The following is a 272225-nucleotide window of genomic DNA, read 5'->3' as shown; positions in this document are numbered from 1 at the left end:
CCTCCTCCAGCTCCTCTGGGGGGAGCCCAAGGCGTCCCCTGGGCCTCTTCCCGGTGGGACGTGCCTGGAACACCTTCCGAGGAAGGCGTCCAGCAGGCATCCAGTATAGATGCCTGAGCCACCTCAACTGGCTCCTCTCGATGTGGAGGAGCAGCGGCTCTACTCCGAGCTCCTCACCCTATCTCTAAGGGAGTGCCTGGCCACCCTACGGAGGAAGCTCATTTCAGCCGCTTGTATCCGGGATCTCGTTCTTTCGGTCATGACCCAAAGTTCATGGCCATAGGTGAGGGTAGGAACGTAGACTGACAGGTAAATCGAGAGCTTCGCTTTTCGGCTCAGCTCTCTCTTCACCACAACAGACCGGCACAGTGCCCCCATTACTGCGGCAGCCGCACCGATCCATCTGGCTCCATTCTTCCCTCACTCGTGAACAAGACCCCGAGATACTTGAACTCCTCCACTTGAGCCAGGAACTCCCCTCCAACCTGAACAGGACAAGCCACCCTTTTCCAGCCGAGAACCATGGCCTCGGACTTGGAGGAACTGATCTTCATCCCAGCCGCTTCACACTCGGCTGCGAACCGCCCCAGCGCATGCTGTAGGTCTTGGCTAGAGGGGACCAGCAGGACCACGTCATCTGCAAAAAGAAGAGACGAAATCCACTGGTCCCCAAACCAGACCCCCTCCGGCCCTTGGCTGTGCCTAGAAATCACCACTCAGATTCAGATCGGGGAGCCCATTCCTCCTGATCACGCCTCTCCAGGTGTCACTGTCGTTTCCCACATGGGCGTTTAGGTCCCCCAGCAGAATAATGGAGTCCCTGGGAGGGACACTGTCCAGCAGTCCCGACAGGGACACCAAGAATGTTGGTTACTCCGCACTACCGCCCAGACCGTAGGCCGAAACGATAGTCAGAGACCTGTCCCCAACCCAAAGGCGCAGGGACTCTCTCATCCACTGGGGTAAACCCCAACACGAGATGGCTGAGCTGGGGGAAAACAAGCAAACCCACCCCAGCCCTCCGCTTCCACCCGTGGGCCAGTAGAAGAGAGTCCAGCCCCTCTGGAGGAGATGGGTTCAAGAGCCCACCTTCGTCTGCCGCCCAATCCTTTTTGCACCAGTCCCTCACAGTTCCCCCTGCAGGTGGTGGGCCCACTGGGAGATGGCCCCGCGTCTCTCCTTTGGGCTTGGCCCGGCCGGGTCCTGTGAGGAGCAACCCAGCCACCAGGCGCTCTCAGACGAGTCCCGACCCCAGGTTTGGCTCCAGGGTGGAACCCCGGCTCTGCCGTACCGAGTGACGTCACGTGCCCCGGTTATGTGGTCCTCATGCGGGTGTCTGGAAACTCATGCTTTGTGAAGAAAGAAAAAACAAACAATTATTTAAAATACTGCTTTGGAAACCATCTCTGCTCTTTTTCTCCCACAACTCTATAAGAACTAATCGAGGGCTGCATGAACATAAAGATGTTCTTGCAGCCCTGGCAGAGACATTTTTCTGTTCTTGTGGAATGTAAATAGGTCTTACACCATATATATATATATATATATAGTGTAATATTTTATGCAGACTTTATTGCCTGTCCTGTTGTCTAGAATTTATATCCATTTTTAATTTCTCTCATGCATCTATCTTTTCAACTCTGCCAAGATCTATCCATCCATACCTTCTGGTTTTTGTAGGTTCCATATTCAAAGCCTGATCATTGCATGACTTCTGCCATAAAGTCAAGTGAACTTCTATATTTCTACTGTAAAACTGATGGAGAATTCCAGAGATATAAGTCTGAAAAGCATGGAATCGTTATATGAAAAATGTGCATCATATTATGTGTTTTTTCTCCGGTGCTTATTTTTTTTAATCTAATTCTGTAAAATAAAAAAGAAAGGGAGGTTCTGTGCTTATTTTACTACCTGTTCTGAAATGATCATTCTTTATCCATAAAAACTCAAATTGTATTTAATACCATGGATGAATTAGAGTTCATAAAAAAAGTATAATAGGTCTAGATTGTTGGTGTAATCCTTCTATAATTTTATCTTGCTTCTAAAACATTTAAATACATATAAAGCCTAAACTGTTAAATGCTTTAGGCTAAGCTCATGCCAATTTTAATTAATATTTTTTTACATACACTCAGTAGTGTAAGGCTGTGACTAATTGCTTAGTACCAGTTCATTTCCGTTAATTTGTATAGACCCAGTTCAATTTACAGGACAAATCAGGTTCAGCTTAAATCCAATCACCGACAATGAATTTCTTCCAAAGCATTCAGGATCAGTGGGTCATACAATGTCAGTTAGTAAAACATCGTCCTGGGAACCAGCAGACTGAATCCACATCTGAATGCTGTCCATAATCCTGAGCAAACACAAGGCCATAGTGGAGAAGAGCGACTCCTCTGAACAGAAACAAACCTTCAGCAGAACCAGAGCACGCCTGCTGCAGCCATGTTGGGGGTGAGAAGACAGAAATGAGACACAGAAAAGCTGGACCAGGTATACTTTCTATGGAAGAAAACAGATCAAATTTAAAGTTGATTTCAGCATTAATTAAATGTTCAAGTGTTTTTGGAAGTTAGCATTTAAAAAAGTATCATTGTCTACAGGCCTACCTTCATGACGTCCTTCCTCCATCTGCAGCACACTTACAGCCATCAAAATGCGAAATGTACACAAACATCCCACTGCAGCTCTGTTTCAGAGCCCGTCTTGATCTGACAGGCGTAAATAGAGCCTTAAGTGTGTGCCAGTTGCTCTGTCACTGCTTCACCCTGATGGGTTTGGTGGTTGTGTCAGCGTGACAGCAGTCAGCACTACTCCTCCTCTGAGTCCAAACCTGTCAGCATCACTGATCTTCAGCCCGTCACTTCAGTCAAAGCTCTGTGAGAAACAACAGGACATTTTTAATGAAGCACAGATAATGATAAAAGTCTCTTAGGTTGCTGGAGACTTTTTGGTTTCAAATTAAGGTTTTATAAGAGCTGCAGCAAAATGTTGCTATAAGGTCTAATTTATTGTTCTCATTAAAAGCTAAATTTACTTTAATTACATTTTAGTTTGCTTCTCTTATTTCCTAGAGCATGTCATATAAGATTTTAGTGCCTTATAATTTTAGCAAATATCAACTACTTTGAAAGATAGTGTTCAAAACTCAGTCCATTTATCTGCTAAATGAGTTATCAAAATCAAATCATTATCAAAACATGTCAATAAAAATCTATTTATCTGAAGCATGAATTTGACCTTTTAGGGAGTCAAGATTTCAAGTATTTTGTAGGACTAATATTCATCAAAGTGTAAGGATTATGATTATTGATTAATTAATATTCATCAAGAATTATAATTTAAAATCATAATTTGAATTTTTTTTATTTCTTAACCAAAAATCATTACTTACAAATAGAAATCATAGATGTCCTCTGGTGTTGTGATTATGGGCTCAAAGCTCTTTAATAATTACAAATTATTAACCAAAACCACCAACTGCCACTGAAGGTGGGGGAACTTCAACTTTGTTTTGACAGATAAATCACTCTTGCACCAAATAAACACAAACGCTTCTCTTAATTATATACAGGTCCTGCTCAAAATATTAGCATATTGTGATAAAGTTCATTATTTTCCATAATGTCATGATGAAAATTTAACATTCATATATTTTAGATTCATTGCACACTAACTGAAATATTTCAGGTCCTTTATTGTCTTAATACAGATGATTGTGGCATACAGCTCATGAAAACCCAAAATTCCTATCTCACAAAATTAGCATATTTCATCCAACCAATAAAAGAAAAGTGTTTTTAATACAAAAAACGTCAACCTTCAAATAATCATGTACAGTTATGCACTCAATACTTGGTCGGGAAACCAGATATTTGTACATCTAGGAAACACGTGTTATTAAGGAAGGGTTGATGAAAGAACAAGTGCTCTTTTCAACAACAGTCAAAGCTGACTGAAGATCTAAAAGTTATCTAGAATCCAAATGACTCTCAGATGTCAAGAAAAGGTTTGATTAGTTCAAAGTTTTCTAACATATTTTCATTCAAGATGGAAGCTTAAAATCTGTCTGTTTAAAAGAGGAAGAAAAAACAAGGCAAACCCAAAGTTTCTGAGCCACCAGAATAATCCATCAGTAATCGGTAGTAAAAGACGCCTTACTTCTGGTCTGAGTTGGGCTGTTGTTCATTTCTCTCTTCTAAACTGATTCCACAACTACCATTTGCAGTTGAGTCAAGCAACAACATGGCTGGTTGCCTTCAGGATGGACCATCACTACAGGCCTCTCTTCAGCACTGGGTTTTAGAATATCCTGGAGATTCCCCAGTTTGGATTCAGAACACGGGAAGGTGGTTGGAAAACATTTCCAAAGGTTTAAACACGTTCGAAACAAGAAAAGCAAAGTTGGAGACTTACTGAGCTTCACTCAAAAACTAATCATCATATATATTTATATAATAACAGCAAGAAGTTGACAAGGGAGGAAATATTGCATTATCAAAGCATTTGATTGACAAAACATTTACCTTATTAATGGAGGTTTATATGTAGGCAAACAGTGACAGTTTGGAAGGTCAGAAAAACTGAAATTATTGTGAGAGATCAGATTAATAATAATTAACTGATGATTATTGTCTCCACCGAGAGAAATTTGTCTTAACCATTCGGAGACCTTGGCACCTCAGTCATATACTTCAACACTTGATATCAACTAATACAAAGAAGAAGACAAAAATACAGCATTATTCATTCATCTTCTATACTACTTTTTCCTTAGTGGGTCATGGGGGAGATGGTGCCTATCTCCAGCAGTCTACAGGCGAGACATAAGGTACACCCTGGACCGGTTGCCAGTCCATCGCAGGGCAACACAGAGACATACAGGACAAACAATCATGCAAACAGCCATCCACACCTAAGGGCAATTTAGAGAGAGAATATACCTAACAGTCATGTTTTTGGACTGTGGGAGGAAGCCGAAGTACCCGGAGAGAACCCACGCATGCACGGGAAGAACATGCAAACTCCATGCAGAAAGGCCCCCGGTCGGGAGATGAACCCAGGGTGCAAGGCAAGGGTGCTACCAACTGTGCCACTGTGCCGCCCAAGCATTATCCGAGTTCTTGCAATATATCCATTCTTTAAATACTGAGAGTTGCTCCAATGGCTAGACTAAGTGTTTATTTGGTCAACATCATCAAATCCAGCTGGTCAACTGAAGTGGGAAGAAGAACAATGTGTCAGAAAACAATCAAAATTCTAAGGTTCATGCTACATATTTTTATATTTCTTCATCCTTGATTATTTATTAACCTATTGAACACATTATTTGCCTGATTTATGTCAATGGCAGAATTTTGTTCTGATGTTGACTGCATTGTTTAGATTATGAATATGAATAAAAATATCCTTCCCTATCGAGCATGTCTTTTTAAAAGTTTTAAACAGTTCATTATAGCTGTGAACATTTATTAAGCGAGCTCATGTAAAAGCACAAATGCAAATGTATTAGTCTTCAGCATATTTTTTAAAGTTTTTCCAAGTTCTGACATTATTTAGCAAACCGTCCTTGAAAAAAAACTCATACTAAAGAATATAAAAATGTGCAGCTCACACAGTACTGATATACTTTTAGTTGTAGTAGAGTAGAGTATCTTAGGGTGTTAAGAAATTGTAAGGAACTGCAAAAATCTATCTCAATACGATAATGGGATTTTGGAAACAGGAACAACAAACCAAGCCGTCTTTGGAGCTTTATAGCCCAGTCTTATTTATTATAGAAACACCATTCAAGTTTAAACGGGTTACAGAAACGTTTCCTGACTAAATTGGAATACATTGGTTTTTGCAAACTGTAATTGCAGTTTCAATTTTAGATATTATTTTTACAAAATTTTCAACTTAGAAAAATTATGTCACACACACTCAGAATTGACAATGTGAAATGTTCAGAAACGTTTGCATTTACATTGTTTTTATGCACTCGTTTTATTTCCCTATGTACATGAATTTTCGTCAGTACCATAGAGTGAGGATTGCCTGCAGCCAAACTCTTATTTACTTTTATTACACAACACATCTGAATTTTTTTCCTTCAAAACTTAAATTAAAGGTCGTTTCAGCCTATCCATAAAACTGTACACATTTGTCCACCAGGAGGTTTTACCACTGTCTGAATGCAGGGTCAGGGTCCAAATAAATTTTGAATGTCACACAGGAACTTAGGTTAATGTTGAAATCACACCTTCTTCCAAAAACAGCAGCAAATCACCATAGCACCAGTGACTCAGTATTTTTTAGTTGTCATGATAATTGACATGTTATTCTTTTTATACCATGGCTCCTATCCAACTCTTGATAATTTAAGCAACTGAGTAATTTCTGATTTTTTATATTAAATTAAGATGCTCTGCAGAGTTCCATATTTTCAGACCTAAAATCCTCAAGTCTACCTTCTAACCTTTTTTCATTAACTATAATTATTACCAGTTCATTTTTTCTTTGTTTCTATCTGCCCCCCCCTAAACAAAAATGTTTTTCTATTTAACTTTAGGGGTTTTGACTTAGTATTCTTTTAATGATGTTAATACTGAGGTCAAATCTCAGGTTAATTAAATGCTTACAGCATTTGCTTTTTTGATTCTTCAATTTGCCACATTTTCCATTGCCAGTAAATCTAATGTTGCCACAAAATTTGATCATGTTTGTAAATGTAATGCAGTGTCTTTCAGGATTTCATTTGCGTATTAAAAAGCATTACCTTGAATTTGTCTGCTTTACTTTGATCTTTACTAGATTTTATGCTGCTGATAAATTGAATTGAAAGGGAAAAAACGGCCTTCCGAGAATAAACTCAGGACCTGAAAATGTGCTTTCTTTGGATATGCGTATTTTCTTAAAGGTTAGGTTGTCTCATTGTTTTCTAGGCCCAGAGCTTCACTCTCCACTGATCCTAATTGGCCTTTAGTTTCCTGCTCCTGATGTGACCGATCCAGTTTGTGTGTCTGCCCATCCCCACGTCCCTCTATAGCTCTTGTCAGCTCTGAGCAGCTTTGAGTGCATTTTCAAATGAAATGCCATCTGCTGGCCCCAATTTCAGCAGACAAGTGCCCCCAATCTCAGGTTGGAGGCCGTCTTGGTCCCTCCGCACAAAACACCGCACACTTCTGAAAAGAGCACACAGCTTCATCTTCTTCCTCTCATCCTTTTCCTCCTCCTCTTTTTTTTTATCAACACAACTTTTTCTACCCAGCAGTTTTATCTACATTTCTCTGAATATACAAACAGGTATGACAATCAACTAATATATTCTTTATGTATGGTATCTATTTACTCTCATTTAGAAATGACAGAAGAAAGCTTAATGTCTTACTAGTATATTGTTTTAATTATTAGGATGTGAAAATATGTTCTACTATGTTTATATTTCTAAGCAGCTCACTGATGTTTGATACAGTAATAATTTAGAAAGAATGATAACAATAAACTTTATTTTGTCCAGATAAATTATTTATTGTAATTATTATTGTTATTTATTAATATTTAAAGTATTTATTTTTAGCAGATGGGCTTACAAGCCCATCTGCTAAAAATAAAACCAAAAATACAATAGTTAAAGAATATAATGGAATAATCCTTTGATAACAGGAAGAATGAAGCAGACAGATACACACATTAAAAGAACAACAATGATGATAATATAATACAAAAAAATCTATATCAAAATACATAAGCAAAAACTGTAAAAACTGTACGGTGAGGAATAAAAAGCTCATTTAAAGCAGAACACGCACATACATATTGGAATAAGAAATATCTGTACTTTTAAAGAGATTTATCAGATAGTTTCACTGCAACAGCAACATGAACTGAGTTTAAACTTTCAGAGAACTATAAAGGTGGAAATCTCTTGAAGAGGAACGTACCATTAAATCACTCTAAAAAAGTGCGGAGTTTGCACATTTGATGTGCACGTGTTGGTAGAGTCTCTGCTTGGCCCACCTTCATTATTAAAAAAAAAGTAAGATTATTGGTTCGCTGGTTCAATATGTCTAAATTATGAGAGAAAGTGTGCCTACCAAAAGCATTAGGTGGAGATTTGTCCCAAACAAAAGATGTCTGTATCAGTTTTTACCATCCGTTTGTGCCTGGATAAAAACTTGCATCAAATTCTACCTTTTGCCGGAGTTTATTCTTTCTTTTAATTTAATTTTTTTCTGCTTTGAGTTTTTTTTATTACAAATATTTTTAGATTTTTATCAAGCTGAAGATAATCTAGCCCTCCTAAATACTTATTATTTTGTACATATCAAATCCTGTAAACCAGTTTTTCATGTTTTCTAAATTGATCTTGATCAACATTCATCTAGTTTTTCTTTCTGAGAAATCTTCTGTGTATAACTCCAATCAGTCAGATATAAAAAGGCTCCTCAGTTCAAGAGATCAGCCTGTGTTCAGTCAATGCAACATAATTTTACAAAGAACCAAATTTTTACCACATTCCTCCAGCTGATTCAAAGTAGGATCATCTCTCTATTAGTACCCCTGAATGAACTTTCCACCATGACCGTTGTCTAATTTTCTACATACCAGACATCAGTCTGAAATGTCCCAGTTTCTCCACTGTAGAGACCACTTGCACTGTTATGGTTTTGGACCTTTTTTGACATAAATTAAAAAACTTAATAGCCACTTATTACCAGTGGCAGCTTTTAATAAGAACCATATGGGCAGTTGCCCAGGGTTGCATTACAAAGGTGTGGTGCACACATTTCAGATTAAAAAATAATATAACTTGCCAGTCAATGGAAAGTTGGTACCCATGTGTTGAGCTCCCCTGCTTGCTGCTGAGAGTAGAGAGACTAGGTTATATGTTGTGTGCTGTATGCTGTTTGTACAATTTCATTTAAATGTGTTCTGCCGTGGTTAAGTGCTCTCCAGCCCTCAAGTATCTGTAAGATTATCAAAAGCTCCTACCTGTAGATGTCCAGTGTTTTTTTCTTGCCTTCCTTTGATCTCCTCATTACGACCACATTTCTGTGCCCTGGATTATCCTGCTTTGCCTTTCCCTCATTTAACTTCTTCGAAGTTTCTGATATCTGAACATTGACCTTGTTTCTGTGCCCTAACCTTCAGGTTTTGCCAAGCCCTTGAATAAGTAATTTGATCTCTGCCTCTTTGTATAGGAGGCTTGCCTGTCCCCTGATTTACCCTCTGGTTTTATTTCTGACAGATTCCTTGACTACTGTGTAGAGAATTAAGCCTGCCCAAGACTCTATTTCCACGTTAGCTCTTGTGATGTCATCACTCACGCCTGCCATTCCCTGGTGTCTTTCTGGAGAAGCAAGAGTAACTCTACAGCAAGCAGGCTGAAGACAAACCTTCTGGAGACGTTTACATCCTTTTGGATACCAAGAACAGAGAAATTAATGAAGGAGCATTCCATCTGGATCGAACCACTCATGCAGATCCTGAAAAGGTTAATGCTCTTCGTTTTGAGTCCTTTCAGATTCACTGACTCTTTAATAGCCATTCACCTGTCCTCCCCTTTGAAAATGTTTTCATTGTGCTCCAGGAGATGTTTCCCGACTCCCACCAGTTTTAAATTTATTTTGGGTCCTTTTTCTGGTTCATTACACAGAGTCCATATTCCACATCAGTCATAGTTGGGTTTCAGTCATGTTCATTGTCTGAACTTTCAATTTCAGAAGCTAAAGGTTTTTCTGGTATCCTTCACCCTGTCAAACAAGTAGGCAAGCAGACACATTTGAGCATTTGTGGAGGGAATTTTCTATAATGTGTCTATGAAGGTTCATTTAGAAATACAGGTATTTGTGAACATCTTGAGGAGGTCCAGTCAGTAAAACCCTGGATATAAAAACAATTTCAGAAAGTGTACAAACTGTTTCAGTGTTCATCCAACTCTATCTGGCATTTAACACACAAAGAAGACCTGAAATGAATTCTGGGAGTTGTAGTTTTTGCTGGGTTGTTTTACCAGAGAAATGTGTTCCAGCTGTCATGATTTGGACCTGCAGAGACCACTAAAGGGGCAGGTGCTCAAGCCCCATCCGCCCCCCAACAACTGCTCTGGAATCAGGACCAAAAGAGACATAGTCCGGGCTCCACTGACTGCTCTCACTGTGCGAGGGGCAGCTATTGCATACGTTACAGGAGCAGAAGCTCAAAGGTAATGAGGTGACTGGGGTGGCGTTGTCATGTCATTTTTCTTAGGAAATAACATAATAAATAACATTATAAATACATGTTTTTATTAGGCCTTAGAATTAGGGTTAAAAAGAAAAAGTCAAAATTAAGAAAAACATATAATTTGACCACCTCCACCCCCCTGCCTGCTCTTGTTAGCAGATATCCAGCGTTCTTTCCATGTTCCTGCCTGATCTCCATGTTTTCACCTCGCTTTTGTGTCCCTGGATCTTCCTCTCTTGCTTTGCCTCTGCTGGACTTTTGCTGAATTTCTGATTTATGGACAACAACCCTGCTTCTGTGCCACAACCTACAAGTTTTGCCTAATGTCTGGATTTGTAAGCCTGCCTTTGCCTTCTCGTGTATGACCCCTGTTGTCTATCAGATTTTGGGTTGTGCTCTGACAAGCTGCACGCACCACCATAGAGATTAAAGTCAGCAGATTTCCCATCCACTTAGTCACCTGCAGTGACATCATCACCTTAACGGGCTTCGTCCCAAGACCCCTCTGAAAAGGAAAGGAGCATAGTAACAGGATTGAGCTCCCCATCCTGATCCTGAAAAGGTTAGTGGCTTTTCACTTTAACAGCCACTGACCTGTGCTCTCCCAATACAAAAGTTCCTGTCATTCCAGTAGAGGTCTCCTGATTCCCACCAATCTTTCTGTTAAATCTTTTAAAACAGTGGCTGTAATTTTGGGTCCACAGTCTGGTGTATTACATGCTTAAGGTGGTACTCCCTCCTCTCTCTGTGAGACACAGTGTGGTGATTTATCTCTACAGCAATGAGGAGTTATCTTCAGAACAATGTTGCGAGTTGAAGACAAGTGACGTCTCAGGCCTCCTGCTCTTTTTGGCCAGGGTTGTTCTACCATTGCATAGATGCCCTTGCTTTTGAACCACCTTTCCTCTATGTCTAAAATACACAGAAGACATCTTGATCTGTGTTTACTACGCAGCTCATTTTTCTTCGTGCTTCTATCCGCCGTAAGCATGCTGCTAGCACTCACACACATCAATATTTGAATTAATGGTACTTAAAGGCAGCTACATGTGGGACTTAGAGGGGTTGTTAAACAGTGCAGCAGCAGCTATTTTCTGAGCCGCTAATTCTGGGTGTGATATTACCATGTTATCTGTCAATTCCTTTGGCATCTTATGAGTCCATATCCATTTTTTGCCTACATCTCGGTAGTCCATCAGTCCATTCAATCCATCACCGTGATGACTAGTTAACATAATGTCAAGTTAAACCAACAAATCTGACACTTTTGAATGTTTTACTATCTCCACACGACTGGAGTGCACTCTACAAAGAATCAAGTGCACCCATCCCTTTTCATCGCTCTATCTCAGCAGGCAAATCTACAAGGTAATCCTGTTCACCTGTGCTCACAGATTGAATTCTAGTCAGAGAAAGAAGCTTCTCCAAAGACACCACTGGTAGGAACTGGACAAAATTATTCAAAGTACATTATTCATATTTAATTCAAAGAAACTAAACCTTTACTGAAATTTGCTGATTGTTTGCAACATAGTTTACCTATTTCATTCACTGTTAAGTTAAAAGTAAAAAATTAAAAGCATTAAGAAACTAGCTAAATATTAAAAGTCAAAGTGAATACATTGTTGGTTCTGATATTTAATGTTTATCTCATCTGTTTGTAGGTTATCAACCAACTTATGTCCTACGAATGTTTATTGCTGTTGAGATCCATCTAAAAAGAAAGGATGAATATATAAATGTGACTGAATTAAGTTGTTCCTGCGTCTCTTTGGAGGAAGCAAGCCTTCTCAAATTTGAGCAAATGTTTAAGTGACTTTAGATGGGGGGAAAAAACACTTGACACATAACATTAAGAATAAATTGACCAAAATCTCATTTTATCCCATTTTGTTAATAAATTCTTGTAATCTTGGAGTTGCTTTTTCTGTATGTGTGCAGTGCTTGTTGTTTGAGAATGCCAGTGTCTGAATTCACTCTTTCATCTGTTGTTCTATAATACCACACCTCACCAGGCTGGTATTCATAAAGCAATAACTGTCAGAGGCTGAAATATGTTTGGCTATTATTTCCTGATAATCAGGTGCTGCTCTGACTTGGCAATTTTGATTGAATTCCTAATTTTGTTAATAATTACCTTTGGCACTTATTAATAATTATTGACAGCCAAACCAAACCTTTTGTTGCACAGCACAACCATTTCCATGGCCCCAACATCCCTTCACAGGGAGGCCATGGTGGAGTTCAGTGGTTATATGAAGTAAATTATGTATCATCTCTTTCCAAGCATGAACTCATCCAACAATAAGACAAGAAAATCTGCTGCCAGCATTGGGAATTAGCTGGAAGAACAAGTCAAATAGTCTTTAGGATTCTATTATTCATGACGAGTGAAATTGTGCATTGCAAATACTCTGTTTTCAACTCCAGGTCAGCACAGACACAAATACACACCTTGATAAAAACTCCGGATGTTTCCTTTCATTCGTCATTAATGTAGGTTGTTGGTCAATGTACCAGTTGGCCCAAAGGATGCTCGGATTGAGAAACAAATAGAAATCAGATGCCAGTTGTGCCGGCAGCGCCTCAGGGTTATTCATTTCCTTTTTACTTTTCCAGTTCATGTTTTTTCCCCCCTTCTCTTTCTCTCTCTCTCTGTCTCTGTGTTGGTGATGGTGTCCAAAGAACCACAACAGCAGAAGAAGTGTTTTAACTCCCAAATGCAATCTTTGGCACAAACACCACAGAGCTGGCTGCCCGATGGCCAACGGTTGAAGCTTTGCCCTTGAGAAACAAGTCCAGACACGCTATACTTTGTTTGAATAAAAATCAAAGTATAATCTGTTTTAAAATGATGTATAAACACTATAAATATAAAATATTATTTTTGTTTATAATTTCAATTTTGTAGAGATTCCATAAGAACTCATTCTGCAACTGGTAGTCTGAGCCAGAGACAGAAACTGTTTATATTTTAGCATTTCTCCATCCTGACTACAGGGAAGAATGTAGTCCATTTCACATAATGTTATTTTTACCTCTGATTTAATTTAATTTAATTGATTTATTCATGTGTTTCCTATAAATGAAATCAGTTTGAAGACAGTACAGGGAAAAATATTTGTCCCCTTCCAAATTTCTCCTGCCAGGAAAAATCATTTTCCTGCTGCACCATCACAAACATAAACGTGGAATCTGTTAAACTCTACTAGAACTTTAACTGGAACCATGTTGTTTAGTCAACCCAGACTGAGATTGAACTTTTCAAAAACAAATACTCCAAATGGCAAAACATAAAATGAATATGCGGAGAAGCACCTTATGTTCACTGCAAGTACAGTAGAGGATCTGTGATGCTGTGGGCCTGTCTCTCTTCCAAAGACACTAGGAACCCTGTTAGAGTGCATGGCTTCACAAACTATTCTGAAATACTAAAAACTGAAAATGTGTTGTCATCAGCAGGATAATGATCCAAAGCATATAGCTAGACCCACACAGCAGTGGTTCATCTGAGACAAAATAAATCTTCCTTCATGGCCATTTCAGTCACCAGATTGAAAAGAGGAATAAGAGGACCCCAAACTTTGGATAATCTAGAGAGATTGTGCAAAGAAAAACGATTAAAGTTTCCTCTCTCTCTCTGAATGCTGCAACCTTGTGAAATCCTGTATGAGAAGAATATGCTGTCCTATTGACCAAAGGTAATTGTACAAAATACATACAGCAGGCATGCCAATAAGTATTGTAATGGTAATTATGTACTTACCAGTTATTTCTTAAGGTGATTATTTTACTCCATTCAATAAATATGCTCAAATTAAAGGTTTTTCTTTTTATTATGTGAGAACATGGTACTTTAAAAAAACAAAATATTACTGCTTATGCCACAGTCTTAAAAATTTGTCAATGTTTTTTGTGTTTAGCATTTTCCTGCATAAAAATAATTATGTAAGAGTAAGTGGAAAAACAATATTTGAAAGCAGAAGAGTTTAAATGATGGATCATCATTGATTGACTATGGGGAAATTTAGTTGTTGCTCCAGCAAACACAGCTGAAATAAAAGCATTTAGGTGCTGGAGCCAGATGGTAGGAGCCAATGTGGGGAAAAAATTGTGGGAGATTCATTCTATTAAACTCTTTTCTCCCCATCCAACCTTTAAGTTCTTATTGACTGATGATGTTCATTAAAAAGGTGAAGTGTAAACTGGAAAAGATTCAAATTTCATTTCCACGATGAAGTAAATATCTTTCTTTCCTCTGGATGTCAGTGTTACATCACTCCTGAATCCTGCAAGAAGTCAGCAGGAGCAATTCTCAGAGGAAGGCAGAAAACAGCTTCCCTTCACTTTCCTGCAGAGTTTTCTGAAGGATCACATCCTACATGAAACCAGAGACAGATCTAACACAATCCTGCTGGGTCTGAGCGCAGTGTGGCTTTGAATTCCTCAAGATGATTTCAATTTGTAATGCACGCCACTGCTCTCTCAACACGCTGCAGCATACTTCGGGGTGGTGACAAGCAACGACCAGTCGTCAAAGACTGTATCAGTAAAATTAACTTTCAGTAATTTTTATACTGCAGGTTGAATTTCATTACAGGTTTACAATAGATAAACAAATGAGCAGACGCTTAGCTCTGAATGACAAGCACGGCTGCATCTGCACTGATGCTTGAACCCCACATGGTTTCCTTTCAACACAAATCCACCTTAAGCTGAATCAGAGTAAAGGGCATTGTGCTGAGACAAAAAAGTGCTTTACAAAGCAAAGAGTTTTCCATCTCTTGTTCCACTTCACGTCTGCTCTCGCCCAGGAATCCTTCTCTAAGGAAGAAATGACTTTGAAACTCCTTTTCCCATCAGCTACCTGTGACTGTACGCAGACATGTTCAGAAGCTAACAGCAACTGATGAACATGTCTAAATGAACCCGAGTAGTTCTGGTCTGTTTTGTGAATCTGGAGAAAGCTTAAGACTCTGTTTTCTTGAGTTGTTTTCTTTAGTGAATCGCTGTGGAAAAATATGGTGCTTGCAGAATTTCCAGGCTCTGCATCACCAGTGCAAAAGATGTGTCCACATTCATTTGAGTTAAACTCCCCTAAGACCCCCCTCTTGATGCTGATCCTGTTTGTGGTGTTTACTCATGGAGATCAGGGTGTCTGGTTTTGGACCCTCTGGGTCTCCATGTTAATTTTTTGCAGAGGATATGATTCTATTATTATCTGTTTGTGTATTTTGTGTGTTTATATGTTTTTCGAGCCACAGTACTGTGGTCTCGGGCCACAATTCTGTGGTCTCATTCAGTAGAGAGGAACTTCTCAACATCAGAGAGTCCTCTCTTGGGATTTTTCTCACCATCTTTCATCGATCCGAGGTTCACTGAGCTCCTGGCAAGCGGGATACTGCACCGAAAGCGCCAGAGGGGGAAACCTGTGCTGGCAAAACTCTGCAAAAGAGGACTTCGCACACCACTGCCTTCAATCCATCTGGCAAATGTTCGCTCTCTAAGCAACAAGATGGACGAGCTGCTTCTCCTCACCGGTAAAAACACGGACCTCCGCGGATCAGCAGTTCTCTGCTTCACCGAGACATGGCTGAGCAAAAACATCCCGGACTGCGCACTGCTGTTGCCAGACTTCCAGCTGCTCAAAGCAGATGGCAGCGCGGAGCTATCGGGGAAGAAGCGAGGAGACGGAATCTGCTTTTATATTAATGAAGGTTGGTGCAGAGATGTAAAAGTGCTGGGAAAATATGTAGTCCTGATCTGGGGTCATTTTCCATAATCTGTAAACCGTTTTATTAACCGAGAGTTTTCCTTGTTTACAATAATGGGCTCATTTTTTACACCTCATGGCTGCACTTCTGCCGCGGAAAAACATCTTGCTGAGCTGATTACAGACGTGGAGAAAAAACACACGGACTCTTTCATCATAATACTGGGAGATTTTAACAGGACAAACCTCTCCCATGAACTCCCCAAATACAGGCAGCATATTAAGTGTCCCACCAGAGACAAAAACACACTGGACCATTGTTACACAGCTTTAAAGGACTCATATCATGCTGTTACCAGGGATGCTCTGGGTTTTTTTGGATCATTCTCTTATCCACCTCATCCCAACCTACAGACAGAGACTAAGAGCTTCCAAACCCACAGTTCACACTGTTAAGAAGTGGACTGAGGAATCAAAGCAGACGCTACAGGCCTGCTTTGAATGCACAAACTGGACTGTTTTTGAAACCTCAGCCACTGACTTAAACCAACTAACTGATGTGGTGACATCATACATCAGTTTCTGTGAGGACATGTGTGTGCAGACCAAGACCTTCTGCACCTTTGGGAACAACAAACCATGGTTTACTCCACATCTCAGGAATCTGCGCAGGGACAAGGAAGAAGCTCACAGCAGTGGAGATTGGGCGCGGTACAAGCAGGCCAGGAACAGACTAACAAAGGAGATCAAAGCAGCTAAGAGAAGCTATAGTGAGAAGCTGAAAAACAACCTTTCTACTGGTGACACTTCAGCTGTATGGACCAGTCTGAGAAACCTGACTGCCTATAGGAGCCCCCCCACCCTTCCTGAATAGAACCCTCGCCTGGCAACCGTCTGAATGGCTTCTATTGCAGACATGACAAGAAGCCATTCACACCCCAAACTAACTCCTCCACATCCCATTCAGTAACAAATTCGACCCAAAAAACAACCAACCCCCCACCTTCAGATCCTCCGCCTGCACTAAAGATCTCAGAGGAAGATGTAAACAGGCTCTTTCAGCGCATGAAAACAAAGAAAGCTGGAGGACCTGATAACGTCTCCCCATCATGCCTGAAACCCTGTGCAAATCAACTCGCTCCGATCTTCACAAGGATCTTCAACAAGTCACTGGAGACGTGTGAGGTCCCCTCCTGCCTCAAACAATCCACCATTATCCCAGTTCCCAAGAAACCCACCATCGTAGGATTAAATGACTACAGGCCTGTAGCCCTGACATCTGTGGTCATGAAATTCTTTGAGCGGCTGGTGTTGAAGCATCTGAAAGACATCACAGGCCCCCTGCTGGACACCCTGCAATTTGCTCACCGAGCAAACAGGTCGGCAGATGATGCTGTTAACTTAGGTCTACACTTCATCCTGCAACACCTCGACCATCCAGGGACGTACGCCAGGATCCTGTTTGTAGACTTCAGCTCGGCCTTCAACACCATCATACCAGACATCCTCCACCAGAAGCTCACACAGCTCAACGTCCCAGCCTCCACCTGTCAGTGGATCAACAGCTTCCTGATGGACCGACAGCAGCAGGTGAGACTGGGGAGCATCTTCTCCCGATCCAGATCAATAAGTACTGGTGCCCCCCAGGGGTGTGTTCTATCCTCACTCCTCTTCTCTCTGTACACAAATGACTGCACCTCATCGGACTCGTCCGTGAAACTCCTGAAGTTTGCAGATGACACCACTGTCATTGGACTGATCCAGGATGGTGATGAGTCTGCATACAGACAGCAGGTGGATCGGCTGGTACACTGGTGCGGTCAGAACTACCTTGAACTCAACCCACTCAAGTCTGTGGAAATGGTGGTGGACATTTGGAGAACACCACCTCCATACACCCCCCTCACCATCCTCAACAACACTGTATCGCTGTGGACCACTTCAGGTTCTTAGGAACCACCATCTCTGAGGACCTGAGATGGTCTTCACACATAGACACTGTTCAAAAGAAGGCCCAGCAGAGACTGTACTTCCTGAGGCAACTCAAGAAGTTCAACCTTCCACAGGAGCTGCTGGTGATCTTCTACACTGTGATCATCATTCAGTCTGTCCTGTCTTCATCCATCTCAGTGTGGTTTGGCTCATCCATAAAACAGGACAGGTCCAGACTGCAACGAATAATCAGGACTGCAGAGAGAATAATCAGGATTGACCTTCCCTCCATCCAGGACTTATACAGGTCTAGGGTCAAGAAAAGAGCTGCTAAAATATTTGCAGACCCCACACACCCTGCACATAAACTGTTTAGAGTTTTACCTTCAGGCCGCCGCTACAGAGCACTGTTCACTAAAACAAGCCGCCACAGAGACAGTTTTTTCACACAGGCTTTTTCCTCTGTTGAACATTCAAAAGAGTACAAAACAACAGCATACAGATGTTGCAAATGCACCTTTTATTTATTTAACCAGAGAGCAAAGTGCACCGGAGTCAAATTCCTTGTTTGTAATGTACGAACTTGGCAATAAAGCTGATTCTGATTCTGAGGAGTTGTCCAGGCGACAACGAAGTTTGAAGAAAGCTCTGTGAACAAAGGGTTAGCTTCCAGCTAACCTCCGGAGCAGTGATTGGGCGGCCCGTTCTGTCCGCTGACCACACTGCACTTTACCACAGGATGAGGCTCCTGTTGTCCTCCTTTCAGACTGGGAAACTGCTCCACTCTGCTTTGTAGAGACAGCGTCTCTGCAGAGTGTTCTCTGGAACACTGTTTGCTTCTGTAGGCCTCAGAGAGAAAGTAAAGCCAGGCTTGTACCTTAATTCCCGTTCATGAATCAATCTACCGGATACACAGACAATGATTCATTTGTACTTATCTTAGTGCATATGATCGATGATCGTATGACACTCTCGGATCCAGTTGAAGAGTTATGTCTGTTTGCCAGCAAAGAGACATTAGCGCGTTTGCCTCCCCTATCCCGATGATCACTGGTGTGGAAGAGACAGGATGTAGCAAGAGCAGTGCTTTTATTTGGACAGCGACGTCACAGGAAGTCCGCAGTTACCCCAATTCCTGGCTGTGCTGGAAGTACAGGGGTTGGACAATGAAACTGAAACACCTGGTTTTAGACCACAATAATTTATTAGTATGGTGTAGGGCCTCCTTTTGCGGCCAATACAGCGTCAATTCGTCTTGGGAATGACATATACAAGTCCTGCACAGTGGCCAGAGGGATTTTAAGCCATTCTTCTTGCAGGATAGTGGCCAGGTCACTACGTGATACTGGTGGAGGAAAACGTTTCCTGACTCGCTCCTCCAAAACACCCCAAAGTGGCTCAATAATATTTAGATCTGGTGACTGTGCAGGCCATGGGAGATGTTCAACTTCACTTTCATGTTCATCAAACCAATCTTTCACCAGTCTTGCTGTGTGTATTGGTGCATTGTCATCCTGATACACGGCACCGCCTTCAGGATACAATGTTTGAACCATTGGTTGCACATGGTCCTTAAGAATGGTTCGGTAGTCCTTGGCAGTGACGCGCCCATCCAGCACAAGTATTGGGCCAAGGGAATGCCATGATATGGCAGCCCAAACCATCACTGATCCACCCCCATGCTTCACTCTGGGCATGCAACAGTCTGGGTGGTACGCTTCTTTGGTGCTTCTCCACATCGTAACTCTCCCAGATGTGGGGAAAACAGTAAAGGTGGACTCATCAGAGAACAATACATGTTTCACATTGTCCACAGCCCAAGATTTGCGCTCCTTGCACCATTGAAACCGACGTTTGGCATTGGCATGAGTGACCAAAGGTTTGGCTGTAGCAGCCCGGCCGTGTAGATTGACCCTGTGGAGCTCCCGACAGACAGTTCTGGTGGAAACAGGAGAGTTGAGGTGCACATTTAATTCTGCTGTGATTTGGGCAGCCGTGGTTTTATGTTTTTTGGATACAATCCTGGTTAGCACCCGAACATCCCTTTCAGACAGCTTCCTCTTGCGTTCACAGTTAATCCTGTTGGATGTGGTTCGTCCTTCTTGGTGGTATGCTGACATTACCCTGGATACCGTGGCTCTTGATACATCACAAAGACTTGCTGTCTTGGTCACAGATGCGCCAGCAAGACGTGCACCAATAATTTGTCTTCTTTTGAACTCTGGTATGTCACCCATAATGTTGTGTGCATTTCAATATTTTGAGCAAAACTGTGCTCTTACCCTGCTAATTGAACCTTCACACTCTGCTCTTACTGGTGCAATGTGCAATCAATGAAGACTGGCTACCAGGCTGGTCCAATTTAGCCATGAAACCTCCCACACTAAAATGACTGGTGTTTCAGTTTCATTGTCCAACCCCTGTAGATGAGTCATTAGATCAGTACCCTGAGCTGAACAGAACTTCTCTCTCATACTGGACAACCTGGACATAAATAAGATCTGCCAGGAGTTTGTTGGAAACAGCGACACTCGAAAAAGTACATTTGGATTTTTTGTTTAGAGAAGTGGAGCTTATTTTTTGTTAGTTGGAAATGTTTTCTTGTGATTGACAGACACTGTAATTTAGTTTTTTCACAGACAGAGTACATATAGCAGATACACTGATAAATGGTTAAAACATTTTATTTTGGGGTGGCATGGTGGCACTGTTGCCTTGCAGCAAGAAGGTCCTGGGTTCGATTCCCAACCGGGGGTCTTTCTTCATGGAGTTTGCATGTTCTCCCCGTGCATGCGTGGGTTCTCACCGGGTACTCCGGCTTCCTCCCACAGTCCAAAGACATGCCTGTTAGGTTAATTGGTCACTCTAAATTGCCCTTAGGTGTATGAATGAGTGCGTGCATGGTTGTTTGTGTGTTGCCCTGCGATGGATTGGCGACCTGTCCAGGGTGTACCCTGCCTCTCGCCCATAGACTGCTGGAGATAGGCACCAGCTCCCCCGTGACCCACTATGGAATAAGCGGTAGAAAATGACTGACAGACATTTTATTTATAGGCAAACTGTTACAATGTACAACTTCAGTTGCTATATTTTGTGGCATAGTTGTAATATGTTGTTGAATTTTTGTTTGACACTAAAGTAAATATATAATTGTGAGGAGGAGTTTGGTTTTGTTTGATTATTTCTTTAAGGTATTCCGTTTAAAGTTTTGAACCGTGAGCTTCAATTTCTTCTAAAACTACTTTGATGGACTAAAGTGTAAATTACAGCAGGACGCAAAAAATTCTGTTAGATGTAATCATAAAGATGGACCATTGCTATCTTCCCCCTAATACCATTGTTGACATTGCTGGTTGAACATAGAAAAACCTGTATAGGGGTTAAATATGGACTAATAAAGAGCAATGCTATAACTACAAATATTACTTTCAATAACATAATTTTAACATGCTGAAAAATTGCCAAGGAGCAGGAAAGATAGAGGCAGAGAGCTTTTTTCCATGTCCCTCCCAAGAATTACTCTCTGAAATGTATCTGTTTAGTGTCCCCCCCCAAAAATAAAATGGGATTTTCCCCCCTGGCCATCTTGGAGCAGGAAACAGGTATGATGAGGAAGTACTGGGCAGGTTTGGTATCCAAAACAGGAATGCAGAAGGACAAATGGTAGACTTTGCAAAGAGGATGGAAATGGCTGTAGTGAATACTTTCTACCAGAAGAGGCAGGAACACAGGGTGACTAACAAGAGCAGAGGTAGAAGCACACAGGTGAATGAGAGTGGTGCCAGACAGCACAGGATTCTGACGTGTAAAATGATTTTGATGGTGAGAAAGATGAATCAGGTCGGAGCCCCTTCTTGTTTGCTGTGAGGATGGACAAGATGAGGTTAGTCAAGAATCTCCATGGACCATGATGTTTGCAGATGACATTGTGATCTGATGTAAGAGCAAGAAACAGGTGGAAGAAAATCTAGAGACATGGAGGTTTGCCCTGGAAAGAAGGGGAAGGAAGGTTAGCCCTAGCAAGACAGACGTGTGTGAATAACAGGAACCCAAGTGGAGCCATGAGGCTACAGGGAACAAAGACAAAGAATTGAAGGATTTAAAGTACCTAGAGTCAACAGTTCAAAGCAACGGTGGGTGTGAAAAAGAGTTGAAGAAACGCGTCCAAGCAGGTTGGAACTGGTGGAGAAAATTGTCAGGTGTGTTGTGTAATAAAGAGTTTGAAAGGAAAGGTGTACAAGACGGTGGTGGGACCAGCGATGTTGTATGGTTTAGAGACAGTGGCACTGAGGAAGAGACAGGAGGGAGAGCTGGAGGTAGCAGAGAGGAAGATGCTGAGGTTATCTTTGGGAGTCATGAGGATGGATAGGATTAGGAATGAATATATCAGAGGGACAGTTGATGTTAGATCTGTTGGAGATAAAGCCAGAGAGCTAGACTGAAATGGTTTGGACATGTAAAGAGGAGGGATAGTGAGTGTATCGGTGGTGAGGCTGGAGCTGCCAGGCAGGAGGCCTAGAGGAAGTCCAAAGAGGAGATTTATGGATGGAGTGCAAAAGGACATGAAGGAAGTGAGTGTGGGAGATGCCTAAGATAGGGATAGACGACTCGCTGTGTCGACCCCTGAAAAGGAAAAGCCAAAAAAGAAAAAGAGGAAGAAATGTTTGTGTCAGATTTCAAACTGAACATAATATCCCACGTTCAGACCTAAAATTCTCTGGATCCAAATATTAACTCCGTGCTGAGCCAAATCCTCCTTATTAACAGGGAACATTGTACCTCTCTCCAGTTAATAAAATATTGACTTAGAAATTGTATTGTAAGATGACAGAAAGCTTTTAAAGCTCGTATTACCCTTGCCCAGATCTAACTTGATTAATTATTATTTTTAATGGTATTATCTGAAAATTCTCCAGAAGCAGAGAGATGTTTTCCCCTAGGATCCTGCAATTAACTTAATATTTCAACGCTGAGGGGTCTTGGGCCCGTGAGTGGCTGCATGTGTTTTCTTTTAAAGAATGATGTTGACATCAGACACAGCTTCATTATAATGGTAACTGTGGGGCAATGCTGATTTAATGATGTGTTTGTTCCCATGCCCAGCTGTCGAAAATGAGGTAAAAAAACGGAAAAAAATGGAAAGGAATTAGTCCTATTCGACATTATGCCTGTCAGCGTATTGGGATTGTGTATGTCTCTTGTGTGCATGCTGCACCTAACTTCTCCAAAATAAATGGTGTCTGAATGGTAGAATACATGTGTGTGGTCCAGATGACAAAGTGTGGCTTGGTATTTGTGTTGAGCAGCAGACTTTGGTGAAAATCCAGACTCAAACTGGGAGATAAAGCTCACTGTTCTGTAGTAAAAACCCCCAAGATATTCTCCTCACACGAACCAGAAGATGGCCAAACCTTGCAGGATAAAAACAGATACAATGCTGAAAAGAAATTACATTTTATTTTTTTCAATTTATGTTTATTTTGATAAATTCCAATTGTCCTGGTTCTGGTTTTAGTTTTTCCTTCCCATTTGTGTTTCACACCTGTGCTAATTGTCCCCACCCATCAGATGTATTTTAGTCCCTGCTATATATTTTGTCAATTTTTCTGTCTTTGTCAGAATGTTTTGATTATTTCTTATCCAATTTTGTGGTGCATTTGCCCTTTTCTTCATCGAAACATTACATTATTTCAGTAATTGTATTTTAAAAATATAAATAATTTAGATTTATTACACACAAAGTAATAATTTGATGATTATGGTTTACAACTAACACAGTCCCAACACTCAAATTAAAGCATTACATCAGACCAATAAAGTATTTTTAAGCCAAGTTTATTGCTAAAGAACCGGGTTGTTCACAAAGTGCTTTATGCAAGCATATTAATGGAAGATTGAATGGAAGAGAAAAGTATCCATAAGCAACAGGGATAAGTGCAGCCTTAAGAGGATGGCTAAGCAAAGCCCAATCAAGTCCTCATTGCAGTTGGTGTCAGAGCTTCAAGTCTCTCCTGAACAAGAGACATTGTCAGAAGCGTCCTACTTGGGCTTAAGAGAAAATGGACTGAACTGCTGCTTAGTGGTCCAAAGTCCTATTATCATATAAAAGTAAATGTTGCATTTTAATTGGAAACCAAGATCACAGAGTCTGGAGGAAGAGTGGAGAGGCACAGATCCAAGTTGCTTAAGGTCCAACAGACCTGAATCAAAAGACAGAACCACCTCCATAGCAGGTCTTCATAATGATGGCCATTAATTTCCAATTTTACCATTTTCACATCAATTACATTTTTTAATTAGTCAATATTGATTTATTTTCTTGCTCTCAGTACTGATCCCTGCTTCTGCTTGTCTGTATTCTTCTCAGAGCCTCACTTTGCATATCCTCCAAACTTGTAAATTATGGATTTGGTCAGCTGGTCAACGTAATTAATAAAAAACTTTCGACGGGAAGAAAGGGTAAAGGAGAACCCTCTTGTCCAGACAGGACATTCTTCTCTGGAAACACAATGGATTATTGGCAGCACTGGAAGATTGTGTGCCTGACTACGATGTCGGTCGAGGACGTAGAAAATGTGTACATATTTGGACTTTTGATAACAGGATTTCTGCTTTTTGGAGTTGGTGGTTACCTGGCTTATTGAGTGATTCGCAAAATGTGGGTGGCTGTTCAAAGCATTCCAAAGCTGCCTGCGATGTTAGATGGAGTCTGTAGAACGATCAACACTCACACTGAAATGTTAAGAGAGCAGATTCGCAAGCTGGACACGATTCTTGAACAGAATTGCAACTTGGCAGCGGTTGGACTCAGAGGTTAAAGGATAAAATCTTGGAGAAGATGTACGCTCGAGATTTGCGAAAAGTACCAGAAATTGGGCTATTTGGATTTGCGATTGAGACATACCAGTAAAACTCTTAAGTTGGAAATTCACAACTGCCTGAACCACAACATTTATTGTTTTTCTAAATCTGGCGCCCCGATGTGGCCTTGGCAACTTCTGCTAACTGGCTATCAACAAAATATCTCCTGGATGTTATATAAACACGACGATTTCCCCAGAACTCCCCTACCAGCTGTGTGCTGATAGGACTATGCGGCCGATTGATAAAACTTCCACCTCTCTTCTCAAGGACAATAGCGCTTTTATCAGTGTTGACAGTCTAATTCTTGCAAACACATTCACACTTACATTCATACCCTCAAGATTCCACCGTACCCTTGCTGAATCTTTACTTATGTGTGTGTTGCTTACCCTTCTGAGGTTTTTTTTGTACTACTTCAGACTCTATTCTGCTCAGAATAGAGTCTGACATGTGATTTTCTTCCCCTCCTATCTTACTTTACCTTAATGTGATTTCATTACTTTTCATAGATTTTCAGATTTCTCAGAAGGATTACCACCAAAAGCCAAATATTATTAGTATTTGAAAATTTGACTACAGCTGTTTTTACACCAATGACTAGAGATTTTTAGATTTCTTAGAAGGATTGTATTACAACAATTTCCGTGAAAGCCAAACATTATTAGTATTTAGAAAGTTTGGACCTACCAGTGACCCAGCTTCTCTACTTAGACTTCAGTGAGTGCCCATGACTGTTATTATTTGAATGATGGGACCACAGCTGCCTCATACCGGCAACCTCAAGGCTTAATATTATCATTTATCTTCTAGCACAGAATGAATTCCTTACCACAGAGGAATTAATGAGCTAATTACCTCTATTAGAAAGATTGGATTAGAACCAGCGCTTACTAGTAAACTCCCAAGGATTATTAATGTCATTTGATTTGTTTGTCTGTGTTTGATTTTCTGTATCATTGCAATGTTTTTCCTAATGTGCAGCTCCTTGATTGCCTTGTTGCTGAAAAGCGCTATATAAATAAACTTGATTTGACTTGCCTATTGGCATGTTCTAAGTTGACAGAAAGTCTTAAAGCACTTTTACACCATTACCCAAAAGATTCTTCAAATCTGATTATTTTAAAGGCATTTGAAGGGTATCCCAACTAAAGAACATTTTTCTTTAGTCTTGCATGCACTAAAACCATGATTAGTGTAAGATTTTAATGCCAATGGAACATTAAAAAAAATATATGGTACCAATTCAGTGACAGGATATTGCTGACTTAATAATTGTTAAGGTTTGTTTCCACAACAGCAGACTGTAAAATTAGTAAAACACTAAATAATTTACTGAGAACTTAGCACTGTGTCCAAATATAGTTCACACACTGTAAGTCAACATAATAGATTTTTGGGTCTCCTATGTATGAGCTGGGTCAAAGAGTTGAATACAAAGATGGTAATAAAATTTGAATTTGACTGCATGGAAGAACACATGTGTGTATAGTACAGATAACAGAATAATCCAGATCAAATGGAGTACACATGGTGCCTGAATTTTCTGTGTTGTATCTGTGTTGAGCAGCAGACTGGTGAAAATCCAACCCAGACTGAGAAATAAAAAAAACCTTTGTGGCATAGAATAAAAAGCTGAAAATGTTCACTGTGCCAATTGTATTATTTTCACATATGAATAAGAAACTAACCATAAAATACACATTCAAACAAACAGAAACAAAGAACAATTCTAGATCTACAAAGCTGACTTTTAGACAGCATGTAATGTAAGCTACCAAATACTGTATACAAATACTATTATTCTGATAACACAAAAACAAGGAAAGCTTCAGTTTAACTAAAATTACAATAAAAGAGACCCAAAGTCCCAAACGATTGACATACTGTCATGAAAAAAATGTTCAGTAGAAAAGAAAACATGTGGACCTGTGAAGATCTGGAGTTACAAGTCTGTGTTTTTACAAAGTCAAGATGGAAATAAAACAGCAATAACCTTAGGGTAGCAATTGTTGCTGTAGATTAATTTAGGAGGGATTGTAAAGCCATTTATAATGGCTTTACAACCCAAGTCCAAGTTCTAAATAATTATTCCCACAGGAAGCCATATTATACCTTCCTTCTTCCTTTTTATACCCATAAACAAACCCTTTTATACCTATGTACCTAAGCATTTTCATGTTATTTTATGTATTTAGATTTCTAGTTTTTATTAATAATAATAATAATAATATTTAATGTTATCTTTATTAAAATATTTTACTTCATTTTTGTTTTTAGAGCTGCATGGTGGTGTTGCTGTTTGCTCTGGAGCCTTGCAACAAGAAGGTCCTGGAGTCTTTCTGCATGGAGTTTGCATGTTCTCCCTGTGCATGCATGCGTTCTCTCCAGGTACTTTGGCTTCCTACCACAGCCCAAAGGTGTTTGACCTTTATGTCTCTGTACTCCAAGGGGTACCCCACCTCTCACTTAATGATTGTTGAAGATGAGCACCCCCTCAACCCCCACCCCTGCACTTCATAGGTAGGTATACACAATAATGGATGGATGATAATAACACATTTATTGTCTTTGTAATTAAGGATTTTCAGACATTACAAAGATAAACAGCCAGAAAACTGCTAATATATAATTCACTCCATTGCAAATTATTTTGTGAAGAATATATTTCTATTTATTTTGGTTGTGATTCTCATTATCTTTTATGGTTTTGGACAGGTTATGACCCCTGACCAAACTAATAATGGTGACCTCCAGCTGCAAGATACTATTTGTAAGGTTTGTGTTGCCACATTTCTTTACGGTAGACTGAGTAGGTCAAAGAAAATTACTTGTAATCCTCCATTGTCAGTGTTGGTATAAAAGACCTTGTGGGTATTGACGCACGTTCATTAGGAAATGTCCAGTGGCGGCTGCTCCATGTCCTGTACAAAACAAATCTGATGTGAAATGACCAAAATTACAAAGCTACAGGTCCTTCTCAAAATATTAGCATATTGTGATAAAGTTCATTATTTTCCATAATGCCATGATGAAAATTTAACATTCATATATTTTAGATTCATTGCACACTAACTGAAATATTTCAGGTCTTTTATTGTCTTAATACGGATGATTGTGGCATACAGCTCATGAAAACCCAAAATTCCTATCTCACAAAATTAGCATATTTCATCCGACCAAAAAAAGAAAAGTGTTTTTAATTCAAAAAACGTCAACCTTCAAATAATTATGTAGTTATGCACTCAATACTTGGTCAGGAATCCTTTGGCAGAAATGACTGCTTCAATGCGGCGTGGCATGGAGGCAATCAGCCTGTGGCACTGTTGAGGTCTTATGGAGGCCCAGGATGCTTCGATAGCGGCCTTTAGCTCATCCAGAGTGTTGGGTCTTGAGTCTCTCAACGTTCTCTTCACAATATCCCACAGATTCTCTATGGGGTTCAGGTCAGGAGAGTTGGCAGGCCAATTGAGCACAGTGATACCATGGTCAGTAAACCATTTACCAGTGGTTTTGGCACTGTGAGCAGATGCCAGGTTGTGCTGAAAAATGAAATCTTCATCTCCATAAAGCTTTTCAGCAGATGGAAGCATGAAGTGCTCCAAAATCTCCTGATAGCTAGCTGCATTGACCCTGCCCTTGATAAAACACAGTGGACCAACACCAGCAGCTGACACGGCATCCCAGACCATCACTGACTGTGGGTACTTGACACTGGACTTCTGGCATTTTGGCATTTCCTTCTCCCCAGTCTTCCTCCAGACTCTGGCACCTTGATTTCCGAATGACATGCAGAATTTGCTTTCATCCGAAAAAGTACTTTGGACCACTGAGCAACAGTCCAGTGCTGCTTCTCTGTAGCCCAGGTCAGGCGCTTCTGCCGCTGTTTCTGGTTCAAAAGTGGCTTGACCTGGGGAATGCGGCACCTGTAGCCCATTTCCTGCACACGCCTGTGCACGGTGGCTCTGGATGTTTCTACTCCAGACTCAGTCCACTGCTTCCGCAGGTCCCCCAAGGTCTGGAATCGGCCCTTCTCCACAATCTTCCTCAGGGTCCGGTCATCTCTTCTCGTGCAGCGTTTTCTGCCACACCTTTTCCTTCCCACAGACTTCCCACTGAGGTGCCTTGATACAGCACTCTGGGAACAGCCTATTCATTCAGAAATGTCTTTCTGTGTCTTACCCTCTTGCTTGAGGGTGTCAATAGTGGCCTTCTGGACAGCAGTCAGGTCGGCAGTCTTACCCATGATTGGGGTTTTGAGTGATGAACCAGGCTGGGAGTTTTAAAGGCCTCAGGAATCTTTTGCAGGTGTTTAGAGTTAACTCGTTGATTCAGATGATTAGGTTCATAGCTCGTTTAGAGACCCTTTTAATGATATGCTAATTTTGTGAGATAAGAATTTTGGGTTTTCATGAGCTGTATGCCAAAATCATCCGTATTAAGCTGTGGAATTATAGGGTGTGCTTAGTTTTTCACTCAGTGTTTCACTTTTGGCTTTGTTTTTCTTTGCTTTTCCCTTTTTTATTTTTCTCCATCTTTTTTTGATAAATACGGAGCCTGCGAGGGGAAATGGGGGAATTTTTTTTCTTTTGCGTCCCCACGCAATACTTTTGCGTTCGCTCGCAATACTTTTGCTTTCGCTCGCAAAAGTTGTTAATCACCTTGAGAAAGCTGTGCATTTTGGAACAGCATCACATTTGACAAACTGCTCACAAATTAATTGGAGGTCAGCTGTCGGTTAACTGTAACTGTAGAGGGTCCAAAATCTAATCTAACTCAGTACAGCAAAGAAATTGTTTGTATACAAAACTGAGCCACAAAGTGAAGAACAGTTAAATTAGAGCAAAATTATCTTATTTAGTATAATTATAAGCGAGGCCTTTTGTTATTGTTTCACCTGAAGGAAAAAAAATCATGCACTTTTCAGGTTGAAAGCAGGTAGAGTAGTAGAGAGCAGGTTGATGGTTTTATCCCTGAGTTGAGCTCTGGTAACTCAGAAGAGCTGCAGAGTGTCAATTAGCAGGAGGACGTCACGATTTATTACTTGCAGTCCATCAGAGCCGCTTTCCTTCAGTCGACCTGCAACTTGAATTAGGACCTATGTTTGCCAGAGACAGTGGGTCTCTCATCCTCTTGCATGATTGAAATGCACGACAGCGTTGCCACTCCCATGATCTCAGTCCAGCCCTTTGTTTTCACTCGGCGCTCCAGCAGCACTTTGCCATTTGTTAAATATTGCTACAAAGGCTGTAATCAAATCCATTGCACAGAATTCCTCTTTTTAAAATGGCATGCAAAATCTCAATGTAAGCAGTTATTTATTTATTTATACTTACGTGTCATTAGGCAGCTTAGGCAAACAGAAGGGGTGTGCCTGGCTGCCTTGCAGTGTCAGAGGCAAATTTTATCTGCAGCCACGGGAAAATGACATTCTTCTTGTTACACAGCTGACTCTATTAAATGAAAGGCATGATGGACCACATCTTGTTCAGGCAGCAGACTGCTCAGGCCTTGACAATTATAGAGAGATGGACAAGAAACAAGAGGGGATGAAAATCCTTTCACTTCACAATTATGCAGCACATTGAATTGGTCACATAAAAATCCAATGAAAAAAAATAAAACATTGAACATATGGTTGTATGTGACAAAATGTGATAAGCTACAATGGGTATAAACAATTTTGCATGGCACTTGATTTAACTCCATCCACAAAACAATCTCTATTACTAGAAATATAAAATGATTTTCTATGTAAGAAAGAAATCTGAATTGTCAAAACTCAGAATCAGAAGCTATAAATAAATTTAGAAATTAGAATCTGATTCCCTGGAAAATGTCTGATATGTCTATGTATTTCCATCACTATTTCCATTTAAATTATGAAAACTAATACATTTGCATCTGTGTTAACACGTAAGCACAATGTTAGTAGACCTCCAGAAGAACAAGACTCCTATAGGCAAAAAGTAATTGTATTTAGCTGGAAAATTAAACTAAAGTTGCAAACCTGAACATTAAAAGAATGTAAGAAAGGCTGGTCAGTTATATCCACTTTACATGCAGAGAAGATTTTCATAAAAATGTTGCAATCAAGAGAAAGTTTTGGGCTAAACCTCCACATTCAGTAAAGGTGAAACTTTTCTGCTGACAAAATTAACATACTTCTTCTCCAACTATCGAAGTTTGCTTCTTGTTTGTTTAATCCATTGCATTTTCAATCAGCACAGACGAAACTTTTCTCACTAATAGATAGCATCATAGGTAGAGAATCTGATTAGTGTCTCTGTTACTTCACCACCTTAATCAGCGCTAAAGGAATCAGTGAAACAGGCGCTAATTTTTCCTCGAAATGCCAACAACTTTCCCAAACTTTCTTGGATTGTGTGTAAGCTAATCTGAAGGACCTTTACCAAACTACTGTACCTATACAAGGATGAGCCACAGGACCAAATGTTTGCAAACTCACTTACGTTTTCATTAGTCATAATTTCAATACCTCTTGTCTGAAAATGTGCAGCATACAGTCTGCCTTGTCCCCCACCCTGAGTGCGCCATCATCCCAAATAATAAAACAGCCTCTAATTTTATGATAACTATCACCTGTCCTTCTCACTCGAGACCACACTCTAGATGGTTTGTGAGTAATTGGTCTGTGCCTTTTGCTTGATTAATTTGATTGCCATATTTTTCACCGTCCCCTCTCTGGCGATTGCTGTGGCGCTGCCGGTGCTGGGTTTCATTAATTATATTCCTAATTGGGTTGGAAATGTTTTCATGCAAGTTTTTTTTGTTTTTTTTGTTTTATGAGTTAATTTTTTTTTTGGGGTTAGTGAATCCACGCTAAACAATTAATGTGTTTCACCTGCTTGAAAGAGATAAAACGATCCTCATCTCTTTAACAGTTTAACAATGACTGTAAGAGGCAATAAATATCAAGGACAACAAGCTAAGGGAGTGTTAGAGGAATGTAACGCATCCTTAGCTCCTCTTAAAGGTGTTTGATGGACCATATAAAGACTGGAATGTGATTAGGGTGATGTAAAATTTAAAAAAAAAGGGCACTGTTGGGGAACTTCAGCAAAGAGTCTCCATAACAACCTTTAGATGCTATCTACAGGTGGCTCTTTGGGAGGCATGGCAGGAAAAGAACCTTTCTGTTTTAGCATCACAAACATAAACGAGTTAAACAGCGCTATGTCATGTCTCCTGTTAAGCATGGTAGATGACCTGCAATGTTGTGGGCCTGTTCGAAAGGCCCTGGGAACCTTGTTACAATAAACAGCTTCATGAACTGTTCAGTCCTCAACATATCCCGTCGTGGGTTTGACTCCCGGCTCAGGTGGCCTTTCCTGCATGTCTTACGCGTCTCTCCACTCCTTTTCTCTGACAGCTTGCTGTCATATGCAAAAAATAAAAGGCCATTAGTGCCATAAAATACGTAAAAAGAAAAAGAAAATGATCCTAAAAGTTGACCCTCTTCCGTTATCATCACAGACCTTAGTCCTATTGAAAACCTGTGAGAGATGAAGGGAGGAAAACACATACATTTACTTTAATAAAAAAAGGGAAGGGGCAGAAAATATAAAGGAAATTGTAGGGTTGTAGCTGTTAGTTGAGAAATGTCGAGAAAACTGATAATTTCTTATAAAACATTAGATCCACTGAAAGCTATTTTGATCAAGGGATCGTATTTGGTAATCAACAATTAGTTGCTAACTGTCTATCCATAAGTTTGTGAAATAGAATATGATACTTCTGGGTAACAACTAAAGACTTAATGTCACAGATGTTCAGACTGTGGCTTCTGACCAATCAGCAATGGGTCAAAATATTTTCACAAATGGCACGTTGGCACCCCTACTAGCTTCAACAATCAGGATCAGGACATTGATGAAATGTGAAACTATACTGAAACCGGATCACTTTGAAATTCATGGAGAGGATCTGAAGGTAACATAGTTATGGAGAACCTATTGATATTTGGTTTGGGAAGCTGGCGGCCTCATCTTTGGTTTTGTACATTGCTAGCTTCTGTTTGCATCTTCAAGCCTTGACCTTCAGCAGGCCTCAGTAATGAGATCCCAGATACAAGCAGTTAAAATGAATGTGCTGGCTGGACTCTACCTTAGGGATGGGGTAAGAAGGTCTATCATCAGAGAGAAGCTTGGATCAGATCAGCTACTCAAAAAAGCTGAGATGGTTCGGGAATCTTAATCAGCATACGACCTGGATCCTGCGCATAACCTGATACCATTGGTTGTTGCCACCTTGCCACAGGTAATATACTCTTAAACATGACACAGAATAGGATGATGCACCCTGTGTGGGGTGATATCTGTAGACCTTACATACCAGGCATGGTGTAACACAACCACCCAGCCTCCTACCAACCCAATATGAAACTTTTATCAAAGTCCTTTAATGCTGTGTCACCCCCTGTCTGGTGACCTTTATTCACTGTCTTGAATAAATGTAAATCCTTTTGTTTTTTAACAGTACATTGGATCCATGATGGTGGTGGGCATGTTTTGGAAATGAAAGTGTACACCTGGAATTACCACAGAATTAATCAGAGCAGCAATTTGATGTTGATTACTTTCTCAAGAAAAGAGATGAATATCAGGGCTTTGTATTATTTGGCCCTGGGTCTGAGATACTGTGAAGCTATTGCTTTTGTCATGTTATTTTGCCTCAGAGACTGCAGTTTGATGGCATTAAGAACTCTGTGTCCAAAGTATAATTATTTTCACACACATTAGGTGCCATATTAGCCTTAAAGCAGTGACACAACGGCTCCTGAGAGCAAACATTTTACTGTCATTGTAAATTATCTCAAGCAGGGCCCTCGTTAGGTGGAAGGTGGTGTTTTCATTATTTAATGAACCAAAAAATGTTGCAACCAAAGGAAATGTCCATGGGTAGATAGGGTGATAGATGAGCTGAAGCAGAAATGTGTTGAAAAGGTAAGGGTCAGGTAATTTATTCAGAAGAAGGAGCAGTGTCCTTCATGGCCGAGCGGGAAGCAGACTGAACGAACTCCTGAGGCAAACAGGAAGAAGAAAGCTAACAAAGAGTAAGAACAAGAGAGGTGCTGTTCTGACAAGAGTAGATGCATTGACAGGGATGTCATACTGCCAAATCAAATAAAGATCCTAAAAATGATATACACGGCAAACCCTGGGCCCAGGTGAAACCTCTATTTCAATCTGAAACGTTTTCGAAAGTGAACTTAAATCTGGTAGCATTCATGAAAAAAGCTGTAGGATTATTCATTTTGTTGTTTCAGACATTATTCCACAAACAGTTATTGTTGATTGCATCTTTAATACAAAAATTTATGTTAAAATAGATAAGGGAAAAAACCCTAAAATAACATAGATCACATGTAGTAACAAGACAACATAAGTCTCTCAAAAAAGATTTGTTGGGTTTATGATTATTGATTGATTAATCTTGATCAATAATTATAATTACAGATCATAACCTGACAAAATCAACTTCCTAAACAAAATCCTCATTTATGGATCGAGACCAGAGATGTTTCTGGTGTTGTAATTGTGGCTCAACGCCTCTGACAATTACAACCGTTAAATACTCCGTAATAATTAATAACTATTGCCAGAGATGTCACTGTTTAATCGACCGTGTCTGCCGAAACGTGTGGAACGTTAACCTTATTTTGACTGACGAATCACTTTCGCACACAATGAACACAAAACGCTGTCTCTTTATCTATGTGAATATTTATTAATTTTCACCTACTCAACATGCAAAATTCTACAAACACAGGGGTCTAACTAAGCAAAAATCAACAAACGGTAGTGGGTATGTATTGAATCAACCAGCAGTTTATGGCACAACAGACGAAGGAAATGAGAATATGAGTGGTGGTGTGGTGGCGAGTGGTGGGGGGTTGGAGCGCAGCTCCGACTGTCCTCAATGATCTTCTGATCATAAAACTTCCCCCAACTCCTGAGCACAAAGGATTCTAACTTTTGGCGGCAATCTAGCACAGTGAGATTGAAGACAAAAGGGAAATGGAGAATTTTACCATGAGGTCGTTTTAACAGTCCAGTCTTACAACGCACCCGCGTTGACTCTCAGATAGTAAAAACACAAGCAGCTCGAGGACCGCGGCGGATCCCGATATCAACATAACACATCAAAGTTTCAATAAGCAAGGTTACATGCACATATTATTCAGAACACATGAGATCCTAACCAGCGATTCTGATCGCTTCTACAACCTCTGACCCTGCCCAGGCCTTCTAATAAAGAAATAAAAGATTAAATAAAAGATGGGTTTTACTTGTTGAAGCCTCCTTCGGGGCAGCGAGTGGGAGAAAAAAGGGGGGTTTGAGTGTCACTGCGCGTCCGCAGTTACACTCCAAGAGAGCGGTCAGTCCTGTCCTTCGTTGCTTTTTGACGAAGAGGAAAAATAGGATCTGACCATCAGCAGTCGACTAGGGATGAAACACGATGGCGGTTCGTTTCCTCGAACTCTGTGTTTTAGTTAGTTGTTTCACGTCTTCGATCGGCAAAGTGAAATCTCTGGCCTTCTTAGTCCAAAAACCTCAGTTATGAATTGTTCGTTGGCCAACGAGAGAGAGAAATAACTGGAAACTCCACGTGGGAATTTTGTTACTTCCAAGGACGCTCCAGTTGCGTGGCGACCCCGTCAAGATTGCCAGCTGGAAAGCAAGTTTTAAAATGCCCGCCTTCCTATATAGCGTCTTGTGACGTCAGACTTGAGACGCCCCGTCATAACAGTCGCGATGCCCGATGGGACATGGAGGCGCGCACCGCACCGTCCAGGATACAAAATGGCCTGGTGTCTGTGCAAGTAGTCCAATATTCAGCAACAAGTGGTCCAACAGAGTAGTAGCACAACAAATACATTTTATATATTACTAATTATGTTGATGTGTGGTGCTCAGATGCAGGATCTGTTTCTAATGTAAAAAACTTGCGTGCATTAGACATTTGCGTTAATGCTTCTTCATAGTGAGATGTTTGCATACATTTTAATAGTATTTGGTAGAATTGCCTTTTAGAATAATTTTTTGCTCTGTTCCTCCTGACAGAATTGGTTTAACTGAGGTCAGTAAGCTGCTCTGCTCATCCACACCTTTTCAGCTCCCACCTCATATTTTCTTTGTAATGGCCTGTCCAAAACATTCACTTTAATGTCTTTAAGCCACTTTGCAACTAACTTGGTGGAATTCTTAAGGTCATTGTCCATTTGAAAGACCCAAGCTTCCTGGATGATGTCTTGAGATGTTCCTTCCATATTTCCCTATAATGTTCTTGCTGCCACCCCCATAGTTCAACATTTGGATGGTCTTCTGTCTCCTTACAAATGTAACAATGATTATTATGGCCAAACACTTTTATTTTAGATTTAGCAGACTACAAACAAGTTTTCAAAAATCTGGGTCTTTTTTATGTGGCTTTTGCAGTAATGGCTTCTTCCTCTCTGAGTGGCCTTTCAGATCATGCATGTACAGAACTAATTTCACCTGGAATAATGAAACTTTCTTACCAGTTTCAGTCAGCATCTTCACAAGGTTTTTTGCTGGATGGAAACTTCTGTTTCTGATTTTTGTATCTGCAAATAATTTTGTTAATCCTATCTGACCTAAAATGGGAAATGTTTAGGATGTCAGAGAGTGGGGAATAATAGCAATTGTTTTATTCAATGTATGTACAGTAAATATTAAAAGTATATCCCTCTGTGTTTGTGACATCATTCCTTTCTGCTGCTGTAGTAATGAAGCAAAAATCATCAGACTAGTAATAATCACTCAGACATGCAGTGCAGTTAGATAAACAAAGATAACCAGAAAAAAAATTCCATGTTTCTGAGCTTTGTTGTCGCCTTTAAAACACACGGACAACCACGGAGTTGGGGTGACTTCAGGACACTCAGATTGATTTTCCTGATACACTCTGGATGTAAGATATTCAGCCGTTACAGGCCCATAAACACAGAGCCTCACCAATATTGGTTATATGGCACAGTGTTTATTCTCAGGTGTTTTTAAATGTCAAATCTTGAGAGTGATAAAAGTTTATAAGAGATTATATAGCCACAAAGTGTTTTGCTCTGTCATTACTTGGCTCTGTACTCTGCAGCATTCCAACTAGGGAGTTCAGGTCATCCTCCTCCTCTCCTCCTCTCCTCCTCTCCTCCCTCTCTCCTTTCTCTCCTTTAAGCTCCTCTTAAACCCCCTCAGTCTTATTCTCCACATTTCCATCAAGCAAGATCTTTGATTTGGAGATGAGCAACAGACAAAGATTTTTAGCAGCAATCTGCATCTGAACAGCTGGAGAAAGATCAGGAATAAATCTATTAGGTACTTCATTAGGCAGCAGAAAACTGTACATTTTCATTTCTTTGATACATGTTAAGGCCTTTAGTTTTAAAACATGTTCACATGTTCATCACTTTGTGATGTACATAATTTTTTTCCATGAGTTTATTTAACCTTAACCACAGCAAATATTTAAAGAAAAAATATTATTTACTACTTATAAATGGGGCTGCACGGTGGCGCAGTTGGTAGCACTGTTGCCTTGCAGCAAGAAGGTCCTGGGTTCAATTCCCGGCTGGGGGTCTTTCTGCATGGAGTTTGCATGTTCTCCCTGTGGGTTCTCACCGGGTACTCCGGCTTCCTCCCACAGTCCAAAGACATGCCAGTTAGGTTAATTGGTCACTCTAAATTGCCCTTAGGTGTATTAATGAGTTTGTGTATGGTTGTATGTGTGTTGCCCTGCGATGGACTGGCGACCTGTCCAGGGTGTACCCCGCCTCTTGCCCATAGACTGCTGGAGATAGGCACCAGCTTCCCCGCGACCCACTATGGAATAAGCGGTAGAAAATGACTGACTTATAAATGAAAAAAAAAATTAATACAGAAAACTTGAATGAGAACAGGACATGAAGCATGGCAAAGTAATGGGAAGAACAAGTTAAGGACAATGAAAACCAGGGAACTTATATACTGAGGGAAGAGTGGAGAATGACAGTGGATCCATGTGAATTAATTAGGGGAATGTGGAACAGCTAAGGCAGAGAGAAAACAGGGATGGTGAGGGAAGGAGACTAATTAATACAGAGCAAGCTAAACTAGAAACAAAAAAGGAACTAAAAACAAGGAAGAAAGGCCTAACATAAACAATAAGAGAACAAACCAAAATGCACAGAGGTAAGAAGACAAAAAATAAGTGACTTTAAGAAAATTAATGGTGCCGCAATAACTGACACCCCAAAAAAGTCATACAAAATAAATGTAAGTGAAACATCTTATGATTGAACCTTTTTTTAGGTTGATCAGCATGACTAGAAACTTTAAAGGACAATCTGCAACTTCTTGTTTCCCTGATGTATAAATATATCATCAAAACTCTACAAAACAGAAAGGACAAGATAGTATTTTATGAAAAGTAAGGCAGACGTCTGTTGATCCACATAAATCAGAAAATTACCAGAAGAGAACAGCTCCTCATCTAAACTTGCCCACTTTTACAACCAGAGCAATGATTAAAACCTTTAAAACAACAAAAACTGTGACCATCAAGAGTGGACGAGAACCCTTGTTATCTCACCACTAGGACCAGTAAGAACAGCAAGGGAGGTAAAAAAAAATGTGAGAACTGAAGCAAAGATTGGCATTTTGTGGTCGGCAGGTGTCCACAACAATCATCTGTTTCAAAGCTACTGGTGTTTCCGTGTTTAAATCTGGTGACACATTTTCTACTTATTTTATCTGAGGGCCAGCAGTTGCAACAACAGTTTTATGTAGTTTTCCATTTGCACTTGTCAAGTGTTAAAAATCAAGACAGATATGGGAGATTACAAGTTTGTGTTAGTAGATGTGAAAAAAGTTGCAGTAATTGTTACTTTTCTTTGCCGCCCTCCAAGCTTTTTTTGAAACTGTCATCGTCTGTTGAAACCTGGAGCTTGGATCGATGTGCCCTTTCCCAGCAGTCTAAATTGGATGGCCTGGGATTGATTCATCTGATAGCTCAAATAGAGCTCCGTGCAGCTCCAGAAGCCTTTACACCTCATCTGCACCACACACACACACACACACACACACACACTTAGTCAGCACACCACCTTAATCATGTAATGCGTTTTGTGTCCAGACACCTGGATTTCTACTGGCATGATCTTGATAATGGATCTGTTGCACTCCAACAGTTGACCTTGGGACTCTGTCTTTCTGTACAGGTCCTTCTCAAAATATTAGCTTATTATGATAAAGTTAATTATTTCCCATAATTTAATGATGAAAATTTAACATTCATATATTTTAGATTCATTGCACACTAACTGAAATATTTCAGGTCTTTTATTGTCTTAATACGGATGATTTTGGCATACAGCTCATGAAAACCCAAAATTCCTATCTCACAAAATTAGCATATTTCATCCGACCAAAAAAAGAAAAGTGTTTTTAATACAAAAAATGTCAACCTTCAAATAATCATGTACAGTTATGCACTCAATACTTGGTCGGGAATCCTTTGGCAGAAATGACTGCTTCAATGCGGCGTGGCATGGAGGCAATCAGCCCGTGGCACTGCTGAGGTCTTATGGAGGCCCAGGATGCTTCGATAGCAGCCTTTAGCTCATCCAGAGTGTTGGGTCTTGAGTCTCTCAACGTTCTCTTCACAATATCCCACAGATTCTCTATGGGGTTCAGGTCAGGAGAGTTGGCAGGCCAATTGAGCACAGTGATACCATGGTCAGTAAACCATTTACCAGTGGTTTTGGCACTGTGAGCAGGTGCCAGGTCGTGCTGAAAAATGAAATCTTCATCTCTATAAAGCTTTTCAGAAGATGAAAGCATGAAGTGCTCCAAAATCTCCTGATAGCTAGCTGCATTGACCCTGACCTTGATAAAACACAGTGGACCAACACCAGCAGCTGACACGGCACCCCAGACCATCACTGATGGTACTTGACACTGGACTTCTGGCATTTTGGCATTTCCTTCTCCCCAATCTTCCTCCAGACTCTGGCACCTTGATTTCCGAATGACATGCAGAATTTGCTTTCATCCGAAAAAAGTACTTTGGACCACTGAGCAACAGTCCAGTGCTTCTTCTCCTTAGCCCAGGTCAGACACTTCTGCCGCTGTTTCTGGTTCAAAAGTGGCTTGACCTGGGGAATGCGGCACCTGTAGCCCATTTCCTGCACACGCCTGTGCACGGTGGCTCTGGATGTTTCTACTCCAGACTCAGTCCACTGCTTCTGCAGGTCCCCCAAGGTCTGGAATCGGCCCTTCTCCACAATCTTCCTCAGGGTCCGGTCACCTCTTCTCGTTGTGCAGCGTTTTCTGCCACACTTTTTCCTTCCCACAGACTTCCCACTGAGGTGCCTTGATACAGCACTCTGGGAACAGCCTATTCGTTCAGAAATGTCTTTCTGTGTCTTACCCTCTTGCTTGAGGGTGTCAATAGTGGCCTTCTGGACAGCAGTCAGGTCGGCAGTCTTACCCATGATTGGGGTTTTGAGTGATGAACCAGGCTGGGAGTTTTAAAGGCCTCAGGAATCTTTTGCAGGTGTTTAGAGTTAACTCGTCGATTCAGATGATTAGGTTCATAGCTCGTTTAGAGACCCTTTTAATGATATGCTAATTTTGTGAGATAGGAATTTTGGGTTTTCATGAGCTGTATGCCAAAATCATCCGAATTAAGACAATAAAAGACCTGAAATATTTCAGTTAGTGTGCAATGAATCTAAAATATATGAATGTTAAATTTTCATCATGACATTATGGAAAATAATGAACTTTATCACAATATGCTAATATTTTGAGAAGGACCTGTATGTGTGTGCAAATGGTCATTTGTCTCGGGACTGAACTGCACTACCAACTCACCCAATTCTCAGGTGGACCAAATGCAGGCAATTTGCTCTCATGAACCCAGTCGATGTGCAGGTGCAGTCACTGACATGCATCATATAGGAAATATGAATGTCAAACAAAGATTGCTGAAATAGATTTTCTTAAATATACACATTGTATTCAGTAGTTTCTGCTTTTGACCAGAGGACCACTAAGAGCACAGGAAGCTCTTAGAACAGGACTGAGGTAAGATCTGTGTTGCCGAAGCGTCTCAGGAAGTAGCTCAAATCAACCAGCGAGGATCTGATGCAAATCTCGGTTTCAGAATTATCGATTTTAGACACAAAAAACATGGGATATGACATTTCAATCTCTATGGATTATCCGGGTCTGGAACACCTCAGAAATGCTCACTGCAGAGTTTTGAGAATTTATCCTGCTAGAAAAGATCTCTCCCAACAGGGAAATGTAGTCACCATTAAATACAACAAGGTTAGCACTGTGGCTAAGATCTTGGGAGACTTAACTCTGTACTGGCCAACAAACTACTGAAGTCATGATGGATGTAATGTTTCCAAGTGATAATAAGATCAACAAAGAAGAACATGAAAAATCCTTGAGAAAAACGAAAAGCAGGAAGCGGAAATGGAGAAGTCATGGGAAATTAAGGGTTTGGGATTATTGACCAGAGGACAACAATCCAGAGAAGATATAAGGTATTGGAGAGAGCTCTTAATGTCCCAGGTCTGTGGAGAAACGTTTTTGTTTTTGAGCCACACAATAATGTCAGAGACTTGTAACTACAACTATAGCTAGAAAAAAAAAAAACTTTGGTAATAAGCCACTTAAACGTGGATATTATGACACTATAATCAGACACAACAATCAGTAACAATCTGAAACAGGTATGTTAAAAGAGAAAGAGTGCCCATGATGACCCCTACTGGGTGTTTCAGGACCCACATTGAGGTCCTAACCCTAACCCCACTGGTTGATGGGTGACTAGCACGTTCTATCCAGTGTGGTAATTTTCAATATGACTACAGAAGTCTAAATGCTGTGTGCTTTTCCCTAAAACTTAGAAACATAATAAGGTTGAGTAAAGTAAAGGCTTGTTAATGTGTGATATCTTCAGCTTAACTTACAGTTTTGCCTCTCTGTATGTGCAACTCTTATTATCTTGTATTCTTCAGAGAGGGACTTTGTGTTGCAGAAAGCAAAGTCATTACATGCTCTCTTGGCTTTGTGCTTACTGCTGCATGGAGCCATTCGAAGTGACTGTTTGTGTCTCTCCCATTCAAAGACACTTACAGTCCTCAATGGTTGAAAAGGGGCGTTCTGGGGAGCTGTTTTTTTATGTCTGATTCTCTTGATTCAAGCCACCAGCAATCAAAGCAGCTGTCAGACACCAACAAACAAGCACCCATTGATATCTAGGGGGTTTTGCCCATCCTTCTGTGAAACTGCTTCTGTCACGCACAGCCTACGTAGCAATGGCACCTCCAGTCTCTGCCTTGTTGCTGCAGGAGCCTCGGTGGCACCTGCCGGCCTGTTGCCTGTCAGAAGCAGTTGAAGACGAGGCGGATGGCACCGTCTTTGATTAGCTTCAGGGTCTCCATTTCGTTGTTCTCAGGCACTGACATGCTTATACAGACAATCCAATCATTCAAAATGCCCATCAACAGGCGAAGTGCTGGTGCCAGTGCTGAACTGTTGCGTGTTGTCTCCCACACATGGTTCTGGGATTAAAGCCACTAAAACAACAGCAGAATGAATAACAATCATCAGTAAAAACGTGATCTGTCAGTTATTATATATTGTCTTTGGTTAAGATGGATTTTTTTCCTTATTGAAACCACTGTGATTTCTCTGTTCTATGTAAAGCCTCAGTTAAGACATGCCAGTAAGGGGTAAAGCCATTAAATGCATTTGTGGTATAAAAATGACAAAGCAAAGCAGAAAGAAAAAGCATTATTTCCAGAGATCCAGTGTAAAGAATGATGACCCCCAGGACACAAAGTTATTTAAAATGAACTAATCATAGACTAAACTTCAAATCATTAAAATCTATAATCTTAATACTCCTGCTCTTCAAGTTTGTTCTGCATTTCATCAAATTTCATTCAGTTTTATATAAAACCAATTCAAAATAACAGTCTACATGAGATACTAACAACTTCACCTACTGGTATAATATAAAGATCTGAGTGAATATGTGAAACAAACTGATTAAAACAACGATGAAAGTTTTTCAACAGGTGATGCTCATCCAGAAGGAAGACAGTGGGATTTCAGTGTTCCTTGGAAATGCAGCTCATTTATTATATAGGTGGAAGACATAACATCACACTGTGTGGAAGTTTTGCTGCCTTATCATGGGCTGGATCTATGAAACATTATGTGCGCAGACCAAAGGACTGAGGTTCTGACTGACGTATAAACCTCACTGATGTAAAAATGATAACATAACACCCAACAGACAACGCCTTTAAGGTGGACCCCACTAAGACCACCTTATTGATTCTTGGTGAACAAAAAAGAATTGAAGCGTTCAAAACAGACCTTGTGGAAACAAAAAGGGATATGAGGAGACAATGTGCATTTTAAGAATAATAGAAGTAAAATTATGTTCAAATCTTTGCAAATGAAATTGCTCTGACAGAGAAGTAAGTAAGTAGTGCGTGAATGGGAATGACTGATTTTATTGTAATGCATCTTTGAGGGACCTTAAAAGCGCTAATAAAGGTCTGATGTTCTGATGATCATTGCCAAACTTCTATCTCAATAAGGTTTCCAAAATTTTTTCCAAAATCATATAAAGATAGCAAAGGTTCTACCTGTATTGAAAATACTGATAAACAAAAGAAAGCTCATAGACCTGTCTTCAATTTTTCACAATTATTTTACAAACAGGGTTATCAAACTTTTATGTGGCCAAATGTCTGTCCATTTTGTCTGTCCGTTTTTTGTGAAATGAATGTCTGTTTCATGTTATGTACAAATTAGGGTATATGTGCATGATAATTAAAGACTACAAGGGCATGTCTGATCCTCAACAGTACCATAATAATATTAGGTCAATTCTTTATGGTAAAACAAAAGGATTTTAACAGACGTTTGGACTTTTTCCAGTCAGGTTCAGAATGATCAAATCAGAGTCAAATTTAACACAAGATAAAATGTACCTTAACAGAATTACTGGACTGGACTGAAATGGGGAAAACTTGAGTCAATTGAAACAAAATGTAGTTTCTTGAAATAAATACAAAGTGTAATTAAAAGGGAAGAACTATAGCTGACTGAAACTGAATGGTGTGTTTATAAAACTGGGTAAGACAAACTAAGATTATAAGATATAATATGCCCTTCATTTTTCTGTTCATCAAAGAGGAGTGGGTTTTTTCGTTAGACTTAATGAAACCTAAATTAAACCAAGCATTATTAAAATAACAGCAACTAACAAAAATAGTGACCTCATTCTTAAATATAATAAGGACTTACTATATATATATAAAAAAAAAAAAAATAATAATAATAATATATATGTATATATATATATATATATATATATATATATATAATATATATATATATATATAATAAAGAAGAATAATAGTAATAATAGATACATCTAAACAAAGCTAGATTAGAATAGAACATTCAGAGCTGTTATAATCTTACTGATGAAAACCACAAAAATTGTTATGGAACCAGAAGAGTAAAAGAGAGCAGCTTTATCATGGCAAAAAAGAAACGTTTGTAGGAAAGATCAAATTTCATTTTATTTAACACTATCTATCATGACACCATACAGGTCTTATTAACATCCGGGACTCCCGTATTATGTATAGAAAGAAATGAAAGGTATAATTGGCAGCATAATGGAAAAATGCTGAAATTTCAGCTAAATATTACTGAAATATTTAGCTGTACTGTTACCAGCTAAATTAGCTGAGTGTAAATGTGAAGGGATTACAAATGTAAGTCATGGGCAAAGCTATGTCTCAACAGGAGGGAGTATAAATATTAATATTGCTTAGTGGTAATAGATGCATTTTCAAAATGAGCAGAAATCTTTCCCTGCAAATCACCTGACGCCATAACAGTAGAAAAGCTTTGTGCAAAAATATAATACCAACTTTTGGAATTTATAGTGATAATGGAACGCATTTTCCAAATAAAATAAAACAAAAATCAGGAAAATGTTTTAGGATTGCAGTTATCATCCTCAGAGTGCAGGACTTGTAGAAAGGACTAATGGCACAATTAAAAATAAATTAAGAAAAACAATGGAAGAAACAAAAAGAAACTGGGTTGAATGCTTGGATATGGTAAAACTTAGTATGAGCTCAATTAGCTTTAATATCTTTTGAAATAAAAGGTGTTAAACCCTATTACAGACCCTATTACATTCCGGAATAACCGTTTAGAGGTGCTTCGTCTCTACGTCAGTGAAGAAACCAACAGTCCCTCCTAGCACTTAGGGGAGGTAAGTGATTGACTGATAACACCTGATTAAAAAAAAAAAAAGGTTTGAAAAATGTTATTAAAGCAATTAATCATAGCTGGTTTTTGTACCTTAGCATTATTAATTTTATTTGATGGACAAAGCCCCATCAAAAAGGTTAAAAGGTGGATCAATGAAGGATTCCATGACCTTTTTTATCAAGATATAGCACATTTATATGAAACAAATATATGGTATCAATATGTGAAAGTCATTGCTAAAAACAGAAAAAAGAAATGTTATGTGTGCTCCTGGCTTCCTATTTCTTCCAGCCAGACCAGTGCCAACACCAGAGGATGTGCGTTTTATAAGGCAGAGCCTTGAAGGAATTTTCATTTGATAGTGAGAGTAAACTTTACTAAATTTCACACTTTTAATTTTGCAATTTTTACATTTAAGTTAAATGTCACTGCTCCTGTCTCTAACTATGACGAAATTATTAGCATGTTGTCGGTCCCCTCCTTTTGTGTAGCAGGAAGGGGTTCTGTCCCAGTAGGTGCCCTCCCGAGCCGTCTGTGTATGTAACTGACCATACTTTTATTTTCAGCTGAGAATTTTTCACTCTAAATAGAATTAAGAGAGAACTCCTTCAAGTCAAACCACATGATAGTATATGGGGAATGGATGTCCCTGACGAGTTTAAACAGATCAACAGGAAACCGTAGATTATATGTCTGGGTTATTTGTTAAAGCCTCTGATAAAGCTTTTACAGGAATGTCCAAGGAAATAACAGCACTCCACACAGTGGTACTGCAAAACAGGATGTTGTTGGATGTGGTAACGGCCCCGTCTGGGGGAGTTTGCGCTCTTCTGAATGAGACCTGTTGCACCTACATCCCTGATGAAACCGGAGATGGTCACACTGTGAGTGAAGTGCTAGCTCAACTCAAAGAGATAAGGAAAGGTATGCAGCAGGTTGCACACCCAGGACAGGGAGGCCTGTTTTCATGGCTTACCTCTGGACAGTGGTGGTAACTGCTATTGAAAATCATGACTACTTTTCTCATAATATTAGTGCTATTTGCCTTTTCACCATGTGTATCATTCCTTGCATCAGAGTAATCATTTCCAAGATGGTTGCAGGTATAGTTGGAATACCAGGATCACCAGCTGTTGGAAAGAGATGATCCAGATCCTGATGACGAAACAGAAATAGTTTAGTACTAAATGAAGCATGTGCATAAAGCCGAAAGGAAGTATAGACATGGATTACTTGTTTTAAACTAATCAATAATAAACAGGAGGGAATTGTTGGAAGATTTGTACATGAATTATCATTGCTTAGTTTAAAAAGATTCTTTATATTTATGATTTACCATTAAAATACATTTTCATGTATTTAGTTTGGTGAACTTTGATAGAAGTGGTTTGAATACTTTTTACATTTATCTTTGAAGTACTTTTATGAACTATTAACAGAATTGTCATCTTAACTTAGAGTTTCATCTGGGCGGTTGCTATGCAAAGTGAGCAGGAACTTGTGTGTGTGCGGAGGAGTTTGGGAAGCAGTCTGTTCACACCCCGGCCAATCCACGTGTCCTTGAATGCCAGATGTGGACGTGTGTGCTGTAACAGCATCTGGCCAGAACCAGTTTTAATCAGTATGACTTGTATTTGTGAAACTGTGTGTAGCCACACCCACAATGCTGTAACATGAGTGTTTCTTTTCTTCCTTTATCGAATAAAAGGCTGTGACACAGGGCAGCACCTCTGAGAGAACGGACCGTCTCTCCCTGGCCAGCCAAAGATAACTTTGACTCGCTTGTGTCTTCATTGCATACCTTCTCTGAGTTTATTAGTGTGTCTAACTCTGGCACAAACGTACAGGGGTTGGACACTGAAACTGTGTCCAACCCCTCAGTAGAAGTAATATTAACATTACAGACATTTGTCTGGTGTAATGCCAATTTATGTTTTTTTAATTGATTATTGACAAAGGTAATAACGAAAAGAATATATTTTTTTAAAGTTGATACTCCCCTTTTTACATTGGTGAAATAAATATTCATTTACAACTGAATCTACCAGACATATGAATAATTTTGGTTTTAAATGAACATTGTGGTGACAAGTGTTCCCCAGGTAAGTGATGCACAAGCACTCCCCATCCACATGATTCATCGAACCAGGCCACCTTCTTTCACTGCTCAGTGGCAGAATGTTTACTTGCATCCTGACATATCCCATCAAGTAACAGACTATGATGAAGAGATAATCAGTGCTCTCCACTTTACCTCTCAGTGGTCATATTGTTATGCCTGACCAGTGTACAAAAGCACACAGCAGATTCCACACTATCATTATTGATTAAACAAAAACAAAGCTATAATGTTGAAACCATACCTTAAAGAAAACAAGTAAACTTAATCAGCTTCCATCATATTAACTTGGGAAAGTATCATATTTCAATGCTTTATTGATCATTAACAGGAGTATGCAGATGTGTTAACAAAATGCTAAGGAGAAAAGGGGTGAAGGGAAAAGCATATATCCAGAAATAATATGGAAGCACTACCTATATTTACAAAGCTGTTTCTGAATAAACCAGAAGACTTGTTGAACAGAATCAATTGCACACATCAAAGTAGATGTTTGGTGATAATGCAAACAAACACCACACTGTCAAGCATGGTGGAGGAGGGGTGATGATTTGGGCTGGCTTCAGCAGTATATCAAAGTTTACTGTAGTCAAATGCGAGGTCATCTGTGTAACAGCTGAAGCTTGGTCCACACTGGGTCATCAACAGGGCATTATTTTTAAACACAGCAGCGAATCTACAACAGAATGGTAAAAAAGAAAAGAATGGTTGTAATACCCATTTAAAATCAACACCCTAACCTGACTGATTAAAATGCTGGAGTGGGATCTGCAAAGAGCTGTGCAGAAACAAATGTCTGCAATACTTGATTAACTGAGGTAAGGTTGGAACGACAAGTGGCCCAACATTTCTGGTAAATCCAGACCAAAATAACTAAGAATAACTTGTAATAATTTAGCTAAATTTTAACTTTGATTCCATAGAAATCTGCTCTACATAACTTTTGTAAGTTATAAGAAAAGCCTAGAAAAGGCCTTTTGTAAGAAAGCAAGGGCATTCAGAACGACATCATATGCACTTTTAATATATCAGCATCCAAAACAAATTTCCCCTGTTTGCTGTCAACAGATAAACTGTGCAGGCATTTGTCTTCATGTTTATACTCCAGCTGTTGTGACAAGCCTTGCATGTAATTTCCGCCTCACTATGCTCCTGCATTTTGTCGTCAAACGCAATTAGCTGTGACCTACTTTACGAGAGGGAAAAATACTGTTCTTTAATTGCCTCATCCTGGTGAGTTACTAGGGAATGTTTCATAAAATACTGCAGGAAAATAACAGGAAAAATGATAATGACGTTCAGCAAAACTTATCAGGAGGGTAATGAATAGTTACCAGAAGAGATCATTTTTTAGTAACATTATGCTTAATCACTGAAAGATTTATATAAGAGGCAATAAATTTCAAAGGCAAATAGAACTTAAACCTGTTGTAATATTAGAAATTTATGACTTAACTCAATTCAGCTTCCAGTTTCTATAAGTGATAATTTACACTATCTTCTATTTAAATTTTAATCATAAAACACAGGCTTGTTGTAAATGTGCCTCAAATTCTGAAATTTCTTCTGTCTAGCAAAGATTTTTTAAATCATATTTTCAGGTGAAGAATTAAGTTCACAAAGTTTTGGAAAAGCTTTTTGACAGCTTTCTCTTTCTGTTTTGTCATGATCCGAATATAAAAACACTGCAGATTAAATGGGCTCCGTCCGGTGGGTGGGCAGATAAGGTGAGGACCTTTTGAAGGACCTCCATGCCAGGTCCAGATGTGGAAAAACCCTTTCTAGCCTGGGGAAGCTTCAAGATTCCCTTTAATAAGCTAGAGAGTATCACTAAGAAGAGGAAAATGTCATGATTTGAGAGTGTTTCAGTTTTGGTTTTGGGTTTTTCTCCGATCATGATTATGTTCCCCAGGCTTTGTTTTAGCAGTTCTTTCCTTAGGTTTAGTTTCTTAATTATTCTTGAGTTCTGTTCTTGATGCTTTCTAGTTTATGTTTTGTAAGAGTTTCACTGGCTTTTTTTCTTGCATCTCTGTTCATGTTGTCACCACTCCCTTGCTATGCACTGCATACACTCTCGAGTTCTGTTTGTTTCTTGGTGGTTAATACTGTTTCATTGCCAAGTCTGCCCATGCCTGTTTGCCACTCCACGCCACGCCTGTCCGAGACTGCTATGTTCATGCAAAATCTTTCATGTCCATGCCTGCACCTGCCATCTCATGCCTGCCTGTAAGTTAAATCTTCTCCACTCACCATCTTGGGCTGCTATCTGCTTGTCTGCAGTTGGGTCCTACTCCAACGGCGATCACCCTGACAGAAAATCTGAATTTTCTGACCCATCTTGAGTCTGACCAATTAGAATAAGCAGGGGTTTAACTTCCTGAAACAAAAACAAGGCTGGCAAGATTATTCCATCCTGTAAGGAGTAAAAATGTCTTGACTGATATTAAAAATTACCAAAAGCTTGCAAGGATCTTTCAGTTTAAATGTAATAAATGAGCCCGCTTAGATTGTAAGTCCTGGGACTGTCTTGTCCTTAAAAGAGTCTCCAATCCAATGCAGAGCCTGCTCAACATTGGCAGCAGATAAATATGCAAAGGGGAGCAGGCAACACACTTTTGTAGTAGAAAAACATTAGGGACAGAAGGATTATGGACTGAAATTCAACAGAAGAAAAAAAACCATACAGTAATCAACGCAATGCATCATAAAACCTTCACATGCAGAAAACTGCTGGTAAGAATATAAGTAAACTTCTTCAAGAAGTGAAGAAGGATAAATTATCCAAGAGTCTCCAGCAAGCTCCTGCATGGTCTAATGCCATACAATATTCAAATCTGTAGTTGATTGTTTACAGACATTTATACACAGAAAAAGGCAGAATCAAAAGTGCCCATTGTAAGATGAGCAGATGATTCCATCCAGGTTTTTCTCTTTTCTTTTTCAATTAACTTTAATAATTTGTGGAACCCTTTGTTTTTTGTTTGTTCATTGTTCCCCCTGATTGCTTGGTCTCACTGTTCATTGGTTTACACTCCACTCCCCTCTGTATTTAAGCTCTTTAGTTGTCATTGTTCACAGCTGGCTCCTAACGTTTTGTCTGGTCTGGTTACTCTGTGTCCTGGTCTGGCTCTGGTTCCATATACTCCTGGTTTCCTGTGAGCCATTTACCTTAATTATTAAACTCAATTTACCTTCATTTACCTTGTTCCTGGAAGCCTTCTTTGCACGTTGGTCCTACCACAACATTCCATTATGACAGCAAGACAGAGCCCATTGTCACAAGGTTAAACTCATAACAAATTAACTCAAAGAGTAGAACATTACAATTTTGAGCCTGTGGTGAGAAGACTCCAACATTTTTAAATCTCGCTGAGAATAGGTGCTCGATTTTACTAAAAGCAGAAGCCAACAAACTGCGATTAAGACTAAGCATCAATACATGAATAGGTCCCCATCAGTCACAATTTGGTCCAGAAGAATTACAGAAGGACCAGGATAGGAAATGACTGTTTTCATAAATTTTATGAATTTACAAAATACTTCTTTCCTATCAACACCTGTTTTACAACACACTTGAAAATAAACTACAAGCTTTATGCAAAATTGTACAAAGTGAATTCATAAATACATTTTAATTGAAGCTGTTTTTTTTATTTGCTTCTTCTGCTCACTAATTGCTCTCAGCATGAGCAAGAGAAGATGAGGAAAGTGCAATCTGCATTTTAGGCTTCATTAGTTTACTGTAACTGACTCCGCAGTAGGCAGCAAGTTTAATCTCTGAAGTTCTTTAACATAAAATACTAGTTGTTCTTAAGGTTTATGCTTAAATTCTTCAGTACAAATGAGAGACTACATCGACAAAAAAGTATAAAACTACAGAGGAACTTGTAAAAGTCCATTTGTGCAGGTAAAAAATGCAGAAAAGACAGAGAGAGGCAATACTGGACTGTTTATGCTGCAGGGTGAATTAAATCCAAATGAATCAATCAGGAGTAAATACCTTCCTGGTTGGTCTTAACCCCACCTCTTTAACGCACACTCACACACAGATTAATGCCCACAGGTATGCCAGATAACCCTGCAGTTCAGATTGATTCATGAAACGAGTGTCAAGTTCAAACTGAGGACAAGGCTTGCAGCTGGAACAGCTAAATGAATCTCCAACAAGGTTAAAACAATGTTTCAACTGCAACTCTTCTGTAAATTCTAGCTGCAGCTTTGTGCATCTGTCTATTTGAATTCCAACTAATTTAACATTTTTTAGAAATATGTGCAGAGCTACGTTTTCATCACACCTGCTGCTTTGTGTGTCTTAATCTTAATTTTTGCTTCCATGTTAATTATCCCTATTGTTCAACATTTCATCTTTTAAACATGCATTGTGTTACATCTCAGTGTCTTATTCTCAAATCAAACAGCACCAATGGAGAGACAGAGCAAACACATCCATAAAGTTCAGCAATTTCAAACGATTTGCACTTCACGTGCTTCTGCTCGCTGGTGCTGTGTCCTTTATGGGAGCTTAGAGTAGAGCTCCTGCTGCTCTACATCAAAGTGAGCCAGTTGAAATGGCCACTCTTATGGTGGGCCAACTCTACGATGTTGGGCCGCGAGTCCGGCCACCCTGTACCTGTGCTTTCAATCTCATCCCACTCTTGTCATGGTCCAACTCTGGGATCTTTCTCCTGGAGACAGGCACAACAGAGCAACAACATTTTAAGATGATAGAAAGGTAACATTAGCTCAATCAACCACTGGTTATCAGCAAGGTAAGTTAAATACATTCCCTGAACATGTTGAACCTCTAAGCAGATGGGCTACAGCAGCAGGAGACCACACCAGGTGCCCTTCCTGCCAGCTAAGAACATGAAACTGAGGCCATGGTTCACACAGGCTTGCCAAAACTGGACAGAATGGAAAAAAACATTGCCTAGTCACATGAATCCCAATTTTATTTGCAACATTCAGGTGGTAGGAGCAAAATTTAATGAAAACAACATCAATATGTGGATCTATCCTGCTTTGTGTCAACCATTCAGGCAGGTGCAGGTGGTATAATAGCGTGGAGGATATTTTCTTGTCCCACTTTGGGGATCCTTAGTACCAAATGAGCATCATTTAAATGTCTCAGCCTCTCTGAGCATATTTGCTAACCATGTTGATCCCTTTATGACCACAGCATACCCCTGTTCTCATGGTTCCTTCCAAAAGGATAATGCACAAAGCTCAGATCATCTCAAACTGGTTTCTTGAACATAACAGTAAGTTCACTGTACTACAGATATCAATCCAGTAGGGCTTCTTTGGGATGTGATGAAACAGGATATTTGCATCATGGATGTGCAGACGATGAATCTGCTGCAAACGCATGATGCCATCATGTCAATCTGGACAAAAATATCTGAGGAATGTTCCCTTTGTTAAATATATGCCAAGAAGAAGTAGGACAGTTTTGAAGGCTAAAGGGGAACAACTTGGTACTAGCAAGGCGAGTGTGGATGGATAGATTGGATTCATATCCTTATTAATGATTAGATTAGATAAAATGAGATGAGATGAAGCATCTTGCACTTGTTGCTACCTTCACTCTTAAACAGCAAGATAATTAAACTCCTCCACTTGAAGCATGGACTCACTACCAACCCAGAGGGAGCAGTCCACCTTCTTCTGATTTAAAACCATTAACTCACACTTTAGGTCCACAAAACAGATGTGAACTGCCAAGTCACTCCTCTGTAACTCTGTTAGGGCGTAGATCTGGTTCAATGTTCCATGACCTGGAAAAAAGCTGTGTAACTATTTGAAAAATCCCCAGCAGTAGTGTATGCTGGTGATTTTGTAGTCTCCTGAATTGTTTTTCATTTTTAATATATATTGACGTGTCCTCTACCCTTTTTCTAATGTTTCTCTATCACCAGAATCACCATCATAGAAATGATTCAAGTCCCACGCCTGTTGTGAAGTTACCTGAAATTAAGGTGGATCTCGCCGCAACAAAAGGCACTAAACTGGTGTTAAATTAAATCTCTCTTCCCACTGACATTCTGTCTTATAATAAAGTTAATTAAGTGTGAAAGTTGGTAACTGGAAGCAAAATGGGAGCAAATGTCTCTCAGATAATACGATATCCTGCAGGGGAACGCCGGCCTTTTCTGATGGATCATTGTCAGTTTTATTACGGTCTGCCATGGCTAAATTAGGAGATAGCATTCCCTGCCAGAAAAGAGGAAGTAATGAGCATGAAAGCTGGATTTGGAAAACTGCACCTGACTCCTGCCATTTTGAGTAAAAGGAAGGAAATGTGTTAGGGACTGTAAATTAATTAAAACGGTTACTCAAAGTGATATAAGAGCCCTTGACAGTGTGTAATTGCAATCAGTTAAATTGTGTAATTCAAGCAGAGAGCCATGGGGAGCTGCAATTTATAAAGAGGCGTGGGGTTGAAAGGGGCGGGGGATTTATTTATTTTATCCTAAACACCTCTAACTGTGTTTACATCAGCCTGGGCAATTAATTATACCTGCATATAATGCTTTCTATGTTATTTTAAGGTGATAAATCTGTGAAAAAAACAAGTGAAATGAAATAATTCTGTGATCACTACTGTGAGTTTGTTAAACTTTACAACAAAAACAGCATTTTCTGGCATGGATGGATGGATGGATGGAAGCCCACTATTTACTAGTTGCAAATTCATTAGTCAATGACAAAGCACATGTAATATTTGTTTTTAGCTCAGTTGTAGTAAACAATCTACAAAGAGAATATGTCTGTTATCTATAATATTAAAAGGTGGAGGGTATTTATAAAACCACTCTGGGAGAAAGAAGAGAACTGAAGAAATGAATTAGAGGGAGCATGTAACATGAAATAAAACAGGTAAAAAACAGTGATGTACTATTGTCAAAGCATTGAAAACAAAAGAACAAAAAGAGCTGAAAAACAGGAAGAGGAGTAGGGTGGTGGAGAGAGTATTATTTCACCTGCCTTTCAATGAGGAAAGAGAGGTCTCTGATTGAAATAATACATTTGGAGTGTTAGTAATGCCACCTTAAGTGCTGCTGGAGGAGTTGAGTGAATTAATCGCCTCCCTGACTCGATCTCAGCCAATTACATTATTCCCTGATTTATGAAACAACAGGCCTAGACTACTATAACCTTGAGTCCAGGAGGTGTTAAGTAAATCTGGCTTTGTGTAAAAATCCAGACAAAGACTAAGAATAATTGGTAAATCTCACTTTTTAATTAAATCTTGTCCTTATAATGCATCATATTCTGAAAAATATAATACCAGATGAGCTTTTATTACCTCAATATTTTGCACACTGTCAAACAGTTAACAGCACCATGTTATGTTCCCTGATTTGAACTTTTGTAAGCATGCCGATCAGTGATGGAGCCTCGCAGACGGATCAGGCAACGCTGATGCTCTCATTGAACGTATTCCTGTCACAGTGTTTCTGTGTTATCTCTGTCCCTTTTCCTAGAAGAGACCATTAACAAAACTACTACCATTTTTTCTTTCCTATAAAAAGTACTCCTGACCCTTTGCTTCTGGGTTTGTGGCTGTGTCTCATTCCTGCATTGAGACATTCAAGGAGCTAACATTGGCAAACAATTTGTGTGATTTCTTATGTTTATTATTTTTTATTTTTTAACTTTTTCTACCCTGGTTGACTCTATAGTATGACCAGTTTTACTGTACTTTATACTGCAGGAATGTGGAGTTTTGAGGATGCTTCCAGTAACAATACTGTCCTTTAAAGCGGTACAGTATGAGGTTTTTTCTTGGGGTGCACAAGTCTGCTACTAAGTGAGCAGTAGAGGTAGATATGAGTTTGCAGCCTAGTCTGGTTAAACAAAGATGTGAAATGTAAGGTCATGGATTCACTGACTAGGAGGATTTTTAATTGGGATCGAGCTCACAGTTACCCCTGCTCTAAAGAGGTCCCTTTGTAATTTAAATATTATTTATAGGAATAATTTATTCAGTGATTTGAATATAGTTAAACTAAAGGTGCTTAATCTAGGAAACCCAAACTTAGACCCTATATTGAAATTAAGGATGTGTTTTAAACCAAGTTATTTGTAAGTATGATGAAAAGATAATGGATACTGGTACTGGTACTCTGGCTCTGGCTGTTGAAGTGCAGGTTCAAACGGGTTTGTGAAGACTAACGCCTTTGCGTTATGTGAACTTAATGTGGTTGTGGATCAATTTCATTTTATATCTTACAGTGTTATGATCTGAGAAACAATTTAAGAAGATGCAACAGAAAAATAATGAAGAGACTTTTGTTTTAGCAAATGAATTGAAAATGCTTGACAGCGAAGGCAGAGAGTTTTGTATGCTCTATAATATACAGGGGTTGGACAATGAAACTGAAACACCTGTCATTTTAGTGTGGGAGGTTTCATGGCTAAACTGGACCAGCCAGGTAGCCAGTCTTCATTGATTGCACATTGCACCAGTAAGAACAGAGTATGAAGGTTCAATTAGCAGGGTAAGAGCACAGTTTTGCTCAAAATATTGAAATGCACACAACATTATGGGTGACATACCAGAGTTCAAAAGAGGACAAATTGTTGGTGCACGTCTTGCTGGCGCATCTGTGACCAAGACAGCAAGTCTTTGTGATGTATCAAGAGCCACGGTATCCAGGGTAATGTCAGCATACCACCAAGAAGGACAAACCACATCCAACAGGATTAACTGTGGACGCAAGAGGAAGCTGTCTGAAAGGGATGTTCGGGTGCTAACCCGGATTGTAACCAAAAAACATAAAACCACGGCTGCCCAAATCACGGCAGAATTAAATGTGCACCTCAACTCTCCTGTTTCCACCAGAACTGTCCATCGGGAGCTCCACAGGGTCAATATACACAGCCGGGCTGCTATAGCCAAACCTTTGGTCACTCATGCCAATGCCAAACGTCGGTTTCAATGGTGCAAGGAGCGCAAATCTTGGGCTGTGGACAATGTGAAACATGTATTGTTCTCTGATGAGTCCACCTTTACTGTTTTCCCCACATCTGGGAGAGTTACGGTGTGGTGAAGCCCCAAAGAAGCGTACCACCCAGACTGTTGCATGCCCAGAGTGAAACATGGGGATGGATCAGTGATGGTTTGGGCTGCCATATCATGACATTTCCTTGGCCCAATACTTGTGCTAGATGGGCACGTATCTGCCAAGGACTACTGAACCATTCTTGAGGACCATGTGCATCCAATGGTTCAAACATTGTATCCTGAAGGCGGTGCCGTGTATCAGGACGACAATGCACCAATACACACAGCAAGACTGGTGAAAGAATGGTTTGATGAACATGAAAGTGAAGTTGAACATCTCCCATGGCCTGCACAGTCACCAGATCTAAATATTATTGAGCCACTTTGGGGTGTTTTGGAGGAGCGAGTCAGGAAACGTTTTCCTCCACCAGTATGACGTAGTGACCTGGCCACTATCCTGCAAGAAGAATGGCTTAAAATCCCTCTGACCACAGTGCAGGACTTGTACATGTCATTCCCAAGACAAATTGACGCTGTATTGGCCGCAAAAGGAGGCCCTACACCATACTAATAAATTATTGTGGTCTAAAACCAGGTGTTTCAGTTTAATTGTCCAACCCCTGTATTTGTTCAGTTTATATTGGTGTTATATTCGCTTTTACATAAATCTCCTGTGCCACGCTGTCATCTGTCCTCTGACTGTCCTTCTGTTACTGCTCAACATGATGAAGGAAGAGCGATGACGAGCAGCAGGTGGCTTCATGGCTTCATCATTGCATCTCTGACCCGGAAAATAACATTAGGGCAGAAAAAAAACGACAGTTGGTTCCAAGGCAGCAGTTTTACAACTCTCAGATTTCCTAAAGAGGCAAACACTGAAAAACAGCAAGGACAGTCTTATAAAGAGAGGTACTATCAAGGTCTAATTTGAGTCACTTGCTCAGTTTAAAAGAGTTTTTGTCTGTTGGCTGGAAAAATACACCAAAATCTGTGACTGAGTAATCAAAGTCCATGCAAATGTTTTCCTCAAGCTGCATTCTGTCATGGTCAGGCTTAAGGGTCGTTCTTTCACTGCATCAGGAGCTATTTTTTTGATACATTCTTTTTAATTTGATGTGAAAGTATCATGGAGAAAATTAGAGAAATCTTCCAGTGAATTTTGCATTTGTTGTCCGAGTGGGACCTGACTGAAAAACACTGAAAAGGAGATCACTGAACCGGATTCATTTTAAAATGAAGAAGCAGCAGCTCCACTCCAAGTTCTCCATGGATGATGTAGATTTTTAAGTGGTAGACTCTGGTCTAACTTACAGAGAAAGCTTATTTCCCCAGAAGCCAAGCCTTGATCAATTGGTAGGTGCCGCCTGCAAGTCTAGGCTCTAGGTATTTTCGTTGTCTGATGAGCTAACCCCTCCCTCCTACTTCCCTATGTCTAAAGGGATTGCTCAAACCAGCTCTCCATCCAACGGGTCCAGACTTCCCCAAACCTAGAAGGTCTTACTAAGCAGGTTTAATGAAAATTCTGTTTAAGCTGGTGTCAAGAAATGACTCGCCTAGCCTCTGACAGCCTTCATACAACAGTCTCGCCCTTCTTCAACTGGTGGTCTGAACGACTGAGTAGCCTATCGCAGTCATCCACACTTTCAACAGTCACTTTTGTTCACGGCTGCTCATTCTCTAATTTTACAACTGGCTCTTGGTATATGGGCTAGGTTGATTTTAGTGGCTCGGGAAGCTGAAACTAGTGAGTTTGGAGAGGCTTTGAAGACGGAGTCTCATCTATGCACCTGATGGAGAAGATTCTTCTGGTAACGAGTGGTTTCTTGAAGGGAATACGACTTAATCTTCAGTTTTCTTCCTTTAGGTGGCAGGCACTGATGCTCCAGGCTTTGATGGTTAAACAGGATCTTTGTGGTTATATGTCTCCAAAGACAGTAGTTTCCAGAGGCTGAAGAGTTGAAGGAAACCCGGAGACATAAAAGAGGTTGATTCAGGAGTTCCAGAAGCCTGAAACTTGGAGCAATCAGCTGTTCACCGATCAAGTTCACTTCTGTTGTCTGGGTAAAAAGGTTTTAGATGAAATCAGATTCTTAATCTTGAGGCACAGTCCTTTCTGGGCCCACGGATTGATCTTCTTTTTTAATGCAGTCGATCAGTGGGGCTGTGTCTCTGTTCCTTTTCCATCTAAGCTTCTTTTCTCCATCCGATCTTGTTCGCTGGTCTTCTGCAAGGAAACAACCCTGTTCCATCCTTCAGCATTGCTTTTATGGTGCTTGATGCTTTCACCAGTCAGCCCCTTATTAGGCTTCTCAGTTATTGCGCAACCTATTCAGCTCAGCTTCTTGATTATTGCTCAATACTTTAGTCATGGTCATCGTGACCTACTGATTCTGTTTCTCGGCCTTGGAGATGCCGATAATATCCACGCAGCTGGTCTGTAGTCGCATCCTCCCTTCCTCCCGTTTGCCTTGAAAAGGTTCGCTGTCAGCATGCAGCTGGTTCTCGTCACTCCTAGTCATCCTACCGTTCTTTCCTTAATCTGCTCAGTTTTAAACTTTACACAGTATTACACATTTCATTCTTCAGCTTTCAGCATTTACTTTAAAACACAGTTGCAAAACCATCACTTCATTCTTTTTATTCATGCTTCACAAATGATTAACGTTATATCTCTTTCATGTATAGCTGATTGAGAATGTCAAACCTTAATGTTTTTTACTCTAATTCTCAGTTCTTACCCTCACTTCAATCATACATCTTTTAACTTGTTAATCAAAGGTTACTAATTTCATTTAATACATGTGAAAGAATGTAAAATCATGAAACATAATTGGATACTTGTTTATACTTCTGCAAAAGATAAGACAGATAATATGTGGCTCCACACAGGCCTCTCCAGTCTCTCAGCTCCAGAATATGAGAACATGCTTGTTTCACTCCTCACTGCTTCTACTGTGTGTTTTAATAATTATTGCATGGATTACACATAAGGATATTTATTGTAACTTTTATGGAGTTAACTGTGAGCAGTTACTAAATGTTGCATGGATTACATGGAAAGATCTCACCTTATTTTGACAGTATGCGCCCTGGTTTTTTTCACTTCTTGGTTGACAACCTGTTTCATGTGGCCCCTAATGTTATTTTGGGGGTATGCCCACCCTCTCTAGGACAGTAACATTTTTCTCATATTTGATGTAGTTGAATCATACTGGCATTCAATCCTTCTTTTTTGTTGAGGTTTAAAGTTTGTAGCTTTGTCCATCATTTACCCTAAAGAGCTTTTCAGAACGTTTAAACAGCACATAAGAGGATGCGCTTTTTCAAAATGAAGCAATGAGATACCATCCAGATGTTAAATGCCTTATCTTCATTACATACACTAATATCAAAACTCTTAACACGTTTTATCATGCATAGGCTGCTTTCCAATCCAAAGTGAGGCAAGCTGTAATAAAATGTCCTTATAAGATTCAACAGCTTAGCTGCCCTTTGAGTATAACAGATAACAGAAAATGACACAGAAACAGTGTTAAATGTGCTCATAAATCTAAAGCCTTTTGTCAGCTGCTCTATTATCACTACCTGAAGCTACCTGAAGCTACTCTGAACATCTATCACCATTCAAATGATCTTCACATTAACTTTCATACATATACATTAATCTTAGTGAACTTTTAAGACTAATAGGAATAGTACAACACCACAAAATTCTTTCAATGCTTTACAAATTTAAGTACAATACATAACCAAGGTTGCCAACTATGCTAAATAATAGACTGTGCTACATGCTAGCTGCTACACACAAACTGTGTAATATTTTAGATGCTAAACACTGTGCTACATGGTAGATCACCATGCTAAATGCAACATGTATCGCATTGCTTTAAGTTCTAGAAAAAAACGAAACTACAAACACAAACTTCTACTGTACATGACATTGCTCCGGTCTTGTTTCAGGCACAGTTGAAGATCACTCAATTCTGGTGGAGATTCTGTCAGAGAAGGTGGCTTTTGGAATAGGACCCAAGTATAGACAGGCAGGAGCTGATGGTGTGGTGAGTCAAGAAAGATTTAATACAATAAAATCAAAAAGGAAAACTTACAGACAGGCAGATGGTAGCAGATGCAGAAACAAACATGGTCAGGCTTGGCATGAACAGAAGTAAAAACCAGCAAGGAACAAACAGAACTGAAGAGTATATATAGACCATCGCGAAGGTGAAAGCAGTGAGACTGATTAAAAGTAGCAGGTGGACTGAATGAAGCAGATTGCAAGCTGTGGCTAGAGTGAAAACAAAAAGCTGAAACTAAACAGGAATACAAGGACATATTCAAATCTAAGGAACATCTTACAGATATAACGGAACAAAACCAAAAATGCACTATGAACAAAATACAAGGATCATAAGAAACTAAACCTAAGGAAAGAAATAAAGCACCACCTGGAAAACAATGAACAGAAGCAAGATCCAAAACACAACCTGTAGAACATAATCAGAAGCAGAGAAAAAATTCTAAATAAAAACTCCAAACACTCTCAAATCATGACAGATTCTCCAAATATTCTACTGCAACATTCTCTTCAACAAACAAAGTAAATGCAAGATGCTTACTGTTCTTTATGTTAGATGCTAAAAGCTAACTGTGCTAAATTATGCAGGCTTCACAGGCCTAGATGCTAAATGTTAACTGATTAATGCTAGATGTTAAACAGGCACTGTACTCGGACATTCTAAAAATGTTCTACAACTAGATGCCACTGACTAACTTTGGTAATTGCAAGATGCAAAATGTTAACAGTGCTAAAACCTAGGTGCGACACTCTAACAATGCTGAGTGTTAGATGTGACTGATTAATGCTAGTTGCTAAACAAACCCTGTTAAATGTTAGATTGTCTACAACTAGACTTGTTTGACAAACTCTGGGAAATACTAGAAGCTAAATTCTTCCTGTGTTTACAGCGAGAATCTAACTTTGCTAAATACTATTCACTAAACATTAACTGTGCTAAATATTAAATGCAAAACTATACTTGTGCTAGATGTTAAGCACTGACTTTGTTAAACGCTAGATAGCTATCCAGAAGGAAAATTGTTAGTTTTTTTATTGCATTAAATTATAATTATGAGAATCAGCACACAAAAACAATACAAAACAAATCCTTTCTTTTAACTTGGTAATAACTTGCTAAAAATACTAGCTCAAATTGGTGAGTTGGACAATTTATAAAAAAAAAAATGTTTCATAGTTTTTCAATCAAATCCAAAATACATGCAGTTTTGTTAGATAAAAACACAACCACAGTTAAGTGAGATGAGGCATGTTTTCCAGTTGTCAAAATAAACTTTGTTGAAATATTTTAATTTGCAAATACTTAGCCATCATGTGAAGTGAATCAAAATCCAACAAATGGTGAATGAAATAAACACTACAAAACACAGACAAAACAGGCTTATTTTATATTCTAAGTAACTTTGATTCATAAAGCTGACAAAGATGCATTTCACAATGAAAGTTCAGATCCTAGACTGTATCAAATGTAAATGATTTACATGTCCTAGTATTTATTTTGTTGCTACAAGCTTAACATACTGTAGTTACAGAGTTTCTATTGATTTCATAAAAAATGTAATTTATGTTCTTTTAGAAAAGCCGCTGGACATTGTATTGTAGAAAAATCATTTGAGGTCATCTCACATTAAGCCTAGAAACACAGGGATCAATGCAACACAGTTTTATTTTGCAGTTTTAATGTACATGATGTTTCTATTACAACACCAATCTCAGTATGAAATCTCCATTAGAAAAGTATATTGTCTCTTTAATTCCACCCAGTGAGGATCTACTCATCCAGTGAGAACCATTTTATTTTCAGCAATTCCTCCTCTGACAATTACACAGGACAAGCTGGACAGTTTTGCTTGCTCAAAGTTTGTGCCCAGATATAAACACAATGAAAGCTGTCAATCTTTTGTTTGTACATGTGTGAGGACATTCATCATAGTTTCTCTCACCTTCTCCTTTTAAAGTCAACTCCTCTCGCACGCTGCCTATGTGGGACTCACAGCTTCTCACGTTGCTGCTCTGATGATGCCGTGCAGCATCACAGTTTTCTCTGTTGACCTTAAACACTGAGAGCTCTAACAACACTGGCAGGTCTGAGAAACGGCACGTATATGTCAACCATTTTAGTGGGAAGAGGCCTTGGAGGAAGAGCTAAAAAGTGATACAAAAGAAAAGGTTAACAATGTGAAATTACTATGTTGTCAAAAGAAGGCTCTCAAACTACTGCTTTCCAAGCACTTTGTCACATTTTAAAGAAGCCCAGTATAGGTTATTTGTAGATTTTAAAGCTAGCAAGAACACTTGCTGCATGGCTGTCAAAAGATGTGACAGGTGAAGTTCCCCTCACAGGTGTTGTTTGATCTTCTCACATCCAAAGGAATATATTGCCTTATAGAAATACCTGGAGACACACAGTTTTCTTTATTTATTTTGAATGTGTGTTAAAAGCAGATCACTGTATTTTTGTCCAGTTGTGTTTTTCCACTGGAACTACATTGATTAGAGCCTATCTCCCAGTTTAATTTAAATGTCAATACCAGGAAGGGAATTGTGGATATCCACCATTCTGGTTTATTTTTATCCTTGTATAAAATTATGGGAACGACTGTCCAGCCATCATACAGTTCAGAATGTTCCAGCAGTTTTGAAAACATTTACAAATAGTTTAAAAGGCAGTTAACTTATGTTAACTTCTGAATTTGAAAACATAATGAAACAAAAATCTCATTATTTTGACATTTAGCAAATAGAAATAATTGTTGTGATCTTAACTGACCTAAGACAGGAACAGATTCATCTGATTTATTACCAGGCAGTGATAATAAAAGGTTGGCTTTTTGCAGTGCATGTTAACACTGAATATATCTGAGCCTCCATATGCAATTTTGAAACAATTTGGACTAGAGAAAATTCACAATTAATGTCCACAATTTTCTAATAAATAAAAATCATTGAGGCCACATATTGTATTATATTCCAGCTTGGATAAAATCATGGTTTAAAGTGAACCACTTAAAACCCAACTCATACCCATAGTGTTTCCCCAAAACCCTCTGATCATAACTGTACAGTCTAAAGATTTTCCCTCCTCCTTCTCAGATTTTCACAAATTTATTTAAAACTTTGCAGTCTTAGCATGGGGTCTGCTTGTCCTCAGTTTGCAGCTCTCTTTGATTATCTGATATTTATTACTAACCTCCTCATATTCCTGCATTTTGGTCTTTTGCTCCTTCTGTATCACTGACAGTGTCTCCAATGCCAGTAAGGGAATATTTCAGAGCCCAGACACCCTGCGGAGGAAACTCATTTTGGCCGCTTTTATCCGTGATCTCGTTCTGTCGGTCATGACCCAAAGCTCATGACAATAGATGAGGGTAGGAGCGTAGATCGACTGGCAAATCGAGATCTTCGCTTTTTGACTCAGCTCTCTCTTCACCAGACCGGTACAGCGCCTTCATCATTGCTGACGCTGCACCAATCCATCTATCGATCTCCCGCACCATTTTTCCCTCGTTCGTGAACAAGACCCCAAGATACTTGAACTCCTCTACTTGAGGCAGGACTTGTCCCCCGACCTGGAGCAGGCACTCTACCCTTTTCCGGCTCAAGACCATGGCCTCGGACTTGAAGGCACTGATTCCCATCCCGGCCGCTTCACACTTGGACGCAATCCTACGGCCACCAAAACGGATCCCCTCAGTATGTTGGCTGCGCCTAGAAATTCTGTCCATAAAAGTTATGAACAGAATCGGTGACAAAGGGCAACCTTAGCGGAGTCCAACCCTCACTGGAAATGAGTCCGACTTACTGCCGGCAATGCGGACCAAGCTCTGACACCGGTCGTACAGGGACCTAACAGCCCGTATCAAAGGGCCTGATACCCCATACTCCCAGAGTACCCCACACAAGATTTCCCCAGGGACACGGTCAAAGACCTTCTCCAAGTCCACAAAGCACATGTAGACTGGTTGGGCGAACTCCCTTGAACCCTCCAGGACCCTGCTGAGGGTGTAGAGCTGGTCCAGTGTTCCACAGCCAGGATGAAAACCAAAGTAAATTGATGCACCCCAGATAATCATTTACAATAAAATACTCTCCTCCTGACCATATTCCTTGCCTCGAATGCAGTTCCTTTCATAATGAGTTCAAGGCAGGACCCAAATGCAGGATTTAGCGGAGTTAAAGAAGGCGGGATAACAACATAAACAGGATGAACGCAGGAGCAAGAAAATCCAGGCAACAGACATGGAAGAACTCAGGACTGGACCAGAGCAAAGACACAGGGTAGGTAACGGGAGGAACCCACAAATCACAATGAAAGTCAGTGAGGTTTTAAACAGAGGGAAGTGCAGTGTGGACCAATGACAAAAGGGGAACAGGTAATCAGATGAAATGATGATCAGGTGTGAAGAAAAGCTGCAGGGAACTGAGGACAAATGTATCTGAAGGTAAACAACCAGTAGAGGGAGCAAGACTTGACTAACAAAACTAAGGGAACAGATCTAAAGGGAAAACACATGAACACCAGCACCGAACAATGATCAAACTACTAAAGAAGGAACAGAAAAACACCTAACAGAAAAAAAGTAAACTAACAAAAAACCCAAAATGGCAGATCCTGACAGTTCCTTCTCCTAGTGGCCCATGCTCCTTTCTTCCTTGCTGTCAGAAGAGCAGCGGAGATGAAGGTGCATCTGGGCAGCAAAGAGCACAGACAGATCCCTCATTTGTCCTGACAAGCCTGGCAATCTAAGAGGCAGCACAAACAGCCTCATACATCGCACACATCAGCAGCTCCAAACACACACACAAACTGAAGCACAAACATTTAATGTCAAGGACACACTAACTTTTTTATAATTTTGAACCTTTTTTTTTTTAAACTTTTGAACAACCTGCTTCACCACCAAAGGCTTCCATGTTTTCATCTAGAACTTTAGCTGCAAACTGGTTGCCCCCTACCAGCTTCACTTCAAGAGCTGATGGTTAAGTGGATTGCCCTTGTCTATCAAATAGTGGTGGAGATTGTTGCTTTTTGTGTCATATCACTTGATTTTTTCCACATACCACAAATGCAAAGAAAAATCTTGTCCCAAATTTTAAAAAAGGCCTGTAAAAAGAACTATAAAACAATAATATCGCAAAAGTTTAAGACCATTAAATGAAAAGAAATACTGTTATATATTTGATAAATTACCCCTAACCCAGAGACTGTAAAATACATCAATTTGTAATTGTCTTATATGCCTTAAATCTTGCCGTACAGTTAAAGGGGAAATATCATACTGTTTACAACTTTTCCATTTCAGCTGTTTTAAGGCTTGTAGACAGCATGAAAGAAGAATGCAACCAGTTGTTACCAAAGACTGATGATCTTGCGTTTAGAATGCCAAACTTGTGCTTCAATGCATAAGTGTCCACCACAAACAAACGTTGTTATGGCTCTATCTCAAATTTTACTTCATGAAGTGAAGACATAAGATGATTTATCCAATGAGGAGAAATCTTTCTGAGAGCTGTAGCTTGGAGACTTAACAAACCGGCACCCCACCCAAGGATTTAAAAGCACTCTGTCGTGAATCTTTGTGACAAAAACTGTAATTCAAAGTTTGTAACCTGCATTGTTACTCTGAATAGCCTGCTTTATAGAATTTGAGAGAACAATGACTGATATGACTCAATCTGCAGTCATTGGCAGATATCTTTTACTCACAGAGGAAACATAAAATATGAAAATGTAATTTCTTACCTTAAACGTTATAGTCACAGACAACAGCTGTCGCCCAGATGATTTGGCTGTTGACTCCCTGCTCAGACTGGAGCTGTGTGGTGGCCCCTTATCTTTCAGGTTTGGGATGTTCCATTCCTGTCAGTATTTAAAGAGTTAAAGGTTTTAAAAAATATTTTCCCTTTATTTCCCTTTTACATTTATACTTACAGATAATTACAGATTTTGTAGCTAAAAAACTGTGAATTTAAATTTTAAAAACATAACATGCATTGCTGAATGAGTGCAATTAGAATTATTTTTTTCCATTTCTTTTAAGATATTCACTAATACCAGATTCACAGAGATTTGTTTTTTATTGTAAAGCAAAATATATTTTTCAAATAAAATATACTGTCATGTGCCATTGTCAACGTTATGGTAATTTACTGTAAATCTGAAAAAAATATATATTTAAACTGCAGAATACCCAAATGAAATGTCCATAAAGGGCTTTCTCTTTTGTACTGTGATTATCCATTTCCTAATTATCATATGCATGGTTTTAATGCTAAATACTCCTGTGTATGCTGTCTTTGGCCATCTAAAAGTGCTTAATCCACCTTGAAAGGTTTAGGAATTAAAATCTTGTTCAAAAACAATACAATGTTGTAGGATAAGGCATAAAAAGTTGCTACACAGTAGTATTTATTTTCCCTCTGGATAAGTTTGTTTTTGACTTATTCCTGCTTTAGTAGCTGTCTCCACAAAACATCCATAAATAAAAAGACAATTTAAACAAATGCTCAAAATAAACAATTTCCCCCTGATATAATACAGTAGAGATTTTTTTATTCATTTAAACTACATTTTAAAAAGATGTATAACAAATTATTAACAATCATAGTCTTGCACAACCTCTTCGGCTTTCGGAGACATTCTTTAATTGTTTTTTTGAAGTGGGGATGAGTGAATTGTTAAAGTATTCGGGGACTCTGAATCTTCTGCAAGAAGGTGACAGCTCATACTCGGGTTGAGAGATGTGTGACAAATCCCAAAACACTTCCTGCACTTGTGTTTCTCATGAATATATTTAGAAGTTTTAATCCTACCCATCACCTTCATAGAAGAATGTCCCAGACGCTGCAGATCAGATTTTTCCTAATCGGAAACCTCAACATCTTGTACCCTATGATGCTCTCCAGCTCAACCTGATAAAATAGAAATATGGGAATTATTCTACTTTAAAACTCCTAAAACAATGAGCCTCAACATACAATAAGAGCAGACAGATGGAAAATCAGAGGAAGATGGTACACCGAACAGCATTAAGCAGGAGCAGCTCTTATCCCCAAAAGGCAATACATTTATGGCCAGATATTTTTCTTTTTTCATTTTTCATTAAACTTTCTGTTCTATTAATAAATAAATCAATGGGTTCTTTTTATAGAGCTGTGATACAACTATAAATGATTAATAATTGGATATTTTAGGTTGTATTCTTTTCAGTAAATCAAAACATTGGAACAGTTTCAGTGTTTCCCTTTATCTTCACTGGTTTTAGGTAGCAGGTTTCCCTCTGACTGTCACATAATAGACCAAGTGATGAAAATAGCATTATTTAATGACAGTAAAAAAACGCAGACCGCTATGCTAACAAGCCCATATGAGTTATTAACTATAAACAACATAATATTGTTCAGTTACAGCTATTTCAGAGAAAGAAAACAGGACATTGAAGTTGGTGTCTTATTTAAAGCACCCAAGTTGAGTCAATAAAGCAGCCCATTACCCAGGCGCTAAGTAAGACACTAAGAATTAAAGGCTAGTTTTAAGCTGTTTAGCACAACAGAATCTGACACCAACACATGTGTTTTTGTTCAGCAAAACTGGAATTCTAAAGGAAATATTAGAAAGCTTTTACCCTCAGATAATTTGCACAACTTGCATAATGCATTGACTCTTACTCCTGCTGTAATTTGCACTCTGCTCTTCACTCTGCTGGTCTAGCATAAAAGGACTTGAAACCATTGTAACAGTATGATGGATCATTTAAGCAGTTTTGAAAACACAACCTTTTATAACATTGGTATCCTTTGATGCCTGTAACTGGCCCATGCTTAATCAACACCTGTTCTATGACACTATTTAGCTCACCTGTTTTGGACAAGGTTGGATTAATTATCTCAAATGTTCACAATGGTCAATGCAGCTGTAGAGGACCTACTGTGGAGGTCCATGAACATGTGTTTGGTCTTAAGAGACTTGAAACTGTAAAATGTGAGTCTTTACACCATGGAATAAAATTAAGACTGGGATATGGCCTACCTTGAGATCCTACAAGACAATGCCAATGTCATCATCATACTTAATTATTTAGCTTGATTCAAATTTGTTCTGATGGTGAGCGCTGAAGTGCACAAAGAACAGTGGTGATATAATACACCCTTGAGACGAGTCTGTAGAGACAAAACAACTCAAGGCCATTGGACATAGTTCTGCTAACATGAGTTCTCTCTGTTAAAAAAAATGAAATAAAAACTGATAAAAATCCAAAATTTGATGCAAAAGTTAAAACTTGAAAACTGTGAAAGCCAGTGAGCTGAACAGTGGGGCTGCATTCAAATAAAACATGACAAAAAGTAATGTGTTACTACCACATCCTTAACATTACTTATCAGTCATGGATTCACTCACCAATCATCATTCCTGGTGTATATAGTAAAATGAAATGAAACTGTTTGTCGGTTATTTCAAGGATTGAAATGAAATGCTTGTATCAATACTCAATATTAATGTTGCCGTTATGGCCAATGACTGATTATATTTATTATATTATATATATTTCCCTAACCCTTTGGCATTGTGGAAAAACGCCCACAACACTGACATTGCTTCTCTGCTTCAGGCAAACACCAACAATCTGTGCTGCATCACTATCACTGTCACATGACTAAACCAAAACCACATGGCCAATCCCCTGCCCTCCCCAAACACATACACAAACTGCAACAAGATAGAAATAAACATTGGTTGTTAATATCGGCCCGATTTTACTCATGGGACTGATACTGATATGTTAAGAAATTAAATAACGTCGTCCGATACCGATGTTAATGGCGATATATCATGCATCCCTAGTTAGTTTCAAATCCATACAACCGGGCTTGCCAATCCTGTGAAGAGCGTTACTCTTTGTAATGCTGCAAAACAGGACTAGACTGTGAAGCCAGACATTGATCTGATGCTAAATGTACAGATCTTTCTCAATACATTTAAATATCATCAAAAAGTGCATTTATTTCAGTAATTTATTTCAAAAAGGGGTAAGTCATACATTGCTATAGTGCTACAGTGCTATATTTCAAATATTTATTTATATTAAATGATTATGTGCTATCAACTTTTTAATGATGTTTTTGCTGTTGAGCAGAAAATTACTGAAGACTGCGGTCTCAGTTCGTGGTCTGGTTATGTACAATTAACCTCATCAACATGCAAGGCATTCTGGTTCCATAAAATAAGCCTTAAGCATTGGGATCAGACCCCAGCATGCAGTTCTAGGATAAACTCTATCAGGCCCTCAGAGCAGGGTGCCAAGATATTGCATCTGGGACGGAGATGTTCAGGAACAAAGGTCTGTATGGAGGGTAGCAGGGACCAGAAACATTTGGCTTTATAAGCAGCAGAAAAGACAACTGTGTCATCCGCCTAAACATCATTTAAATGTGTCCTGCATGAAAAAATGAAAAGTGAAAACCATTTTCATATAAATATGTCTGTAGATGGATTCAAATGTTGCGTCACTTCCTTTTCCTAACAAATGACCCCGCCTTTCATTAGCGAAAGTAGACGCTATGGTTGGAATAGGAATCAATGCCTCTGCTGTAGTGTTTGGTGCAATTAAAGCTCAAAAAAATCCAAGTAAGTAAGTTTTATGAACTCAAATATCATGTCAGAGAAGGCACACCTTTATATGACATTGCAGCTAGTCAATGATTTGCAAAGCTAGGGGGGAAAACTGTGACACACTTTTTGTTGTATTACTTCAATGTTTTGTGTTATACTGTTGAACATCAACAAACAGAAGAGAATATTGTTTAACTTATTGTTTGACTATTCTGCCTCGACATTTGGGCATCTACAACCCACAAAACACATGTGTGTCCTTCTTTTATGCTTTGTTTTAACAACCTAGAAGATTCAATGTTTGGGGACTACCATGCCACTACCAGATGTGCAGATGTTTGAATCCATCAGTTGATGTTTACATGACCTTTAACATCATTCTTTAGGCTAACTTTGGGAAGAACATCTTTACATATTTTTCTTGGCTAAATAAAGAAATTGACTTGCTGACCAGAAATAACCATTAAAAGATGTTCATGTAAAGCCATCGAAAGGCTGGCTAAAAGATTATTGATTCAACCTTATTATGACTTTCACTTCCATAAGATAGTGCTGTTTTATCTTGGCACTCTGAGCAAAATAACTCACTAAACCACCCAGTTATCTTCAGGTAGGTTGCCAAAAGTATACATTTCTGTTTGAATATTTTAGAACATCCTAGAGCAACACAGCACTAACGTTTATCTTAATGCATTGGCATTTGCCTGCATTTAGATGTTTCCACCACAGCCAGTGACAGTTCATCCAAATCATGCCAAAGTCTACTCACCAGATCTAATCATCTTAATCTGATTTACAGTGTGCAAAATTAACAAACAAAATTCTGATCTGAAAGAAACCTTCCTTTGAAATTTAATTTAATGTGGATCTAACTGATGTGTGAAATGCCTGCAATAGGACAGAATCTGGCTGGCAGGTTTGTTTTAACCACGTGATTTCACATGGCACTTTGGATAACAAGGTTTGCTAAAGGTTAGAACAAACAATGACTTTGACACGGTTCATGAGGACACATATATAAATGCCCTTTGCAAATATGAGAGTACGCATGACAGAAAATACTAATACACACAGTCTTGTATCCATTACACCAGTTGACAGTGCGTTGAATTTCAATAAGTCCATGAAAACATAGAGCATATTACAATATGATGATTTATCTTCACTTTAGAAGTTGTAAAGACTCACTTTGTGTCAAGGATGTTTCCCCCATAATGTCCAAACCTGGACCACACAAATTCACACACCTGTCAGTTGGCTTCTGTACCTGAGTTTCATGTGTTTTTCTTTGCTGGAGGGCTTCAGGGAACCGACTGTGCTGCTGCTCTGTCTGCCTCTTAGTTGAATAAAGCTGTGACCTTGTGCAGAAACATTGACGGAAATAAGGACATCACCACAGCCAGATGAAAACCTTCTGCCCTGAAAGCAAAAACAAAAAGAAAGGACAGCCAAGGTGATATTAAGCATGATTTATTCTTTTCACATGCAAATCAGGACTTTATTTGCTCCCACAGAAAGACTGCTGGCATTTCAACATAACCTACAATTTTGGGTCAAATGTATTTGTCCCTTCTGTCACTTATAACTTTTTCAGGCTACCTTTTTAAGTTTTCCTATCTTATTTTAATCACAAAAGGGGAACAAATAAAACAGTAAATATACTTTATTTTCTTTTGATTTATGACTTTATGACAAATTATTTCCATCATAATCAGGTGGCTTGTAACTAAAACAACAATTATAGTATTTAGTGTTTTTGTTTGTGTGTGATGGTTCAATGCTAAGGCTTCCTGTGATAATATACAGTTACAATACAAAATACAAAGTTTTGGTATACATTATTAAATTGTAACATTGGTTTTCGTGTTTTGTTTCCCAGTCTGTTTTTGTTCTTCCTGTTTATGGCTCTCCTCTTGCACCTGGCCCTGATTTACTCATCATCACACCTGCTCTTTGTTTTTGTTTTTTTACTTAGGGGAAGGGAGTGGTGGCCTAGTGGTTAGAACAGGAGGTTTGTGTTCCAGAGGGGACACAAGGGGCCAGGTTCATATCCCACAGACTGCCACTCAGGGTCCCTGAGCAAGACCCTTAGCCCCAGAATACTCCCCGGGCATGACTATCTCTAGTTTCATCAGGGATGTAGGTGCAACAAGTCTCATTCAGAAGAGTGCAAACTCCCCCAGACAGGGTTGTTACCAAATCCAACACCATCCTGTTTTGCAGTACCACTGTGTGGAGTGCTGTTATTTCCTTTGACATTCCTGTAAAAGCTTTATCAGAGGCATTAACAAATAACCCAAACCTATAATCTATGGTTTCCTGTCAATCTATGTTTAAACTCGTCAGGGACATCTGTTCCCCATATACTATCATGTGGTTTGACTTGAACAAGTTCTCTCTTAAGTCTATTTAGAGTGGAAAATTCCCGGCTGATAGTAAAAGTATGGTCAGTTACATACACAGATGGCTTGGGAGGGCACCTACTGGGACAGAACACCGCTTCCTCCTACACAATGAGGGAACCGACAACCTGCTAATGATTTTCATAGTTAGAGACAGGAGCAGTGACATTTAACTTAAATGTAAAAATTTTAAAATTACAGGTGTGAATTTACAGTTACAGTTACAGTTTTCTGTAAGGACAACAATTTCTGAGTTTGATTGATTGCTGTGGTCGGCAAGACGTATTCGTCACTTCCGGTTTTCATTGTTTCACTCTGTGGATTGTTTGCTGTGTGAAGGCTTTCTCGTTTGATCTGATTTCTCTCTACAGTGATATCTCTTACTTGTTCTAATACATAAGCACGTTAAAACACATACTTTCTGTTGCTGCATTTAACGTTTGGGGACTCTGTGTCTTACAAGGTTTTTCTAGTAGTGGTAAGGGGTCGCTAGCTTAGCGTTAACTTTAGCTCCACCATGGCTACCCGTTCTGCTGTTTTTCTCTCTGGGTCTCCTCCTCTCTCCTGCTCTCTGTGTCAGATGTTCAGTTACTCTTCTGCCTCCTTTAGTGATAATGGTACGTGTAATAAATGTAGCATTTTTGTAGCTTTGGAGGCGAGGGTGTCGGAATTGGAGGCCCGGCTCAGTGCTGTTGAAAAACCAGCAGATAGCCGAGGCCCCTTATCCAGCGTGGAGCCACCGAGGGTAGCTCCCTGTAGCAGTCCTTCAGCAGAGCCCGCGCAGCCGGGGCCTCAGGTCGGCTGGGTGACAGTACGTAGAAAGCATAGTCCTAGATCCCAGCCCACAGGTCACCACCAACCCGTTTGCGTTTCTAACAGATTTTCCCCGCTCAGTGATACACCCGCTGAGAAGCCAACTCTGGTAATTGGCAGCTCCATAGTCAGAAACGTGGCACTAGAGACACCAGAGACCATAGTCAAATGTCTGCCAGGGGCCAGAATTGGTGGCATCAAATCCTACCTGAAACTGCTGGCTACGGATAAACGTAAATACAGTAAGATTGTTATTCACGCTGGCTGTAATGACACCTGGTTACGTCAATCGGAGGTCACTAATGTTAGTGTTGCTTTGGTGTGTAAATTTGCCAAAACAATGTCAGACTGTGTAATTTTCTCTGGTCCCCTCCCTGATCTGAACAGTGACGACATGTTTAGCCGCATGCCGTCATTCAACCACTGGCTGTCTAGGTGGTATCCAGAAAACAATGTGGGCTACATTGATAATTGGCGAACATTATGGGGAAAACCTGGTCTGATCCGGAGAGACGGCATCCATCCCACTTTGGATGGAGCAGCTCTTCTTTCTAGGAATCTGGCTGAATTTATTAGTTCTCCAAAACTATGACAACCCAGGGTTCAGACCAGGAAGCAGGGTCGTAGTTTAACACTCCTCTCTGCAACTTCTGTACTGCTACCCACCCATTACCCTATTAAGACTGTGTCTCGCCCACGGCCAAAATTGAATAGATTAAAAAATAGTCTAAAAGGAGGAAATCAGAAAAATGACATAAAAATAAACAACTCAGACTAAAAATAAAAATAAAACAATTAAATGTGGCTTACTGAACATAAGATCTCTCTCTTCAAAGACTTTGCTAGTTAGTGACCTGATTGGTGACAATCAGATTGACTTATTTTGCCTCACAGAAACCTGGCTGCAGCAAGATGATTATGTTACTATAAATGAGTCAACTCCTACTAATTATTTAAATTTTCACATTCCTCAAAATACTGGACGAGAAGGAGGAATAGCAACCATCTTTCAGTCCGATTTATTGATTAGTCCCAGACCAATCAATAGCTACAACTCTTTTGAATATTGAATCCTTATTTTTCCTCATCCAAATTGCAAAGCACTAAAACCACTTCTGTTTGTCATTTTGCATCTTCCATCAGGTCCTTACTCTCAGTTTTTAGATCACTTTTCAGATCTTTTATCTGATTTAGTGTTAAATACAGATAAGGTTATTATAGTGGGGGATTTTAACATTCATGCTGACGTTGAAAGTCAGTCAGTCATTTTCTACCGCTTATTCCATAGTGGGTCACGGGAGAGCTGGTGCCCATCTCCAGTAATCTATGGGCGAGATGCAGGATACACCCTGGACAGGTCGCCAGTCCATCGCAGGGCAACACACAAACAACCATGCACACACTCATTCATACACCTAAGGGCAATTTAGAGTGACCAATTAACCTAACAGGCATGTCTTTGGACTGTGGGAGGAAGCCGGAGTACCCGGTGAGAACCCACGCATGCACGGGGAGAACATGCAAACTCCATGCAGAAAGATCCCTGGCCAGGAATCGAACCCAGGACCTTCTTGCTGCAAGGCAACAGTGCTACCAACTGCACCACCGTGCAGCCCTGACGTTGAAAGTGATAGCCTAAATATAGCGTTTAATGCTTTCTCAGACTCAACTGGGTTTGCACAAAACATTAACAAACCTACCCACCTCTGTCTTCATTCTCTGGACCTTGTGCTGACATATGGCATTGAGTGTAAAGACATAACAATATTTTCTCATAACCCTGTCCTGTCTGACCATTTCTTAATATCCTTTGAGTTTAATTTAACCGAGTACTCCACATCTGAAAGAAAATTTCATTATAATATATCATTCTCAGACAATGCTGTAACAACCTTTAAAGACTCTGTTCCACTTTTAATTTCCTCATTATCACAGAAAAGCACAGTGGAGGGCAATCATTTTGTTTCTGCCCCTTCTATTCAATTCAATTCAGTTTTATTTATTTATCTCAAGGCCGTTCACAAATTGATTCTCTTGTTGATAGTGTTACTTCATCATTGCATAGTGCATTAGACAATGCAGCCCCCTTGAAAAAGAAGGTAATTATTCATAGGAGGCTAGCTCCTTGGTTTAATTTAGATCTGCGTACTTTAAAGCACAATGTTAGAAAACTGGAGAGAAGATGGCACTCTACACACCTAGAGGATTCCTACTTAATCTGGAAAAATAGCCTACTGTTGTATAAAAAGACACTTTGTCAAGCCAGAACAGCTTATTTCTCATCATTAATAGAAGAGAACAAGAATAATCCTAGGTTTCTGTTTAGTACAGTTGCTAAACTTACACAGAGTCATAGTTCTGTTGAGCCATCCATTCCCTTAGCTCTCAGCAGTAATGACTTTATGGAATTCTTCCAAAATAAAATTGATTCTATTAAAAATAAAATGTTTGACATACTCCCGAAGATGATTACTTCATCCTCAGCAAGTGAGACAACATTGGAAATAACTGCAGAACCTGATTTGTGTTTGGACTGTTTTGATCCTGTGAAGCTTCTTGAGTTATCAGAAATATTAGCTTTATCTAAACCTTCAACTTGTATGTTAGACACAATCCCAACCAAATTATTTAAGGAAGTGTTCCCTCTGATTACCAGTCCCATTTTAGATATGATTAATCTATCCTTAGTAAATGGATATGTACCACAAGCTTTTAAGGTAGCTGTAATTAAACTTTTATTTAAGAAACCTTCGCTTGATCGAGATGACTTGACAAATTACAGACCTATATCCAATCTTCCATTCTTATCTAAAATTCTTGAGAAAATAGTTGCAAATCAAATGTGTGAGCACTTACACAGCAATGACCTGTTTGAAGAGTCTCAGTCAGGCTTCAGAGCTCATCTGAAACAGCTCTGCTGAAAGTCACTAATGATATTCTTATGGCCTCAGATAATGGACTTGTGTCTGTACTTCTCCTGTTAGATCTCAGTGCTGCATTTGATACAGTCGATCACAATATTCTCTTAGAAAGGCTGGAATATGCTGTAGGGATCAGGGGAACAGCGCTAGGCTGGTTTAAATCTTCAATTCAATTCAATTCAAAAATACTTTATTAATCCCAAAGGGAAATTAAATGTTGTTATAGCTCATATTATGAAGGTTTCCTCAAAGAGCCGTTGTAGATGCTGATGGCTGTGGGCAGGAAGGATCTCCTGTAGCGCTCCGTCTTACAGCAGATCTGAAGAAGCCTCTGACTGAAGACACTCTGTTGTTGTAGGACAGTCTCATGAAGAGGATGCTCAGGGTTCTCCATAATGTTCTTCATTTTATGAAGAATCCGTCTTTCAACAATGATCTCCAGAGGTTCCAGAGGAGTCCCCAGAACAGAACCAGCCTTTTTTATCAGCTTGTTGAGCTTTTTTAAGTCCCTGGCTCTGATGCTGCTTCCCCAGCAGATGATGGCAGAAGAAATCACACTCTCCACAACAGACTTATAGAAGATATGCAGCATCTTGCTGCAAACACCAAAGGACCTAAGCTTCCTCAAGAAGTACAGTCTGCTCTGTCCCTTCTTGCAGATGGCTTCACAGTTGCATCTCCACTCCAGTCTGTTGTCCAGGTGAACACCGAGGTATTTATACTCCTCCACCACCTCCACTTCTTCTCCCATGATAGAAATAGTTTTCGACTTATTCCTGTTTCTCTTAAAATCTACAATCATCTCCTTTGTTTTAGTCACGTTCAAAATGAGATGATTGTTTCCACACCATGCCACAAAGCGGTCCACCACCTTCCTGTACTCAGCTTCTTGTCCATCTCTGATCCACCCTACGACTGCAGAATCATCCGAGTATTACTGCAGATGACAGGAGTCTGTCTTGTACTGGAAGTCTGAGGTGTACAGAGTGAAAAGGAATGGGGAGAGTACAGTCCCCTGTGGTGCTCCAGTGCTGCTGACTACCTGGTTAGACTCACAACCATTCAGTCTCACAAACTGTGGTCTGTTCGTCAGGTAGTATTTGATCCAGGTGATTGTTGAGGCCTCCACCTGAGTCTTCTGGAGTTTCTGACAAAGCAAATCAGGTTGAATTGTATTAAATGCACTGGAGAAATCTTATTAAAATATAAAAGTCAGACAAATCTTATTTGTCTGACAGACTCCAGTTTGTTCATGTAAATGATAAATCATCTTTAAACTATAAGGTTAATTGTGGAGTACCACAGGGTTCAGAACTTGGCCCAATTCTCTTTACTACATACAGGTCCTTCTCAAAATATTAGCATATTGTGATAAAGTCAATTATTTTCCATAATGTAATGATGAAAATTTAACATTCATATATTTTAGATTCATTGCACACTAACTGAAATATTTCAGGTCTTTTATTGTCTTAATATGGATGATTGTGGCATAAAGCTCATGAAAACCCAAAATTCCTATCTCACAAAATTAGCATATTTCATCCGACCAATAAAAGAAAAGTGTTTTTAATATAAAAAACGTCAACCTTCAAATAATCATGTACAGTTATGCACTCAATACTTGGTCGGGAATCCTTTTGCAGAAATGATTGCTTCAATGCGGCGTGGCATGGAGGCAATCAGCCTGTGGCACTGCTGAGGTCTTATGGAGGCCCAGGATGCTTCGATAGCGGCCTTTAGCTCATCCAGAGTGTTGGGTCTTGAGTCTCTCAACGTTCTCTTCACAATATCCCACAGATTCTCTATGGGGTTCAGGTCAGGAGAGTTGGCAGGCCAATTGAGCACAGTGATACCATGGTCAGTAAACCATTTACCAGTGGTTTTGCCACTGTGAGCAGGTGCCAGGTCGTGCTGAAAAATGAAATCTTCATCTCCATAAAGTTTTTCAGCAGATGGAAGCATGAAGTGCTCCAAAATCTCCTGATAGCTAGCTGCATTGACCCTGCCCTTGATAAAACACAGTGGACCAACACCAGCAGCTGACACGGCACCCCAGAACATCACTGACTGTGGGTACTTGACACTGGACTTCTGGCATTTTGGCATTTCCTTCTCCCCAGTCTTCCTCCAGACTCTGGCACCTTGATTTCCAAATGACATGCAGAATTTGCTTTCATCCGAAAAAAGTACTTTGGACCACTGAGCAATAGTCCAGTGCTGCTTCTCTGTAGCCCAGGTCAGACGCTTCTGCCGCTGTTTCTGGTTCAAAAGTGGCTTGACCTGGGGAATGCGGCACCTGTAGCCCATTTCCTGCACACGCCTGTGCACGGTGGCTCTGGATGTTTCTACTCCAGACTCAGTCCACTGCTTCCGCAGGTCCCCCAAGGTCTGGAATCGGCCCTTCTCCTCAATCTTCCTCAGGGTCCGGTCACCTCTTCTCGTTGTGCAGCGTTTTCTGACACACTTTTTCCTTCCCACAGACTTCCCACTGAGGTGCCTTGATACAGCACTCTGGGAACAGCCTATTCGTTCATAAATTTATTTCTGTGTCTTAAAGGCCTCAGGAATCTTTTGCCGGTGTTTAGAGTTAACTCGTTGATTCAGATGATTAGGTTCATAGCTCGTTTAGAGACCCTTTTAATGATATGCTAATTTTGTGAGATAGGAATTTTGGGTTTTCATGAGCTGTATGCCAAAATCATCCGTATTAAGACAATAAAAGACCTGAAATATTTCAGTTAGTGTGCAATGAATCTAAAATATATGAATGTTAAATTTTCATCATGACATTATGGAAAATAATTAACTTTATCACAATATGCTAATATTTTGAGAAGGACCTGTATATGCTTCCAATAGGTCAAATTATCAGGCAGCACAGGATACATTTTCACTGTTACGCTGATGATACTCAGCTTTACTTATCCATAAATCCTGATGAACCCAACCAGTTAGATAGACTACAAGCATGTCTTGAAGACATAAAAACTTGGATGACTTTAAATTTTCTGCTTCTAAATTCAGACAAGACAGAAGTTGTCGTCTTTGGACGGAGTCTTTAAAAAAGAAACTGCTTAGTCAATCACTTAACCTGGATGGCATTAAATTGACCTCTGGTAATAAAGTAAAAAACCTTGGTGTTATTTTTGACCAGGACATGTCATTTAAATCCCATATTAAACAGGTTTCTAGGATTTCCTTCTTTCACCTCTGGAACATTGCCAAAATTAGAAATATCCTATCCAGGAGTGACACTGAAAAACTAGTCCATGCATTTGTTACTTCAAGGCTGGACTATTGTAATTCTTTACTATCAGGATGTCCACAAAATGCAGTTAAAAGCCTTCAGCTGATTCAAAATGCTGCAGCAAGAGTTCTGATGAAAATTAAAAAGAGAAATCATGTTTCTCCTATTTTAGCTTCCCTTCATTGGCTCCCTGTTAAATTTAGAATAGAATTTAAAATTCTCCTCCTCACATATAAAGCCCTTAATGATCTAGCTCCATCATACATCAGAGATCTGATTGGTCCATATGTTCCTAACAGAGCACTTCGTTCTCAGACTGCAGGTTTACTGGTGGTTGTTAGAGTCTCTAGAAGTAGAATGGGAGGCAGATCCTTTAGTTATCAGGCTCCTCTCCTGTGGAACCAGCTCCCAGACGCCCTGTCTACTTTTAAGGCTAGGCTTAAAACTTTCCTTTTTGATAAAGCTTATAGTTAGACTGGCTTAGGCTATCTTACTTATTTTTTACCTCCCTCCCTGTTGGATGGAGTGAGGGGGAGTCAGATTTAGCCTAAATCGGCTCAGTTATGGTTGAGGTGCAAACACACCCGCCATTTCTGCTACCTGTATGACCCCTTCTCTTTTCCAATGGTTATAATCAGTCTGACAGAGAGAGCTATCCCAATCCTTGTGGTTTTTAGTATAACAATGGCCATCAGTGGGCTCTAGATGGACAAACTTTATCAGTTTATTATTTTACTTAGTGCCCCTACACGTGGCCCGTTCTCGGGTGGCCGTGCTCTGGCACTCGGTGGTTTGATCTGGCCTCCCTGGCGGCCCCCGCCATTCCGGACCCTTTGTGCCTTGAGATGACATATTTTTAAATAAGCGCTATATAAATAAATAAACTGAAACTGAAACTATCTCTGTAGTTATGCTGCTATAGGCTTAGGCTGCTGGAGGACATAATGACCACTTTCACCCTCTTCGCTACATTCTCACACTACTCTCCAATTCTGCATTATTTGCTGTTATTTCAGTTTTTAACTTTATGTTCTCTCTCTTTTCTCTTCCTAGAAGCTACACCTGGCCTGACTCTCTGTCTACCTGTGACACTTTTCTGGAGAGGGGCATCGTCCAAGCTTCTGCTGGCAACAACTTAATGCTCACCCTCTACCTATGATCCATTTGGCCATGTCTTTCACTGTTTAACCCTTTCTCTCTCCTGGACATGGCAATTGACTGAGCTTTTACTGTGACTAACTCTATGTGCTCTCTTTCAGACTCTAATCTGTTCTTTCTTTCTAGGTGAAACGACTAAAGGAGCTACATCCATTAACATTTACTTTTCCTTCCCATAGAAAGTACATCTGGATCAGTGCTTCTGTGTTCTCTTTGTGTCTCTGCTCTGTTCTCTCAAACCCCCAGTCGGTCGTGGCAGATGGCCGCTCACACTGAGCCTGGTTCTGATGGAGGTTTCTTCTTGTTAAAAGGGAGTTTTTCCTCTCCACTGTCGCTACATGCATGCTCAGTATGAGGGATTACTGCAAAGTCAACGCCAATTACTGTCCACTGTGCAATAATGCAATAATTTTAAATAGTACATAAATGCTGTAGTTATTGCTATTGATGTCTGATTAAATGATGAATTATCTTGAACAGCCACATTTATGATTCTATTAAAATAATTTATTTCTATGAATGTCCACTGTCTCTACATGCTCATCCAGGAGGAGTGAATGCTACAAATCTCTGACTCGATGCAATCTGCTGGGTTTCCTTAGATAGAAAAACTTTTTATCCAATTTGAATAAATAACTGAATCTGACTGCACTGTTCAATGGTTAGGATTAATTGGAATGTATGTACCTGACTTTTGTGAAGCGCCTTGAGACGACATGTGTTGTGAATTGATACTATATAAATAAACTGAATTGAAAATTTAGTAAAGTTTACTCTCAGTACCAAATAAAAATTCTCGCTGTTTCCTTCAAGGCTCTGCCTTATAAAACACACATCCTCTGGTGTTTGCACTGGTCTGGCTGGAAGAAACAAGAAGTCAGGAACACACATAACATAACATTTCTTTTTTTTTTTTGCAATGAGTTTCACATATTGATACCATATATTTGTTTCATATAAATGTGCTATATCTTGAGAAAGAAATGTCATGGACTCCTTCATTGATCCACCTTTTAACCATTTTAATGGGTCTTCGTTCATCAAACAAAATTATTAATGCTAATGTACAAAAACCAGCTATGATTAACTGCTTCAATAACATTTTTAAATTAGTGTTAAATTTGATCATTCTGAACCTGACTGGAAAAAGTCCAAACATCTGTTAAAATCCTTTTGTTTTACCATAAAGAATTTACCTAATATTATTATGGTACTGTTGAGGATCAGACATGCCCTTGTAGTCTTTAATTATCATGCACATATACCCTAATTTTAACATAACATGAAACAGACATTCATTTCACAAAAACAGACAGACAAAATGGACAGACATTTGGCCACATAAAAGTTTGATTACCCTGTTTGTAAAATAATTGTGAAAAATTGAAGACAGGTCTATGAGCTTTCTTTTGTTTATCAGTATTTTCAATACAGGTAGAACCTTTGCTATCTTTATATGATTTTGGAAAAAATTCTGGAAACCTTATTGAGATAGACATTTGGCAATGATCATCAGAACATCAGACCTTTATTAATGCTTTTAAGGTCCCTCAAAGATGCATTACAATAAAATCAGTCATTCCCATTCACGCACTACTTACTTACTTCTCTGTCAGAGCAATTTCATTTGCAAAGATTTGAACATAATTTTACTTCTATTATTCTTAAAATGCACATTGTCTCCTCATATCCCTTTTTGTTTCCACAAGGTCTGTTTTGAATGCTTCAATTCTTTTTTGTTCACCAAGAATCAATAAGGTGGTCTTAGTGGGTCCACCTTAAAGGCGTTGTCTGTTGGGTGTTATGTTATCATTTTTACATCAGTGAGGTTTATACGTCAGTCAGAACCTCAGGCATTTGGTCTGCGCACATAATGTTTCATAGATCCAGCCCATGATTAGGCAGCAAAACTTCCACACAGTGTGATGTTATGTCTTCCACCTATATAATAAATGAACTGCATTTCCAAGGAACACTGCAATCCCACTGTCTTCCTTCTGGATGAGCATCACCTGTTGAAAAACTTTCATCGTTGTTTTAATCAGTTTGTTTCACATATTCAATCAGATCTTTATATTATACCAGTAGGTGAAGTTGTTAGTATCTCATGTAGACTGACATATACTGTTGCATTTGGAGAGGATCTCAGAATAAATAAACTTAGTTAAAGCTTCAATCCAGGTTAATTTTGTGTCTGCAGACTTTAGCCAATTTTTCTTTTTGTATACATAAAGAGCAAGATTCAAAACATTGTTATGATTTGGGGTTGTTTGGTTTTTGGTTTCGGGTTTTTTCTTATGTTTTTCACTGTTCAAGTTTTGAATCGTGTTTCTGTTTATTTTCCTGGTCATGCTTTAGTTTTGTCGTCTTGTTCATGTTTTGTCAAGTTTGGTTTTCGGATCTGGTTATGCTTTTGCTTCATGTTTTTTCTAGTTTCTGTTAGTTTGTGTTCAAGAGTCTCTGTTTTGCTCCAGCCATGTTTTGTTCTGTTAATTCGGATCACCTGCACCTATTAATCTGTCTTCTTGTTTCACCTGGTCACACTCCATGAATACACACCTGTTCTGTCAATTATCGCGGAAACATTTCTCAGATCATGTCTTGTTTTTTGATCATGCCATGCCTGTCTCGCCTGCCCGTTTGTTGTTTTGTTCCTGCCTCCTGTTGAGAGTGAGTTTTTGTTATTAAACCTTTTTCACTTACCATCACACTGCCTGCTCATCTGCATTCTGGGGTCCTATATCTCGCAAACCATAACAAACATTTTCAAAAGGCAGATTATGGCAGAATGTAGACAAAACTGCTTATTGATTGACAAAATAACATTCAAGCACACGATCACTATATCAAAGGCTACTTCTAGAGAATCACATAAACTTCTGGGGGCTGGTTTTGGCCCGCAGACCTTGAGTTTGACACATGCAGGGTAGAATTACAATCTCCATCAGAGTTCTCAGGAAAGACAGGCTTCTGCTGTGTGCAGACGTTTTATCTTTGTTTTCAGGCAGTTGCATTTCCTGTGTCAAGGTCGTTTCACAGAGCTGAAATTTAACTTCTCTCAAAGAGGAAAAAAAAAAAATCAAAAACGAACACAATCTGAGTCAAATATGGAATTATTTCCCTGTAAAATGAATCTTTTGCATTTTATCATGGTGTCGCTGGTATTATAACACCACAGAATGATTTTTAAAACACCTGCTTCTCACTAACACTTGTAGACAAGATCTATTTATTCTCAGATTACTTCTGAGCACTGTTCTGCCTACTGGGATGGGTGGCGGTCTGCCCCCCCCTTCTTGTTTTCAGTTTTCAGTTAAGCTGAAAGTTCTACCCTGTGCTTTTCATAAGGCCTCAGTATTATGGCTGTTATTTAAAGGCTGCTCTTGCAGTTTGTTAATTTATCCTTTTGTTTCAATCTGTTTACCAACTGTGTGCACGCAGGGACAGAGAGGTCCCCTTTGAAACTGTAATCTTTCTGCCATTCAGCAAGGCTTCCGAATACAGCATCCCATCTTTGGAGAAGGTGTATTTTCTTATTTTATATTTTAATTAATAGTTCCTAATCAATATATTTTATCTATGTATTATTATCTTACTTTAACTAATTATTATCTCATTTATTTTCAGAACATAAAATATGTATGTGCATCCACCAGCAAACAGAATTATTCACCGGACCCTCAATTCCTCCCGGAAAACAGGCTTCTAGATGAAAAACCTAGTTTTCATCCGGTTTTCCCCTTAGGGTTCTAATCCCGGAGGTAAAAGAGGTTTTAGACTGTTGCTAGTAAAATGCCTAAAAATACAAATCAGAATTCCCTACAGCACAGGTTCAATGGAGAGCAACTTTATGTTCACACTGCGAAGGTTTCGGGTTGTCTCAGTGAGAAGGCTGTATGATTCTGCAGACACACTCACATGCACCAACACACAGTCACTTATAGGCCTCAATCACCTAGACTAGGTTTTCCATATTCTGTGCAACACTTCATTTTAGAGTTCTTCTTTTTTTTCTTTTTTATGTTTTTTTATGGAGTCGGCGGCTTTTTTAAGGGAAATTTCAAGAACCATCGAAACTCAAGACTCCTATTTGCGCAACACTTCTTTTTGGAGTAAGGATTTATCTATGGAGCCGGCAGCTTTTGAATCTCTTTAAGGGAAATTTCGTGAACCATTGGAACTCAAGACTCCTATTCCTTGGTGGCTGTTTTTGTGCTCCTTATGGGGGCAACAGGATCCATCAAAACCTTAAACCAAGTCCTTGGCAGCTGCTTTTGTGCCCCTTAAGGGGGCAACTGGAGCCTCTAAATCTTAGGCAAGATTTATTTATCCTTTTTACTCTTTTTACCGCAGACGCCAGGCCGCTCTGCCTGCGATTGATCTAGGTTTAACTTTTTACCTCAGGCTTTCAATCACACCTTCTGTTCGGGATCATGTTGGTCCACAGTCCGGAGTCACACGGCCCACGGAGCGGTTACCCACACAGAATTCACTGTGGAGGATTTTAGTTCACCAGGAAAGTGACGAAAATGGCAGACTTCCGCCAAATATAAATTCTACCAACATCATCTCCTGTTAGAACCAGGCAAAGACCCAGCATTTCCTACCAGCTATCATCCCATATCCCTTATTAACCTTGATCTCAGAATAATCTGTAAAGCCCTCGCAAAAAGATTAGAAAAGGTAAATCCTCTCATAATACATCCTGACAAAAATGGTTTTATAAATGGGAGGCATTCATCCACAAATTCATGCAGATTACTTAATTTAATAGACTATTCCTATGGTAGCAACATTGAGACTAATATAAAAACTCTAGGAGCAGAAAAAGCATTTGATAGAGTTAACTAGAAATTCTTGTTTCCAACCTTGAGTAAATTTGGTTCTCCTGGGATTCCCATGCTCTGCTCTGCGGGGGACTTTGGATGTTTGTGGCTCAGATGTCCTCCGTATCTTTCTCGGTTCCTGGCGGGTAGGTCTGTGGATCGTCACGCTTGCATATTTTTATGGAGAAACCTTAAATACACAAGCGCGCTCACACTTACACCCACAGGTGTTTGGATTCAGGTGTTAACAGATACACAATTGTTCTATATTGATCCGCAGTTACCACTAAATACAGGTCCTTCTCAAAATATTAGCATATTGTGATAAAGTTAATTATTTTCCATAATGTCATGATGAAAATTTAACATTCATATATTTTAGATTCATTGCACACTAACTGAAATATTTCAGGTCTTTTATTGTCTTAATACGGATGATTTTGGCATACAGCTCATGAAAACCCAAAATTCCTATCTCACAAAATTAGCATATCATTAAAACGAGCTATGAACCTAATCATCTGAATCAACGAGTTAACTCTAAACACCTGCAAAAGATTCCTGAGGCCTTTAAAACTCCCAGCCTGGTTCATCACTCAAAACCCCAATCATGGGTAAGACTGCCGACCTGACTGCTGTCCAGAAGGCCACTATTGACACCCTCAAGCAAGAGGGTAAGACACAGAAAGAAATTTCTGAACGAATAGGCTGTTATAAATATACGTGCACAGTTTTAAGTGAGTGAGAGTAAACGTAGAGCAGTATAAGATGTGAGAGCACAACAGTGCAGGTGATCAGTGTGCAAGTATGGCAGTGCAAGTAAAGCAGATGTCCAAGCTGAGCGTTAATGTAACGGATAGAGTTGCAAGTTACAAGTGTCCTGTCAGCAAAAAAAGAGGTTGTGCGGGAAAGAGAGAGTGTCAGGGTGATGAAAGCAGGTTCACACTGAGCACATGTGACAAACGTGACAGAGTCTGGAGACACCGTAGAGAGTGATCTGCTACCTGCAACATCCTTCAGCATGACCGGTTTGGCAGTGGGTCAGTAATGGTGTGGGGTGGCATTTCTTTGGAGGGCCGCAAGGCTGCTAACTGTTCTCTGGTAAGCGTAGCTGTTTTCATTGTTTTAGTTGGTTTTGATAGTAGCCACTAATGTAAACTGTGGTCTGATGCCCGGTTTAGCCCGTCCTCTGCTGCATCTGCGGATTATCAGGACCGATCCATCCGTTGTGTGTACTGTATGGCTGAAGCTGCACTGCTTGATCTTTATTTACTAACTTGTTCAGATGGCGCTGCTGTAATCTGTAACCTGTGAAATGAATTTGTCATCAGTTGAGATTAATAATCAATTTCATTTTAGCTACCTGATGAGCTTTTCTGCTGGCTTTCCACCTGGATTTCAATTGCCGCTGTTTTGCCTGCTGGAAAACCAATTTAAGACCAACTTGGGCCTTCCCCTGCTGGCTGGGGCTTTGACTGGATTGACTGAAATATTGTATTTGTTGTGACGCCACTGTTTTATTCAGGCTGTTTTTGTTTATTTCTTTTAGGAACTGAGGCTCCATGTGGTGGCGGTGGTGACCCCTGGTGGCGGTGTCTCATCTCGTGTGTTTATTTTGTTGGAGCACCCTTTTTTTCCCTTGTTTGCTGTGTTTTTGTAGAGTCTAGGGTGATACCTTTTTCTTCACTGGATGTTGCCCCCTTTTCTTCACAGTCCTCCCCCCCACTGGTAAGCCTTAGTTTCCACTGAAAATAAACATTGTTCCACCCAAACCTTAGTGAACAATTGTCAACTTGTCTTATCTTTGCTATTTTAAATAATGGAAATTAAAAGAAATCTTTTAAATATTGATCTGTTTGGCACACTAATAAACGTTGTGAAATTTCTGAATTTTGTCTCCTTCCTGCAGTAAAACGAACCTGTGTCCTTTTACCAATTAAATTTCCTGGAGTATAATTCCAGGTGGCGTTGTTGTCCATTATTCATTACAACTGACCATAGATTTAATAATTTTGACCATCGTGGTTTCACAATTCTAAAGAGAACTACCCCAGGTTGCCACAAATATATATCTCCAGCGGAGCATTATAGCATTAGCCACAGTAAATCTGTTAGGCTTCTTCTTGGCAATTCTGCTACTCTGGACAGGACGTAAAGAAAAAAATAAAAAAATAAATAAAAAATAATAATAAATATATATATATATATATATATATATATATATATTAAAATTCAAAAATACTTTATTAATCCCAAATGGAAATTAAATGTTGTTTGTGGTGTACCTAGCATGTTCCAGAAATAAAAAATAAAAAGTCTCCATCTACAAAACCACCAAGTATCATTCTTGAATTGCAGTCAGGGAGCCCACAAATGAGCCCACAGGACTTTAGCCCTCGGGCCGCACTTTGGACACCTCTGATCAACGTAGAGTTGGGATTTACGCACTGCTATATGACAGTTACCGTGTCAATAAAAGTAAAACAAAACAGCTTCTAGAATTTCTTGATTAATATTTTATTTTTTTAAATTATTTTATCATTTTATTATAGTATCATTTTCAGGAATTATTCAATTCAGTTTATTTATATAGTGCCAATTCACAACACATGTTGTCTCAAGGCACTTCACAACAGTCAGGTACATACATTCCAATTAATCCTAATCATTGAACAGTGCAGTCAGATTCAGTTATTTATTCAAATTGGATAAAAAGTTTTTCTATCTAAGGAAACCCAGCAGATTGCATCCAGTCAGTGACTTACAGCATTCACTCCTCCTGGATGAGTATGTAGAGACAGTGGACATTCATAGAAATAAATTATTTTAATAGAATCATATATGTGGCTGTTCAAGATAATTCATCATTTAATCAGACATCAATAGCAATAACTACAACATTTATGTACTATTTAAAATTATTGCATTGTAGATTCCTTTCTTCCTACATGCCACAATGCCCCTTTCAATTTTTTCAATATTCATGAACCTCTTGTCCCAAAAGCGATTCCAATAATAACTATTTACTGAGTCCATTGCAACTATTACAGCTGAAATGCTTTTAAAACCCAGGAGAGAACTGGGGCAGCATTAAATATGTGCCCGCTGAACCATGCAACCAGCTTTTCAATACAGAGATTACTTTATTAAGTCAAATGTTTGTTGTGAAAAAAAGAGAAGTGAATTCGAACATCTTACTGGGAAGTTAATAATAATCATTAAAAGTTACCAACTCTAACTTTTCAAGTTAATTCAACAAAGAAAAGAGAATAAATGAATAGAAGAGACCTTATAATTACAAAAATCTTGACAAGCACTTAAAAAGAAATAATTTCACGGATATGGTTCCGCTAAAAATATATTACTCTCTAAGTGGCTGGAAAAAAACTTTTACAGCATACTAGAAGGATTGCACAAACTAACAGGTGCAATAATTTCTCTGAAAACCAGAAGAAATTATGGTTTTCATCAAAGTAAGTACCTGCTAATGGTTCCATCAATGTAAAAGCATAAAAGTTTCCTTTAACAGGACTGTCACAGATGGCTGTTTTTGTACATGGCTCAATAGTTGGCTGCAAAGACTACTTTCTTGTAATGCCTTCAGGATATTGATAGGATTAGATGCTGACTGACCGGCTGGTTAATTATATGGATTTGTTTTGTAGATTTCATACTAAAATTGTCATGAGCTATCTTAAGAAAAAGATGTTTGTCTTAAATACTCTTTAATCAATCAAATCATTTAAAGTGAGCAGAAATTAACTCAAGGGTTTTAGCTTTTCTTACGATAGACATGCAAAAGTCTCGTTCCATGCAGCCCTCTCAGTCCAAACAGGCAAGCGACAGAACCTGCTGAGCTTAAGAATCTGCTTCCATCTGTTTTTTTTTATCTGAAATCTCTGATTTCTGTCTGGAAGAGAGGTCCAGCACCGATATGTCACTTAAAAACCCTGATTCAGATTTGGTTCCTCTTCTTTTTCTCTCCATTGATATATACTAATGAATTAATGACATGTTAAGATGAGAATTTTAATTGTGCACTGGAATATTTCGCATAAAACTATAATACAGACTAAGCTCTGCCAAACATTTCTCATAGGCTTTTACAAAAAAACACCCTAAATCTCACTGTGCCAGGATATTATAGAGATGCAAACCTTTGATTAATAATTTTCTCCACCCTGGGCCTGCTGTGAATACCTTGAAGGCCTTGAAGTTCACTGCAATGTCATTTAAAAATATTCAAGGACAATTTAGTAAAAATCAGCAACAAAATGTACCTGTCTTTTTATTCATTTTCCTTTTTGAAATTATTTTTCAGTTGGACTTTATTTGCATTTATTGCTTCACCCAATAACATGGAGAATTTTAATAAAGGATTTCTGGTGAGAAAAATAAAAAGATAATTCAAATTCAAAAATACTTTATTCATCCCAAAGGGAAATTAAATGTTCTTGTAGCTCAAATAACAGTTTGTCAATTATAGATGTAAGAAAAATCAAAATAAGACAAATTGGAATCTGTAATAAAAAGTCAGTGTGTAAAAATGCAGCATATATCAATGCATTTCTGCAATACTGATATATACTATGAAATAAAATGTATTTACTTAATTATTGTTCTTAATTATAGTGTGAATTTTTCTTTTACAGTTTGGCCTTTGGCTTTTCATCTCACTGTGCACAAAGGGTTGGAATCTGGGCAGTATTTCAGCTTGACTGCATGTATTTATGTAAAATTCCTGTGCTCCAGAACATAAGTACCACTTTCCCATAAGCATCATTTTTGCAGATGACACTTTTATGACAGCAAAGAATAGCCTCAGAATTTTATGGTCACCCGTTCCAGGCTTATGTAAATTAATGTGATCTTTAGGTCCAGTGGGGGTTTGACTCCTCACTGTTTGCATATGACTGTCTAGTTTACTCGCTCCGCGTGTTTGGATCATGAATTAATCTTAATGCTGCCTCTTAAAACTGGAAAAATCCAACCTGGAGAGCAGAAGAGAAACAAATGAGTGTAGAACCCAGAGATAGAGTCTTTGCGTCAAATCCAGACACTATTATACTTGTTATAATTCATTATTATTTCAATGACAGGGGTCTTGCTCTGAAGGTGACTCCATTACATTACAGGTTATTGCCTCATATATCAAACTTGGGCTGCCCCAATTTTTAGGCAGCAGAAGTGGCTGACTGACTGTGAAATTGACTGCTCTCCATCACAGAGTAATTAGATTAGCCTGCTGGTTATGTATAAAACAAGAGCAGACGGCACCACTGCTCTCCTGAGACCGCTGGTGATGACGGAGACGGTGATGAGGGTGCACCAGTGTAAGAGAAGATATCAGCCTAAAGTGATGAGCTGTGGCATTCTTCTGCTGCTGAGTACCTGCATCCCATACATGTCAGGGTTCACTTTAAAAAAAAGCTTCATTAGGAGGACAGAATGGTGGGATGTCAGTCAAATCTTTATTGTCATGTTAGACCTGGTCACTTTGTTTTCATGCATCACCGGGTTTACATCTGTTTTATTATTGACTTTTGTTTTGAAATAAAGTTAAATTAAGCTGAATCTTAGATGCAGCTGTCATGTGCAGTTTTCTGTCTATTACAGTGATCTGAAAAATGCATGCCTCCCTACAGTTTTCTTCTGCTTCTCTCTTTGACATTGTGATTTCCAAATCAAAAACATTGCCTGAACTAGATTCAAAAGCTTTATTTTCTTGTTTTTACCTCAGCTTTGCTCAGTTGGAAACTACAGTGCTGTAAAAAGCATTTTAACCCCTTACAGATTTCTTCTACGTCTTCTGCTTTTCTGTTACACCTGTGTTTTGAATCATAACAGAAATTTTAATAGCAGACAAAGATAACCCGAGTAAATACAAAAATCAAGAAACGCTAATCAAAGCACATTGGCCCATGTGGAAATATAATTGCCCCATTGTTAAATCATGGATGAACTTTTTTTTTTCCAATTTCAAGACGCCTGATGACTCCATAACTTGTGGAATCAAGAAAGCATTTGGATATAACCTGTTTGACAACAAGTAGGTTGAAAAGATCTTAAAAAGCAAAACATCATGTTTCAATCTAAAGAAATTCAGGACTGGATGAAAAACATAGTTATTGATATCGATTTTTCTGGAAACAGTTATTAAGCCATTTCTTTCTGTGATTGTTCAGATAAATAGTTCCTCGCAAAAAAATTCATAGCCTGTAAACTTTGTTTTCCATTTATGCAGGTTTCAACTATAAAAATTAAAAGATGTTATTGGGATTTGTTTGATAAACCAATACAAATTAATGCATTATTGTGGAGGTTTGTAAATTTTGAGACTGAAATTATTACTATTCTTCTTTGGAAAATAGCTCAAACTCAGACAGGTTTTGCACATATTGCCAATAGATTTTTGATCTGGACTTTGACAATCATTACATTTTATAGTACTTTGTTTTAAGAGATTTTTTTTATACAAATCTAACCAGTTCTCTACATGTTTGAACCAGGAGCCACCATAGAGGCCTTTTTCAAAAATCTCTGAAACCTGAATGTTGGATGTAAAACAAATACATTTGTATTCTTATGTCCTACAAACAGAGCTGCTATAAAACTAAAACTATACATGTTGTCCTTTTCATCCTCAGTTGTCGGTCATCTCTTAAACCCTTTCATGTCTTAATTAAACCTCCTTCAGAAGCCCTTTCTTATCAGTTGTGTTTTGCATTATTTTACTTTGCATTAGCAGATATGACAATTTTACACATAAAGTTTAAATTACTTTTGTGCAGAAACTTTTCTTGAGCATATTTCCCCAGAGGAACACTGCACTATAGGTGTGTGTATCTGTGTGTGTGTATGAAATGAGAATCAGTGCAGCTGTGTGTACTGGAAGGATTTGTTTTCTCAGCAAGCCCCCATGTTAGGAGCAACAGTGGCTATAACAAGTTCATGCATTTTGCTGAGATTGCTGTATAATTCAGATTTGCTGCCTTTGTCTGGCAGCACTCATAAAACCAAGATCGTTAACCTGCTACGTTCTTGCTGTCGGCTGATTGAGACATCTTATTTGTAGTGTTTACATGATGTAGACGTCTGTGCTCGTTCATTAATTTTTCAGCAGGGTGTTGATGCTCACTGGCTCAGCCTTCATCCATGGTGCTTAGGCAAACTGCTTGTCTTAAATTAAAAGATTAGCAGGGTCATCAGTTGCCCTGCAGAAGTAAAATAATCTTCAGCACGCTACGGGCGAAAGGTACCCTGGACAGGTTGCCAATCCATCACAGCTTTTGTTTCATTTAAAGGCATTTAAGTTAGTTGTGTAATGATGCACAGTAAAGAAAGCAGCAAAAACCCATGGAAGGGCAAGTCAGTGAAACAGGACACATGCTTGATTTGACCCCTGAAATACCCGGTTTATCATTTTTAATCACTGGACTCATTTTTTCGAACCTACAAAGTGGAACCCCACTGAGTGAAAGCACATAATAGTATTAGAAAACATTGGAAAACCACCTTTGGATTCTGCAAGCTGGTGCTGATATTTGAGTAAGTGGTTGTGACCAATGCAACTACTAATTTGGCCTACCAGTAAAACTCATGTATCAGTCAATATTAGCATGTAGAAGCTAATTAGTTGCAAATTTTGTGATTCAGAAATTGGACACTTCCTTTCGTGAAAATAAATACAGTAAAGCAATTTTTCTTACCCACTGGATTATACTCTCGTTTGGTTGGATATTAGCATGTGAACTAGCATTTTTATTCTAATGATCTATGAAAACACTCCCAGGCCCGGGCCCCATGAGGCAGTCCTAAAAACTTTAAGAACCGCATCTGACTGGATGAATACCAATGCAATTAAGTTTCTAAATCAATACGTGATGCTGCAGATTGTAACACAGTGGAATAAATCATCCCAATGTTTTAACAGATGTAAAAACATTGAATGGGTTAAAAATTTATCCAATTGTATCTGTCTCAGTGGGGTTTTGGGGTGGACCGAAGCGCAGACAAGAGCTTGGAAGCAGCATCTTAAATAAATCCTTATTTTATTTGAAGGATCAACAAACGTAACAAAATCACTGCAGGTACAACACAGAACCGGAATCCAAAAACGTACGAAGCTGCGACACTGCAGGAACATGGCATGAACAAGGGTAGCAAGTGTGAGCGAAGGAACCAGCAAAGGGCAATGAAACAAAACCAACTAATATACAGACGGAGAACAAAGGCAGGTAATCAAAGGAACTAAGAACAGGTGTGACAAGGAGACAGGGAGGCAGAGGGAGCAGGTGAACCTAATGAAACCAAAGCATGAGGAAAGGGACTAAAGACAGGACAGTAAGCAGACCTAAATGAAAATATAAACCAAGATAAAAATAAAGCGTAAGAATCAAGGATAAACATGAACTGAAGGAAACTGAGAGACTGGAGGGAACACAAGAACCTAAGAACTTAGTAAAACAGAAACCATGAGGAAACCCCGACTACAAAAGTAAACGAACTCAAACCAACACTGATAGAATAAAACTAAGAATGAAGCAGAGGAAACGAGGACTAGAATAAAAGTAAACAATAATTAAAGCTGATCTATAAAGGAGGGACTGGAGAACAAAGATGAACTAGAGGAACAAAGCTAAGAAGAATAGGTGAATAAAGGGAACTTAAACCAAGTAATAACTAAAAGGGGAAAACAAATGACGAGAGTAGTAACAAAAAAAAAACTAATAAATAAGAGAGTGACAGAGAACTCTGATAAATAATAATAATCATAATAAGGAAACCCTTCTAAGAAAACAGGAAGGCGATGCCAAGGGAACTAGGAGCGAGGAGACCACACTGGGGGGCAGAAGATAACCAAAGCAGAAAACTACAACAAACATGAATACAAAACACAAATAAGAAACATCTAGCTAAAAAGGTAAACAAAAACACAAAACCAAAAGCAAATACCAAAATATCGTACCACGACAGTATCATTATATGCAGTGTTTACCTATAACCGTGCCACAAATGTAATTACCACAAGAGTGACATTTTAATAGATGTTGTGTCCACAAATTAAAGGGTCGAGCTTATGCTCATTTTTATTATGGCTTAATTACTTGAGCACCTCTATATTTATCCATTAATATTTAGTGTTCGTTCGTCGTCTTCCGCTTATCCAGGACCGGGTCGCGGGGGCAGCAGACTCAGCAGAGACGCCCAGACGTCCCTCTCTCCAGACACCTCCTCCAGCTCCTCCAGGGGGAGCCCAAGGCGTTCCCAGGCCAGCCGAGAGACATAGTCCCTCCAGCGTGTCCTGGGCCGTCCCCTGGGCCTCCTCCTGGTGGGACGTGCCTGGAACACCTCCCGAGGAAGGCGTCCAGGAGGCATCCGGTATAGATGCCCGAGCCACGGGATGATACGACTTTGTTGTCGTATCATCAGACCTTCGGCCGCATGTTTTGGACACTCGGGTGAAGAGAGGGGCTGAGCTGTCCACTGATCATCACCTGGTGCTGAGTTGGATCCGCTGGAGGAGGAGAAAGCCGGACAGACTCGGCAGGCCCGAGCGCATAGTGAGGGTCTGCTGGGAACGCCTGGCGGAGCCCTCGGCCAGGGATGTATTCAACTCCCACCTCCGGGAGAGCTTCGACCAGATCCCGGGGGATGTTGGAGACATAGAGTCCGAGTGGACCATGTTCTCTGCATCTATTGTCGATGCTGCTGCCCATAGCTGCGGCCGTAAGGTCTGCGGTGCCTGTCGTGGCGGCAATCCCAGAACCCGGTGGTGGACACCGGCAGTAAGGGATGCTGTTAAGCTGAAGAAGGAGTCCTATCGGCTGTGGTTGGCTTGTGGGACTCCTGAGGCGGCTGACGGGTACCGTGAGGCCAAGCGTGCTGCGGCCCGGGCTGTGGCAGAGGCAAAAACTCGGGCCTGGGAAGAGTTCGGTGAGGCCATGGAGAAGGACTACCGGTTGGCCTCGAAGCGATTCGGGCAAACCGTCCGGCGCCTCAGGAGGGGGAAGCAGTGCTTTGCCAACACTGTTTATAGTGGGGGCGGGAGACTGCTGACCTCGACTGAGGACATTATCGGGCGGTGGAAGGAGTACTTCGAGGATCTCCTCAATCCTGCCATCACGCATTCCGTGGTGGAAACAGAGGCTGGGGACTCGGGGTTGGACTCTTTCATCACCCAGGCTGAAGTCACCGAGGTGGTTAAAAAGCTCCGCGGTGGCAAGGCTTCGGGGGTGGATGAGATCCGCCCTGAGTACCTCAAGTCTCTGGATGTTGTAGGGCTGTCATGGTTGACACGCCTCTTCAACATTGCGTGGCGGACGGGGACAGTGCCTTTGGATTGGCAGACTGGGGTGGTGGTCCCCCTTTATAAGAAGGGGGACCGGAGGGTGTGTTCCAACTACAGGGGGATCACACTCCTCAGCCTCCCTGGTAAGGCCCACGCCAGGGTATTGGAGAGGAGAGTCCGACCGATAGTCGAACCTCGGCTTCAGGAGGAACAGTGTGGTTTTCGGCCCAGCCGTGGAACACTGGACCAGCTCTATACCCTCTACAGGGTGCTCGAGGGTTCATGGGAGTTTGCCCAACCGGTTCACATGTGTTTTGTGGACCTGGAGAAGGCATTCGACTGTGTCCCTCGTGATGCCCTGTGGGGGGTGCTCCAGGAGTATGGAATTGGGGGCCATTTATTAGGGGCCATCCGGTCCCTGTACGAGCGGAGCAGGAGTTTGGTCCGCATTGCCGGCACTAAGTCGGACCTGTTCCCAGTGCATGTTGGACTCCGGCAGGGCTGCCCTTTGTCGCCGGTCCTGTTCATAACTTTTATGGACAGGATTTCTAGACGCAGCCAAGGGCCGGAGGGGGTCTGGTTTGGGGACCAGTGGATTTCGTCTCTTCTTTTTGCGGATGACGTGGTCCTGCTGGCCCCCTCTAGCCAAGACCTACAGCATGCGCTGTGGCGGTTCGCAGCCGAGTGTGAAGCGGCTGGGATGGGGATCAGCTCCTCCAAGTCCGAGGCCATGGTACTCGACCGGAAAATGGTGGCTTGTCCTCTTCAGGTTGGAGGGGAGTTCCAGCCTCAAGTGGAGGAGTTTAAGTATCTCGGGGTCTTGTTCACGAGTGAGGGAAGAATGGAGCGGGAGATCGACAGACGGATCGGTGCAGCTGCCACAGTAATGGGGGCGCTGTGCCGGTCCATTGTGGTGAAGAGAGAGCTGAGCCGAAAAGCGAAGCTCTCAATTTACTGGTCGGTCTACGTTCCTACCCTCACCTATGGCCATGAACTTTGGGTCATGACCAAAAGATCGAGATCCCGGATACAAGCGGCTGAAATGAGCTTCCTCCGTAGGGTGGCCGGGCACTCCCTTAGAGATAGGGTGAGGAGCTCGGCCATCCGGGAGGAGCTCGGAGTAGAGCCGCTGCTCCTCCACATTGAGAGGAGCCAGTTGAGGTGGCTCGGGCATCTATACCGGATGCCTCCTGGACGCCTTCCTCGGGAGGTAATATTTAGTGGTAAAAATAAAAATCTCTGAAAGAAGAAACAAATTCATAAAGTAAAAATGTGGAAGCCTTAAATTTACTTTGAGATGAAGTTCATTCATTTGCAGTGTGTTATTCGTGTCTTATACCTGTACAGGTAGGTCCATGACAAAACTTTGCACACTATTAAATAAGTCTTCATATTTTGTTTTGTTTCAGTCTTTCATTTTGGGATTTATATGTCATTTTCACTGTTGCCTTGCAGCAAGAAGGTCCTGGGTTCGACTCCCGACCGGATGTCTTTCTGCATGGAGTTTGCATGTTCTCCCCGTGTATGCGTGAGTTCTCACCGGGTATTTCAGCTTCCTCCCACAGTCCAAAAACATGACTGTTAGGTAAATTGGTGTTAGAGTTAGAAAGATGATAAACACAGACAAGTGTAAAAAAAGACAAGGTGAACAAAGTTTGACTTGCAAGGGTGAGACATTCCTCTGCCAAACAGTGACTGTCTTCTCACAAAGGGAAAATCCTTGCACCAGCCTTTTATTTACAACTCACATTGCTATAAGCAAAAAGCTGGAATTTGTTCAGCCAATTCTTACAGAGATCTCAACCCAAAAGAGTAGTCATTCCCATATATGGTGTAAGCTTGTCATGTCCTCCTTAGTACAGGGACTGATCCACTCAAGACCGCATTCCTCAATCTTCCACAAACACTTTTTCACACTAAATAAGTAATCAAAGGAATTAGAAATTATCTTAACTATAGTAGAACTTCAGACATAAACATGGTTTAAACTAAACAATAACTTCTATACATTTTTCCAACAATTGGTCTCTCTAAATTGCCCTTAGGTGTGAATGAGTGTGTTCATGGTTGTTTGTCCTGTATGTCTCTGTGTTGCCCTGCGATGATTGGCGACCTTACCAGGGTGTACCCTACCTCTCGTCCCAGAAATGTGGTGTAGTGGACTTATAAAGTATTGAAAGTTAGAAATACAAACACTTCACTAGAAAATTTATTTATTTGCTTTCTCAAAGTTTTTATACCTTTAACTTCACTTTGCATCAACACCAGCTTTTTTTCACAGTTGTGAGCTGCATTACAACATGAAATAATTTAGTCTTATAATGTTGTGGCCAGACACTAACTGCACGCTTAAAAGAAAATATTGATTGTTACATATTGGTGGATTTAAGGCTGAAGTAAGCCTAAAACCTTCAAAGATGTTGCACAGAGAACTAATTCTATGTTTGAGACATACATTTACAATAAACTAAAGTGAAATTGTTTAAGTCTGGAGAGGAAAACATGCTCCCTGGAAGCAAAAAGATGAAAATTGAACTCCATATAAATACTATACTCCCATTTGTTTTCGTGTCATTACCTTGTTATGAGCTACCTTAAATAAGTGAAACTTTGGAAGTTCCAGTAATAGTTAACTGGAGGCAACTTCTGGCAGCTGCATAAAAACTTTTTAAAGAACGAATGCACTTCAGTGTCATGACCCAAGGGTGTTTGGTGTTTGTGTTCATTTTCTGAGTTTCTTTATAATTGTCATTTGGATTTTTCCACATCAGTTCCTGATTTTCCTCAATAAACTGATGTTTCATCACCACACTGATGGTGTCCTCTGTCCCCATCAAAAGTGAATAGATATTAAACACTTCCAAAATAGTTTTTGCGTTTCAGTGAACTCATTACACAGTGTGCTCAGTTTCCTGGAAATACAGTATAAGCACTTAGGAACACAGCGGCGCTGACTTAGGTTGTTGTTAATAGGTGAGTTGGAAAGTGCTATCAGTTTCCTTGTTTCTGATTCTCCCAGTTTGTTGGACCCCCATCTTGAGGAACAGGTAGTGTGATTATATGAGAGCTGTTATGCTGTGGGGGGCCATTATGAATAGGTATGTTAAATTATCAGCCGGCTGGACAGAACTGCATCAGTCCAAAGGCTTTGAGCTTGATATTTGTCATATAAACAATGTGAGAATTGGGTTGAAAGAGGAAAGGTAGCTAGATTTCTACATAAAGATCTTGATTGAAAGTTGGCTTGGGTTTAATCAAATGGGCTAACCAAGCCTTGCTTTTAACATTTTTAGGCTAAATGAAGATAGGCCCAGATGGCTGAAACTATTAGAAACTCAACACATTCAAATCAAACACAACTGCTGCATCTCAGCATTATTTTGTAGCAGCTGGCAGCTTGATTATTTCACACTGCTGGATTTATGTGTCCCATGCCCATTAAAAGGCCTCAATGGACCCACTAAGGGAACTTATTGTTCCCACTGCTAGTGCCTGCCTTCCTACTGGTGTACAAGAACCAAGACATCTATCAAGATATTCTGGAATTGATTCTTCATGCAGGGAGATGGAGGAGAAAGGTGACAATGGGGCAGGAATTAGACAAACGAGGCTGTTCAGTAATGAGACGGCCAACTCAAGAGTCATTTCCTGTATCAGTGTCACAAGGTTTTCCACACTGAGGCCCCCTGTTAGGAGACCACAGGCTTAAATCTGCTCATTACATTCAAATAAGTCAATTTAGCAAATTCAGATTCTTTCAGCCCATTAATACCAAATATGTGACAGAAAACACATCCTGTCAGGAATAAAATATACAGTTTGCTGTATCTCTCAGACTATTATGGGCACTAACATTTGAAATAAAAATACATACAGCCAGATTTCTTCTTCCTGCTGGCAGAATCAGCAGAAAAAAGGTAGAAATGTTGTTTCTGTCTTAAGTGGTGGAGTTCAAGTATCTTTGTGTCCTCTTCACAGTAATGGCAAGATGAAGGAAATGGACAGACACATCTGGGCTTTGTTTGTGGTAATTAGGGCGTTGTGTCTGTCATGGTGATGAGCTGAGCTGAAAGGTAAAAATTCAGGATTCCCATCACAGTTTTCATGTCAAAATCCTGTGGTTTTTCCAGATTAAAATTTCCAGAGTTCTCAGTCTATTTTTTTTTACCCTTTTTTAAAGTTGTAATAAAAAAGTTCACCATGAATGTATAGCAGAAATATGGATGGATGGACGGACAGATGGATGGATCACCAGTGTGGTGGCCATTTTGTCTGTAATTCTACAGCATATAGGTGTGTTAACACAATGCCAAGATAGAAAGACATCAGCAATAGACTCAGTAGCAGCTGTTCCTGCCCATCAGTCTTGGAAGGATTCTTGGAAGGCCCTTTTCAAATACTCGTACTCGTTGTCTTCCGCTTTATCCGGGACCGGGTCGTGGGGGCAGCAGACTCAGCAGAGATGCCTAGACGACCCTCTCCCCAGACACCTCCTCCAGCTCCTCCGGGGGGAGCCCAAGGCGTTCCCATGCCAGCCGAGAGACATAGTCCCTCCAGCGTGTCCTGGGCCGTCCCCTGGGCCCCCTTCCGGTGGGACGTGCCTGGAACACCTCCCGAGGAAGGCATCCAGGAGGCATCCGGCATAGATGCCTGAGCCACCTCAACTGGCTCCTCTCGATATGGAGGAATTGCGGCTCTACTCCGAGCCCCTCCTGGATGGCCGAGCTCCTCACCCTATCTCTAAGGAAGTGCCCGGCCACCCTACGGAGGAAGCTCATTTCCGCCGCTTGTATCCGGGATCTCGTTCTTTTGGTCATGACCCAAAGTTCATGGCCATAGGTGAGGGTAGGAACGTAGACCGACCGGTCAATCGAGAGCTTCGCTTTTCGGCTCAGCTCTCTCTTCACTACAACGGACCGGCACAGCGCCCCCATTACTGTGGCAGCCGCACCGATCCGTCTGTCGATCTCCCGCTCCATTTTTCCCTCACTCGTGAACAAGACCCCGAGATACTTAAACTCCTCCACTTGAGGCAGGAACTCCCCTCCAACCTGAAGAAGACAAGCCAACCTTTTCCGGTCGAGAACCGGACTTGGCCTTGGACTTGGAGGAGCTGATCTTCAAACCGCCCCCGTGCATGCTGTAGGTCTTGGCTAGAAGGGGCCAGCAGGACCACGTCATCTGCAAAAAGAAGAGACGAAATCCTCTGCTCCCCAAACCAGACCCCCTCCGGCACTTGGCTGTGCCTAGAAATTCTGTCCATTAAAGTTATGAACAGGACCGGTGACAAAGGGAAGTCCTGCCGGAGTCCAACATGCACTGGGAACAGGTCCGACTTAGTGCCGGCAATGCGAACCAAACTCCTGCTCCGCTTGTACAGAGATCGGATGGCCCCTAATAAAGGGCCCCCGATTCCATACTCCTGGAGCACCCCCCACAGGGCATCACAAGGGACACAGTCAAATGCTTTCTCCAGGTCCACAAAACACATGTGGACCGGTTGGGCAAACTCCCATGAACCCTCGAGTACCCTGTAGAGGGTATAGAGCTGGTCCAGTGTTCCACGGCTGGGACGAAAACCACACTGCTCCTCCTGAAGCCGGGGTTCGACTATTGGCCGGACTCTCCTCTCCAATACCCTGGCGTAGGCCTTACCAGGGAGGCTGAGGAGTGTGATCCCCCTGTAGTTGGAACACACCCTCTGGTCACCCTTCTTATGTAGGGGGACCACCACCCCAGTCTGCCAATCCAAAGGCACTGTCCCCGTCTGCCACGCAATGTTGAAGAGGCGTGTCAACCATGACAGCCCCACAACATCCAAAGACTTGAGGTACTCAGGGCGGATCTCATCCTACCCCGAAGCCCTGCCACCGCGGAGCTTTTTAACCACCTCGGTGACTTCAGCCTGGGTGATGAAAGAGTCCAACCCCGAGTCTCCAGCCTCTGTTTCCACCAGGGAATGCGTGATGGCAGGATTGAGGAGATCCTCGAAGTACTCCTTCCACCGGCCGATAATGTCCCCAGTCGAGGTCAGCAGCTCCCCACCCCCACTGTAAACAGTGTTGGCGAAGCACTGCTTCCCCCTCCTGAGGCGCTGGACGGTTTGCCAGAATCGCTTCGTGGCCAACCGGTAGTCCTTCTCCATGGCCTCACCGAACTCCTCCCAGGTCCGAGTTTTTGCCTCTGCCACCGCCCGGGCTGCGGCACACTTGTCCCCACGGTACCCGTTAGCCGCCTCAGGAGTCCCACAAGCCAACCACAGCCGATAGGACTCCTTCTTCAGCTTGACAGCGTCCCTTACTGCCGGTGTCCACCACCGGGTTCGGGGATTGCCGCCGTGACAGGCACCGCAGACCTTACGGCCGCAGCTACGGGCAGCAGCATCGACAATAGATGCTGAGAACATGGTCCACTCGGACTCTATGTCTCCAACATCCCTCAGAATCTGGTCAAAGCTCTCCCGGAGGTGAGAGTTGAATACATCCCTGGCCAAGGGGTCCGCCAGATGTTCCCAGCAGACCCTCACTATGCGCTTGGGCCTGCCAAGTCTGTCCGGCTTTCTCCTCCACCAGCGGATCCAACTCACCACCAGGTGGTGTTCAGTGGACAGCTCAGCCCCTCTCTTCACCCGAGTGTCCAAAACATGCGGCCAAAGGTCTGATGATACAACAACAAAGTCGATCATTGACCTCCTGCCTAGGTTGTCCTGGTGCCAAGTGCACTGATGGACACCCTTATGTTTGAACATGGTGTTCATTATGGACACTCCGTGACTAGCACAGAAGTCCAATAATAAAACACTGCTCGGATTCAGATTGGGGAGGCCATTCCTCCCGATCACGCCTCTCCAGGTGTCACTGTCGTTTCCCACGTGGGCGTTGAAGTCCCCCAGCAGAATAATGGAGTCCCCAGGAGGGGCACTATCCAGCACCCCCGACAGGGATGCCAAGAAGGCTGGGTACTCCGCACTACCACTCGGCCCGTAGGCTGAAATGATTGTCAGAGACCTATCCCCAACCTGAAGGCACAGGGATGCGACCCTCTCATCCACTGGGGTAAACCCCAACATGAGACGGCTGAGCTGGGGGGCGACAAGCAAACCACCCCAGCCCGCCGCCTCTCCCCGCGGGCCACTCCAGAGTAGAAGAGAGTCCAGTCTCGAGGAGATGGGTCCCAGACATGGGTCCCTTTTCAAATAATTTTAACTAAATCACTGTGCAGACAGAAAGATTGTTTACAAGTGTAAAAACACTGAGGACAGCTGTCATTCATCTCAGGAGTAAATGTCACAGCAATGTCACCCCTTACTAGACTGTGCAATGCTCAGGCAGATGAGAAAAGACATGAGAGCTACACAACAGACTACAGACCACAGTTAGCATGTTAAATGTTCTTGACAGGACAAATAGAAAAGACTCAACTAGTATGGCTTGTTTGGAAGGGTTGAAGGATAAAGCCTCTTCCTAAAAGAAATATGGCAGCATTATTTAGATTAGTAAAGTTGCCTCCTTCAAGAACCACAACACTCTGGAACACAAACACCTCATACCAATTATTAAGTCTGTGCAGTTAATTAAACAAATTATTTAACTTAGATTTTCCAAACAATCACTAAAGGGAGGAGAGGAGAGGAGAGCGACAGCAGTGTCATTGTAGCGAGAATAAACAGACAGCACAATTTCATACCAGGAATGAGAACAGTATGAATTGGCCAAAACTCCAAAGGTAATAAAAGGCAAAGGGGTGAAATGACCAGCAGGCACCAGCAGTGGAGATTAGCGAACAGAAAAGTTGTAGTTATTAGTCTGGGAACAATTTGGATTGAAAGACACAGACAAAATCAAATACAAATAATGTGCAGGATTTGATAGGATTAGTGAAGGACACTAAATTACTTAGTTTGTTTTTAATCTAATAACCTACATTTGAATAAATACTTTGTCAGTGTCATTATGCTTGAGATAGTTCTGACCCACATGCAGATGAAACACTCAGAAGAAGAAACAAGATTATGAACAAGATTTATTTTCTTAAACAAAGGTAAATGAGAAATGTGCAGGAACTGGTAAATCACCAACTGTACAAAGAGAGAAAAAGCAGGTAAATTGAAATGCAATAGTTAACATGGAATAAATAAATCCAAACACTACACTAAATGTAATAAATGGAATATGAGGAGAAGCTTACTATGTTGGAGTCATCTAACCGCCAGGGGGGGTTGAGGGATTCGGAGTATGACTGTACGGTACAGAAGTTTCTCTGTTAAAGCTTGAGAGATCTGTGAGGGATGATGAGGAGTTCAGGATGGAGGTACTTGCGTTGGAGGGTGAACAGGTTACGCTTATGCCAAGGTTTGGATGACAGTGAGACAGGAAGCTGCTAGCTGGTCTTTGTCCAGACGAAGTAACAGGAATCTTGGATCTTAATCCACAACAATAGGAGACCTTTCTCCAGAAGTCGAAAATCCAAAACAACAAAACAATGCTGAGAGCGAAGTCAGGCATCAACAACAGTTAACCGAAGGTTCAGGTAAAACAACCTGCAAAGGAGCACAAACGAAGGTTACTAAGAGCATAGCATAAAGCAACAATTATTTGTGGCTTGAGCTTGTACCACTGAAGGCAAACACTCTGGCGCTGAAGTGCTGGCAGCCTCCTGCTTAAGTACACTTCCAAGCAATCAGCAGATTAGTCGCACCTGTCACCCACCTGAGAACTCCAGGACCATCTGAGAAGTGAACATAGTAAACAAAAGAAGAAGGACACACACACAAAACACCAGATCCTGACAGTCAGTTATTTTAATGGAACATTTAACAAGCAGGAATCATGGGAAAATTTTGTTTTAGGAAAATTCACTGTTCTCTGTTTTTTTTTTTCAAATTCAAATTCACCTTTTAAATAATTACGATGTTAAATATAGACCAAAATTATTTTGATCATTATTTGTTTCATGGTCAAGCAGCCCTATCAAGCATGGTGGTGGTGGGCCAATGATTTGGTCTTGTTTTGAAACTTTGTGGACTATGAGTCAACAATGAACTCACACCAACAAGGCCGCTATCTCAAACTCAGCAGCAACTCTACAACAGAGTGGCTAAAGCAAAACAAATCAAGGTGTTGCAATTGCCTGGTCAAAGTTAATTAAAATGCTATGGTAGGACCTTAAGAGAGCATCTACACACTTCAATGAACTAAAGCAAAGTTGATGGAAGAGACCGATAAAATCATACAGTGATCAATGATTTATCTAAATGTGGTTCTGCAAGCAGCTGAATAAGGGTGCACTTAGTTTTTTAAATGACTGAATTATCTGCAGCATACAGTGATGTTTGAAGGAGCAACTGCTATTAGGGAATTTCCCCAGAGACGCTGAATTGTTTTTATATCAGCAATAACAACATATTTCTGCACTGAAAATTCTGTATCAATTCATCATAAATTAAAATGATTCCCTGTAGGTATCAGTCCGTTTCCATTGAGAAATAAAACCACTCACCGTCTGTTTTTTTTTTTTTTATGTTATTCTCCAGCAATGATGATGAATTACAACAATTACCCATGGACCCAGAAAACAATGTGTTATTGATGGCGGACGCCTGGAGGACAAAAACAAAGCAAAGAAAATGAACTTGTCCGCTGTATTCATGAGCACCACTCTGTCTGAGAGCAACACACAGATAAAAGCCCACCATTAAAGGCCAGCCGTAGAAAAATAGTCTATATTTAAACTCACAAGAGTGCAAAACTGTGAAATAAGCAAAAAAAGGAACCATCTGTGGCTCGAAGAAACTCGGGAACCAGAGTGGTGTTCTTATCAGGTCTGGAGGTTTTATTCAGGGAGAATAAAGCTCAGAAAGTTAAAGTTTTAAGTAAAACGTTTCTCAAACTCTCTCTTGATAAAACCCATGCTCAAAATTTTACACTAAACTCTTCTGAAATGTCTTTTGTGAAAACCTTGTGATTATTCCCTTTCACACTGATTCTAACAGGTATTTCGAGCTTTTTTTATATATACTCTTTAAGCAAATAAAAAGAAAATATATAAAAATGAGAGTTGAACCAAAAGGTTCTATGTTCTAACCCTTATAGATGTTCATAAGCTATGGGTATAATCAATGGAGTGAGTTCATGAATGCATGAGATGGAAGCAAATGAGTTTCCTACACAGGGTGGCTGAAGTCAGTCTGGAGGGCAGAGTAAGAAGCACAACTGTCAAGGAGTACCTCAGTGTAGAGCTGAACAGCACATGTTGGTATTAGCACTTTTAAAAGTTGCCTGAGAAGCAAACAAGATCCATCAAACTCCTATAAATACTTTTCATAGCCTTTATCATAAAAAGAAGGTCTGTGTCTGTGTGAAGTAACAGTTTTGTTCTTTTTAATGCTTCTGTTTTATGAAGAAATGAGAATAAATTACTCCTGCCGTTTTCTTCTCTACAACTACTGAGCCTCCTTTCTCCTCATCCTGTCTGCATTGTGCCACAGGGCTTCTTTCCAGCATCTACTCACCAATGATACACATTGTGTCTCCTTTGTGTAAATCCAGATGTGTGAATTGTGTTAGTGACAAAAGTAGTTGGGGAGGGCGGATAGGAACTCCTGGTGATTGTAATTCCTTTTGTCATTTCTGTCCCTGCTGCCGGCTGCTCTCCTCCTCACTTCGAAGGCCCGTTGTTTGGAAGGAACACAGTATACGTCTAATATTTCTCACCCGGAAGAAGACGCCACTCATGGCTCCACTTAGACTTCCTGTCTTCTGTCTTACTTTCATAGAGAGGGAGATGGAGGTCAGTCGGTGTGGAGGGATAAAAGCAGAGAGAGGATTGCAGGAAGACTGAGAGGAGGGAAAACAAAGAGATGTGGACAGATACAAGACAGACAGACACAAGGGGTGTGATAGGGATGTAACTGAGATAAAAATCAGTTTGAGCTGAAGAGCTGGGAGAAAGCCGGTAATTTTCCGCCTGAGTCGGCTTGGCTCATCGTAGCTGTCTGGGAAACGTGGTGCCTATGTGAGTTATATTATAAATATTTTCAGCAGTTGTGTTCCAAGACCTCCTCACCTCATCAAACCTCAGCCTTCAGGCAGCCTCTGTTATGCATCCCTTGGTGCAAAGTGGACTCTGTGGGCTTGTCTGCCAGAACTGGCTTTCCTCTTGAGAAGGAAGGGTTTTCTATGATTTTGTCAGCTTCTTTTGAGGATATCCTTCTTGGCTGCCAGGAAAAAAAAGCCACTTCCACTAGGTTCATTCCACCACAAAAGTCCAAGCAGCTGCTAAGATCTCAATTTCTGCTGCTGCTAAAGAAAAACAAGAAATTTAATGTTTCAAAATTAATCAAAATAAAATAGTAGTAGCAGGACAGAAAGAAGGGCAGAAGGGGAAGACATGCTGCAAATGGCTCAGGGCCGGGAATCAACCTGGGGGAAGCTCTGCATATAGTACACATGCTCTACCACCGAGCCACATGACGCCCAGCGGAAGCCTTTTAAGATACGATCAGGATTTAATCATGTTCGTGTTAAAAGCCTTAAATATAATTGTCTTCTAATATAGTATTTAAAAAATGGAGTAATACAAAAAAGACACAACCTTCAATTAGAAACTTCTATAATATTACAGGTTTTCTATGGGATGCAGGTCTGCACACTGAAACAGCCTTGAAAGAAGGTTCATTTTGGATCCAATGAACAATTTCTATGTTGATTGAGTCACATGTTTTGGATCACTATCCTGCTAAAACACCCACTTTCAGTTGACCGGTAGTTCAAAGGGTTAAGAACACTAATAAGGTTTCTCCAAAGAGAAACAGACAAAGCATCCTCCACCGTAGAATAGTCTGAAGAAGAAGTTAAAGAAACCCAATCAATTTTAACTTTCTGGCATACATGCAAAATTCAGTGTGGTAGAAAAACTAGCATATCATTCTGAACACAAAATTTCCAAAATGAAACATGGTGGTGGCAGCATCATGCTGTGGGATGTTAGACTTGATGTAGAGATGGATGGAGATAAATACAGGGCAGTACTGTAAGGAAAAATGTTAGAGGCTGAGAAAGGGTAAACACTGGGGTAAAGGTCTACCTTCTTGTAGGACAGGGACCCTAAACATACAGTCAGAGCTTTATTGAGATGGTTTAGACTAAAGCATATAGAGGTGTTAGAATGGCCCAGTCAGACTCAAAGCCTAAATCCAAGTGGGAACTTGTGGCTAGACTTGAAAACTGATGTTCAAATATGCTCTTCATCAAATCTGACTGAGCATGAGCTCTTTTTCAAAAGAGAATTGGCAAAAAAGTATCAGTCTGTAGATGTGCAAAGCTGGTAGAGACTTATCCCTAAAAAAACTGCAGGTGTAATTGTAGGAAAAAGTGTTTTAACAAGGTTTTGGCTCAGGGGATAAATACAACTGCTCCCTTTTTAGATTTTTATGGTAGAAAAAATGTGAAAAAAACTTTGTGTTGGTCTATCATTTAAATGAAAAACTAACATTGCTGGATCTAGCTTCCCCAGCCTGCATCACTTAAATGGGTCAAAAGAAACCAAATCCTCTTCACATGCACTTTTTTGAATCTCCACCATTTATTCAGATTCTGCCCAGAGCAGCAGTGCTGAAATTGAATATATATGAAAATAAATAACCATTTCGAGATTTGTTTTTAACGGGGTAAACTCTTAATGTCAGCAAAATCCCTGACCCCGCTGTGGCCTCCTTGTGTGCTGCAAAGCTATTTGAATTACACAAGCCCCACATTGGGAAAGGCGCACACACACACACACACACACACACACTCCCAGACATACGTCGTCTTGACAGACTTAAAAACACCATGGGAGCTTTCTGTCTCCGAAATTTCAGACTCCAAGACATTAAATGCTCCTGTCTGAGCTGAGGCATTAAGTCTGTGCAGAAGCTGAAAGTACCAAACAACAGATAAACAAAAACAAATTAAAAGGGAGAGCCCCTCACTTATTTGAAACACTCCATAAACCTCCTGCAGCAAACTCAAGTGTCTTCAATGATTACATGCAAGTCAGAATTAAAATATAAACGAGCCGAAGCAAAACCAGCAGAGGAGGAGAGACAGTGGCACAAAATTAAAGCTGTCTGAAAGGAAAGAAACAGAGAAGATGAAGACATACAAGCAGAGATGAGAAAGCAAGAAGTAACTAGAAGCGATAAAAGCAGTTAGAGTAACCCAAACACTGTGAATTCAATATAAACTAAGTAGAAGATCTGGTGGTGGAACTGCCAGTGAAGACTAATGTTTGCTTTCCGCAGATTTTTCAAGCACCTCGTGCTCCAACATGCTGTGCTGCTTGGATGTGATGGATTGCTCTGGCAGCGACTTTTGGAGCTTCTTATCTCGTCTCCACTGCTTCCAAAGCAGACAAATCTGTTTGCAAAGTAAACTCCACTGAAATTTGTTGTGGAGCTTTACTTTTCACAACACAACACCAGCCAGGTTCAGATTAAAAACTGAAGCTGAGGACTATATCAACTCTGGAAAAGCACCTCTGGAGTGGAAACTCCTTGTGTTGAGATCTTTTTTGAAACATAATGAAGATGTGGAAAGCTATAATGGATTACAAGCTTAGGAGGAATATGTGTTAGTCACTGTTGCTGTCTGTTAAAGACGAGTGAAGGGATTAGAGATGGTTGTTTGGTCTGATTCATCACCGTCCCCACCTCCAACCTTCTCAAAATTTCTGTTCGTCAACGTCCTTGTTGGGTTATGGATTGCCCTACTTCCCCAGCAGTGGGCAGCTTTTTTCATCTGTTTTAACCTCATTTGATCTTCATCTTTCTTTTGTTCGTCCTCTGCCTGCCCTCCAATACATATCTCACCTTCAGAGGGCTTGTTAGTGAACTCATCCTTTCATTTTCTTCTTGAGTTATGTTTTCTTCACTCCTCAGCATTTGTTTGGTTCATTTGAGACCTTTTCTGACATCAGCTCTATGTTAACATCTCTCAAAATCAGTCTATCCCAATTAAATCTGCAAACGGATAAATCAGTTTACAGTTGACTGCTGTCCTCCCATTAATAATATATAGGATTGTTTGGGTTAAGCTAATTATAAACTGGGTGCAGCAATTACTGGAGATATCTCCAAGTAATCACACACACAAAATTTTATAAAGTTTACTGTGATCACTATGATTTAATGTCAACATGTTCTCCAAATCTGGAGTCGTCCAGGTTCAGCTGCATCATGCTCGATACAGATGAACATAGTCATTGTCATTATTCAGGGGCATCAGCTGAAGCAGAACTTTGACTATATATTTTTCTACAAATTGGTGCATCAAGTTCTCCTGTGCTTTCTCGTCAGTAAATATGAACCATAGATATTTCTTTGACAGCCATTTAGACTGCTCCTTGAAAATAAATTACTCATTGAAAATTACTTCTTTCATAATTTCAGCCACATACACAGCCAAGCCAAGGTGCAATTTGGAGGTGTGTGTGCTTCTCAAAATCTAGGAACCCTACTCTAGGTGCAAGGAACTTGAGTGTGGCAAGGTATTACTTAGTGCAAGGAGAGTAAAGATTAGTCATTACAGCTAATTATGGTTAAAACCATGCAAAACAGCGCAAGCATGATGTAGCCACCGCCATGCTTGGTAGTAGGTACAGTGTGTTTAGGTTTGAAATCCCCATATTGGCTCTTTCAAACATACTAAATGTCATTGTGGCCAAAATTAAAAAAATCAAACCAAAGACGATTTTTTCTACAAGGCATTTAGGTCGTGCCCATGGGCAGCTGCAAGTTTCAGACAAGATAAAAGTTGTTGAAGTTTGATTCAGGATCATTTTTGTTGGTCGGCCCCCTCTGTCCATGGATTCACTGGCTTCAATGCGGACGATGACTGGTGTTCCAGTTTCCAGTTCGTGGCTTAGCATCTGGGGTGCCTGGGCTGTTCCTCATAATCCTAACCAATTTTCTTTCTTCTGAGGAGGACAGATTGGGTCCAGTGCTTGAAACCTGGACACAGCTAGGTAGTCATACAAGACAAAGTTCACCAAACACACTTTAAAATGGGTTTTGAAATTAATAAAGCAGCTAAAATTAATTTAAACACTGCTTAAAATTTGTGGACTATACTTGAAAGGTGGGTCTATGCCAGAAAACTGACCAATTTAAATTAACCCTACCAACTCTTTGAAGAATAAGCCTGTATGTAAAATTATGACCTAGTTTGGATTTTAAAATAACACAGGAGGGCTCACACTGATACAAGATTTCTTATTTTCTGGGACATAGTTCTTGTATGTATTTTCTTCTGGATCTCTATTTCCTGCATCTTATAGGATCTCAAGGGCCAGCCACAACAGCAGGGGAATAACCTGCTGCAGTAAAGGATACAACAGGTTTATGACTTTAATCTGCTCCAATTCACCAGTGGTATGCAGGCCAAAGGGAGTGCTACACTCTTCTACCATGGCATTATTGGGGGTCTACATACATGGCTATATTGCTTCTTCTGGTTATATGGAAACTAAACTCACTGGGCAATTTATAAGGTACACCCATTCGATTGGTTCTTAAAGGGGACATAGCATGCATGCTAAATCCACTGTTTTAGCCCTTAAATACATTTTGTTGAGTATTTGGAATCTGTAGGAGAGCAGAAAAGTTTAATTTAGTGTCTCTAGGTGCTGCGTAGATATTATTTATATTCTCTTTGGGTCATATTTTTCAGTACGTTCAGTTTTCTCTATCCTCTACTATGTTTTCTAAACTGTTACGTCACAGTATTTGCTGTGGAACAGCTAAATAAGGTCATGGACAATCGGATACCAATTACGCATATCCGCGTGTAGTCTAAGCTCAAGTATGCTGAAGCTGCGAGTGGATATGTCTAAATGTTCGGTTGTTGGGTGCATAAACCCATACAATTGATTACACCGTCCCTCAACTTCAGATTATGTTGAAGTGCCTGGTTAAATAAAATTTTTCATGGAAATGTACCGACCTCAGTGGAAACGACGGACGCAGCAAAGCGGTAAGCTGTAAATAACGCTAGAATGACAACAAACTTTATTTTAGACATGAATTTATTGTGTATGACCTCCTGGTCATTGTTTTGATGGCAGTAGCATCGTGCCTTCTGCTTATGTTAGTGCTGTGTGCCGCTTTTAACTCCTTGAGGACATACCCATTTTGAATATTATTACATAAATATTTTTGTATTGTTTTTGCCATTTTTGTTTTGTTTCTGGGCCGCGGTTTTCCCCACCTGGAGAAAAGGAATCGAAACTGCAGTTCGGTCGGCTGAATACAGATTCCTCAAGATAATCATTGGTTCTCAAGCATAAATATCAGTAGCTATGTTTACATGCACAAAATTTCACGATCGGATTGAAATGTTTTCGGACTAAAAACTAAAAAAAATCGGATTGCACCGTTTATATGGGCACACAATCAATCAATCCAATCATGACGTGCAGTTATATGCACATGGGTTTATTCAGAATAGAATAACTGAGATGTGCAGTGTTTTCAAATTTACCTAAAAAACACAGAAGAAGAAGTACTTTGCTTCTCTTTTTTTTGTCTCTTTGATTCTCCTTTTTGTCATAGGGAGCAACTACATCTAAAAAACATTTAATCCAGACTGTCTGGAAACAGATTTTCAGAACCAGTAAAATATTGTGACATACGAAGAAAACAAAATTACAGACTTCAGAAACAATACATGAATGTACCACAGAACCCACTCACCAAGCAGACAGCTTTAAGTTTACATTGTTAGGGTGCTGTGTGCGTCCTACAAAGTTGGCACTATTCATACCCAGAGCAACAGTCTGCAGACACTGTCTTCAGAAACAGGGCCTCGACTGAAAATGTACATATTAAAGCAAACAGGAGCCAATGTGTGAAGGCCCCTGTGAAGCGTGATTTCTTTTCAAAGGTTTAGCTTTTTTATGATGACTGCCTTGGCACATTGCTTCCCCTGCTGTGTCGGCCCCTTTCAGTTTGGAGTTGGTCATTTACATTTTATCCACTGATGCAATTCACCTCACTTTGAAGCAACAAAGCTACATTTGCTGAGTTTTGTCCTCGTTTCTGCTTTTTTGTAGGGCATAAACACAAACACAATGGTTACAAAGGAGTAGTTTCTGGTTTTGTTGTCCGATGAGCTAACCCCTCCCTCCTACTTCCCCATGTCTAAAGGGATTGCTCAAACCAGCTCTCCATCCAACGGGTCCAGACTTCCCCAAACCTAAAAGGTCTTACTAAGCAGGTTTACTGAAAGTTCTGTTTAAGCTGGTGTCAGGAAATGACTCGCCTAGCCTCTGACAGCCTTCATACAAAAGTCTCGCCCTTCTTCAACTGGTGGTCTGGACGACTGAGTAGCCTATTGCAGTCATCCACACTTTCAACAGTCACTTTTGTTCACGGCTGCTCATTCCCTAATTGTACAACTGGCTCTTCGTATATGGGCTAGGTTAATTTTAGTGGCTCAGAATACAACTTAATCTTCAGTTTTCTTCCTTTAAGTGGCAGGCACTGATGCTCCAGGCTTCGATGGTTAAACAGGATCTTTGTGGTTATATGTCTCCAAAGACAGTAGATTCCAGAGGCTGAAGAGTTGAAGGAAACCCAGAGACATAAATGAGGTTGATTCAGGAGCAATCAGCTGTTCACCAATCAAGTCCACTTCTGTTGTCTGGGTAAAAAGGCTTTAGATGAAATCAGATTCTTAATCTTGAGGCACAGTCCTTTCTGGGCCCACGGGTTGATCCTCTTTTTTAATGCAGTCGATCAGTGGGGCTGTGTCTCTGTTCCTTTTCCATCTAAGCTTCTTTTCTCCATCCGATCTTGTTCGCTGGTCTTCTGCAAGGAAACAACCCCGTTCCCTCCTTCAGCATTGCTTTTATGGTGCTTGATGCTTTCACCAGTCAGCCCCTTATTAGGCTTCTCAGTTATTGCGCAACCTATTCAGCTCAGCTTCTTGGTTATTGCTCAGTACTTTAGTCATGGTCATCGTGACCTACTGATTCTGTTTCTCGGCCTTGGAGATGCTGATAATATCCATGCAGCTGGTCTGTAGTCGCATCCTCCCTTCCTCCCGTTTGCCTTGAAAAGGTTCGCTGTCAGCACGCAGCTGGTTCTCGTCACTCCTAGTCATCCTACCGTTCTTTCCCTAATCTGCTCAGTTTTAAACTTTACACAGTATTACACATTTCATTCTTCAGCTTTCTGCATTTACTTTAAAACACAGTTGCAAAACCATCACTTCATTCTTTTTATTTATGCTTCACAAATGATTAATGTTATATCTCTTTCATATATAGCTGATTGAGAATTTCAAACCTTAATGTTTTTTACTCTAATTCTCAGTTCTTACCCACATTTCAATCATACATCTTTTAACTTGTTAATCAAAGGTTACTAATTTCATTTAATACGTGTGAAAGAATGTAAAATCATGAAACATCATTGGATACTTGTTGTTTATACTTCTGCAAAAGATAAGACAGATAATATGTGGCTCCACACAGGCCTCTCCAGTCTCTCAGCTCCAGAATATGAGAACATGCTTGTTTCACTCCTCACTGCTTCAACTGTGTGTTTTAATAATTATTGCATGGATTACACAGAAGGATATTTATTGTAACCTTTATGGAGTTAACTGTGAGCAGTTACTAAATGTTGCATGGATTACATGGAAAGATCTCACCTTATTTTGACAATGGATTTGCATGATTTATGTTGTTGTGAAAAAGTATTTACCCCCTTATAGATTTCTGTTTTTTCTTTCTTTTCTAGTGTTTGATGATTCAGACCATCGATTTAATTTTAATCAGACAAAGATAACCTGAGTACAAAAGGTATTTTTTAAATAATGGTTATTACTAAGGACTAAAAGGCTATCCATACTAACCTGACCATATTTAAAAAAGTAATTGCCCCCCAATGAACTACTTGTGCCACCCTTGGTGGCAACAACAGCCTCACAATACAGTGGGGAGAACAAGTATTTGATACATTGCCAATTTTGCAGGTTGTCCCACGTGCAAAGCACGTAGAAGTCTCTAACTTTTATTATATGTACTCTTCAACTGTGAGTTACGGAATCTAAAACAAAAATCCAGAAAATCACTTTGTGTGATTTTTAAGTAATCAATAAGCATTTTATTGCATGACATCAGTATTTGGTCACCTAACAACCAGTAAGAAGCCTCCTTAGTCTTACACTCCGTGTAAGACTCCGGTGCACTTTGCTCTCTGGGTTTTTAAATATATTCAAAATATATTTAAAAACCCAGAAAGTGTACTGGAGTCAAATTACTTGTTTGTGTAGTTGACCTCTCACGGGACTTAACTTCGGCCAGCAAGTTAGAATCTCCATTGTGTTTGCGTAATAATGATGAACTGTACATAGCACTGCTGTCCGAGGAAGTTTATTGGACCTGTGTAAAAACACAGATTTGAATACAGCCACCAGTCTCTTTGTCTCACACATACACATTTAAAATCATATTTCACACAGGTAACCAAACCAAAAGTAATTTATAAAGAGCCTTTACTCCAATACCACCCTAGATTCATTATCATAACCCATCTATGCAAAAAAAATATGTAATAATAACTTTATCCGTCAGGAGCAACGTTTTCTGCCTACCTCTCCTCCATATTCCTCTAAGCAACCGAGGAGAAACGGCACAAACAGGAAGTGAGAGTGCGTGACCCACCAAAATAAATTTTCATTCAATAACAACATTAATACAATAACATAAAAAAAAAATACAGATCATAAGCAGAATTTTGGTGAAATTAACAAACTTAAGACCACATGGGCTACATTTGTATGTACTTACTTGGCAATAAATCTGATTCTGATTCTGAACTCCGGCTCTCACATGCCGGTTACTTCTTCTCCAAGAAGCCCTCCACTCATTACCTGTATTGACTGCACCTGTTCGAACTCGTTATCTGTATAAAAGACAATTGTCCACACACTCAAACAAACTCCAGCCTCTGCACAATGGCCAAGATCAGAGAGCTGTGTAAGGACACCAGGGATAAAACAGTAGACCTGCACAAGGCTGGGATGGGCTACAGGAAAATAGTCAAGCAACTTGGTGAGAAGGCAACAACTGTTGGAGCAATAATAAGAAAATAGAAAAAGTTCAAGATGATGGTCAGTCTTCCTCAGTCTGGGGTTGCTAGCAAGATCTTACCTCATGGGGCATCAATGATCATGAGGAAGGTGAGGGATCAGCCCAGAACTACACAGTAGGACCTAGTCAATGACCCAAAGAGAGCTGAGACCACAGTCAAAGAAGACCATTAGTAACACAGTACGACATATATAATTTATTAGAAGCATATAATTTTAATTTATTAAAAACATATAATTTATTAGAAGCCATTTTTTTTAGGAATTCTAGAAATGGGCAGTTGATTTGGTATTGGTCTGTAATTTATTAGGGCATCTTATTGGAGATAATACAGCTTGAGGCAGAAACAAAACACTGCAAAACACTTTTTCAACATATTTTTAAACAAAGTACAGTGCAGAGTTTTCAAACCACTATTTATTTTGTTAATCTTTTGTCATGATTTAAACTACCGGATGCACTGAGACTCACTAGCTGTTCTCCACCTGTATGTGTGTAACAGGACATTGGTGTGATTCCATCAAGCAGCTCGCTGAATCAGCATGTTTACAATAAATGGCCCTCTGTTTGATTGCAGCTCCAGTCCATATGCTCATATAAGGGATGGTAAACGTATCCGTGATGTCTGCCATGCGCTGAGAAAACTGCTGAAGATACGACTCTGCCAGCTACCAACTGCCTGTAAATCAAATAAACTACCCCCAACACCTGGAGGGACATGCAAATAATATGATCAATATTCTGCAAAAAAAGCTACATGTGCAGAAACAACACCTTGCAGAATAGTCATATCTTCCACAACCCTAAAATCTCTTATTTCAGGAGGCGGAATTAAAACTTCATGAATAAAATGACTTTTGTAGAAGCTCTTGCACTGATGCTTTTTGAAATGACAGATGGAGGTTCGGCCCAGATGCTCTGTCTTGCTTTGCTTAAAGCGAGACATAATAATGGTATTGGGGATGCTATTCTTCGACTCACACTTCTCTCTGTTAGGTTGTGTGTTGATCTAATACTTCTGTCTCTGGAACAACCTTTGCACAGAGAAGATGGAAAACCAATAAAATGCAAAATATGGGACAATATTAAAACCTTTTTATAGCCAGAACTTTTGTAATATTTCTGGGTTCACCAAATCAGTGGTGATTTGCCATCACGAGTGACCCATGATGTCATATCAGAATCAGAATCAGCTTTATTGCCAAATTCGTACATACAGGTAAATCTCAAAATATTAGCATATTGTGATAAAGTTCATTATTTTCCATAATGTCATGATGAAAATTTCATTCATATATTTTAGATTCATTGCACACTAACTGAAATATTTCAGGTCTTTTATTGTCTTAATACGGATGATTGTGGCATACAGCTCATGAAAACCCAAAATTCCTATCTCACAAAATTAGTCTCAACGTTCTCTTCACAATATCCCACAGATTCTCTATGGGGTTCAGGTCAGGAGAGTTGGCAGGCCAATTGAGCACAGTGATACCATGGTCAGTAAACCATTTACCAGTGGTTTTGGCACTGTGAGCAGGTGCCAGGTCGTGCTGAAAAATGAAATCTTCATCTCCATAAAGCTTTTCAGCAGATGGAAGCATGAAGTGCTCCAAAATCTCCTGATGGCTAGCTGCATTGACCCTGCCCTTGATTAAACACAGTGGACAAACACCAGCAGCAGCACCCCAGACCATCACTGACTGTGGGTACTTGACACTGGACTTCTGGCATTTTGGCATTTCCTTCTCCCCTGTCTTCCTCCAGACTCTGGCACCTTGATTTCCGAATGACATGCAGAATTTGCATTCATCCGAAAAAAGTACTTTGGACCACTGAGCAACAGTCCAGTGCTGCTTCTCTGTAGCCCAGGTCAGGCGCTTCTGCCGCTGTTTCTGGTTCAAAAGTGGCTTGACCTGGGGAATGCGGCACCTGTAGCCCATTTCCTGCACACGCCTGTGCACGGTGGCTCTGGATGTTTCTACTCCAGACTCAGTCCACTGCTTCCGCAGGTCCCCCAAGGTCTGGAATCGGCCCTTCTCCACAATCTTCCTCAGGTTACGGTCACCTCTTCCCGTTGTGCAGCGTTTTCTGCCACACTTTTTCCTTCCCACAGACTTCCCACTGAGGTGCCTTGATACAGCACTCTGGGAACAGCCTATTCGTTCAGAAATTTCTTTCTGTGTCTTACCCTCTTGCTTGAGGGTGTCAATAGTGGCCTTCTGGACAGCAGTCAGGTCGGCAGTCTTACCCATGATTGGGGTTTTGAGTGATGAACCAGGCTGGGAGTTTTAAAGGCCTCGGGAATCTTTTGCAGGTGTTTAGAGTTAACTCGTTGATTCAGATAATTAGGTTCATAGCTCGTTTAGAGACCCTTTTAAGGATATGCTAATTTTGTGAGATAGGAATTTTGGGTTTTCATGAGCTGTATGCCAAAATCATCCGTATTAAGACAATAAAAGACCTGAAATATTTCAGTTAGTGTGCAATGAATCTAAAATATATGAATGTTAAAATTTTCATCATGACATTATGGAAAATAATGAACTTTATCACAATATGCTAATATTTTGAGAAGGACCTGTACAAACAAGGAATTTGGTTCCAGGAACACTTTGCTCTTTGGTTTTGTTTTTGCATTACAGAATATACATATGTACAATGTACAATATACACATATCTAATAAAAAAGGTGCATTTGCAACATCTGTATGCTGTTGTTTTGTACTCTATTGAATGTTCAACAGAGAAACAGCCTGGGGGAAGAAACTGTCTCTGTGGCAGCTGGTTTTAGTGAACAGTGCTCTGTAGCGGCGGCCTGAAGGTAAAACTAAACAGTTTATGTGCAGGGTGTGTGGGGTCTGCAGAGATTTTAGCAGTTCTTTTCTTGACCCTAGACCTGTATAAGTCCTGGATGGAGGGAAGGTCAGCCCTGATTATTCTCTCTGCATTCCTGATTATTCGTTGCAGTCTGGACCTGTCCTGTTTGGTGGATGAGTCAAACCACACTGAGATGGATGAAGACAGGACAGACTGAATAATGGCAGTGTAGAAGATGACCAGCAGCTCCTGTGGAAGGTTGAACATCTTGAGTTGCCTCAGGAAGTACAGTCTCTGCTGGGCCTTCTTCCGAACAGTGTCTATGTGTGAAGACCATCTCAGGTCCTCAGAGATGGTGGTTCCTAAGAACCTGAAGTGGTCCACGGCGGATACAGTGTTGATATATAGTTCCAGTCAAAGGTTTATGCTGCACGAGTCCAGAAAAGGGCCAGACACGTTGCTACAGACCACACACACCCAGGCAATACAATGTTTGTCCCACTTCCGTCAGGAAAACGATTTTGGAACATCACATCAAAAACAAATAGACTCAGAAACAGTTTCTTTCCCGTAGGAGTGAAGACAATTGTCCCCCTGCAGGCAGACACTAAACATCTCGGCTGATAATCAAACAAACCACCAGCCCATCTCAAACCTTTTCAGCATAAGCTGCACTATATGTAAATACTAAATACTACATGCCACATTCCATGAACATATGTTCTCTTTTTCTGTAAGTGTTTTTAATTTTTGAAAGTGTCTATACCATACATGTGTATCTTTTGAGCAGGTTCTCAGCTAAATTTCATTATGGTGACATAATGACAATGAAGAATCTTGAATCTTGAATGAAAACTCACCATGGGCATGGACGTCATCTTAGAGAGTCATGATCCAGTCACTACAGAGAACTCCAGTGTCTGGAGTTGGCTTGCTTTATACCACTGCATGGGTGAAGAACTTGCATCTTCAAGTGCTTTACATTGCATGGCCACAAAAACCTATTTAATGAAGCTCTGTACCTACTGGTCTTGAACTAATATGAAGGCCACATTAAGTTCAGATGTCTGCAGCTATAGGCTCTGCAGAAATTTGGTGACCTCTGCAAACTAAGTGCCTCAAAATCAACTGAATCTGTTCTTTTATTTTTTGTTGCCTAGCATTTCATGACTGAGTTGCTATCATTCCAAGTCACCTCCTCTTCTTTAGGCATCCAATCACTGAACCCCTGATGGAATTCACCGAGCTCCAGAGAGTGACCCATTCTTTCCCAAATGTTTACAGAAGCAGTTTGCATGTCTTGGTGCTGGATGTTATACACCTGTGGTCGTAGAAGTGACTGGAGCACATTCATTCATTCATCTTCTATACCGCTTATTCCATAGTGGGTCATGGTGGAGCTGGTGCCTATCTCCAGCAGTCTTTGGGCGAGAGGCAGGGCAGATCCTGGACAGGTTGCCTGTCCATCGCAGGGCAAACACCTGAATTCAATGATAAGGATTGGAGATTCAACATTTTGAAAAATATTATGTAATTAAGGCTATATTCATGATTTTAACTCTGGGTAGATTAGAGAAAATCCACAACATTTTCAAAATCCCATTTTTATTGTTTGTAAAAGTTATTGTTATTATATGTTGTGTGAGTATTTCACCCTGGAAAACGAACAGCTCAATAAATCATTCAAATGACATCCACTTTCATGAGTGTATGTAGCCTGACTGTAACTGTAATAATCCCAGTCACTAAAAAGGTCAGGCAGGGTTTTCTTGCACAGCATTGCAGCAGCTGCAGTCCCACTGAGATGGCTTTATTCTCGCCTCCTCTGCTTCTGCCACAGCCAGTCTGTCATAAAGCCCTCAATTCTCATTTACAGCCTGAAACGACAGGAAGTAACAGCACAGATGTCTCCCAGAGGCACTTTTGTGTCTCAGTCTGAGCGCTCCCTTGTTTTCTCCCCCTCTTGTGAGGCGCCCTGCATGTGCCATGCTGCATGGCGCAAGCAGAAAAGGTGAGGGATGGACGCTTGCTCATAAAATGCCCTAATGAATGTACTAGAGCAGCAGCAGTAGAAGCCGTGCGGGAGTGAAATGAACACATCACTTTTTGTGACAAGGTAAAAGGTGAGCATGGGGCTACATCTGCCATGCCTGACAGGACGGGCTGCTGTCACATGGGGAGATTTGAAAAGAGCGAGGTGACAAATGCAACAACACGGAGAGAGCGATGACAGACTGTAAGACAGAGGTGTCCTCTGTTGTTTGACAAGGACCTGGCACCACAACACCAGGGAAAAAAAAGCCCAGACAGTATACGAAGGGAGAATGGAGAGATGGAATGACAGAAGCTTGAATGAAAGACAAAAATAGCACATGAAATAATCCCATCGATGCAAGACTTCATAGAAAGTTTTTTACAGGTGATTTCCGGTGCTCAAACTTTATTTGTTAACATCGTGCTTAATACCCCTTCCTGAAGGTGGGGGCAGGACCTGACAACAACACATCCATCCATCCATCCATCCATGCATCCATCCATCCATCTATCCATCCATCTGACGGTCTGCCCGTCCATCCGTATGCATGCATGAATGAGATTATTACCAGTTTTAACAAGTTGGCTCAAATAAAAATCAAGAAAAAAACTTCTTAACTTAAGGAGAAAAATTTTGACTCTTTACATTTGTATTTGTTTAAGCTTGTGATGGTGTCCCAACCAACTGGTTGGCATTTAGGTAATGTTACATTGTTCTTATGGAGACTTCTTAGTGACCATGAGGTGCTACGCTACAGTTTTCTAACAGCGACCTTGTGGTAGTTTTCACCCCCCTTGCCTTAACTTCTTCCTCACTGTACAGCAGTGTTACTATTTTTAATTATTGCTTCTCATTCCCATTTTAAAGAGTACGTGAGAGAAATGAGCCTCTGTTTCATGTTATATTTACACCTGAGGGAAACACAAAGTCATGGTTTACTTATTACAGGTTTCTAGACAATCAACTTTAAAGGACAAAGTATAAAATCCAAAAAATAAATTGAATCCTTTAAAAGAAAATGCACCAAACATGTTATGAGCCTGACCAATATTTTCCCATGTTACAACCAATGACTTGAATGTATTTTATTGGGATTTTATGTGATAGATCAAATAATTGTGCATAATTGTGAAATGAAAGGAGAATGTTTTCAAAATTGTTTTTACATATAAGAATCTAAAAAGGGTAGCTTTTAGTCTGATACCCCTAAATAAAGTGGAACCAATTACTTTCAAGTCCATTTATGTATAATTTGATCTTAGTATAATTCCAGCTGTTCTGTGAAGGATTTAAAGTTTTGTTAGAGAACATTAGTGAACAAACGACATAGTGAAGGCCAAGAAACACAGCAGACAGGTCAGGGAGAATGTTTTGGAGACAATTAAGGTAGAGTTAGGCTACAGGACAACTATTCTGTGTTCCACAAATCTGGTCTTTGTGAAAGAGGGGCAAAACCAAAGCCACATGATGGCAGGATCATGTTGTGGGAGTGCTTTTTAAGAGGAGACAAAACAGCTTGTCAAAGTTGATAAGATGGATGGATGTAAATACAGGGTCAAGAAGGCTTGCGATTGGGGGAGATGTTCACCTTTCAGTAGGACAACGATCCTAAGCATACTGACAGAGGTACAAGGAGATGCTTAGATTTTAAAATCACTGTTGAAAGAAGCTCTCCATTCATCTCTCTGACTTAGCTTAAACTAACTAGAGTCATTTCGTGATACTGGAAATAATGAGGTGTTTCCAAGATGGGAGGAATGGTTTCAGGAAAAGGGAGATGGAAAAATCCAAACCTACAGTATATAAAGAAAAGAAGGAAATGAAGCAGAAAAATCAGGGTTTGAGAGAATTATGAAATATATAATGAGAAGATCTAATGAAGATAGATCATACAACGGACAGTACTGAGGAAATACCTTCATGTATCTCTGAGTCCATCCCTTAGGTTTATCTGTCACCTGGAAACTCCATGCCCACTGGACTCTACATCTGTCACCTCTGTAAGACCCTCTTCCTCTCAGTGATTTACGTCCAGATTTATCGCAGTGCCCAAATCAGTCAGAAGTGACTTCATCTGTATTCAAGAGAATACCCCACCCCACTCCCTAGCCCCCTTCACCAGGCCAGATGAAGTCAGGGCAGCGAAGATTTGTCACTCCGCTCGGAGCCTGAAGCTTAATGTTCCGGCTAAACTGTTACAGAATAGATGTTGACACAAAAGTGGCAGGCTCAGAAATCCGACATGACTGTGGGGATTTGGTGGGAAGATGCTCGAGGACTGCTGGAAGTAAATGTGACGTGGCTCCATAAATCAGAGACAAGGTGACACCACAAAGATACTGTTGGAAAGAAGGAGCAACACCAATCTCTTTCCATTCTCCCACTCTCTTTCACGGCAAACCATCCAGACTTGTTCAATGTGACTTAAAGAAAGTAAAGGCGTTACAGACCTGAGAGCACTGGTCAAAGACCGATGTTCTTCAGTGTCCTGCCTAGAGACTCTTAGTCACACTAAGAAATCTTGGAGGACTGAACCTCTGGTCTTCCAGTTGGAGGACTCCACCCCACCCCAGTGTGGAAATAAGAAGCAGCAGTGGTACCATAGAGCAACTACAAACAGAAATGCTGAGATCACTAGAAAAATGATTAATTGTAATTCAAGCAATCCTCCTTGGGGATTTGAAGGTAAACACCAGACATGACTAATGAAATGAAGTGAGTAATTTTAGCTGAGCTGGTTTTATTTCACCACCCGTGGCTTTGTAAGTATAACTTCTCTTTAGAAAGCTGTTGTTTACTATGATCTAATTTACAAAAATTAAAAAGATGTGTCTAAAGTGGAATTCTTAAGATCACTGCAACTAATAAGAAAAGATCTCAGGCCTGAGTAAAAATGTATTTTTCCCATAGTGCTGAATTTTCTTTATATTCAGGGAACCCAGATTTTCTGGTTTTCTTGGTCAAAGGTTCTTAAGGCTTTCCTGATGTTTTCTTCAGACGTTGGCAAAACAATGAGATCATACAGCTCAGCTGTTCAGCACTGCTCATCACCTTCTTCTGATCCAACAGCCTCATTCTCAGCTATTATCCTCTCATCCTAACCTCCTTTCTCCCTCTATTTCTTTTTTTTAACCATGTCATGTCCAGCAGACTAGCGCTCAGAATTGTTGTCTGAGTGCTAAGAAAAAGCCCAACAGATTTACTTTCACGGCTAATGCTTTAAAGGTCTGCTTAATATTTATTTAATAAACTTTATTAGAAACTGCTTTCGGATTATTTCAAAACATGGAGACAGAAATAAAAAGGAAGAAAATTAGAAGCACTAAAGAGAGAAAGGTGGGGCAAAAAGGAAAAGGGGAGAGAAGGAGAAAAGAATGCCGGGCTAGCAGCCACCAGGAGTGAGCCGGCACACACCAAAACACCCAGCCCCAGACACCGAGAATCGCAAGTACAGCAGTGGGCAGAGACACCACCACCGGCAGGTAGTGTGGCAGGGAGGAAATAGGTCCCACATTTGATTGGGGGGCCTAAACAGATCCAGAAGAGGGATCAGTCAAAGACCCAACCTGAGACAAAAAACAGGCACACAGTCACAATCACACATTCCCACCCTCATGCGTACAAATAAAACACTCGCACCTAATGTAAAGACAAACAACAATGGATGTCATACACTCACTCAAACTCCCCATACATACTCTATACTCCCAGGTTCAGGTGGCGATACCCCATGGGGCAACCAACCCCCGGAACCAGGAGGTGGTCCCCTTCCCTCTGGGGGTGGAGACAGGAAGACCGCCCCAGCACCTGAACCTAGGCTGGGCTAGCCTGGGTTGCTGCTTGAATCTTTGCACCTGAGCGACCTGCTTGAATCTTTGCACCTGAGCGACCCCGCCCCGGGACCCGCCCCCTCATCCTGAACCTAGTCCCCAACAATCCCCATTCTCATCCAGAGTGGGGGCCATGTACATCAGAGGGGTCTATGTGGCCCAAACGAGCCCACCAATCAGAGCCGCCACAGGATGAAACAGTCCCATACCCCCAATGAATTCCAATCCTAACCCCATGAGCCTCCCACCCCCAATGAACCTCAACATGAATTTCCCCACAGGGCCACCCCCAACCAGGACACAGATATCGAACACATGCCCCCAAACCCAGACGCCATGAATCCCCTCCCCACAGCACAGGGGCACACCCCCACAGGTGAGCTCTATCCCCAAAAAGTCGATGAAGCCACACCCACAGCCCCCACACAGTGCAAGTTCCACACACAGCCATGCTCAAAGCACCCCCACTGCATCCTGCCTCCACCACACAGCACGCCATAATGGCAAGGTAAGGGCCCCGCTCAATGCTACACCATCCCCCACCCACAGGTGCAACTGGGCAGATCCCACCGAGCACTGCGCCCACAGCGGAAACCCTGACCCCACACCAAGATGGGACAAATTCGCCTGGCAAGAGGTCCTTGGCCTGCGGCAAGCACCCAGGTCTGGCATCCCCCACCACGCCCCTCACAACCACACAAACACAACACATGACCGCCACTGCAACGTAGCCTAGGGACAAACATCCAGCTCAGCTCTACCATTGCCGCTGAGCCAATCCAAATGCCAATAACCCCACATCCAAGAAGAGGACACATGGCACAGGCTACCATGGGACCGCGGAAAAGGAAAACCCTTGCGGCACTCCAATGTCGCACCTGCACCCCGAGGCCCTACATGAGTGGTAGTGTGATGGAGTGGACGGAGGGAGGTGTCCGGGGATAGGGAGGGAAGACCTGGGGGCAAAGTACTCTCCCAGGAGGCTGGCTCCCTGGCTGACCCCAATGGGCACCCCTGTTTGCAGAGTTCCAACACAGGAGGGAGGCATAGGCACAGGCACTAGACCAGCAGAATGCACTCCTTGAAAGAGAGAGCACCTGCAATGACATGGTACCTACCCGCCCGTTTAGGAGGCCCCTAAACCCACCAATACACCAAAGGCCCCCGGGCCAGTGCCGGGTGCCAGAGCGTGTGCCGGTCCAAAAGCCCGGCAACATACCAGCCTGGACTCAGGCCCCCCAGGCCCAGCCAAGACCCCAGCCCGAGGGGGCGACACGCCCCAGGAACCCAGAGCCCCCAAGTCCACCCTGCCAGCAGCATGGCCACCAGGCCAGTAACCTATGTCTGCCGGCACAGGCTCACCTAAAGCATTGCATGCAACCACCAGATGTTGCCCCCAAGAGCCACCAAAGTCCCACCCCGGTTGGGGCCACAGCCCCCGGCGCCAGACCTCCCAGCGACCCCAGCCCTCAGTAGGGGATGGAGCCAATTAAAGGAGCCCAGAGAGATTGATCTGATGTGGAGGCAGAGGCTGTCTCAAGACTTATATAATCCAACAGAAGGTTTCTATACTGGTTAATATTAAGAAGGTTTCTAGTTTTCCAATTCATGAGGATAGTTTTCTTAGCGATACATAAGCCATGTTAACTGAATTTGTCTCTCTGGTGACATCATCTGAGTTGCCCTACAAGCCAACTGAGGGGGAAGGTGAACTATTATATCTCAGACACTTTAATAAGTCTTCACATATCAAGCACCAGAACCTCTAAACAGGTGTACATAACCATAGTGCGTGGATGTAATTGTCAGGTATATTGCCTGTGCAGTGTAAACAAGTAATAGACGGTGCAAAACCCATCCTAAAAATCAGTTGACCTGTTTAGTACACTCTATGAAGGATTTTATATTGTATTAATTGTAAACTGGGGTTACTTGTCATTTTCAAAGTTCTAGAACATATCTGAGACCAGAATGTTTGGTCAAAGTTAACTGATAAGTCCACTTCCCATTTTGTAATAGGAAGGGAAATTGATTCATCTATAATTCTCCCTCTTAACTCATCCCTTGCCTCTCCATCCCTCATCATGACTGCTTTCTACCTATATGCTTACCACTTTCACCCATCATCCTTCACCTCTTCCTCCTTCATTCCCACCTCACACAAGGAGGTTGGTTCTCATCCTTCATCCCTCCCTCATTCCTCTATAATATCTTCCTGATCTCATTCATCCTTTCCTCCTTCAACCCTAATGCTTGTTTCCTTTATCCCTCTCATTCCTGATTCCTTCCTATTTGATACAGCTCATCCCTCATCCCCTCTTTATTCTTCATATATCCTTCTCCTTCCTCATAACTTTCTAATTCATACACTGCCTACTTTTTTCCTTGTCTTTATCTCCTACTTCGCTCTATGTCCTTCATCCCTCCAATATTTAACTACTTCATCCTAGTCATCTAAACCTCCATATTTCCACCCATTACTATTTCCTTCATCCCTCCATCCCTTCTTAATTCTTCCCACTTATCCCTACCTCCATTATCCCATGCATCCATACCTCCTTCTTTCTTCTTATGCCTACCGACTTTATTTCCTTCATCATTCCCATCCAAACTTTCTTGAAGCTCTCATCCCAACCCCCCTACAGTTAGTTTTTCAAACTTGTTCTTCCTACTCTTTGGTTACCACTTTTATTTCCCACATCCTTACCCATCTTGTCATTTATTTGCTTTATTTTTTGTCTTTTCTTGGCAGACTACTGAGGCTCTTTCATCACCTCTGGAAAACTAAAGCAGGTCAGAACCCTCAGTCTCTATCTACAAATAATCTCAACACAATTGCAAATCTTATTTTCCATTGATGACTGCTCACATTGTGGTGGCATGGCTATGGAAGTGGAGAACATAATAAAATACTTTAAGCCAGAAAAAAGCTCTCACCAGCAGATGTACGGTCTAGTCCTGACTTGAAGAAACAGGATTAAAAAAAGGAAATAGACAGAAAACCATAGTGATGCTTTATCCTTCATCAGATCATCTCCTTAATGTAAAGTTTCCAGCTTCTAGGTCTTTCAGATTCATCATCAGACCTTCCAAAAGGCTGGAGAACCTCTGATCATGACCACTTTAATAAATTATAAAAAAGACTGGCAGCTGGGAAAAATGGTATAGAGAAATGAGGGATATACTAAGACTTTTGAACAGTACAAATCGTCAAACAGAGCCAGAGGCTGAAAGCCTTGTTTAAATCCCCTCTGACGATGCTAAAGAGCACAGGTTAGGGAGGGCTAACTTAATTAAAAGCACCATATTTATTGAATGTTTGACTGTGAGGTGTAGTAGATGTGCACAATGGTTTAATATGGTCTTTATCTGAAAAAAAAAAACTAACCAATAAGTGGGGGCTAGTGACTCTGTAAAATTTAATAAGAGCAATGGGAAGATTAGGAAAGTAGTTTGTGTGGATTATAGAATAATCAAAAGCAAGCAGAGATGGAGAGACCATGAAAAGAAAAGATGGCTAAAACGTCAAGAAAAAATTAGAAAGGTTCTTGATGTAAATCTGAAGAATGGTGATAAAGTTGTGGTAAAGATGTGTACTCCACACACACAAAAGGTAAACAAAGAAAATTACACAAGCTCCTGTCTTACAAAGGTAAACAAGAGAAAATGATGGAGATTTTGTGGAATAACAGCTCCTTTAATGTAATTGAAGTATGTGTATCACTGTGGATGCGCTTCCATTCAGCATAGTGCATTTATGAGCAGGTAGATTACTTTTCCGTGATGTCATTATCGCCTTTTATTTATTTCATAATAAAGGATCAAATCTGTCAACGTGGCTGGAGCAAGAACAGAGACTCTTGAAAACAAACAAAAACTAAAGCATGATCAGAACCAAAAACCAAACTTGACAAAACATGAACAAAACTAAAACATGACCAGAAAAATAATAAACAGAAGCATGATTCCACAACTGAGACAGAAATATAAGAAAAACCCAGAAACCAAAAAACCCCAAATCATTTCCTGAAATAGATAACACATATTTTTTTCAGCCGCCCCTTCTGCCTCTAGTTCTTCTTCACTTTCCCTGTCTTTGTTCTCCTAGTCTTTATTGTCAGAGTAAAGAAAGAGGTCACCATCTGTGGTGGCACTAAGGCCAAGTCAGATTCTTCATCTATTAATCAGAGCTACATTTACCAGCATATTTAACACTGTGCAGTCTGCCTAATGTGTACAGGAACATAATGTGGGTAAATATTTAAAATGCTTGCCAAATGCCAGTTTCTCCTACAATGAACTGTGGATGTGAACAACTTGTAGGTGTTGTGTAAAATCCAATAGGCAAGCAGGCGAGAAGAGGAAGACTTGTTGCTTCCTTTGAGGGGGGAAAAATGTGCAAAAGAGATACTAGTGGTGTAGTCGTAATTCAGCTATAAAAATACCTTCATTGTTAAGTAGCTAAAACCGCCTCGTCTGCGGGAATACTTGCGGAATGCTGGTGCAAGACAGACAGGGGATGCATGGGAAATAAAAAGCTATAGAGGTGAAGGTTTCTTCCACCTGAAAAATCTTCCCCTGTACTTCTGATTTTTTTTCTTAACAAAACTTTGCTGCAGCCACCCCACACATGCCATTCATCATTCTTGTCACCCTTCCTTTTTTTTTTCTTTCTTTTTTTTTTTTAGCAGATTTAGCACATTTGCGTATATAACAATATGCAGACGTGGATGTGAAACTGGGTACTGTTGGGTTATGGTGTACGTTCCCAATCTGCAAACCCGGACATGGCGTGTAATATAATTTACTTCCTCTCTTCCACCACTAGGTAAGACAGATCATAATGTAGTTCACCTTTACCCCTGCTACGTGCCTTTAGTGAAACCCTCGCCCACCAAAACTGTGGAGAGGTGGAAAGACGAGGCCAGGGAGACACTGAGGGGCTGCTTCGAGGTGACAGATTGGTCGGCCCTCTGTGAGCCCCACAGGGAGGATATTGAGTCTCAGGAGCTCATTCAACATGAGACTAAGGCTACGTTCACACTGCAGGTCATGATGCTTAATTCCGTTTTTCTTTTTAAGTGGTTGTTCAAACCACTAATTAAATTGGATGCCATCATACTTCAATCTGAACAGTTCACAACCCCAAAGCGACCCATATGTACAGATGGAGAACGTAGACGTCACACAGCACCACACTGTTTATGGAAATAATAATGGATGCCGGCGTCTCTGTGTTATTATTAAGTTATTGGGCAATGGGAGCCGACAATGTTATGACCACATCGTTGCAAAATGAAGAAAGGTAAGAAAAAAGAAAGCACAGCTATTAACAGTGGCCTTCTGTGGAACAGTGACGGCTACTTCTGTAAAGAAGTCTCTGGTGTGGATGCGTAGTCGGAGCCAGATCAATGACGTGAAAGTCGGATAAAATGCTATATGACCCTTCTGACCATGGACGCTTTGAAAACCATTGGATACGTATCCTCTTCAGTACCACATATAAAAGTGGCACAATTCAGACTTTTTCAGATGTGTAAAGATCAGAATTGGGCCATTCTGACTGCCATAAAAAACTTGGATATGGGCTGCATTTGTCTGAAGCCCTTTACATACGCTACAAGGAGCAGAATTTTGTTCTCGCCTCCACAGCTGCGAGAACATGACATCAATTTGTTCTCACTGTTGTGCTGTGGGCATTTCCGCTGCTTCTTCTCGACACATCAACTGGGCAAAACGTTTTTCTCGCCGGGTCTCCGACAGCTGCAGTGTGATTGGTCAGGATTTGTATTGGCATGGTTAAGGTGGGACACCGGAAATTTAATTTCCCTTTTTTCTGTACAGTGAAATAAAGTAGCTACCATTATGGATAGTTTTGAGGATCGGCTGAGGAAATATAAAGATTTGTATGGCATGTCTTGTAAGACATATAAAGACACACAAATGGCAAATAATTCATGGAAAGCGGTTTCTCAAGCGTTGGGTACTGAGGAGACGGTCTGTCTGAAGTAAATAGTGAATATGAAGTAAATAGTGAGAGTTCTTGCTCTTGCTACCTCAAGAACAAGAACAAAGTTCTCGGTTCTTGCGGAGTATGTAAAGGGCTTTAGACTGCCATGCTGCACCACAGCGTTTATTTTATTCCATGTTTATTTTATAATGGACTTGTGGTTTTTATATCAGGGCTTTTACTATTCATTACCTCTCTTTTTATTTTTTGTTGCATTGCCCACTGTAACAAAAGAAATTTCCTCTTGAGGGTTAATTAAGTGATTCTGATCCTGATTACTGCATATAAACCCCAATCGATGTATCAATCTCCTAGTCTGTTTCCCATTTCAGTTTGAAACCCTTAAGAGAAATCTTGACTAATTCTCAAAACTCCGACTTCCATCTACTGCTGATTAAGATACTGACTACACGATACTAATCCAGAAAAACATGTCCCGACAGTATTAATAAAATAGACAAATATGCCTTCAAATGACTGGTAACACACAGAGTACATTCATAGCTGAAATGGAATCACATGGTTAAACTGTATATTTCCCACAACCCAAGATTAGCCCTTTTTAGATGGTTATTTCAGTAATGAAAGATCCATTCAAGATTTTTTTAAGATGACCCAATAGCTTGACATTTCCAGCTTCAGATGTAGCTGAGTTAGCTTACAGGGCTGGGCTGAAGGAAAAATCATTATCTTCCTCTCAGCGACCTTGTGACTCAACAGTTTAAGGAGTAAAAAAAGGAGAAAACTGATATGTGAGTCACTTCCATCTAGTTTGACCACAAATTAGAAATCATTTATTTATCTTTTACTTAAACCTTTTGACTCAGGTGAAAGGATATCCTGTCTCTTTAAGTTCAGACAGAACATGCTTGCCAGTTCTCTCAACAGTTGGATCCGTATACTGACTACATAAATTCTGGAGGTTTCTAGAAGTGATCTGATTCAACAAAGTGGTGTAACTAAATGAAGACTCAAAGAGGCAACAACTAAACCTCTTGTTTAGGGTTAATGTTTATATAAGTTATTTGTCAAAAGCCTTCTTTCCCAAGAAAAATTCAGTAGAAAATCTGTCCTGCAATGAGATTTCGGAGCATTAGGGAAGCCGTTTGTTGCTGGCAGGAAACCGTACTCTCCTTGGCCTGAAGAAGAAAAGGAAGGTCTTGCTTCAGTGCATTGGGACAGCTGTTGTAGTTGACCTTTGGGCCTTGATCAAAGAGGCCTGCTTTGTCTGGTGTTAATATCAAATGATGAACATTCAGCTCTTGCTCTGCCCTTTATTTTTGCTGCCAAACAGACTGTAGGAACCACAGATTGGTATTCACAGACGCTTGTATAAATGATTATAAAACTACTGAGAGCTGCTGGGCAGTAAAGGTTGGAGTAGCTGCCCTATAACATTATTTCTTTACAGTGACTTTTTAAAGATTAATGTTTAACTTGAACTATGTTTTCAATACGACATTTTGTATTCCACTGCACCACTAAAACTGTTGCGGGAACACCAAATAAAAAGAAAAAGTGGGTAAAATATTGTCAGGTTCAAACAACCTAAAATACTTATAACATCACAAACAGAAGAGAAAGACAAAGAATTAGTTATTTTAGTCGCTGCGAGGAGAACGGACAGAGATGTGCTTTCAGTTACAAATCTCCTACCGCTCTGAAAACCATCTGTCCGCACCTTATTATCTTTGGGGGTTCCGTAGTTACAATAAACGTTGCTCTCTAAAGGATGGGAAAAACAGCTGCAACGTAAACAGGTCATAAAGACCATTATCTTGTAACAACACACTTCCACAATCTCCCCCATCTTAAGATCAGCGTGTCTTCTGTTCAGCACAATCAGCCACCCTCTTTATGACATCCTCAACTGTGACTGCTTCCTTCCCAGCTCCACCTTTGATCCTTGCCTGCAGAAAAACTCGTTACCACAAAGCCTTTCCAGGCCAGATGGGATGGATCCAGTGTCAACATCAAATTTGCTGTGTCCCCTACATGACATGTGGCAAACTGCAAATTGAACGTCTTATGACTCTCTTCTTGCCACTTATCCATAAAGCAATTTCTGGGGTTAACAAGTTAATAATTGTCCTGTCAACAGACTATCCCACCTAAACTGTAGATCTCTGCAACTCCTCAATAGTTACCATGGGCTTTTTGGCTGCCTCTCTGATTGATACCCTCCTCACCCACCATGTCACTTTACGTGGGCAGCCATGTTTTGATAGATTTGCAGTTGTGCCACAGTCTTTCCATTTCCAAATGATGGATGATGTTCAACGCTTGGAATATTTGACTTCATGCTTGACCTGTCTGCTTTGCTCCTTGGTCTTCATGATGCTGTTTGTTCACTAATGTTCTCTAACAAACCTCAAAAGCCTTTGCAGAACAGCTGTGTTTATACTAAAATTAATTTACACAGGCAGTCTCTACTTGGTAATCAGGTGATTTTTTTATTTAGGGGTATAAGAGTAAAGGGGCTGTATATAAACTTTTTCTGATTTTATTTGTAGAAACTAAAAAACACATATCCTCTTTTTTAACTTTATACTTATATATTACTTTGTGTTGATCTATTGCACAAATTAAGTTTGTGGTTCTAAGCAGAGAGCTTCCTCAATGATAATACCTTGGGAGCTTTTCCAGAAACAGTGCAGACTGGATCAGGGAAAATGAGTGTTGGGAAACATTTAAAGGCCAATTAGATTTTTTCTGGAATTTTCAAATAAATCACAGTAACCTCCTTCCAGCACAGCCAGGAACAAAAGTAACAGCAGACTTCCCATGACGTCACTGTTTGAATAAAACCCCACGTTCCAACAAACAGACCTCTTCCACACAGGTCCCCTGCGGAGCTGGAAGGAGAGACCGCGCACTAATGTCTCTTGCTGGCAAACAGACATAACTCTTTAAATTGGATCCAGAGTGACTACAATCACATGCAACAAAGTTATGTAATGATTTGAGTATTCATATAAAGGGTGTAATGAAACAAGCATGACTTTTCTTCTGAGGCCTCCAGAAGCAGCCCTAATCGAAGCGGATTTCCCCCACGGCCTGGAAAAGAAGGCCGGGACCGCATCGCACGCCTTCCTGTGTGCACGTATAGGTAGCGAGAGCTACCCCGCCACATCGCGGCCGCTCAAGGAGCCAAACGTGCCTTAGTTGTTCGTTTCGGTTGAGCCAGTTAAAAGCCCTTCCCCACAGCTACGGAGGTTAGCTGCAAGCTAACCCTTTGTTTACCCACAAGTGGATGTTTTCCTCAATGCCCAGGACAACTTCTCTTCAGCACGGTTCACGTAAGAGGTAGTGTTTGGGCAGAGAAGAATAGTTTAAAGTTAAATAATCTAAATAATGTTCGTTTAATGACATTTGTTTTTGTTTGTGTTGAGAAACTCACCTACAGTAAGTGCTAGCAGACTAGCACTCAGCTAAGGATGTGTTCTGTGTTGTGTTTTTAAAGTTAAGACAAACTTTAATTAAAGGGTGGTGTGTAAACACAGAAGATTGGCCATAATGCGCCACCCACACTTATGCATTCCAACCCTTTTATTATTGGTATTTTAAGGTATGTGTATGGAGCTAAATTTGGGCCATAAAGTTTGTTCAAACGAATAAATTTGAACACCATGAAGACCCATTTATCCAAAAGGTTTGGTTCTTATTCAAAATATTTCCTTAAATATTATTTTAATAAATAAAGGCAGCTAATTTAAACACGATTGAGAATTAGTCATCAATTTTGTCCTAATACCACTGCCTTTTTGGGCTGGTATTCAAAGGACAACCCTTAACAGACTAAAATATTATTTAATAAAATATTAAAGTATTAATATTAAATAATATATTCATATTCACAACAGAAGCAACTCTGGTGGAGTCCAGCCTGAACTGGGAACAGGTTTGACTTGTAGCCAAGAGCGAAGACAAAGCATTTGGCTTACTCAAAGGCAGTGGCTTCTGTGGCATCATGGGCATCAAGTGATGAGATATATATAAATTCCTTCTAATATGTTTGTATTCAGCAATGCAATGCAAACTCACATCTTTTTCCTAATTTCTCGTCTTTAGTTTCTTTGGGAGCAAAGACAATACATTTTTTTCAGTGTTTTAGCTTTGTGTTCTGTTATTTTTCCATAATTATGTCCAGCCTAATTATGTCTCACCGCTCCACATGTGCATTTACCCTAACAAGGACCTGTCCCAGATAATGTTTTCAAGCTGTGTTCAGTGACACTTCAAACTAAAGCCTTAATTTGAACTTTTAATACCAACACATGTGGTCATCAGCCAGACCTCTCTCCTTGTCAAGGTAATAGAAACCAATTCTCTTTTTTAAGTACATTTAGGATTATAAGATATCTTTAATTGGTGTACAAGCAGCAGAAAAAAGCAAAACAAAAAGTTTATGTAACTGGAGGCAAATTAATTGTCTTGCTTGCTTTTGTTGTAAAAATACCCAAAAAAGAGGTCCTATGTTGCTCACTGCTCTTCAGCTTGAATTAATTTTTGCACATTTAATTGTAATGGATTGATGTGAAACATTGTTTAAAATAATTTTACCTTTATTTGCACATGTAATTCTCATTGAGATGCTGGTCAAACCCCATTTAAGCCACTAGGATATAAAAGGTAATACAAATAAGTTAGAAGAAAATATCAAATAAACAATGGATAAAAGCAGAAACAACCACCCAATACTGCTTTCTCCTTTATCCTGAAAAGGGTTTAAAATCTATAGCCCTTTTCCACCTAATGTCCCAGGAGTTATATATCTGGGATTTTTTTTTATCCAGATAAAAGGAATCCAGGTCATTTATGTGCTTTCTGTTTCCACTGCTCTGAGAGGCAACAAACATTTATTTAAATCAACCTATGGGGAAGTTCTGAAGAAAACTACACTACACCCCCAGTCCACCAGGTTGCTGTAATATAAAACTAAAGGTCAAACATGACATTTATTCACAAAGATGGAGAATGCACAACTACCGTCCTTTTGTGTTTGCTTGTGAAACTCGTATAAAGTAGAAAACAGCAACAACGTGCAGGTCTTAAATATGGCAGGTGAGTGGAAGTCAGAACACTGCTAGAAAGGTTCCATAACCCCATCCCTCAATGATCCCTGCTTAATCTGAAAGTCCTACCTCAGGACTAGAACCTTTTATTCGGGAAAGTGTGGACCTGGGAAATAATATTATTCGGGTAACATTTTGTCAAAATGCACGGATGGCTTTCAAAATCCCGGGAAATGACTCAAAGTCTGCAATGGAAAAGGAGCTCTTCAGTGTAATTAAACTGTACAATTTTATGTCCTTTAATGGATTCCATTGATATGGCTGACGACAAAAAAAAAAAAAAAAAAAAAAGGGGAACCTCACCCAGCGTAGGGAGACCAGGGCACCCTGCTGAAGCCAGGCCAAGCTTGTCCACTAGCCTCAGCTGAGCCCAGCCTAAAGAAGCTACAGGAACCACCCTCTATGTGGCCCCACCACCTGCAGAGAGGAACATCGGAATCAGGGGGCATGCAATTTAGGAGGTGGACGAGGACGGGAGGATTGGCGTGCTAATTTTTTGTGGCATAATCTGGTTTGGGACATGGAATGTCACCTCACTGGTGGGTAAGGGGCCAGAGCTGTTGTGAGGGTGAGTGATACTAGAATTAGTTGGACTCACCTCTACGCTCATCGTGGGCTCTGTAACCCAACTCCTGGAGACAGGCTGAAATCTCTCCACCTCCGGAGTATCCCAGGGAGAGAGGTGCCAGGCGGTGGTGGGGATATTTACAAGCCCTCAGCTGAGGGTCTCGATTTTGGAGTTTTCTGAATGAAAGGGTTGCCTCTTTGAGATTTCAGGTTGCAAGAGGAAAGTTTCTGTTGTCTGTACCTATGCTCTGAACAGCCATTAAGATTACCACACCCTCTTAGAGTCTCTGGATGGCATGATGGAAGGGTTCCATCTGGGGATCCAGCAGTGGTCCCAGGAGACTTCAATCCCCATGTGGGCAACAACAGCGTTACCTGGAAGGGTGTGATCGGGAAGAATGCCCTCCCGCTGACCCACATTATTAATGTAAATAGTTAATTGTGCCCTAATCCAGAGCCTTGAACCTTTTGCAACTTTCAGGTGTAAACAGAGGAAATATCAGTAAGTTGAACACACTGATTAAGACCAAAAAGATCAGTAAAAAAAAAAAAAAAAAAAACCACCGCAGTTTAGTGTGAAAGGTCAGTATCTGAAAACCTCTAGTATGTCATGATCTACAGTGGTAAATAATTTTGACCAGTCAGTTAAAGGTGCAGCAAAAGACCTCCACAAAACCATTTAAACCATGGTGCAAGCAGTCACAATGCTTTGCCCTTTCCTAAACTCAGACTGATAAGGAGATGGAATATTATTAACGTCCATGTAGGTTTTCTTTGTGTAATTTAAGTTTTGCAAGTTCTGGCAAGTATTTGAGAGAGTGGAATGGACACCTTTTAGTAAAGGTAGTACAAAAGCGGTTTTCCAAACATCAGGAACAGTATTGGTTTCAATAGATTAACTAAAATTAAAGGTTTACTGGATCAGCTATAATACCTACAGCAAGCTGCAAGAAATGTGGCGAAAGGTTGTCAGAACTTGCCAATTTTCTTCAGGGTCTGGACCTTTTAAGCCTTTAAAGCTTAAATAAAAATATTCACAATACAGCATGTGAGTTTACTATTAGATTTACAATTAATGTTGATACTTAAGCATCAAAATAAATGTGTAGAACCACCCACAGTTACACAATCTAAACATTAATTTAGAAACTGAATTTAAGCCTACACAAATAGTGTCATCGTTTTAAAGGCCGACATGACCCACATGCAGAGAACACTCATAAGCAGATAAGCATTACTTTCAGTGATTTATTAATTCTACTCTGGAAAGGAATGTGGAGCATGGGAACCGGACCGATCGTCAGGCTGAGAAGGAAACGGCAGAGGTGAGTAATGGAAGCAGGTAAAGGGGTAAACACTATGGTATTGGCTTACGATTCTGGTGGGGATCGATCCACCAGGGGAGAGAGGTTCGAGTCTGGAGCAGTGCGGCTGTGCTGGTTCGGCTGGAGCTTTCAGATGGTCCTGGCGGACACGAAGGAGGGTGGACAGGTTTCGCTTGATCAGACAGGTGGATTCGCAAGGGCAGCTGCCAGCCAGAAACTGATCCAGAATCCAAATTACTGTTTAGGAGGTCCTTAGTGGAGTCTCCAGCAAGGGGCGTGGCTTGATAGACCTAGGACCAGGTAAACAGGCAATTAGACAAAAACTTCTTCAAAAATTATTTCAAGATCACAAGTGCAAATTGGCCAGGTGTTGACTACCGCAGTGGGCAAAACACTCAGGCGAGCCACCCTCATATAGTCCTCCAGCTGATCAAGCAACGATGTGCACCTGTCACACTCTCAGTCCTTCAGCTCCTGCGCCCCTTAGTGGTGAAGAAAGGTTAGCAGCAGGCAAGGTGAAAATCAGACTCTGACAGTAAGACTAAAAGCAGATTTATGAACACTTGTTTTATTATTAAACACCCCTATATAAAGATTAGGAAATCATAATCTTAGCTCAATAAAACATGATGCAACACACAGTAACCATGAGTCTCCACTATAGACCCGGAGCAATGTTTGTTTTCCCCTTAGGCCCCACTGCAACATGAGTGTGTTTTATATGCTGGTGTTCAAGCTACACTATCAATTTTAAAATACTGATCACCATAAAGCTCCAAATTAAATAGGTTTCAGTTTTATGTGTCGATCTGCTTTGGAGACTGGGAAATAAAAGTGAACGAGGGTATTTCCATCATGTTTTTCAAAAAAATCTCAACTATTAAAATGCTTCATTTAAACACTTGAGGCGTGACATACTATCACATATTATTAGGATGAAACAAAAATAGCAATAATTGTTGCAAATCAGATCATCCCTTAAGGATATATTATTGTTTTTGTGTCAGACTTATTATTGTAATCTGGTCTCAGACAGCTTTTTGAAACCTTCTGCCTCAATAGATTAAACAGGGAATATAGCACCCAGGATCTTCTAATCAAACACTTAAATTGTTTCACTAGTTTTTTTTAGTCTAAAGTGTACAGCCACGTTGGAACATAATGCCAAGGCGGAAGGACATCAGCAATAACCTTAGAGAAGCACCTGCCTCTGCTCACTAATCTGGAAGGGTCACAGTGCCTTGCGAAAGTATTGGCCCCCTTGAACTTTTCAACATCTCGCCACATTTCAGGCTTCAAACATAAAGATATAAAATTCAATTTTTTTGTGAAGAATCAACAAGTGGGACACAATTGTGAAGTGGAATGAAATTTATTGGATGTGTCAAACTTTTTTAACAAATAAAAAACTGAAAAATGGGGCGTGCAATATTATTTGGCCCCTTTACTTTTAGTGCAGCAAACTCACTAGAAGTTCAGTGAGGATCTCTGAATGATCCAACGTTGTCCCACATGACTGATGATGATGAATAGAATCCACCTGTGTGTAATCAAGTCTCCATATAAATGCTCCTGCTCTGTGATAGTCTCAGGGTTCTGTTCAAAGCACAGAGAGCATCATGAAAACCAAAGAACACACCAGGCAGGTCCGAGATACTGTTGTGGAGAAGTTTAAAGCTGGATTTGGATACAAAAAGATTTCCCAAGCTTTAAACATCCCAAGGAGCACTGTGCAAGCAATCATATTGAAATGGAAGGAGTATCAGACCACTGCAAATCTACCAAGACCCGGCCGTCCCTCTAAACTTTCATCTCGAACAAGGAGAAGACTGATCAGAGATGCAGCCAAGAGGCCCATGATCACTCTGGATGAACTGCAGAGATCTACAGCTGAGGTGGGAGAGTCTGTCCATAGGACAACAATCAGTCGTACACTGCACAAATCTGGCCTTTATGGAAGAGTGGCAAGAAGAAAGCCATTTCTCAAAGATATCCATAAAAAGTCTCGTTTAAGGTTTGCCACAAGCCACCTGGGAGACACACCAAACATGTGGAGGAAGGTGCTCTGGTCAGATGAAACCAAAATCAAACTGTTTGGCCACAATGCAAAACGATATGTTTGGCGTAAAAGCAACACAGCTCATCACCCTGAACACACCATCCCCACTGTCAAACATGGTGGTGGCAGCATCATGGTTTGGGTCTGCTTTTCATCAGGAGGAACAGGGAAGATGGTCAAAATTGATGGGAAGATGGATGGGGCCAAATACAAGACCATTCTGGAAGAAAACATGTTGGAGTCTGCAAGAGACCTGAGACTGGGATGGAGATTTATCTTCCAACAAAACAATGATCCAAAACATAAAGTCAAATCTACAATGGAATGGTTCACAAATAAACGTATCCAGGTGTTGGAATGGCCAAGTCAAAGTCCAGACCTGAATCCAATCGAGAATCTGTGGAAAGAGCTGAAGACTGCTGTTCACGAACGCTCTCCATCCAACTTCACTGAGCTCAAGCTGTTTGGCAAGGAAGAATGGGCAAGAATTTCAGTCTCTTTATGTGCAAAACTGATAGAGACATACCCCAAGCGACTTGCAGCTGTAATTGCAGCAAAGGGTGGCGCTACAAAGTATTAACGCAAGGGGGCTGAATAATATTGCACGCCCCACTTTTCAGTTTTTTATTTGTTAAAAAAGTTTGACACATTCAATAAATTTCATTTCACTTCACGATTGTGTCCCACTTGTTGTTGATTCTTCACAAAACATTTGAATTTTACATCTTTATGTTTGAAGTCTGAAATGTGGCAAGAAGTTGAAAAGTTCAAGGGGGCCGAATACTTTCGCAAGGCACTGTATATGGTCATTTCCATATTATTTGAAGGGTATCATTTTACAGAGAGAGTGAGGTGTCCAGAAGTGGACATCCTTGCTAATTCACTCCATGGTCAGACTCTGCAATGCTTAGCAAATTACAAAAAAACAAAGAGCTCCATCTCTATGGGCTTCCAAGATGCTTGTATGGAAGAATTAACAGGAGAACGCCTCTTCCCACATTAAAACATGTAAAAGCATGACTTAGGATGCTTGACCATAATGCACAGCACTATTTTTGGAGAAAACCAAATGCTGTGCATTGGCACAAACACCTCGTATCAGCTCTCCTGCACAGCAGTGGACGGGTAATGATTTGAGCTCTTGGGTTTCCTCTGAAAGCCCAAGAGATGATTGTGGATGAAAATCCCAGTATCAGCACCCTATAAAAATTCACCAACATTCAAAGTCACTTAAATCATGTTTCTTCCTCATAATGTTCAGTCTGAATTCAGTTCAATAATTCATATTTAGTACGTCTGGATATCTAAATGCATTGAGTTCCTGCCGTGTGATTGGCTGATTCCTTGTTTGTGTTAACAAGTAAATGAAGAGGTGTACTTAATGGAGGGGCCTGCGATTGTACCTATATGTTAAATCACAGCCTTATCTACAGAAGCTTGTTACGGAAAACCACTTATTCATATTATTTCCCTGTTAGAAAAATGTTCATCTTCTCATCTGATTATCATCTTCTAATAAGAATTAATGTCACTCTTTCACCGTTTAACATTTAATTTAAATTTCCTCGATCGAGGCCTCTTCTTATCATCTCAGCTTTGGTGTTAAAAATCCACTTAACGAGTTCTGAGTTCTCAAGTCTCTTCCATTTACCACATCGCATGTTTGCTCACCCTGCTTTCATCACCTCATGCTTTGATTAGTATGTAGGGCCTTGTGTCGGTCTTTACGCTCACTTCATTAGCAGATATGATGTGTGTAGCTTCCCGCACCGAGGGGAACATGTAGATAATCTGTGGGAGTGTGACAAGAATACATTTACAGTCTGAGAGAGATCCACCACTGCTGAGATCCATCTGAGCTTTTTAATAACTTAAAAATCCAACTTATTATTGCAGCTGAGTGTGAGTAATTTCCTAACGACAAATGAAATTCAGAAATATACCAATAAATATGTACATTTTGCACCTTATTGTTCATCATTTACAAAAGGAATCATATTTTAGGTTGCTTATCTATTCTTAAACTTAGGATGACTTTTGTATTAATGTTTCACTTTAAAACATATGCGTCGCTCATTGAATTTTCCATTGGAAAAGGCATTAACCTTCAGTCAAACTCCCAAAGAGGAAGTGCTGTCATTTAGTCAGAAACAGCTTTAGAGTTTTTAGCTCTGTGTTGGCAACAGCTACATTTTTTATGTTTAAATAATAATGAAACAACTCAGTTTAGAGGAGAGTTAGTGGTGAGCGGTGGAGCTGAATCTTCATATAAAATCAAGGAGGTTTTAGCCTTAAATAACAGTCCCATCAAAGTGTTCTAAAACATTCAACGGTTTTTTTCTGGCATCCCTGCTAGTTATTTGGGCCATTTCATTGCAGACGTTTATACAGAAAAAGCTTTGAAATTAATTAGTTTTTTAATGCAGTAACATGATCTCACACTGAAAGTTTTAGAAAAAAAATCAGCCTTTAATTTGACTGTATTCAATCAGTGCTAAAATAAAGCCCAACATTAATAAATAATTGTTTTCGATTGAATCACTGGTGCCACAGTAATTGGCACCTCTAATATTCCCTATAAACAAAATGCAAGCAAAGCTTTTTTTGTGATGTAGTTTCATTTTCAAGTGTATTAATGTGTCTAAGATGTTTTTGCAGCACTAGTGGCCTTTATATTAGTTATTTTTCAAAAATAGGCAGACAGGATGTGGAGTGGAGAAAATGGGAAGACATGCAGCACAGGTCTCTGGGGTAGGGACTGAAACCTGGGACTAAAGCCTCCATATATGGGTTGGAGATGGTTAGAAGTAACTTTTAAGTATTGCAAGATGGTAGATTACAAGTCACCTCATAATATATCCTGGTCCACAAATGTAACATGCCAGGTCCAGAAAGGAAAATCTATGTGTCATTTAAAAAAACGCTATGTTCCAGGAACTAGCCTTTACATTTCAACCAGTAAAGCAACCTGTGAGTTAAAAAGAAACGTGTAATTTCCAAAAAAATGATAATCTCTGGATAGCATGTAACCTAGAAGATATCAGTTTATGAGTCAACCTCTTATGTATCCCATTGCCTTAAAGTAACCATCCCTCCATTTTCTATACCCACTTCTTCCATACTGGGTCGCGAGAGGCGGGATATACCCTGGACAGGTCGCCAGTCCATTGCAGGGCAACATACAGCACAAACAACCATGCACACACCCATTCACACCAAAGGGTAATTTAGAGAGACCAATTTACCTAACAGTCATGTTATTGGACTGTGGAGGAAGCTGGAGTCCTTGGAGAGAACCCACTCATGCATGGGGAGAACATGCAAACTCCATGCAGAAAGACCCCTGGCAGGGAGTTGAACCGAGGACCTTGCTGCAAGGCAGCAGTGCTCCCAACTGCGCCACCGTGCAGCCCCATCAGGTAACCAGTCACCACATAGTAAAGCATCATATGTCTAAAACTAAATTCCTGAAAATAATTTTTATTTTTGCTAGAGAAAGAAATGGTACAATTCAGAAAGCAGCCAAATGATAGAAATCAGAAAGTCATCTGTAACTTACATAAAGAGCACTTTAAGTACCAGGCTATGTGTCAACATATAATACGGTCATGTCCTTCTAAGTACCCTGTGATTTCTGGAAGATACCCCTTCATTTTCAGGAAAGTAACCTATACATTTCAGAAAATTATGTACTGCTACCAGGATTTGCAGCCGATATCATCATCATTTTATGTCTGCATGAACTCTAGGTGAAAATGTAAATTTCAGAAAAGATCCTGTAAATGAAAGAAAGCAGCCTTTGAGTTTCAGAAAAAAACCCTTTAAATACATTCTAGGAAATAGCTTTGACATTCCAGGTTGCAAGACAGCATGTAATTTAGTCTTCTAAATGCCAGAAAGTAACCTCAAAGCTCCCACAAGTAATGTCAAAGTAAAGTAAGTTCAGGTAACGTCAAGTATCAGGTTACAGTTTACGTCCTAATAGAGTCTGGCCAATGAAAACACCCTCTCCATCCTTAAGCTTTAGGGAGAACAATAATCTGGAAAAAATCTTATGTTATATTTCTTCAAGCTGTAAGCACCAAACAAAAAGTATGTTTCCTATTCTACTCTTATTCTTGGAAAGTACTTGTAAGTTCTGGAAAATACCCCTTAGATTTTAATAAAGTAACCTGTAAGTTCTGGGAACCTCATGAAGCCGGTAACAATATACCTAAGACATAATACAGCCTGGTCACTGAAAGTCACTGGAAAATACTGGAATACTCTCATTAAGTTTCAGAAGAAAAATAACAATTAGCATATACTCCTGTAGTAAAGTAATCAGTAGATTCTGAAAAACACAAATTAAGTTTTTGGACAATTATTTTGTAAGTTCTGGTAAGTAACCCTTGAGTTCCAGAGAAATAATCTGTAAGATCTTAAAGGTGTAGGCTCAATTATGTATAGCTACCAGATTATTTTCAGCCTCTATAGTTAAACATCTCTGCCTATAATGCAGGAAATCTGCAGGAAATCCCTACAATAAGGACTGCTTTCAGTCAGGATTTTTAATCTGGTGCACGTCATGTTCAGGAAGAATACTCATTTGACAAAATGACATTCCCAGAAACAGGAAAACCAGGCCAATGTCAGTGCTGAGAAAAAGTGTTGTTGAAAGAAAAGATGAAGAGACTACAGGGTGATTAATTTGTCAGCTCTCCTTCCTTTTGCTGGTGCTCAGACTAGCAATAGTACACCGTCTGTGTAAGGTGTCACATTTAAATTAGGGCAAAATTCTCAGATATATAAAGGTTCAATTTTGTATGGAAATTAAATCATGTACATGGATTTTTTTAGATGATTGTTTAGATAATATCAGATAAAATCAAACGGGACTGCACTACAGTGATTGTGTCTTTGTTTGTTTGTAGGTCTCAAGCTCAGTCTGACATCTTTATTTCTAAATAAGAGCTCACACCTCCCTCTCTGACACAAGTGACGCTGGATTCACAGTGATTTTTAGACTTTTAAGTGTGACAGCGGGCTGTGATGACCCCCGCGTTAGGATTTTCATATCAAACTAACTTTCTCCGGCAGAATGCCGACCTTCACTCAGAGCGTGAATTGAAGCTTCTTTTGATTCGTCTCCCCTGGTGGGTGCCCTGTGGGACCTTGGCATGTTAAACACAGCCGGGTTCATGCAGGAAGAAAGCTAAGGTTAGCTTTGATGGCACATTTAATTTCTCCCTGCCGCCGTCAGCACTTTGAAAAGTAGAAGGATAATTAAATATGGCACGTGTTGCTCAGCCTGTTTAGAGTTTAAATGACAGCTCTGTCATTTATCACAAGAGCCTCAGTGAAAAGTGCTGTGCTCTTCATGGGTAGATGGATAAACTAAACAGAAATAACTCTGTTCTGCTTTTACTATGTGAGCGAGCCTAAAAGTCGAATAAACTTGTGTTTTGTGCATCGAAAAGTAAATTACCTCCTTTTCACATCTGAATGATTTCAATGCGGATTCAGAATTGGTAAAAAAATAAACTCTAAGGAGCATTGGACGTTGGGACACCAGTAAGCGATCAATGGATTACTTTCTGTTTCAGAGAAATTGGATAAATGTTCCTATGAGCTGCCACATGTCAGAAAACGTCAAATACAAGAGCTTTCCAGAGAGGCAGCCCATGTAACTATATTCACAGGTATTGTGTCAGGTCTTTCACTAATATTCCCAGCTATTTTCAGCTTCAGTGTTGATCTTCAGCTCTCCATTAGCTGGGTTCAAATCTGGCTCAATTTAACTCTCACCAAACATCAGTTGTTGTAAGGGACCAAAGGGAAGCCAAGAAATGTTATATTAGTCAATGATTGGTATGATTGAAATTATTATTATTTTGATTCCATTCATTACTAGCTCTAGTTTATTCCTCTTATAATTGTCAGCTGAAGTTATGTTATCTGTAAGTGAGTGTAGACCAGGGGTGCCCAAGTCCAGTCCTGGAGAGCTACTATCCTGAAACTTTTAGATGCATCCCTTCTCCAACACAGCTGAATTAAATGGCTGAGTTCCCTCCTCAGCACAGCAGAGACCTTGTAATTAGTCATTTATTTGATTAAGACGTGTCAGAGAAGGAATGCATCTAAAAGTTGCAGTAAAGTAACTCTGGAGGACTGAAGTGGACACCCCTGGTGTAGACAGTGGCTCTAGGGATGATTCTAAATAAGTTCTAATTTTAAGTAATCTAAAGAAAACTCCTCATTCTTCTTTTATTGTAATAGAGATTGCTCAGTGCAGGTAAACAAATCATCCTTTGGGTTTGATTTTGATAGATTATGAGACTAATTTATGGTTAGTAAACATCAGGCCATCATTAAAATACTTTGTTAGTTTATTATTGTAAGGTTCAGGACGGAGGACCCAGAATTTCAGCCAGAAACAGAATAAAAGTTAAACGATTTATTCAGGAGCAGCGCACAAATACTCAGGACTCCACCAGCCGGGAACCCGGGATCACTTAACAGAGTCCGTGTAGGACGGAGGAATCAGAATAGGCTCCTTTGCGGGGTGCGGTCCTGGCAGTCTCCAGACCGGGAGGATCGGTGCAGAACACGCTGCAGCCAGAAGTCGGATTGCCGACAGGGGAAAAGATCCAAGGCTCGGTAATCAAGGGGAGGCAGTAACTGGGTGAAACCAGGGAGGCAGACTCAGGCAGACAAATCCAGGGGTGAGGCAGGAGGCTTTGGTCGAGAGGCAGAAACAAGGTCGTAATCCAGAGGCAAGAGACATCCAATGAGGGTCAGGCAAGGCAGGGAAATCCAAGATGCAAAAAGTGGTCAAAAACGTGGTCAGGCAGGAAGGAATGCTGGACATCTACTAACTGGTAGGTTTTCGAAAATCTGGCACTGTCTGCCTGTCTGAGGGCTGAATATAACTGCAGAAAAACAGGTGCATGGCATGATTGATTGCACTCCAGTGCAGCAGCAGACAGGTGAAGCAGATTAGCCGATTACATGAAGACAGAGCAGGCAGACGGGCCAGAATCATAACATATTATGATCTGCCTCTCTTGTTTTGATAGATAATTCTGGGGCTCAGAGGTTTTTAAATATCGTTCCAATGCATTAAATGTCAGTATATCTTCTAAATTGTGCACTATGTAGTCTGCATGTAAAGTGATGTGGGCAGCAGCTCCGTATGAACCTATAAAATAAATATTCTCCATAAATAGGGCATCTAGCTTCCATCACTTCTCTCATGCACATGCTCTTGGTAGAACACATGAATACATTTTTGTGGTCAAGTTGAATGTCAGATCATGTTTGCGGGTTTCTCTCCTAACAACGGCCACAGGATTCACCAACACACACCTTCCTGTCATCCGAGCCAGAAGGGAAATACTTGGCAATGCATGAGGCAGCAGGTAGCCTCATATAATATTGCAACTGAAAGAACCTGCAGAAGGTTACAAAGGGAACCAACTGTGATCTAGTTCACTGCTTGATTTTCTGTTTAAAGCTAATTAATTGGACTCCGCTGTATATAAAGGCTATCCGGTACAAAAAAACATTCTTTTCAGCAGTTTTGCAAAATATGGAGCGCCTGAGCGACTTGTTCCTGCTGAGACTGTCAGTTAACAAGCTCGAGGTCAGATCTGCTAGAAGCTCTGACATATGCTGCATCTGAAATCAGCTCTGGGATTGTAAATGACAGCGGCTCACATACTGTCCTATCTATGTGTGTGTGCCTGTATGATCTAATTCTGCTCATTATCACTTAAAAACAGAGGAGTGTGTGTATGTGGGGGTTAGTGTACTGTATATATCTTCCCCGAGGAAAGCTTAAATCATTATGTTCCAGTGTAGCTGTCATTGTGTTTCATGTTGAAAGGGCAGCTCGAGGTTGAGCCAGCTCAGTGTACCAGAGGCAACGATGTGGCGCTGGTGGTGCAGTGCCTGATGAGTGGGGTTCACCAGACCAGAAGACAGGGGCTGAAGCCACAGATGTGAGAGGTGGAACATTTATTTATTTACTGCAACAGAAAAATCAATTAAACTTCACTTTTGTTTCTGTCCTCCTTTCATAAGAGAGATACATAAAGTAAAAATAATTTAACTTGTCATAGAGGTCACACTGTTTTCTTTTTATCTCCCTATTTTTCTACAAACCAGACCTGCAGGAGTTAAATGTGCATCGCCACATAAGCATGCGAGACTGCATTGACCCACTTAAACCTCCCGATGGGAGCAATGCAAGCTGCACAGAAGAGCAGAGACAAATTAAAGTATTTCTCTCCAGTCTGTGTAGCATGTGAGGCTGACCTGCTTTAAAGGTGACTATGCAGAGTTGTAATGACATTAAAGAAGCAACAAGGGGACTTTACTGTAAGGCTTTTAAGTTTATTGTTCTCATATCAATTAGTGATACACCATGCTGTGCTTTAAATAAATGTGGGTCTGTAAGGTCTCATCTCTAATGGTTTGTCCCATCCCGTTTTATGGCTTCATTCCACACCAGCAGCTACACATAAGACTTTAACTTTGGACTTTCTATTCATCCAATTCAGCAAAAATGTACATCATACTGCCAAAGCTATTCAGTAGTGAAATCCCATTCTTACTCCTTAGGGTTTGATATGATGTCAGCCCACAGGTTACAGTTATAACTGTCGGGGATGGAGTTTCTGTTGTATGTTTATGTCTGTGTTTTTTGACTCCTAGTAGGCGCTAGTGCTCAGCAGTGGCGGAGACAGATGTTTTCCAACTCGGTGATTGAGTCCTGGAGTACTTAAGCAGGAAGCAGCCAGCATCTCATCGCTCGAGTATTAGCCTCTGTGGTATCTACTCGGCCAGCCTTGTATTAATTAAGTTTATGTGTACTTTGCCTTCGACAACGTTTAACTTGTTCTTTATTCTTCTTAGTGAACTGAACCGGCGATTACCTGGAGGTTAGCTGGGCTGGCCCCAGTGGCTTCGTTCCAACACTAACTACGTTTTCAAGGACCTTCCAAGGATTATACCGGCAACTACCTAGAGGTTACCCAGGCTGGCCCCGATGGCTTCTTTTCGCACTAGCCTCGCTCCTTGGATCTCCCCAGGAAGGATCTTCCACACACACCTACCCGATGCCGACCTATGCACAGCATCAACAGACCCCTGCTCTGTGACTTTACTTTAGATGCTGTCGTTCCTAATCACAGCCTACTGGTGAATATTTAGTTGGTGGGAAAGTTCACGACCGGGCGTATTGCACAGGTGGCATTGTATTACGGTACCATTCTTAGATTAATTGAGCTCCTGAGAGAGACTCATTCTATCCCAAATGTGTGTTGAAGCGTCTGCACATCTAGGTGCTGAATTTATACATCTGTGTGTTGTACAATGGAAGGGGCCAGACTACGACTTGAGATCAACCACACTCTCAGAAGGTTCATAAACTCACATCAGTTTCTTTGCTAGAAAAAAGTGAACGCAATGTTAAGGCAAGTAATTATAGAAAACACTTGTGTAGAAGGGCCATGAAGTCCTACTGGAAAACTACTGGTCAGACAACAGGAGGCTGGAGCTCACTTAGGTGTCTCCTCAAGATGTAGGTATCTCTGCCATGAGAAATTGTTTTTACTCACACCTGATTAAAAACATATGAAAAAGAAAATAGGAAGTAAATCATGCGAAATTTAAGGTAGATATCCATTTTAGGTTTCAGGTCTTTCTAACATGCTTCCCTTTGACTCATTTTTGTTAAAACTGACTTTATTTGTCTTTTTTTCAGCAATGTCTTGTCAATAACTGCTGCTGCTGATGGTGTTATTTTTGAGCTCATCTTCTTGGTTTTCCTCATCGTAGGGTGTTCTGAGCAATTATTTGCGATAATTAGGTCAGGAGGAGGCAGCAGCTTGCTGATGGAAGGGAATCACAGCCCTCTGCAACCCTGCTGGGGGGAACTTTCACCTTGCCACTCAATATTGACAGCACTGTGGAAAAGTGTCGAGGAAATAAAACATAGCTCGTCATGTGTCATTACTTTGACTTGTAAATATAACTTAAAATGAAATAAATGTCAACTCAGAATGATAAATCTGTCGCAGCTCCAAGGCTTTTTCAATGGTGAAAGGAGCACAAATCTTGGGCTGTGGACAATGTGAAACATGTATTGTTCTCTGATGACTCCACCTTTACTGTTTTCCCCACATCCGGGAGTTACGGTGTGGAGAAGCCCCAAAGAAGCGTACCACCCAGACTGTTGCATGCCTAGAGTGAAGCATTGGGGTGGATCAGTGATGGTTTGGACTGCCATATCATGGCATTCCCTTGGCCCAATACTTGTGCTAGATGGGCGCATCACTGCCATGGACTACCGAACCATTCTTGAGGACCAGGTGCATCCAATGGTTCAAACATTGTATCTTGAAGGTGGTGCCGTGTATCAGGATGACAATGCACCAATACACACAGCAAGACTGGTGAAAGATTGGTTTGATGAACATGAAAGTGAAGATGAACATCTCCCATGGCCTGCACAGTCACCAGATCTAAATATTATTGAGCCACTTTGGGGTGTTTTGGAGGAGCGAGTCAGGAAACGTTTTCCTCCACCAGTATCACGTAGTGACCTGGCCACTATCCTGCAAGAAGAATGGCTTAAAATCCTTGTGACCACTGTGCAGGACTTGTATATGTCATTCCCAAGACGAATTGACACTGTATTGGCCACAAAAGGAGGCTCTGCACCATACTAATAAATTATTGTGGTCTAAAACCAGGTGTTTCAGTTTCATTGTCCAACCCCTGTATCATTCATTAGCTAAGGCCCTCCTGTGTATGTTTAATACTGTAGAACCAGTCTACAAAACAGTCACCTAAAATTAGCACATTTCACTTTAAGTGTCTCTGAAGTATCTGGCTATTAAAAATAGTAAACAAATTACACCAAATCATAAAAGGCTCTAAATTGAAAGGCGCTATATTGTGCAAGAATTATTAAGATTATGCCCAAGCTAAAATTTAACTTTATACTTCTTAAAAATTCAGTGTCACTTTTGGGAAAAACATGAAAACGTCCTAGTTTTTCTGTAATTAATAAAGTGTAAAATTATATAAATGTAGCCAGAGCAATTCAGACGGTGGGACACATCTAAAGCTAACTCAAGCTAAAAGCTATATGTGCTGCCAGCTCTACTGATTTTGTCATTATGAAGGACTGTCTGGAAACACGTGTTTTCTGAATGTTATTTTTTAACAAGTCCAGGTTGCAACCCTGGAACACTTTACAGTTGCTCAGGTTGTGGAAAATAAAAAAAAAATACCAGCAAGGTCCTCAGCACCCACCTGTCATAACCCCATGACTCCTTCTAGAGGGCATCAACTGCACTGTGCTCTGTTTATATACAGCATAGTAGGGTATAGGTTTCTAAATGCAGTGCCACCAGTTTTCAATCTGAAGAAACCCTTTACACTAACTTCAACTGCTCCTGTATCTTGGGTGTTAATCGATGTAACAGGTGCTGCTCCCATCCCAACATTTTGGTAAGATATCCTACTGGCTCAGGAGTTGTAGACAGCACCAATGAGTGTTCTGCTGACTCTGTATGAAAGGAGCTAGTTGAGGCAATCACAAATGGCGTTTACTTGAGGGTTAAGACATTTTAACTTTAACCGTCTTAATACGCTTCAATCTGGCTCTTGCTCTGTCACATTAATGTTATTATTACAAAATTAGGTAAGAGAATCATGAGCTAAACGAACATGGGGTTGGAAGAAAGCTGCATTAACATTCATGATGAAATGTTTTAGCTTAAAACCAGTTTTTGCACCTTTTCTCCTGTAGTATAGCCACAGTATTAGGCATTTGTTTCTGCTTTCATGTGTATCACCACTGATAGGTCATATAAAATACACCCTGATCACATCTTTGAGATAACAAGTCAATCCAGTTTACTCTCAGCAGTCAATTCCAAAGAATGGCAAAACTAACAGCAAGTAATACAAAAGTTTCCATATTAATTAGGATTAAATTTACTGAAAAAGGAAAAAACGTTTAACGTACTTGTTCATTCCATCAGCAGTCCTTTATAAACATTCATTAAGAAGTAGGCCAGTTATGCCTATGAAAAACAACTTTGTGTGCTGTTTGTAAGGAATAATATTACTGGCTAAAAGAGTCGAGGCAAACTGAGGTGCTGACAGTTTTATTTTAACCAACATACCAATATTTCAGAACAAATGAAAATATTCAGGCCTTGGGTTGTGCTTAACAACATGACTGTCAAAAATTTACTTCTTAAGGTGTTTTGCACTCTTACACAAAAAAGTTAAAAAATATATTTTATTTTAGCTGTTGCGCTCCCTCACACTGATAGGAGGAATGTCCCCTAAGCGAGGTGGACAACGTGGTGAAAATAGTGCTTTAATGGAGAAAACCCTCAAAAGAGAACCAACAGGACAATAAACAGGCTGCCATTAAGGCACATCTCCTTCTTCACTTGGAGAGAGCAAAGCATGTGACTTTCCAGCTGATATTTGATAAACCATCAAAGTTTTTAAAAGAAAACCATTCCAAAGCTCCAAAATTTTTCTATTTTAATGTCAAATCTGTCAGAAAACTCAGCCCATGTCTGTATTTTTTCCCATGTAACCCTGACCATGCATTTTTAATGTTTCCTGCGGTTATTCCTGGGGTGGTATGTTGCAAATATGTGCGAGCCAACACACGTTGAAATAAACTTTGATAAATTACCTTATTTATGAGCAACATCTCTGCCAGGAAGAGTTTTAATCCAGCCCTGATTTAAAATGTTTTTCACCAACATTAAAATAAGTAATCTTCTTTTGTGCACATTTTTAACTACAAAGACTTAATTTTAATAATGTTTGGTAGTTTCAACACCAACCTTTCGTGCACGTCCATCGGTTTGAGCCTTCTGGGTGGCTTGCATTAAAATCCCTTTTTGTGCCGCCTTTGTCTGCCCCCGCCGGGTTCCAGTCTACAAAAAGAAACATGGCTTCAGGGTGTCAGGCAGCTCTGGCAGCTTAATAATTCATGACTTGTCAATGTGAATCGTGGCATGCTCCTCCTGCTGCAATCACCGAGATCATTTGCTCAGCAAAGCCTGTTAAATGCCTCTACCATTTGTCACAACAGTAATTAAACGCTTCCAATTGATCCGACCACCTGCAGTCGGTACATATGACCTGAAACCAAGTGTGGAAACACACAGGTGGCCCTCTTGGAGGCTGACGTGTTGTTGTGTAAACAGAAGGCTCAGTTCAGATGAGATTATTCAGATGAGAGGGCTGCAGTTTGAACATCCTCCCAGGGTACCTCTCATGGCATAAATACTTCATCACACAACCAAATTCAGACTAAGATCCTTCCTGCAAACATTATAAAACAAAAAAAATGCTGCTTCGCTGGAAAATTCTTTTTTGTGTCTGAAATATTTAATCACTTGAAAACAAAGAAAAACACCCTTCTCATTGCCACCAAAAGTTACAATCCTTTTTCACCTCCACCTACCTATTCCATGTTTTATTCTAAAATAGATTGGAGTGCTTTATTTTTTTTTTATTTGCACATAGGTCGTAATAACAAGGCAAAAACTGCCATTTAGAAACATAAACTTTATAAGCCAATGTAATTCAATGTTTCAGAAATACTCAGCCTTTGGTCAATTTGACAGCAGTCATTGCTTTAAGTCATCTTGGGGACATGTCTGCAAACTTGGCACACCTGTGTTTTGGTATGTTCTCCATTGGTTTTCTGCAGTTGCCCCCAAGCTCAGTAATGTTAGTTGGGCAGCATGGGGATTTAAGCCAGGGCTCTGGCTCTGCCACTCATGGAGATTCAAACTGCTCATGAAGTTACTCCTTTGTTATCTTGGCTGTGCCCTTCAGGTCATTGATGTGCTGGAAGATAAACCATTGCCTTAGTCTGTGGTCCAGACCAGTCTGGAGAAGGGTTTTTTGAGGAATTCCTCTATAACTTAGCTGCAGTCGTCTTACCTTCCATGCAGACACACACAGCACATCGAGGCTGTTCAGCAAAATCCTGTTTTTTAGGGCAAACCATGGTTAAACTTCATGGATTTCCTCATGCTTTAAGCTTGACTTTAAAAGCAGAACATCACATCTTACCAATCAAACAACCAAATATGATATTAAAATGTTTGTAAAATTTGATCTAAACACCCAGTTCTGCATGCATACTATAGTCCAGAGCTCAGTTTGCAGGAAAGAGCTTTGAGCAATGTGTGAGCATAGCCAATATCATAGACTTTAAGTTACATGAATGGACATTTTATCAGCTGATGTCCTTAAACACAACAAAGGCTTTCTATAAAGTAGTCAACTGTGGTCTGAAAGGAACTGAAGTTAAAAATGTTTGTAAAACATTGAATTTCAAACAGGAACAGAAAATATATGTGGGAGTAGCTTAATGGGGAATTCAACCATATAAAATACAAGATACCAGCAAATCAAATGAGTATTCATGTGTAAATATGATAACGAAAAAACAGAACCTAATATTTCCCATTTAAAAATCACCTAAATATGTAAGATAATTGGTTGCTTGTCTGCATTTTAAAATTTTGCTTAAATATAGATCGAGGACATGAACATTTTCTGCCATCCACAAGGGAGTGCTAGAGCATACTCAGCCATGGCGGGGAGGCAGGGCCAATTCTACCGGGTCGTCTGGCAACATGTGCACAGGCTTCAAACGGTCCACCTAAACCTTCTCAGAAGCATTCCCCAACTCCACCAAAGAATCCTTAAGCCCCCGCTCCAAAACCCGAAACGGGCCAGCGTAAGGAGACTGGAGCGGCAAACGGTGTGCATCATGGCGAATAAAACATACTCAGCAGACATAAGGTCTTCGGGCACAAACGACCGTGGAAGGCAGTGATGCGCCGCCAACGGGGCAAAAATCTAGCCCACCCTGTGAAGACCGCCCGGCTCCGTATAGGAACCTCAGAACCTCCAAGACCCGGAAGAAATTCTCCCGGCACCCTCAACGGCTGGCCCAAGACCAACTCAGCTGAGGAAGACTGCAGGTCCTCCTTAGGGGCCGAATGCAGGCCCAACAGAACGCAAGGCAGGCAATCCATCCAGCTATTATCCACCAGTGAAGCTCTTAAAGCAGCCTTCATGGTACGGTGGAACCTTTCACAAAGGCCATTGCCCTGCGGGTGGTAGGCGGTGGTACGATGGAGTGTAACCCCAAGGCTCTCTGCAACTGCAGTCCACAACTTAGACGTAAACTGGGGGCCCCTGTCGGAGGTCAAGTCCAGTGGCACACCAAAACGCGACACCCAGGAGGAGATAAACGCCCGAGCAATGTCAGCTGAAGTGGTTGATAATAGAGGACACACTTCCGGCCACCGAGTAGTCCTTTCCACCGTAAAGACACTTCTTCCAGACGCAAACTGGACTCAGCTGTTTTAAAAGCCAGAATCCCCGGGTCTATCAGCTGGTCCACGGCCATGGCGAGGTAATCCACGCCCAAATGCACAGAAGCAACCTGTGCTCGAGACAAACAATGAGCCACAAGATTATTCTTTCCAGCTACATGCTGAATGTCTGTGGTGAACTCCAAAATAGCAGACAAATGCCGCTGTTGCCGTGCCGACCACGGTTCTGAAACCTTCACCATAACAAAAGTGAGGGGCTTATGGTCAACAAAAGCGGTAAAGTCTCGGCCTTCCAACATGAACCAAAAATGGCATGTGGCCAGAAAAAGGGCAAGTACTTCCCTGTCAAAGGTACTATGCATCTCTCAGTTTCCGGCTAAAAAAAGCGAGGGGTTGCCAGGCCTCATCTACCCATTGTTCACACACCGCCCCCACCACATAATCAGAGGCATCGGTAGTCAGGGCCACAGGAGCCGTAGGAGATGGGTTGGCCAATAGCGCAGCATTAGCCAAGGCTGTTTTGGCATCATCGAAAGCCTGCAACCTCTCGGGGTTCCACTCTATCCGCTGGTCACCTTTTTTACCCTTAAGCACCTCATACAAGGGGTGCATAAGGTGAGCAGCTCATGGAATGAAACGGTTATAAAAGTTCACCATCCCCAAAAACGCCTGCAGGGGCTTCACAGAGAGGTTGTGAGGAAAAGCCGAAACCGCTTCAACCTTGGCAGGCAGGGGAAACGCCCACCGGGGTGACACCGTGTCCTAGGAACTCAACAGCCGGCAGACCAAACTCGCATTTAGCTGGGTTCACGATCAAGCCATGCTCACTGAGCCGCACAAACAACTCCCAGAGGTGCACCATCTGTTCTGCCGCAGAAGGACTAGCCACCAGGATATCATCCAAATAGACAAACAAAAACGGCATACCCTGCAGTACCAAGTCCATGAGTCGCTGGAATGTCTGCACAGCGCCTTTAAGGCCAAACGGCATGCGTAAAAACAATCTTGGGTACATCTAACTGATGGACAGGAACTTGATGGTAGCCCCACACTAAATCCACATTTGAAAAAATAGTTGCACCCGCCAAACAGGCGGAAAAATCCTGGATGTGAGGGACTGGGTACCTGTCGTTACTGGTCGCATTATTAAGGAACAAAAGGCGATCAGCTCGCTCAGCGTCTGAAAGTTGATAAAACCATGGCAAATTTTCCTTGAGTGCGCCATATTTGACGGTGCTCGGCGGGTTCTGCAGCAGTCCCATCAGACGGCGGGTGGAAACAGAATCTAATGCTGCGACGACATGGAAATACCTGGTCTCGTCAGTTGTTATCCTACGGAGATGGAACTGTGCCTCCACATGTGGAACCATGGCTCCGGATCGTGCTGCCAGAACTCTGGAAGCTTGATCACGGCCGCAAAAGCCGCAGGTGAAGCGACGGCAGGGGCCGAAACTACGGCCGAAGGAGGAGCAGACGCCTGGAAAGATGCAGCGGTGTGATCCGCTGAGTTCTCATTCGCCAACATGTCAAATGTCTGGGGTCACCAAGGTGGAAGTCGACAATGAAAAGACGAAAGGTGACAAGAGTCTCTCTATTAAACTCAACTTCCAGCTTTTTTCACAAGAAAAACCCAGGAACTTAACAACCTTCTTGTTTCTCCTCCATCCTCAGATACATAACATCCACTCCTCCTCTCCTTCACAATAAAGGCGACATTCTGGTGTGAAACCTCAAAGTAAGTGTACACCACACAGTTCTCATTTATTGAGGCATAGCATTGTGTTTTTGTCACAGTTGTTCTTAAGAAAATAAATCACTTTAGTTATTAATTTGACTCTAAATTGCTAATAGCTTAACTTTGAAAAGCTGATAGCTATGTGGCTATTAGTTTGACTGAATAGTTGTTGACTTGAATTTCAGTAGCTTTTGTCTGAATAGCTTTTAACTTGACTTTTAATATCTGTTAGCTTTAGTTGGTTTTGGCTTCACTCTGAATAGTTGTCAGTTTAAGTGTCAATTAGCTTGACTTTAAATAGCTGTTAGCTCATAAACTGAGCTAAGCCACAAATTTTAGAAATTAACCACAGAAGTTCTCATCACATAGGTATATTAACAAAGGCAGACACCATATTCCCTGTTCTGATATGCCTACATTTCAAAGTACAACCAGACAAGTTGTGAGTCTCTGTGATGTGTAGTGGAGTAGACCAGCCAGATTGTTTTGATTACAAAGTCTATTTAACCAAAGTCAATCATATCAAGAAAATATCTTTGTGTGGAGATTTAATATTCTGGTCTCTTCTGTTTACATCTAGTTGTTATGTATGAAGAAAACACTTGAAACGCTGAATTTGTCACAAGTGCCGCAGCACTGTTTGCACAGAGGTTTCTGGCACTTCAGAGGCTGTTTGCAATTAATGTGAGTCTTATTCAGGGAATTATTCTGTAATTGAAAGAAAAAATGCAGTTGCCTTCCCAACAAAATGACTGCCAGGCATCTTCACAGGGACTCATCAACTAAAATGTATCTGTGCTGTCCAATGTCACAACGGCGTCTCAGCAGGCTTTACTCGCAGAACCGGAAAAACTACAAAATACCTTGGAAAATTGAGGTCAGACCTTTGACAACCAAACTCTTTTGAGGTTTGTTAGGGCTGAGAATGTAATGAGGAAACACTGCCAAAACACTGGGATTTGTGGGTAAAAAGGAGACGGATGCTGACATCTGACTGCCAACTGTTCCTAATGAACAATCTGAACAGAAGACAGAGCTGGATGGATACACATTTCTAGAAAATTCTTCATGTGTTTCCCCAACTGATACAGACTTCAGACAGAAGGGCAATTACAGCAAGGGCACAGACAATAAAAATAATTTGTCTGGCCTCCAACAGCTTGCTAACATGGTGACATCTGCCATATGACACTTTCCCAGTTTGCTTGAAAAGCTGATGTCAAAGCCGTGTGTTTCTGAGGATTAACAATGTGCCATCAGAAATATACCCCCTATCACTAACAGTAAATTAAATTAGAACACAAGAGACATCAATTCTGATATCTAAATATCTCTACCAATCCTAAAATGGGAATAACAATACTGACTTCTGCTCCAAAATGTGTGATAAAGTTTTCAGAAGTCAACCTCAGAAGGAAGCAAAATGGGGTTTACAAAATGTATTATTCTGATCTGGTAGATTTTATAAAGGCACATTTTAGTGAAAAAAATAATAATAATAATAATTGAAACACTAATTTATTTTAGTAATTTAATTCAAAAAGTGAAACTTAAATAGAGCAATATAATCCAAGCATTTATTTTTGTAAACTTTGATGATGAAAACTGAAAACTCAGTTACAGCAAAAAAGTATTTTTAACACTGAAATATGGGCTTTCATAAAAGTATGAAGGCAATTTTGTTGTTTGTTATTGTTTTGGGATTCTAATGGGGATCCAGGTTAACTCATGATCAAATCTCACGTAATTTAATTCAACTGTTAGATATTTACACAACTTTGTGTTAAACAAGTTATTTTGATTCTGATCCCAGTTTGGACCAGTTTGCTCTTGTAAAATATGACACATAGTGACCCCACACCAAACCACAGTAACTGAATGACCTTCTGCTGGTAGATAATATTCAGTGATATAACCACATCTCCTTCTGCAGACAATGGAAAATTACTTTAATCAGCTGTTAGCGTGGGTATGAAAAGTCCCACCGATGTATAATAATTCACCTCTCTAATGCACAGATCGAAGACCCTGGACAGGTCACCCAGTCATCACAGGGCAAATAATAGACATTAGGTAGTAGAAATATTTGAAGCATTGATCAAACATATCTGCGCATTATTCAAGGAAAAAGTCAATAGTTGTAATTTCTCTTTCTTGCTGTAATTCAGAGGCTCCATTAAAAAAACCAGTTTCAAATAGAGTCTGAGTTTTACTGGCCATGTTTAAGTCAGCAACAGCTATTTAGCAAAACATATATATTTTTAACCAATCATGATGAAACAAATAATTAAAAGATGAAATTAGGATCAAGTAAATCAGTGCTATGCCAATCATAATTGTACCCCAATGTTACCAAAGCTTACATCACATCTTAAAATGTGACACGGTAGCTGTCCTTCATGGCGCTTTGCCATAATAATAGAAGATCTGGTAAGCAGGTGTCTGTAACAGAAACAAACTGTTATATTCTGATTGGTGTAGAGGCATATTTGATTACTCTGCAGGTGTCTTTTGCATATGGTTTAATCAAGCTAAAAACAGTGTGCTGTTTGTTTGTCATGGTTCTGTGCTGTGAAGCAGATCTGTAATCAGGACCTGCAGATTTATGAACATATTTGCCCTGCTGCCATTCTTGGCAGAGGATATTTCCTGAACTGAAGCAGAGGGCCTGGACTACAAATGGAGAAAAAGCCCGGAGGCCCCCAAACATAACGGGTTAGTCTTAAATAACTTCCATCTGTAGTCCCCCAGAAGTTTATGAAACACAATGTTATTTTATACTTTTCTCTCAAACTTTCTTTCTTTTTTGTGAAGTTGCACAGTTTCTAATAGTCTTAGTTAGAAAATGACAAAGATTTTCCATTATTACATTTTTTTGCAGCTTTAGCCTTTCTTCAAGAAAGTTTAGGAGTCTGTCAAACTATCTCTGTTACAGAGAGACATTTCCACGACCTGACTGTCGCACAGTTTCTGTCATTATCCACCTCATTCTCGAGAGTGATGCTTTAGGACTTATTGTGTTAGTAACCTGCAGCAAAGGGGTTTCTTTTGATGGCTAATCGGATGTTAGGAGCTGTATTTTTAACATTTTTGTCAGTTTCGACAATCACAGATTAATATGGACTTGTCCTTTCGAAGCTCGGATATGTCAGAACATTCCTACATTTCTGTTTGCAGCAGTCACCCAAAGCATCATGGGTTGTAGGAATAAAATGGATAAATTACCACTCCACCTTCCCCTCCTCCTGTTCAGTCACCTGTATGATGTGGTGAATAGGGTAAACTCCCACTAAACCCGTCCATGTATTGACATTGAAGTAGTCAACTTTAATGAAAAGTTTTGGAACAACAAACTTCATCAGCAGTGACTTGGCTACACAGAAAAGGCACAAATTAACTCTACAGCATATGCCATGTCCTTTATACTACTACCGTTATTGGAAAGAACAAATTAATTTGCTTCAAATGTAAACAACCCTGGTCCTATGTCATTGAAGGTAAAATTACAAAAAAAAATTTAATTGGTGAGATGAAGTTATAAAACCTTTGTTTTTTAGGTAACTTTAGACAAGGGATGATGGCGCAGCATGCAGCACTACTATGAGGTGGGAGTTTGATTGCACTCACATAAAGTGGTACGCTGTGGGACAGAGGAGCCTTAAAGCTGCCTCAAGGCTTGAATTGAATCTTATCCGTCTCCCACATGCAACCGCTAATATACTATTTCAGTACAAAAAATGGTAAAGTCCTTTTGTAATACTGCAATCCTTCTAACCGTGCCACCTAAACCACACATCTGTCCATTCTTCTTGGTTTAAATGCTTAATTTATTTATGATTTAAAATTAAGAATTAAAATCCTCAGGGAGTGGCTAAGAAAGAGCCTCTATTCAGTGACATTAAACTAGTTTGATTTAGTCTGGGTAAATCTGGACTGAGCAGAATGAGGAAATAGCAGTGGAATGAATTAGTGAAAGACAAAAATTGGAGGGTGTAAGAACCAGGTGAAGCTGCATTACAACTCTGTCTCTGCTAGTTATAGGTACGATACCACCCAACAAAAAGCACAAATTATGATTCTAATGACTTTTCTTAGTTTGTGATCTTGCCATGTGTTGGTTGCCAGCCATCCCAGGGTTGTGGTATTTATTCCCTTATTGCACAATTACATAAGTTGACATCTCCATAAGCATCTAATGGGAATGGCTGTTGACATTGTCATGTATTATGTGCATCTACATAGTTGCCATTAGCAGCATAAGTACACAGCCGGGGGGCAAATTGGATTGAATGCATTTAAAATCACCACTCAGGCTGTAAAACTTCAGTAAATAGACAGAAAAGGAAATTCCTGTTTAAAACATCAGTTCAGGATTCATTAGATAATTACATTTTAAATAATGTCTAGACCTCACTGAATAACACTGGCTTAAAAGTGCTTATTTTAAATTTATCTTTTTCTCCTTGTTTCAAAAGTACAATTATTATTGCTCTTTAAACTACAACAATGATACTCAATCAGTGACTGTAAAATGCATTGCGTCAATTATTTGAATTTATTGTGGATTATTGATTCGTCATAACTTGTTAAAAACGTTTATCCTGAGACCTTTTTATTTTCTTTTTAAACCACCATTGCCTCTTTTGGTAGTCTACCTGTGGCTTTTTTGCCATAGATGGGCTAGAGGAAAAAAACTGTAATGATCCATGGGGATTTTGTTTGGTTGTTATTTGTGCTTAGTTTCTGAATCTTTTTGGGTTGTTTACTATTGTTGTCAAGGTCTTGCCACACTGGGTCATTCCTTTGTGTTGAGTTTGTTATTTGTTGTGTTTTTGCTCTCCTTTGTTAGTTTTGGTATTTTTCCCTTTGGTTTGTAGATCCTTTGTATTTAGTCCAGTTCTCTCTTCCCTTTCCTCAGTTCCCCTGCTTAGCCCTTCTCCCCAGCTGTCCAAAAGTCTTCTTGCGGTTGAAAATGACAAAGTAAGCTTTTGGGAACTTTTTGTTGGCAAAGAACTAGGTAGACCAATCATCTATTCAGGCTTGCATCAGTCAAGCTACTGGAGACAGCTCAGCAGCTCCAGTCTCATTGATTGGAAGATATCTATTCAGAGTTAACCTGGGGGGCGGAAATAATAACATTAGCACCAATATCTCTTCATATAGAAACAACATGCTCTACTCAAAGAGCCAACACCTCTTTCCAGGCCATAAGCTCATCTGTGTGCTTTGTCTGGAAATTAGGATGTCTGTAACTGTAACACTATAGTTGTTTGGTCCATTGATTTGTGGCACCATCTTTGTTAGTAACCACTTCTCCACAAAGTTGGCAGATTAGACTGGTTTGTCCTAAATCTCTCCTCTTAAAGCCTAAACGTCTCCTCACATGAGAGGAAAATCTGTATCTTTCCTTGAGCTCGAAAGAAGAAGACAGCAATATATTGTTATGATTCTGGCACGTCTGCTCTACCCTGTCTCGCTGGCTGCAATCAGCTGATGAGATGCACCTGGTGGCTGCTGTGCAGTGCAATCTATGGCATGCCAAGCACCTGTATCTGCCCTGATATATATTGACTCTGACAAGCAGACGGTGCCAGATTTTTGAAAGCCATCGTGTGAGTAGATATCCAGCGTTCCTTCCTGTCTGATCATTGTTCTTGACCTTGCCTTGCGTTTTGGATTTATGCCTCTGCCTGCTCCCTGTCGGACTATTTGGATTTTGGTTGTTGACCTTGTTTCCTGCATCTGGTTTTTGCCTCTGCCTGCCCCTTGCCTGACACCTCTTGTTCCGATCGTTGACCCTGTTTCTGTCCTTGGATTATTGAGCCAGCCTATCCCTCAGATTATTCAGCCTGGAGTCACTTCTTACCTGAGCTATGGAGATCACCGCCTGCTGCCCACTGAGGATTCCCCTCTGGGTTTCAAGTTCCACTCAAGACAAAAGCAGGGATTCCTGGAAGCTGTGAGAAGTGTTACCTGTGTGACGTTTTCCTGTGGCCGAATAAACCTTTTAAACTTTCAGTACTGTGTCTGGCTGAATCTGGGGTCCGCCTTTTTCTGATTCATAGCATATATCTTCTAGCAGTCTGTTAGCAAACAAACTACAGAGCTGTTAGCTTGTTAGTGACTTTGGACAAATCTCAGCCACACCTTAGTACATGTGCACTGGTACATCTCCTATTTTTAATCAAAAACTTACACCTATTTTTAACCCATGCATGCATAAGTAAAATCACAAAGAGAAAGTTTGCAAAATTATTGAAAACCAAACAGGCCCCAGATAAGAGCCTTGAGGAACTCCATATTTAAGCAGTTCTGCAACTGAGGAATATTGATGCATGGACTAAGACATTCTTGCCTGTCAATTACACAAACTGTGGTAAACCTCCTAATACAAGTGGGGTTTACAAGCTCTGATGAAAGGCTTAAAAGCTGCTAAACAGAACAGTTACCTGAGTCAACCAGTAAAAGAATTGTTTTTGCGGCACTAGTGGCCTTTATCTTTCAAAACTAAGATGACAGGAAAGGGTTGGAGACATGCAGCAAAGGTCACCAGGGATGGGGAGACGAACACGCAAGGGGCTGCATCGAGGACTGAAGCCTCTGAATATGGATTGGGCGTTTTACCCCTGCACCACCGCCATGCCCTAATTTGTGTCATCTTGAATGAGCCCCAAGCTTAATGCTCTTTTGTCAACTATATAATTACGGTAACTTTTCTGCAATGAGAACTAACCTTTAAACTGACATTGTTTAGACTGTGGCTGCACGGTGTTGCAGTTGGTAGCGCTGTTGCTTTGCAACAAGAAGGTACTGGGTTTGACTCCAGGCCTAGGGTCGTTCTGCATGGAGTTTGCATGTTCTCCACGTGCATGCATGAGTTCTCTCCTGGTACTCTGACTTCCTCCCAAGTACAAAAACATGACTGTTAGGTAAACTGGTCTCTCTGAAATGTCTATGGTATGAATGGGTGTGTGCATAGTTGTCCTGTTTGTCTCTGTGATGCCCTGTGATGGACAGGTGATCTGTCCAGAGTCCTGTATATTGCTTGAGATAGGCACCTGTATGGAAAAAATGGGTATAAAAGGTGGATGGATATTTAAACTGCTATCTATTGACAGAACTGTACTTCTACACTGTTCTTTAAAAGAAGCTCACTTTAACCTCCCAGAAGGTCCAGATATTTAACCTTGGTAAAACCCTGTCAGGTTTCATAAAGCAGCTACAAGTTGGGTGTTTTAGGGTAAATGTTTATAATTAGTTATAATCATAGCTTTAAATGTGTATTTTCTTGGAGTAACATGGCTGCTCTAACCTGAATGTGCATGCTGTACCACGACTTGCCTTGTTCAAAGCTGACTTAACATCCGTTGTACAACAGAGGCCAATAAGAGCTGCCCACTGGGTTCACAAAGATAACACTGACTGTGTTAATTAATTAAAGGTATAACTTTACTCCTTGGCATTTCTCCCACTGCCAGGAGCAGCATCCCACTCTCACTGTCAGAAATAATGAATAATTTCAGCCATAAGGCCAGAGAAAGTGCTGGATAAATGAATTAATGGTGAAAAAGCCTTCCTGAAACTTAGAGATGTTATGAAAGTATCTGCTGAAGTGCCTTAAAAGCTGACCCTCATCAATTTTAAAAGAAGATGGAGTCCCTCGGAAAGAAAGAGCTAACACTTGGGGACATTTTTTTCATTGTCAGTCTCACCGGGTCTCCTGGCATCATTAAAAGTTTAAAGCAGTTAGAGAAAATTGAAGAGAAGTAATCAATACTTAATAAAGCTGAATTACTGAAATTATAGCCAGCTTTAGGCATAACAGATGGGAATTACTGCTGTAGCTCACAGCACACAAACACAATGTATCTCATTTTACAATTTTGGTTAAACAGCTTGCGAACATATTGATATAGCTTTGTGACAAGATTCCAATTAACTCAAAGGAGGTAATTCACTAATTTCATGGTATATCTTCCTCAATAACCACCCAAAATGCTGAGCCAACCCAAACAGAATCACTTACATTTAATGACTGGACGATGAGTTAACAACCAGGGAAGGATATTGAAAACAAGCTGGAGTCTGGGGGCTCCTCAGTGGGTAAATCGTTAAGCCAGTGTGATATTTTAACTGCCATAAACAGGATCAAAGGTGGACATTTACAGGTTTGTCTCAACATTTTGTGAGAATTGTGCAAGCTAATATTTAATGTCATGTTTTTGACTTTAGTAAAGCTAAAGGGAAACAAGGATTAACTACAAGAAACGGATTGAGGCAAATTTGCAATTATTTGGATTTTGCAGTCATGTCATCCTTCAAAAGCTGGCATGTTTTTCAAGCATATTTTCATTTTTTGCATTTATTATCAAAATTAACAATACTGAAAAATTCAAGTAATATAATTCAACAATAAAAATGGTATAAAGATGCAATATCTGATCAGGAAAGAGAAAGAAGACTCCACATTTATAGTGAAGGATATTCAAAACAACTGCCAACATGTACAGATCTGGCTGTCCAAACTTATTCACCCAGAAAGCAGACAGCAACTTGCTAAAAGAAGTTTCCTATCCCTATAATATTGTCTTGTTGATGTGAAATTTACATGTCTGTACAATCAGAGAGAGTCTGCTCAAGTTTAATTCCCATGAGAGGTGTGCTAGTTGGAAACCTTTGCTCTTAGGCAATGTTTGTGCTAGCCTAGAACCAGTTCCTAACTAGTTCTGCCAATGAATCAGTTTGCTTTTTCACCCCCTAAGAGCCAAGTTGGAGCCACATCATTATGTCATTAAGTACTTCTCATCCAGTTAATGACTGATCCTCCCTTTGTTTCATTTTCTGTTTTGTGATGTTTCAGTGCATGGAGACAGTTTGACATTACAAAACCTATTATTTTTCCCAGTATTCCTGCAAAGAGTGCTCTAATATCTCCATCATAATTTATTAATGCTGTTTTAAACAACCAGTGGTGTGAATGAAAGATAAGCTGATCTCTCATTCATACCAGCAGCTGGAAAACAGCTGTTAAACACAACTTTTAGACCAAGACTAATAACACCACCGGGTGATGTTAAAAGACAGAAAATTTTACAGATCTATGTTCGAACTGGAGTTTAAAGATTCAGCAGAAAATAACCAGCTGTGCTGCATTGACCTACTTAAAGTCTGTGATGGGTGATTTCAAAATAAACTGCTGAAAGAAAAGAAACCACCAGCTTCTGTTATTCTGACGCTAATCCAATAATTTCTTCTTGTTGAAGCACAGTGGGGTTTTTTAAACTATTTTTATATTTTATGTTCATTAGATAACAATCCAACCTAAACTCCAAAGGTTTAAACATGCAGCTCATTTGATTGGCTGCTGGCCCCTATGAGCCTGCCGCTAGACTATCGTTTGCCACAGGAAGCATAGACAAAACCTGAGGCTTCTGGAAAAATGTTCACTGGACAGATTGATGCAGAACTGAACCCTGCAACATTCTAATGACCCAAAACATGGCAGTAAATTTACCAAAGACTGGCTGAGAATTAGGGAATGGATACTCCAAGGCCAAACCAAATCCCAGATCTTGATCTCATTAAGATGCTGTGGGGTGACTCGAAACAGGTTGTAGATGCAGGAAACCCCTTCTATTTTGTTTCATAAGTAAAATAAGGTTAATTGTTGTTGTTTAACTGCAGGTAAATCACTTCCTTTTCCAGAGACAAATAAATAAGATCAGACAACAATATGTGAACTGAATCACTTAATAATGTTCTATCATTGAACACCGAACTACCTTATGAAAGGAATTGGAAATGCCATCAGAAAAGACACAAAGATCAATTTAATGGGTAAAGAAGGTCTGGAGGATTAGACAGGAAAACATGTATAATGAAAAGAGAAAAGCTCTCCATTTTTCCTCTTTCAGCTCTGCAGCTGGAGGTGGACTTACTGTTCCCAGAATAAAGCCATTCCTTCTACTTTCTGACAGCAAGTCAATTTTAAAATATTGTTCCTGCTCTGATAAGCTGTTTACCTGACTTCTTCATGTAAGCTTTTCCCTGATTCTGCAAACTAAGATCACTCTGACTGCTGTCTGCCTTCAGGTAATGTACTGACTACACAGAACTACTTCAAAGAGCCCCGATTAAAAAAACAGATATCCCTTTTAGGGATATCTGTTGATTAAATGTTCTCAGAGGGAAATAAGCAGATTCATGAGTCATCAGCACAGAGTGGATCGACTGTCCAGCACAGACAGCTGCAATCAGAATTAAAGCTGCAAGCAGCCTTGAAGGCCCTCGCACTTCAGCGCAACTCGACCTGTGGAGCGACCGCGGGAGCCTGGCATCGCCTCCTACACGCCACCGACGATGACACTGCTTCACTTCAACACGTTGCCACTAGGTGGCACTGTGAGCAACATGTCATATGATCGTTGGTCATGCAGAGTTTTGGTCTGGCGAGAATGATTCGAAATTTGGAGTAAATTTGACATTCCAGAAGGAAGCTGCACTCACTTGTTTGTTAGTGGGCGTGGGGCTAAAACAACGTCATGAATTGCCTTTGCAGACATGTTCAGCATTGATCCCTGATGATGTATACTACATTTCAAGTGGATCCGATGATGTATGAGGGAGATAGAGCACTTGAAATATCCTAGGGGGCGCTGTTGATCCAAATTCCAATGTAATCCCATAGAGTTGTTTAGTGGCTGACATAGATCAACCATATTCAGTTTGGAGCAAATCGGACCTTCCTGGTGGAAGCTACACTCAGTTGTTTCTTAGTGGGTGGGGCTAAAGGGATGTCATCAATTGACTGTGTCAGCATATCCATCATTACCTCATGATCATGTATACTACATTTCAAGTGGATCCGATGATGTATGAGGGAGATTTATCGCCTGAAGTGTCCTAGGGGGCGCTGTTGATCCAAATTCCAATGTAATCCAATAGAGGTGTTTGGGGGCTGACAAAGATCAACCATATTTATTTTGGAGTGAATTGGACCATGCATGTGTAATTTAGGGCCAAACGTATGGCCATGGCGTGACATCAGAATTCCCCACGCCATCATAGCCACATCCTCCAGCTAAAGCCGTCAGTACTGGTGACTGTCTAAGACCATCATGTTATCTGTTACTTGGGCCAGTTTCACATTGATTAGGTGAAGAACATGAAAAATTTACTCTCTAAAGGAAGACATGACACTTCCTGTTCTCAGGGGGCGGGGCTTTGATGATGTCAGCATCTGACCAGTGGCAGAGGCAGATCAATCTCAGAAGGTTTCAGGTCTCTGTGACTTTCCTTGTAGGAGCTATATCAATTTCGCCTTTTATGGCGAGAAGTCATATTTTGAGGCGTGGCCACGCCCACATGCTTTCATGTATGAAAAAGATGGTGATAACTTTTAATCCCCGGTGCTTTAAGAGTATACTGAGTGATTTTCAAGTCTCTAAGTCAAAAGCTGTAGGAGGAGTTCGCTCAGATATGCAGGCTAGAAAGAGCAAAACTGGGGTCAAAATGGCAACTTCAATCCAAGATGGCTGACTTTCTGTTTGGTTTGAACCAACGCTCCAAGAGAGTTTTTTGTAGGTCCTGACAAGTTACATATGTGTACCAAATTTCAGATTCCTCGGTCAAAGCATGACTTGGGGCTGATTTTTTTAAGTTTTCTAAGGGGTGCTGTGGACGAATTAGGCCACGCCCACCAAATATGTCATCAGATCTCTGTTGGGGACTGGACAAGGATCAATCACATTGAATTTGGTGCAGATCAGATGATGTATGTGGAAATTAAAGCCAAACGTATGGCCATGGCGTGATGTCCAACGTCGCCGCGCCACCACAGCCACGCCCTTTTATGAAAAGTCACTGTGCTTCAAACGAAGTTAGACCCACTAGTTATCAGTCACCTGACACAGTTTTAAGTTGACTGAGTGTAGACAGCCAGATAGCGACCTTTCCCAGTAAAAATAGTGACTTACTGTTCTCAGGGGGCGTGGCTTTGATGATGTCAGCATATGAACCCATAGGATCGTCGGGAACCCGAAGGTCCTCCTTCATGCCAACTTTGGTGTGATTTGGCATTTATTTGGGAAAGTTATTGCATTTTTTCACTTTGGGCACAAACGCCATTTTCGTGTCCCGGCCACGCCCCCTAAACATGGCCGAAAACTCACGATTTTGATAACTTTTAATCCCCCATGCCTTAACAGCATATTGACCAAATATGAAGCCGATAGCTCAAAACCCCTAGGAGGAGTTTGTTAAAGTACGAGGTGACTAAAAATGAAAAACGGCCAAACATTTGCCTTTGACCCAAAATTTGCCAACTTCGTTTTAGGGCATACCCCCAAGAGACTTTTTTTCTTGGTTTGAGGAGCTCTACCAGTGTGCCAAATTTCAGATCTCTATGACTTATGGTTCGGCCTATCTCACGTTTGTGGGCGTGACTAAGTGGTTTAGCCACGCCCACTGACGACGACATTAAGGAACGAAAATGTTTATCTGGGGACAACTTTGGGTAAAATCGTGTGAGTTTTGGTGCATGGCAAAGTCCCCAAATTGCCCCGCAAAGACGCTACGGAAAATAGAGAAAGAAAGAAAGAAAGAAAGAAAGAAAGAAAGAAAGAAAGAGTTTAGAGTTTAAAAATACCTTTATTTCACACTGTATTTCACACTAACCATCAATAAATAAATAAAAAACACAAAATAATAATCCATAAAATAAAAAACATTCAAAATCAAAAAGCAAAAACTAAAGATGCATCATCCACTGAACACAAAATATCATTAATACCCCACTTATTTACAAAGACAGCTATGTTCTTTGTCAACTTAAAAAATTCAAATTACACACGAACACAAGCAACTACTAGTCGCTTAAATAAAAAACAAACTTCTTCCGTTTGATGTCCATTAATTTTGTTCTTTCTTGATATCCATATTGCTAATTTTGCCATCCCAGAAATAAAATTTAAAAGTATGTAAATAGATTTCTTTCTTGCACAATACCGTGGACCATAAATAAAAACACAGTTAGAAAACTGTACACCAAACCCACTAAACAAATGATTCAAGAGAACAAAAAGAGGATTCAATCTTGAACATGCAACAAAAATATGATACAAAGTTTCCTCCTGCAAACAATAAGGACAGGCAACACTAAAATCAGGATTAAGGTGTGCCAGATACCTGTTTGTAGCTACGGCCCCATGCACAATTGTCCACTGGAGGTCACCCACCCGTTTCTCAATAGGGGGTTTGTATAGGGACCGCCAACAGCCTCTTGGGGTCGAGCTGGTGTCAAAAAACTCAGTCCACTTTGACACCCTCACCTCTGCTAAAAACCGTAAATTTAAAACCTTCACGCAGATATTGTACAAGACTTTCTTCCCCAAGCCTTCAAAACAACCTAGTGGTTCATCTTGTAGAGACATCAGTTTTCCTGGCTCATCCTGCCATTGGTCCACTGCAGGAGAGACAATTAGGGAAGAAAACACATACTCATACTCATCATCCCATTGGTCAAATAAAGCACTACTATCAACAAACGCTCTGACGGAGTCTGGCAGAGAGGCGCAGGTTTCCTCTTTCAGTCTTAACACAAGTCTGTTAGATCGCACATCAAGACTCTCAGTGAGACTGGACACAGACAGATCTTAAAGTAACAGATGAAAACAGCTGTGACGAAATGAAATTATTTTCAAACAGAGGTTCTTCAAAAACCCACATCCCTGGCGTTGCATCAGTCTTCCTCTCAAAGGTGAAAATCTGCCAAGCATTTAAAACCGATTGATAAAAAGGAGTAAGACCAGTTAAGTTCAAGGATTTTTGTCGTAGCAAAAAGGGATGTTTATCATATCCAATATGTCCTGCTTTCCTCAGAAGTAATCCAACACCATATAACAGTTTCTGCGCTGTCTGAAGCCTGAAAGCCGTGATCCGTGAAGTTATATCTATGAGTCCTTGTCCTCCCTCTTCTACTGGTAGGTACAGGGCTGCAGCTCTCACCCAATCTTGTCCAGACCAGAAACAATCCACTAGAGTCCTTTGGAGACGTTGTATGAGAGATAATGGTGGCGTTAACACTGTCAGTTTATGCCAGAGGGCCGAAGCAACCAAGTTATTAACTACCAAAACCCTTCCCCTGTAAGACAGCTGAGGCAGCAGCCATTTCCATTTGGATAGTCTGGCACACACTCTCTCCATTAAACCCTCCCAATTTTTTCCTAAAAAGGTATCCGTCCCCAAAAAAACACCCACGAATTTTAAACCTTGGTTAACCCAATGAATATTACCTGGTAATTTAGGGAGATTATTAGTCCATGGACCAATTTTTAAGGCAGAGCTTTGTTCCCAGTTCACTTTAGCTGAATAGGCTTTTTCATAAAGTTCCAAACAATGTTGAAGACCCATAACATCATTCTGATTTTTAATAAAAATGTTTATATCATCAGCATAAGTAGAAACCACTAAACCTGGATAATTTGACAAACCTGGGAGAATTACACCAGTTAGTGTAGAGCGCAGTTTGTGTAAAAGAGGTTCAACTGCAATAGAATACAACTGTCCCGATATGGGACATCCTTGTCTAATACCTCTCTGAACTTTAACTGGACAGCTTAATCCTCCCCCAAATTTAATAACACAAAACACTTCATTATACAATAAACCCAACAAAGAAATAAACCCATCACCAAATCCAAAAGCTCTTAATGTTGAAAAAAGAAAACAATAATCAATCCTATCAAAGGCCTTTTCCTGATCTAAAGAAATAATACCAACATCAATTTCATAAAGTTTACAAATGTCAAACAAATCTCTTAAAATAAAAAAGATTATCCATGATAGATCTGTCAGGTACACAATATGATTGATCTCTGTGTATGATAAATTCAAGAATGTTCTTCAACCTATTCGAAAGCACTTAATAATAGAAAATAATTTATAATCCACACAAAGGAGGGCAACGGGTGTCCAGTTTTTCAACAAAGTCAAGTCTCCCTTTTTTGGAAGTAAGGAAAGAACAGCTTTTTGGCAGGATGGTGGCAAGATACCTGTCAAGGTGCACTCCTTGAGCACCTCCCACAAGTCCTGTCCCAACAGCCTCCAAAAATGTTTATAAAAATCTGCAGGCAAACCATCTAGACCTGGAGTCTTGTCAGGAGCCATTTGTCCAACAGCAGCAGTCAGTTCTTCCAATGAAACTTCAGCATCCAGAATTGCCTGATCTGCAGCAGAAAGTTGAGGAAGACCATCCAGTAGAGCCTCCACACAGCTTCTGTTACAGGCCTGCTGTCTAAAAAGGTCACTATAGAAAGTCACTGCATACTCCTTCGTGGTGGTGGGATCAGTGGTCAGAGTTCCATCTGGAAGCCTAAGACACATCTTCTGCTTTGTCTGGCTGACATTTCTCTCCAAATTAAAAAAGAAGGATGTAGGGGCATCCATATCCTTAACGGTAGCAAACCTTGACCGAACTAAAGCCCCTTTAGCTCTTTCATGCATGTAACAACTTAACTGATCTTTCTTATGTTTAAGCTGTTCATTATTAGTAATTTCTGTAACTACATCATTTTCTAACTGTGTTATTTCAATTTCTAAATTCTCAATCTGAAAAACTGTTAGAGACAACTCTTTCACTCTCTCAGACTCACCACGTGCAGCCTCACCGTCACCAACACACTCCCAGCATGCAACGCAGAAAAAAAGAAATAATGAATAAGAAATCCTACGATTACAATAGGCCCTTGCAGCCTTCCTGCTCGGACCTAATGATAGTGCTCGGCCATATGCTATTTTACATCCTGTCCATACCTCTGCGGGGCTATGCTTGTGTCCATATGGACTGGTAACACCTAAGGAGTGAGCTGAAGTGCTAACACTACCATGTCTTGCCGCCCGATGATTCTCAAGGATGTTTCCCTATTTAGCCAGGCACCAACAATGGTGTCTGCAATAATAAAGCATGTAAGGAGTCCACAGAGGAGGAGCAAGGACGCGTTTGCTTGAGTTGAATTTAGATTTTTTGACAGGGTGTAACTCATGCATTTGCATAACATGCTGATGGGATTTTTTCCAGCTCACACAGGCTGCTTCAAGATCCTCATATATCTTAAGTTTTCTTTTTTTTATTCAATCAATTTTTCACCAGCTTTCTTTTACTTTATTTGCTTGCTTTGTTCTTTTATTTTGTGCTAATGTGCAAGTTTTCGGACATTTAGTCTGCCTGGCTTTATTTAGGCCCTGTCCACCTTTGCATTGATATTTTAGAAAACATTATTTTCTATTTTGTTTTCCTAAAGTAAACAATAATTTTTGGCAATAAATGAAATCTTTACTAATGCTTTTAAAAGTTTTTTATAATGTGTATCAGCTTATAAAACTGCACATCACAGGTGGTGGTATTATCATGCTATGGGGGTGCTTTTCTTCTGGAGTAACAGATAGGCTGGTTTATAGTTGATAGGAAGATTGATGGAGCTAAATAGAGGGCAACCTAGAACTAAAATGGAATGGTTTAAATCAATACATATTTATGTGTTAGAATGGCCCAGTCTCTTGGCACCGTTTCTCCAATCTGACTGAGCTAAGCTTTTTTGCAAAGAAAACAGTTAAAACTTATAGTCTCTAAAGGTCCAAGTGTCATACCTGCTTGTGGTTCTAGTTCTTGAGTTTGTGTTTTGTTATTTTATCTGGTCTAGTCCTTTGTTTTCTGTCTCCCTCCACCCCAAGCCCACACCTGTTCTGTGTTTTCCCCTGATTGTCTGGTCATGTGTGTCATTGGTTCCTCCTGCTGTCCAGTTTTGTATTTAAACCCGTTTGTTTCCTTTGTTCCCGGCTCGTTCCTTATGTGTTGTTTGTGTTTGTGTGCACCCCTAGTACCCTGTCCGTGTCCAGCCAAGAACAATAAAGTGTTGTCTTACCTGCAAACTTCGAGCTTCAGGAGTTCTTCCCTTCACATTGGTCCAACAGAAACCCACATTATGACAGAAGGAACCTGCCAACGGGACCATGCGGGAGGAATGGTGAGGGAATTCAAGAGGGGTGAGGTTCTGGCCAAATTATTTTTTCACCTGGTGACCTCTCCCAGCTCACCATGGAGAATGCTGGAAATAGCTTGAGGCCTCCACGATTGGCTCGAGGCGAGGAGGGATTTTTTCCCTGATCCTCAGATCCACCACACCATTAAGGCCGAGCGACAAAGGGCCCTGGGATAAATTGCTGCTTCTATGCTCCCTCCTCCACCCGCCTCTCCACCGAAGCTCGACATGGTTTTCCGGCTCATGGCTTCGCTCCTGATCAGCTATTGCCGCTGCTCCCAACTCATAATCCTGTTCCTGGTTCAGTTCCGGAGGGGTTCGTGGATGAACCGCCTCCACACCCCGATCCTGTTCCTGGTTCTGTTCCGGGGTGTTAATGGATGAACCACCTCCACACCCCGCACCTGTTTCTGGTCCTGTTCCGGAGGGGTTCTTGGATGAACCGCCTCCACACCCCGATCCTGATCCCGGTCTTGTCCTGGAGGGCTCCGAGGATGAACTGCCTCCATCCCTGGTTCCCGTTCCGGAGGAGTTCGTGGAGGACCTGTCTCCACTTCCTGCTCCTGTCCCTGAGGGGTGCGAGGATGCACCCTCTCCGCCTGCTGTGTCTCGGAGGCTCCGCTGCAGATCTCCATGGCTCGCCGAAGGTCCCAGCGGTCTCCGCGCCGTGCCTCTGAGCTCCACCATGGGTTCTCCTGGTACCCCCGCCAGCCGTCAGATCATCGGCTCCTACGTCAGCTGCCTGCTCAGCCTGCCTGCCTACTGCCAAAGAGAACTAACAGAATAAAGGCCACTAGAGCTGCAAAACAAATCTTTATGGGTCTGTAATGCATACAAAAATGCCAGAAACCCCAAAAGAGCACTCTATGTGATTAAGTATTTATAAAGTAATCCCATTCTGTTTTCAGCTGTGATATTGTGGTATTAATACAAAATACACTGTGTTTTTATTTTAGAAGTTACAAATGAGTTACAAATGAGAGAACAGCGGTAAGTCTGGAGAAATTAGTGTGTCACAAATTAAAAATTTGACATTTTGCTGACGGGTACCTCATGGTTCCCGTCAGCTGCCTCAGGCTGAGGCCAAGCATGCCGTGGCTCGGGCGGTGGCAGAGGCAAAAACCCGGGGCTGGGAGGAGTGCGGTGAGGCCATGGAGAAGGACTACCGGTTGGCCTCGAAGCGATTCTGGCAAACCGTCCGGCGCCTCAGGAGGGGGAAGCAGTGCTTTGCCAACAGTGTTTATAGTGGGGGTGGGGAGCTGCTGACCTCGACTGGGGACATTATCGGGCGGTGGAAGGAGTACTTTGAGAATCTCCTCAATCCTGCCATCATGCATTCCCTGGTGGAAACTGAGGGGACTCTGGGTTGGACTCTTTCATCACCCAGGCTGAAGTCACCGAGGTGGTTAAAAAGCTCCGCGGTGGCAGGGCTTCGGGGTGGCTGAGATCCGCCCTGAGTACCTCAAGTCTCTGGATGTTGTGGGGCTGTCATGGATGACACGCCTCTTCAACATTGCGTGGCGGTCGGGGACAGTGCCTCTGGACTGGCAGACTGGAGTGGTGGTCCCCATTCATAAGAAGGCTGACCAGAGGGTGTGTTTCAACTACAGGGGGATCACACTCCTCAGCCTCCCAGGTAAGGCCTACGCCAGGGTATTGGAGAGGAGAGTCCGGCCGATAGTCAAACCCCGGCTTTGGGAGGAGCAGTGTGGTTTTCGTCCCGGCCGTGGAACACTGGACCAGCTCTATACCCTCTACAGGGTACTCAAGGGTTCATGGGAGTTTGCCCAACCGGTCCACATGTGTTTTGTGGACCTGGAGAAAGCATTCGACTGTGTCCCTCGTGATGCCCTGTGGGGAGTGCTCCAGGAGTATGGAATCGGGGGCCCTTTACTAGCGGTCATCCGGTCTCTGTACAAGCGGAGCAGGAGTTTGGTTCGCATTGCCGGCACTAATCCGGACCTGTTCCCGGTGCATGTTGGACTCCGGCAGGGCTGCTCTTTGTCACCGGTCCTGTTCATAACTTTTATGGACAGGATTTCCATCCCAGAGGGGCTCGGAGTAGAGCCGCTGTTCCTCCACATCGAGAGGAGCCAGTTGAGGTGGCTCGGGCATCTATATCGGATGCCCCCTGGGCGCCTTCCTCGGGAGGTGTTCCAGGCATGTCCCACCGGGAGGAGGCCCAGGGGACGGCCCAGGACACGCTGGAGGGACTATGTCTCTCGGGTGGTCTGGGGAGAGGGACGTCTGGGCGTCTCTGCTGAGTCTGCTGCCTCCGCAACCCGGTCCCGGATAAAGCGGAAGACGACGAGTACCAGTATAACATTTTTCATATTTGTGAAAACAATGAAAAATATTCATATTGCATTTGCAATGATTTCCATTTTTTTTTTTTTTTGCATTAGGCCAGACAGAGTTTTAGTTCAACAGGTCGACAAAAGGTTGTTTGTCCCATAGAGGTTTTATGTAAAGCCACTGTATAATTCCCACTAGATGCTCCAGAAGGTCACTAAGAATTTATGTTGCTTCACCCAGAAAGCGTTTCATATCAGCTTGCAGTTTAAAAATAAAATTTTTATATTGAGTTGTTTTAGAACAGGACAGCGATCTGATCTAATATCCTTCTTTGCCAAGATCTCGATGATTGGATGCATTGAAGTATTTGCAGTAGCCTTACAGTATGCACATTTGCTTTTGCTACTCGGCCTAACATCTCAACATGTTTGTGAAATTTAAAATAAAAATTAAAGATGACTTCAAGATATTTTACTTCTGAGACTTGTTTGGTAATTTACCAACTGATCTGTAGATGTAGATCATTATTGTTACCAAACTAAGAGTTTTGTGGGGGGGTTTTTTACAAATAGATGCGAGACACAATATTACAAACCATGCTTCAATAGACAGAAAATACTCAGGAGGTTGTGTTAAAACTGATGCAATGTCCTTACAAGCTAGATATAAAACCAGTTTACATCCAGAAACCTGCACCAGGCCACAAAATATGGTCAATCATTTCTTCATAAACTAAAAAGAAGTGGGCCGCGAACTCAGCCTTGGGGTACAACTTAATAATTTTTTTTAAATACTGAACTGTCATCAATTTTGACAATATATTGTTCATATGTGATATGATTTAAACCACTCTAAAGTTTTTATAGAAAAATCCGTACTTGATCATTTCTGAAAAAGAATATCATAGCCTAAGGCAGGATTGTCCATCTGCAGTTTTTATAGGGCCTGCGTCCTGCATGTTTTCGATGTGTCTTGTTCCAACACAGCTGTTTCAAAGGGCTTAATCAACTCTTCTGCATGTCATCAATTTCTGCAGGAGCCTGCTAACGACCCATTCATTTGATTCAGGTGTGTCGAACCAAGGTGACCTCTAAAACAGTGGTGTGTTTTAGATATGTCCCTGCTTCGGCATAATTACATTTGAAGGTTTCAATCTGAAAGTGTAGCTGAAAATTACCAGGGGGAGACAAACCTCAGATGAGTGGACATCTTGATGGTCACTGGTGTTGGTGTACCAACACCCAAACTGGAGAAAACCATAAACCCAAATAAAACCTAACTGCACACATCACACTGGATGTGGTGCAACTAAAAGGAATTCACAGTAGTACATGTAAATCTCTACTAACTCAGGGTATCTTAACACACCAAAATGAAAATACATGTACACACACTCACCAGGACAGTCCTCTGAATTATAATCTGTCACAATCAAACAACAATTGAGCACATTTATTCTGAGAAAACCTTTGTGACAAAACTGTGCTAGGTGTGATGCTGTCTGTTTAATATTAGTAGTTATTCCATTGTCAAAGTAATTGAGCACAAGAATGATTATATTTATGCTACAAAAATATGCTTTAAATATATTTAAAAGGCCAATGAGTAATAAAAGGCTATACATTATTATTATTTTTTTTTAAAAGGGTGTTGGACCATTTTGTTTGCTGAATGTTGGACCATTTGCACGTTGCTGGACACCACCAGGCCTTATGGCATCATCGGCCATTTTGTATCCCAGGACAGTCCGCTACTACAAATCCCAGCGGGAACCGCAGCTGATAGGACAGGGGCGTCGCAGCTCTGATGCCACAGTCAACTATATAACAGAGTATGAGATGGCCCACCATTGCTTTTCAGCTTGGAACCGAGACACGGTTACTGGCATCTGAAGCGCATCATCATTCTGGAGAAGGAGATCCCACGTGGACTTTCATTAATTCTCCCCGGTGGCCAACGAGAAAACTAAGCGAACTAAGCTTACAGAAATAAGAAGGCTTGTAAGTTTTCAACATTACCGATCGAAGATGTGGGTTTAACACGTAATCAAAAAACCATGGAGGTTTCAAGGAGACGCAATTTTTCCTCCTTGTTTTTATTGTTCCAGTCGACTAGTGACGGTCCGTCATATTCTTCACCTTTCTGCCAAGGAGGCCACAAAGGACGAAAACGGACTGCTTCTCTGAGTTATCCACAGACGTGTGTGAAACTCCCCGCCCCCCCCCTTTTTTTTTCTCTCCTCTCCTCTGATCCCAAGGAAGGCTTCAACAAGTAAAGTCCGTTCATTCCTTTTATTTCTTTATTAGGAAGTGCGTGGGCAGGATAGAGTAGGACGTTATTGTGATTTAGAATCATAGAATCACCACTCATAGTTTAATGTGTTCTGAATTGTATGTGCATGCCTTACGTTATTGAAACTTGATTGCTGTTGATTTCTGCCGAGTTTCGCAAGTTGTGTTTTTACTGTGCGAACACCTGAGCGCAGGTGCGCTGTGGAACTGAACTGGTATAATAACCTTATGGTGAAAATCAACCATTTTCTTTGTCTTCAACTTCGTGCTTTACTAGCTTGCCGCCAAAGGTTTTATTATTCTTTGTCCTGCGGGTTTACAACCTTGGGGAAGTGTTTTATGACCCTGTGGGTGTGTTACACTGGGCTGCATTCTGGCGGGCCGCTCCCCAAAACTCCGCTCAGCGCCATATTATTGTTTGCCATAACTGCTGGTTTGATTTTGTACACACCCAATGCTGTTTTGCTTAGTTAGATATTTTATTCGCTTTTTGTGTAGAACTTTGCATGTTTGATTAGGTGATTATTAAATCAGAGCGCGAGTTGTATCAAGGCTGTTGATTTAATAAATGTCACGTAGATAAATAGAAGGCGTTTGTGTTTATTTTGTGCAAGAGTGATTTGTCAGTCAAAATAAGGTTAAAGTTCCACACGTTTCAGCAGAAACGGTTGATTAAACAGTGACATCTAATAATAGTTATTAACTATTACTGAGAATTTAATAATTGTAATTATCAAGGGCTTTGAGCCACAATTACAACACCAGAGGACATTTCTAGTTTCGATTCATAAATGAGGATTTTTGGTTAAGAAATTAATTTTGTCAAATTATGATTTTTAATTATAATTCTTGATAAATATGAATTAATCAATAAACATAATCCCAACAAGGGAAATCCAAAGGCAAAGAAGCAAAGCAGAAGCGTTTCATGCAGTTGGCTGGAGTTAAAGTAGGAATATAGGAATAGTCCATAGCTCGGTTCTTGTCAATAAACAAAACAAAATGTTAAAGCACGTCTTGCAGCAACACACCCACATAAATGGTAAAATGGCAAATGGCCTGCACTTGTTTAGCACTTTATCAAGTCCGAGGACCCCAAAGCGATTTACACTACAGTCAGTCATTGACACACGGACAATGGTAAGCTAAATTGTAGCCACATCTGCCCTGGTGCAGACTTACATAAGCAAGGCTGCCATACAACTGACGCCCCCTGGCCCTCTGACCACCTTCAGCAGCGAAGCCGGGTGAAGTGTCTTGCCCAAGGACGCAACAACTGAGATGGACAGAGCAGGGGTTTGAACCGGCAACCCACCACATACCTTGATTCTGCCTCCCCCTCAGGCTTGTTTTCTCCTCTAAATGCAAGATGGGTACTATTGTCAAACACTTCGGCTTTAGATAATTCAGACTACAGAACACGTTTCTAAAAGATAAGGTCTTTGTCCCTGAGTGCACTTGTAAACTGTAATTTCCCTTTTTGTGTATTAGAATATCTATCATTATGGAGAAAGGGCTCTTTGCGTTCGTCTGATTTCTTTACAGCAGTTTGAGCATTCTAATAATAAAATGATACAGAACTGAGTAACTGTGGAATGATTTCCCCACAGGAAGTGAATGTTATTTAATATTTTAAGGCCTGTAAGTCAATTCCATTTTCTGTCTGAGAGCAGATTTTTATGGTGTTTTAAAAAATACATCCATTGTCTGTACCCACTTATCCTTACAGGGGGCTAGAATCTATCCCTAGTGGTCATTGGGCAAGAGGCAGGGACACCAGGTCACCAGTCCATCACAAGGCAACATAGAGACACACAGGACAAAAAAACCATGCAGACACTCACACGTACTTAGGGGAATTTTAGAGAGACCAATTACTCCTGGAATGTTTGAGGAAGCCAGAGTACCCAATCAGAACCCACTCATGCAGAACATGCAAACTCCATGCAGAAATACAGGGGTTGGACAATGAAACTGAAACACCTGTCATTTTAGTGTGGGAGGTTTCATGGCTAAATTGGACCAGCCTGGTAGCCAGTCTTCATTGATTGCACATTGCACTAGTAAGAGCGGAGTGTGAAGGTTCAATTAGCAGGGTAAGAGCACAGTTTTGCTCAAAATATTGAAGTCCACACAACATTACGGGTGACATACCAGAGTTAAAAAGAGGACAAATTGTTGGTGCACTTCTTGCTGGCGCATCTGAGACCAAGACAGTAAATCTTTGTGATGTATCAAGAGCCACGGTATCCAGGGTAATGTCAGCATACCACCAAGAAGGACAAACCACATCCAACAGGATTAACTGTGGACGCAAGAGGAAGCTGTCTGAAAGGGATGTTCGGGTGCTAACCCAGATTGTATCCAAAAAACATAAAACCACAGCTGCCCAAATCACGGCAGAATTAAATGTGCACCTCAACTCTCCTGTTTCCACCAGAACTGTCCGTCGGGAGCTCCACAGGGTCAATATACACGGCCGGGCTGCTATAGCCAAACCTTTGGTCACTCATGCCAATGCCAAATGTCGGTTTCAATGGTGCAAGGAGCGCAAATCTTGGGCTGTGGACAATGTGAAACATGTATTGTTCTCTGATGAGTCCATCTTTACTGTTTTCCCCACGTCCAGGAGAGTTACGGTGTGGAAAAGACCCAAAGAAGCGTACCACCCAGACTGTTGCATGCCCAGAGTGAAGCATGGGGGTGGATCAGGGAAGGTTTTGGCTGCCATATCATGGCATTCCCTTGGCCCAATACTTGTGCTAGATGGGCGCATCACTGCCAAGGACTACCGAACCATTCTTGAGGACCATGTGCATCCAATGGTTCAAACATTGTATCCTGAAGGCGGTGCCGTGTATCAGGATGACAATGCACCAATACACACAGCAAGACTGGTGAAAGATTGGTTTGATAAACATGAAAGTGAAGTTGAACATCTCCCATGGCCTGCACAGTCACCAGATCTAAATATTATTGAGCCACTTTGGAGTGTTTTGGAGGAGCGAGTCAGGAAACGTTTTCCTCCACCAGTATCACGTAGTGACCTGGCCTCTATCCTGCGAGAAGAATGGCTTAAAATCCCTCTGACCACTGTGCAGGACTTGTATATGTCATTCCCAAGATGAATTGACGCAAAAGGAGGCCCTACACCATACTAATAAATTATTGTGGTCTAAAACCAGGTGTTTCAGTTTCATTGTCCAACCCCTGTACATCAGGCTGGGAATTGAACCTAGGACTTTATTGTGGTAAGACAACAGTGCTACCAACTGTGCCACCCAATCCTAGAAGCCAAAGCTCTTAAATTGAACTCCAAAATGATTTCAATTTTTACACCCAGGAACAATATGTACCCAATGGAGTAGTTAAGATATTTCATTCTGGACGTAACTAAACCATCTGACCAAAGCTTTCCCTTGAGAGGTGGAGAAAAGTTTAAAATTAAAGATTTGTGTGTAAACTATTTGAATTTCACGTTTAGCTCTGTGTGTGAAAAAAGATCAAGGACATTCTTTTCAGATTTATCATGTCACACCAATGCCAAGTGAAACAGGTTAAATGGTTGGGGGACTGATTTAAAACTCCCACTATTGGCTCTGCCTTCTCTAGCTGTACTGTAAGAAAATCCCTCTTCATTTGAAAATCTGCATCTCTACAGCTGATGTTGAAAAGGGACATGTCAAATGTCCTTGAATGAAATAGGGAAGGCAGCTTGAATAAAGAAGCGAGCCACTCTGCCAGACTAAAGGCTGAATGAATCCGAAATCATTATTAATGGTAAGAATACTGCACACAAAAAACAAATATACCAACATTTATTTCATTCCTTTACTAATTACTACATGCATGCTGTCTTTTCTTCTTTTGTTTCCTGGTTTGCCAGCTTTATTATTTGTGATAATAGCAGGATGATGTAGTATTTTCTCAAAATTCATCCTGAGTTTTCGGTTTCCCTCTGCCTAAACAAGATGTTTCAGATTTAAATCATGTTTCATATTCAACGTCAGCGCTCTCCGATCTTGTCTCAGAAATGCGACACCAGTATCAGGAACACAATCTCAGAATAACAAGAAATGCGTCCTAAACATTAGCCTTACCCACCATTATATGAGAGAGCCAAGTATGATTATTCTAATTATAAATAATAATAAAAAGCTGCCAGCAATGAATAAAAATTACTGAATAATATTGTTCGTGCTTGCTTCATCAAGTACACAGAGCTTCAAGAGGGTAAAGATGCACTAAGTCATTTACTTTAATCATTGATTCAGATTTTACAGCAATTTTATGCGTGAGCTTTTTGACTTAACTTTATATTGTTGGGTCCAGCCATTGATTACGACATTAAAGGCCAGTAAGAACTCTTGTGGAACTTTCAAAATAAATCGCATTAACCTAGTTCCAGCTCACTCAGGATCAGGAGTAACAGCGGACTTCCAGTGACATCACTGTTTGAATAAAAACCCTGCGTTCCAACAAACAGACCTCTTTCCATGCAGATTCCAGATGGGAACCGGACAAGAGAGGCACCAAAGAAGTATGTCTCTTTTCTGGCGAGCAGACACAACTCTTCATACTGGATCCAAGAGTGTCATACGATCACGCATGCAACAAAGTTAAGTAATGATTTGCTGTTTGAGTATCCGGCATTCATTCATATAAATGGTGTAATGAGACAAGCATGACTTGACCTTTCTTCTGAGGCCTCCAGAAGCAGCACTAATCAAAGCAGATTTCCCCCACAGCCTGGAAAAGAAGGCCGGGTCTGCATCGCAGGCCTTCCTGTGTGCACATCCAGGTAGTGAGAGCTACCCCGCCGCATCGCGGCCACTGAAGGAGCCAAAGGTGCCTTTGTCATACGGTTCGGCTGGGCCAGCTAAAAGCCCATCCCCACAGCTACAGAGGTTAGCTGCAAGCTAACCCTTTATTTACCCACAGGTGGATGTTTTCCTCAATGCCCAGGACAACTTGTCCTCCTCATGGTTCATGTAAGAGGTGGTGTTTGGGCAGAGAAGATTAGTTTGAAGTTAAATAATCTAAATAATGTTCATTTAATAATGTTTGTTTTTGTTTGTGTTGAGAAACTCAGCTACAGTAACTGCTAGCAGTGTTGTGTTTTCTTTCGGTCATGGTTTTCAACCTTCTTTTATTCACTTGTTTATATTGTACATAGTCCATTAGTCTTCCTTATTCTTTCATTTTGCTTGGTAGTTTAGTTGGGGTTTTTTGGCATAGTAAAGAGCTTGTTGATTAAAATATGTTTGACTTTGAGTTGACTTATTTTTGTTTTGCCGGGGCCTTTCTGCTTGGGGGGTGATGTGTCCTGGGGTCTCGGGTCTCTGGGCCCATGACTGCTCATGGCTGCTCTGGCGTAGATGGCTGCCAGCCGGGAAATAATCCCAAAGCAGTTTCTAATAAAATTTATTTTATATATATATATATATATATACAGGTCCTTCTCAAAATATTAGCATATTGTGATAAAGTTCATTATTTTCCATAATGTCATGATGAAAATGTAACATTCATATATTTTAGATTAATTGCACACTAACTGAAATATTTCAGGTCTTTTATTGTCTTAATACGGATGATTTTGGCATACAGCTCATGAAAACCCAAAATTCCTATCTCACAAAATTAGCATATTTCATCTGACCAATAAAAGAAAAGTGTTTTTAATACAAAAAACGTCAACCTTCAAATAATCATGTACAGTTATGCACTCAATACTTGGTCGGGAATCCTTTTGCAGAAATGACTGCTTCAATGCGGCGTGGCATGGAGGCAATCAGCCTGTGGCACTGCTGAGGTCTTATGGAGGCCCAGGATGCTTCGATAGCGGCCTTTAGCTCATCCAGAGTGTTGGGTCTTGAGTCTCTCAACGTTCTCTTCACAATATCCCACAGATTCTCTATGGGGTTCAGGTCAGGAGAGTTGGCAGGCCAATTGATCACAGTGATACCATGGTCAGTAAACCATTTACCAGTGGTTTTGGCACTGTGAGCAGGTGCCAGGTCGTGCTGAAAAATGAAATCTTCATCTCCATAAAGCTTTTCAGCAGATGGAAGCATGAAGTGCTCCAAAATCTCCTGATAGCTAGCTGCATTGACCCTGCCCTTGATAAAACACAGTGGACCAACACCAGCAGCTGACACGGCAACCCAGACCATAACTGACTGTGGGTTCTTGACACTGGACTTCTGGCATTTCCTTCTCCCCAGTCTTCCTCCAGACTCTGGCACCTTGATTTCCAAATGACATGCAGAATTTGCTTTCATCGGAAAAAAGTACTTTGGACCACTGAGCAACAGTCCAGTGCTGCTTCTCTGTAGCCCAGGTCAGGCGCTTCTGCCGCTGTTTCTGGTTCAAAAGTGGCTTGACCTGGGGAATGCGGCACCTGTAGCCCATCTCCTGCACACGCCTGTGCACGGTGGCTCTGGATATTTCTACTCCAGACTCAGTCCACTGCTTCCGCAGGTCCCCCAAGGTCTGGAATTGGCCCTTCTCCACAATCTTCCTCAGGGTCCGGTCACCTCTTCTCGTTGTGCAGCGTTTTCTGCCACACTTTTTCCTTCCCACAGACTTCCCACTGAGGTGCCTTGATACAGCACTCTGGGAACAGCCTATTCGTTCAGAAATTTCTTTCTGTGTCTTACCCTCTTGCTTGAGGGTGTCAATAGTGGCCTTCTGGACAGCAGTCAGGTCGGCAGTCTTACCCATGATTGGGGTTTTGAGTGATGAACCAGGCTGGGAGTTTTAAAGGCCTCAGGAATATTTTGCAGGTGTTTAGAGTTAACTCGTTGATTCAGATGATTAGGTTCATAGCTCATTTAGAGACCATTTTAATGATATGCTAATTTTGTGAGATAGGAATTTTGGGTTTTCATGAGCTGTATGCCAAAATCATCCGTATTAAGACAATAAAAGACCTGAAATATTTCAGTTAGTGTGCAATGAATCTAAAATATATGAATGTTAAATTTTCATCATTACATTATGGAAAATAATGAACTTTATCACAATATGCTAATATTTTGAGAAGGACCTGTATATCAAGCATAACATCAAAGCATTAGCCTTAACACTCCACTTGTAGTAAATCTGTTGGGGTTCTTCTTGGCAGTCAGACAAGTCTGAGTGCTGCTCTGCCAGACAGGACATGGTTAAAAATAAAAAAATGCCATTTGTGTGCAGCATGACTGCAGGAATTCTTCATTTAGGCTGTTTTCCCCCTTCTGTGTGATGAAGCTGGTTCGTGTCTTTTCTCTGGGTCCGTGGTGGTTCTTGCATGAACGTCACTCTGGGTGAGCCTCTTCTTCTGAACCACCACCGCCAATTAATGCCCTTGTGAGAAAAAAAAAAAAAAAAAAACATTATTTAATTTATCAGAAATATTAGGAAATAATAGAGTTCTGTTCCTCTTTAGTTTTGTACTTTACAATACTAGTTGTGGCTATTATGGATTTCACATGAAGAATGATCAAATGTACCCCAGAAAGTAGTGAAATAACAGTTTATTTAGAATCAGTTTCAGTGTCGTTAGCCAGCCACATTGTATTGCCATTTCTTACAGTGCTTGTACAGTGCAGAACGCTGGGGGGAGTCACTCCCCATTGACTGGACATACAGCAAAGCAAAAGAAAATATGCTCTAGGTAAAACTGACGTAACCTTTTCTTTACTTTCCCGCTGATACCCCCAGGCCATGCCGACCTTGGCGGACAGCCCCAGACCTCCTTAAAAAAAAGCCGCTGCTTTAGGTTTTTTGGCTTTATCCCACAAGGTGTTTACATATGAACTTCTTTTGGGCTGCTTTTGAGTCCAAATTTTCTCCAGGTATTTCAGGTTTTTCTCCTGCAGTTTATAAACATAGACTGTCTGTGTGGTGTTTTACTCCCTGAATCATCTGAATACTCTTTATCACATGCAGCCTACCAGCATCAAATGCTATAGAATATTTTACAATCTATTTTCCCAACATAACAAGTATCACTGATCAACAATTGTTTTCAATTAGAAATGAGGAACAAATATTTATATTTGTACGAGTACAACTTATATTTGGAAAAACCACCTGAACAAGTAAAAAAAAAATAAGGCTTAAAATGATTTAAACTGGACATGTTGGGGTTTACTGGTTGTTGTTTTGTATGCTTTTTTCTTCCTGTTATTGTTGCACCATGTACCTTAGTTCTGTGCATTTTATCTCTACTGTTTCTGAACCAAAAAAACTCCTAATAGCAAGAAAAATCCCAAAATGCTGCATGAATGTTTCAGAAAAATACAAAGTTAAAAGGAAATGAGCATATAATGCAGCCACAGCTGTGATGGACAGAAAGCACAATCAGTTTTTAACTTTCAACCCAGGCTTCAGAAGGAGCAGCAAGGCCATGCCTAAGGAGTTACATTATTTTTTCATGACACCGTGTCCCAGGATGAGAGCTTGCTTTTCACCATGGGTTCTCAACATGCAAAGTTCCCAAAGCCTAGAATCCAGGAGCAAACCTGCTTTCTGTAGAGCTTTAAAGAAATGTTTTACTTCCACCGTGTGTCTGACTTCAGCTTTTTGGCCTAAAGCTACTGATAATTCAGGCAATGGGGACTGAAAAGGATGGTTTAAGCTTTGATTCTTCGAAGTTTTCTGTCTTCTTTGTGTCCTCCAGGGGTCTCATTGTCCTTTTAATTCGTTTTTCTTGGGTTATGGAACTGAAGCATTCTCCTGAAAAAGCCTTTCAAATCAAACATAACTTCAAAGCTTTCAGACACGTTTTGATCCGTGATGACAATTGTTACACAAAACAGCGGCAGCAGCAGGACAAAGAGTTTACATAAATACAGCAGCAAACATGGGAGCTAGAAGATTAATATATACTTCTGTCAGTTTCACCGTAAAAACACAGCATATAATTACAGCTTCTCTCGTTATTTCAATGCATACCCCAGACATTTTCCTCTCCCATTCTTAAAAACTCTTATTGTGAGTTGCTGTAGCACACAGTAGGCCACAATATTTATTAAGATTTGGATATATGCCAGCAAACACGTTTTTCTCCTCTTACAATAAATAAAGCGGATTTAATATATTTTGTGCAAGGACGAATGGGTCAATAAATACATCCATGGTTTTTTTGTCAGTACAGTTGATGTCATGACTAATATACTTTTTTTATTAGGGAAGATTTTACATATTTCAATATGAATCACAAAGGAAGGAACAATTTATTCAAATAGCATCCAATTTAAATATCCCGAGCTTCCACACACTTTGTGCTTTGTGTTGATGGTAAAATGAAGCAGTGGGATAAGAATGGGGTTTGTTATTACTGTCCAGGACTGGATTAGTAAGTGAAAAAAGCAGAATAAAAATAAATGTTTGTTCCAATATCTAAAAATGACTTGGTCCAACTAGTGAGGTTTTCATTCTGGTTTTTACATAAAAGATTCATAAATTACTTCAATCGATCTGTCACTCCATCCTTCTATCCATCAAATTATCTATCCATCCATCAATATATCCCTCTTTTGGGCGAGGCGCTGGTGGTGTAGGGGTTAAGCGTGCGACCGTATATATAAAGGTCCTCAATGTGGCCATCCCAGGTTCAAGTCCTGGACCTGGTGACCTTTGTCACCTGTCTGCCTCCAGTCAAAATATGAAAAATAAAGGCCTCCAGTGCCAAAAAATAGCTTAAAAAAATTACATCCTTCTTTCCATAAAAGATTTACAAATTACTTAAATCCATCTGTCACTCCATCCTTCCATCCATTCATTCATTAATCAGTTTGTCCTTTCTCATCTATTTATTCATCAAATTATCCATCAATCCATCCATCCATCTGTCAAATCAATAATGGTAAATGGACTGAACTTATATAGCACCTTTCCAGTCATACAGACCACTCAAAGCGCTTTACACTAGAGCCACATTCCCCCAATCACACTCACTAACGCTCAAACACCAATACACAGATCAGTAGATTGAGGTTAAGTGCTTTGCCCAGGGGCACATCAACATATGGCAGGAGCTGGAATCAAACACACAACCTTCTGATTGCAAGACAACTACTCTTCCTACTGAGCCACAGTCGCCTGTCCTCACATCCCCATTCATTCATTTATTCATCCATCAATATATCCTTCTTTCCATCCGACCGTTCGTCCGTCCATCCGTCTATTCATCCATCTATCCATCCATTGGCTCCATATTTAAAGCCTACCATAGCAAATGTCAAGCACGGTGATGGAGGGGTGATGATGGGAGCTTGTTTTTCAGCCACAGGACCTGGATACATCGCGGTCATTGAGTAGACTCTGACCTCGAATGTAAACCAAAGTTCTCTAGAGTTGTCAAGAGGACAATAATCCCAAACACAGGAGCAAATCTAAAAAAATAATAGTTGTAAATGAAAAGAACCAAGTCGGTGCAACGGCTTGGTCAAATTTCAGACATCAGTCTGGTTGAAATGCTGTGGTGGGACTTTTGCAGAGGTATGCAGAAAGGATTGTTTGCAAAACTCAAACATCTGTATGATTAGAAAGATTGGTGGGCTAATATTCTTACATAAAGATGTGAGATTTAGGCAGAACATTTTTATTTCAAGTCATTTCTTCTTCAATTGTCCTTCAGCATAAGGCTTTATGTCTTAAAAAAGATAAAACTGGGAGTTCTGAGAGCTTTCTGTTCACCTGTTTTACCTGCTACTAACCCCATCCAACCTCTAGATGGCACCAGACGCACGGTAGGAGCTGAGTCCACAGGTGTTCTCCATCAGCCTCATCAGGAGAGGAGCTTAAGAACCCAACGCCTCCAACACTCCAGTGCCTGAGTGTTAACCTGCAGTGGTAATTCTAGCTGGCCAAGACAAATCTCTGTGATTTTTTCTGAGTACCTACCTTCCCAGGTTACCTCCAGTTCCGACCTTCTGTATCCAGTCTGCTTGTGCAGAAAACTCTCTTTGCAAGAGAACTTCACGGATTATCTTCTCAGTTGGCTACATTCGGGTTTCAAGGTTCCTCAGGCTTCCTGTGAACGAATCTGGCTCACCCTCCACCATGCCCCCCTCCAAGATTATCTACCTGGTGCCACCTCTACCTCAAGTGCAAGTAAGACAGGATTACCTGGACCTTTAACTTGCCCGACACGCTCCCGGAATTTCCATCCATCTTTCTTCTACCCCCCCCTGGCGGATCTCCAAATCATCCTCTGTAAGCAAAATATATTAAGATCAACAACCAGAATATTTTCTGCCACTTACCATTGATCCCTTCTCCATACATTGGCAAGTTCCTGGATTCTCCAGCATTCAATTATATTTCATAATAAACTTGTTAAAGCTTTCCTGTTTCCTGAGTGTATTTCTGCATGTGGGTCAAAGTGGCTAGAAAAACAATGACAAAAACATGAAAAAACTCTGAAACTGAACTATGATCATGTCCACAGACATCTGGCATTATTAGAGGTTTTTCTATCTGGAAACAAAGTATTCTTTTGAGATATTGCAAGATTATCAAGATATTTTTCATTGCAGATCATGTCTAACATTTCCTTAAACAAAACAAACCAGCTTTGCGTTTGTGCTTATCTTTTAATCATAACTAAAGGCTTGGACCTACACCCAGTAAACATTGTTACAAATTCTTGAACTTTTGCAACAATCTGTGAATCAGTCGATGTTTTTTTTCCACTCCTTCCTTCAGCCTCTGCAGGATGATGGATGTGGCTCTGCTAATCAGCTCTTCACTGCTCCTCATCCTCTGGGAGACCCTCCACTTCATGCATTGTTCCATGTCCTTCTCCTTCCTCTCTGTCTCGTTTTGTTTCCTCTTTCCTGTCTCTCCTTCACATCTCCCGTCGCTTGTGCTCGGTGATGAATGCCGCTTCATCAGCCCCCGCTATCTGGAGAGGCTCTCGGGCCTGTGATGCCAGGGGACCCAGAGGACAGTGGCCGAGCCAAACCTTCCCAACGAGGTGCTCATTAAAGTCATCATGGGAAACTAATGAGGATAAATTTGGAGTCTGGATGTGGTTTAGTACCCTGGGAGTGCTAGGCTTGTCTCATAGTATCTGTTCATCTGTTATACACCAGACTATAGGACGTCTTTCACTCTGTTTGGGCTGTCTGGTTTTTAGTTCTGCTTTCTTTCAATTCCTAGTTTTATTAGAGACAAATCAAACTAGCATTAAACTGAACTACAAGAATATGTAAAGTGGGGAAGGTACAATGTGAAAGGGAAAGGTATAAGCAAGGTTCCAAACGATATTTTCATTGGCTGCGCTCATCTGAAGAAATATTCAAACCAAATATTTTTGGAATCAAAGCCAAAACTAATCTGAAAACATTAAGATTTCTACAAATGCATTCAATAATTTTGCACAAAAAGAAGTCAAAAAATATTTGAGCAATTTATCTTGATTAAGGTCATAAATTAAGAACTACACTTGTAAAATATTTATTGTTAATATTTGGTCAAGAAACCATATCTTTTTGCAAAGTTTGTCAGCAATAAGGACATTAGAGCAGGAGCTGTTGCTCTCCATCAATCTGGGAAGGGTTATAGGAACATTTCCAAACAATTCATCCAGAGTTCAGACGAGGCCTCAAACTAAAACAACGGATTCATCTCAGACTCTAAAAACATAATTTAAAGCTGACAGGATAATAAAAAATACTGAACAGATGTGGCTTGCTTGAAGGAGGGAAACTTCTTTTTTCTTAAAATAACATGGGAGCATAACCTGAGTTAGCAATGCTGCATGGCGTCTGGAACAATTTGTTTTGGACAAATGAGACCAATGTACTGACGCTTGGACATAATGAACAGCACCAACACCTCCTATTTTAAAAGTAAATGTGAGCCCATCTGACTGAGAGCTGAAGCTTAGCCCAACTGGGTCATAAACAAGACAATGATTCCAAACACAGCTATGAACCTACAGCACAGTGAGATTGAAAGTAACTAAGGATTTGCAATAGTCCAGCCAAATCCAGTCCTCAGCCTGACTGAAACTCTGTGATGGGACCTTAAGAGAGTTGTGCCAGAGCAAATGTCTGGAAGTCTCAATAAGCTGAAGCAATGTTGGAAACCAGAGTGAGCCAAAATTTCTTGACAACAATGTGAGAGTGATTAAGTGACATGCAAACTCAATACTGAGAGTTATTGCTGCTAAAAGTGGTATTACAAGCTCTTCAGTCATTTGTGTACGTAATTGTTCCCACACAATAATAAATATTAACAGTGTGAAATCTGTAGTCTGTTTTCATTTTCTTAAGGTTACATTTAAAAAATTTTAAAGTCTTTACCAATTTTCTTTACTATGTGCAGCTATGAAGGATCGGTTCTTTGTCTATATGGTTTTATGGTTATTTAAGACTACAGTCAGTGTATGGCATTATAGACACACCCACTAATGAACCCAACTGAACACATTAAACTCAAAGATTGAACCTTGACCCTCTAGTTGTTAGATGACCATTCCTTTTCTTGAGTCATCACACCTCCAACAAACCTCCTCACCAAATTACACCAGCCTTGATGGTGTCAAACAACCTCAGGAAAGCTTTCTGAAGCTTCTGAGCCCATATTCACAATAAAGATTTTGCAGTCTGGCATGTTCTTAACTAATTTTCCTTCATAGTTTTGATCTTTGATATCTCCTGTCTGCTCTGTGTGTTTCTAACTTACTGAACTGCAGCCGCTCTCCCTTCTCCTTCCTTGCTGTTCATTGACACTTTGTCAGATCTTCCAGTAAATGTGGTTTCCTAGGCCTCTATGGTCCCATCTTTCTAAATATGCATTGGATTTCTTATTGGTCAGGTCTTGCTTTCAGCCTTCTTCGCTTGATTGCATTTCAGTCCTCAAGCACCACATTTTATGGCAGAAACATGATTTATAACCCTTAACGCTGCTCGTACAGTTTAACATTTTGAATAGAAGCTAATGTTAACGCTGACTTTGTGGTTTTTTCTATATCAAGCAGCCTTGTTTCTTCTGCCAAGAAAAGCCTTAAAGTTCTCACAGTTTTCAAAAACAGAGACTTTCCAGATTTGGTTGTTTGTCTTGAACTGATTGATTCCTCCTGTTTGGAGGCCGACTTTTTATTATTTAACTAGAGAAACACAAGTTTGTCAGGTTGAGCATCAGCTGAAACTAATAAAGATAATACTGTTTCAGTACACCAGCTCAAAATTCAACTACACTTAAATTGATTACATTTATTTAAAAGGACAGTTAAAACCCACAAATGGAAACTGTCATTAACTTGAAAATAGAATTCACCTTTCAGAAAGGAAGAATCTGTCAAAACTCTAACTTGATCTCCTCTTTAGTTTCGTTGTTGTGATAGTCTTAAGAAAAACCTCTGTGTTTTTGTGCAACTTTAATTTACAATTAACAGCTGAGAGTTTCTGGGCCTTTTTGATTCCATGGAGACTTCTTGGTCCAAATAGCAAGGTGTCCCATTAGCAGAACCTCCTGAGCCAAACTAAATCTGTGGGCTGAATGTGTTTTCAGTCATGGCTGAAAAATCCAGGGTTAAAAAAGCCTCCATAGGTTTGCAAGAATTTTCTACACAATGTTCATCTTTTCTGTTTATAAAAAGGCAAATGATGGCTGGATCTATCTATCTATCTATCTATCTATCTATCTATCTATCATAGGTCTTCATAAGGAATCCCAATGCATACCCAGTCTGGGAGGGATAAAACATTTACTCCTTCCAGAGGGTTCCGGTTTTGCCTGGCAGTCTCCTCATTTGTACCTGGAATCTTGGCCTTTTGGTTATGATCCATATGATCTGTAAATGTGTAAATCAACATCTTCACCTTTCTACCAGGCTCCTTCTTCACTAAGAGTGAAAATAGTCACACACAGAGCCAGCTCCATCTATCAATCTCTGGTTCCACTCTGGCAACACTTGGGAAGAGACTAAGATTGCTGAACTCCTTCACCTATAGACTACTAATTAAAGTATGTTTGCCTGAGGTGCTGTGCTGTGTGCCTCAGTTGGCCGATCTCGTCCACCATGTTCAGAGGCTGTTGTCCTTGATGTAGCTGTACTGGGTTCAATTCAAGGGATTGGGCCATCTGGTGCAGGCCTTACCCTTCTCTCTCAACTCTGTCCTGTCAGGCTTCTATTGAATAAATGCTCCTAGAGATGGACTCTCTTTAAGTCACAAGTTAACAACTCAAGTTGGCCACGACTTGTGATAATGATGCTAGGATTGGCCTTAATCGAAAGTAGCTTGCATTAACTCCCCCGCTTCACATGTACTCACCCTCTTGGCTCAGTAACCTACCCCCCTTTCAGCTGTGGAGGTTAAAAATGGCAACCCCCCTTTTCTCAGTATACCATGACCGACTTGAACAGGTTTTCTAAAGGAACTGACGTGTTTTGTAAAGTCTTTTTTTACTTTTTCTTTCATTCTGGGGCCTACTCTGGCATTTCTGTGAATATTACCTAACTACTATGTAAGCTGGCTGACCGTTTAACTTGTTTGACTTAAAAAAACAATACATGTAATATCTATTTTTGGTGGACAAAGGTAAAAGGTTAATTTCATCTTTAATACCCAATGAGTACTGCCTCCTAGAATTTGTACCGAGAAGTTCAACGATGATTCAGCCTAACCTTCATTTTCAAAGGGCTTTCCTTCATTACATTGTGTAATTTGGATTCACAATGGTCCAGGGACTATCAAGCCGTCTGTGTCATTTAATTATAGGTGTATGAAATGAGAGTTTTTCCTCCTGCACTCCTCTAATGCTTCCTGGAATTGATAAGTGAGAGGAAGCTCATCACATTACACTGCAGAGCTGTGATCCTGCTTTGTTGCGGCTCACTCACACTAATGGGCCTCATCAGCTTCGCAGGCAGATACTTGACTATTAACCACAAAAAGAGGCAGAAGTCGGAATGGGAAACAGAGAAACTGGGATGATGGGGAAATGTGGGAAGCAGTGAAGAGGGAGAAAGACTGAGCACAGGGAAGCTATCCACAGCAGTTGTTCCATCCAGAAAATACAAAATAAACAGATTGGTTAAAATAGAACTGAAGCTTGAATTTTCATCCTTAAAATTTAAAGTTCTAGAAACCAATTCAATCTAAAATGTATCTCATCCTTCATGTGATATCCTTCATTTAAATCCAGCCTACAAGCAGTTGCTCTACCTTTCAAACCAGTTCTTATGCCTGCTGATATCACAACCTGTCATTTATCAATTTTTGAAGACAACTGTTGTCTCGTCAACCGTAGCTCGTTTTGTTTAATTTGCAGTTGGATTGTATGGGGTAGAGCCGTTTGCATCTTACTCCCACCTCAGAGATTGAGGGTGAAGTTTCATGGAGCAGCCAGCTGCTCGGAGCAGGATCCATTCTAAAGCGTATTTCCTCTAGTCAAAATAAAAAAGATGTATTATTAAACAAAACAACTCTGTAGCACTTTTCCCAAGATATTTGATAATAAAAAGTGACAAGAGGAAGTGAGGTTAAACATTTAACAATACCAAGACCTTTATATTTGAGCTGTTGCAAAATGTTTGGCATGGTTTTAATCTGCTTGAGTGGGTCCTGCTCTGCATAACTGTTAGCTATAATGTCTGTTAGCTGGACCACTGCTGCCAACTTAGTGACTTTGTCGCTATATTTAGACTTTTCAGACCTCTCTACCAATCTAGCAACTTTTTTTTTTCAAAAAAGTGACTAGTGATACATTTATTGACATTTTATGTTACTGGAGACTTTAGCTACTACATGTGAAAGCACCTATCGTTCTGCTGTTAATAAACTCAGCAGCAGCGAGTGCAGACATGAGTCCCTCAAACTTTCCGAACACTGACAGGTGCAATCTCAAACTGGCCTTGTCATGCAACAAACCTGCCTGCAGTCAAAGCAGAGAAGAGACCCAGTCAACTTATTGTTCACATTGAAAATGAATCACGCATGTGTAAAACAGTTTCTGCTCCAGTCCTGGTTTACAAACCCGGATGTAATTACAATGTAAATATAACTTAATTTATTTACTATATTTTAACAAAACTTATGTATGTAGTGTGGGTTCAGGCAAAGCGTTAAAGTTATGAAATTATTACATAAAGTTAATTTGTAGTTCTAAACATATTTAGCGTTTTTTACTCACTTGTTGTCTTGTCAACGTTGATATTCCGCTCTCCAACAGCCTGGTTCACAATTACAAATTACATGACATCATCTAGCGAATTTCTAGTGACGTTTAGGACGTTTTGAGGAGTTGGCAACAGTGAGCCTGACTTTGATTAGCTAAACTTCTCCACAACAGTATCTCGGACCTGCCTGGTGTGTTCCTTGGTCTTCATGATGCTCTCTGTGCTTTGAACAGAACCCTGAGACTATCACAGAGCAGGTGCATTTATACGGAGACTTGATTACACACAGGTGGATTCTATTTATCATCATCAGCCATTTGGGACAAGATTGGATCATTCAGAGATCCTCTATGAATCTCTGGAGTGAGTTTGCTGCACTGAAAGTAAAGGGGCCGAATAATATTGTACACCCCACTTTTCAGTTTTTTATTTGTTAAAACATTTGACACATCCAATAAATTTCATTCCACTTCATGATTATGTCCCACTTGTTGTTGATTCTTCACAAAAAATTTGAATTTTATTGTCATAATTGAGGTATTTTGTGGTGGACCAGAGGCAGACAAGCATGGAGGAAGCAGAGTGGGATCAAACTCCAACTTTAATTTTAAGAGATAACTCACATGAAGATGAGGTGCAGGGTGACAAGATAATCCTGTACAAAAATCCAAAAGACATCTCACGAGGACATGGAAGAAACATAATGACACCGCATGGAACAAAGGACGAAGGCATACTTAAATACAGACAAAGGTGGACAAGAAAACAATAAGGCAGGTAATCAGAGGAACAGGGAACAGGTGACACAAGGAGGCTGGGAGGCAGAGGGAACAGGTGAAACTAATACAAGTAATTAACAAGACACCGAGCAGACCTAAAACAAAACTATAAACAAAGATAAATAAAACATAAGAATCAAGAATAACATGAACTAAAGGAAACTGAGAACCTCGAGGGAACACAACAACCTAAGCACTTAACAGAATAGGAACCAAAAGAGAACCCTGACTAAAAAATAAACAACCCTAAACAAACACTGACTGAACCAAAACTGAGGGTGAAGCAGAGGAAACGAGGACTAGAATAAAAGTAAACAATAACTAAAGGTAACCTATAAAAGAGAAAATAGAGAACAAGGATAAACAAGAGGAAAAAGGCTAAAGGGGACCGGAGGACTAATAATAATAATAATAATAATAATAATGAAACCATTCAAAGAACAAGAGAGCAACGCCAAGGGAACAAAGGGTGAGAGAACACACTGGGGGGCAGAAGAAAACTAGAACTGTAGGAAAAAATAGAAAACACAAATACAAAACCATAAACAAGAAACCACAACTAACATGAATACAAAACACAAGTAAGAACATCTAACTAAAAGGTAAACAAAAACACAAAACCACAAACAGAGTCCAAAACATCACATCCTGACATTTATATCTTTATGTTTGAAGCCTGAAATGTGGCAAGAGGTTGAAAAGTTCAAGGGGACCAAATAGGCACTGTATGACTATTACTTTTTATGACCAAGCGTTAATTTGACTTTCAGGAAAAAAGTTGGAACAGGTCTATTTTGAAAATGAGAATTTATTTCTCAACGAGACTTAGCCTGTATAAATAAAGGCCAATTTAAAAAAGGAGCTGTTAGCGGATAGACTGAACAGCCTCAGATGCCAGACTATAGAGAAAAAAGCACCGGGTCTTTGGAAAATCTGTGGTCTATCCAAATGTTGACACATCGAGGTCAGTATAGACAAATCAATTTTTCTTTTCAATCTAGAGACTAGATGGGGAGCAATACACATCCCTTACAAAACTCTATGCCTAATCTCTAGGAATGTTTTTTGGGGGGTTAGACCTTTTCTTTGTCTTGTTCCTTCTGTACTTGTGGTGGTAGAGTGTTCTTCACCAATTGTGCAGTCAAAATTTGAACAAAAATCGTATATTTCTTGTCTAACTTTAAAGCTGAAGATATTTGATTCACCTGAATCCTCTTCTACGCTCTCTGGAAAAGCTGTAGCTACCAGTTTATGTCTACTGCTTGCACTTCAGCATTCCTAGATGGCTTTGCAGGTATTTCAAAATGGAAACTCATGAAAGTTTTGTCACAAAAATGTATACCCAAAGGGTCTTTTTAATTGCAGATATGCCCCAATATTTTCACCAATATTTTCTTTATTGGCTTATGACTGCAATTTGGAGCTGTGGAGGATCTTGCAAGAACGTTGATGTGAAAGATCAGACTCAAAGTACCCATCAGAAACTACCCATCAGAATCCCCATCTGTTTCCCAATTCATCCCTAATTTATATATCTTTATTAACCTCCAACTTTATTCACTTTCTCTACACTAATTTAACAACCAGAACTCGAGCTCAGAAATCTATTTGATACAGGTCCCGCTTTGGATTCCAGGACTGACTTCCAAACACAGCGCGACTCTGAATTATCTGCATGAGATTCAGCAATAACAAGGGGACAAAACCCGCTGCTGGTTTTTAAGTAGGCACGCTGAACACACACCCACATGCTTGCAAGCACTCTCTTGCAAACCTATGAGCTGACAAACAGGCTTGAGAGATGATTATTATGCATAAACATATGGACAAGTTTCTGACTTCAGATGGTGCTCTCAGTGGGATTTGGCCTTTTCTTGTTCGCGGCTCACCTACATCGGAGAGGTCAGAGGATGACGCTGCAGCAGCCTGATAAACAAATGCGGACATTCCTCCAAATTTTTAAGTAGCTTATTTCACTAAACATGAATATTTGTGAGTTTAGTCACTACTGAGGTGAATTGAGTTCAGTAGCTGTTTATTCTAAAGAATTAGTTTTGTCAACCATCAATGACTAAATCAAAAATGGATAAAGAATACAACTGTCCAGACCTATGTTGAGTGAAATGCAAGACAAGGTTAAAACTTTGATTTTTACTTATAAATAACCAGCCACTCAGCTCAGGTTTTTCTGAGCTTTTTCTATAACATTTTACCGTTATCTGCAGCTGACCTCTCTACTCTGTTCGTTGCTTCCATAGACAGAAACTGACCCCTCAGCCAGACGGAGCCTTCCGGCTAATCCTCCTTCATACTGGCCGAGGTTGCTGAAACACTCCTCCCTGAAAGTGCTTCTCGCAAACCCCATTGATGTCGGCACGTTTCCATGAAAAATAAAATTTCACCAGGCAGAGGTTCTGATCCTGGGGGACGGTGTAATGACTGGTGTGGGTTAATATACCTGACAACAGAACATTCAGATTTTTCCGCTTGCTGCTTCGGCATCCTTCAACTTGAACTACAAGAATACTGCGAGAAAGAAAATGGCGGATTCACTGGATTGGTTAGCCGGAAGTCCATGACCATCTTTAGAGGTTTGACAGAAAATGCTGTGACGTAACAGAACGAATCATAATAGGAAATGGAAAAATCTGAACAGACTGACCAAATATGACCCAAAAAGCATCTAAATATATTATTGCAGGATCTGGAGTCACTAAATTCAAATTTTCTAGATTTTCAGAGACACCCAATAAACAAAAAATGTGTTTAAGAGCTAAAAAGGTGGATTTTGCATGATATGTCCCCATTAGGGATCAAATTGCTTCATGGAGACTAAGGAACACAGCAGACAGGTCAGAGATAAAACTGTGGAGGTTTAAAGCATGGTTAGGTTAAATAACAATAAATCAAGCTTTTCCAAAAATTGGAAAGTGTATGGCCAAGAGGCCTGTGGTAACTCTGGATTAGCTGCACAGATCCACAACTCAGGTGAAAAACTAGTTGCACTGTACAAATCGGTTATGCCAAGATGAAAACCACTGTTAAAAGTAAAAACCATAAGAAGTTCTATTTTCAGAGTGCTTTGGGCCTTGTAGCATTTAAATGAAGGTGCTCTTGTCAGATAAAACCAAATCATATTAAGCATATCACTCTGAACTCCCCCACCCCCATTGTGAAACATGGTGCTAGTAGTGCAGTGCAGTGGGGATGCTATTTTCAGCAAGGACAGGGAAGCTTGTCAGAGTTGAAGTTAGAAGTTTGAAGGAGCTTAATATAGTTTAGTACTGGAAGAAAACATGTTGGAAACTGCAGTAGACTTTAGTCAGGGGTGGAGATTCACTTTCCACAAGAACAATGACCAAAATATATAGCCAAAGCTAAAATAGAATGGTTTTGATCAAAGCATATTAATGTGTTAGAAAGGCCCAGTCAGAGACCCTAAATCTAACTTGAACATTAATGTTTCCATCCAGTATGAGTTTTTCCTCACAATTATGTACTACTTTGAGGTAGCCTGTCCCATAAAACTCCAATTACTTACTCTGAAGTTTGTGACAAAATGTGGAAAAGTTCAAGTTCAAGAGGTGTGAAAACCTTTGCACTGTATAAAAAGGCTCGGAGTCACACATTGATGTTCATGGGTTTCCACCTTTATTCCCCTGATTTCTCCAAACAAATAACTTTAAAAAATTCCTTTATTTTAAAATTCTATCAGATTTTTCCATTTGGATTCCAAACTTGATTTATTCAGCTGCAGTGAGTACAGGAGGACATTTTACTTTACAAGATTTTTATTTACACCTTTCTGTCTTGTAACTTTTCCACTGAGGCAAAATGTAAAAAAACAAAAGGTTATTTTTTGCTGCATAACTGGCCTCAGGCCAGGGAAGGTATATATTAAAGAACGCCTAAACTACTTAATGTCTGCAGGCATGCAGGCAATAGGGCTGCCATATGCGCTCATGAGCTGCAAGCAGATGTTGTAAAATTAAGGGTGGGAGGATAGAAGAAGCCTGCTGTAAAACTAAGTGGAAGCAAATTAGCACAAATTAACAACAGGACATTGATTTTTAGCTCTTAAAGGTTAATGCGGTTTGTGACTCCTCTGTCTGAGACCTGTCAGGGAGAAAAGAAGGGAAAGTGAGTGAGAAAAGCAGAGAATATGATATTAAAAAGAAGGCCACAGAAAGACTAAAGGGTGAAATGAATGTTATTATAAACAGTTCTATGTTACAAAGATTGTACATTACACCTATGAGCATAGCAAAAGAGGAGGTTGGTAGGTAAGTGTGAGCCAACATCTCACAATAGGTTTAGAGGTGATTAGATTTCATGTATCAAATCACACTTTTGGCCCTTTGGTGTTGGTACATAACAACTAAATGACAAGAACAACACCAGGACAATGTTTATGGGCTTTAAACAGGATTTGATTAGGTTCACAACCAAAGTTCAGCAAGTTTAATTTCCTTAAAAATTATGACATCTTTATAGAAACCTAGTTACTGAAACCCAACCCTCATGGTAACAACTTTAACCATCTATTTGACCTCATCTTGGCTGAGCTGGCCTTTTGCTTTAAGTCCTTTAGGCTTTTTTTTTTTTCTCAGGCAAGACAAGCAAGGACCAAAATTCTAGCTTAAGCACTTGAAACTTTACACTCCAAACAGTGGCTTTTACAGGTTAGTCCATCAATACCCTTTTCAAGCACAAAAATGTACAATAGTTGACTTTAATTGTGCATCCAAATAATATATACAACAAAGTTTTGAAAAATAAATGTGAGTTTTCCACACTTTCACATACCCTTAAGCCTGAACCCTGCCTCGTCACAACTGTAAAACACATTCTTGCCTCTCAAGGGGTTTACATTATTTATTTATTTCAACTTAATTCATTTATTTATATAGCGCCAATTCACAACACATGTCGTCTCAAGGCACGTTTCAAAGTCAATTCAATTGAATCATACAGATTTCAGGTCAGGTACATACATTCCAGTTGATCCTACTTATCAAACAATGCAGTCAAATTCAGTTTATCATTCATATTGGTTAAAAAGTTTTCTATCTAAGGAAACCCATCAGATTGCATTGTGTCAGTGACTTGCAGCATTCACTCCTCCTGGATGAACATGTAGAGACAGTGGAAAGGAAAACTCCCTTTAAGCAGGAAGAAACCTCCAACAGAACCAGGCTCAGTGTGAGCAGCTGTCTGCCACCACCGTGTCTGCCTCACGGACTAAAACTGGGAGCTGGTTCCACAGGAGAAGAGCCTGATAACTAAAGGATCTGCCTCCCATTCTACTTCCAGAGACTCTAGGAACCACCAGTAAACCTGCAGTCTGAGAACGAAGTGCTCTGTTAGGAACATATGGAACAATCAGATCTCTGATGTATGATGGAGCTAGATCATTAAGGGCTTTATATATGAGGAGAATTTAAATTCTATTCTGGACTTATTCCATATTAATTGACTGACTAAGCAGTTTCTTTTTCAAAGACTCCTATCCTAAGATAACAACCTCTGATTTGTCTGAATTTAGAAGCTGAAAATTGAAAGTCATCCAGGTTTTTATGTCTTCAAGTCATGTCTGTAGTCTATCTAACTGGTTGGGGTTGTCAGGATTTATAGATAAATAACCCTGTGGTACTCCACAATTAACCCTGGAGTTTAAAGATGATTTATCATTTACATGAACAAACTGGATTCTGTCAGACAGATAAGATTTAAACCAGCCTAGCGCTGTTCCCCTGATCCCTCCAGCATATTCCAGCCTTTCTAAAAGAATATTATGATCGACTGGATCAAATGCAGCACTGAGATCTAAGAGGACAAGTACAGACACAAGTCCATTATCTGAGGCCATAAGAATATCATTAGTGACTTTCAGCAGAGCTGTTTCAGTGCTATGATGAGCTCTGAAACCTGACTGAAACTCTTCAAACAGGTCATTGCTGTATAAATGCTCACACATTTGATTAGCAACTATTTTCTCAAGAATTTTAGATAAAAACGGAAGATTGGATATAGGTCTGTAATTTATTAAGTCATCTTAATCAAGCGAAGGTTGATTAAGTTACGGTTTGATTGCAGCTACCTTAAAAGCCTGTGGTACTGATCCAATTACTAAGGATAAATTATTCATATCTAAAATGGGGCTGGTAATCAATAATTTGGTTGGGAATGGGTCCATTATACAAGTTGAAGATTTAGAGGAAGTTAATATTTTTGATAACTCAGAAAGCTCAGCTGCATTAAAACAGTCCAAAAACAGATCAGGTTCCACATTTACTTTCAATGCTGTCTCAATTACTGAGGATAAAATAATCATGTTCTGGAGGATGCCAATGATTTTAGTTTTAAGCATATAATAAATCACTAAATGAAGATATTTCAAGCCCATGGTTATTGAGTCTTTCATAATTAGACTTTGTGATTTGTGTTAAGGGTTGCACAGTGGCACAGTTGGTAGCACTGTTGTCTTGCAGCAAGATGGTCCTGGGTTCAACTCCTGGCTGGGGGTTTTTCTGCATGGAGTTTGCATGTTCTTCTGTGCATGTGTGTGTTCTCTCTGGGTACTCCAGCTTCCTCCCACAGTCCAAAAACATGACTGTTATCTTTTTTTTAATTGGTTTCTTTAAATTGTCCTTAGGTGTGAATGAGTGTGTGCATGGTTGTTTGTCCTACAGGTCCTTCTCAAAATATTAGCATATTGTGATAAAGTTCATTATTTTCCATAATGTCATGATGAAAATTTAACATTCATATATTTTAGATTCATTGCACACTAACTGAAATATTTCAGGTCTTTTATTGTCTTAATACGGATGATTTTGGCATACAGCTCATGAAAACCCAAAATTCCTATCTCACAAAATTAGCATATTTCATCCGACCAATAAAAGAAAAGTGTTTTTTATACAAAAAACGTCAACCTTCAAATAATCATGTACAGTTATGCACTCAATACTTGGTCGGGAATCCTTTTGCAGAAATGACTGCTTCAATGCGGCGTGGCATGGAGGCAATCAGCCTGTGGTACTGCTGAGGTCTTATGGAGGCCCAGGATGCTTCGATAGCGGCCTTTAGCTCATCCAGAGTGTTGGGTCTTGAGTCTCTCAACGTTCTCTTCACAATATCCCACAGATTCTCTATGGGGTTCAGGTCAGGAGAGTTGGCAGGCCAATTGAGCACAGTGATACCATGGTCAGTAAACCATTTACCAGTGGTTTTGGCACTGTGAGCAGGTGCCAGGTCGTGCTGAAAAATGAAATCTTCATCTCCAAAAAGATTTTCAGCAGATGGAAGCATGAAGTGCTCCAAAATCTCCTGATAGCTAGCTGCATTGACCCTGCCCTTGATAAAACACAGTGGACCAACACCAGCAGCTGACACGGCACCCCAGACCATCACTGACTGTGGGTACTTGATACTGGACTTCTGGCATTTTGGCATTTCCTTCTCCCCAGTCTTCCTCCAGACTCTGGCACCTTGATTTCCGAATAACATGCGGAATTTGCTTTCATCCGAAAAAAGTACTTTGGACCACTGAGCAACAGTCCAGTGCTGCTTCTCTGTAGCCCAAGTCTGGGGAATGCGGCACCTGTAGCCCATTTCCTGCACACGCCTGTGCACGGTGGCTCTGGATGTTTCTACTCCAGACTCAGTCCACTGCTTCCGCAGGTCCCCCAAGGTATGGAATCGGCCCTTCTCCACAATCTTCCTCAGGGTCCGGTCACCTCTTCTCGTTGTGCAGCGTTTTCTGCCACACTTTTTCCTTCCCACAGACTTCCCACTGAGGTGCCTTGATACAGCACTCTGGGAACAGCCTATTCATTCAGAAATGTCTTTCTGTGTCTTACCCTCTTGCTTGAGGGTGTCAATAGTGGCCTTCTGGACAGCAGTCAGGTCGGCAGTCTTACCCATGATTGGGGTTTTGAGTGATGAACCAGGCTGGGAGTTTTAAAGGCCTCAGGAATCTTTTGCAGGTGTTTATAGTTAACTTGTTGATTCAGATGATTAGGTTCATAGCTCGTTTAGAGAGCCTTTTAATGATATGCTAATTTTGTGAGATAGGAATTTTGGGTTTTCATGAGCTGTATGCCAAAATCATCCGTATTAAGACAATAAAAGACCTGAAATATTTCAGTTAGTGTGCAATGAATCTAAAATATATGAATGTTAAATTTTCATCATGACATTATGGAAAATAATGAACTTTATCACAATATGCTAATATTTTGAGAAGGACCTGTATGTGTCTCTGTGTTGCCCTGCAATGCACTGGCGACCTGTCCAGGGTGTACCCTGCCTCTCGCCTGTAGACTGCTGGAGATAGACACCAGCTTCACTGTGACCCACTATAGAAGAAGCCGTATACAAAATGACTGACTGACTGGTTCTATCAGCTCCTTTTGAGCCAAGTGAAATGAATAGAGATTTAAATTAGGGTCATTTATTGGTATAAATTAAATTCATTAAACTAAATTAAATATTTTATAAATACAAAGGTTCACCACTGAATGATTAAAGCAGATATTTCAACTGTGAGTAGTCTACATTTCGGATGGATGGACAGACGGGGGGATGGATGGACGGAATGAATAATGGCTAAAAATACAAATGTTTTTGATAGTTATCCAAACCTAAGAAGTACTCAAGATTTTTTCAGAGGGTATAGATTTCCTGTGAGCAAACATGGACTCCTGTGATACACATCAAGTCAAGTGAAGTTTATTTATAAAGCCCACCAAAACCAGCAAGACACTCTGTCACAAACATACGTACACACCCACACATCTTGCAAGCTGGAGCTGAAAGCACTTTATATTTTTTAAAAAGCTCATCATGCATTTTTCTGACATCCATATGCGCTGTGTGCTGGCTTTGTGCAGACAGCTACATAATGTGAGTGTCTGAGCGAGCGCAAGCTCATGCCTGGATTCTTACAGAATAAAATGCCATCATTTATATTCATATGCTGCCTGAGGAGAAAGAGAGAAGCACACTTTGTATTCGACACTAATGCACATAAGACACGGGCCCTTTTTATAAATAATGATTCATGCTTCAGGCTTTCAGTGTCCCTTCTGAGCTGCTGTAGTGTTCCTCGTAGGTTTTATAGCCAGATACTTTTGTAAATTGCATCAATAAAACAGGTGCGATCATTATCGACTAATTTCTTATTTTAATGTTTAATTGTTAAAACATTTCTGCAAGCAAAATGGGTGCTGACTACCTTAAGTGACACCACAAACTCTCTGCATATCTTGAACAATAAGACCATTCAAATGGTAAACGGTTAGAGAGGAGGTTGCTTTTTTATTAAGGACAGGATGCACAAGCTGAAAGCATCTTATTTCTAACAAAATGCTATGTGGATGAGTTGAGTGGTTGCACCAAATCAAAAGAGTCGGATGGATTGTTAAATGTGTCTGATAGTGTCTCTTTGGGTTTGGGACCACTTCAGTTATTGTCTCAGTTTTTAGAGCTCTTTAACTCTGGCATTACTTCTAAAGCGCAGCCATGTAAAAGTTTTCAGTCCTAACTAAATGTTCTAATTAAGCCAGTGGAAAAGGTATTACTTATGTATGTAGTGCTCTCCTTGCTGCATTTTTAAAATAAAATCTCACTCTATTAAGTTTGGTTTTCATTTTAAATTTTGATCATTTTATCAAAATGCAGCAATTTGAATTAATGTTCTGAATATATTTTGTTTAAATATAATTTGTAAGGCATGAAACCAGATATTTTCTATGTAAAAATGTACACATTGTGATAAATTTATTTCAAATTTGTCCTTGACTTTTGTAAACTGTTTTTTAATTGCTTTTGGACTAATGGCTTCTTCCAATTTGAGAGGCCTTTGAGCCCAGGTCGGTATAGGAGTCATTTATCTGTGGATGAAGTTAATTCTTATAACTATTAACCAAAACCACGACAAATGTCAGTGTGTTATCAACCGTTTCACCGAATGGTGTGGAACACTAACCTTATCTCGACAGATAATCAATCTTACACAAAATAAAAAATGAAAATTTATTAAACCAATTGTCCTTCTTACAAACTACTATTCTGGTCAACAACTTCCACCTAATTGTAATGAGAGGTTCTGAGGACCCGAAACCTCAGTCAGACACAACAGATCAGATTCAAAAGACAGGGAAGGACGCTGGATATTACTCACTCAAGGCTTTCGAAAATCTGGCAATGTTTGTCTGTCAGGGAGCTGCTTATAAAGGAAGGAGAAAATGGGGAGCAGGTGAAGTGTAATTAGGGAGCTGGCTAGGGAGGAGCAGGTAAAAGATACAAATGAGAAATAACACAACAATTTGGATTAACTTGGAAAGATGAACAGAAATAGTGGGAGTCAACGAGTTCCACATAGGCAGCGCCTTTTTAGTTCTTTATCAGTGCACATAAGTGCGTCATAAAACCCCCCAGGATGGGAACTCCATGAACACAAAGGGCCACAAACAATTACATGAACACGAGGCTCAGTTCGTAGCCTCAGTCTGCTTTAAGAATCTACTTTAACGTCAACTGAGTCAGCGCTCAGTTGTTTAAAACGCAGTAAATGCTTCTGAGTTCAACAGTATAAAACAGCAAATCAAAACAGTACAGCATAAACAGTTCAATCAATATTGCATGCAACAAGTTAATACCTTGGATTAACTAGTGGTGATCCCAATTCACATTAACTATGCCTCACCAGACCTCTAAATACACCTATCCGATTTAGTATAGAAAGAACAAAATTACTTTGACGTAGATTTTTTCTCTTCACCGGCTTGAGGATGGATCGGGGGTCTGAAGAAAAACACGGGGGAACCAGGGTCTCATGCGTCCATGACGAGCTCAAAAACGTTCAACTTCTCCTCCGTCCAAAATGGAAAAAAAATGAGGAACCGTTGCAGTCAACTGGAAAATAAGGAGGAAACTTGTCTCCTTGGAAACAAAACCTCTGTGGGTTTTCGCCTGTGCCTGGGTCACGTCTGATGATCTTCCATCAAGATATGGATCTTCTGATCTTCATGTATCAGACAGATTTCCAGCTTTCAAGCTCTTCCGGGAATGGCCGGTGTGGAGGAAAGCAAACCCTCCCATGAGCTTCAGTTTTTCCTGAGATGTGTGTCCGAACGTAGTCTCGTGATACTACGACTGGAAATGGCAGTTAAGGGTTTGTTTCCACAGGTTTTTCTTAATTCTGGTGACATCAGAGCTGCGACGGATGCTGAGCTGTGACGCATGCTGGGAGGTGTAGTAACAGTCGATTACCTGACCAAAATGGAGGATGACCCAACAACATGTTCATCTCTAGGACACAAAACAAAATCTAAAACTTGCAAAGCCATGTCAACATCAGCTGGACCTTCAAACAGGGTTAAAGGTATAATCATGTATGTAAACCTCTGAATTTGAAGAAAGTATAAAGAAAAATCATTTTGCAAATAGAAATTATTTGTCGGATTCACCAATTATTCGTTTATTCACTAAAACCAAAAGTGTAGTTGGGTCCAGTTAAATCTCTTTGAATCCAAAATCATTTACTTCAGTAAATCCATTTCCTGCAGTGCTGAGAATAACCAATTCATCTCATGTCCTTGGTTACTTTGCAAACAAGCTCTTCAATGAAAGTTTGCACAGTCTTTTTGAGTTTGACAAGATGAAGTCTGTCGTATAAGAGCTGCTCCACCTTTTTCATAGTGAGTAAGGCATGCAGGAGGTCGGGACTCTGCAGCAGGAGTACATATTTACCGATGTGATCCAAGCGTCGGTTCCATCATGAAGAGATCAGGCAGAGGCGGCCCGTGATCCTCCTGAGCAGGTGACCTTTCCACAAGGGAGCGTTAACAAACCAGAGAGAGAGAGAAGGAGAGAGACAGGAGGATGCTGGAGAACTAAATGACGCTGACATTTGTACACTGCACAATGTTGACCTGCTGGGATCTGATCATGCTCCTAAATCTTAGCTGAACACTTCAACATACACTGACACTTCACCTTCAATGCAGGTATTTCTTTTCTTTTTTTTTCTTCTTTTTGACCATGTCCTGTCCAGCAGAGTAGAGTTCAGAATTGTCTGAGTGCCAAGAAATAGGCCAACAGATTTACTTTTACTAGTGGAGCATTACAGCTAACTCTTCAAAGTTCTGCTTCATATTTATGAAAAGAAACTATTAGAAACTGCTTTGGGATTATTTCAGTTGTTATGGACACAGAGACAGAAATGAAAAGGAAATAAAAGAAGCACGAAAGAGAGAAAGGGTGGGCAAATAGGAAAAGGGGCAAGAAGGAGAAAAGAATGGAGGAAAGAAATAAGGATGTAGAGAATACCAAAAAGTGCACGGTACTTATCGATGCAAGATGTATTTAGTGGTAAATGCAGCTCAATATAGAACATTTGTGTATCTGTTAACACCTGAATCTAAACACCTGTGGGTCAGAGTGTGAGCGCGCTTGTGTATACAAGGTTTCTCCATGAAAATATGCAATAGCGAGTGTGAGGAGCCACAGACCTGGCCCCCTGGACCCAGGACAGATAAGAAGGAGATCCGAGCCACAGACATCCAAAGGCCCCCGAAAGCACAGGAAAAAAATTGCTGGGACTACTGCAATCCCCCCAGAGAAGAGCAGGGGAGAGTCCCAGGGAAACCACCCAGCAGCCACAGTGCATAGGCCCCAGGCCCCTTCCCTCCAAAGGTGGAGACAGGCAGACCGCAAAAGCACCTGAAGCTGGGCTGGGCTAGCCTGGGCTGGTGCTCGAACCTGAGTGACCCCGGCCCGGATCCCGACCCCCCACCCCGACCCCAGTCCCCAACGACCCCCATCCTCATCTTGAGAGGGGACCATGTACAAAAGACAGGTCTACATGGTCCAAACTAACCGCCAACCCCACGCCACCCTCTAGCACGTCGCCTCGATCCCCCCCTCAGACACAACAGCCAGAAGAACAGCACACCACCAAGCCCGTCCAACCATTCGGCCAGCGCCAGCAGCCCCAGCCCATCAGTTCGTGAGAGGGAAACATGCACCAGCCGGGGCACCGGGCCTGTCAGGTCAAGCAAATCCCACCAGCAGCTCCAGTGCAGGCACAAGACACGCTCCACCCCCCCACCCACCCGACCACCAATCGTAGCCATGCGCCCAGCCAGGGGCAAGAGGCACAGAAGGAAGCATTGGAGGAAGGCCACCACAGCATGCCAAGGACCGGGCACCCTGCCAACCCCACAACGAAACCCCAGAGGTGCCCCAGGATGCCGGCCACCCACCCTCCCGTACGGCACACCTCGACTCACCAAGCAGGCCCGCCAGCCCCTCCACCAAAGCGAGGCCACACCTCAATCAACACTGCACACTGCCCGGCCAAGACCCCCTCGTCGGAGCCAGGCGCCCCCACAACTGACGGAACTGACCGAAGCCAGGGACTGAGATCCAAGGCAATACAAACAATCCTGAGAGGGCTGAAAAGCCAGCTGAAGCACTAGACAACCCCCAAGACACGAACCCCAACTCCAGCCTAAATCCCGACCAGAAGGCTTGCTTCCTCTCCCGGCCTCCGAACCCAGACAGCAAACGGGGGTGTGAGAAGACCCCAAGCCTACCTCCGCCCGCTCAAATGTGGTGTTGATGCATGTTGTTGTAGTGTGCATTTAAAAAGAAAAACAGGAGCGGAGGGTCTGCCATGACTCCAGCACCCAGTCCCCTGCCCGAAGGAGCCACCGACCCCCAACAAAACGGAGCCAGCCGGAATCGTGCGCAGCAACGACCAATAGTGCAGCCCCACTACAGAAAAAAGAGCAGACCAGCCGGCCAAGCGCAACCAGAATATGCCACACAAAGGAGGGCACATGACAAACATGCCCAACCACCCCCAAACCCTGGGGGCAGAGCCAACACAGCGCACAGTCTCTGATGCCTGGCACTGGACCGCAGCCGCAACCAGGCAAGCAGGTCAACAAAGCACGTTCCACACCAACACAGAGGCCGCCAACACGAAACACCCGACCCAAAATGGCAGGCCCATCCAAATGGAAGCTCCGGGCCAGCATAGGCACATGCAACCCCCATAGACAAATGGACAGAGACTCCCAGGGTCAGCCAGGCAGTCAAGCAGACCCCGCGATGCACCACCCCGCCCACCCCGTGCCCAAGGGAAAGACACCCAGCAAGCAGAAGGGCGGCACAGAAAGGCCACAGCAATCACAGCAAAGAGTCCGCATTTGTGACAATCAGATTGATTTATTTTCCCTCACAGAAACCTGGATGCAGCAAGAGGATTATGTTACTATAAATGAGTCAACTCCTACTACTTATTTAAATTTTCACATCCCTCAAAATACTGGGCGAGGAGGAGGAGTAGCAACCATTTTTCAGTCCAATTTATTGACTAGTCTCAGACCAATCAATATCTACAACTCTTTTGTATATGTAATCCTTAGTTTTCCTCTTCCAAATTGCAAAGCACTAAAACCACTTCTGTTTGTTGTTTATGTACCGTCCATTAGATCCTTACTCTCAATTTTTGATCAGTTTTCAGACCTTTTATCTGATTTAGTGTTAAATACAGATAAGGTTATTATAGTGGGGGATTTTAACATTCATGTTGACACTGAAAGTGATAACTTAAATATAGCGTTTAATACTATCTTAGACTCAACTGGGTTTGCACAAAACATTAACAAACCTACCTACCTTTGTCTTCATTCTCTGGACCTTGTGCTAACATATAGCATTGAGTGTAAAGACATAACAATATTTTCTCATAACCCTGTCCTGTCTGACCATTTCTTAATAACCTTTGAGTTTAATTTAACCGAGTACTCCACACCTGAAATAAAATTTCATTATAGTAGATCATTATCAGACAATGCTGTAACAACCTTTAAAGAATCTGTTCCACTTTTGATTTCCTCATTATCACAGAAAAGCATAGTGGAGGGCAATAATTTTGTTTCTGCCCCTTCACAAATTGATTCTCTTGTTCAGTGTTATTTCATCATTGCGTGGTGCATTAGACAATGCAGCCCCCTTGAAAAAGAAGGTAATTATTCATAGGAGGCTAGCTCCCTGGTTTAATTCAGAGCTGCGTACTTTAAAGCACAATATTAGAAAATTAAAGAGAAAATGGCACTCTACACACCTAGAAGATTCCTACTTAATCTGGAAAAATTGCCTACTGTTGTATAAAAAGACACTTCACCAAGCTAGAACAGCTTATTTCTCATCATTAATAGAAGAGAACAAGAATAATCCTAGGTTTATCTTTAGTAAAGTTGCTAAACTTACACAGAGTCATAGTTCTGTTGAGCCATCCATTCCCTTAGCTCTTAGCAGTCATGACTTTATGGGATTCTTCCCAAATAAAATTTATTCTATTAAAAAGAAAGTCTTTGACATACTCCCGAAGATGATTACTTCATCCTCAGCAAGTGAGACAACATTGGAAGTAACTGTAGAATCTGATCTGTGTTTGGACTGCTTTGATCCTGTGGAGCTTCCTGAGTTATCAGAAATATTAGCTTCATCTAAACCTTCAACATGTATGTTAGACCCAATCCCGACCAAATTATTTAAGGAAGTGTTCCCTCTGATTACCAGCCCCATTTTAGATATGATTAACCTATCCTTAGTAAATGGATATGATCACAATATTCTCTTAGAAAGGCTGGAATATGCTGTAGGGATCAGGGGAACAGCGCTAGGCTGGTTTAAATCTTATCTGTCTGGCAGACTCCAGTTTGTTCATGTAAATGATAAATTATCTTTAAACTCCAGGGTTAATTGTGGAGTACCACAGGGTTCAGTACTTGGGCCAATTCTCTTTACTATATATATATATGCTTCCAATAGGTAAAATTATCAGGCAGCATAGAATAAAATTTCAATGTTATGCTGATGACACTCAGCTTTACTTATCCATGAATCCTGATGAGCCCAACCAGTTAGATAGACTACAAGCATGTCTTGAAGACATAAAAACTTGGATGACTTTAAATTTCTGCATCTAAATTCAGGCAAGACAGAAGTTGTCGTCTTTGGACCGGAGTCTTTAAAAAAGAAACTGCTTAGTCAATCACTTAACCTGGATGTCATTAAATCACCAAAATTAGAAATATCCTGTCCAGGAGTTACGCTGAAAAACTAGTCCATGCATTTGTTTCTTCAAGGCTGGACTATTGTAATTCGTTACTATCAGGATGTCCACAAAATGCAGTTAAAAGCCTTCAGATGATTCAAAATGCTGCGGCAAGAGTTCTGATGAAAATTAAAAAGAGAGATCATATTTCTCCTACTTAGCTTCCCTTCATTGGCTCCCTGTTAAATCCAGAATAGAATTTAAAATTATCCTCCTCACATATAAAGCCCTTAATGATTTAGCTCCATCATAGATCAAAGATCTGATTGTTCCATACATTCCTAACAGAGCACTTTGTTCTCAGACTGCAGGTTTACTGGTGGTCCCTATAGTTTCTAGAAGTAGAATGGGAGGCAAATCTTTTAGTTGTCAGGCTCCTCCCCTGTGGAACCAGCTCCCAGTTTTAGTCCGTGAGGCAGACACCCTGTCTACTTTTAAGGCTAGGCTTAAAACTTTCCTTTTTGATAAAGCTTATAGTTAGAGTGGCTTAGGTTATCCTGAGCTATCTTCCTTATTTTGAACTTCCATCTTCTTCCCTCCCTGTTGGATTGAGTAAGAGGGAGTCAGGTTTAGCCTAAACCGGCTCAGTTATGATTGAGGTGCAAACACATCCTCCATTTCTGCTACCTGTATGACCCCCTCTCTTTTCCAATGGTTATGGTCAATCTGACAGAGAGAGGTATCCCAATCATTGTGGTTTTTAGTATAACAATGGCCATCAGTGGGCTCTAGATGGACAAACTGTCTACTTTTAAGGCTAGGCTTAAAACTTTCCTTTTTGATAAAGCTTATAGTTAGAGTGGCTTAGGTTATCCTGAGCTACCTCTGTAGTTATGCTGCTATAGACTTAGGCTGCTGGACGACATAATGACCACTTTCACCCTCTTCACTACATTCTCACACTACTCTCTAATTCTGCATTATTTGCTGTTTTTTCATTTTTTTACTTTATGTTCTCCCTCTTTTCTGTTCCTAGAAGCTACAACTGGCCTGACTCTGTGTCTACTTGTGACACCTTTCTGAAGAGGGGCATTGTCCAAGCTTCTGCTGGCAATAATTTAATGCTCACCTTCTACAGATTATCCACTTGGTCCTGTCTTTCAGTGTTTAATCTTTCTTTCTCCTAGATATAGCAATTGACTGAGCTTTTTTTACTGTGACTAACTCTATGTGCTCTCTTTCAGACTCTAACCTTGAAAACTGGATCAGAGTTTATCTGTTCATTCTTTCTAGGTGAAATTACTAAAGGAGCTACATCCATTAACATTTACTTTTCCTTCCCATAGAAAGTACTCCTGGATCAGTGCTTCTGTGTTCTTTTTGTGTCTCTGCTCTGTTCTCTCTAACCCCCAGTCGGTCGTGGCAGATGGCCGCTCGCACTGAGCCTGGTTCTGCTGGAGGTTTCTTCCTGTTAAAAGGGAGTTTTTCCTCTCCACTGTCGCTACATGCATGCTCAGTATGAGGGATTGCTGCAAAGTCAACATCAGTGACTGTCCACTGTCTCTACATGCTCATCCAGGAGGAGTGAATGCTGCAAGTCACTGACTGGATGCAATCTGCTGGGTTTCCTTAGACAGAAAAACGTTTTATCCAATTTGAATAAATAACTGAATCTGACTGCACTGTTCAATGGTTACAATTGATTGGAATGAATGTACCTGAGTTTTGTGAAGTGCCTTGAGACGACATGTGTTGTGAATTGGCGCTATATAAATAAACTGAATTCAATTGAATTGAACTTCCCCCCCCGAGATGCAGAACCACTGACATCCATGCCAGCCAAGCAAAAATGGCAGAGCCAAGCCGTGGTTCCCCCCAAGGCCAACCACCCACTTCCACCCTAGAAGAAAACCTACACCCACCCCGACATTCAAACAACTCCCAGAACACACAAGACATTTGACACCCAGGTTGACTCCGCCCCACCTCCTCCCACAGATCCTCCGCCCCGCCAGCAGAGTGCACTCCTTGAAGGAGAGAGCACCTGCAATGAGATGTTACCTACCTGCCAGTTTAGGAGGCCCCTATGCCCACCGATGGTATTTATTTTCTAATAATGAGCCAGAATGGGTTTATGAACTTTGGCTAGTATTAATGGACCTACTAGGGGGTTCAGCTGGTTTTTCTCTAAAATCAAGTCATGCACTCAGTTTTTTTCCTAATTCCCTCAGAAGAGGAGGCTTTAATGTTTACAAAACAATTCCCCAAATGAGTTTTTCAAAAATACTTTTTTGAAAAAAAAAAACTTTTTCAAAAATACTAGCCTGGCAGCTAGCTCGGGCTCTGCTCTGTTAGCTAATACTAATAATTGTGGTCTCATGTGACCAGAGCACCTTGTTCCACATGTCTGCTATGGGGTGTGGCAAACTGCCAAGGGGAATTCATGTGGCTTTATTTCTAAAATGTTTCTTTCTTCTAAAAAGACCAGATTTGTGGACTGAGTCACTAGTAGTTGTCCTGTCAACAGATTCTCCCACCTGAGCTTTGTGTCTTTGCATCTCCTCCAGAGTTATGACAAGCCTCTTCACTGCTTCTGTAATTAATTATCTCCTTGCCCAGCCTATCAGTTTAGGTGGACAGTCATGTCTGAATAGGTTTGTTCCATACCTTTACCATTTTTAGATGATGGACTGATCATGTCTCCATAAGGCATGGTAATCCTCACAAATATACTTGCTAAAGGAACACTGAAATATCATAATTTAATTAAATGATTACATTGAATCTTTCAGCGCTGCACACAGTCTAAAGTGATAAGTACTGTTACATCATGCTAATTTGAATTGCACCTGATGCGGAGTTCAAAAGCTTATTATTTTATTTCCATATTGACCCAATCAGTCTTTGAAATCTAACAGAAATGGTGCTCATTAAACTACTGGGTTAAGATCTTTTTGCAGATAAAAACTCTTGTATCAAACGTCAGGGGAACATGTTGTTTGTGGCAGAATAAAGTTTTGGAGTTGTTTTTTGTACATTGTTGTGTCTTTAATGTTTGCTGTGCTCTGAGTTTTTTCTGCTTAAACTTGTGCACGTTTTTTTTTTTATCAAGCTAAGGAGATTACTTTCAGTTTAACAATGATTCAGATTTGGCCATGGTTGGTTGATGTAGATGGACTCTTTATTTAGGGAAATATTTTTACAGACAAATTAAAATCTTCCTGAAACAAATAGGTTAGGAATAACGCAAAGTATTTCTCTATTATTAACTACGCTTTTGCTTTTACTTTAATTGCAATGTAAAGAGGACCACAAACATTCATAAAGTTTTACTGAAAAGCAGACTGGTGCACACAGATTCATTAAACTTTCTTGATACCATTATTTAGCAAGCATATTTGAAGAAAGAGTGAGCCATATCCAGTTAGTGTTGCTCAATCACAAGATTTGTTTTCTGAAAAGAACCAACCCTAAAATTCTAGGAACCTACAGTCACATTAACTAAGATACGATCCAATAAGGCTCGTTTGTCAGATTAAAAGAACCTTTTCAAAATAACATTTAAGCATGTGATGTAATATTCTGATTATAAATATGGTGTTTTTATTTGCTGTAAGCTGAAAATCTGTTAATTATGCTTACAGCATAATTAACAGAAATAAAGGCTTAAAATACAGTCTGTGTGTAATTAATCTATATAATGTGTTTCACTAAGTGAAATAAGTGAATAATATCCTAATTTATTGAATATGACTATATATGCCTTTCTATTAATAAGGCATTTGAGGAAGACTCTTGTATTCTGATTTAGAGATACCATTTCTTCAACAGACTATTTTGTTCATTCTATTAAAATACTTTGTTTAATTTATTGTAGGTGAAAATAAAAAATAAAAAAGTGCTAAAAAAATCTGATTTTTGTGGCCCTTTTTTGTAACCTTCAACTTGAAAACGTTGGTGTCCTTTGGACTAGATTGTATTTAGTGCTATGAGAGTAAAGAGGGCTGAACAAAATACACCACAAACCTTTCACATTTTTATTTGTAAACACTGAACATGAATGACTTTTCTTCCACTTCACCATTATGTGCTACTTTGTCTTGGTCTATCATGTGTAATCTCAGTCAAATGCAACTGAATCCACTCTCTCTTCATAAATATGCAAAAGTTGATATTTGAAAAAAAACAAAAACTGTTTAGCTGTGCCAATTGTGGATGAGTACCTTATCAGCATGTATTCCTACCCTTTTCTCAGCGTTCCACCCTTGCAGCGAGATGACCTGCTGAGCCCGCAGCTTGACATTAACAATTACGGCAGAAGTGCTCCTAATTTTTGATTATTTTACTCACTACCTCTGAAAGACCTGTCGTCTTAAAGAGCAGCATGCCCAGGTGTATCGATAGACTGACCTTCGCCGCTGCAGATAATGAGAGTGAAAACCGAGTAAACAGCTTTCTGCTTTATTCCTCTCCCAGACAGCCTAGGTCTGAGCAAAGGAAAGAGGAGGAAGGGGAGGAAGACAAGCTAAAGCCTCTGCATGCTCTGCTCATTACTGTAGACACACGGAGGAGGAAGAGGAGGGCAAGATTCAAAGTAAAGAGGGGCGTATAGAGGAAGGTGGTGGGGAAAGCAAAGAAACTCAGACTGGCATGTTTCTCTCTTCCCTTCTCCTCCCACTTAGCAGAGATTTAAGAAGATGAGATCTGCAAAAGTGGGAGAATTATATTAAGCTTTCCTCTGGTGTTAAGCTGAGCTACTGGGGCTTTTCTCTGAGCAAACACACTGAGGTGAGCAGGCAGGACAGAGCTCGCCTGGGGAGATGGAAATCTGCGACTGAAGGCCCCATCTTGCCGAGAGCTGTCATATCCGTTTACTGCTTTGCAACGTGGTGGGTGGCTGGGGACGCCCGTCTCAGGCCCATTGCCAATGTGGATCTTTCTCACTGGTCCTCTCCTCCCCAAATAATTTCAAACATATAAGCAAACTGGCTGGAGAGACTTTACTTGGCAGGCCAATCTGTTTCAGTCCAAATCGCAGGTATTTCAGAGCACCTCAATACATTGAATTTAAAAGAAAGGGTTCTTTACAGTATCAGGAAATGTGGGATTTGCCTTTAGTGTTTTCCAGATCTGGAATAGTGTGGGAAACAGATATCAGTTTCACTGTTTGTTTGTTTGTTTGTAGATGTTGTCAACATTATGTTGTGCTATTTTAAATGATTATTACTTCAATTTTTTGAGGTACTTTTTAAAAAGCCCATCTAGGGACAAGTGCTGCGAATTAGCTGTTGCTATTGCACTATGACGCAAACATGGGACTGCTGTTTTGTTCAGTTGGTCTATGTCAATGTGTGTCTGTCCCCATCAAATACACTTAAATAAATAAATATCTATATATATCTATATATATAGATAGATATATATAGATATTTTTATATGTTTTCAAAACGTTGCTATTACTACCTGTCAGTAAAATGTTGGTCAAAATGAAAGATTAGTTAAACATAAATCTCTCAGGAGTGGGAATCAGTTTGACTGTAGTTTTTGTGTTAGCCTTCTACTTCCGCCTCTCTGCCTGTTCAGATGCTTTTCTCCTAAGCCTCCTGCTTGCTTGCATTCTTTTACTCCTAACTTTTTATCTCTTACCCAAAATTACGGAAATATTGGACTAAAACAACTTCTTACCAGCGACTCCCAAGGATTATTATTATTATTTCTTATTTTTTAAAGGACTTTGATGTTTTTATAATCGAACTCAAAAGCAGAACAATTGACGCCAGCTAATCAGCACAAAATGCCTCCCTTCACCACAGAGGACTTCGACAAACCTCTACAAAAATTGGCTGTTTTGGAGATGAAAATCCACCGACTAGAAGTGAATGTGGAGGTGAATATGGGATACAGCAATGATTCAACTCTGTCTGTGATCCCAAACAGTGACAGCCAGCTCAACAACTCAGCCGGCAATCAGAACACTGAGAATAAACCTACCGGCAGGCCCCCCTGGCATGTTTTAGGGGCATGCCCAAAAAACCAAGGTGGACGACTCACTGGAAAATCTCAGCAATTAAATAAATTAGAATGGCTAGAATTACAGAGAAATGACCCCGTTTCCCCTGGTAAAAGGAGACTTCGACAGCGAGCTGCTGTCACAACAACTGATAGGAGTGAGACAGCTGGAAATAATGGAGTTCTCCTCCAAAACAGATTTGCTCCACTACAGAATGAAAACCAGGAAAATTATCCATCTTCTGAGATCAATAAAAGGTTTGAGAACAACCTTCATTCTAAACAGTCTTCTCCTAAATTGCCAGAGAAAAGTACCCCACCGGACCAAGAACCCTAATAGTGGGCAACACAGCTGTGGATGGGATTAAAAACGTCTGCAACAAGAAAAACACAGAAGTTATGATTGGTACCAGTAATGTGGTGTCCGGTATCTCAGAGAATATTCTTGCAATCACAGAAAAGCGCCCGTCTCTAGAAAACCTTAATATACACTGTGGAGCCATGGATAACGTAGCTAAGAAAAAATCAGAAGGACTGAAGGAGGATTTCACTCGTCTTCTGAATATTGTTGGAGGTCTCAATATCAAGGTGTTTCTCAGCGGACCCTTTGCACCGATTTTCTGTGGAGATGAGATTTTTTTCCAGACTTCTGATGATTAATAAGTGGTTGAAAAAAACATGCCGCCACACCTGTGAACTTCATCGACAACATTAATATTTTTTGGGAAAAAAGACAACTCTTCAAGCAAGATGGTTTCTGTTTGAATAAGCCAGGAGCCAGACGTCTCACATCTAATCTCTTCTATTCAGTAAATAATCCGCCAGCAGCTTCGACCTTCAGCAGAGAACATGGAGTATCAACAACAATGATAACGCTGCCTCCAACAGCTCCAGCAGAAACAATCGGCCAGTTGGCTGAGAAAGAGAGGTCATCACAAAAGGTCTCCCCGTCGAAATCCACAGGCGAAGTGGACCTCCCCATTATACCCCCATCCCCCCAAACCCAGACCCAGACCGATACCCCCGTTAAACCCCCCTTCCCCCGACCCAGACCGCACAGAACTCTCCCATCTCCCCACTGAGCCCGCTTTTTGCTTTACTGGATTCTGATAACATGAAAGGAGCTCTTAAGATCGGGACCCAAATGGCTCTGACATCTTCTCCATTCAACACCCCCTGTGGCCGAGGCCCTGCTACTAAACCAACATCTTCCAAATGCCGCAGAGCCCCACCACCTCCTAATCTATCTCCTCCTAATCAGGACCTTCAAATCACTTCTCTGTCATACAGTCTGGGCCCCAGTGGTAACTCTATCAGAAATGAGCATGTCCAGGAAAAACTTGGGTCCCTAATAGGAGATAGTTGTAAAATCTCTGTGCTTATACGTGACAGAAAGAACAAAGTCAAAAGGATAAGAGACAGTAATAAACAATCAACAAAAGCCGTAAACTCTCAGGTACAACCTCACACAGAGTTAAAATCAACAACTAAGTCATAAAAACTGGCTTTACTGAACATTAGATCTCTGTCAGGAAAATCATTTTTAATCAATGACTTCATTACTGACCACAATCTTGATGTTCTGTTTTTAACAGAAACATGGTTACATGAATTTAATGAAGCTCCCATTCTGATAGAGGCGACGCCTCCGAACTACAATTTTCTTTGTGAGAGCAGACATAAAAAAAAAGGTGGAGGGGGGGCCACTTTGTTTAAAGATTTATTAGAGTGTTAAAAAGTATTTCTGGGCAGATCTGACTCTTTTGAATATTTGGCTCTCCAGGTAAAGAGCCCGGTCCGAACAATGTTCTTAAATATTTACAGGCCTCCTAAGTCCAAAACAAACTTTTTCAGTGATTTTGATGAGCTTTTATCTGTGATATGTGTTGATTATGACTGTTTAATTATTGTGGGAGACTTCAACATTCACATGGACAATCCTGAAGACAGAAGTACAATAGATCTATGTGACACTCTTAGAAATGTTGGTTTGACTCAACGTGTTAAACAGCAAACGCACAAACAGGGACGTATTTTGGACTTGATCATCACTAAGAGTCTAAACATTTCCAAGGTGTCTGTAACTGATGTTGCTCTATCTGATCCCTTTTCTGTTATTTTTGAAAGCATCATCTGCAATGACTCAGTTTGCCAAAGAGACATGATAAGAAAACGCATCTTTAAGGACGGTGCTGCTGAAACCTTTAACCAGATTTACTCTTCTACCTCCACTTTGCCCTGTAACACTGTAGATGAGCTGGTAGAAAACTTTCATTCTAAAATCTCGGACATCATTGATTCAATTGCTCCAATTAAACTGAAAGTCGTTTCTGGGAAGAAAATGTCTCCATGGAGAAGTTCTCCACCAGTCAGAAGTGAAAAAAAGGAGTGTCGAAAAGCTGAACGCAGGTGGCGAAAGACTGGACTCCAGGTTCACTATATTTTCTATAAAGAGAGACTATACAGATATAACCTACAACTGAAAAATGCAAGGGAATCTTTCTTTTCTGAGATCATCAGCAAAAACATTAACAATGCTCGTGCATTATTTGCCACGGTCGACAGGTTAACAAACCCTCCTGTAACTGTAACATCTGAACTCCACTCTACCAGGGCCTGCAATGAATTTCCTAAATTCTTTACTGAAAAACCCCAAAAGATCAGAGAGGCAGTCAGCACATCCACATCAACTCCAGTACCAATGCTGTCACCAACTAGAACTGATTTTGAAAAAATCTTTCCCAATTTCACCAAATAAACTACAAAAACTTAGAAGAAATCGTACAGCAACTAAGCTCTTCTTCCTGCTGTCTCGATTTTTTACCCACAGCTTTCCTTAAGAAAGCTTTGCCTGTAATAACATCTGATTTAACACAAATAATAAACACGTCCCTTTTGTCAGGTGTTTTCACCCAGGCCCTAAAAACAGCAATTATCAAACCTCTATTGAAAAAGAGCAACTTGGACAAGCTGCTACTACAGAACTACAGGCTTATATCAAACCTCCCCTTCATCAGTAAGATTATTGAAAAATCTGTGTTTCAGCAGTTAAACAACGTCCTAACAACGACCAACCGCTTCGATGTCTTCCAGTCAGGCTTCCTGCTCACCACAGTACAGAGACTGCTCTTGTCAAGGTGTTCAATGACATCCGTATAAATGCAGACTGTGGAAGAACCACAGTGCTGGTATTATTGGACCTTGGTGCAGCATTCGACACTGTTGATCACTCCATTTTATTAGAGCGCCTGGAAAACTGGATCGGCCTTTCTGGTACAGCACTCAACTGGTTTAAATCCTACTTGAAGGACAGGGACATTTTTGTGTCAGTAGGTAACTTTACATCAGAGACCACAAAAATCACATGTGGCATTCCCCAAGGGTCCATCTTAGGGCCCCTCCTATTCAATATCTACATGCTCCCTCTAACTTAGATTTTAATAAACAACAACGTAAGTTATCATAACTATGCAGACGACACACAGCTATACGTTAAGATGTCACCAGGTGACCATGAACCCATTCAAGCGCTGGGTAAATGCTTAGAAGAAATCAATGCATGGATGGGCTTAAATTTTCTTCAGCTGAATCAAAACAAAACTGAAGTAATAATCTTTGGACCAAAGGAAGAGCGTTTAAAAGTTAGCACACAGCTTCAGTTAATACAGCTAGAAACCACCAGTCAGGCTCGAAACCTGGGTGTAGTGATGGACTCAGACCTGAACCTTCAGAGGCACATAAAGACAGTAACAAGGTCGGCCTTCTATCACCTAAAGAACATCTCCAGGATTAAAGGACTAATATCTCAGCAGGACCTTGAAAAACTAATTCATGCGTTCATCTTTAGTAGAATTGATTACTGCAACGGTGTCTTCACAGCTCTGCCTAAAAAGTCAGACAGCTGCAGTTGATCCAGAACGCTGCTGCCCACATCCTCACTAGAACTAAGAAAGTGGAGCACATCAGCCCGGTTCTAAAGTCCCTACACTGGCTCCCTGTAGCTCAGAGAATAGACTTTAAAATACTTCTGTTAGTCTATAAATCACTGAATGGCTTAGCACCAAAATACATTACAGACTTGTTGTCAGTGTATCAACCACCCAGACCTCTCAGGTCATCTCGCTCAAATCTACTCTGCAGAACCAGAACCAGAACTAAACATGGAGAAGCAGCTTTTAGTTCTTATGCTCCACTAATCTGGAATAAACTGCCAGAAAACTGTAAAAGCGCTGAAACCCTAAGTTGCTTTAAATCAAGATTAAAAACTTATTTGTTTAGAGTGGCCTTTGACTGTGCCATTTAGGCATGATTCTTGACTTAACTTCTTGTTTGCTCATTCCAGGAATTCCGACCAAGGCATGCTCCCCTGAGGAGAAGATCCACAGACGATTACCAAGCCAAGTAAACTTCTGGATCAAGCATCCAGCTGGCAGTTAGCCCGGATCGGCTCTCCAGGTCGGTCAGAAACGAACCCGGTCCACCCTCCAATAGCCACGTCAAGATTGCAAGAAGCTCCAGCGGTCCCCTGGGCAGCCTCTCACGTTACCCGGACTTGTCAGCCTCTCTCCTTGGCGGGAACAATGCTTGAATAATATCATTTTTCCACAACATTCAAGTGTCACACATGAAGACATTTTTCCGTATTTGCTTTATTTTGTCAGATGGACACAATGCACAGTGTTGTACAGTGTGCACTAACATCAAAGCTGGTCTTGTGCATCATAAAGGACAGAGCTGATCCACTTCTGTTTGGAGTTTGGAGGTTAATGGAGGAGTAAAGCCTTCCAAAACAACAGCTTCCAACTGAAGGAACCGATTTCCCTGGTGTCTGTTTTCAAGCTTAACATCAGGCACATACAGCACCGGGCCTCTATATTTCTGCATACCATTAAAATTTAAATGCATTTCATTAAGAAGAGCGTTCCCAATATTGTCCTCATTGTAGGGGTGATTGTACTGAAATGTGCGATAAAGAGCTTCCAAGACCCTGCACGTCAAACATAAGGGGTTTAAAACGAATCCAACAAAAGTTTGACCAAAGATTACAGAGTGATTATAAACCTGCAAACACAAGGCTTCTGCTCTAATTTGCATTATTTTGCCTGAATTTTACATCAGCATTTTTAGTCCAGAAACTGAAATTTATTCAGATTAGTGCAAGCTAGGAAACGTGCTCGAAGAACTTCTAGTACCAGCTGGATGGATGTGGCTGTTTAAGAATTTTAATTCTCTATATTTCCCCCTCTTCCAATCAGTTTAGAGGTGACTGACAGCTTCAATCACAACTGCACAGCCTAAATGCTGTTTGCAGAAATTAAACCGAGATGATACATAATACAGCATGTCCCGTTTAAGCTGCTGCAGCCTCTGGGGATGAAGCGAAGAAAAATATGGTTTTCACTTGTGCTCCTATAATGATAAAGCATTCAATCTCTGCAGAAACTTTCAATGCCCCTGCCTCACATCAGATTAAAGTGTCCATTTAATTGAGTCAGTGTGGCCTCTCTTTAAAGGACAAAGAATGAGCACTTCAGGCTACAAACATAATGACAGATTGAGGGAAAATGGGAAATGGTGGACTAAATTAGGAAACAGAATGCAACAACACAGCAGAAAGGGAAGGGAAAGAGAAACATACAGAAGACACTGTGTAAAAGTATTTGCCCCCTTACGGCCTCTGTTTTTGATTTTATTGTCGGAAATGTTTCAGATCAACAAACTCATTTTAATATCAGAAAAAGATGATATGAGTAAATACCAAAAGCAGGTTTTAATAAGGATACGAGAAGCAGGATACACCAGTCGGGTGTTAGTTTTACACCTCAAAGGGAAACAAAAAAAAAAATACTTTGGTCTCATCAGTCCACAAAATACTTTCCCCAATGTCTTGGGGTTCATCAAAATGTTTTTTTTAAATGTGGCAGGTTTTTGTTTTATGTTGCGCTTGTTTTAGCCTTGGATATTCCCATGGACACCATTTTTGCCCAGTCTGTGTTATTCTTTCTCTTTCTCATGAACAATGATCTTAACTAAGGCCTGTCGGGCTTTAGATGTCTTTTGTGACCTCCTGGATGAGTGGAAAATGCACTCCTGGACTACTTGTGGACTACTTTTCCATAACTTGTCCATTTGTGGATAATGGCTTTCACTGTGATTCACTCTCAGACCCTTTGCCAAGAAATGGCTTGTAAACCTTTCCAGATAGATGTCAACAACTTTGTTTTTCATCTGCTCTTGAAATTCTTAAGATTGGGACATTATGTGTTTAACTTACTTCATGTTGTCATACAAGTTCAATTTAAATTATCTGATTCTACAAGTCTGGTAGTTTTCAGGCCTGTAGCTATTTAAAAGCTGTGGTGTCATGATGTAACAAGCGGGTGCATTTACTTTTTTTACATAGGGTCAGGTTATCTAATGAATGAAATCATCGTTTGAAACTTTTTTTTGTATTTTACTCAGGTTATCTTAACACACATTTTATGCGTGAAAAAGCAGAAACATAAGGAATCTGCAAGAAGCAAGGAAGAGTATGATTGCTGACCCTAAAATAACTCCTTGTAAACTGTTTCATTGCATATTGGCATGTTCTTCAACCTACAGATATTAATTAACCTCTTTAATTTAGCTCTTGTTGTTACTGCAGGCCTGTCAATGTAGCAAATCAATGCACACATAATTGCACCAAACAGAATAAGCAGAGAAACAGTCTCCATCTGATGTAAGAACTCCTTGCTTATGCTACAGATAAATAATTATACCATTTTAGGACTCTGTTTTCCTAAAGGTTCGATAAACATTTAATCAGAGCTAATAGTCTAGGTTAATTGCTTACAAAAAAGGTCAAATCAGTTATTGACAGAGACTGAGCAGGGTGAGGAGAAGAGGTCATGATGCTGAAGAGGATGATGGATCAGGATGGAGGCACCAACAAGCTCTGCTCAGTCAGAGAAAAGTTACAGATGGTTGTTAGTTTCAGGACATTACTCATTTCAGAAAAATCATTTGTCCTTGTTATCAGACTGAGGGAACCACGTAGAACGTTATTACACAACAAGAATGACACTTTTGAAAAGTTGTTGTAAGTCAAAGCCTAGCAGGAAGAACAAAGGAAAGAAATGTGTTTAGGAAATGAACAAAAACCACTATGTGGCTGAGAGTGTATGTGCCCGCTAGTCAAAACATAATTTTAAAAATATATTTATTAAATACAAACTTATAATCAGACGCCTGGGTAAATTTTAATGTCGGAAAGATCAACTTTGAGTGTTTATTGAACTAATTAAAGAGTGCATCAAACAGCAAACCGCTGTATCTTAGATTAAATAGCATTTTCCAGACACATATTGATGGCTCACAATAACATCTATTTTTTGTATACTTTTAGTTACACGGTTACATTTGATATGATTTAATATGCACTTTCTACAGTAAGACCAAAATTCAGGTAAAGTCACATTAAGAATTAAATATGTGCAAATTGGGCTACAGAGTTGTTAAATGACTCCTGCTGGTCTTTAAACGATGAAAAACAATGTGTGTTTTTTACCAAAGCAACAAATGGCTGCATAGGAGTTCTTGTTTAAAAGAGGATGCGTTTTTTGGTAACATTCTGTTTAGTGCGCATAGTTTATTAGCTTTTGAACAATCAATGTTATGTATTTTATTGCACTGTATGATATAGTTGAATAGTTTATCATGGAGTCTGGATGTTAATGTTAGCATTAGCATGTTGAAAACGCTCAAGCTGTTATGATTCTGAAGCTGTTTGTCTGCATCATCTCTGTCTTCCTGCTGTTCATCTCTGTGCTGCAGCTATTAAGAGGATTGCTTTCATCTGCTCCTTCCCAGCCAGCTCCCTAATCACACCTCACCAGCTCCACCTGTTTACCTGCCTTTATAAGCAGCACTCTGGCAGACAAACAGTGCCAGATTATCGAAAGCCTTGTGTTAGTAAATGTCCAACAGTCCCCGACCAACTGACCCACCCACCCCTGGACCCATCTGCCTGAATCTTCCTCCCCGTTCATGACCTTGCTTCTGTGCCACGACCGACGATTCAAGCCTCTCCCTCGGATCCTGTCACCTGACTGTTTCCCTGGCTCTGACCCAGCTTCTGTTCCTTGATTACCGCACATTGGGAGTACAAACCTGAGAGTCTGTTTGACGTTGTTCTGCTGTCACCGGATCATCACACTGAGGAGCCGAAATTCAGTTTACTTATTCCTCAACCAATTCTGAAAAGGTTAGTGGCTTTTATTCTGAATTTGTCACTACTCTCAGTACTCTGCTCAGCCACTAACCTATCTGTCTGCCCTCAGAGGTTCCTCAGCTTGCTGCTGGTGGTTTTCTGCTGATCGTTTTCCAGAGCTTTCTATTAACCTCTTGAATCTTACCTGTTGCGTCCGGCTGAAATTTCCTGTCCTCAGTTACACAAGCCATAACGTATTCTCAACTTTGATTACATAAATACAATTATAACCTTTTTGATCAATGTTCTAAGCCCTCTGTAGACTACAAATAATTAGCAAGTTCAAAAGTCACATTGATTACCTTTTGAATGCAAAGGCAGGATAATATTAGCCATAGCATATTCTTAGCTCTATAATCACAATGCATTATGATCTTTGTTTACTATGTAAAACTTCTGTACACTTTTTTTTTCTTTTTTATTGCATTAAGTCATTTTCAGTGAGTCTAAGTCACAAATAATAGGTATGGATGTGTAAGCTACCAAGATCCTGCATAGGGTGGAGTTGGCATACACTCAGCTCTGAACGCAGTACCTTTTGATCCATTCTCACTAATGTGTGAAACCTCCCCACACCAATTTTATTGTATCATAATGGATTTAGAGTTTTCTTAATAATTTAATGACTTTAGATACAGCAATTAGTTTGCTTGAACATGCTTTTAGACTCCAATCACAGGGCTTTTTTTCCTTATATTATTTACTAAACCTTCTGTATACCTTTTTCATGGTATCACATAATGATCCAGTGACCTTGGATATTTTCAACAAGTCTAAACTTCACTATAATCAGTAAAGGATGCAAAGTTGAGCTTTACGTGGAATGGTTGGCATTATTATATAAGAGCAAGTGTTTACATACTGACATACCTCACTGGAGCCAGTCGGCCCAAACTGAAATCAGACCTCCAACCAATGGAAATAAAGTGTAATTCTTCAGAAACTGTGCTACTAAATTATAAATTAAATGACACGCCAGAATAACAGCTGCTGCCAGGCTTTGACTATTTAAAGGCACTGTTGAATTAAGTAATGATCTATGTAGATGGACTCAACATGAACAGCCAGATTTCCAACAGCATCCTTACATTTATTTCCCAACATCAAATCCCTGTTGGGAACAACTATTCTGATTTCCTACAGGCTGCCACCTCCAACTTACAAATATTGTCTGTAATGTCTGAATTACAGAGATGAAAAAGAGGGAGAGAGAATGAGGCAGTCTGACGAAAAATTAAAAGAGGGGGGAAAAAGCGAAAAAGAAGAGGCCATTGACAGGGTGTGAGACAAATGCCCATCATAATTCAATCTGGTGCATCGCTCGGTGTAAAAGGTAGCCCAGTTTAATTTGTCTGCAGGGTAATTTCCTACAAAAGCTTGTCATTTGCTGCCCATCATGACAGCATTACCATGAAATGGTCTTGGAACTGAATGTCTAGGAAGGTGACTCTCAAACACCTCAGAGGTGAAGACACCAAGGCAGCCCGGATGAACATTGGGTCAAAAATAAAGAACAAGATAGCACAAAACTAACATCTTTTGTTTTTGCTTGATTATTTCTTTGTAGAGAGAGAGCACATTATTCAAACCATGTTAACATTAGTTCCCTATAATTATAATTATACATTTGTATGACTTGAAAAGGGGATGGAGAAGAAGCTATGCTTATATCGTTCCAACCCCCAACTCCACATGACTCACCACATAAAACACTATACAACAATACAGGTATTCACACTGACAATCAACACTAACAAACAAAAACATCCTACATCTGTCCCCTCATATACATACTATACATTGACTATATACTGTATATGTGAAATAAACCACCACATGCACTTCCCATACAAATGATCAGAATCCTTTATTTATATAATATATATATATATATATACACATACAGTACAGACCAAAGGTTTGGACACACCTTCTCATTCAAAGAGTTGTCTTTATTTTCATAACTATGAATATTGTAGCTTCACACTGAAGGCATCAAAACTATGAATTAACACATGTGGAATAATATACTGAACAAAAAAGTGTGAAACAACTGAAAATATGTCTTATATTCTAGGTTCTTCAAAGTAGCCACCTTTTGCTTTGATTATTGCTCCGCACACTCTTGGTATTCTGTTGATGAGCTTCAAGAGGTAGTCACCGGAAATGGTTTTCCAACAGTCTTGAAGGAGTTCCCAGAGATGCTTAGCACTTGTTGGCCCTTTTGCCTTCACTCTGGGATCCAGCTCAACCCAAACCATCTCGATTGGGTTCAGGTCCGGTGACTGTGGAGGCCAGGTCATCTGGCGCAGCACCCCATCACTCTTCTTCTTGGTCAAATAGCCCTTACACAGCCTGGAGGTGTGTTTGGGGTCATTTTCCTGTTGAAAAATAAATGATGGTCCAACTAAACGCAAACCGAGATAGAATAGCATGCCGCTGCAAGATGCTGTGGTAGACATGCTGGTTCAGTATCCCTTCAATTTTGAATAAATCCCCAACAGTGTCACCAGCAAAGCACCCCCACACCATCACACCTCCTCTTCCATGCTTCACTGTGGGAACCAGGCATGTAGAGTTCATCCGTTCACCTCTTCTGCGCCGCACAAAGACACGGTGGTTTGAACCAATGATCTCAAACTTGGATTCATCAGACCAAAGCACAGATTTCCACTGGTCTAATGTCCATTCCTTGTGTTCTTTAGTCCAAACAAGTCTCTTCTGCTTGTTGCCTGTCCTCAGCAGTGGTTTCCTAGCAGCTATTTTACCATGAAGGCCTGATTCACACATTGTCCTCTTAACAGTTGTTCTAGAGATGTGTCTGCTGCTAGAACTCTGTGTGGCATTGACCTGTTCTCTAATCTGAGCTGCTGTTAACCTGCGATTTCTGAGGCTGGTGACTCGGATGAACTTATTGTCCGCAGCAGAGGTGACTCTTGGTCTTCCTTTCCTGGGGCGGTCCTCATGTGAGCCAGTTTCTTTGTAGCGCTTGATGGTTTTTGCGACTGCATTTGGGGACACTTTCAAAACTTTCCCAATTGTTCGGACTGACTGACCTTCATTTCTTAAAGTAATGATGGCCACTCGTTTTTCTTTACTTAGCTGCTTTTTTCTTGCCATAATACAAATTCTGTGTATTGTATCCACCTCCTGCACAACACAACTGATGGTCCCAACCCCATTTATAAGGCTTGAAATCCCACTTATTAAACCTGACAGGGCACACCTGTGAAGTGAAAACCATTTCAGGTGACTACCTCTTGAAGCTCATCAACAGAATGCCAAGAGTGTGCAGAGCAGTAATTAAAGCAAAAGGTGGCTACTTTGAAGAACCTAGAATATAAGGCATATTTTCAGTTGTTTCACACTTTTTTGTTCAGTATATAATTCCACGTGTTAATTGATAGTTTTGATGCCTTCAGTGTGAAGCTACAGTATTCATAGTCATGAAAATACAATAATAAAATACTACAATATTCATAGTTATGAAAATAAAGACAACTCTTTGAATGAGGTGTGTCCAGACTTTTGGTCTGTACTGTATATATATATATATATATATATATATATATATATATATATATATATATATATATATATATATATATATATATATATATATATATATATATATATATATATATGTGTATATATATATGTGTATATATATGTGTATATATATATGTGTATATATATATATGTGTATATATATATATATATATATATATATGTGTATATATATATATATATATTGTACCGAAGCGCCCGCACACAGATGCGCCTGTTTACGGATGCATTTAATGTACTTGGCTATAAGGACTTCAACCACTTCCCTCCAATCATGGCCGTAGCTACCATTGAGGACACTGAGGTCCAAACCTCAGTATTTTTCTGCTGTGTATTAAATAAAAAATTAATGAAAACAATGCTTTCGAACGAAGTGCATGTCTGAGTACCTCTACCAGGTTACTGTAGACGGCGCTACAACTCTGTAAGGCAGCCAAACTCAATGTTTACCAAGAAGAGTACAGCTTTTCATATTCTACCGCAAAAAAAAAAAGACCAGAAGAAGAAAAGTGCAGCTGGCAGTGAAACATATACAGTACATGACGCCCTATCGAACGCTAAACAGCGTTCCGAAGTGGCCGCCATTTTTGTGGAGTCAAGTTGAAGAGCCAAAATGCCTCTTACGTCTGCAGCATTTTTGTAGCTTTTTTGTAAGAGTTCTCATAAAAATTCTGACTTTATTCTTGTAATCTAAAAAAAAAACAAAAAAAAAAAAACTTTTAGCCTGTCCCTGAATCTCCGTCGTACCTATGAACATAAGTGTGTGTAAATAAATAAGGTGAGGCATTAACGTAAAATGTGCTTTATGAAGTAAAGTCCCTTTATTTGTATTAGTTCACATCGCAGCCTTGCCTCCAGCAATATGGCGGATACACGGTTACGTCTCAGCAGGGGGCCAACCTCACACTACTACTGACCACGGATAGATGTGTTAAGTTATTACAGTGATATCCAGGCTAAATTTGACTGCAAAGAATGCAGTACAAAATTACAGTTTCGCTATTAAATGTGTGTATTACTTAATAAAGTACACTTTATTTATGTTTGTGTTCTTTTAGAAAAATATTTCAGTGAGTAAATCTAAAATGAATTCAGACTTAAAGACAGACTAAGGCAGGTGGATAACTTTAGTCTATGTTTTTGATTTGTCAGGAGAGACAGGTGAGAGTGTGAGTACAGAGGTAAGAAGTATACTCAGATCTTGTGTTTTGAATGTTTGTGCAGTGTGAACAATCAGCATTCATATAAAGTAATTCATGTCATTTCAGTCAGTCATTATGGTTGAGTTCCCCCCCCCCTCAGATGATGTCGCTCCCGATGGACTCACACACACAACCACACACACACATACACAATTTGGGCCAATTTATAATTCACCAAATCTTGCAGTTTTAGATTGAATGTATTGAGAAAATGTGGATTGGTCTGACCATTATATTTAAATTTATGAGCAATTCTAATGGCTCGTTGTTGGAAAGAGATTAAAGGTAACACATTTGTTTTTGCAACAATTTCCCTAAACTTCTAAACAATAATTTAAATAGGACATTATGAAGGAGTGATACAGAATAAATAATGCACTTTGATTAAGAAGAAAACTACAACGTTTCATCACACGAACACACTTAGACACTTGTAATCATAAATAACGTAAATAAAGCGGTTGAGTTTTTTTTTTTAAGTTCAGTGATAATTTGTTTATATTAAACCAGTTCCTTAACTTGTAACTTTCTTGAGTTATTTCATACAAACATTTCTCCAAATCGTCACCTGAACATAAAATATTAGCATCATCAGCAAAAAGTATGAATTTCTAATTTTAGAGATTTTGCAAATATCGTTAATGTATAATGAAAATAGAGTTGCCCCTAGGATTGAACCTTGAGGTACCCCGCACATGATCTTTCTGTATGTAGATCTATATTGTTCAATGTGTACGAACTGCCTTCTCTCCTGCAAGTGGCTCGCTAACCAGTTTTGTGGCATTCCTCTAATGCCATAGAGATTTAATTAAAATGTGATGATTAATGGTATCGAAGCCTTTTGCAAAACAATAAATAATCTGATAATGTATTTATTCTGTTCAATACAATCAGAAACCTCTTCCGTAAATTCAATTAGCGCTTGCGATGTAGATCGGTCTTGTCGACAAGTATATTGACTATTGAAAAGCAAGTTATTTTTATTAATACATTTAAATAGTCTTGAATTAAGTAATTCTTTTAGTATTTTTGAAAACTGGGGCAAGAGGGAGACAGGACGGTAGTTTGTAAAGCAATGTTTGTCTCCTGATTTAAATAATGGAATTACTTTAGCTATTTTCATAGTGGGGGGAAATTGACTTGACTGAAATGACAAGTTGCAAGTGTGTGTAAATGGTTCGACTATTGCTTTAGCAACATTCCTAATTGTTCTCATATCTATTTTGTGAATATCTTGTGATGTTTTATTGTTACATTTCCGTATGGTCTCCAAAACCTCCTTCTCATCGTTAGGAGTAAGAAACATCGAGCTTTGATTGTTTTCGATTGAACTACACGGTGATTCATTACCACATGAAATTGTTTTCGCTAGTTCAGGTCCAATGTTCACAAAAAAACTGTTAAGTCTATCCACAATTTTATTCTTATCGTCAATAACCTTATCATTCTCTACTAAATATTTCGGATAACATAAGTTTTTGAAATCTCCACCTTTTATCCTATTAACTGCCTTCCACATACCTCTAATATCTTTTCTTTTACTATTGAGTAATTTATTATAGTATTGTTGTTTGCATTCTCTTAAAATACAAGTTAATTTATTTTTGTATTTCTTTGTACTTTAGTTCAGCCTCACTAATTCTATCAGTTAGAAATTGTTTATATAGACGATTTTTCTTTTTGCATCAGTGCAACAGTGCTTCTTGGCAATGAATCTTACACCATTGGAAATGCTGTTTATTTGTCTTTAATTGTTGCAACATTTAAGGAAAATGAATTTATGGGTTGAGCAGCAGAGCTGAGTATGCGGGTCCCGCCCATGATAAATTCTCTCCTCTGATGCCTTATAGCTTAATCTGTCAATGACTCTTGCTTGGTGTCCTCTATTGGATTGGACGATTATAGTTTAAGAAACGAGACATACTGTCAATTTACAAATTTATGTATTTAACAAAAAGGGCCTCAGTTGCACGTGGAAGGACCATTCACAACCACAATAGCCTGGCACCTCCTGTTCATGCCGATCACCAGCTTGGTCACCAGCATGACGTTCCTTTCGTGAATCAGTAACTGTCTCCAGTGTGGTCTCGTTGGTCAGTCTGGCACGAACAGTACGCCCGGGCTAATTCCACAAGTGTCCAGTGGGGTTAAGATCTGGACAGCAGGAAAGCCATTTCATCCTTTCCATTCCCAAAATCGGTGTCTGATAAACCCAGCTCTCTGGGGGGAGGATTGACATGTCAGAGGACAGAGTTGAGTCCCTCACAAAGGATATACGGGACTGCACCGGTTGCCAATTTTAATCTAAATATTTATCTGCATTGAGATTGCCTCTAATGAACACAAGGCTTGTGTTTGCAGGAAGTAAGATGACGCCATCCTACCATCCTACTCCTTCAACCAAAGACTGTTTGGCAATGGCAGAGAGGATTTGGTAAGTTAAATTTGACACGAAATTAACAGTGCAAGAAAACATGTATATAATATTTATACTGGATGTCATACACCTGATTATATAGAAGTTAAATCATCCTTTACATGATTTCACAAGTTCAGAAACTGTTCAACAATGGTGAACATAACAGGACTACAAGAAAAGCACAGCTAATCAAGGAAAACAGTTAAAAATAGACAATTATGTGGATGGAAAAGATGGATGCTAAGAAAATATTTATGGACAGATCAGAACAAAAATTAACATTTGGTTCAAGATTCTATAGAAGAGTTACGAATGAGAAACAAGTCAGGCAATACAAAATAACCTAAATGCATCTAACATTTTTGGTTGTGGCTATCTTTCTTAACTTCTAAGATTTACTACTTTTAATCTGATGGCAGAATGCCTGAATGCAGATATGCTGGAAGACTTGTTTTTGTCAATTATTTGAAAAACAAGCTAACAAATTGTCATATTTTCTGGGCACACTATAACAAACATAGTTAGCTGCATGTGCAACATCTGCTTCATCAGCAGAAACATAATCACAGCACTCGGGGGACATATTCAAGTCTTCAGTTCTTCTACATGAGCCGTTAATTGCACTAATGACACAGATGCACATACTCACAAATACAGAAGTGTAAACAACAGTCCATACCATCGCCGCCACAAACCCATAGAAGCTGCAGGCCAAGCATATGGTGGCTCATGTGCAAACTCGAATTTTTTCAAGCAGATGTTGGTGATAATGCTTCCCTGAGGAATCTGATTAATGGCACCAGTAAAGACTTTGATTGTACCATCCAGCAGACTCGTCTCTTGTGTCGATTTATTTCTTCACCATCTTTTTACTTTTAAAACTCACCTGTGAAGTCCTGAGTGACAGATGTGAACATTCACATGTAACTCTTCGCTCAGTTCAGTTCATGACAAATTAACACAAAGTACACGTTTAACTTTGGGGTTTCTCCAGATTATAAGTGATTGTGATGGTTGACAATAGTAAATAAATGGAGCATGAGGCCTCAGTTGATAATAAAGAATGATAGGTGAATCCTCTTCTATGTGTACAACAGAAGAGGACAAATTCTTCCCATAATGGTAGGAGAATAGTCGTAATTTTTTAACATTGTTGAAGAATAATAGATAAAAAACATTTTGAACTTCAGTGATGACATAGGAAGGAATAGAAGGAAGATGTGGACTTTCCGGTTAGGGTAGAGAACAATGAGGAACTATAGTATGGGACTTCCAGAGATGGCAATGCATAGTGGATGAATAGAACCTAGAAATACTCATGCAGAATGACTAAAGCATATGGAACTGGAAAAGGAGTGGACAAATAAAACACTGGAATCCCAATCACACAGGGTTTCCAAAGATGATAGAAATTGTAATGTCGGTCTTTCAGTCATTGTGGAATAGAATCACCAGAATATTCGGAAGGGACACAGAAGTCTGGTAGTTTTAAACAAATAGAACTTGAAATGACATTAGAAAAAACAAGAACAGGAAAACACAGGAATAAAATAATGGTAAAGAGTAGTAGAGGAATAGAACATGGGATTTCCCTTGATGAGAGAAAATAATCTAGCAAAGAAGGGAAGCCAGAGATTGCTGTTAGTGGAAACTAAAGATTTCCACTAACTGCAGAAATAAATAAATTTATTAACCAATGAATTTCCTGTTATAATGAAAGAATGGTAGAGAAATAGAACATGGTGCCATGGCTGGTATGGCAGAGGACCCCAGAATGCAGACGAGCAGGAAGCATCATGATGTAAAAGAAGATTTAATAAATGAAACTCAATACAGCAGGTGGTGTCAAAAACAGGCATGGTCAGACAGGCAAGACAGGCTTGGCATGAGCAGAGTGATCAGAGTGAATGCTTCCGCAGAGAATGAACAGAATGGCAGTGTATATATAGAGCATAGTGCAGGCGAAACATAGAGACTGATTACTTGATGCAGGTGAACTGAATGAAGCTGATTGCTATGACTGACAGATGATGGGAGTGAAAACGAAACATAACTGGGACAAAAAAGAAATCCGATGATACAAACCAAAAGGAACATAACTTGCAAAATATGAACTAGAAAACAGCAGAAGCATGATCCAAAAACATAACTAAGAAGAGGAATAACTAAAACTTAATAAAAACCCAAAAACACCCTCATGGCACATGGACTTTCCAGTTATGGTGGAGTAAACTTTTACCACATGGGACTACCAATGGTGGAACATGGACTTTTTAATAATGATAGAGACTCATTCTTGTCGTGTTTCGCTTATCCACAACCGGGTCGTGGGGGCAGCAGACTTAGTAGAGATGCCCAGACTTCCCTCTCCCCAGAGTCCTCCTCCAGCTCCTCTGGGGGAATGCTGAGGTGTTCCCAGGCCACAGACAAAGTCCCTGCAGTGTCTTCTGGGCTGTCCCCTGGGCATGCTCCTGGAAGGACGTATCTGGAACACCTTCTAGGAGGCATCAGAAACAGATGCCCGAGCCACCTCAACTAACTCCTCTCCATGTGGAAGAGTAGCAGCTCTCTCCGAGCTCCTCAACCTATTTCTAAAGGAGTGCCCGACCACCCTGCAGAGGAAGCTAATGTCAGCCGCTTGTATCCAGTATCTCGTTCTTTCAGTCACGACGCAAAGTTCATGCCCAAAGTGGGGGTAGGAATGTAGACTGACCAGTAAATTGAGAGCTTCACCTTTCAGCTCAGCTGTCTCTGCACCACAAAGGACTGGCACAGCATCCTCATTACTGCAGTGGCCAGACCGATCTATCTGTCAATCACCCACTACCTTCGCTCCTCACTCGTGAACAAGACCCTGAGATACTTGAGCTCCTCCACTTGAGGCTGGAGTTCCCTCCAACCTGGAAAGAGCAAGCCACCCGTTTTCGGTTGAGAACAATGGCCTCAGACTTGGAGGAGCTGATCCTCATCCCTGCCGCTTCACACTTGTCTGCAAACCGCCCCAGTGCATGCTGTAGATGTTGCACAGGGAGAACATGCAAACTCCATGCAGAAAGACCCCAGGCCGGGAATCGAACCCAGGACCTTCTTGCTACAAGGCAACAGTGCTACCAACTGCGCCACTGTGCAGCCCGTCTAAAAAACAAAAGGAATTCAAATTTATGATGTATATTTGTATTTATTGTATAATTTACTATTACAATAACATGGCATACATGTTTTATTTATCATCATCTTTCAATTTTGCACATTCTTCTTGTCTTTACCAATTGTGTTCTTAAACATCTGGATTATTATCTATTAGTTGGGGTAAAAGGTAAAATAAAAAAAGATAAAACTTGTGGTATCTAAATTGGTCTGCAGTGTAAAAACCCTGTAAATACTCAACATTTGCAACAAGTGAGCATTTTTCTTGCTTGTCTTGTTGTGTGATGAAATGGCATCAAAAACTCTTGTTAGGCTTTACTTATCTTTGTCTGACTAAATAGTAATAGTATACGGTTCAGGGAAAACTACTTGGTTAAGATAAGGAAAACAATTTGATTTGACTTCATTTATTCCTTTTTACAACATTTCTCTTGTACTGCAATCATTTTCTCTTTGTCTTCCAATGGGTTGCAAGGTTATATGATGGACTCCTGACAACTTTTCCAGGTGTCACACCAGGCTCATTTGTTTTGATGTCCTTCATGGATGACATCTCCTGATCTGTGCACCTCTGTGTGTTCATATATCCTGCAACAGCCTCCATCTCTAAAGACAAACTTGAATAAATAACTGAATCACCTTGACCTGTTGGTGACTCAAACACACCTACTTACAAAAGCATCTAGCTGACACAAGATCAGCAGTGGGTGAAGGTAAACGAATTAGCCAAAGGGCTGATGTGTATGTGGATGGACAGATAAATGGACAGTAGGTGTTTATAGATGGATGAGCAGAAAGATAGGTCCTTTTTTCAGTTGCTGCCAGGTGTCATTGATCAACCCTCTCCTTCCATGGTGCATTTTTAATTGCATGGTGAGAAAACAAATTAGACAAAGTCATGGGGTGCTGGGCGAACAGAAGTGAGACAACGCTGCAATCACTCAGGGCCCTCAGAGCACTGATGACCCCCAGCGGAAACAGAAATCAAAGACCCGGAGAAGAAAAACTAATTACTATGCATCTAATACCATTTTATAGGTTTCAGTTTACATGTAACACGCAAATGAGAAACAAATAAAAAGACCAGTAAGCTTGGCTCAGATAAAATTGTCAAAATGCTGTTTAAAAAAGGGATTTGATAGAAAATGAACTTGGATTTTTGCAATCTCCATGTTTAGTTTTGACTCTGGGGATGCCGACTAGATTTTAACCAAAAGACCTGAGTGGTCTGGAAGGTTGATACAACAACAACAAACCTTTATTGTACTTTGGTGCTAAGCCACTTGGTGATTTATAAATACATGGGAGAAAAGCAAGGTATGGCAGTAAATAGCTGTGCCTCACCACCGATGGCGCTGTGTCTCACACATTGACTGAATCAGGCAGTTGGCGCATGCCCATTGATGTCTCTCTTTAAATCACCAACATACATGCTGGATTACACGTGTACTAACTATGCTGACGTTCCACAGTTAGCCTAATATATTTAATGAAAGAGTGTGACATATTTAGTCTTTTCGGCCATAAATGCGCAGTGAAAATATAAGACCAACTCCGGAGCTGAAAGATCTGCTTCAAACAAGTAGAAGAAAGGTAACCCACCTTTTTCAGTGGTAAACCCGAAAACAATGTGGAGTACACGAATTTGACTTGGCGTTGAATGGTCAACACTGGCTGAAAATTAGTGTCCACAGGGGAAAGGTGAGGGAGAACCAGGAGATTTTAAAAGACTTAATTAATGCAACCTGCTTCCATGGACTTCATATAGGCTACAAATAAAGGTAAGATCAAACACAATTTTTAATTTTAAATGAAAAAGAGAGATCACCCAAAATCTAAAAATTATTTTAAATAATCAAATTTGTCTTTATGTAAAACATTATTTAGTTTTTTCTTGCTCTGGTATTATTAAACAGTATGAAATTTATTAAAACAATTAGTTGTTTCAGTTAAGGTCAGTTAGTCATTTTCTACCACTTCTTCCATAGTGGGTCGTGGGGAAGCTGGTGCCTATCTCCAGCAGTCTGTGGGCAGGAGGTGAGGTACACCCTGGACAGGGCAAGACAGATACACACAGGACAAACAACCATGCACACACTCATCCACACCTAAGGGCAACATCAAGAGACCAACTAACCTACAGGTCCTTCTCAAAAAATTAGCATATTGTGATTAAGTTCATTATTTTCTATAATGTAATGATGAAAATTTAACATCCATATATTTTAGATTCATTGCACACTAACTGAAATATTTCAGGTCTTTTGTTGTCTTAATAAGGATGATTGTGGCATACAGCTCATGAAAACCCAAAATTCCTATCTCACAAAATTAGCATATTTCATCCGACCAATAAAAGAAAAGTGTTTTTAATACAAAAAACGTCAACCTTCAAATAATCATGTACAGTTATGCACTCAATACGTGGTTGGGAATCCTTTTGCAGAAATGACTGCTTCCATGCGGCGTGGCATGGAGGCAATCAGCCTGTGGCACTGAGGTCTTATGGAGGCCCAGGATGCTTCGATAGCGGCCTTTAGCTCATCCAGAGTGTTGGGTCTTGAGTCTCTCAACGTTCTCTTCACAATATCCCACAGATTCTCTATGGGGTTCAGGTCAGGAGAGTTGGCAGGCCAATTGAGCACAGTGATACCATGGTCAGTAAACCATTTACCAGTTGTTTTGGCACTGTGAGCAGGTGCCAGGTTGTGCTGAAAAATGAAATCTTCATCTCCATAAAGCTTTTCAGCAGATGGAAGCAAGAAGTGCTCCAAAATCTCCTGATAGCTAGCTGCATTGACCCTGCCCTTGATAAAACACAGTGGACCAACACCAGCAGCTGACACGGCACCCCAGACCATCACTGACTGTGGGTACTTGACACTGGACTTCTGGCATTTTGGCATTTCCTTCTCCCCAGTCTTCCTCCAGACTCTGGCACCTTGATTTCCGAATGACATGCAGAATTTGCTTTCATCCGAAAAAAGTACTTTGGACCACTGAGCAACAGTCCAGTGCTGCTTCTCTGTAGCCCAGGACTGGGGAATGTGGCACCTGTAGCCCATTTCCTGCACACGCCTGTGCACGGTGGCTCTGGATGTTTCTACTCCAGACTCAGTCCACTGCTTCCGCAGGTCCCCCAAGGTCTGGAATCGGCCCTTCTCCACAATCTTCTTCAGGGTCCGGTCACCACTTCTCGTTGTGCAGCGTTTTCTGCCACACTTTTTCCTTCCCACAGACTTCCCACTGAGGTGCCTTGATACAGCACTCTGGGAACAGGCTATTCGTTCAGAAATTTCTTTCTGTGTCTTACCCTCTTGCTTGAGGGTGTCAATAGTGGCCTTCTGGACAGCAGTCAGGTCGGCAGTCTTACCCATGATTGGGGTTTTGAGTGATGAACCAGGCTGGGAGTTTTAAAGGCCTCAGGAATCTTTTGCAGGTGTTTAGAGTTAACTCGTTGATTCAGATGATTAGGTTCATAGCTCGTTTAGAGAGCCTTTTAATGATATGCTAATTTTGTGAGATAGGAATTTTGGGTTTTCATGAGCTGTATGCCAAAATCATCCGTATTAAGACAATAAAAGACCTGAAATATTTCAGTTAGTGTGCAATGAATCTAAAATATATGAATGTTAAATTTTCATCATGACATTATGGAAAATAATGAACTTTATCACAATATGCTAATTTTTTGAGAAGGACCTGTACATGCACGGAGAACAAGCAGACTCCATGCAGGTTCTGGGTTCCAGGAGTCAAACCCAGGACCTTCTTGCTGCAAGGATGCAGCGCTACCAACTGTGCCACTGTGCAGCCTCAGTTAAGATCAAAATTGAAATATGAGATTATTTTCCTTTAAAATATTTGAACATCTGACTCCAGAGGAGTCTTTGCCTCCCCTGCCATGACACCCATCACATGTCACTGACACACATAGCCTGTACTTCCAGTGCCTTAACAGTTTTGTATTAAAAATCCTTTCTTTGGTATTATGCCTGATTTAATGCTTTAATGGCAGTGTTGGACATAGGGTAATTATGTAACTTCCTATCAATCCAGCATTACTTATATTATTTACCATTTTATACCTTATGTAGGCTTCATTCCCAAGTACTTTTTTTGTTCAAGAAGGCAAGATATGATTGCATCTGTCTCTATCATAATATCAAAGAAAAAATGTGATATGCTTTCACAGGCTGAGTGTGGTATTTCCTCTCACATTATCATCACTTCATGTTCCCAACATTGCATCAATCCCTATCATACAATCCATCATCGCCACCACTTGTTTGCCTGAAGACAACAGAAAGCACCACCCTTCCTCTGAGTGCAGTAACTGCAATAGAAAACTTGTTGTTCAGTGTTTGTTGACGGATGGAGGATGTTAAAACAGCAGTGCATGAGTCAGCGGGCAATAAAGGTGGTGTATTTTCATATTAATTTAAAGACTGGATGTGTGTGTAACAAATTTCCTAAGGGAACATCAAATCTATCTTATCTGTCAACTTTCCTTACCTAGTTACTGAAAATGAGAATTGCAGGTTCCCAGGTGTGTGTTATGTTACAGGTGAAATAATACAAAGTGAAGGTGTAATGCATTCAGCTGTTTCTTTTTTTAAAAGTATATGCCACCAGCTCACACCTCCTGAATATCCTCATGTTTGCTTATTTCTGTGTGATTAGGGATGTAACTTTGAATTTGTGGGGTTGGCAGTGCAGCAGACCTGATTAAAGACTGACGGACGGACGGACGGACGGATGGATGGATGAATGGGCTGGTGGATCGATGGGTGGATCAATGCATGGATTGATGGAGTCTAACTTTAGTCAGAGATATTCTACAAATAATAAAAGCAACACATGTGCAATGATCATTCTGGACTACCTGTAATGATTTAGTAAAAGTCCTCTATCTCAAATGACAAAACATTCTTAGTAAATTGATAAAATAATATATTCAGTGACTTAACACTGTAAAGTGTTTGTATTGCTATGCTAGCTGCCAACACTGAGGTGAGTGAAGTGATTCTTCTTTGGTAAGAGTCAGAGTTTATCGGGCTATATTCCAAAACAAGAACTACAGGAAATAGAATAAAGAAACTACAAAAGCAGAAAGTCTCTGCTCTTTTTTACTACAAAGCTCATAATTAGGTGATTGTAGGAGTCATGGTGCATGTATTTAGTTTGCAGCATGAATGTTGTAAAGTTTAGGAAAACGCAGAAATAAATTGATGAGGTATAAAGATATGTTATGTCACAATTTACAATTAGAAAGCTTAGTTTTAGGTGCCAGAAATTCTTTCTTGAATTGATTCTGTTTTGCTTAGCCATTAGCTATATTCCAAGTAGCTATTAGCTTGAGTAGCTGTTAGTGTTAATCTGAAGAGACTTTAGCTTGATTAGGTATTAGCTTGAGTAGATGTTAGCTTTATCTTGAAGGGCTGTAAGCCTAGGTCATTGTTAGCTTGTTGCACTTAGCCTGACTCTCAAGGCTGTTGCCTTCATCTTTATAGGCTGTTGGGTGGATTAGCATGTAGCTTGAGTTGAGTGGTATTGGTAGCTGTTAGCTTGACTTTGATTTCCTGGTAGCTTGGGCAGCTGGGAGCTGAATTAACATTTTACTGGAGTTTCTGTGTACTTTCAGTAGCTGTTAGCTTGACTGAGTTGTTGATAGCTGAAGTTTAGGTAATTGTTAGCTTGATTAACTGTTCACTTTACATTATATAGCTGTTAACATGACTCTCAGTGGATGTCGAACTGACTTGCTTTCACTTGACTGTTGCTTTGACTTGACTGTGACTACCAACAGTCAAGTCAAAGCAAGTCAGTGGATGTCGAACTGACTTGCTTTGACTTGACTGTTGGTAGTTTTTAGCTTCTCATTTGACAGTAAGTACAGTGCCTTGCGAAAGTACTCAGCCCCCTTGAACTTTTCAACATCTTGCCACATTTCAGGCTTCAAACATAAAGATATAAAATTCAAATTTTTTGTGAAGAATCAACAAGTGGGACACAATCGTGAAGTGGAATGAAATTTATTGGATCAGGTCTGGACTTTGATTTGGCCATTCCAAAACCTGGATACGTTTATTTGTGAACCATTCCATTGTAGATTTGGCTTTATGCTTTGGATCATTGTCTTGTTGGAAGATAAATCTCTGTCCCAGTCTCAGGTCTCTTGCAGACTCCAAAAGGTTCTCTTCCAGAATGGTCCTGTATTTGGCCCCATCCATCTTCCCATCAATTTTGACCATCTTCCCTGTCCTTCCTGGCAAAAAGCAGGCCCAAACCATGATGCTGCCACCACCATGTTTGACAGTGGGGATGGTGTGTTCAGGGTGATGAGCTGTGTTGCTTTTATGCCAAACATATCATTTTGCATTGTGGCCAAACAGTTCAATTTTGGTTTCATCTGACCAGAGCACCTTCTTCCACATGTTTGGTGTGTCTCCCAGGTGGCTTGTGGCAAACTTTAAACGAGACTTTTTATGGATATCTTTGAGAAATGGCCTTCTTCTTGCCACTCTTCCATAAAGGCCAGATTTGTGCAGTGTACGACTGGTTGTTGTCCTAGGACAGACTCTCCCACCTCAGTTGTAGATCTCTGCAGTTCATCCAGAGTGATCATGGGCCACTTTGCTGCATCTCTGATCAGTCTTCTCCTTGTTCGAGATGAAAGTTTAGAGGGACGGCCGGGTCTTGGTAGATTTGCAGTGGTCTGATACTCCTTCCATTTCAATATGATTGCTTGCACATTGCTCCTTGGGATGTTTATGGCTTGGGAAATGTTTTTGTATCCAAATCCGACTTTAAACTTCTCCACAACAGTATCTTGGACCTGCCTGGTGTGTTCCTTGGTCTTCATGATGCTTTCTGCGCTTTGAACAGAACCCTGAGAGAGCAAGTGCATTTATACGGAGACTTGATTACACTCAGGTGGATTCTACTTATCTTCATCAGTCATTTGGGACAACATTGGATCATTAAGAGATCCTCAGTGAACTTCTGCAGTGAGTTTGCTGCACTGAAAGTAAAGGGGCCGAATAATATTGCACGCCCCACTTTTCAGTTTTTTATGTGTTAAAAACGTTCGACACATCCAATAAATTTCATTCCACTTCACGATTGTGTCCCACTTGTTGTTGATTCTTCACAAAAAAAATTTATTTTATATCTTTATGTTTGAAGCCTGAAATGTGGCAAGAGGTTGAAAAGTTCAAGGGGGCCGAATACTTTCGCAAGGCACTGTAGCTTTTCTCCTGGATTTGAGTAGGCACTTCTTAAATTCAAGTCCATATTCAAATCAAATTCAATCCATACTTGTTGTTTTCCCAACTTGGAACGCAGATCTGACTTCCAGGTACAAAGAGAACATCCCAATAGCTTACCCCCAATTAACTGTTACCATGACTAGCTAGCTTGTCACTGAGTAGAAATTTGCTCAACTTCTCCATGAGCATATCTTGCTGATATTCAAAACCTTCTGTTTTCTGACTGCTTGGAACCACTCCACACAAATGCTTACTACTATTTGAATCTACATGGAAACAGTTAATTGTAATTATAATCTTATTTGCTTAATGTTTGAGACTCTGGTTTAATTTTTTTCCAACAAGGAGTTAGCTCACAGCTGGTATTTGGTCCAGTAATCACACCTGCTACAATGGCAATGTTTAGTAGCTGTAATTACTTTTGTGTGACTTGTTTTTTTTTTATTATTTAGACCAGCACTCTTTTAATATTCCCATTTTATTTTAAAGCATATTCTGCTAAATAGATTGGTATTTTGTTAGGTGTAACTTGGGAAAATTCTACTATTTTTAAAATAAGAATAGTAGAAAAGTTTGTTCCAAAGTTATATGCCTTTCTGAGAAATTAGGAGGTGACTTACATGTATTGATTAAAAAAGAAACAAACTAAAGTTTGGTCTTGCTGCAGATAAGCAGTTAAATTCTCACTTACTTCCCCCAGGTGACACCACACTCATAAGTTTATCCTGCCTGCATGGGCAGATATGAGAAAACAAATGTTTTAATTATGCACCTATGGGGTATAGCAGCATAGCATATAAGATTTATCATTTAGAATTGCTTTTCCCTTCAGTGTTCAAGCAAAACAATTCAGTGCAAACAGGCTGGTGTTAATCTAATCCGTTAAGTAATATAACCCAAGTTATGCATATTTAATATATTGAGTTTACTTTGCTAGATTGGCATTAACTTGATCATGTAATCTCCGGCTACATGTCTTTATAATTTTTCAACTCTCACATGAATCTCAGAGGGTGACTGAGATTCAAAAGGCTTTGCTGTGCGTCATTACAAAGTCCATGTGGCTTTAACCAGTGGTCTGCAGATAAAATATAAATGTAATTTATTTCAGACACTGGTAAGACATGAAAGTAATTAATTGCTTCAAGTTTTATTGTAATGTACAAATAACAGTAGCACATCATGACATAAATGACATTAAAGAAGTCTGTAATATACTAAATAAATAAGATAAAAAATGGAAATTAGATTTCACATTTTTAACAAAAGATACCGTGCACCACCATTACCAAATGTCACATGTTTTCCTACTATTGTGCCGCCATCACTTTATCTTGTTATGGATATTTGATTATAGTCTGCTGTTCAGCTCACTACTGGTGTTACTTGTTACTGAAATATCCGTCCAAGTATGAGACGCAATAAACATGTGGTAGAACATGCTCTGGTCAACCTGCAAAAGGGTACATGTAAAGGAAAATTAGCACTGAACCACAACACCCCAAACATATTGTCCTTACCATGGTACCGGCAGCATCGTGCTATGGGGAGACATCATTATTCCCTATAAGTTCTCCTCTGCAGCAGTATGTTAAGTTGGCTCACCATTGTGACATCCACCACCTGAGTGAAGTTGCCCCCTCCCCCCCCCAAAACAATATTAATGTAAAACGTTTGTGCTACATATGTGCAGCAAAAAAAAAATATGTTGTCCTGCTTCCGTTTTAAAGATATTAATAAAAGTTTTCGGAGGTCACAGACAAATATTTTCGTATACTGATTGACACCAATTTTATTTGATTTGAAGAAAGTGAGGGGGCTGGTTTACCTTTGGTGGTCTCCGGGAACTTTTATTAATATATTTAATTTTTGGCTCACAAACGTAGCACAAACATTTCAGACCAATTAAGTTTCATTTGAAGAAGGTGGAAGGGGCCAACTTCATAGGTACATCCACCTTGTGCATAAACCTATTTGCAGGAGTAAAGATGTGTACAACTTCTCAACAGCCACTGTTTATTTAGGAATTCAGGTTTGTTATCAAGGTCATACAGTCTTAACTCTTCATCTTCGTGGTAGAATCATTTTTGTCTCCTGCAGGAGGGAGATACAGGAAGAAAAAAGATGGGCATGCAAAGACACGCAGACTCTTTGCTTCTTCCAGCAGTTTCTCCCCACTTGTTCCCAGGGAAGATGCTTCCTACACAGACAGAAAATCAGTCAGCAGAGGAACTTTATAAACTTTTTCCTTGCCAGAAAGCCTCATCATGTTTGTACCTTTCTTATTTGTCTTTACCAGATGGTGCTTGTTGTAAATGACTGAGTTTCTGGCACAGAAGTGATGCAGACAAGGTGAGAGGAAATCTTTTTGGAGATTTACAGAGGTTGGACAATTAAACTGAAACACCTGGTTTTAGACCACAATAATTTATTAGTATGGTGTAGGGCCTCCTTTTGTGGCCATTACAGCATCAATTCGTCTTGGGAATGACATATACAAGGCCAACACAAGTGGTCAGAGGGATTTTAAGCCATTCTTCTTGCAGGATAGTGGCCAGGTCACTACGTGATACTGGTGGAGGAAAACGTTTCCTGACTCGCTCCTCCAAAACACCCCAAAGTGGCTCAATAATATTTAGATCTGGTGACTGTGCAGGCCATGGGAGAGGTTAAACTTCACTTTCATGTTCATCAAACCAATCTTTCACCAGTCTTGCTGTGTGTATTGGTGCATTGTCATCCTGATACACGGCACCGCCTTCAGGATTCAATGTTTGAACCATTGGATGCACATGGTACTCAAGAATGGTTCGGTAGTCCTTGGCAGTGACGCGCCCATCTAGCACAAGTATTGGGCCAAGGGAATGCCATGATATGGCAGCCCAAACCATCACTGATCCACCCCCATGCTTCACTCTGGGCATGCAACAGTCTGGGTGGTACGCTTCTTTGGGGCTTCTCCACACCGTAACTCTCCCGGATGTGAGGAAAACAGTAAAGGTGGACTCATCAGGGAACAATACATTGTCCACAGCCAAAGATCTGCGCTCCTTGCACCATTGAAAGCGACATTTGGCATTGGCATGAGTGACCAAAGGTTTGGCTATAGCAGCCCGGCCATGTATATTGACCCTGTGGAGCTCCCGACGGACAGTTCTGGTGGAAACGGGAGAGTTGAGGTGCACATTTAATTCTGCCGTGATTTGGGCAGCCGTGGTTTTATGTTTTTTGGATACAATCCGGGTTAGCACCCGAACATCCCTTTCAGACAGCTTCCTCTTGCGTCCACAGTTAATCCTGTTGGATGTGGTTCGTCCTTCTTGGTGGTATGCTGACATTACCCTGGATAGCGTGGCTCTTGATACATCACAAAGACTTGCTGTCTTGGTCACAGATGTGCCAGCAAGACGTGCACCAACAATTTGTCCTCTTTTGAACTCTGGTATGTCACCCATAATGTTGTGTGCATTTCAATATTTTGAGCAAAACTGTGCTCTTACCCTGCTAATTGAACCTTCACACTCTGCTCTTACTGGTGCAATGTGCAATCAATGAAGACTGGCTACCAGACTGGTCCAATTTAGCCATGAAACCTCCCACACTAAAATGACAGCTGTTTCAGTTTCATTGTCCAACCCCTGTATATCTTCTCTTCTGTAATAGCTCTCTGTGTTGTTATGTTTATCTACAAACAACGTGGAGGAAAATAATGAATGCCTGTGTTATGTCCCAACAGCTTTTAGGCTTTTTGATCCTGCTGTGCATGTTAGTTCACTCAGAGAGGGGAGGATTGGAGTCAGTCCTGGTGCTTCAATAACACTTTGCTTTTTTATTTTTTTCATAAATATACTGTTTAATTATTCTAATCCTTAGGTTTTTTTATGTCTATAGTCATTATCATTTGCTCTTTTTAGATTTCTGTCTCCTAATAAGGAAAAAAAAAAAACTGACATCAAACTTTTTCTGTTACTTTCGTGAAGCAGAACAAAGTTCTTCCTCTCTTTTACGTTTACACCCTCTATCCTATTTCATAGCAGACAGCTCAAGGGAATGTTATATCTCATAAAAATATAGCAAAGAGGAAGGACAGTAAACATGAAATATTGAGTTTGAGAAACAAGAGATTCTTAGTTTACACCTCCTCTGTCCTCTTGATGATCCAGTTTGGGCCAAACTTCAGCTGTCAGACAGGTGGCCACACATTTAACTCTAGAATAACTTGGTATACAGAGGAGTTCATGGTTGACTCAATGACTGCTAGGTGCCCAGGTTTAGTTGTTACAAACCAAGCCCAAATCATGGGTATGAGATGTTTGCACTGATATGCTGTTTTGTTCTTCGATCAAACATCTCTACTTTGGTGTCATGTATTCAAAGGACATTGTGCTACAAGTCTTGGGGTTCATGCAGATGTAACTTCACAAACCTAAGCTCGGCTGCTTTTACAGAGAACATGCTTTTTCCTTTATCCCCTCCAAAAGCCAAACTTGTTCAGGATTTTTTCAGTTGCACAGTCATGAACTTTAACCTGTAATCTGTTATCTGTGGTTGCTAAATTTGACCATTTTTTGTACATAAAGTCATCCTTTAGTGATTTTAAAGTTGAGTTAGTTAAGAAGCCTCAAACCTTAATACTATGATATGAGTTTTGTTCCAAAACACTGTCAGGTGATCTGCATTTGGACATTTCTGATCATACTCCAGAAAGGCCTAGAGAGGTGAAACTTGTTTCAATGGAAAGGACCCTTTCTGCACAGTACATTTTACTAAGAGTAAAGCAGAGCTGTAAGACCAGGGATAGCAGACAATAAATGGAAAGAAAAAACTCCTGAAGAGCAGCGTTTGCTGCAATACTGCTGCAATACCTGAACATTTTCCCTTAATCTTTGTTGTTGATAGGTTTTGGTTTGAATCCTACAGATGAGCACAGGAGCTTCTCTGATACCAGGGTTACGGCTGACAAGATGACAGTTTTTCTGATAGACGATGGATCAAAGAGGTTTTACGTAGCAGTCAATCAAACTTTGAGGATGAAACAATGAATGGAGGCAAGGACCTGACTCCACAAGTCTCCACTTTCATTTTGACAAAGTCTAGAGGCCACAAATTCACATCGAGTTGGAAAGTTAGAAATTAATACACCTGAAAGAAATGTCAGCACTACAAATTAGCTGATTGTTGTAGTTTTTTAGGATTTTATCTTGCTGTGTTCTTGTTTATTTCCAATCCTTTTTGTATTTCTTTTTTTTTACTCTATGTAGTTTTAATTTCTTTATTTTCTTCTGGTTCCGTTCTTCGGTGCTGAGAGAAAACTAATTAAAATACAAAGAAACCTTCAACTGTGATTAGCAGTACCTTCTGCTAACCACACCCACAGTGGGAAAAACAAGTATTTAATACACCGCCGATTTTGCAGGTTTTCCCACTTGCAAAGCAAGTCTTTAACTTTTATCATAGGTACTTCAACTATGAGTGACGGAATCTAAAACAAAAATCCAGAAAATCACATTGTGTGGTTTTTAAGTAATTAATTTGCATTTTATTGAATGCCATAAGTATTTGATACATCAGGAAAACAAACTTAATATTTGGTACAGAAACCTTTGTTTGCAGTTCCAGATATTAGACGTTTCCTGTAGTTCTTGATGGGGTTTGCACACACTGCAGCAGGGATTTTGGACCACTCCTTCATACAGATCTTCTCTAGATCCTTCAGGTTTCGAGGCTGTCGCTGGGCAATATGGACTTTCAGCTCCCTCCAAAGATGTTCAATTGGGTTCAGGTCTGGAGACTGGCTAGGCCATTCCAGGACCTTGAAATGCTTCTTGCAGAGCCACTCCTTAGTTGCCCTGGCTGTGTGCTTCAGGTCATTGTCATGCTGGAAGACCCAGCCATGACCCATCTTCAGTGCCCTTACTGAGGGAAGGAGGTTTTTGGCTAAGATCTCCTGATACATGGCCCCGTCCATCCTCCCCTCAATACAGTGCAGTCGTCCTGTCCCCTTTGCAGAAAAGCATCCCCAAAGAATGATGTTTCCACCTCCATGCTTCAAGGTAGGGATGGTGTGCTTGGGGTTGTACTCATCCTTCTTCTTTCTCCAAACACAGCGAGTGGAGTTTAGACCAAAAAGCTCTAGTTTTGTCTCATCAGACCACATGACCTTCTCCCATTCCTCCAGTGGATCATCCAGATGGTCATTGGCAAACTTCAAACTGGCCTGGACATGCATTAGCTTGAGCATGGGGACCTTGTGTGTGCTGTAGGGTTTTAATCCGGGACAAACTGACCAAGGAGATCAGCCCAGCCAAGAGAAGCTACTGTGAGAAGCTAATAAACAGATTCTCAGCAAACAACTCAGCAGCAGTTTGGAATGGTCTAAACATCACTAACTACAGGAGCCTATCCCCCACACACGGAGCAGAACCCTCGCCTTTATATATTTATATTTAAGAACCAAAGACACAAAAGTGGCAAATAAAGCTGATTCTGATATCTTGAACAACCACCCTTTGCAATAAAATAGCACAAGTCTTCTCCTATAACATTTCACAAGATTTCAGCAAACAGACAAAGGCATCTTTGACAATTGCTCTTGGTGCAATCTCTCGACTGACTCTATTTTCTCCGGAGTTGTAGTTCAACTCTATTTCTAATCTGCTCACTCCACATGTTTTCTGTTAGGTTTAGGTGTGAGGAGACTATGGAAAAATTAATATTTATGTCTATTTGACATTTTGTTTTGTATTATTCTCCAGTTCAAAGACTCATTAATGACTCAGTTTCATTCTCAATTTAATTTTTTAGCCAAAAATATCTGAAAGCTGATGAGTTCTTCCATCAGATGAGACAAAGAGTGAACTTTTCTGCAACAAACACTCCAGGTCGGTCTGATGCGAAACAGAAGATGAATACATACCAGTGGGGAAAATCTCCACTGGTATGTACCATTGAGGACGTTTGATGCTGTGGGCCTGTTTCCATTTAACGGCCCTGGGAACTTTGTTGGAGTGGATGTTTCCAGTTAAAGCCATGTTAGATTTGAGCAAACATCTAATAGTTGTTATGGAGACTTGGTAACCTTAAAATATTGTTTTGTGCTATAGTTCTCTAACGTTGAGCCCTGGAAATTCTTCACCTATCTTACCATCCTGCTCACGGTGGGTGGTGGCATGATAACCCTGGGTCCTTCTCCATCTGTGGTTGTCACAGTTTTTGTTGTTTTAAACTTTTTAATTGTTGCGATCTGTAGATTTGGGCAGATTTAACACTTGTGCCTTATGGGAATGGCACGTTCTCTTTCCTATTTTGAAGAGTGATTAGGGCAAATGAGCCTCCTTGTACTGATATGCTTAGATTAAAATGTAATGTATAGATTACAAATTCTTTAGTTGCATTTATTTATTTTTTTAGGATTTTGAGGGGTGCCAATAATTGTTGCATGTTGCATTTGATGTTTTTCATGGCATTTCTCATGCCGTCCCCCACCGTAAATGTGCTCAAACTTAAAGATAACAGGGCTTTTTTGTTGTTTTAAAATATTAACTTATCTTTCTGAAATAAGAGACTATTTTAATTAAAAGATTAAGGCCTTTTACAGTACATATTTTTAACTCGGGTTACCAATAAGTGTGAGGTGCGCTGTAAATACTTGGAGAGGGTCAATTAAACTGAAACCCTTTGAAATCCCTTGAAATAAGAGTGGCCTGCATGTTAGAGCAGCACAGAATGGCTTCAGTTTGTCGGCTTGCTCAGATCAATGCCGACTCTCAAACAGCCTGTCGCTCCTCTTTTCCAGTTGGTGGCCTTTTGCTAACCTCCACCTTAAAATAGCCCGTTGCCATTAAGCTCCTGTGTATCCGAGCAGATGAAGTCCCAGTTGAGCGGTCTGTCTGCACACTCAGGCATGGTGATGACTTCAGACAGTTGGCTGGCTGTGCCTCTTCCTCATGCCGAGCTGCAGAACTGGCCTTTGCCCCAGCCACCACTGCCAAAGCAGTAATGACCGACAACCTTTAAACCTCAGGAAGACCGATGCCTTCAAACAATTCGCAACAAAAAAAAAAAAAAAAAAAAACAGGAGCTGGGACAGGAATAACAAAGCTTGAGCCGAGAGGTGGATAGGATATTTGTTTGTGCACAGGTGGAAAAACTTGCCAAAATCAGACACAAGTTTCACCGTGTCCTTGGTAACCGTTTTAGCAGTCTGATGATGACTTGTGTTGGGTGAAATGTCTCAGGAATACTGTTTGTTTTCTGATCGCTTGTAGAGCAATGAGAAAACCAACAAAGACAAACCCAAGGTTACAGGTGTTTTCTTCGATTGTCTGTCTGACTGACCTGACAGATCACATCACTCTCAGCTTAAAGGCATGTTTTATTCATGAGACCCTCAACCATCTGCAGCTGCTGCAGCTGCTGTAGGTGGGAGAAACATACCTGTGGGAAAACCTACAGATCCAGACTGAAATAAAAACATGTAGAAGTGAAATAGGACTTGGACTTGATGGCAGATAAATTTGACCTCCTAATGATTTTGAACACAAAAAACAAAGATTTCTGATTCGTTCACTGAAAATTAAGCTCATTTCTATACCCAGAAATCTTGAATTGAGTTTGTACAGTTAAACCCAAGATTTATAGATTTTGGTTTAAAGTCATTTTACCAGCAGTTTTCTTTGGACTGGAAGTAATATTAATACTGAGAAATGGCCCAGCCAAAGTTCAGCTCTTAAAAGGTTTAATTGCTGTAATAAAAAAAATTCCACTGATTTTTGAGAAGAATATTAACAATTGTCTACATGGAATTTAATTAATACAATTTTAAGAATAAAAACTGATAAATTATTCATCTTATTTAAATTAAATAATTTATTTAAAAATTGGTTGTCGTTTTGACAATGTGAAAAAAAAAAAAAAAATTTACATTCATACAGGGGTATGATTTTGGCTTTAACTGTACAAGACCCGAAACCTAAAGTTTCAGGTCAGGTTATGTAATGCATGTATTTGAATATTATCAGCATAAATATAGTTAGATGTTGCTGAATCAGCTAGTAATCTAATTTTAAAGATGGGATCACATGTAAACATCCAGTTTATCCACAGGACATTTTAATTTACTGACAGGACTTAAACAATTGAAGAGAAACGTTTAAGTTTCAATGCAAAATATATTCCTTAATGGAGTTCCTTTGTTGTAAGCACAAATACAATTTGCACAAAATATTTTGATTGTGAAGGCATCCATGGACCTTGCCATGTTTAATATTTCCCCCATGCTTTCTTTTGTTATCCACAGATAGTACTTTAGATGAGTGTGTTACTTACCATTACCATTACTTGTACATTTCTTTTTACCAAGCCTGTTGTGAGTTTAGCCCATAGTTTGTTTCACCAACATGAAATTGACAGGCTGTTACCTTGGTAACATTAAATCAACCAGCAGTCCCAGGAAACAAAGTTTGAGAGTGGCTATTATTTCCAGCCAACCAATCTACACAACCTTCTTTGACAGCATCCTAATTAAATTTACTAGGCAGATGATTATGTGGGCATGTTTATGAAATTGAGTCTGTCTTCCTGTCAGAACGTGACTGAAGTACTCAAATTACTATAATTAATTTGTAGTTGTTTGTGTCTCCAATGGTTCTTATCATGTAGCCCTGCTATTACCTGCTGCATTTGTTTATTCTTTCACTGGCAAGCCATGATTCTTCTGGCTTTCAGTGAGGCTGCACTTACTTTGTCAACCACATTAATGCTAGCAGCCTGACATGCTGCTGAGATGTCATGACTAGGATGTTGCAAAAATATTTTTGGCATAGGGAGGTTACAAACCTTTATTTTCTCTATAATTATATTAAGTCAAAGTGACATAAGCCTGTGAGGCCAAAAATCAAAAACTTTAGCATCTAGGGTGTTGCTATGGGACATCAGCATCTACACTTTTAACAAAGAGTAGAACCAATGATGAGGATGAATTACAAAGCTAGAATAGTTCTACTTCCTGTTTGAACTAAGAAGTCATAACATCTGAGCTACCAGACAAGTGAAATGCAGTGGGACTGAAGTTGGAATTCCAACTTCGAAAGTCTGTGTTTTCTAACAACCTGAGCCATACCTACTAAGTGGTTGCACATAGCTAATGCTGAAACTCCTTTTTAAAAGGAGCGTTCTAATAGCAGCAGCAGTACCTAGATGATTGTAATCATTGCTGCTGGCCAAAGGTGTCCAAACATTGTTAGTAGCAATAATGCAGGCCATTGCTTGTTTGGAGTTTTGGTAGCCAGTAGTAATGGCTGTAGTTGGTTGTTACTAGCCAGTGATCATGGCAACAGGTATTAGGAGGTTGTTGGTACTCCGTGCTAGTGTTCATAGATACTAGAGGGCTGTTGGTAGCCAGTATTAGTGGCTGTGACTGTCACCACCCGATCTGTCCCGGCTCATTTGCCTATACGCAAAGAGAATTACTTCCGGATCGCTGTTGAATACGCTTTAGTTGTTTAAACAGTACTGGAAATAAGTATTTCCATTATTAATTATAACAGTGTGCTATATTATATTTTGTAAATAGTTTAATATAACATATGTAAGACACATTTTGATATTATTAAAATGTAGCTCTATAAAGCAAACATATTTATGGTATTAAATTATTACTTGCTATTAAAAGGACTTACTTTCTTTGACAATGCTAATGTCATTTAATAATTCTCATTATTTTGTATGAAAAATATATATTAGTAGAAAATAGTTTATTGGACTTATTGATTGAACTGTAACATATTTACGCTGTCATTGCACCCTTTGGTGGATCCATCACAGACGAGAAGACCTTATTGTGGAGACATCCGTTTTATTTTTTTTCCTGGAATAATAATCCACATCTTTTGAAAACGTTCCCTTTTCCAGAAACAAATGCAGGTGATGAAAGACTGCAAATGGGTCCATTCTGTGATCAGCACCGTTGCAGTGTACAGTATAGAGAGAATCAAATGTTCAAACAAATTAAAATTTTCGCTCTATGTAACGTAATCATTGAGCGTTCTCAGAGCAGTCAATATGGTCTAACGAAATGAACCATTTTTGTCTGTATTTTTGTTATCTCTTTACCATATATAAGATTACAATGAAATACAAAAATAAACATCCCATCCGGGTCAGATCGGGTAGTCACAGTGACCACTAGGAGGTTTGTTGCCAATAATAGTGGCGTTAGCTACAAGGAAGTTCTTTGCTGCCAGTGCAAGTGTATGAGTCTTCCGGTGCTGGTGGCTGTAGTTACTGCAAGGTTGATAGTATCAGGGTGTTAGTGGCTATAGCTACAAGGAGGTTGTTTTTAGCCAGTGTTGGTGGTGGTGGTAGCTACAAGGAGGTTGTTAGTAGAGACTGTTAGTGTTTACAGTTTCAAGAACATCGCGTGACACTGCTAGTGGCCATTGTTTAAGTGAGGTTGTTAGTAGTCACTGCTAGTGGTCACGGCTTCTAGTAAGTATTAAGTACCTACTGCTATTGGCCGAAGCTGCTATTGTGGTTGTCAGCAGCTAATGCTTGTGGGTGTAGCTGCCATAGAGGTTGTTGGCTATAAACATATCTTCTAGGAGGGTCTGGGTGTGCTTAAAATATTGGTTTTAAGCACACAGTGGGATACTAAAACATAGGATGTTCTTTGACTTGTATTCCATTCATGTATTTTGTTCTTCCCTTTCCTCCTGCAGTTCCTTTGCTCTTACTATTTTTGTTGATCTTGGGTTTTTGTCTGTGTTCTCTGCTGCACAAAATGATCCAAAGAGAAAATGGTTGGTGATAGTCTGGGCCCAATCTCTGCTTTCAGATTGAAGAGCTGAGTTGTTGAGTACGACAGGTGTATTTGTTATAATTGAGGGATAAGGAGATGGCTCATTTCTGCAGAATTCAAAGGAGATAAAAACGTGTAATTTTGATATGACTCTTGAATAGATAAGAGCTCTCGAAGGAGAGTAAACATATAATTTCCAAGAGCAGCTAAGAAACCGACAAACAAGCATTCAGGAACCCGAGATGGTAATAGGTACATGACCGTAGAGAGAAAAGAAGTAAATTTGAATACCTAATACCTGTGTTTTTTCTCTGTGCTACCCTTCAATGGGCTGACGACCTGTCCAGGCTGTACCCCGACTCTTGCCCACTTAACCAACTCTGTTTAACCCCTTCTATCTGTTTAATTGACACATTTCCAGTGAAAACTATGAAAAAGATCATGTAAGTGTGACCAAACACTATTTATTTACATTTAAACACAATATTGTGAAGCTGGAAGAACAGCAAAGGAAGTGTTGTATTTAAATGGCAAAATCCTCAACTTGAATTCAAACAGGTTATTTTCATCTGATCATGAGCATCTATTCTGGTTGAATATTCTCATGAAATGGTCAGTGGACTTCAATAAATCTTCCAGGTATGAGTAAAGAGTCAAATTGATCAAAATGCACTCTTGTGTAACAATATTGGCGGAGTTGCATGTTATAATGAATGTAACACTTGTGTGGGAGAAAGCTATACAAAGCAGGCAATGTCAGCTGGGAGGGTGGATACAGTTCTGCAGAAACAAAATGCCCTAAAAGAAAAACTGTTTTTCTAACATATTTGGACATAAGGGTATTTAATATCATTTTAGTCAATGACAAATTCTAGTAAAACAAAAAGTGTTGGTGTGTGTGTGTGTATGTATGCATCTCTGTAAGTAAATAGCTGGAGTAATGTAGCCAGGGCATAAGGTAACTTTTTAAACATTCCAAGACACTATCACATTTAGCTTTAAAATACCTTTTTATACTCCTGTTTTCAGCACTCCAATTATGTATTCAGGACATCCAGTACCAGAGGTCGTATTGTTTACCTAGGTCAACTGTTGTAGAGCTGCAGGTTTGGACATTTTATCCCTTATTGGCTTCATTCAGTAATTTCCTAGCTAACTGGCACACAAAAAGAAGACCTTTGGCTTTTCACAAGATATTTTAATCCCAGAAGGTAAATGAAGGCTTTCAAATAGATTTGCCTTCCTTTTTGCCTTTTTTGGCCTTTTCACACAGAGCCTTTCTCAGTTCAGTGAGCAGTGTTGGGTAAAAGCTGGAACTAGCCCCATAGATTGATTCAGGTCAGACTGATGTCTCCCATTTTTTCTTTTCTCACCAACTTTTTCAAATTTCTGTCACAGAGATTCATATACACAGCTTATAGGGGTACTCATAGGGGTACTCAAACCCCTCCACCATGTTAAGTTGGCTGTGCAGTGGTGGTCAGCCTTGACCTCAAGCAGAGGAGTTCAAGTATGTAGATGTCATGTTAACGACTGGATGGAGGATAGAGCGAGAGATGATGGGACGATTTTGGTTTCTAATGCAGTAATGCTGTTGCTGCTCTGGTCTGTCCTGGTAAGAAAGGAGCTGAGTTGAGTCAGGTGGTTTAGGGGTCTTCTGGATGCCTCTGTTTTCTGGGCATATCCCACTAAGATAAAGCCCAGTCTATCTCTTAAAGCGGAACTAAACCGCATGAAAAGAATAACCGCCCCCAGACAAACTTTGAAAAATGCCACCAAAGTGGGCAGGGCTAAGTGTGGAGATGAGCAGAGGGGGTTAAACAGGGGTATGTTCGGGAGGACGAGGGAAAGTGGCAGCTAGCTTAATTTGGTAAATTGAAACCTGGAGAGTGAGCAGAGAGATTCTGGTAGTATTGCCACGGATCAGTCTTTTGAGGTGGAGGATGTTTCACCCCCCATTGTCGCCAGCTTTGTGGAGCCCAGCAGGCCGTAACCTTATCAGTTTGAGCCATTGGCTCCAGGCACTGACTCGGCACTGGAGGAACAACTCCAACTTTTGACTCACTATGAGGGCGTCAGAGTGAGATGGTTTTATACCCGAACGCGGGGCTGTGATGTAAGCATGTAATAAAATGTACCGTTTAAGGCCCAGTTTATATAGTTTATCTGCAAAAAAAAAAAAAGTTGATTTGGGGTTTAGTTCCTCTTTAAGGATCGTAATGGTCTTATGCTTTCATCTCCTCTTGCCTGGACCAATGAAATTCTTTTTATGTTGGTCTAGATCAATTATCTTTGCAACTTTTACAAATAGTCCAGAATGCACTTTAATGGATTTGTCTGTCCTTGCTGGAAGAAGAAAAAACTGTTCAGGTTCCCCCTCACTGCATTGCTCTGTCAGCGAGGCGCAAACGAGCCAAGGTTCACAGTAACCAGACGTTTCTCCACTAGAGTTGAGGCACCTGTTCTGGGAATAAAGGTAACACCTCTCAGCTGTAGTCTGTCATTAATCACTCATCTGTTTCACATCTAGTAATCACTCCTCTCAGTACCTCTTAATGGCTGAATTTATTTACAATTGTATTGCAATTGTAAAAATAAACTATGGGTATTTGCAATCAAGCAGATGCTAAATTAAGTACAGATTTCAAATTTAAAGTTGGCACATGCAATAGTTATACACTTAGGTATTTAGTAAGTGAATTAGACATAGTTTAGTAAAACAAGGAGACAAATGATATGATCTTTGAAATATACATCAACCGACATTAGGGTGCATTAAGACCGGAAGTGGTTTCAGGAAAATTCATGACAATGATTTAAAAAGTGATTAAGAACTCTGGTTGCATTCATTTATTGTCAAGCTCTCCTGATGCCACTAAGGGCCGTAGCCAGAATTAAAAAAATACTGATGTCCACCGCTCATTATCTCCCTGCACATCAGTTACAATGAAGACCAAAACTTAATTAAAATGGAAGCATTTATTTAAAACACAAGTGACTTGAATGCAACATGTATTTGTGTGTCTGGTTGTGTGTGTGAGTCCATGGGGAGCGACATCATCTGAGGCAACAGGGGACTCAACCATGATGACTCCCTGAAATTACATGAATTAGTTTATATGAATGTTGATTGTTCACACTACACAAACATTCAAACCACAAGATCTTAGCATACTTCTTACTTCTGTACTCACACTCTCACCTTTCTCTCCTGACAAATCAAAAACATAGACTAAAGTTATCCACCTGTCTTAATCTGTCTTTAAGTCGGAATTCATTTTAGATTTGACTCACTGAAATATTTTTCTAAAAAAACAGGTATAATTAAAGCGTGCTTTAAGTAATACACACATTTAATAGTGTAACTGTAATTTTGTACTGTATTCCTTGCAGTCAAATTCAGGCTGGATATCACTGTAATAACTTAACACATCTATCCGTGGTCAGTAGTAGTCTAAAGTGAATGTAATAAAGGCCAGTCAGGGACATGGGTCTCAGCAATGTATCCTGGCTGGAGTGGATGGACAGCCCCCATCTATTAAATCTCTCTTACCTTCATCACTTCTTTGTCTTTTCATCACACTCTTCCCCTCAAAGCTAAGCTTTGAAAAAAAGTTTGAGTGTGTTTATTTAATGGACGGAAACATTAGCTCTTGCAACAGAAACATCATTAGTCTGTCACAGCTGCTCACAAACAATGCGGCAACACAAATCAAACGTCATTAATGGGCGGGAACAATTCTAACTAAACTTAAACTGTTATGAAGGGTGAAGACTTGTGAACTGTTATTTGGAGAAGAGTAGAATATTATCAAGTAGAATATTTTTAGCAAGTTACCGCTGTTACATCTCACCGTCAGCTGCACTCTTCTTCTGGTCTTTAGTTTAGCGGTAGGGTATGAAAAGCTGCACTCTTCTTCGTAAGCATTGAGTTTGGCTGCCTTACACAGTTGCAGCGCCTCCTACAGTAACCTGTTGGAGCTACTCAGAGAACCATTTCATCCAAAAGCATTGTTTTGATTCTTTTTTTTATTATACACACAGCAGAGAAATACTGACATCCGGACCTCGGTGTCCTCAATTGTAGCTACGGCCCTGATGCCACCTCGTGGCTTGCTGGTTGGGTCCCACCTGCACCCCATGCCAACACACTTCTAACACCTGTAGTTGTTGGAAGTCGTTTTTTATAACTTTTATATCTATAATAATACCTTGTCTGACTCATGCCTGCATTTAAGCCAGTTTATGATCAGTTTATGACAGTGGCCGCATCACAATGCCACTCCAATGGGTCGTTTTAGCTTGTAGAAAGTGTAGCAAGGTCTTCATTTCACCAGCTGTTTTGTCTTTGGGAAAGTTATAAACAATGTACATGTGGGTCACTTTTATATATAAAAACCACCTAAACCCCTAAAACTCTGCAGTACTTTAGCAAGAAAGAAAATGTAAATTATTCTACGCTTATGGATTAACTTAACCATAAAATCTTTTTTTAAATATTTACACTATTTCATTTCCATGAATCTGTAAACACAACCTCTCCGACCAGTACTGTGTATTGCCTGTATTTTCAATTTGCTCCTCTACTATATATCCTTTTGTTCATGGAGTCCTCAGTGATTTTTCCTCTACAGCCAGGCCACTGAGACTTTAAAGTACTCAAAGCAAAGGTCAGAAATCTTGCTGGTGGTGCCAGCATGTAATAGTTCTCTCCTCTCAATCCTCAGATGGTTAGGTAGTTAGAAATGCCCTCCAACTGCTCTGGGGACAGAGTTTTTCTCCCGTTCCTTCTGTCGTCCTCTTTCTTAAGTTTATTAGTATAGAGGTATATTAGAGAAGTACGGTTTTAAACTCAAACAATTTTTCCATCAATTTGATCCATGGTAGCTGAAGCATAAAGATTTCCAATTTTATGCTGGGTTTGAGTCAAAATATATAAACACCTTTCAGTGAAAGTTTCTGATGTGACAAATATACTTAGTCAAAGGTTCCCAACCTTTCGCTGCATGTCCTAATCCCTTGTCTCTATGCCTGTTGCCTGTCTCCTTATTGTAAGGAAAAGGCCACTAGTGCCACAATATCTTGAAGATATTGTCTGCAGTCTTGGTCTTCTATAACAAATCTAATTTTACAAAACTTTTGTTCTCTCTCTAATTGTAACTCAGACAAGACAATTTTCAAATGAAAGGCTCCAGTCAGACAAAACAAAATGCAAATAGCCATCAGTAGGCTTGTGGCAGGATATTTCACCGCACTTCTTGGCAAAAATGACCTGGCTATTAAGCCTAGTCCCCATATTTGAATAGGGTGGAGGGATTAGCCTTTAGGATAGCCATTCCAGAGGCATCATGTTGGCTTGCTCTATCTATTACAAGACCAGCTCTGATCAGTATTTGGAATCATTGTTCTGTTGTTCATTCAATGTGAAGCTGAAGAATTTGGAGGTATTCCACCATCATTTAATCCATTACCACTGATGGCAAAGCAGCCCCAAAGCATGATGCAGCCACAGCCATGCTTAACATTTGGTTTTCCTTGTTTGAAAGCTTCACCTTGATCCCTCTAAAATTTGTCTCATCATTGTGACCGAGCTTAATGTATCCCTATAACATTTTCACAGAAGGCATTTAGCTTGCCCATGTGAGCAGCTGCAGATGTTGGTACCGTCTCAGTTCAGAGTTGCGTAAAACTGGCTTCATAATGGACAGATGATGGTGTTCCAGCAGTTTTCAATTCATTAAGCTATGGAGGTTCCTAGACCAGTTAAGGGTGATGCGTTTGGATTTTCTTATTGGTGAACCTGTATTTAAGTTCCATGCTTTGTTTTTGGAGTCTGTAGTTGTTTTCAGATTGTCCCACCTTGTCTACAATTCTTTTTCTTACAGTGGTTGGACAATGAAACTGAAACACCTGTCATTTTAGTGTGGGAGGTTTCATGGCTAAATTGGACCAGCCTGGTAGCGAGTCTTCATTGATTGCACATTGCACCAGTAAGAGCAGAGTGTGAAGGTTCAATTAGCAGGGTAAGAGCACACTTTTGCTGAAAATATTGAAATGAACACAACATTAGAGGTGACATACCAGAGTTCAAAAGAGGACAAATTGTTGGTGCACATCTTGCTGGCGCATCTGTGACCAAGACAGCAAGTCTTTGTGATGTATCAAGAGCCACATTATCCAGGGTAATGTCAGCATACCACCAAGAAGGACGAACCACATCCAACAGGATTAACTGTGGACGCAAGAGGAATCTGTCTGAAAGGGATGTTCGGGTGCTAACCCAGATTGTATCCAAAAAACATAAAACCACGGCTGCCCAAATCACGGCAGAATTAAATGTGCACCTCAACTCTCCTGTTTCCACCAGAACTGTCCGTCGGGAGCTCCACAGGGTCAATATACACGGCGGGGCTGCTATAGCCAAACGTCGGTTTCAATGGTGCAAGGAGAGCAAATCTTGGGCTGTGGACAATGTGAAACATGTATTGTTCTCTGATGAGTCCACCTTTACTGTTTTCCCCACATCCGGGAGAGATACGGTGTGGAGAAGCCCCAAAGAAGCATACCACCCAGACTGTTGCATGCCCAGAGTGAAACATGGGGGTGGATCAGTGATGGTTTGGGCTGCCATATCATGGCATTCCCTTGGCCCAATACTTGTGCTAGATGGGCACACTGTAAGACTGGTGAAAGATTGGTTTGATGAACATGAAAGTGAAGTTCAACATCTCCCATGGCCTGCACAGTCACCAGATCTAAATATTATTGAGCCACTTTGGGGTTTTTTGGAGGAGCAAATCAGGAAACGTTTTCCTCCACCAGTATCACATAGTGACCTGGCCACTATCCTGCAAGAAGAATGGCTTAAAATCCCTCTGACCACTGTGCAGGACTTGTATATGTCATTCCCAAGACGAATTGATGCTGTATTGGCCGCAAAAGGAGGCCCTACACCATACTAATAAATGATTGTGGTCTAAAACCAGGTGTTTCAGTTTCATTGTCCAACCCCTGTAGATCTTCAGTGTTTCTTGGACCAATTTTCTAAGTATTGGTAAGTCCTGTGAGTACTCTCTAAGAAATCCTTTTTATGCTAGCAAAGAGAAACTACCTACTAACCTTGTTCATTACCATCAACCAAATGTGAGTAGTTATTGGCCTTATGAAGTTAGAACTTCATTATTAAACATTCAACACCATTTGTTAAGATTTATGTGAATGTATGTAAACATTTAAGCCTAGAATGTATTACTTTGAGCCTGTGTGGATTAGAGAAAACCAACAAATTCCTGTCTTTGTTTGCTGCCAAAGCTTCAATTCTTAATTTCTGTACCTATAGCTGTTACCTTTTTTTCATACCTAAACAAACTGTTTCAAACCTTCTGCAGAGCCTCCAAATAATTTCTGCAAACCTGCAGAAATCATTTTTATTCAGCTGGACAGCAGCCTTGATTTTTGAAGCAGCTGAAGTGGTGAAACTTTGTCAGGTGTCTGAGATAATGTATCTTTGACTGGATAGAAATCGTCAAAAGAATTGTGAATAAAAGAAGATTGAAACCTTAATAGAGTGAAGTCAAAAAAGCAAAGCATCATGAAGAATCTCAGACGGCAGAGCAGACTTTGATGCTGTTAGAGGTGTTATACTGCTGATATGCAAGTAACTGCAGAAACCAATGAGTTAACCTGGAGAAAGCGAATAAGATGTTTTGGATCAGTAGACCAATAATGTGACCTTTCTGCTTTTGTAATCGAGGCCAAGCAATCACCTCCCCAGCACGTGTTCATCATGATGTTATGGGACCTTCCACTTCATTTATTTCTTTATTCAGAGGTTACACTCATTACAACCTCTGTTCATGTCAACATATTTCTGTATTTTTATGTCTGTGAGTAATGACCAAGACATTGAAATCAACCAAGCCCTCAAATATTACTTGGTTTCTAAAAAGCTGAGTACGTATTTAGGTGAAGGCATGATGCATATCAGAAGATGATCAACTACTGTGTCGTTGTCGTCTTCCGCTTTATCTGGGACTGGGTCGCGGGGGCACCAGACTCAGTAGAGACACCCAGACGTCCCTCTCCCCAGACACCTCCTCCAGCTCCTCCTGGGGGAAGCCCAAGGCGTTCCCAGGCCAGCCGAGAGACATAGTCCCTCCAGGGTGTCCTGGGCCGTCTCCTAGGCCTCCTACTGGTGGGACGTGCCTGGAACACCTCCTCAGGGAGGCGTCCAGGAGGCATCTGGTATAGATGCCCGAGCCAACCCACATCCTCTCGATGTGGAGGAGCAGCAGCTCTGCTCCTCCCAGATGGCAGCCGCTTGTATCCGGGATCTCGTTCTTTCGGTCATGACCCAAAGTTCATGGCCATAGGTGAGGGTAGGAACGTATAGTAGTTACAACTACTCTGAAAAAGAGAATTTAACCGAGTAGTAAACCATTTATAAAGTGTGCTTGGTAAAATCAAACTGGATGTCTCTTCTGCTCGAAGGTGCATGTTGGTTGGAGTGTGTTGGCCCTGCTTGGATCCCTCTGAGGTGTCACTCAGGGATGTAGTATGCAGGTGTAGCTCAAGGGTGTGCGTGTGTGTGTGTGTGTGTGGGTGGGTGTGTGTGTGTATGTGTGTGTGTGTGTGTGTGTGTTTGTGCTCTATATTTGTGTGAAATTCTGTGCCATGCCCGGTGATCCCCAAGCTTGGCACCATCTGGGCTGGACAACTGAGCCAAACAGACAACCAGTGAAGCTGTTATTGGAGAGTTGATCCTGGGGCTTTAAAAAGCAGCTCCATCTAACCTCTAACCTTCCACCATAGCCTAAGGCTTTGGTCCACACTGAAAGACATGGACACGCACAAACAACGATGTCTGCATGAAGCAAGGCCCAAAGAAAAACAGAGCTGACATGAGTTATTCCAGACACAACTGTAGGTCACAGTGGAGAAAACAATTGAAATAATGTATTTCAGATGGCAATAGCAGTTTATACAGAAACAATCCAAAGTCTGGGTGGGCACCATCATTTGTGTTTATATTATTATACACATGCAGCTGTGAAAGAATATGCCTCAGAGATCCACAAAAGCAGCGTACTGATTAGAGCAAATAAATACAAACATCAACCACAACAACAAGAGAAAATGCCATAATCCTGTTCTCCAAAGTTCAGATTTGCTATTGTCATTTCACCAGTTTATTCACCTCTGACTTATCTTAACACTCTTTGACCCTAAAAGCATGGTTGGTTGTTATTGGCTTAGATGTAGATATGTATCCTGCAAGCTGTTACTCGTGCAACACATAAGTGGAAATATTTCATTATGAAGTGCAACTGTGCTGAAGTAGTGTTAAAAATACCAAAATGGGAAGCTACATTCTGCTACTACTTAGTATTCTGTATAAGGAAGAGGATATAGTGAATGCATAAGTTTACATTTTCAACAAAGCACAGGAAGGGCTGTGAAAAAGTTATTGCTTCCTTAAAGATTTCTTCTTTTTTGTCACACTAAAATACTTCAAATCATACTTAATCCATCCAAATGTACATAGTCCTGTGTGAAAATGTAATCGCCACCTTTATTAAATCATCAATTAACTGTGATTAAGCACGATTTTGGGAGAGCTAGATTCCATTTTTACTAGCCACACCCAGACCTGATAGCTGCCAGGTCTGTAGAATCAAGAAATTGCTTAAATAGAAGCTGTCCGACAACATGAAGTAGGCTAAAAGTTATTAAAAAGCAAAAAGTGGTTAACCTTCCCAGTATCTTCCTCTGTTGCCTCAGTTAAGGTCAAAGTTCATGACTGAACCATAAGAAAGAGAGACTGGGCTTTTGGCATCAGTGAGAGAGTTCCAAGGGTAAAACCTTTTTAAATTTACTGAAAAAACAAAAACCTAAACGATCCCTGGGAATTTTGAGAAAATTGTTTGTGGATTGGCGAGACAAAAATAAAAGTTTTGGAAGGTGTTCTTCCCATTATATCTGACATGAATTCAAAGCAGTTTTCAAAAACAGTCAAACATTGTGGTGGTAGTTTAATGATCTGGAGCTGGTTTACTGCTTCAGGACCAGTATGACCTGCTATAATTGATGGAACCAGGAAGTCTGCTCTCTAGCAGAAAATCCTGAAGGAGAATGTCCGGCCATATGTGGGTTCTGCAGCAGGACAAGAATCTTATGCATGCCTACAAGTTTTGGAGAGGCCCAGCCAAAGTCCTGGTTTAAAAGCAATTGAGATGCAGTGGCATGACAATAAATGTCATGCTCGAAAACCCTCCTATGAGGGTGAAATAAAACAATACTGTAAAGAGTGGGCCAAACACCTTTCACAGCATGGCAAGTTATTATCATGTGAAACTGCCAAGGTTCGTTGCTACAGTGAGTGTGATGTATACATGAAACAAAGAAACTCAAAGTGAAGAGGTGTTGGTGCGTGGGGTCACCGACTATGTGGCTGCAGGTGTGGCCATCACAATTGCACAACCAGCTATTAGGTTTAAAAGGACATTACTCTTCCACACAGGGTCATGTTGGTTTGGATAACTTTTTGCCTTTTAAAATGAAATCATTTAAAAACTGCACTTGGTATTTCGTCCGGTTACCTTTTGATGTTAAAAACAGTATGACCTAAAACGTTAAAGTGTGACAGAGCAAAAGCAGAAGAAATCTGTTAAATCTTTAACTTTTTTAAAGCACTGTAGGACGGCAGGAAGCAAACTCGGGCTGTCGAGCGACCGCAGGAGCACTGGCATCACCTCATACACGCCACCGACGATGACACTGCTTCACTTCAACACGTCGTCACTAAGTGGTACTGTGAGCAACATGTCATATGATCTTCGGTCATGCAGAGTTTCGGTCTGGCAAAAAGTGTTCAAAATTTCAAGTAAATCGGATCTTCCAGAAGGACGCTGCAGTCGCTTGTTTGTTTGTGAGCGGGGCTAAAACAACATCATCAATTGACTGTGTCAAAATGTCCATCATTAACTCATGATCATATATACTACATTTCAAGTGGATCCGATGATGAATGAGGGAGATATAGCCCTTGAAGTGTCCTAGGGGGCGCTATTGATCCAAATTTAAATGTAATCCAATGGAGCTGTTTGGGGGCTGACAAAGATCAAGCATATTCAGTTTGGAGTGAATCGGACCTTCCATATGGAAGCTACAGTCATTTGTTTATTAGTGGGCGGGGCTAGAGTGATGTAATGTTTTGACAGTGTCAACATGTCCAGCTTTGATACATGATGATGTACAGTAAGTTTGAAGTGGATCCGATCAGGCATGAAGGAGCTAGAGCACTTGAAGTGTCGTAGGGGGCGCCGTTGAGCCAAATTCATATGTAATCTAATAGAGCTGTTTAGGGGCTGACAAGGATCAACCATATTGAGTTTGGAGTAAATCGGACCCTGCATGTGTAATTTAGAGGCAAACGTATCGCCATGGCGTCACATCAGATTTCGCCACGCCGCCACGGCCACACCCTCCAGCCAAACCTGTCAGTACTGGAGATGAAGTTAGACCAGCCTGTTATCTGTCATTGGAGACAGTTTCATGTTGATTAGTTGAAGGAGATCAAATATGGTCCACATTAAGTGAAACATGACACTTCCTGTTCTGAGGGGACGGGTTTCGATGATGTCAGCATCTGATCAGTGAATATTGTTAAGGGCCAGAGGCAGATCAATCTCAGAAGGTTTCATGTGTCTGTGATTTTCTTTGTAGAAACTATAAGGGTTTTGTGTTTCATGGCGAGAAGTCAGATTTTGAGGCTTAGCCACGCTCACATACTTTCATGTAGCAAAAAGCTTTTGATAACTTTTGATCCCCAGTGCCTTAAGACCATACTGATTGATTTCGATTTCTGTAAGTCAAAAGCTGTAGGAGGAGTTCGCTCAGATTCGACGTGTGTAAATGAGACAAAATGGCGGCTTTGATCCAAAATGGCCGACTTCCTATGGGGTTTGGACAATGGGTCCAAGAGACTTTTTTGTAGGTCCCGAGAAGTTACATAAGTGTACTGAATTTCATACACCTCGGACACAGCATGGCTTGGGGCTGGTTGTAGTAGGGCTCCTAGAGGGCGCTGTTGAGCAATTAGGCCACGCCCACCAATTTTATCACTGGAAATCTTTAGGGGGCTGGACCAGTATCAATCCTATTGAGTTTGGTGGCGATCGGCTTAGAAATGTGGAAATAACAGGCAAACGTAAGGCCATGGCGTGACGTCTGTCATCGCCACGCCGCCATGGCCACACCCTCCTGCCTAAAGTCTCTGTGTTCCAAACCAACTTAGACCATCTTGTTATCTGTCACTAGGGACAGTTTCGTGTTGATTAGGTAACAGGGGTGAAATTTGGACCTTTCACAGTAAAACATGGTACTTCCTGTTCTCAGGGGGCGGGGCTTAGATGATGGCAGGATGTGACCATTGAATATTGTTTGGGGCCAGATGTGGATCAATACCAGAAGGTTTTGTGTGTCTGTGACTTTACTAGTAAGAGCTATAACAATTTAAATTTTTTTGGCGAGTCGTCAAACTTTGAGGCCTGGCTCCGCCCCCTCAGCATGCTCAAAAAGTCACAATTTTGACAACTTTAGATCCCCCATCCCTTTTGTGCAAACTGACCAAATTTCAAGGCGATCATTCAAAATCTGTAGGAGGAGTTCGATCAAATACGGAGGCTATAAACGGCAAAAATGGGGTCAAAATTCAAAACTCAATCCAAGATGGCCGACTTCCTGTTTATTGTAGGACGTGGGTGCAAGAGAGTTTTAGCTAAGTCTTGGGGAGTTCTACAAGTGTTCCAAATTTCATAACTGTACGATAAACTAAGGTCAATGCGGAGGCTTTTTTGAAAATTTCAGGGGGGCGCTGTTGAGCCATTTTTATTGCAACTTTTGTGAAACCCTTAAAATACGTAAACTTTCACCATGACTGATGGCTCCGCCAAATTTGCAGACTTTTTGAATATGTTAAAGCTGCGAAAAAGGCGATTCATTTCTTGCCTGAATAATAATAACTAGAAACCTGCAAGCAGCTTTGAAGGCCCTCGCACCCCTCAGCGCAACTCGGGCTGTTGAGTGACCGCAGGAGCCTGGCATCGCCTCCTACACGCCACATACGATGACACCGCATCACTTAAACACGTCGCCAGTAGGTGGCACTTTGAGCAACATGTCATATTATCTTCGGTCATGCAGAGTTTCGGTCTGGCAAAAAGCATTCAAAATTTTGAGTAAATCTGACCTTCCAGATGGAAGCTGCACTCACTTGTTTGTTTGTGGGTGGGGCTAAAACGACATCATCAATTGACTGTGTCAAAATGTCCATCATTAACTCATGATCATGTATACTACATTTCAAGTGGATCCGATGATGTATGAGGGAGATATAGCCCTTGAAGTGTCCTAGGGGGCGCTATTGATCCAAATTTAAATGTAATCCAATAGAGCTGTTTGGGGGCTGACAAAGATCAAGAATATTCTGTTTGGAGTGAATCGGACCATGCAGGTGTAATTTAGAGGCAAACGTATGGCTGTGGCGTGACATAATACGGCACGCCATCATAGCCACACCCTCCAGCTACAGCAGTAAGTACTGGCGACTGTCTAAGACCATCATGTTATCTGTTACTTGGGACAGTTTCACATTGATTAGGTGAAGAACATCAAACACTGATTCTGTAAAGGAAAATGGCAGACTTTCTGTTGTCAAGGGGCGGGACTTCGATGATGTCAGCATCTGATCAGTGAATATTGTTGAGGCCTAGAGGCAGATCAATTCCAGAAGGTTTCATTTGTCTGTGACTTTCCTTGTAGGAGCTATATCAATGTAGTGTTTTATGGCAAGAAGTCATATTTTGAGGGGTGGCCACGCCCACACGCTTTCATGTATCAAAAAGCTTTTGATAACTTTTGATCCCCAATCCCTTAAGAGTATACTGAGTGATTTTCAAGTCTCTAAGTCAAAAGCTGTAGGAGGAGTTTGCTCAGATATGCGGGTTAGAAACGGCCAAAACAGGGTCAAAATGGCAACTACAATCCAAAATGGCCGACTTCCTGTGGAGTTTGGACCAATGCTCCAAGAGACTTTTTTGTAGGTCCTAAGAAGTGACATATGGGTACCGAATTTCACAATCCTCGGTCAAAGCATGGCTTGGGGCTGATTTTTTGAAATATTCTAGGGGGCGCTGTGGACGAATTAGGCCACGCCCACCGAATATGTCATCAGATCTTTGTGGGGGACTGGACAAGGATCAATCACATTGAATGTGATGCAGATTAGATGATCTATGTGGAAATTAGAGGCAAACGTAAGGCCATGGCGTGACGTCTGAATTCGCGGCGCCGCCACGGCCACGCCCTTTCATGAAAAGACACTGTGCCTCAAACGAAGTTAGACCCACTAGTTATCTGTCTTCTGACACACTTTCAAGTTGATTGGGTCAAGAGGGTCAGAGAGGCAACTTTCCAAGTGAAAAAAGTGACTTCCTGTTCTGAGGGTGCGTGGCTTTGATGATGTCAGCATATGACCCCATAGGATTGTCGGGAACCCGAAGGTCCTCCTTGCTGCCAACTTTGGTGTGATTTGGAATTTTTTTGGGAAAGTTATTGCAATTTTTCACTTTCGGCGCGAATGCCAAGTTCGTGCCCCGGCCACGCCCCCTAAACATGGCCAAAAACTCACGATTTTGATAACTTTTAATCCCCCATCCCTTAACTGCATGTAGACCAAATATGAACCCGATAGCTCAAAATCCCTAGGAGGAGTTTGTTAAAATTTGAGGTGAGTAAAAGTGAAAAACGGGCAAAAATCGGCCTTTGACCCAAAATGGCCGACTTCCTGTGCATTTTAGGGCATATCCCCAAGATACTTTTTTTCTTGTTTTGAGGTGCTCTAGCATTGTGCCAAATTTCACATCTCTACGCCTTACAGTTCGACCTATCTCACGTTTGGGGGCGTGGCTAAGTGGTTTGGCCACGCCCACTGACGACGACATTAAAGAACGAAAATTTCACGCGGGGGACAATTTTGGGTAAAATTTGGTGAGTTTTGGGGCATGGCAAAGTCCCCATATTGCCCCGCCAAAAGTCCCCGGAAAAAAGAATAAGAATTCGAGCGATTACAATAGGCCCTTGCAGTTTTCCTGCTCGGGCCTAATAAACATTCGAATTACAATAGGCCTTCGCAGCTGCTTTGCTGCTCGGGCCTAATTAAATAAAGCATTAAATCCAATATTTTATATGCAGGATTGTTTGCAAGCGAGGTGTTTGCAAGTGAGTTATCAGATGAATATCAGCCCTAATTAAACTTTAAGCCAAACTATTTTATTTTTATCAAACATTGTTAAAATGGGAAGTTTAAAATTTGAGATATTTTGCATTAGCCTGAGAAGACTTTATCCCTTCCCTTCATCTCTGACATGTTAGAAATTATCAATACGAATATTCTGCTCCACACATGTCCTAATATAATTACAATAGTCACTTAATCTTCTGCGTCTGCCTCACTGCCTCCCTCATTCTGATTGTCTTCTCTCTCCCTCTCTCACTCTCTGGCTCACAAATCTTGAAAATTGAGATCTGAATGATGGTGCAGTGTGAAGCCTCGATACGAGGCTACCACTTTCAGTCAAACAAAGACACTTCTCTGGCACTGAAAGCCAGGGGAAAAAAACCTCGACACCTGGATTCCTTTCTGAGATTTCAGTGCTGAGTCAGCAAGCTCACGTCTAATATACCACTTCTGTTTTATATCACACTGATGGAGGTGATTTTGGTCTAGGTTCTTAGCAAAGTCTAAATCAGACGTGGAAAAATGTAGCTGACTTTAAATTTTGATTTCTTTTGCTTCTTGACAGTCAAGTCAGTTTTCCACATGACTTTGGATAATTTCATGCATTTCTGTCTTGCTCACATTGGCTGCTCAGCTGAAACACTTTCTGCGGCAGCTGACCTCACAAGGCAGAGGAACCCTCATCATAAAACCACCTCATCTCTAGGAAAAGCTTCACACTGGAGAGCACAATGTATCTCCTTGCGATGTTTGCCACCACTCTTACACTGTAAAGTGAAAATGTATTTCATACAAAAGCACGACAATCAGATTTAAGTCCAGACTTTCACTAGGCCTCTTCAAAACTTTGATTTAGTTTTATTTATTTATTTTGTCCCTTCTGAGAAGGCTATCCGCAAGATTTAGGTGTGTTTATAGGAACGTTGATTCTTTTAGAGTCTGTTTGTGAGGTCAGACACTGATGTTAGATGACCGTCTCCACTCTAATTCATTCCATGTCAAGTTGAGGTCAAGACTCTGGATCTAGCTTTGTCCACTGGTGTGCAGTTCAAACAGGAAGGGACCTTCTCTAAAGTATTCCCACACAGTTGGGAGCATGACAATTTCAAAAATATCTTGGTAAACTGAAGCATTA

General features: G+C 40.5%; 3 long non-coding RNA genes across 3 annotated transcripts; 1 reads left to right on the top strand and 2 right to left on the bottom strand.

The window, feature by feature from the left end:
• Positions 1–50685: 50685 nt before the first annotated feature.
• Positions 50686–207328, bottom strand: LOC124876832. Its single transcript, XR_007040384.1, has 7 exons — positions 206813–207328; positions 71151–71302; positions 67094–67185; positions 66017–66133; positions 62217–62418; positions 60305–61906; positions 50686–51873 (listed from the first exon to the last, which is right to left on the bottom strand). It is a non-coding gene; the product is annotated as an uncharacterized LOC124876832 (long non-coding RNA).
• LOC124876833 lies at positions 114945–137711 on the bottom strand. The gene is made up of 3 exons (XR_007040385.1): positions 137392–137711; positions 119361–119981; positions 114945–116388 (listed from the first exon to the last, which is right to left on the bottom strand). It is a non-coding gene; the product is annotated as an uncharacterized LOC124876833 (long non-coding RNA).
• An 18728-nt stretch (positions 207329–226056) lies between the features above and the next one.
• LOC124876863 lies at positions 226057–241589 on the top strand. Its single transcript, XR_007040389.1, has 3 exons — positions 226057–226383; positions 233520–233592; positions 241408–241589. It is a non-coding gene; the product is annotated as an uncharacterized LOC124876863 (long non-coding RNA).
• The last annotated feature ends 30636 nt before the right edge of the window (positions 241590–272225 follow it).

Source organism: Girardinichthys multiradiatus, chromosome 11, assembly GCF_021462225.1.
Source record: "Girardinichthys multiradiatus isolate DD_20200921_A chromosome 11, DD_fGirMul_XY1, whole genome shotgun sequence".
NCBI lineage: Eukaryota > Metazoa > Chordata > Actinopteri > Cyprinodontiformes > Goodeidae > Girardinichthys > Girardinichthys multiradiatus.
The sequence above is the reverse complement of the archived record's forward strand: the minus strand, read 5'-3'. Positions and strand labels throughout refer to the sequence as shown.